The 219,188-nt window shown below is 37.0% G+C and overlaps 9 protein-coding genes and 1 long non-coding RNA gene across 14 annotated transcripts; 5 read left to right on the top strand and 5 right to left on the bottom strand.

Moving 5' to 3' along the window:
- Nucleotides 1-7,834: 7,834 nt before the first annotated feature.
- LOC115410935 (neutral cholesterol ester hydrolase 1-like) lies at nucleotides 7,835-19,729 on the bottom strand. The gene is made up of 5 exons (XM_030122774.1): nucleotides 19,528-19,729; nucleotides 13,316-13,538; nucleotides 12,593-12,662; nucleotides 11,591-11,762; nucleotides 7,835-10,930 (listed from the first exon to the last, which is right to left on the bottom strand). Exons 1-5 carry the CDS (start codon nucleotides 19,660-19,662, stop codon nucleotides 10,310-10,312), a joined length of 1,221 nt encoding a protein of 406 aa, XP_029978634.1. The 5' UTR covers nucleotides 19,663-19,729; the 3' UTR covers nucleotides 7,835-10,309.
- Nucleotides 19,730-22,466: 2,737 nt separating this feature from the next.
- On the top strand, nucleotides 22,467-28,019 carry emc9 (ER membrane protein complex subunit 9). Of its 2 annotated transcripts, none has more exons than XM_030122776.1 (6): nucleotides 22,467-22,649; nucleotides 23,611-23,813; nucleotides 24,618-24,694; nucleotides 24,876-24,945; nucleotides 25,161-25,255; nucleotides 27,274-28,019. In XM_030122776.1, exons 2-6 carry the CDS (start codon nucleotides 23,619-23,621, stop codon nucleotides 27,452-27,454), a joined length of 618 nt encoding a protein of 205 aa, XP_029978636.1. In that variant the 5' UTR covers nucleotides 22,467-22,649; nucleotides 23,611-23,618; the 3' UTR covers nucleotides 27,455-28,019. The 2 variants fall into 2 exon arrangements, with proteins under 2 accessions (XP_029978636.1, XP_029978635.1); XM_030122775.1 differs by having other exon boundaries at nucleotides 22,468-22,649; nucleotides 23,598-23,813.
- Nucleotides 27,795-46,748, bottom strand: irf9 (interferon regulatory factor 9). Its single transcript, XM_030122773.1, has 10 exons — nucleotides 46,676-46,748; nucleotides 46,276-46,356; nucleotides 44,561-44,683; nucleotides 40,624-40,804; nucleotides 37,580-37,710; nucleotides 35,942-36,026; nucleotides 34,447-34,506; nucleotides 32,979-33,368; nucleotides 31,975-32,087; nucleotides 27,795-30,868 (listed from the first exon to the last, which is right to left on the bottom strand). Exons 2-10 carry the CDS (start codon nucleotides 46,330-46,332, stop codon nucleotides 30,731-30,733), a joined length of 1,278 nt encoding a protein of 425 aa, XP_029978633.1. The 5' UTR covers nucleotides 46,333-46,356; nucleotides 46,676-46,748; the 3' UTR covers nucleotides 27,795-30,730.
- A 2,924-nt stretch (nucleotides 46,749-49,672) lies between these two features.
- LOC115410933 (E3 ubiquitin-protein ligase RNF31-like) lies at nucleotides 49,673-66,739 on the bottom strand. 3 transcript variants are annotated; one of them, XM_030122771.1, is made up of 24 exons: nucleotides 66,588-66,739; nucleotides 64,829-65,031; nucleotides 63,194-63,340; nucleotides 62,870-63,025; nucleotides 62,717-62,773; nucleotides 61,671-61,785; nucleotides 61,353-61,514; nucleotides 61,016-61,166; nucleotides 60,110-60,249; nucleotides 59,681-59,823; nucleotides 59,257-59,499; nucleotides 58,329-58,664; nucleotides 56,892-57,077; nucleotides 56,539-56,745; nucleotides 55,336-55,509; nucleotides 55,067-55,165; nucleotides 54,668-54,757; nucleotides 53,547-53,661; nucleotides 52,058-52,170; nucleotides 51,547-51,660; nucleotides 51,288-51,336; nucleotides 50,961-51,060; nucleotides 50,686-50,848; nucleotides 49,673-50,250 (listed from the first exon to the last, which is right to left on the bottom strand). In XM_030122771.1, exons 2-24 carry the CDS (start codon nucleotides 65,027-65,029, stop codon nucleotides 50,203-50,205), a joined length of 3,309 nt encoding a protein of 1,102 aa, XP_029978631.1. In that variant the 5' UTR covers nucleotides 65,030-65,031; nucleotides 66,588-66,739; the 3' UTR covers nucleotides 49,673-50,202. The 3 variants fall into 3 exon arrangements, with proteins under 3 accessions (XP_029978631.1, XP_029978632.1, XP_029978630.1); XM_030122772.1 differs by having other exon boundaries at nucleotides 50,961-51,057; nucleotides 64,829-65,034; XM_030122770.1 differs by having other exon boundaries at nucleotides 64,829-65,034.
- LOC115410937 (uncharacterized) lies at nucleotides 50,754-53,673 on the top strand. Its single transcript, XR_003934152.1, has 3 exons — nucleotides 50,754-50,877; nucleotides 51,981-52,193; nucleotides 53,566-53,673. It is a non-coding gene; the product is annotated as an uncharacterized LOC115410937 (long non-coding RNA).
- Nucleotides 66,740-67,960: 1,221 nt separating the features above from the next.
- psme2 (proteasome activator subunit 2) lies at nucleotides 67,961-75,401 on the top strand. Its single transcript, XM_030123800.1, has 11 exons — nucleotides 67,961-68,167; nucleotides 68,412-68,444; nucleotides 71,035-71,097; nucleotides 71,198-71,284; nucleotides 73,047-73,095; nucleotides 73,191-73,288; nucleotides 73,372-73,440; nucleotides 73,534-73,601; nucleotides 74,061-74,115; nucleotides 74,965-75,051; nucleotides 75,135-75,401. The coding sequence occupies exons 1-11, from the start codon at nucleotides 68,120-68,122 to the stop codon at nucleotides 75,213-75,215; spliced, it is 738 nt and encodes a 245-aa protein (XP_029979660.1). The 5' UTR covers nucleotides 67,961-68,119; the 3' UTR covers nucleotides 75,216-75,401.
- A 29-nt stretch (nucleotides 75,402-75,430) lies between these two features.
- Nucleotides 75,431-78,291, bottom strand: lsm5 (LSM5 homolog, U6 small nuclear RNA and mRNA degradation associated). The gene is made up of 5 exons (XM_030123801.1): nucleotides 78,162-78,291; nucleotides 77,122-77,217; nucleotides 77,004-77,031; nucleotides 76,700-76,772; nucleotides 75,431-75,673 (listed from the first exon to the last, which is right to left on the bottom strand). The coding sequence occupies exons 1-5, from the start codon at nucleotides 78,205-78,207 to the stop codon at nucleotides 75,641-75,643; spliced, it is 276 nt and encodes a 91-aa protein (XP_029979661.1). The 5' UTR covers nucleotides 78,208-78,291; the 3' UTR covers nucleotides 75,431-75,640.
- A 1,194-nt stretch (nucleotides 78,292-79,485) lies between these two features.
- On the top strand, nucleotides 79,486-113,935 carry avl9 (AVL9 homolog (S. cerevisiase)). The gene is made up of 16 exons (XM_030123357.1): nucleotides 79,486-79,752; nucleotides 86,066-86,186; nucleotides 91,653-91,738; nucleotides 92,242-92,313; nucleotides 93,789-93,878; nucleotides 93,969-94,035; nucleotides 94,383-94,423; nucleotides 94,505-94,543; nucleotides 94,635-94,704; nucleotides 96,479-96,966; nucleotides 98,828-98,962; nucleotides 99,091-99,310; nucleotides 99,557-99,674; nucleotides 100,511-100,564; nucleotides 110,170-110,258; nucleotides 111,398-113,935. Exons 1-16 carry the CDS (start codon nucleotides 79,669-79,671, stop codon nucleotides 111,523-111,525), a joined length of 1,902 nt encoding a protein of 633 aa, XP_029979217.1. The 5' UTR covers nucleotides 79,486-79,668; the 3' UTR covers nucleotides 111,526-113,935.
- A 1,787-nt stretch (nucleotides 113,936-115,722) lies between these two features.
- Nucleotides 115,723-127,703, bottom strand: kbtbd2 (kelch repeat and BTB (POZ) domain containing 2). Of its 2 annotated transcripts, none has more exons than XM_030123311.1 (4): nucleotides 127,558-127,703; nucleotides 124,189-124,770; nucleotides 121,205-121,370; nucleotides 115,723-120,283 (listed from the first exon to the last, which is right to left on the bottom strand). In XM_030123311.1, the coding sequence occupies exons 2-4, from the start codon at nucleotides 124,359-124,361 to the stop codon at nucleotides 118,718-118,720; spliced, it is 1,905 nt and encodes a 634-aa protein (XP_029979171.1). In that variant the 5' UTR covers nucleotides 124,362-124,770; nucleotides 127,558-127,703; the 3' UTR covers nucleotides 115,723-118,717. The 2 variants fall into 2 exon arrangements, with proteins under 2 accessions (XP_029979171.1, XP_029979172.1); XM_030123312.1 differs by lacking the exon at nucleotides 127,558-127,703 and adding an exon at nucleotides 124,895-124,986.
- A 533-nt stretch (nucleotides 127,704-128,236) lies between these two features.
- buc (bucky ball) lies at nucleotides 128,237-133,597 on the top strand. The gene is made up of 7 exons (XM_030123569.1): nucleotides 128,237-128,326; nucleotides 128,453-128,605; nucleotides 130,327-131,814; nucleotides 131,908-132,006; nucleotides 133,075-133,148; nucleotides 133,217-133,274; nucleotides 133,384-133,597. Exons 1-6 carry the CDS (start codon nucleotides 128,320-128,322, stop codon nucleotides 133,226-133,228), a joined length of 1,833 nt encoding a protein of 610 aa, XP_029979429.1. The 5' UTR covers nucleotides 128,237-128,319; the 3' UTR covers nucleotides 133,229-133,274; nucleotides 133,384-133,597.
- Nucleotides 133,598-219,188: the final 85,591 nt, after the last annotated feature.

The following is a 219,188-nucleotide window of genomic DNA, read 5'->3' on the forward strand; positions in this document are numbered from 1 at the left end:
TAAAAGGGGTTGTAGAAATCCATTTCATCTTTACTGGAATGAATATAAAAAGAACACCTGGAGGGTTCAAATTCAAACTTTTTGAACTGTTAGGTTTCAAATACACAAATAAATGTACCAAAGACTAATAAAAGTGGGTTTAGCAAAATATAACCCCTTTAACAAGGTTTGATCTAGATTAAAACAAAAACTACACATTGGACCAGGTTATTTCCTGAAGATGCACAAGTAGAACTCACTGCACAAGACAAAGCATCTCCATTTGCTGAACTTCATTCCACTTGAGCAGGTCAGTACAGAACTTCCAGTCATTTGCATCAGTGAGTTGACTCATCTGGGTTGAGGCTTTAATTTAGGGGCAAATGCTCTTTTGTTAGAATCCTCTAATGAGTGATTTCTAAAACTTTCCCATCACAGTCTCTGAAGGACAAAATCATTTAAAACCATTATTTATTAAAAGCAGTGATTTCCCTTTCTAACACCTGCTTTTTCATTAGCAGCTATCGACCATGTGACACGTTGACTTTGCAGTGAGTGTTTTAAATGATTATCATCACGTTATAAACTGCATAAAGTGATTTCTTAATTCTATTTTATTCGGGACATAGTCTATAAACCAGGGGTGTCAAACTCAATTTAGTTCAGGGGCCACATTCACCCAAATTTGAGCTGAACTGGGCCGGACCAGTAAAATAATAGCATAATAATATATAAGTAATGTCAATCCAAACTTTCCTTTATGTTTTAGAGTGAAAAACGTAAACTTGCATAATAGAAATGTTAACATCTACAAACTGTCCTTTAAAATAATGTGAAAAACATGAGCAAACTGAAATTTTTTAAGAAAAACAACCGCAATTTTAAAATTTTCTGCCTCAGTTTATTATTTCCACTTGTATATCACAACTTACAGATCACAGAGGATCTACAAATACACAAAACATTTCATAACAGGCAGAATATTGGAAAAATTACACTCCTCTTTAGACATTTCAGGTTATTCATATTTGTTCAGGTTATTCACATTTTTTGTGAAATGATAGTTTGTTTTATTGTAGAAACAGTCAAATTACATGAAAATGTTTACATTAGAAATAGAAAATTTTGGTGTTGTGAGTCTTTATAGGTTATTATGATAGTACAAGGTTTTTCAAAAAGAATAGTAGTAGTAGTAGTAGTGTAGTTTTATTTCGAGCACATAGAATCATCAGATAACAAAGAACCATACAACATGGTCAAACAAAATTTTTCTGCGCTCGAAAAGGAGTGGGACGAAGTATAACTTATTGACTCCCACCCCTTTTTACAAACTAATAATTAAATCAATTTCGCTTCCTTTGGTTTGTTAACACACTTTTTTTCTGTATATTTTTACAATAACACAAAACGTCCGTACAACCCATTCACATACACTTTTGGTCACCTCACACACAATCAGATTCGCATAATCAACTGTTTTTTAATATAAACTATAATATTTATTTGCACTTTAGATATTTACTACAAATACAATGATCAATAAATGTGATGATATCTTCTTATCATGATAATTAATTAATTCCAATAATATTTTATGCGTACTTCTATGTTATAACTAGATATTCACTTATTCAGATAATGTTCTATATTTTGTTATTATAGTGGATTTATACATCCTTTCAAATGCACAAATTGAAGAAGACATTTTTAAGTTCTGCTCCAGATTATTCCACAGATGTACCCCTCTAACAGAAATACACTGGCTTTTTATGTTTGTTCTACTTTTCATTTTCTTGTAGATTTCAGTTCCCCTTAAATTATAATTATTTTGCCTGGGCACCAATTTCATGACACATTGCTTCAGATCTCAAGCATCATCATGGAATGAGTCAGCGACCATTTGAAACAGGAGTTTTCTAAGTTGAAGTTCCACCGCTACTCACTAACCTCAATGACCGTAAACATCGAATAACAACAGCGATCAGCTCAGTGGATCATGATATGCTGATACGCGTCTGGGAGGAATTCTCTTATCGCATTGATGTTGTCCGTGCCACAGGTGGTGGCCACATTGAACACTTGTAAGACAGGAAATAAAAGTTGATTGTGAGTAGAATACTTGTGACTTGGCTGGAGTTCACTATTGCTTTTCCTTATTAAAATATTGCGTAATGAAATCGGTTCATTCTTTCTGAATAACCCTGTATTTTACTGGTCTGACCCACTTGAAATTGAATAGGTCTGTATGTGGAACCTAAACTAAAATGATTGTTAATATCTTCAGTGTAATACACTAGTCAGCATTTGCTAGGGATCAGGACTATAACTTTGCTATATTTGGGGGTGTAATTCTGGAAACTTGACAGTTTATTTTCCCAGTGGAGTACAGCCTGCGGATGCGGATGGTGGCCACACACATTATTGACATCACACCGTATGTGTTTCAGAACATTCTGAGTGGTTTCAGTGAAAACAAAATTGGAAGAGTAATTGTTGTGAACTCTAATTTCTAGGGTTGTATCACCCTTTTGCCTGAAAGTGCAATAACATTTTTTGTTTTTTTACCTTTTGGTCCATTTTTCTTTACATGACTAGCCAAAGTACACACATAATATATGAAGTCACCCAAAATATTATACAACATCAATTATTGCACAAATATAAAACTGATCCCTAGCAAATGTTGACTAGTATATTTCCATTTCACAAAGTCACCCCACAGGCTGGACTGGACCCCTTGCCAGGCCAGATTTGGCCCCTGGGCTGCATGTTTGACACACCTGCTCTAAACCCTTGAGATCTGTACAATAGCATTATTTCAGATTTGTTTATTAACGTGTAGCTCATCTCTGCATCTGCATCACAGTGCAGAGTCTGTAATCCACCTGCCTGAAAATTAAAAGAAGTGATAAAGCGGAAAAACCTTTAAACAGTTTAGTCTTATAATGTAGCGCACACATGCTTTAGTCTACTGCGTTATAAACAAATTATTGTTGTCTCTAAAGATCAGAATAACACAAGCCGGGCTTATTCTGTGGACTGATCTTCAAGCCAGTCTGAGTTTTCCAAAGTACTTTTTTATTACCACAGTCATGGGAAAGGCCTCTGATCCAACAGCTCAGTCATTCACAAATTTGTTTGTAATCACACACATTTGCCGTTTCAAGATTCTACAAATTAAACTGAAACACATGTGCCACACTAACATTGCTAGAATGACTAAACTGACTACATTTTTTGATTTTTTTCATGCATATTCTAACTTATCTTTCAGATCCGGTTATGTAAATGTTAGATGCACCATCACCTGAAATCCTGCCCTCTTACGGGTAAACACACAAATTTCCATGTAATCACATCAAAACATTGTCCTCTAACTAATAGCGCACATTCGGCACATAATGAAAAAATAACAAAACCAAAACCAGAAATATTGTGCTGTGCTCCCTCCGTGCCACTACAGCTGTCACTGCAGCCAATAAAACCGCTACTTTGTGGGATTTATTAGTGCTGCAGGAGCATTGGGGGACCAGCTTTGTTTGTATGCTTAGCTAAAACTACCTGTTGCGTAACAAAAGTAATATTTAGACCTTATTTATACAATATCAAACTATACAATGTCTTTGTAACAAAAGATGAGAACAGCTGTGTTTGTAATTATTTTTTAATGCTTCTATCTGCTGTTTTTGAAGATTTCTGGCTCAGAATTGACTGGATTTTATTGCAAAATTGTAGGGATAACACTAAACTACCCACTGTTGGACTGTTGGATTTATTTGTTAAAGTCATCACTGTGACTTTACGTTAAACATCTTGCTTCAAATATGTAACTTGACTCATGCCAGACTCTGTCTCTAGAGAGGATTATCAGAATCTGCTGTAGTGAAATTTGTCAAAACCTAAACCACAGGGAGATCAACTTTAACAAAAACAGCATCCAATAGAAAACAGACAATGATGTGTAATGTAGTGACTAATGAGATGGCTGGAGCCATGTCGAACAATGGCCAGATCATCATCCTCATAATCATGAAGAATTATTTGTTATTACATGTATTATAAAGCTCATCTACAATAGGACCATTACCATTACAATCAATGTTATTCCAGTTTTCAGTCTAAATGGTATTTTTATGATTTAAGCAACAAAACCATGTTTACAGTTTAAGCAAATGGAAGAAAAACTTGCTTTCCTCAGGGGTGAAGTTTAAAAGATTAGGATTTTTGATTCATTTTAAAATTTTCACTATGTTAATTGCACACAGATACAAATATTGTCAACAGTCAGATATGACCCATTTGGGCATTCACAGGCTCCACAGTGAACATGTTCTGAAACACGGATTCATCAATAAAACCCATGTTTTTACATTCAGTTAATGATATTTATGTTGAGAAAGTCACATTTTGTTCAGTTTTCTCTGTTTCAATATAATAACTCATAAATTAACCCTGAGCTTTAATGAACATCTACATGATCAGTAAATTAAATGCAAAATGTGGAGGATTATACAGATGTAGCAACAGCATCCAAGCATCCAGAAAATAGACAGTGATGTGTAATGCAGTGACTAAGGAGACGGCTGGAGCCATGTTGAACAATAAACACATTACTGTTATAGACATTTATGTACACATACAGATTGGTCACTGCACTGTCCCCCAGAACACCAGGGTTCAGTTTTTGCATTTTATTCAACATTTCAGTCTTAGACAATCCTATATTTGTATGATTACATCAAACAAAGTATGTTTCAAGTTTAGGCAAAAAATCATTTGTTTTGGTCAAGGGTGAAGGCTAAAAGGTCATGAGTTTTGATAAATTTCAGAAATCTCACAATGTTGGTTACATGTTAGAAAGATGGCTTTGCACACAAGTATAAATATTGTACAGTCATAGCCTTTACAACACACAGGTGAATATTGACCATTAATTAGAAACTGTACAGATAATTTAATTTTATTGTAGTCTTAGCTTCCACATACTTATTTTAGATGTTTTTGTCAAATATTTAGTGGCTAGGCTGGTGTAATACACTTTATATTCTTATTCCATTTTTTAATTTTTTTATATTTTAAGTTATTGAACTAGACTTGGAATCCCTGAGCTATACTTATCCCAGGAGGGTGTTAAAGAACGGACAACAGATGTCTTCTGCTCCATATCTACTACACTTACTTATCACCAGAATGCAAATACTAATTACTCCTCGTAAATAAGAGGCCATGTCCAGCTTTCAGCTCATGTCTATTATACCTTTGAGTGCCTGACCTATTTCCAAGCAACTATTTATTTATTTATTACGCTCAAATTTACTTATCTCTATTCTTACTGGTGACATGTTAAAGCATTGTGAGTGTTGTGTGCTTTTGTGGCTGGACTGATATTTTCTTACACAGGTGAAATTCGTAACGGATAAATATATATAAATACATTTAAAGAACATTGAACTGTCAGGAATAGAAACTGAATGAGCAACTAACTAGGGATGGATCTATATATGAAATGGACATCAGTATAAGTTCATATTAGCTGATATCTGTGTTCATTCGAAAATAGTGTTTCACGTTATATTTATAACAAAGATTTCTTTGTTGATGGCAGGATAAATAACAACAAATTAAAAAAAACAAAGATAATGTGTCAGCATTCGCTATTGGTCAAAATATCATTTTAAATAGAGATTGGTGTTGGCCACAAGTTTTGCAACTAAATGAATAATATCTGCTTTTGCATCGAAAAACTCATCTGAAATGTTTTCACCCAAAGACATTTAGCCAATATTAGCTATAAATATTATCCTGTTATATATCTGCTGTATGTCCGTGTGATAGTTCCAGTTGTTAACCAACTACTTGCCACTATCTAGGTGCAAAAGTAACCTAACAATAATCATTTTGCTACATTAAGGGATGATGCTAATGCAGAGTTAACTTAGCGTTAGCTGTGAAGAAACATGGTATATGGTGTGAAAATATTGTTCCCAAGTTACAGTTTTTACCCTCGGCCCTTGACGCAGGGTATTGTCATCAGTTTGTCGTCTGTCCCTCCGTATGTGCAAAAATTGCCCTGCACTGATAAGTCAGGCCACTATCAGTCACACTACTGCCACATAAGTCAGGCTGAGGGTTTTCAAGTGTACACACATTATGTTTCTTGTTTATGTGAAACCAATAAGCCACAAAAACAATATAAAACTATAAAAGAGCTATTGAAGTTCTAGCAATGTCGACTCCCACCTAAAGCAACAAACCACAGTACACAATCACTTAAACACACATCTATTCACTTTCAGAGGACTTTAATCACTTTAAAGATTGTTTTGGCCATATCATATCACATCACATCAATCATATCTTGTGTAACTATTTGTTGCCATAATATTCTATCCATGTATCTGGTCTCAATACTTTAAAAAAAAAAAGGATAATAAACCAGAGAAAACAAAACATATACAGTATATCAGGGATAAAGAGTGTGAGGCCAGCATGTACAGATGACATGGATCTTTGGTACAGAGAACATTCAAATCAGTCTTCAATGTTTTAAAGGGGCTATATGTAGAATTTTTCCAGTGAAAAATATATTTTTTAAAAATGTTTAAAGACACCAAGGTATTGGATTGCAGTTATATATATAGCTGAGGGACTTGGGGAAAACAAACGCCACAGTGCCTTTGACCAAAGCATCAAGAAGTTATGAGATGGGATGAGAACTGTTGACAAACAACTTTTAGAGTCAAAGAAAGTGACAAAGTAAAAATAAGCTTGAAGCACTGTTGTTGTTTTCTCCACTGGACACAGCTCTAAATGAAAAGAGTAAAGTTTGATGCTGAAATGGCAGCATTTCTTCTATATGGGTGAGTTTGTTTATGAGGCTTATGAGGTATAAGGTTAATGTGACGTTATTATCTTTGCTAAGTTGCTGTTTAATACATGGCTCAGACGAAACTGACAGTTCTGACCTTGTTTGGAAGATTCCAAACAGATTTTTAGTTCAGCTATTGCCAACACAAACCGTACAGAAAACAGAGGTGATTTGTGGTTTTACTGTGGCTGTTTTCTGTTTAAAAACAGAGCTAAGCTAACAGAGCTATAATGTAAACTATCAGCTGATGCAGCACATGAAGATTATAAGATACAGTGTCATGTTGACTGAATGTTAAAATAACCGGCTTTGAATTTTAGTTTGAAGAAGAAAACTTGATGATACCATAATATAGATGTGTGTAAACAAAGGCCTTTATATTTTATTCAGTGAGTGATACAGCCTGTGGATACATAATGTTGATGCATTGATGGTTTTGGTTCAGTGTGTTCTGGTATGTGAGTTCCCCCTGCTGGTGAAATGAATATTACATATAACCCCCTCAAAGATACACAAAATTATTAGACAATCAAATTTATCAAAAACAATAGTTATACAATCAAGTACTAACTCCTGTGTGTATCATGTGACTAAAACAGACAGAAAAGAAAACATGGAATGTCTAAAAGCACTGTTTTTGTCAGTACAATGACATAGATACTGATGTAAGAACTGAAGTGATTTTGGTTATTATCAAGAAAACATGGAAAATGGCTAAATATCAGCTCTGAAATTAAACTATTATGAGCTATTTTTGTTGTTATCATTATATGTGTCCAAATAAATGTACCTTTAGTTTTACCAGGCATTAAAATATAAAAGAAATAGAAGAAAACAAGGGTGGTCTAATAGTTTTTTCCGTGACTGTACATCATTTTTAAATTTTCTTGTGATGAGTTCATTATCCAAACCCTATTGTGACAAAGCAAGCAAATAATTTATAAAAAATAATAACTGAACCACAGGTATTCTTGATTTCCATATTTCTTTACAGTGAATATACCTTAAACTCATTTAAAATCTATAATTCTTACTTTCCCCAATATAGAAGCATATCAAACAGTCACTTTTTACTAGGAAGTGTACAAACCATGTGCATGTGGAGGGTAATGTGAGGAATTCACATCGCTCAAAGGAATCCACATGTTAGAAATAAGCTGTCTGGAATCTTTTCCCTTTAAGAGAAAAAAAAAATCTCCTGATAGCCAGTGTTATAGTTTCAGTGTTTTTTTGTTTTTTTTTTAATAATGTGAAGCCCTGTAATGACCACACTCGACTCAGTGTTTCTGCTACACTCTTGGCTCGCTGAGTTTTGGGCCGAAAGCCAAGCCGAGTCCGTCTGACGCTGGCTGTCGTCGGTTCATTATATTAGTTTTGGGCCAGCGGTGAGTGGGGGAGGGAAACGCGATAGTCCATTTGGGATTTGTTCTCTCAAGGTGATGCATAAATTTCACAGCTATCGTCATGGTCGTCGTTGTCCTTGCATGCGCCCCCACACAGCACCGTGGTCATCAGAGAGGAGTTCGACAGGATGACAGCATGACTTTCAGACATACAGTATTGCACAATCCAGTGAGTGTACACAGCTGTGAACTCTGGCATACTTCTACAACACACACACTCACACACACACACACAGCCCTGTATTCAGTGCATCATAAAAGAATAAAAAGCTGCAAATGATTTCTGAGTGACTCTGACCTACGAAACCTGTCAGATTAGGAGGATGTGCACTCAAGGCTCATCATATGTTCTTTTGCAAATGGATTCTTCACCTTTTTACTTTACTTTTTTTTTGTTTTTTTAGACAAAAGGTTAAACAGCAGGAATGAAACAGCAGCCCGGGATATGCACCGGATATTAAAAACTAAGATTTACCCTTAGATTAATTGTTTTTGTTTGACACCATGTTGTTTTTTTTATCCATTTTCTTTTAAAACCTAATGATTTAAATGATTTTTTCTATTTTGCTGCCTTTTTATTTTTTAAAACTGCCAAATGGTTGTACATGTGTTTGTCATTTTTGTTCATGCCATATATATTCAAGATTATGCAATGACAAATGTACTGTACGTACTGTACTGTAAGGTGTAGTTTCATTGGGGTGTTGATACGATGATACTAGTGTAGAGCATCATTGCATATGATCGTCATACTGTTACCATTTGGATTTAATTGAGCAAATAGTTAAGAGCCCTCTAGTGGATAATTACTGCAGTGAATAATATGTTTCAGCTCCAACACTTTCTTTAAGTCAAACTGATGCAGTGAGTAGATTCTCATTTCTTAAACAATGGAAAGAGGTCATGTGGTCTGATGAGTCCAGACTGACCCTGTTCCAGAGTGATGAGTGCATCAGGGTGAGAAGAGAGGTGGATGAAGTGGTTACCCATCATGCCTTGTGGCTACAATACAATGATAAAGGTTAAATATTAAGTAGTGGGACATTTTTTGGGGTTTTTTTTTTTTTGGCCAGAAAGTATGTATTTTGTATTTGTGACTAAGATAAAGAAAAAAAAAGTAGGTGTTTTAAGTAAAAGTACAAAACCATACTAGCTTCTCAAACAAAAGTCTGTAAGCATTAACAAAATCTGTGCAATGAAGAGTAAAAGTGGTCATTGTGCAGTTAAATGCTTCCTGTCAGCGTTAAGTTTTATTGCCGCTCTAATGTGTATGCTGTTTTACTGCTGTAGATGCTAAAGGTTGAACTCCTTTATATGTGAGTGGTAGTTTAATCTACAGCCATACATCATATTATCTAAGATCATCATGTTTTACAGTGTCTCTGTCCTGTGAGAACCACATCAGCCATGCGCTCAGAAAAACAGTCCTATTTACAACGTTATGATGAATTTTCCAGCTAATCCAGAGGGTATTTTAAGACTTTGTGTTGCTGAACTCTATAAAAGGAACACTTTATCCTTTGCAAACATGTGATTTCACACAGAATGGAGATAGTGGAGTATTAGTACAAAGCCGCAGTAAAATGGAAACATAAAGTATAGATACTGTAACTAGTACTTAGCTGCATTCCAGCACTGCTTACATGTGTGGTATATTGTTCAGTGTGTTTAGACAGTGTTGCACTACAGACATGTATGCATAACCACAATGTTAAGTGTCTTCTTAAAATAATGGGCCTTAAGTACACATCACTCTCTGTAAGTCTAAAAGCATTGATTAAAACATGTTTCTTTGGTCACATCTGGTCCTAAAAGTTTTGGTTTTAGGACATAAAACTGATTCTACGTCTACAGATTGATTTTGCATTTAATCCTAACATTTGTTTTTACACTTTAAGTATCTTTGTGCTTACTTCCACTCAAAGCAGTGAGGAATCAGTGAGCAGGGAATGTGTCACCTCATGTCTTTATCACCTCAACATGTTTTTCCTCCTTGCAGTTTCACCAGTTTCCTGTAAGTCTTTGGTGCAGCAAACTGATCCTGTTTCACTTTGTTCGTCTAGAGGTTCTGGTCCAGCCAGTGGATGTAGTTGTGCATGCTCCTCTGCCCAACACTCGACATCATGGGCAGGAAAGCGAACACCATGCAGCCATGGAAGCCGTCCTCATAGTGATCGCTGGTGACTGTGACACCGGCATCCTGCAGCCGCCTGGCGTACATCAGCCCGTCGTCCCTCAGCACGTCAAACTCACAGGTCATCACATATGCTTTAGGTGTCCTACTCAGAACCACCTGCTCTGCCAGCAGCGGCGCCGCCCGTACATCCATCAGCCCTGGCACCTCCCCCACCACCCCCGCCGATCCTGTTTCTTTGACCACCGGCTGAAAATGCTTCTTCCTTTCAGGTGGGAGCAGAGCTGTCCAGTTCAGCTTGGAGCGGGTGCTGCTGCTGATGCCCGGCTGGTCCAGGGAGCTGTGGTTATTGGCCAGAAGGAGGGGCTCCAGAGCAGAATCAGCACCCAGGTACTGCAGCCAGAAACGAGCCATGACAGGCCTGTAGAGGATGGGCACAGCCTGGTTCTGCTGGTAGGACGGGGTGTAGAAGTCAAGGGCCTGCAGCACGGGGTAGATCAACGCCTGGGCTTTGAACTTCACCTTCAGACTGTCATCTAAGGCGAGCTGATGACACAAACAAACAAAAGATGTGTTGAAACCAAGAATTAACCCCTATGAGAGTTCCTACAGGTTTCTACAAGTTGAATTTAGGATTTTTTAGGACCATTTTAAGACTACTTAGAACAGAATTTAATGCCCATTTCACAGCCATACTGGCAAAAATTTGTGACTCCTTGAATTTAGGAAAATGCATTTATTTAGTCCAACACCTTTATTCCCATCGTTCCCAGTCATCTTTCACCTGAGGCTGCAAAGTTAGCGATAACTGGTTCGTAATTTCAATATAAATTGTCGGGTTGGAACTGTGTAGACTAATATTACTGTCTTCGCAGCTTGGACATTTCCCAGACACATTTAAACATCAACACAGCAAACAAGTTTATGGTAGCATAACTTAAGACCTACTATATCAAATGTAATACCTTTTAAATACTTTTATAAGGTATTAAATGCAGATTTGTGAATTCAAAATTTTGAAGACTTTTTAAGCCCCCTATGGGAACCCCATCCTACAGTCTCAACTTTAGCCAGGAATATGTATATTTATAACCAGGAGGGAAAAACTGCACCTACTTCTATGTTAACATTACATCTTAGAGAATGCAAAACATCACGTGACAAACTGTGACTCCGAAGATAATGTTTGTGTCTTTTTTTGCGTACCTCCTGTGCCACGGCTGCAGCCAGGTTTCCCCCGGCGCTGTCTCCAGACACACACAGTCTCTGCGGATCCATGTTGTACCGCTCCAACACCTCGACGGACAGGAAGGCCCGCGACGCCGCTAAAGCATCGTGGTACTGCTCAGGGAACACCGCCTCCGGAGCGAGACGGTAACTATGGCAACCACACATCACAGATAAACAACAGCATCATATTAGAAAAGAATATTTAATATCCACAGAAGCCCTCATCATGGTTTTGACCATGATGTACTGCAGAGGTTTAAATTAAATCTGATCAGGTGTTTTATTACTAAATTTCTAAATGGAAAATACCTACACATTTAAATAAGCATATACATCATTCCCACATTTTGTTCACCTAAGTGTCCAAAACGAATCATTAATGAAAGCCACAACTACCTCAAGAAATTCTTTATTTCTTTATTTACAACCATTGCATTGCAGATAGTTTTGCAGTTTCATCAACACTGCAAATCCAATTATAACAAGTTAATCACTATTTAGTTTACATACATCTGATGTTCTGCACAAATATAGCATTTAGCTAATGTGCAACTCTCATCCCTGGTTGAGCTTTTTGAGGAAGAAAATGCATTTATAATATAAACAACAATATCAAAACCTAATTCCTGTCTATTTAATACAAGATACAATACAAGATAAAGAACATGTGCTCTGTACTTAAAATTCTAGTGAATACGTGTTGAACTGTTAACTAGTTACCAGGGTTCCTCTTTATATTCTGTCTTTTATTTATTTTCAGTCTAGATTATCTAACACAGCATTTATGATCTTCATATATTTGTTCTGATAAGTTTTTTATGCTTTTTTGATTCATATTTCCTATATTTTCTTGTATCTTGATTCAGAGACTGAAAGGTGCATCTCTCTGGTCGTTATAACTGTGATAAACAACAATTTGACTTTTGCACAGAACTCTACTGATTGATCATCCACCTGTAGTTTGTGTGACAGACTTACTCCACAGACATGATGACAGCGTCCAGTTTCTCTGCCATTGTACGACAAAGGAGGTCATAAGATCGCATCCCTGTGAAACGGATATAATTGATATTGTCATTGGTTTTTAAACAAATAAACTGTGGTCATTATGTTTTATTTATTGAATTTAACTCTCAAAGACCAAAAGCAAAAAGCATCTTCTGATCAAAAATGTTCAATAACTTCTGAGCCACTAATCCTATCAATACATGTAAATAATTCATGTAAAATGCAGTTTGTCGTCTTTTCATGGTCATCAGATTTGACCCGTGTGGACATTCAGAGGCTCCGTAGTGAACATGGAAACACTGTCATCTTCTACAACATTGACTCACCAGTAAAATCCATGTAGTTTGGCCTGGTTTTATGTTCAGTTAATGCTAAATGTAGCAGAAAAGTCACTTTTGCTTCAGATTTCTTTGTTTTCCTTTGAATATACTCTGAGATTTTATGAATATCTACATGATCAGTGAATTAAATATAGGAAAATACCAGAATTACACTACAAAATGTAAAATACAAAGGATAATACTGCAATAAATGGTAATAAATCACTTAAAGGTTAAATGTTGAGAAAAAATCATTTGGAAGTCACCATAAAAACAGCACTAGATCTTTAAGATTAGAGGCTCATATCACAGCAGCATGAGTTAAATTAAACAGAAGTAAACACTTTCTATAGGAGGTAAAAACCAAACTCACTTCCGCTGCCGAGGGCCCATCCGCCACCGTGGAAATATATGACCCCCCTTTTCGGCTTCTCTCCGCCCTTTGGCTGAAAGACTCGGGTGGGCACACCACCCAGTGGGGAGTCGGACACTTCTACGACCGAACAGGAGTGAGCGTCGATCACCTCCACCCAGGACACCAGCTGGTTCAGCAGGTGGACACGGTGGCACACACCCAACGCATGAGCCATGTCGCTCTGGAAAGAAAATGGCTAACAGTTAGGGGCAGATAGGGGACGATAACCCCTTACTGACAAAACTTATTTATAAATTATAGAAAAAAATAATTTGTGTTGCTGTGACGCAGATCCTAAATTAAGTGGAGATTAAGTTGAATATAGCACCTACAATAACTATGATGCATAATTGTCAGAACTGTAATTAAATAAATTTTCTCAAACACAAATGTTCATAAAAGCTCAGAGCAAATTCAAAGGTTATTACAGCAAAACAAAAAAAAACTGAAGAAAAAGTGACAAAATATATCATTAACTGAATGTAAAAACAACCATTGTCATTTGTCAAACAAACTCCTGAATCAGTTAGTCTGTTAAGGATTTAAAATAATCTAGATTTTATTTTGTGAAACTGCTAAATTTCCATAAGACTAATCTAAAAACCAACTGGGTCTAAAATACTTCATGACACTCGCTCATGTACTTCAATCACTATGTGCAAGCTCACAATTTTTATATATTACAGGTTTACAGATGCTCATTTTCAGCTACAAACCTTAGAATAATAAATATATGAATGTTACTTCACAACCTCAGAATCATATTGACTATAATCTGAGTTCATAAAGCAGTGTCTTCCCAGGTTTTTATTAACTTGGAAAACAGGTTACACAATTAACTGGTGCTCTGTGGTTTCTCTTGTTAAACTAGTACATTATTAATATTTATTGTTTCTGACCCCCCCGTCACCACAGGGTTGGGTAAACAAGCCCACAGTGGGAAAAAACAAGGTGCACTGCAAAAAAACGGGTGTCTGAAAACAAGATAGAAACATTAAATCTGAGTTTAAAAAGGTACTCAAAAGAAGTGAAATATCTGTCCATGCACCAAGATAATTTCACTTGACAAGATTTATAAGAAATAAGCATGTCTACAGATGCAGAACACTTAAAATAAGAAATTCATTCTTAAAACAAGATAAGTTATCTAACACTTATAAATCTAAGCTTTTTCAAATCTTGGTAAGAACCTAATTGTTTGCAGTGTGAGGATCTAAGCCCAGCAGCGCTGCAGGAAGGGAACAGGCAGGGTGTGAAAACTAGTCCTACGCAATGTTTGTTAAAACACGTCGAGCTGCATTGATACAGATTATACAATGTGGAGGTGTGAATGGGCGTTGTGAGTTTCAGTTCAGGAACCTTTAGATAAAACGAATATGTTATAGAAGACATGGAGCTCTGTCCACACGAAAACTACAGCTACTTGTACTTAAGTATTTCCATTTTCTGCAGGTTTATATTTCTACTACATTTGTGTGACGGCTTTAGTTCCTTTTCAGATCAGTTACTCATTCCATTCCTGTCCAGTAAAAAACAAATATCTCTAAATGTAATGACTTTTTTTCGGATAAATTCAATGATGAGTTCATTTATTGGATTTGCTGGAGGAACCATCATCACTTAAGCTCTTGAAAACTTGATTTCTTAGAAACACACATTTCTCACAGGACAGCAACGCCACAAACATATGATGATTGTACAGAATGGGATGCACTGTTGCAACTTAAACTATTCAGTGTTATGTAAAGTAGCTCCGATGAGCTCAGTCTTATACAAGCACAAAAATACATCACTAAAGCGGAAGTCTTAAGCATCTTATATAATAATGAAAGACTCAGAAGGACCATTTTACTGCGCAGATTTCCTTAAATAAGCCTCTGAATGTAAAGGTTTTACTTAGTTTTAGTGTACTATACTTTTAAGTCTGTTCTTCCCGTTGAATTTATTCTAATTTATGGGAATCTGTTTTGAAACCTTTTTAAAATTCCATTATTCTACTCTAGTCAATTGTACTCTGCTGTGTTCTTTTTTTCTGTTGTATGAATCTCATATCACTAATTTTAATTCTAAACGGAACACTAATCTGCAGTGTTTAGTAAGTCAAAATTATGCATATTGTAGACAAAAAAGTAGTTTTTTCCCCAGTTTATAGTATTTTAACACTATGTAAGTGGTACATAGTGTTTAATTCTATTCAAGTATCTGCATATTACTATTGCTTATTTATCAGTTTGTTAATATTTCTTCTTATTTATTCATAATTCATATTTATTCTTATATATGTGTGTACCACTTGTTCCACTCACTTCCATTCATTCATTATATTTTATTTTTCTCTCTTATATTGCATGATTCTCTAATGTTATGTATTATTTTATTCAAATATAATATAGTCTGTAATATTTCTATAATTTTCACTGCTCTACTCTTGAACCTGAATCTGTTACAGTATTTTTATTATCTATACTCCATACTCCTGATTTCCAAATGTGTTCATGTCTATTCACTTCTGATATTATATATAATATATACTGTTCTCATTTATTACTTAACATAAAACCTCATGGTATAAAACAGTGTGGTACAACGTTTTATTCTTTTCTGTCTCAGACTATATCGGAGTGCACTGATAGTACAGCACCCTAATACAAATTAACCAATAGACAAAGAGCTGACGCCTTTAAAGATTTGCCTAATGAAGCAGAAATGTAAAATAGAAACACAGGAATGAATAGGCTTGGAGAATTAAATAGAGGAAGAAAATGCAAGAGGGAGAATACTGGGGACGTAAATATGACTATGGATAAAAAACATGCCAATAAATTAATAAAATGTCAGATGAAAATAAAATGTAGAAATAAATAATTTTGGGGCCATAAAGAGATAAAGAAAATGTAAATAGAAAATGACGCAAAAATAAATGCAGGGATAAAAATTAAAGAAGAAAAAATATAAATAACAAAATAAATAAATAAAATGGTATGGAAAATAAAATATTAAAGTAAAACACTAGGGTTTTAACATAAAATTAAAACGATTAGAAATGACAATACAAACAACCATTTTTATCACATTTTACAGATAACTTCATAGAAAATGCCTTTAAAATTTTTTTGTATCATGTAATTAGCACATGGATTCATTTATCAAGCCATTCCTATATTTCTGTATATATTTTTCAATATGGCAGGTTCGGTTCTCCATACTTTCACTCATGAAAGTAGGTTACATACAGGTATTTGTTTCCGCGCTGTTTTCTAACCTTTGTTCAAGGGTAAAGGTTCTCCAGACACTCAGCACCCCTAGACATTCTACCTTGATACTTTGGAGATACTACTCTTAATAAAATATACAACACTAGCATTAATTAATGGACACTTATTCTAATGGGCAATTAATTATGCAGTATAGGTAATTCCATAGGAAAACAAATGCTTTTTTCTTGATTTTCAATAAAGGGGAATGTTGCAAGATATTTCACAAGTATAAATGCTGGAAAAACAAGAAAGAGTAGTTGCATTGAAACCCCATCCCCCACAGACATTTCTGGTTTGTACTTCAGCACAGCACTCAAGGAAAAGTACTAAGTGTTGTTCTAGGTACTTCTTTGAATAAAATATATGAAATAGACACTATGTAGAAATTGAAATTGCATTTAAAATTCTGATAAAAATTTCTTATACATTTAAACATAATATTAATACACCAAAACATTTATGTAAGTCCCTAGAGGGGGTGTCAAACTCATCCTAGTTCAGGTGCCACATAGAGCTCAATTAAATCTCAAGTGGATCAGATCAGTAAAATAACCCACAAAAAATAACTCCAAATTTTTCTTGTTTTAGCACATAAAAGTGCAATTTGAACTGTATTATGCCTCAGCTTATCATTTACACACGTGCATTGCAACTCACAGATCACAGTGGATCTAAAGGCACAAAACATTTAGCAAAAGGTATAATATTGTTAAAATTCCACCTGTGTTTCTTAAGAAATTTCAGATTGTTCATGGTTGTTTAGATTATTAATATTTTTTGGTTAGGATAGCTTGTAAATGTAAACATTGCCATAGAGCTGCAACCGATTAATTGATTCAAAGTGATTAAAAATAATCATTTAACCACAATTCTCCTGAATCAAAGCTTTGTTTCCTTCATTTCTCTGCTGTTAAACATTGGTTCCACTGTTGTTTCACATGGACGCTTATTGTCGACGCACAAAGAAGCTTCAATTCAGGAAAACTGCGATAGAATATCTCCCTTCAGTCAATTCGAGTCGATTAATCGAATCGGGACTTTTTGCATTGACTTCAAGCAACTAATCGATTAATCGGTTGCAGCTCTACATTGTCATCATGTCATATTACTTTTTTCACACTAAAACAAAAAGAAAGTTAGCATTTATAGGTTTTTATGCTATTGTTCTACTGGTCCGATCCACTTGAGATCAAATTGGATGTATGTGGCCAATAAAATAAAATTAATTTAACGCTTAATATCCTCAGTGCAACTCATGCATCTCAAAATTGACCCAGTGGGCCAAATTGGACCCTTTGGTGGGCCGGTTTTGGACCGCAGGGTGTATGTTTGAAACCCCTGCCTTACAGACTACTTTACAGAATTTAATGATACTTTTTGTTTAATAAGAGGTTGATATCTGATATAAAGCTAATACCTTAATCAAGCAGCAGAAAATGTAAATACTCCTGTAGCCCATTTATGCAGAATATTTAACCCTTTCATGCATGAATTATGAGAACCTTAATGGGTTAAAACACAGTAATGTCTAGTCAGAGAGCGAATTTTAATTGATTGCCATTCCAATGTTTATTTCATTCTAAAGTAGCTCCTTGTTTTGGATAACCCCCTGTGGTCTAACTAAAGCAAAAATGAATTTAAAAATAAAAATGTGGGTCAAATTGTCTCTAAAATGTCCCGTCAGAGAGATTTTGAATACCGTGTTTTGACCCTTCTCAAGATTTGTTTTTCCAGAGTGTTTTTATTCCTCTTTAGGCCTGAAAAAAACTATGCGATTGAAGAATTTTTTTGTGAACCTATTTTTCATGGAGTTGCAAAAAATATCCACTCAATATCCACTTGAAGCAAAGAAACATGTATTTACTGACACACTGTGTGAAAACTATGAAATAAATTTTTTTTAACCCTTTCATGCATAAGTCACTACAGTGGACAGTTATTCTACAGCTGTTTTCTTGTATATTAATGGGTTTTCTTGTTTTAGTTTCATATCAGCCAACACAGTGGACACTTACGCACCATCTCATACCCTGACATTCATACCATTACTGTAACTTTGCTGTTCTTGATAAACCTGATCTGCAGTCACGTTTTAGTGTAAATCAATTGTTATTTGTTAGACAAAAAGTTTTTTTTTTTTTGCATATTATCTCCATGAAGTGAGTAATTACTATCATTACAATATGTTAAAATGTGAGAAAACATCAGATTAGCAGCATTAAAAATGTTTTTATTTCATTGTTTTCATATCACTTTCTGAAATTGGGTTTTAAACATATGTTTCTTTACTTCAAAAATTAAATGCATGAATATTTTTGTAACTATAGAAAAAAAAACTTGATCACATTGGTTTTTTTATGCCTAAGGAGGAATAAAAACACTCAAGAAAAAAAATCTTGACAAAGGTTCTCATAATTCATGCATGAAAGGGTTAATGCTACTAATTTGATGTATTGTCACATTTTAACATACTGTAATATTAGTTATTACTCACTTTATGGAGATAATATACCAAAAAAAAAAAAAAAAAACCCTACAGTCTAATAACAATAACAAGCAATTGATTTACACTCAAACATGTTACTGCAGATCAGATTTATCAAGAACAGCAAAGTTACAGTAATGGTATGAATTGCAATGTATAGGATGATGCATAGGCGTCTACTGTGTTGGCTGATATGGAACTAAAACAATAAAATCCATGAATATATAAGAGAACAGCTGTAGACTGTCTACTGTCGTGACCACTGTGCATGAAAGGGTTAAGTCAACTAAACTGACAGTGTTTGTGTTTGGGGTTAATTCTGTGTGTTTCTCCTGTGCTGCAGTGTTTTTTCTGTTCTTTCCTCTGCTTCAGTCCTGGTGTCATCTCTATGTCATCAACCTGTCCTCAGATCCGTCACTGCATCTCACCGCCTGCATGAAGCTCCGGAACAGCGCGTCCAACAGCATCAGCTTCCACGGTTCGCTCACGCCGCTCGGTAACGGCAGGTAAACGTAGTACGCAGCCGCCGACAGCAGCACGGCTCCGGCCACACGGAGCCTCATCGCGGCGGAGTGTACCTGCTTCGACCCCACCGTTCACACACGGGATAACCCTCCGTGGATCGGTCAGGGAGCGTCGAAACACGGAGGAATGACCCACATTTCAAAATAAAAGCATAGCAGCGGTTCTACCTTGTCACCTGACCACTCAAACCATGGCTGAGCTTTTATTTTGAAAAACAAACTAGGAAGAAGTGTAAGAATTGTGTAACGTTGAGCTGGTTTCATGGGAAATGTAGTTTTTTTTAAGCTTGTAGTAAAAACACGAACAAAACCACCCAACCAGAATAAACCATTTATTCAACATTAACATTATTGCTTTTGTATCTTGTAAATTAAGTACTTTCATTTTCTCTAAAATTAGCCACGCACTTATAGCAAACGGATTAAATTATATGTGTACACTACCAGTCAAAAGTTTGGACTCACCTGTTTGTTCTTTATTTTCATGACTATTTACATTATAGATTCTCACTGAAGGCATCAAAACTATGAATGAACACATACAGAATTATGTATTTAAAAAAAGTGTGACACAACTCAAAACATGTTTTATATTTTAGATTCTTCAAAATAGCCACATTTTGCTTTTATGACTACTTTGCACATTCTTGGCATTCTCTTGATGAACTTCATAAGGTAGTCAGCTGAAATGTTTTCCAACAGTCTTGAAGGAGTTCCCAGTGATGCTGAGAACTTGTTGGTCATCTGTGGTCCATCTCATGCCATTTAAATGAGAAGGTGAGTCCAAACTTTTGACTGGTAGTGTAGGTCTTCTTTACTGCTGAAATGGAGATAAAGGCACATTAATTCTACTTAGATTCATTTAACATACTTGTATCAATGTGCATTCAAATGCATTTCTGAATTGAATTTTTTATCCTAACTATTCTTTAATTATTTTATAGAACAAACAAATCTGCTTCTAATTGTACATTTAGATTGAATCAGGTGAAAATTGTTTATGACTGTTTTAGCGGGTACAGACATGGACATATTCCTTGGTATTCTTCCATAAAAAGAAGCATTAACAAATATATCTGAAAATGACAAAATTTAAAGGCATCAATCATTGATTATTCCATGTTTAACACATACCAGACATTTCTTTTCATTTTTATTTCAACTTGATATTTTACAAAATGAACCAAAAAATAAATAAATGAAAATGACATGGAAAAAAATTGTACCCTGAATTTTTGTTGCACAACCTTTTGCAGCAATCACTACTGACAAGTGATTACGGTAATTTGCAAGATTTCTGCATCTGGTAACAGGTATTTTTAGCCCACTCTGTCAGAGTTAACTGCTCTAGTTGTCTCAGGTTTAACCCATAAAAACCCAGTGTTACTTTTGTGGCAGTTCCCAAGTGAATTTTTCTCTACATTCAACCCTCCTTAAATGATTTATCACCACTTATTTTAATATTATCTTCTGTATTCTGTGTTTTTCAGTGCAAATCTGGAATTTTTCTATATTTAATTCACTGATCATGTAGATGTTTATAAAAGCTCAGACTAAAGTTGAGGGTTATTATATTAGAAACAGAGAAAACTGAAGAAAAAGTGACTTTTTCAGGTAAATATATCAATAACTGAACATAAACCAAGTGTGTCCATCCACTGTCATTGATCCAATTCCATGGGTTTTACTGGTGAATCAATGTTGTAGAAGATGATGGTGTTTCCACATTCACTGCGGGGCCTGTGAACATCCAAATGGGTCATATCTGATGACCATGAAAAGATAAACTGCATTTTGCACCTATTATTTATTTGTATTGATAGGATTAATGGATCAACAGGTATTAAAGATTTTACATCACTAGATGCATTTAGTCATAGATGGATGTTTGGGTCTTTATGGGTTAAGGGTTGACTTCTGCACAGTACATTTTCCAGATCTTCAATAGGATTATGATTAGGGCTCACAGAGGGCCATTTCAGAATAGACACGTTTTATGTTCTAGCCATTCATGAGAAGTGCTAACTGTATTTTGGATTGTTATTCTGACTGGTAATTGAACATCCTGTGTGCTGAATGAGGGAAATATCTAAAACATGCAGGATACCGGCCCTCGAGGGCTGGATTTGAATACCCCTGATCCAGGGTATGAGAGCATGTTTTTTCTAAATCTACTGTAGTTGCTGGGTATTCATACAGTCTGATAATAGTATGAACAGTATTGACAATGTGATTGCATCCACTTGTCTGAAAAGTCTTTCAACATTTCTGATCTGTAAGATGCAAATGTGTTTCAAATATTCCCTTCAAAATCATTATATGGGTCATTACCTAATATGTAGGATGTTGGGACAAGGTCATTATGCTGTGGGACTTCTAGTTACCGTTCTCCTGGAGAGGGTCATTCATTGCAAAGATTCATAGATAAGTAATTTTAATCTGTAATAGTTAATAGATCTATTATAGATTTTTAGGGACTTCTTTTAATATTACAATCAGGCATTTTGTTAGTAGCTCACAAAGGAGGTCATAAAAAATAACTTTGGTCCAAATACTGTCACTCTTTCTGTATAAATCTTAACACTAAAACATTTGTTTAGGCCATAATGGGGTATTTAATAGCATTTAATGGTAGTGTTTTGTAATCTAGTTTAAAACACGGTATATTTACTGTATAACAAATGTCAAGTGTAAAATGTATTTTCGTACATCCCATCCACTTGGGGCGCTGTCCTGTAAAATGTTAATGTGATGTTAGGCAATACCAGAAATGACAGGCAGCTTCTTCCTCCAATCGGCGTGCAGAAGAGCAATTCATCCGCCAATAGGATGATTACATTTAACACATAGGCGGGACCAGAAGTAGCCATTCAGTTGGTGCTTATGAACTGTCAGGTGAAATCCGTTACAGCCTTGATTAAACCCAGAAACGGTCTCAAAAGCTGAATGGACGATAGTGTTCATCCGTCGTGAAATACATACTTTGTCTGTTGTGGTTCAGTTGGCTGCATTATTTTTCCCTTCAGGTAAGAGTTAAATCAGGTCTGCTTGGTCTGCTAGCATGCTAATGCTAACAGTCAGGACAGCTGGTTTATTTCCCATTCAGAGAGGGTTGTCTTCGTTTTTGGCGAGATTATTATCAAACTGCTTCTTATGTTTGTGGAAATCATCTTTGTCTTTTTTGTTAATCACAGTCTGCTTCTTCTCTTGCGTTAGTCTTCTCTTGGAAAAGACAACAGGAAAGATGTACTCACATAAATTTAGAGGCTTAAAACCCAAAAGGCTTGTACTGTAGGTGTGTTTGGCGTTTTAGTGTTTATAACTAGTTTCATGTAATTCATTCATTGAATTCGTAAATTTGGTGCTTTCCTCACAGGCTTTTGTTTACTTGGATGTAAAACTGCCGTGTAAAATAAGATTTAATTGAAAGTATATCCATGATTTTTCTCATAGTTCTTTGTTTTCTGTAAATTAATCTTAGTCCCACATAAAGTCTCAAATACATGTAGGTCCAAAATGAGTCCTTAATAGGTTCATAAGGCTTCTTAGTTTATCTTTTCCCTTACCAAAATATGGATTGTAGTAGTCTAACTACTAACCACATTATTATATAAAAGCTAGTTCTGCAGTGAATCAGATATAAATGTTTATGTGAATGATTTTGTATTATCTTGTTAAATTGTGTTCAGATGATCTTAAAAAATAGTAAATAATACAGCTGTTGATACCCTGATTTAACAAAAAAAAATAAAAAAATAATTCTGCGCTAGTAGTATAATATACACAGGATTCAGAAAGAGAATTTCAGCACATTAAAAGGGAATTATTTGTTCTTACAATGTTCATGTATTGTGCATGTAATTTCCTTGCTGAAGGAGTGAATTAATACTCCAATCCCCAAGTAACGTTGTCAGTGTGGCTATTCATAGTGTTTGCTCTGAGGAGTTCATTAAAACCTATGTTATTACTTGTAGTCTGTGTCCACAGTTGCCATCATGGGTGAGGTGGAGTTATCCTGTCGGGCATACGTGAAGATGTACCTGCACGCTTGTCTGTTTCCACGGTGCAGCATCAACGGACTGCTATTATCGTCTAGCTCTGCAGGCGGTGCTGTTTGTGTGACAGACTGTGTACCACTGCTTCACTCCCACCTGCCTCTAGCTCCCATCACTCAGCTGGCTCTCACACAGGTACAGCATTGCTCAGGATATTACTGACCATTTCCCTGTTGGCATTTGTGTTGATTGTTTGGTGTGAGGTGGTCTTAAAACAGTCCAAGTTGTGTTAAGTCCAGCTTGATGTTCCCATAAAATCCAGCCTCATCAATAGCTGACCATCTTGGATCAGCCAAATCGTTAAATCCAGTGAAGTGAATATTCTCAGCAATCAATCATTGTGATTTTTCCAAATCGAAACAGGAAATGACAAACTATTGTAAGACTGTAATATAGTGGATTCTGTCTGTTTAGTTCTGTCTGAAAAGAGGTGATGAAAGTGCTGCTGACTAATGTTAATGAACAAGGAAAGGTGTTTTTTCAGCTGAGTTTTGCTCAGTAGTTGTAGTGCCCTCTAGAGGCAGGATTATTTCAATCAAATATTATTAGATCTATTATTCTTTACTTTTCTTCTCGGAGTTACACAAGTTAAGAACCCAGTACTCAAGTGAAGATGCCACAGTATCCACCAAATCTTCCAATTTCATCATCTAACCTGATTCTTACTGTGGAAACAAATCAAAACAAATCTCAAATAGAAGTTAGTAGTAGTCATGTAAATATTGACCCTGAAAAGTCCCCAGTCCAAACTCTTAGTCATACTGACTTAAAAAGTCTTACACTTATGATAGATGTGAGTGGTCAAATGTAAGCAGAATCTGGAGGCATCCCATCTTTACCAAAAATAGTCACATTTTATGTTTTTCTTCACCAAATAACAAAGAAACCAAGTACTCTTTCTGTAGTAATAGTTTAAAGTGACACTCTGTCCTGTTTCAGGTTGATGTGTGGTGTTCACAGACTCAGCAGAGGATTGTGGGATACTATCAAGCCAATGCCTGTGTATCAGACAGTAGGTGAGTTCCTGTGTCTCTTCAAACACTCCTTCAGTTTAGATGTATATGTGGGGTGGCCTGGGAAACGAGTGGTGAAGGAAAGTGATCTGCAATGTCTTTAATGTAAGTCTGTGTATAATGTTCTACTTAATCTTTATTATTCAGAATTCCTAAACTGTTTAATCTGCCTCTCTCACAACAGCCCAACACCATGTGCACTGAAGATAGCTGATAAGATTGCTGAGCAGTTTGACAGTGCAGTTTTGTTAATGGTAAGTGTAGAAATGAAACAGAGGCAATATATTATAACAAAGATATCTTAGATACTGTTTATGTTCTGATAAATGAAGCATCAGGCAAAACTAGAAGCTCTTTTAAGATGTCACTTTCACCAAAAAAACTCCCTTACAAGACAATATGAATTATGGTTTCACTCTTATACAATAATAATTTACTTTTCACTTTTTCAATTCACTTTTTCTCACAGCTTGATGGCAGCAAGATGTCTCCAGATTACCGTGTTCCTCCCATAGTGATGTACGAACGCAAAGATTCACGATGGACGCTTAAAGACAAACACATGTAAGAGAATTACAACTTCACCTTAAAGACACACTGAATTATTCTGACCCAGGCTGTAACTAAACTGCTCAGATAAATGAACACAATGTTACTTGCGTAAAATTAAAACATACAATTAGCATGCAATGTCAGTCCAAATGGATTTGAGGTAGAAGTCTGCAACAGATGTAGGATTACCAGGTTTTAAGGTAAAAATGTCAAAGATCTATTACTTTTTGTTGTTGTACTGATGGTCATTACCTTGGGCTGAACAAAATTCTAAATGGTATTTGTAGACATTTTGCAGACTAAATAATATTTATGATGAAAATGATGAAAATCCTTGTTGGTAGCATTTCTGGTCATGATCAGAGAACAAAATTTCCTATAATCATCACAAACTAGTTCTTAATGGAGATAAGTCTTAATTCATGTAGAGCTAGATATATCAGCTGTGATAGTCTCTCTCAGAATCTGGAATTTTACTAGATGAAAAATGTAACCTTTAAAAAAAAATTGGATTAAACTAGTAAGGTATTTAAGATGGAAAAAAATTCTTACTCTGTATTTTAGAAGGAGTTTCCCCAGTTATGGACTACGATGATATTTTGTCATCTGTGCATTTTTCAGCAGCAACTTTTAAGCTTTTAGATATGGTTGCAGGTGTGGCTGTTTTAGTAAATGTAGAAATTCCAGAATAACTTGCAGAAAAATATAAAGTTTGTCTAATTTTTACCCTTAGAGGACTGTGTTTTTACTACATGGAGAATATAGAGATGGCCACCTGTGTGAAAGTTTGTGCCACCTCCAGCTTTAAGTTGGGGTTTTCATGAAAAGTATGTTTTTAACTAGCATTGCACAGTTGCTGTATTACACCACTGTGGGGTCACGGTAATTTTTGACCAAATGGAAATGATTCTCCTATAGTGGAGGAACAAGCCTTTTTTAGTAGGCTTCCAAAAGCAGACTGATCCCTGTTCTTTCTCTTCAAGACCTCTAACAAATGTTTCTAAGTAGGTGAAGATAACAGTATAATCAGGAAAAAAAAAAAAACAACATGTATAAGAGACCATAAACATATATTCCCTGTTGTTTCTACTTGAAGTAGTATGTTTAATAAAGTAACAATAAAACATCAGAAATGTAATTAGTCATATAATTAACAGAACTTCTAAAATATATTTGTTACACAAAGGATGAGCCAGTTGAAGGACCACCTCTATCATGTTGGCCCAGGAAAAACCCTGAATAATTTAACATTTTTGTTTACATTATATTTCATTTGCTTCACTTATCCTTGAGGTCTAATTATTTTGGTGAATTACCCGTGTCTGTTTTTTTTACTTGAATATATTGTAAATAAGACTTCTACCCACTAAATTAGAGATTCACTGACGATCACTTGAATTTTTTTTTTTTTTTTAAATGACATAGCTCAACAATTTTTTTTAATGTTTATTCACTTGTATGTATTTAGTCTAGACACAGGAGTCTGAGTCCTCAAACCAGTGGATTTCAGTGATTTTGTGTTCATCAAAACTTACAAATATGCTGTTAAGATGTTACAGGGTTAGAAATTAAGGAAACTTTAATATTTATACAGATCTCAGTATAAATCCAAACCCAAATATAGTGTAAAATATGCTGTAGCTTGTATTTATGCAGCCTAGCATGTGAGGAACATGTAGTGTGACTTTGTGAGTTTAGATAAAATCAATCCAGTTACCAGATTAGTCCAGCACCACCGGGCCTCAGCCTATGTGGAGGGTGGGCAGCATCTAGGAAGACTCTGTCAACATCTATTATTTTCAAAAGACAGAGTAAATTATTTTCCAGTCATTCTTCAAGGTGACAGGTTTTCACTGTCTTTGAATTAATCTGAGCTATTTCCGAAACACCATCATTCAGTCTTAAAAGCTCACTGAAGAGTCTGATTATATGTGGGATTTTGTTTTTGAATGAGACATCTTTAAACGTCTGGGAAAGTTTTGTGAGCTGTCAGTGTTGAACTCTTCTCCCTCTGGTGTGTCTGTGTTCAGGATAATGCTGAGACAGTGGGAGGAGACTCGGGCGATAGCCGGTCAGATGATGGAATCTGGAGATCACATGCAGCTGGTGGATTTTGACACCCACTTGGACGACATAACTAAAGACTGGACCAATCAGAAACTTAATACTAAGATAGCAGAGCTGGCCTCGCCGGCCAATGGGAACATCTAACCTGAGACCTAGCACCATCAGTTTGTACTAGTCCAGCTTTATTTATGTTCTGACCTGTCGTTCCTGCAAAAATGTTTTTTTATGACAAATCAACACAAACACAGTTTAGGAATCTGTTATCCTTTAATGCAATTCCTTTGACTGAACAGGGACGTAGTACATGCATAAATACAAACATTTACAGCTCGGTAGGTCTCTGCAGTCTTCCACTGCCCCAACACCCTCAGTGTGCCTTGTGGTCCAGCCCAACACCTTGCTAATATAAAGGAAAAATCCACCTTAAAAACACTAACACTATAAAGCATCTGTGGTATTTCTGGTGCCACTTTGGATCTGATACTTTTTTAAATTGACTTATTAATGGGGTGGACAAAATTAAAAGGCCCTGTGGTTCATTCCAGTTTTTTAAAGTTTGGTGATTTAAGGTGGTAGTATGTTAGGCAGATGCTGCCTGAAAGATGTATTTTTGATTGCAAGAAGGAAAGAAAGGTACCATCAAACTTCTTTAAAATTTGGTTAAATCTTAGGATTTTTTATTATTTTTAGCCAGAAAATAAAATTAATTGATTAAAAAAACTATTAAAAAACTAACTTATTTTTTGTCATTTGAATAAAAAATCATGTAAATTCTAGAAAAACACTGTGCTCTGTCTTGTTATCAAAATGTTAATTAGTAACCCCACAGGACAACATCAATACATCCTGTTTATTCTGTTTTTCAGTTTCTGATGCCAAATGTTTGTCATTTTTAGTAATTCCTCTCTGAGTGGCTGGTGAACGTGAGTCAAATTGTAAATATTCAAGAGGAAATGTATAAAATGACTCATCTGCCAAAAACAGGAAAACTGCAAAAGCAAACAGGAACAGTGTTCACATGCACCATTAGAAACTCCATAGTACCACCTTAAAAATCACTCAGACATAAAATAAAACCCTAATCGTTCACTGTGGGGCATCTTTAAACGACTGTGTTTCTGTAAAACACTGATCTCAAGTTTACACTCTTTCTGTGCAGGATATTTCTGCACAGAAAGACAAAGTGGCTACACTCTTTACATGTTAGTTTCTCACAGAATATCTCCTAAAATGCACTGAATGCTCCTTGTTGATTTCTGTTGGAGAAAGTATAAAGTTGGATTTTTCCTTTGACAGTCCTGACTGAGCACTTCTTCAGACCCACAGAGTGCATGTTCTGTCACGACAAAAGTGTAAAACTACTTTTTATTATCTATTAAAATACAACTATTAACCACCTATGTAAAGTACTGATGCCTGTCCTTCCATCCAACAAAAACCCAAGTTGGATTTGATGAATTGGAGTGCTACTAAAATGAAAAACCAAGGTGATCTTACTAATCTACTGTGGTGTTTTCTTACAGATTTAACTTTACATATCTGTCCCTTTCACAAAGTTACAACCAGAGTACAACACATATGTAGTTGAAATATAGCTGTGTGGTGCTTGTACAGAACAGTGGTTCCCAACCTTTATTTACACTTTGTAACCATGTCCGTATTTCTCAAGCATATTCAGGAACACTAAAAGCGTTATGTAAAGTAATCTTTGAAGGCTTATATACTCACTTTTCAGTGTGTGAGTCTTATTAATCCAACTACATAATACCAAAGGTGATATGTACAAAAACATGATTGAATTTAGTAAGCCTCAGATTAATATTTACAGCCCGTTGGTAAATATGACTCAGATTCTCTTGTTCCGCGTAGTGTAATCCAGATTTTGTTGCTGCACAACAATAGAATGAGCAAGCTCTCAATTACACTGAAATTTCAGTGTTTAGAGATATTGTTTATTCTGCAGGGTGAGTCACTGAGCCTGTTTACATGACCATAAAAATGTGATAACTGGGGGTAATCGGATAATTGTAGTAATCAGATTTGATACGTGTACATGCACTTGAAAAATGTAATAACTGAAAACTCTGGTTCAGTATGTACATAGTGATGGTGGACTCAAACTTCCTGTTGTCTTCTGCTCCCGTTTGACTGCGTACCTTCAGTTTTCTATGATTTTATTTGTTTACACATGCGCAGACGTAAAAGAGCGAAACGTACCAGATTAACCTGTATTTATGCAGGAAGACATCGGAATATTGAGGAGAAATCCAGGCGTGTTAATCGGATAACTGCTGTTATCTGATTAACCATATCAGATGAACCTGTATACATGATCACTTGAATAGTTTGGTAACTCCAGAAATCAGTTAATGATCGGAGTATTGGTGTGCATGTAAACAGGCTCACGGTTGCAAAGCTGAGTTTCTTTCTCCTAAATCTGTGACTTTGTGATGTCATGAGAGGTCACATGTCACCTCTACAGACAACAGTATTTTTGTGTTACTGTGAAATCACCTCCTGCAGCTGTAAACAGGGGACTCCCTACATTAGGATATTTAATATTTTTAATAATGCATCTAGTTCTCAAATCAAAAGTGTTTTCTTATAGGATGTTTGACAAATGCAATTAGTTGATTGTAATGAATCTGAGTAATTTTTTTTTTTTATGTTAAAAACAGCCGAATGTTGTTCAGCCTTGTTAATTTTCAGTAATTTGTGCAATAATTTTTGAAGTGTGGACCAATTCAAGACATTTGTAGCATTGGGAAATATTGATCCACTAACTATTTTCCTAATCCTAACAACTAATTGAACATGTAAAACAAAATCAATGGAAACTCTCATAATCGCAACCCTATATTGATCCAGATCAGCCATATTTTGCACTTGTTTTATTGCAAAAAGAAGTCAAAGCACCAAAATTATCCAGTTATTCACAGGAAAACTGTACAAACGGAAGACAGTGAACAGAACAGAGAACTCTTCTATCCTATAACCAGGTTGGGAACCACGTACTTAGATGAACATGGATACAGGCCTTTTCAAAGAACTGAATGAATATCACATTTTTAGATAAGAGGTGGTTTACATGTAGTGCATCTACAAATGTCTCAATTTAACAAATTTTTCAATTCTAAAAAAGCTTTCACTCTAGGAGATTTGATCTCCTGACAAAAAGTGCAATAGTATTGGCAATTTAGGCTGTGAGATGTGTATGTTTTGTTGTGTTCCAGCTGGGCGACAGTAGAAACTTTAAATGTTCTAGTCTGTTTTTCAGGAATTATTTGGGTGATGTCAGTTTGGATAGAACAGCTGTAATCTGTCGCTCAGCACTTTTTCAATTGTTTTGGGTGTAAATAGAAGATGTCTTATTTTGAATAAAACCCGTCACGTTTGGACAAAGTGCTCGGTGAGGTGACCTCAGCCCTCGGCCACGGGGACCAGGTCCAGTGTGATTTCCCCCTGTGGTGACTGACTGGCCAGAGACTGGAGGAAGCCGATGGATTTCAGAAAGGACTCGACGCTCTGGACCTGCTGCTCGGCCCACGGTAAAGTGATCTGCACAGGAAACGCATGTAGGTATGTAAGTATAACAGGCATTTTTACATGACAGCGCTGTTTTTAATTTCTAAATGTGTCATTCCATGTTTTCCACTGTAGTATGTGCACAGAACTGGAAAGGTTTTTATTTATATTTGACTACAAATCAATTAAGTGTTAAACTAAAGTGTGATTAGCAGACAGTGCTATAATGATGAATACCTCTACAGCACAATCTTGGTACCAAATGGAAATTATAACTACGTGTATGTCAGGAGGAGAACATTTTGTGCTACTTTTGTGGGCAACAGTTAACTGTGCATAGGTTGAAGTGACTAATTTAGCACCAATCATGACAATTACAAGCTAAACACACTTCCAGTTGTACTTCTAGTTCTATTCCATGCCTTTGTAAACCACAATTACTGTGCACAAACCTTCCCACAACAACTCACCGCCTGCATGATAACGCAAATTCAATCAAGACTATTTTACATTTTTGATGACAATGGAAAGAATTCTGTTTAAAGTCATGAGTTATAGCTCTTTGTGAAGACTATCTACTGTGTCTTTTTGAGATCTTAACACATTCAGATCAGATGTGGCTTCAGGAAATAGCGGGATCGTCTCAAAGTGGGAGGTTTACAATTTAATCTCAGGTCATGTTTTACTCCCAGTGGCTATTTCACTTCCTCATTTGAATGAATAAATAAATAAAAACCAATAGTGTTTACATTTCTCATCCAATCTCAGTGGGTCACGAGATATGGTGGTTTTATCCAGAAAAAATGCAATTACAGGATCTGTTTAAACCAGGCGTGTATGGTGAATATGTTGATGTTATAATCCAGTAATGAATGTGTACGTCTATGTAAGAGTCACTCCAACTGGCCTTGATTATAGCCCATACACTTATGCTTAACTGGCTATGTTTTTAATGTGACTGACTGAATAGCACATAGACTAAAAGATATGTGCAGAAGTAAAAGCAACCAGAGTTGAGTTTTTCTTTTACATTTTCTTTGTTTCACTATAGTCCAAACTGAGCTCTCTGTTTAAACAGTATCTCATCTTTTGTTTGACTGTACAGAGCTGTGATAGAAGGATGAGGATGTGGTTTTTACCTGAACAATAATGAGCTTACTGGATGGGTCTTCAGTGTTACTCAGCTCTTCTCCAAAACACAGTGTGATCCCACACTGAGGACGTTCCCCACCGTTGAAAAAGGAATTCAGCTCTGAAGAGAAGAACGCACAGTGAGTAAAAACCAGTACACATATGGATTAGACCTGATGTACCTAAAAGGCTTTTGTCTCCTTGTATAGTGATTTAACTGCTTAAAAAGAAGAGTAAAGAAAGACTCAGAACTATTTCTGTGGCAACTTCTAAACACATTTTTCTCATCACATTTAACCATTCCTAAATGATATATCGCCAGTTATTATATTATCCACTGCATTTTGCCTTTTTCAGTGTAAATTGTATATTTTCCTATATTTAACTCACTGATCATGTAGACATTCATAGAAACTCAGTGTAAATTCAAAGGTTATTTTATCAAAACGCAGAAAATTGAGGAAAATGGGACTTTTTCAGCAAAATATATCATTAAAGTAACATAAAAACAAGTGTCTCCAACCACTGACACTGATCCAGCTCCATGGGTTTTACTGGTGAATCAATGTTGTAGAAGATGACAATGTTTTCATGCTCACTACAGAGCGTCTGAATGTCCAAATGGATCATATCTGATGACCATGAAAAGACAAAAAACTGCATTTTACCTCAATTATTTAATATATTGATAGGAATAATAATTCAAGAGTTAACATTTTAGAGAAGTAGATACTTTTGGTCACTGGAGGTTGTTGAGGTCTTTAAGGGTTAAGGTAGATTTAGAACTTTCAAAGATTTTTCTGCGCATATCATTTGGGTTGAAATGTATTTTCTTAATTTTAAGCTAAATATGTGAATATAAATCAAATTTCTTTGACAAAAACCTATGAACATTAGGGTTTTCATTTTGAGGATTAAATGAGAGAAGTTTATCGATGGAGTTGATGACTTGGAACATAATTTTTCTGTTTTCTGATTCCTGTCACTGTTCTCCATCTCTGCTGTTACTCACGTTGTTTGAAGATTTCTTTGCTGAACAGTAACACCGGCTCCGTCTTCCTCTCCATCTTGTGCAGCCCCGTTGAGGTCGTGTGTGGCCCCATCCAGAACACCCTTCCCTGGCAGAACCTCTTCCCGTAAACCCCCTGCGGCGTGGAGGTGAGCGCCACGCCTTTCTCCATGAAGGGCAGCAGTGTGAAGAGCGCCTGCAGCTCGGGGCCTGGGGGCAGCGACGTGGGCGGCTCCGGCAGCAGGATACGAGGGAACCGGCAGTTGAGAGCGGCGTGCGTTGGGGCGGTGACAGACGAGGATGGGTATGTTATCCGGACGTCACTTCCCTGGATGTAACGACTGACGATATTGTGTCCTAAATAATGAACCACTACGTTGAAAGAATCCTGGTCTGAAATGAAGAGGAGGGGGCAATTAGTTTAAAAAAGATATATTTTACCTCAAAACACCAGATAAACCTACAAAAAAGTTTACATACTGTAACACATGCTTCACTTTGACATATAATATTGTGCAAAAGTCTTTAGCTTTGTTTTTGCCAAATTGTGATGAGCAACATATTTATTTCTGTCTTTTTTCTGTCAGAGCAAAAAATATGGGGAATATGCACACAGAATTAAAAAGACATGAAAATCAGAATGAAATAACTTCTACAGGCTAAAGTCGGCATTTAATGTAAGCTCTGTTCCCATGATGAAAAGTTCTTCCAAAAATAAGAAATATCTGACATGATGAATGAAACCTGATCTAATATCTTTAATGAAATTGTAAAAAAGTCTGAAGATGATGAGATTTACTCATTTTGTATTTAAATATAGATGTCATCCCACAACTGTGAATGTTTTTTAGGTACAATGCAGGTTTATTATTTTTGCAGGGTTGAAATGAGAATACATATTTAATTCTCATTCTCTCTTCTTCAGATATAACAATAAAATACAGGAAATATATACACAGCCTTAAAACACACAGGCAAAAAGTCACCATTAAAGTCACTATTTAATGTGACCCCTGACCCTGTGACAAAAAGCAGCTCAAACATTTAGGAACATCGGACATGTGTTGAATGAAACCTGATGTCAAAGACAAAAAATTAATGCATTAGGTGTTATATTATTCAGTAAATATCTCATTGTCTGAACAAAAGTTACAGATATTTAAGTGCAAAGACAAGCCACACTAAATATTACCACTGTGGTTTGTAGAAGTTCTTTTACCTTGAAATTTAAATATCTAAGTATTTTTAAATATTTCCAGTACATACTGGTTGTATCTTAAAACAAATTCTGAAAATTGCACAAAAATAACTTTGCTACAACAACAAACCTAATTCCAACTTAAAACATTTTCACAATACTGTATAAGAAAAGCAAAATAACTGAAAATGGTTGGTTAAAAAATAAAGAAGCCATTTAAAAATGCACATGAAGTAAATAAACCACTAAAATAATCACGTTTTGTTTTTTTACCTGCTGCTGGAGGGGGGACGCTCTCCTCGATCCGTACATCCAGAGTGATTTCATCAACCACTGCAGAGACAAGAGTTTAAGAACTGATCACAATTGGTTGAAATAATGTCAGGATAATCTTTCAGATGGACTGACAGAATTTATTGATCCTGAACTGGGAAATTGTAGTGCAGCAGTAAAAATAGAATACAACAATAAAATAAATTGAAGAGCAAACACACTAGACATAATAAATTAGAAGTAAATGAGAAGATATGACTTTTAAAGATGAATTTTGTAAACATTTCAGTAAATGTAGTGAGTTCAGTTCTGACAGATGACACTATAAAGCTTTATTTTATTGACTATTATTGGCAGTAAACAGCATTTCGTCTGTGTTTCAAACTGAAAAATATGGAAATATTACTTAGAACTTTTGCGTTAATGATGGGATTGTTTATTGAAGAGAAGAGACTTTAACTGTAGAATATGTTAAGTAGCAGCTAACATTATTTTATTATACCTAAACTTAGGATGGGTGATGAAACCAAGGACTAAATGTGTCTTGTGGCCAAATTATTAAAAAAAAACAAAAACCCAAAAAACAGGAGTATCGATAAGCTCCTGTACTATTGTTTTAATAGCAGTACTAATTCTAAAGAATCTGTAGACTGTGGGTAAACTACAGCACTGCCAAAGTACTGATGAAGAAAAGGTCCAACATTAAGTCATATTCTTAAAAATAATGAGTGAAACACTAATCCTTTGCTGTAAATAATTATTTCTTTCACATTACTATAAAAACAAAATCAGAATCTATGATAGTAATTACTTCAAAAACAATGTTGTTGCCCTTTCCTTATAAAAATATTAAGTACACCACCAATTGGGAGAAAAAAGCAAATCAATAATTACTAAAAATACCGTATCAATAAGTGTAAAAGTCTATAACCTCTAAAATCATCTGTAAACAGAGGTGGCTAAGAGATCATAGTGCTGACAACTCAGTTTGTGTTTTAAGAGTTTGACGATCGATGCTTCCATTACATTATTATACATTTATTATTAATACAACACCAGACTATGGAATCTCACTTTGATCATTTGTTATTTGAACCTGATGCTGATATTGTCTTGCACCACTCCCATCTCTGTCGACAAAAATATATAATAAATAACCCACATCCTGTTTCACTACTAGGCACCGTGCATGATGCAATATGTTCCAAAACTACTTAAGAAATTTGTTTTATTGACTAAACTCTCCTTATACTTGGCCAACAATTTAAAAAAAGTCAAGTATTTTCAGTTTTCTCTCGGCTGCATCAAAGAAAAGTATCCAATCAACACACCTTTAGAAGCTGCAACCTCCAAGGTTTATACTGGAAAAAGAAAGTGTCGACGGAGGCTGCACCTGCATCGTTTGTATGATCTTCATAAATCTAACGCCCACATGTCTGATCGATTAGGGCTAATAATGAGATAAGCAGGTACAGATGAAGCAGAATAAACTCACCGTCTGTTGGAATGGTGGTGACGATCTGAACGGTTTCTTCTGTTTCAACGGGGATCTCACTTGGCAGTAAAATATTCTCCACAAGCTGAGAAACAGAAATATGTTCAGTCGAAGAACAAAATGTGCGATCAGTTGATTACAGGTCCAGAGTGTCATATTTAGTGTTTATCTTTAGTTATCTGGATAGTAAAGTGTCTTGAAAATGGATGACAACCAGCATAAAATAGAAATAAGAAGAATACAGAAACACAAAAAGGCTTATTTGTAGATTACATATAAATGGAAACATCTTTAGCTTCGGCACTTAGATCATCTTTAATCCTGCTAAACATTACACACACAAACAGTGCTGTTTCTGGGTCATTAATATAGACATAAAAAATGCAATATTAATTTTATTTATTTATTTTAAGTTTATTTCAAATATGCAACAAGACAAAGTAATCTTACTTAGTCCTTAGAAATAAAACGGGTATTAAGAAGTCATTGAAAACAAAAAAAAACAAAAAAAAAAACAAAAAAAAAACCGTATACATATACATGACTTCATTTGCACATTCGAAAAGGAGTGGGAGGAAGTAAAGCTTATTATTATTAAACTAACATTTAGTCTTTTAAAAAAATATCCCAGTGGTTTTGCACAGCCATTTTCTATCAAATGTAATGTTAAATGAATCAGCATCAGAATCTACACAGACTCTGAGCTGGATCAGCAGAACTCATCTACCAGAATAAAATAACAAATGGACCTACCCTAAAATTATTTTTTGGTGATGCACTTTCAGAAAAACAGGACAATATGTCACAATAGGTCTCATCTTTAAATTACAAAAAATAATATCACCTCACAATAGTATTTACAAGAGCCATTTAAAGAGATACATACAGTGTCTGAGAAATCACACCTTTGTTTTATGCATGTGTCACTAAAAAAAAAAACACACATTTTAAATCCTCAACTGAAGTTTGAGTGAAGCTAATTTGGTTTTTTACTAAGTTACAGAAGCAGAATGCAGCCTTTCATGCAGTACTATCAAATACACTATTGTCCATGAAGTGGGAATAATTTTGTTTCCACATTCACATAGGCTATTCCTATTTATACACATCAGTAATCACCTTTGCCCAGGTGCAATGATTACATACCGAGTCCCAGTTACACTTTATCTATCAACAATAAATCATGCTGTCACAAACATTTCATGAGAAGAGGTAAAAGTATTTTATTCGTACTGCGTGAAAGGCTGGCATCCATTCTGTCTCTTTAAGTAACAAAACGTATATTAACTTATGTGTTAATTTTTTTTCTCATTTGATCATTTAAGATTTGTTTTGTCTTTGAAATGTGAATACTTTTGGAGACCTTGATACTATCTCCTGTGACCCGGGCTTTGTTTCAGAGAAGAACTGTTTAGGGAAATGGACTGGACTTATTTGGCTTCAGGATAAAAGAAGAAGAACTCAGGAAGTGAGTCAGCCTCATTCTCCTTAAACTGAATAAAGTTTTTCAGCTTTCTGAATGACTACATGAGACAAAAACAGCAAATTTAACCAGAGGGTGCCTGTTGTTTTAACTAAATCACTGGACTTCCTGCTGTAAATCTTTCGGTAAGACTTCAGACTGTGTTGTGAACTCACCAGCTGAGATGTGACCTCCTCCTTTATCTGTTTGACGGGGCTCATGTCGCTGCTCTGACTGGAGCTGCTCCTCCTCCTCTTCGACCTCTTGATGATTTTCTCTTTGCACTTTTTCTCAGGCTCCACCACACCTAAACATGGAGAGAAAATGGCATAAAGGCTCAGAAACACAGAAGGAAACACTAAACCACAAGAGATAATGAATAGATAATCGAACCACAACTATTAAATAGAATAGAATAGAATAGAATAGAATAGAATAGAATAGAATAGAATAGAATAGCCTTTATTGTCACTGTGTGTACGATGAAATTAGGAGTGCTACTCCAGTCAGTGCAACAATATTAATAAAAACCAATATGCCAGATAATAAAAATAGAGCGAATATGAAATTACAAAAACTAAAAATATGAAAAAAAAAAAAAAAGAATATAAAAATTTACAAAAACTAAAATAAGAATAGAACTAAAGTAGAATAAAATAAAAGTAGACATAAAATATGAATAGACACTATATTAACAGTATGTATATCTATGAAATTATTAAATTATATTACATTGCAGCTGTTTTGATGATTACTAAATGGAGTTTTTAAAGCAAAACTACCAATAATTCTGCAGGTCACAACTGCTTAAATGTGAGAAATGGATGTTTTTAATTTTCTAGAACTAGAAGTAAAATAAAGATTTGTGTTTTGATTCATTGTTTTATTAGTAAGTCTTTGTAACATCCATATATTTTGTGACATATTCCTCAAAAAATAATAAATTATCAAAATAATAATCAAATTACATGATAATAAAGTTCTGTTGTAATTCTTTCCTATAGACTGATTTATTTACATTAATGTCAGTGCATGCCAGCTTTGAGAGGATAAATACGTTTTTTTGAGGAATGCAGGACTTTTATGGAGGCAAAGTGGAGTAAATCCTCCCAGAAAACAAACTTGTCCCAGTTATTGTGTTGACTTTTGCTGAACTTACTCCCCTCCAGCAAACACAATCATGCAGCTTCTGTTTCATAACTCAATCTGTTTTATACTTTGTGCTTATTGTATTAGTTTTACTCGTTTCCAGCTCAGATTAATGTCAGGAAGCGAATCAAACTGTTTTTAATAAGGCAGATTTCTCTTATACAGCATTGAAATATTGTTATGAAACTAAAAAACTGTGATATTTCACATTATCAGAGGGAATGCACCAGGTGGACTTTGGCCTCTTTTAACCAGGTCACTGTGTACATTAAGGTCTGGTTGCTTTATTTGTGCAGAAAAGGTAAAACACGTAACACAAAGGTTGTAAACCTGCAATAAAACATGTTAGACATGGAAACATAAAGCAGCAGAAAACGGAAGGATATCATTATAAAGCAATCAGGAGTTTCATTAAGAAACTGTTCCTCTTTAGTTGATGTTCCTGTGACTTAAATGTGCAAATGCATCAGGTGACAGGGTGGAGAGTTTGCAATAAATGCATTGTTTCAGAACTGTTAAAAGGAATGGACTGGACTTAACTGGCTTCAGCATAAATGAAGAAAGCCTCTGTAGCTAATGAGTCAACCTCAGTCTCCTTTAACTAGATAAAGCTTGTTTTCAACTTCCTGAAACACTAGACAAGTCAAAAAACAGCAAATTTAACCAGCCAAATCAGAGCAAAGAAATGGCTGCATCAGGTGACGATGCTGAGTTTCCTATAAATAAGTCCTAACAACAGGGAGGTATTCAGAGCAAGAAGCAGAGGGTGGATGTGGTTAAATGGGTAAGACTGAGCAGAGTGATTTACTGGATGATAATGATGGGCTGCAGCTGCGAACAAGGAGGGCTGGTCGTTGCAAACAAGATTACACACACTCACACACGAACAAACCCAGTCTGCAGAAATTACCAAGGCCTGAACAAGTAGAAGCAAGATTGTATCTAATGTTTACAGTGAAACAATAGTCGACTTAGAAATATATGAGGACATCTGTTAACGGGTAACGCCCTGCAGAGATGAGTCAATTATTATTATTCAGCTGAAAAATAAAGTATTTTGATGATAATTGATGAATGTAAGTTTAATATATAATCCCCTGGTGGATCAATAAGATTCATCTGTATCTGTAATAATTTTAATAAAGTGTAAAACATATTTCCAGCTTCTTCAAGTCAGCCCTAAGTTTTGCTATTTTTTGTCTTTTCGTCCTGTTAACAAGCATTTTTAAGACATAACTGTAGTGATTACAGGAGACTTTATTTCTAATACTTTTATTAAACTACAAATTAACTGACAACAAAATGGAAGGAAGAAATTATTCAATTTTGGTGGTGATGGGGGGGGGGGGGGGCTTACCCCCACCCCCTAGGCCTAATCACCACCAAAACTTAATCATTTCTTCCTTGTGCCAGTATCAACATTTCCTGAAAATTTCATGAAAATCCATCAATAACTTTTTGAGTTATCTTGCTAACAAACAAACACGCACGGGAGGCAGATATGTCCTGGCGGAGGTCTGCGCTCTCTGAGTGCTTTTCTTGTTTTTGTTTTTATGATCTTGTTCAGTACATTTTCCTTCTCATTCATTTGCATTTTCTCTAAATGGCAGACAGGCACTAAATTGACTGCACTACACGTACTTCCCTTGGTTTTTAAATACATTTTTTTTCTTTTTTTTCATTTTATTGTTACAAGCATCTTTACCATATTTACAAGTGACAAGTTCCCATTTTATGTATGTGTGAAGAAAAAAAGAAGCTAAGAGACGAAGGAAAAAATAAAGATGGAAGAGAAAGTAAGAAAAGAGCAGGAAAATCACTTACAAAATGCAATGAAATTATAGAAACTACATCAATGTTGCCACATATTGCAGTCGACTGAGTCTTTTTCTTTGTAAAGTGAAGCGTTCCCAGTCATTTACTCAGTTTTTTCCTATCAGTGATGAGCAGTGAAGTCTAAGCAGTAATGGTCCTTGATCTCACAGATCCAGTAAAAATGCATAAACCCCATGTTTGGTGTACGTAGGCCTGTACTTGGCCGTTTGCTTGGCCATGTGCTCAGCTTTCTCACCCTGCTCGTTGATGGGGACCAGTCGGTAGACCTTGTAGGGTTCGGAGATGTCCAGCTGGGCTCGCTCATTCACTTCCTTAAACTCTGGGCTTTTGTTGAGGGCGCAGCGCAGACGGGTTTTCCACGAGGCCGGGCTGTCCTGCCCCGCTTCTGTCAACTTCCCCTTAAACTCAGCCCAGGCCTGCGAACCAGGTTACAATGAGACCAGGTTTAGTTCAATATTGTGGGTAAACCTGCATCACTGCACAATATTACAAACATATAAAACACATGCTAATAAGAAAATAGTCCCTATAATGGTTATTGTAGATAGTTTCTTAGTTCAAATGTGATTAAAATGAGGCTCAGGTCTATTTTTTTCTTTATTCCTCAGACAAAAAATACCAGCTTTTCCATTTAGAACATTTCCTCCACTATGTTTTAGTCTTAAAGGGTCACATTCGCACCTTTTTACAAGCCAGAAGAATTTAATGAACCTATGAATTGTCTTCAGATTTCAACAATCCAAGTGTTTCATACAAAGGTTTTCTGTAATGTCAGACTAATACTATCCTAAAATGTTTGTATTTTGTAGATGTGACAGTGGCTGGTATCCATATACCCCCAAAGGTTTACTTTTTCATGTGAGATTCAGTGAAAAAATTAATATTTTTCTAATTATTGACCAAACTGTATATTTTCCATGTCAAGTGCCAATCTCCCTCTGAGAGTTTAATGTTCACCTGCTTTCCATTTCAATATTACACACTAATGATTTCCTTCTATTACATTTTTGTAAACAACTGTGCAATTTGGAGACAATCCTTGAATAGGTTTGCGTACCTGAATCTGATACACGTCACTAACGTGTTGTGCTGACAAGTGTTATTTAATCTTAATCAAGAAAAATGTTGTAGGTGGACATATCTGTCAAGATCAGGTGTATTTTTATGACGCAGAACTGAACAAAGTGGATTCTAAAGGTTAAAGTCACTGTTTAATGTGACCTGACCCCATGACAAGAAGCAGCACAAACAGAAACATCTGACATGTTGAATGAAACCTGGTATAAAACATCAGAAAATGTATGTAATAAATCTCATATGTCTGAACAAAAGGGTTAAAGACGTGTCAAGTGCAAAGGGAGGTCAAACTAAATACTAGAAGCTGTTTTTTTTCCTGAAACTTTAGTTTTTCCTGCTGTACATCCTTCACATACAGCATATCAGATGGGGGATCTTAATACAGACTGATGAATGCACATATGTATTATAATTTACTAAACCAACAAACCTAATGTTGGTCTAGTACTTTTACCCAGTACTGTATTATTTTTTTCCAGTTACTTTACAGCTGTAATTAGCTTGTTTTGAGCTTGTTCTCGTGGTCATTTCACTCTCATTTAAACTCGACTTGGATGTGAGTGATATGCAGATTAAGAGAAGCACCCAGTGTTATTTTTCAAAAAAAAATTTCAAAAATGTATTGCCGTGAGGTTAGTTTTCCTGAACCAAATGTGTATCATGAACCACCGGTTGATGCACTGAGCGTTGTTTATCCAGTCAAACATGTCTGTAGTTAAGATTCAAAGCGTTTTATCATCATGTGTACAGTAAAGAAACAAGTTTCCCTGTACAATGAAAATCTTACTTTGCCGTCCACACTGAATGCCAAGAGAATTTGAGATGTATTGATTTGATTTGATTTAGTGATATATTCCGAACATGCAATAAAATTTAACATATATGCGAAACAAGCAAAACATACATAATACAAATATCAACAATCATAACAATCTTAGACAGAAGAACAACACAGTAGTTCCATTTACATGCCCGAAAAGGGGTGGGAAGAAGCGCAATTTATTTAATCTCACCCCCTCTCTCTAAAATATTATTAATAATATACATGTCCTTCTTCCTTTTCTGTTACTCCTTTATATTTATATATCTATTCACACACACACACACACACACACACAAACAGACTCATTCATCCATATACACATGCATACGTTTATACATATACCCACAACATACAAGTACACATACGCGCATACAGATACACATATAATTTTTTACCTATGCATTTCTTAGTTGTGCTGGCGAATAAATAAACAAATAATAAATAACTCAAAGAAAGAAATATACTGTATACATAAACAACAGTGAACATATGGTGACAATTAATAACCCTCATCCCTATATCTTGTGATAAACATGTTCTTATAAGTGTATGTATAAAAGAAAGAAATAGAATAATTTAATTAGGAAATTAAAACAAACAAAACAATGCCATTTAACTATGGCATGAAAAAATATAAAAAAAATACAAACTACTATTACTAAGAGAAAAATATAGATTTACATGAATGTACAATATCTGAGTAGTTGTGCAAACTACCAGAGATAAATAATATGTTAAATGTGCCAGACTTTCAGAGATGAACAGTATAATATATGTGCTGTTATTGAGTATTAGGTGCATAAACATTAAAAACAACAGATTGGCAGATGTACCTTATGTGATGCTGAATGATCATTACACCTTTCACCTTTCAAACTGCACTTCTGTCAGTCATGTTCTGTTTTAATATTTATCTGTGATCTGTTTCCTCTCTCCTCAGTTCCCATTTGCTCTGGGAAATGAAGGGAAAGATGAAGATCCAGAAGGGTGGAAAGGTACGCTCTTTCACTTCACCATGATGGTGATTTCTGAAAATCTTTTAATTTAACTGTTGTGTTGAGCTGAGTGTCACTGGCAATTCCGTTTGTTTTTGTAGTTTTGGTAGTAGATTATCCTATCTCACTGCGACATCATTTTACAGGCGTCTCCCACTTTCTCCCCACATTTGCATCCTTGTTTTCTCTGGGGTGATATTGTGTTAGATTAAATGTACTTCCTCACTTTGCAGTTCAGTGTTATCATCTCTTTGAGCCACTAGTGTGAGAACATAACCCATTAACATGTGTTCTGAGTGAACGCGTCTGTTTACACCGAGCATTAAAAAGCACATGTTGAGTGATCTATTATAACTGGATCTGACTGTCTGCAAATAACCAAGGTAATCTTTAGCCTAAAGCATAATTTGTGCATTCATTTCAAGCCAGACAGGTTGGTTTTTTAATGGTCTACAAATTTAATTGACTTCAGCCATAGACCTTAAATATTAATGTGACAGCAATGACTTGTATTTGTTTTTATTCTCTCTTGCATGACATGACTTTAGTGATGATTCACTCATAATGCATCCTATCAGGTTTTTGCAAACCTCAGATCTTTTGAAAATACTTCAAATAGAATAGAATAGGACTTCATTGGCACCGTTACAGGAACAATGAAAATCAGTTCAGTTCTGTTTCTCTTTAGCAGCAAAAAACATAATGTGCATACACTTGAAACCCCTCCGCCTGACTTGTCAGGCACACTACTGCCACCCAGTAGCCTGACTTATCAGAGCATGCCAAAGTTTTTGGACAGATAGACGGACGGATGGATGGATGGATGGATGGATGGACAAACTGATGACAATACCCTGCGGCCAGTGTGGCCAAGGGTAAAAACCAACCAAAAAAAAATTAAAGTGCAAAGAAAGACTGTATTAAAATATCACACAAATTGTACCAAAAATATTGTAAGGTAATATAGGATATATAAAGGTGAAATTGAAAACAAGGTGTTTGATTAATGATATGATTATTGCGCTGAGGTTGGGTGAGTATCGCACATTCATTCAACTGACTGTGGTGGTTACTCACTCACTGGGGGGATACATATGATGTAGTTACTGCGCTACTCAGAGCATGTAGTCCTCAAAGGCCTCCCAGGACACATTGCTGTTCATCCTGCTAAAATACTGGATACCCTGGACTGCCTCTGAATGCCTCCTGAGTGTCTAATATTAACACTAGACCCTAGCAGAACCTTACATGTGTGCTGTTTTTTTTAGGTGATTTACCTTGAAGATTGCAGCGTCCTCGTCTTTTCTGAAGTCCTGCTTCCCTGCATGTTTCCACGGGATACGAAACATGGTTTTGGCCTCATCGTCCCACACCAGCCCTGGGTATTTACCACTGCTGACCTGCAACAGCCAAACACAAAACAGTATGTCAGTATGTTTTATCCTCTTTGCATAATTTATTGTTAATTCTGAATCAACTTCCTCCTGAAGCATGAGGAAAGCATTTGTGTTTGTTTGCATTTCACTTATTTCCATCCTATTTGTAAGTACATAAAATATGGAAATGAATATCTGGCTGTGCGACGTAGTTCATCAAATAGCTCAACAGGACATTAGAATACAAAAGAGGGATTTACTGCCACATGCAATAGTTCTCATATTTAGCTTAATGCAAAATAACATTACTAAAGTTGACTTAGTCCAATATTTGGCTCTAAAACTACAGAAAATAGAAGCAAATTAAACAAACAAACAAAAAAAAATCTCAAATTGTGCAGTTAAGGAGTAAAAGTCATAGTTTAATCCATTAAAATACACCAGATTTAACCCTTTCATGCACAGTGGTCACTACAGTGGACAGTTATTCTCCAGCTGTTCTCTTGTATATTCATGGATTTTGTTGCTTTAGTTCCGTATCAGCCAACACAGTGGACACTTATGCACCATCCCATACACTGACATTCATACCATTACTGTAACTTTGCTGTTTTTGATAAACCTAATCTGCATGAGGATCAAAACACAGTAATGTCCCATCAGAGAGCGAACTTTAATTGATTGCCATTCCAACATTTATTTCAATATAAAGTAGCTTCTTGTTTTGGATAATCCCTTATTGTCCAACTAAAGCAAAAATGAATTTAAAAGTAAAAATGTGGGTCATTTAGCAACACTAATCTGTCAAATTGTCTCTAAAATGTCCCGTCAGACAGATTTCAAATGCCATGTTTTGACCCACTAACATGTTTGAGTGTAAATCAATTGTTAATTTTTATTAGACTGTAATTAACAGTTTATTTTGCATATTATCTCCATGAAGTGTAGTAATAACTAGTATTAAGAGTATGTTAAAATATGAGAAAACATCAGATTAGCAGCATTAAAAATGTTTTTATTATTTCATAGTTTTCACACAGTATATCATTTTGCTTCTAAAATCAAATGCATGGTGTTCACCTGAGTGGACATTTTTGTAACTCCGTGAAAGATGGATCACAAAAATTTCAACCGCATTGTTTTTTCATGCCTGAAGAGGAATAAAAACACTCAGGAAAAAAAAAAATCTTGATTAAGGTTCTGATAATTCATGCATGAAAGGGTTAAAAGAATAGCATATTTTTTACAATCTAAATGTAAAAATGATAGCTACATCTAACAATTATTAATATTACTGACTAATTAGATGCATATTTACTCAAATTATAAAATGTTTTGTTGGTAAAATATTGAATGGCATGTAAAAGTGAGTGGAAATTGATATATTCTTTTGCATAAAACCACAATTTGTTAATTTTCAGTCCTATTTGAGTTGAATATGTGACATAAAGTGGACAATACCACCCAGTAGGGCAGCAGCAGCAGATGATGTTTTGCTCCTCTGTGTTCTGTCTTTCCCTTTCCTTCTCTCTCTCTCCCTGACTTCCTCTCCCCTCCCTTCAAACCTAACACACTCACAATAACACACAAAATACACATAGTGAAAACACACACACCTGTTCGACAATCCAGGAGCGCAGTCTCCTAGAGGAGCGCACTTTACCTGATGGCATGGCTCTTTAAAAGCTGTAAACACACTGAGAAACAAACAAACAAACACATAAATAAATAAACAAAGGCAATCAGCATCAGACACAGAACACAACTCCCGCATATTTACAATTACATCACCTCTAATCTTATATTAAACAACAAAAACAACACAAATAAACGCAACGCAAATACGTTTTTTTAAGCGTCTTTTTGGACTTTGAGTAAGAACATTATCATCAAAACTCACACCCGAAACACTATTTTTAATTTAGCGAAGAGACAAAAATAAACATAGTGATATATTTAACTGAAAAACAGACACAAAGGTGTTAAATAAAGGAAGTGGATTTAGGTTTCGTTTACCGTTCGGTTGCGTTTCCTTCGCTGCGGCCGCGGACTGACTGAGGTCTCCGGATGAGCTGCAGGTCTGACTCCGCTGCCTCAGAAAAGACGCTCCTCTTCCCCGAAATCACGTGGTTTCACAGAACAGAGGAGCAATGTGTCCACCAGGGGGCGACAGAGGCACAGAATACTGTTTAGACAGCAAACAGGGCTTTTCTTTTCTTTTTCTTTCATCACTTTTCTTTAGTTATTACCCCACCCTCCACAGGGGAGGCAGGGGGTATTGTTTTTGGTCCTGTTTGTTTGTTTGATTAACACTCTAGCAGCAAAACTCTTGGTTGAATTCATACCAGTTTTGGTTTATAGACTGCCAGTGACCCAGAATATATGTCATTACATTTTGGGAAAAGTACAGCAAAGTTTTAAATTTTTATAAATATTTTAAATCCTTTTTTCCCCATTTACTTATGAGGGGCAAAAGTTTACGTGTGTAGCAGCTAAACTATTAATTGAATTCAAACCAAATTGACTTTATAGATTGCCAGTGACCCAGAATAGATCTCATTACATTTTGGGAAAAGTAGGTCAAAGTTACAATTTTTTTTTTTTATGAATTTTTAAAATCTTTTTTTCTCATTTACTTATAATGAGCAAACTTTCAAATGTCTGTAGCAGCAAAACTCTTGGGTGAATTCATACCAAATTTGGTTTATAGATTGCCAGTGACCCAGAATAGATGTCATTACATTTTGGGAAAAGTACATCAAGGTTTCAATTTTTTATAAATATTTTAAATTCTTTTTCTTCCATTTACTTATAAGGGGCGAAATTTCACGTGTGTAGCAGCTAAACTATTAGATTAATTCAAACCAAATTGACTTTATAGATTGCCAGTGACCCAGTATAGATCTCATTACATTTTGGGAAAAATAAGTCAAAGTTACAATTTTTTTGAATTTTTAAAATCTTTTTTTTTTTTTTTTTTTTTCTCATTTACTTAAAATGAGCAAAATTTCAAATGTCTGTAGCAGCAAAACTCTTGGGTGAATTCACACCAAATTTGGTTTATAGATTGCCAGTGACCCAGAATGGATCTCATTATATTTTGGGAAAAGTACATCAAGGTTTCAATTTTTTATAAATATTTTAAATTCTTTTTCTTCCATTTACTTATAAGGGGCGAAATTTCACGTGTGTAGCAGCTAAACTATTAGATTAATTCAAACCAAATTGACTTTATAGATTGCCAGTGACCCAGAATAGATCTCATTACATTTTGGGAAAAATAAGTCAAAGTTACAATTTTTTTGAATTTTTAAAATCTTTTTTTTTTTTTCTCATTTACTTAAAATGAGCAAAATTTCAAATGTCTGTAGCAGCAAAACTCTTGGGTGAATTCACACCAAATTTGGTTTATAGATTGCCAGTGACCCAGAATGGATCTCATTACATTTTGGGAACAGTATGTTAAAGTTGAAAGTTTTCATGAATTTTTAAAATTTTCCCATTTACTTATAATGGTGAAATGTGTGCGAGGGGCAGGGTTTGTTGTGCCTGGCACCACTTATTTTCTTTTTCTTCATCTTTTCTTTCTTTGATCACTTCTTTACTTATTACCCCACCCTCCAAAGGGGAGGCAGGGGGTATTGTTTTTGGTTCAGTTTGTTTGATTAGCACTCTAGCAGCAAAACTATTGGTTGAATTCATACCAGATTGGGTTTATAGATTGCCAGTGACGCATAATAAATGTCACTACATTTTGGGAAAACTACATCAAGGTTTTAATTTTTTATAAATATTCTAAATCCTTTTTTCCACATTTACTTATAAGGGGCGAAATTTCACGTGTATAGCAGCGAAACTTCTAACCAAATTGACTTTATAGATTGCCAGTGACCCAGAATGGATCTCATTACATTTTGGGAACAGTATGTTAAAATTCAAAGTTTTTATGAATTTTTAAAATCTTCCCATTTACTTATAATGGTGAAATATATGCAAGGTGCAGGGTTTGTTGTGCCTGGTACCACTTGTTTTATTTTTCTTCATCTCCTTTTCTTTTCTCTTTTCTTTAGCTCTTTTCTCTTTTTATTTTCTTCTCTTGCTAAGTAAAGTACACACAAGTAGATTGCCACAATTTCAGCTTCCTTACATTATAATAACCTTATTACAGGTAGACCAGTGTCTTTTAGTTTATGGCCTTCATAAGGGTCATCAGAAAACACAACCAGCTGGTTTTAAGTAAGATCAGAAACATGAGAGAGAGAAAGGCATGGGAACAACCCATCCTAAAACATCCATAAAGCGATCAACCAAACAAGCTTCTTTTCATTTACAAAACAAAGTAGAATACTCTGGCACAACTTCACTTTTGTCCTGAGTGCCTGGACAAGGAAAATAATTGAAACTAGATAAAAACTTAGTCATTGAATCCAGCTCTTGTAAAATATAATCATAATATAATAGAATGTTATTTATACTAAATATAAAATACATAACCAGCTTATTTTAAAATATTAAAAAAAAAACAGGCAGTGGAACCACCCATCCTAAACATCCATACACCAACTGACCACACAAGTCTTTTCTTTTAGTTTTATTTCCTTTGCAAAATTCTCACTTAACCTGAACCAGTTACCCTCATTAGTTTCCATTTGTTGCATGTAGTGGCAGTAAATGCACAATTCAGATAGGTGTAAGAACAAGATAGTAAACTAATCACTGTACAGCCAAAGATATAATTCAACAAAAGCTGCTGTAATTTTATTCATTCATATCATTTTGATGAAGAATTTAAGACACTTGAGAATGTATTTCATTAAAAACCTACAAAAACATGAAATACTCACAATTTGAAACTTTTTGCATTATGAATGCCTCAAACCCATTATAATACTTTAATGTCATCGGTGGACTTTTGTATATTGTGTGTAAAATCTTAAAAGTAAAGTTAACCTTAGAATAAATGTAGTAAAGCCAGAGTGGAGGTGTAAGAGGCAGAAAATACTCGAGGACAAGTTGATTAAATTAGTTTTTAATAATAAATGACATAACATCACTGCTCCTTAAAGGAAAAATAAAATCCCATCAACCGTTTTCAGTGCAAGACACAAGCTTCCATAAACAGAGGAATAATTTCATATTGAGTTAAATTTCAACCCAAGCAAAACAAGAACCAGACCCGCACACCTAAGAATCTCAAAGTCTTTCAAAAATATCCACTTTTTCATCATACATCTTTTTTTTCACACTTATTTTGGCTTTAAACTGGTTCAATTTATCTTTGTAATGTACAAAAGATAAATGATCAAATACAGAAAGATTACATTTTTATGTTTAATATGAGAGACTTGAAAACACTTCTTGCTGCTTTTGTACTCAAAATCAGTTTCTTCATGAACATGTAGAGAACATGTATCATAAGTTTTCAGACACAGACCAGAGTCTTTTTCCTCCTGTGGTTTGTTGAGAACCTGATCACCTGTCAGAGTATCGGGTTAAAATCCACCACCAATGTTAGGCTGATTTCTGTGAGTCCAGAGATGACTTCATTTATTACGAGGAACTTTTTCTCCAAGAGGGACCTCCATTAATTTCTGTAAAAAAACAAAACAAACAGGTGAGAGGAGGAGAAGGAGACACAGAAGTATGAGGAAGAGGAGGAGTAGGAATGGAGGAAGGAGTAGACGAAGAAGGGAGAGGAAGAGACGAAGGAGGAGTTGATGACGAAGGAGGAGTGGGAGGAGTATGAGACAAAGGAGGAGTGGAAGGAGTAGATGACAGACTAGACGAAGGAGGAGGGGTAGGAGAGGAGGAAGGAGTATGAGACAAAGGAGGAGTGGGAGGAGTGGAAGGAGTAGATGGAGGAAGAAGTAGGAGGAGGAGGAGAGGAAGAAGGACTTAGACAGAGGAGGAGTATGAGAGGAAGAAGGAGTAGGAGATGAAGGACTAGATGGAGGAGGAGTATGAGAGGAAGGAGGAGGACTAGACGTAGGAGGAGGAGTAGGAGAATAATATTATTATTGTCTGACCTTGAGCAGTTTTGTGTAGTAGGCGTTGTCGTCCTCGTCTCCTCTCTGAGTGTCCACCTGGTATCTCTCACAGGCTCGGGTCACTTCCTGGGCGTCGTACAGCGGAGCAGGATCCAAGGAGTGGGCGTTGATCAGACTCACCAGATACTCCCTGTAGTGTTTCCTGTAGAGATGAGCGCAGACAGACCACTGGTAAGAATCCTCCACAAACCCCATCCATGCACTGGTGTTAGACCAGCAGGACCAGTGTTACTTGGACTGAATTTCCCACTCACTCGCAGAGTCCTGCTTGTCCAGGTCGTGTTTCAAGGCCACATGGTGAATCGATCTGTAGACCACCTTCATCTTTCTGCTCCATCACGCCACAGTTGGCTGATTCAGAGAGGATAGAACACTCAGAGACAGATCTGATCAACAATTATGAACTAGAAAATATCACATGGCTAAAGATGACAGTGTTTATTTAGGGAACTACTGGCTTTGGCTAATGTTCTCACTTAAAAATAAACTGTGGGCCTTGGATGTAACAGTCTTCAGAGGTCATTTACAACAATCAAACCCCAGAGGAATTCAGCATACTTATATATAAAAAGTTGTTTTACCAGTTTGAGTTTCATTTGAAGGGTCTGTGTTAAACTCCACACCACTTTTCTATGGGGAAAAAAGAAAAATAAGTCAATAGTGCAGGAAGAAAAATAAATCGTTTCCAATTAAAGGCTGAAGTCCAAAGAAAATGGAAGGAGCTGTATTTTTAACATGGATTTGGTCTTGTCCCTCAGCTGTCCCATAGAACTTCCTTTAAAACTCCGTCAAATCCAGCTGCCATTACATCTTCTTCCAGAACCAGACCAGTATATTCACCTGCAGCAGAGCCTGTAGTCTCGCTGGCTCCCAGTCTCTGAGATAGAAGAGACAGTCTCGAGGGTGGTGAGCATGCAGACCAGTGTAATTACACTGAGGCGTCTTACAAGCGGTCTGCAAGTGAACATAAAACAAATGAGAACCCCCTTTTTTCAAGTGAAACGATTAAATACTTTTATATGCAGTCTTGTAGCTTCACTTTGAAGGTAGATACACATACAGCTGTGTTTCTGAACTGTGAAAATGCAGGATTTTAGATCAGAAACTGTGTGTGGAGGAACAGACAACGCTGACTACGCATTTTACAGAATGGAATAATTGAGCTGTAAACACAAACCTTGGCGAGTGACTCATTCATACAGTATTATGTTCCTTTGTGCATGGGATTTAATCCTAAAAGCCAACCAAATCTCTCTCTACCTCTCTTTCTCTAGACATCGTTCCATGACATGATCACCTGCTTTTTTGGGATTTCCAAGTTATGTGGGAGCCTTGTCTTGTGTGACCTCACCTTGTGGTATGGGTTGTTGCAGCCGCTGCAGAACTGGTACCTGCACTGGGAGCAGGTGAAGTGCATGCAACCACCTTTGGTCAGAGCATACTGGAACCGACAGTGAGGGCAGGCTGGAAGAAAACACCACAGCCAGGTAAATCTACTTATTCAAAGCAGTGCTCCATTTGTTTAGGTAATGCGACAAGTAGAATTCAGACTAATCCAGTTCAGGGTTATGGCTGGTAAAAATACTGACATAAAACATTAACAATATTTCAGACTGATGTTACCAATCATCCAGATCCTATATTCAGGCCAGTCGAACTGAGTGAACAAATACTTCAGTTTTTTTCTGTTTTACTGCTGTTTAAAGGTTAAAGTTCATGTCATATCAGCTGCACATAACTTTAAAATTATGACTTAGCATGATGACCGAGAAAAATTTAACTTTGCTGCTGTTGCCAGTTCTGTCTGGACTTTATCAGCACTTGATTGTTTATGAGGTAAAAGTATAGTCCTGTAACACAGCTGTAAAGTCAGAGTGGACTGAGTGTTTCTGTAGATTATAAATCTAAGAGTGAGCCATCTTCTCAAGCAAAACTAGAGGCTGACAAATTTTCAGTAGTCAATCAATAGCCACTTTTACACAGAGATCCCGGAAAAGTGAGATGGTGATCCCACCTTTTTGCCACCATTGACCAATTTACACAGCCAAGCCAAAGGAGTAACGGAGAGGTGAGAAGGGCTGGACTTTTGCGAGGCGTATAGTGTGACATATAAGTTGTGAGTCAGAAATACCCCGAGCATAGAGGTGTTAGCTTTCAAAACAACAGTGGAGCACAAATCGAGTCCTCCACCTGAAATGACAACATCTTGCGGATCTCAGCATCTCCCCAGTTTGACATCTTTCTGGTCGCGTTGATATGTTTTACTGTGCACGGCCTGTGCTCATTTGTAAATCCCCCTAACAAGGGGGTCGCCCATGCAATAAGTCATCAAAACATCACATCTTTGTTGTGGGACAAGAGGTGTTCCTTTTACATAGCATTTCTGAATCATGATTTCACCTTTATCATGGTTCTGTTACTACCTCAAGAGATGTTACAGAGGTAGGACCAAATGATCCACCATTTTGTTTACACAGACGTCGTTCCGGAATAATAAAAAAAAAAAAAAAGAGAGTTTTAGTATCAGTCAGAGAAGTGGATTGGTGTATCTCTAGTATGAATGAGGGGACATGAAATAGGAAGCACTGCCTCTATGCCGATATTGTTAAACCACAAGCTTAATTTATTTAATATCAAAAGCAGTATGCCGTGTTTATGGTTATACTGCCAAAATGCATGTTTTGGTTGCCAAAATTACTATGCAGTTTCTAGTTGTAAATGAAAGATAATTCTTCTCAACTCAGTAACTTCAACAAACAATTAGAACAGATGTGAGTAAACACTGTGGAAAGTGATGAATGCGAAATGAAACTGATTTGTAAAGTTGTGTTGAGCCTTACTAATCCCGTTGTCCCTCAGGTATCCAGCTAGACCCTGTCTCTGGTATTCCGGATCGTTCTCCCTCTTCCACTGCTGGAACTGCTCACAGGACAGATCCTGGTGCTGAGGCTCCCACTGCAAACACAGAAAAGAACTTCAGAGGAGAAGCACAATTCATGTTGGTATAATAAAATGTAAAAGAGGTAAGTGTTATAGATTGATGGGGGCAGTGGTGTCATTGGGGGAGCAGAGAGGGGCCTGTTTTTTTCTGGCATAGATGGATCTGTGGTATTTCCAAGATGTGAGGACTTCAAACAGAATGTGGGCTGTCAGATGGAGCTTATCTGAGCTTAACTTTATTATTCTTTTTTTTTTTTTTTTTTTTTAACCAGTCCTCCTATGTCTTGTCCTGTGAATGAAGTATTGTGCTGTAGACACCACATGTAAACCTAACAGCGTAGTTTCAGATTGCCAAGTCTTTTCCAGGCGGTCCTCAAATCGCCTACAGAGGTGCCGCCATATTAAGGCTATAGCATGTTCTTGGAAAATGGTCATATTTATCAAGGATTGATATTTATTTCTAAAATCATTTGCATCATGTCCATCAAGGCACTAAAATTGCAGCACTTGATAGTTTTGTATCACGAATAAAAATTCCATATTTCCCTTGCAAAAACTTTGTTTAATCCTTTGACACCATTTACAAAAATACACTTGTACCATTAGTTCCCCACCTTAAAAAGTGCCATAAAAAATTATTTAATTTATATAATTTTTCACTTTCAAAAACTCAAATCTTTTATTAACTTCTGTCCTGACATGATCGACAAAATTTGTAGTGATCCTTTAAGTATATTTTTTAATGTTAAGCTGTTTTTGTTATAAAGACACTACCTATTTAAATGAGAAAAAAACTAAATGTGGATTATTTGAGTTATTAGAGCCTTATATAGGTTTTAAAGTGCTCTGAAAATGGTTAGGTATACATTGCTAAAGCATTTTAGATTACTGCTAAGGCATAAGTACTCCCTGAGATATTTCACATATCATTAACATTAACAACACCTTTCACAACATACTAAGGGCAGATTTCCTGCCATACACTATCATGATAGAGTCCAGTATATTATTTAATACTCACAGGTTTCTTGCATTGTGCACAAAAACTCTTCCGGCAAGATGGGCAGGTGACCTTTAGGTGGTCTCCATCATTGATGAACCCAGAGGTGCACTGAGACAGATGGAGAGGAGACAAGGGGTCAACAGTGCAAAAAGATAAAACAAATAATTCATTTAGATTCTTATGAAATATGAAGTAATGACAACAATGTGACATGAAAGTAAATGAGAAACTTCTCTTTAAATTATTTGCAGTGAGAATATACAACACTGAACTCAAGGTTCATAAATCACCAAAACATGATGAATGAAAAGGAGGTTGTGTAAATCTACAACTACAAAAATAAATCAGACTTTGGGAGCTGACACATTAACAGAGGAGAAACAGTTCAATGGAGGGGGATCACTGGGTGGAACTCACATGACAGCACCACAGGAATTTTGGGTCTTTCATCAGAGCGTGCTCAGTCAACTTTTTGTGGAACAGATCATAAACGTCATGCTCCAGACAGTCCCGTAGCTGCAAAAACAAAACTCAATGTTACTGGATCTAAGATTTAATGACAATACACAGTGTAATAATTCCTAAGTAGATCCCAGTTCTTAGATTTGAGAGTACAACTCTTTGCAAACAAACTATAACCAACTGATCCACTTTTTCCCATGCTTTCTGTTTGCTTCTCCATGTACCTGTATGTCCAGAGTGGAGAAGTAGCTGTCCAGCTGTTCCTGGTCATTGATGTCTGGCTCACTGCAGACAGGACACACCATGTCTCTGATATGTTTATCTCTCACTGCGACAGTGAAATGCTGCCCGAAGCACTCATGACAAACGGAGCACTGACATGAAGTCAGAGACTGCATCTGAAAGACCAGAGGAAAAGTAAACCTTAACATCTGGACATTAATGGCTGAACATGTCAAAGTGGGAGAGAAAATGAATGTGTTTAATTTATATAAGCATGTTAAATGAAACAAGTGTTTAATGCACAAGTAATTCCATTTAAAAAAATGTATATATCTCTTATCTCATACTGGAGTACTGCTGTTATTTGAAATTATCAGTTATGTAATTCTACCTTCTAACTGAACAAATTGCTACTGTTATCAGTATCCTCACATTCTGCTGGCGTTATACTGTCTGGGATCTGTGCCCAGGTTCTTAACAAAACAGTCATTCTGAAGTTTCTGTGGTGATTGTGAATATGCCATCAATAATAAACAATTTACTTGTCGATTTATTAGTTTTTAAACAACTACCTTTTGGCTAAATGTTATCTGAAACTTGTCCACAACCAGACTGAAACATTTGCACGTTCTTATTTTGAAATACAGTTTAGGTCTGCTTCCATCGTATGTTTAGATATATAGATGTTTTGCTTGATTTATTTATATTTTGACATTAAAAATCTCTTTACCTTTGATATTGTCTTGTGTATGATATGTGTGTATGTTTGGCTGCAATAGTGTCTGAATAGTGTCACATTGTATATTCTGCTACTGCTGTAAGAGATATTTCTACTTTCAATGACAAAAATTTAAAAATAAAATAGTCATACTAGATGTATTTTTTAAAAATGTGGCCGTTTTGATGCTCTATGATGTTTTGTATGTTATTAATCCTTGGCTCTGTCAGACATTTTTCTTTATACTGTACTTGCAAACAGTGCTGCAATGACGAAGCAATTAGTTTGTGAGCTAATTGAAAATTATTTTTAAAAATAATTAATCATTGACCCAAATATAAAGAACTGCTCATTTTCTTTGTCTAGTATGATAATGAAAGAAATACTTTGGGATTTGGCCTGATGAGATCTTAGATATGTCATATTGATCAATTACGGATAATAATCAGTAGATACACTGATAATAAAAACTTCCTCTTTGACCCACCTTGCTGCGGGGGAAGATGCTCAAACAGCACGGGCACTCGTTGTTGAGCAGACGTCTGATGAAGTCTTTGTCGTGCGACTCTTTCACAGCCTGCACTACGTCCTCCAGGGTGTAAGTGATGCCTGGATCTTGGAGCAGAGACAGGACGAGCTCACAGCGCCCCCAGCTGGGCAGGTCATACAGGGCCAACAGACGCCTGCACATCCTCTGAGGAGAGCAAACAAGGATGAGAATTAATAAATTAACGCCCTTGGGAATACAGACCACAAAAAACAAACACCACACCCATGGAAATACATTTTGATTGCACGGAGCCAAGCAGATGTGTTCACTCTGCCCTCAGGTGATCTAACCTGTTTGTCTGGGTGTTTGGGATCAATCGGCGGCTCAGGCTGGTTGGCCCATATGCGCTGGTGGAAGGGCTCCAGCAGAGGGCGCTGTAGCAGAGACAGAGCTCCTTTGACCTCTCCTCCGCTCTGACGTAGGGCTTCTTCACACTGAGCCACATCTCTGAAGCCCAGAGAGTGCAGCTCCCTCATCTGATCACACAGACATAAAAACATCAGCAACTATCAACACAACATGTAATGATAATGATGCCACATAGGAATACACCATGTATTTGAATGTAAACTAAAACATGTTGGGCATTGGAAGTTAAAGGTGCGTGTTTAGATGATCAAATAGTAATCGGAGCATCAGATGAACATTTTTAGTCAATTTACAAGCACAGGATCTAAAATAACCTTTGTAAAAGAGAGGATTCAGGGTTTTTGTGAAGTCTGGCAATAAATTCACTTAAAATCTGGAGTCAAACCCTATCACTGCGAGCTTGATTGTGCATAACACTCTTAAAGCCAATTTTAAAGTAGCATTAAGGCAAAACAGGAGTCTGAATAATAAAATATTTTGGTGCATATTTTTTTTATAAGGTTTTGAGAAACACAGCAACTTTGGAAAAAGGTTTTAAGGCATGATGATGAATCACTGTGGTGCTGTGTGTAGCAAATAAACAGAATTTTCACAAGCACTGTTTGCACATTTTTGTGACATTAGTGCCTTCTTATAATTAGCAACAGCTTCCCATGAGAAAGAGCTCCTCTTCTGAGCTTTAACATTTCTTAGTCTGCCACAGCTGTTTTAGGTTTTTACATTCTTCACTCATTAACCAGGGTCAGACAATACTCCTACAGATCATTCCCAAAGGCAGACACCATCTTTCTTCTGAGATTCAGTTCTTTCCCTGCCAGAAAACTGGGAGTCACTCAAAGGATAACATTTTCTCTAATTTTTTCAGCTCAGACTTTGGTTTCTTTCATCTGCAAAAATAGAGACAAACGGGAAGCTTCTAAAATGGTATTATATGCTTTTCCTATCCTTTTTATAGCTTCATGGCCTGTTTCACCTTGTACTGATACAACACCTAACTGTCCTGTGGAGATCTATAAAGTGTCTTATCTTTTTGTTTCTCTTGCTTAGAAGTACTACAAATACTCTTGCCTTCATCATTTTAATGCTAATATATCAAGATATTTCCCTATAAATTATCATTTTACATGTTATATTTCTTATTCTTTTTAAATGTTCCAAATATACAAAAGGTCTTTCATTTAGCAAGTGCTTCAGTTACTACTCACTACTTATTTTCCCTAACCTCAGTGAATCACCAGTTGCTACTGACATATAGCAAAAGGTGAAATACATCTTTTAGGACACCCATCTACAACAAATTAAATATGTGGAGAGCTGCAGCCATGACACTCTACAGATTTAACTTTTCATCATCTTACCTTGACTTGTCGATCTCTCAGCAGCTGTTTCACTGCTCGTTCGGTGTCGCCCCCTGCTGCCAGCCACGCCAGTTTGGCCTCAGCTCTGGACAGCTTCACTCCTTCACCAGTAGTGCTAATCTGCTCTGACTCCTGACCATCTCTGTCCAGTGTAATCTGCATCCCAGAATCCCTTTCTTTGTAGTTTAGCTGCACTGATGCTGCCATGGCACAGATTTCATCCAGCAGGTGAGGAAGCTCTGACATCAGCCAATCACAAGGGTTTACATTGCTTCCGCCGCACATGCAGAGGGCTGCATACACCTCCTCAGGGCTGACGCCACGCTTTTCTGCTTCCTACAGAGGTGAAGTGTCAGTTAGAGTTGTGACAGTATCGCTACTGTAACTAACTACTGTAACTGTAACTTTGTGTTTTCTGAATCAGTTGCTTTCACTAATAGATCTCTGGAGAACTTGTGCAGTAGCATCCACTTGAGCTACATTTTACTCCTGACCTTTTAGTGATGCCTTTTATTTTTCTAAATCAGTTTTATTGTTCTTTGAAGCCATTTTATAGTTTTTATATAGTGCTTTATTTATTCTGTCATTTTAATGTCTGTGATGTGTATGACAGCAGTAGATGACACAATTAATAAAGCATCCATCTATCTATCTATCTATAAGCAATGACTTGGCATGAGGTTGTTCAATTAAAATCAAAGTAGCTTCAAGTAGGAAACTGCCTCCATGTTGGTGTAGCAACGTGTATTTGACTCTTATAATTTAGAGTGACTCTCTTTCCTATTAGCCTCCCCAACACTGCATTTATGACACAGAGGTGTTGTAACTGTCTTTATGTAAAATCCAAATACTTTTTTTACAGTTATGTTGATGCAATGTGAATTCAGCAGACATGGTTTTATAGTAATGTTTCCAACAGTGGGCTTACTCTAATATGGTTTATGAGACTAAGGCCTTCTTCCTTCATCAGCTTCTGTCTCTTCAGCTCTGGGTTGACCCGGGGCTTTGGCTGAGGTTTCATTCCTGGCTGCTGTGGATCTTTAGTGGTGGTGGGGGTCTGCTGGAGAGACTGGGGCAGAGACACTCCAGCAGAGTCTTTACATGACAGGTTGCACATCTCGCACACTGCTGTTGGTTTGGTGTTTACGTAGGTGCAAAACTGACAAGTCCACTGTGAAAAGAATCAAAAACACAAAAAGCTGTTAACACAAAATATATTAAACACTTTTTCAGTGACTTGTAAATTCCTTCCCTTTTCACCTTTGGAATTATTTTTGAACGTATTAAAGATAATAAAATAAATCCTGCATAGTCTGACAGTATCATAAATGATCCCTGATTGTGATACAGACCTTTGTTCCAGAGTCTGGCAGAGACCCTGGACTGGAGAGAACTGGAGCAACAGGTGGCCGAGTAGCCAGACGGGGGCGCTCACACACCTCACATAGAATGCTACTGCCTTGGTTCACCATTGTACAGCTCTTACACTGCCATTCTGCAACACACATCTTTAAGACTGAGTCACTGCCACATCAAAGATGATGATTCATGTTGTAGAATTTCTACGTGATACAGGGCAGAAAATAAAACTTAAATACACATCCTGGAAGCTGTCCACTTTCCAAAATAATAACCCACTGGCAATCGACCTGTGACTCATGCTGTAGCAGGACCCACTATTTAGTAATCACTGCCCTAAACAACAAACCCAGTGGCATTTGTAAAGGCCCAGTTCAGATGCAGACAGCCATCAAATATCCTCTTGTGCATTTTATTCTCACCTGCATTGGGTGATGCTGGGGTTTCCTGAACTATGGAAGCAGCGGTGGCGAGTCGAGGTCGCTCACAGGTTGTACAGAGTACGGCTCGCATTTCATTCACTGTAGTGCAATGAGCACACTCCCAGGGAGCCAGAGATGGACTGAAAGACCAGACAAAAGCAGCACATTTATGTTTCTATTCCAGCTACCACTGTTCTCCTCACTATGATGGAGAGTAAAACTAAATATCTAAAAGTTATTCTACATACAATAAGATGATTTCATGTCTTACAAACCCAGGTTAGCATCTCTAATATGTGCAGCAGCTCATGAGAATAAATCACTTGCTTTCATTTATTTTTTTAAGTAAATCTTACTTTTGTTTCAGTCTTGTGGCTAGTAATCATTTTGCAGGTCTATGGCAGGTAAACTTTAGTTTTCAAATCTGTTTTTTTTCACAAAAAATTCCTCAACTCAATATTTTCAGTCACTGCTGGCAGATAAGGACGGAGCAAATGTGACTTGTTGCCATTACAGCTGTTAAATAGGGATACATTAGCAAAACACTGGTATCTGGATATCTGCAATGTTGCTATTGGTGTATTTGCAAATAAGATGAAATTTAATAATGCAGACGACAATGTTGTATCTTTTATGTTAAATGTTGTGTCATTGAATATGAGCTCATTCAAAGATTCAAAGGGTGATGAAGGCCTGAAATGTCTTAAAACATTTTAGCTGTTTTGGACAAGAATAAATAAAAAAAAATATAAAAAATACAAAATAGGCCAAAAAAAGGTCAGTGTCTGTATTAGCTCCAGACAAATTGTTTTTTTTTAAGTCAGTGCAGAATTTACCAACTGGTGCATCACTAGAATCAAATAAACTGAATCAGTGACTTGGTTTAAAGTTTACTTCACTTCTCACCTGGAAGTTTTTGCTGGTGTGACAATAGTCCGGTTATGTCCTTTACGATCCGGGTGAGAGTGAAAGAGTCGATCACAGTTGTGACATAGTTTCTGGACACAAGTCGAGCACTGAGCATGTATCACAGAAACACCACAGATAGTGCACGTCTCTGCAGCCACAAACATACAGACAAAAACAAAAAAATTAATAATAAAGAGCGTGCAAAACAAAAGGTCATTTGTTGGGAACAACTCTCCCTTTACCCTTTGAATATCTGACAAATTTCAACACTTGTCCTGTTGAGCTGTCTAACATTGGGGTCAACAGAGTAATAATGCATCTATATTTGACATACCCTGTTTGGATTTCTGAATTTTGTCTCTCTTGTGCGTGGCTCTGGCAGGATGTCGGTGAAACAGGTCATCACATGCATCACAGAAAGACTGACTGTCGCAGGATGGGCAGACTAAAGACGAAGGACCACCGCACAAATTGCACTGAGTTGCTAGAGGAGAACCTGGAAAAAAGGAAAATGATAATGTATCAACATGAGAAGAAGCAAAACACCAAATGAACATACAACATACATTAAGTCTGAATTTGCACTAAAAAATATGAATAATTCAGTTTCTTTCCAGTATTTCTCTGTAATTATATTCATTCATCAGCTTACCTGTGGAGGGTTTTGGCTGCTGAGCAGGTTTTGGTGAGGACGACAGAACCTGTGGCTGATCTGCAGGTTGCTCCTCTGACTGAGGGATAACTACAGCATCACATGATAGACTATCCTGAAAAACAAAAAAAGAAAAAAAAAAATATTTAACACTCTTTACCTCGAGATAGTCCTACACATATAATTGAATTTTATATTTTTTTTACTCCATTAGACCCTTTTGTACAGAGTGCTCACTTTAATTCATTTATTTTTCTATGCTTGGAATTAAGTTCATTTATTTTACTTTAGCTGTTATTTCAGTTGTGTGAATGGGAACTCGTAAAGTAAGAATATCATTACTTGGTGTGACCACTGTGTTTCTCCTGTAAAAGACAACAAACGTCTTGTATCTTGAATATTTATATGTATAATAAACAGGGGAAAAATCCAAATATATCAGTGTCTGCACTGATGAATCTGAAATTTGCATTTACAGATTTGTTTCATTATTTTGTATTATGCAATGTATGATGGTGCACAAAAGAGTATGAGGTGTTAATAGAAAGTACCACTGTTTGAATCCTGCTGTTTTTTCAGAGGTGATTCAAGTAATCAAGATTCAAAAATTTTAAGATCCGGAAATATTTGGGTATTTGTAATAATATGAATACATATTATTTATAAGAAAGTCATTGAATAAAAAATTATTTTGTACATAAAATATCAAAATACTGCAGGACATACTGTATGAGGTGGCTTGTGGACTAATGTTCTAGCAATCATTGTACAAGCAGGACTACAATTAAAATCACTTTTATAAATGATAAATATAAATATTTTCCCGCGTAATTATTAAACCTCCTTTTACTGACAAATAGTGCAACATTTTCAACTTATTCTTAATAAGCAAATGACAGAAAAGCTTGAGCAATGGATGTTAATAATCATTTTAAATTTTAAATGATTATTAAAACTATTATCCAAAAACTTGCAATTAGCTTTTCTCTGATTGATTATTTGATTAGTAGATAAAATGTGTACAGGCTGGAAATGTTTGCACAGACCTGCTGGATGACAAGTGGGATGATATCTTTGAAGTACTCTAGGTGAGGATGTGTGCCCTAAACAAACACAGACATGACAAAGGAAATGAAACAGTGAGTGATTTCAACACAAGGTGACAGATATTTACAGGAGTCAGATAATCTGTTACAAACCTTAATGATCATGTCCACCTCTGTGCGCAAGATCATGACCTCAAGTGTCACAGCAGCGACTTTTTCAATATCTGGTTCAGTTACTTCATCAGGGAAGCTGAGGCCATCTATCTGCTGGTTGGTGTAGCCGTAGAGATAAAGGACTGTCCGCCCGCCCTGCAGAAAACAAAATAAATGAAAAATTAAATGACCCTTGGACTTATTAAATATGTAAAATAATGCATTAGTCTTTAAGAAAGTGGTTCATTTAAACTGAAAAAAGGGCAAAAACCTGACTTAAAGACATTTGATACAGTATTTTTACTTAGTCTGAGTTCTTCTCACCTTGACAGCATCCACTGTGGTCCTGAAGACCGGGTTGTTGTGTTTGACACTCCTCCAGTATTTGGGCCTGGTGGGACTTGCCAGGTTGCAGCCGTACTTCTCCAGGATACTCAAAGCTTTGACCAGTCGGTTCAAAGATTCCAGGACCTGATGTTAAGATCACACAGTTCAACTAAGGATAATGTGTACGGGGCTAAAATCACTGGAGCACATCATTGTATACATAAAATAATCTCTTTTTTTTGCATTTCTTTGTCATCAGGTTTGCATCTCTACTTTTTGCAGATGATTTGGTCCTGTTGGCCTCAGTGACTGTGACCTCTAGGTGGTTCTCAGCTCTACTGCCTGCTCTGGGTTGGGAATGAGTTGCCACTTCAGTTATAGTTTACGGATCTTTAGAGATTGTTCACAAGTGGGAGAGGGACTGAGTGGGAGATTGGCAGGTGGAAATGTGGAGTATCAGCAGGGATGTGCATGCTGTACCGGGTTGACGTGAAGTGTGAACTGAGCAAAAAGGTAAAGCTCTTGATTCTCCTCCTTGGTCTATGTCTTTATCTTCGTCTATGGTCATGAGGATGGATACAAACTATGCAAATGGGTTTTTGTTGAGGAAGTTGTATGCTATCCTGATGAAGTAATTTATAGAAACAATATGCATTCCTAATTACTTTATTTAGGCATTTAGTTCAGTCATGTGTGATCTTATAAAAGTACCAAGGCCTCGGCCATGTGTTAATCTCTAGTCCATCCATGCATCCATCTTGTTCCACTTATCTGGGTCAGGGTCACAGTGACAGCAGCCTAAGCAATATTGGACTCTTACTGGAGTTATGCTACAAGCCAAGGTAACATTGTTCCCAGGATGGGAGACACTGCTATCTTCCCAACCCCTTGACTTTGATTCACATCCTGAGTTTGACGGAAATTTTCAAACACTTTTCTTCTCAGGTTGTCTGGGCTCCTCCTTAGAGATACAGTGAGGAGTTCAGTCATCAAGGAGAAGCTCACAGAAGGTCTGATTCTCCTCCACCAAATCAAGAGGAGGTGGTCTGGTCATCTCATCAGAATAACCCCTGGATAGGCATTTCCAACTGGGAGAAGACCCCTGGGCAGATCCAGGACACACTGGAGAAAATGTGTATCTTAGCTGGTTTGAGAAACACCTTGGTGTCCACCACGGAGGATATGGGTGGGGAAGGGGAAGTCTGGGCTTCTCTGGTGGAGCTGTTGTATTAGTGACTTGAACCCAGATAAGTGGCCAAATAATCAGACATTCTCAATGTAATCAGTTGATGTGGAATCTCTTCATAGCAATAACTTACTGCAGCTTGCATTAAAGATTGAAGATAAATTGATCACCAACTATCGTTACTGCTCCTCATGATGTTTTGGCAAATAAATAAAAATACGATTTTACTGTATCATATTTATAATAATGTTGCAATTTGTTTCATACTAATTTTTCCATTTGCATCATCATACAATCAGAAAAACTGTGTGCACTAACCAGCAAAACTTCCCAGCTATACATCCACATTCCTGACAAGAAATTAGGGAATATGTAACTAATTGGTTCCTAAAAAGTCTAATGTAAATATCCATTTCAGGTAAAGTCAACTTGAGAGAAAAGTGTACCTCTGGTCTGTTTCGGCTGGTTGTATTGTCCCTCAGCATGGCCTCAGCTCCAAAGTGACGGTACTTCTCTGACAGAGACAGAGGGATGTTGGCCATGGTCTGGACCTCAACCTTCACATCCTGGGCCAATCCTGAGGAGGAGAGCCGCGAATGGGCTTTCTTCCTCACCTCATCCATCTGGGCAGATGGAGGAATGCTCATCGCTGCTGGAAGACAGGCAAGCAACAGTTTAATCAAGGAGGAATTATCAATATTTACTTCTGTTTATGTCTAAAACCTTGTGTTTTCTCTTTCATATAATTGTAAAGTTAATATTTTTACATTTGGAGAGTTTTCAGACCAAATCATACCTTCAGATCTCAAGCTCTAGGCAGCTGTTGATGTTACTTGTTACATTAGTTGTGTAAAATTTTAATAAATTAGAAAAAATTGTACATTTAAAGGTGTGCTCATTTGAACAGCTCTATTATTCAAAATATATATAAGAAAAACATTACACCATACTTTAGTATTTTACCTCCAAGTTGTGTAGACATATTTCTTAAAAACCGGAATGTTTTGATGAGATGCGAACAACATGGAGAACAAATTATTTCACATTTTTAATCACTTGACTAATGCAATCTTTGTATTAACTCTATTGAGGTCTTTGAATGATTTCAGTTAGTTTTCATTAGTTTTGAAAACAAAAAACCAACACACTTCAGTATTTCAATTTTATACAACACTAGGCTTCTCTACTACATCTCAGGAGCAAATATTGTACTTTACTTTTTATCTCCTTCTTGCAGATTAAAATATGTAGTTCTCCATGAGTTTATATTCGAGATAAACTGAGGGGTGAAGTGTTTAACATTTACTTCTTTATCAAATTCAATAAACTCTTTAATTATACTCCTAGGTTGACTGGAAAATGACACAAAGCTCAAAACAGACCTGATTTTCTGAGCTCTTCAAAAACTACAAACATCTAATTTTACAAAATGATGCAATGCTGTAAACTGCCTACAGTGTAGGTATGTGCATGTGCAGCAGTAGAATTCAGATATACTGCACATGCGCAGTACAGCAGTAATATTAATCCAAAAACATCATATAAACACCATCATCGACCATTTCACTACACATCTTATTTGACTTTTATAAGCTCATAATATTTTAGCAGTAATCCTCATTTACTTTTAGCCTTATACACAGGACTTTTACTCTTAATTTTTTTTTTTTTTTTGTAAAGATATGAATACTTCATCTGTACTTCCTGTATTTGTACATTTCATCCTTTCAGCTGTTTTATGTCTGATAAGTGATGCAGTTATTTCCACCTTGTTAGCAGGTGTAATGTGTTACAAACCGGAAACCCCCAATTAACTGTACAAAGTGAAAATAATACTGTGTTTATTTTCTGTGTTATTGCATAAAGACATGTTACATGACCTGATTTACCACTTCTTAAACTGCTAGTTCAGGTTTCTGGAAAGTGACTGCCGTAATTTCACTTTAATCACACGACGACGCACACATATTTAACCTTGTACAGCCCAGTAAATGACTCTTAAAGAACGCAATACACTCTCTGTTGTGTTTTCTCACAGTATATTAACTGTACTAAGTTTTAGTGGTGTTATTTGTTTGTTTTGTTGTGTTGCAAAGGAGCTAACCAACGAGCTAACCCACTTACAGATTAACCTCAGATGAAAACGAAACTTTCTGTTAGCTTAACAAACACTGGTAGTTAAAGCATAATATCTGATAAAGTTACCGTTTTCACAAGCCGAACTTCTTTTAACGGTGACTACGTCGTCCCGACACCCGTTCAAGTGTTTTTAAGCGTTTAGTGACATTAATACCGTGTGTTTTTCTTGTCATAAGACATATTTGTATCGCCTCACCAATGTCCGACAGTCCGTGAAGCGGCTTTATATACGGAACTTATGTGACGTTTGCGTTCCTTCAAAATAAAAGGTTTTACAGACACGTTGGATCCAATAGCTTGAAAATAACATTAAATATTATCAAATAATTAATGCACCAAAACAGAAGAAACATGGTTAATATATTTCATTTGAATAGTTACATTTTTTTTTCAAATTAAACTACATTAATTTAGACTAAGATGTTTATATGTGATAGCATGTGATAGAGTAATAACACTTCAATTTAGTGTTATTCCTGCTTCAATTTTATATATTTTTTTAATTTTTTTTTTTTTCAAATAACACATTATCTTACAATACAATTTTACACCTTTTTTTAAGTTTCAATCTTTATCAATTGACTGTATTTTGTTTTATTATTGTAATATGTTGCTTGGAAGATATTTTTGTAAATTATGAAAGATGATATTATCGTTTATTTGTCACAGCAGGGCAGAATTAAATTAAATCAGATAATCAAAAAATAAAATAAAATAAAGTAAAATATAAACTTTAAATGCAATGCATAACTGATTAATAGATGTGTGCAAAAAAGTGCAAAATCAAGATATGAAGAATATTTACATCATAAGTGTTACTAAAGAAATGAAAAAAACAAAACTAAAACTAAAACCATGAATAAAGCAAAATAAAATCAATTTGATAAAACAATTTTAAAAAATGATACAAATGAGTTAAAATATAGACTTTTTCAATGATCTATATTATACAATATTGATACTAGTTGATAAAATCAACACCATAAAACGAATTGGGGAAAAAGTAAAAATGAAACTGTGAAAAACTAAAATACATTAACACTAATAAAATAAAAATAAAACTTTTCAAGGATACCATTACAAAGTGTTTTGTAGTCATCAATAAAACAATTACACCTGATAAAACCACTGGGAAAAAAAAAAAAAAAAAAAAATCAAGCTTAGAAATATGTTACACAAGAAAAAAATTGCGAACTGTAGGCTATTGATATAAAAGTAAATAATCTAATGGAGTCAAAATAAATAAATAAATAAATAAATAAACAAATAAAAAGTGTGAAAAACGAAAACAGATAAATAAAAGCAAGCCTTAAACAACGTCATGAAAAAAAAAAAAAAAAAAATTAAAATACTGGTTATTATAGACTTAATGTTCATAGGGGGTGTGGTCATAGTTGGATTGAGGATAAAGTGAGTTTACTTTGAGGAAGCTCGGAGTGGGCGGTGCTTCATCCGTCATATAATCCAGCTCCAACTGAATGAGGAAATAAAAGAATTCGGAGTCGTGTCACGTCGACTTTTTCTCTTTCTCTTGCACCTGTAAACCTGTGGTTGTTTTTTTCAGACCCTTAGTCCAGATCTGTAGACCCTGCTGAGTCATGTCTAGGACCGTGACCCTGAAGATAAGCCCCCAGAGCCAAGCCCGGGTAAGTTCATTTCATATATAAATAGAAAAATCTGCACTTTTCTTAAAAACTGTACTGGATTTTTGTCATTTTAAGTGTAAAATCTGAATAAACTAGAGTTGTTTTCGGCACCGCTGTGCAAAAATCCCCTCCTGAGAGGAAAACGAAAGTAAAACCATCCGAGTATAACATGATCCAGCAGCAGCAACATTACAATAGTAACATAAATATCACCATTTATCTGTCTGTTTTCTGCTCCCCACAGGTGGAAAACTTCCGCCAGAGCCTGTTCAGTGAGGTTTGAGGACATTTATTCATGTTATTGTTGCATTTTTTTCCTCAATAAGCGTCAAAAAAGAAGAGATGGAACATGACAGAGACAAAACCACCAAGACAAAGGCTAAAAAACTAAGAAGGTCATGTGGAAATAAGAGGCAGATCACAAATATTTTAAGTCTGTTGTGAGCAAACAGCGTGAATAATACATGTTAATTACTGCAAAATTCCATTCACCCCCCCCCCCCCCCCCAAAAAAAAAAAAAAAATCCACTTTTATTAACCTGTAATGACCCTGTGTTGCTTTTGTGGCAGTTCCAAAATATATTTTCTCTATATTTAACTTTTCTCAAGTGATTTATCAGAGTTTATTATGAAATATTCCTCTGTAATTTGCATTTTGTTCAGTGAACATTAGGTATTTTCCAATATTGAATTTCTTGATCATGTGGATGTTCATAAAAGCACAGATTAAAGTTGAGGGTTATTACACCAAAAACAGAGAAAACTGAAGAAAAAGTGACTTTTTCAGCAAAATCTATCATTAACTGAACATAAACCAACTGTCTGCATCCACTATCGTTTATCAAACTCCATGGATTTTACTGGTGAATCAATGTTGTAGAAGATGACGGTGTTTCCATGGTCACTACGGAGCCTCTGAACGTCCAGATGGGTCATATCTGATGACTGTAAAAAGTTGACAAACTGTATTTTACACCAATTATTTACATGTATTCATAGGATTAATGGATCAGAAGATATTAAACATTCTAGATCAGTAGATAGTTTTGGTTATCGGTGGCTGTTTGGGTCTTTATGGGTTAAACTGCTTTAAAGTTTTCACTGCACTTCTTGCGAAAAAGTCAATAAAAAATCATCTGATCTTTACAGGGTCCTAAAATGACTGAAATTTAACCTCAAATGTAAAACAGCACAAAACAGGTTCCACTGTGCTGTTATTTATTAATCAAAAATAAAGCCAAAATGTTTTAGCAGTACATTGAAAACTGAGTATATTTCATGGTTGAGTAGCTTATAGAACCATAACAGCAATAACGTGAATAAAAAAAAGTAGATCAAAAGGAGGATGAAAAGTTAAGTAAAAAGTGTAAAGTTGTGTATAATGGAAATATTCAAGAACTTGAGCAGAAGTTCTTGATTTGATTCATGAAAACTATGAAAAACTACCTGAAAATAGTGGTCTAAAATGGGAAATTCCCTGTTTTTTATGTCATTATTGGTCATATTTTCATCAAGACATTCATGTCATGTAGAAATAAGAAATAAATCCTAGGAAAGAAATCCTACCAAGACAAGATACTTTACTGAAGTAATATTACCAGTATTACGAGTAACAGTTCAGGATTCAAAACTTTATCATAGAAATTTGAGTACGATCAATAAAATGTACCTAAAGTATGACAAATCAAAGTAATTAATAGTCCCTGTTAGTATTTTACTATTATATATGATGTTTTTGTTGTATTTTACCGCTGTAGGTATTTAATAATGAGCTAATTCTCAGTACTTTATACACTTATGTTAAATCTACATCAGTGCATCATATTCTATAAAATCATGACACATTTGTAGTGTCACCTTCCTGTGAAAACCATGGATCTTTAAAAGTAGTTTTGTAAAGCGTGTATTTAGCATAAAACGTAAAAAGTACAATATTTGCATCTGAGATGTAGCTGGTGAAGTGTAAAATTTAGTAAAATGGAAATATTCAAGTACTTGGGTAGAAGTTATTTGTTGTGAAAGCTATGACAAAATTATCTAAAGAACGTTACAGTGTTAGCAAAGTGGTTTAAAATGTGAAATTCCATGGTTTTTATGTCATTGCTGGCCATATCTTCAACAACACATTCCGGTTTATAAGAAATTAAGGTACATAAGTTAGAGAAAAATGATTAGTAAAATAAGTGAAGAGCTGGAGCTGCTATGTGAGCAAATGTTGTCTAATAACTTTATTGTTTCTTCCTAACAATATGTAATTACTTGCAATAAAAGTCCACTGGGGCTGCATCGTGATTTGGTCCAGAAACTCCCAAATCATGATGCGTTCAAGGACCTCGACCTCTTAGCAGCCTCAATGGACTTTTATTGCAAGTTATTACAAATTTTTAGGAAGAAACAATAAACTCCCCAATCCAAAAATATTAATACACGGTTTTTACTTAAGGAGAAGAAAAATGAACTGTAATTAAAGCTGTAAGACAAATGTAGTGCTGTGAAAACTGTATTTTTTTCTTTGTGATGTTGTTTAGAATTGCATATAACAGAACTGTTCAAGTCAATTACACGTACAAAGTAAAGATAAGGCAAAATGGCTTCTATTTGCTTATATAATTAACAAACCACTATAAAAAAATTAATTTGAGTGACAAAACAAGAGAAAGATTGGTCTAAATTGTATTTTAAAAGCATGTGTACTAACTGTGTACTAATCAAACTGACAACTGATAAGTTTTTTTCAGCTCATCTCATTACATAATACAAAATAAAACTTGATATGACCATGATATATGCTTTTGGGGTTTTTTTACACATACATTCTCCTGCTTTTTGGTTTCTGTAAACATTACCATCCTTTCAATATTTTCCAGGCTGAAAATCTGTTTTCCAGATACATTCCCGATAAGATCACAAACCTGGACGCTCTACTCAAGGTCAGTGAGTTCACGGAGTGATTGATCACACATCATCAGCAATTCTTGTAAATTGCGATCTCCGTTTTCATATTTCTTGTCATGTTTTGGTTTTTTCCAGGATGATGCCTTGAATGTAAAAGACACGTCTTCACTCAAAGCTCCGCTGGAGATCCCGATACCGGACCCTCCTTCACCTGATGATGAGGTTAGACCAGCTTCGTCCATCATTCAGTTCAGTTTGTAGTTGGTGTTGTTGAACCCTGGGGTGTCTGTCTATCCATCAGTGTCAACGCAATTACTCCTCAGCAGATCTCCTTCATGTTTGGTATTTATGCGTGACTGGGGAAGCTCTTGAATGAGTTCTTTGGGTGTTGACCTTGACCTTCATTTTCAAGGTCAAATCAGGATCACAAGGACTAAGTGGTTCAGAAAATTAATGAATGAATGATTTATTTATTACCTCCACTAAGTGTAATGGCGGCGGTTATGTTTTCATTGGGGTTTGTCTGTTAGCAAGACAACTCAAAAAGTTATGGACAGATTTGGATGAAAATTTCAGGAAATGTTGATACTGGCACAAAGAACAAATGATTAAATTTTGGTGGTGATGTGGTAGGGGTGGGTGGATTTTTTGTTTGTTTGTCTGTCTGTTAGCAAGGTAACTCAAAAAGTTATGGACAGAGTTGGATGAAATTTTCAGGAAATGTTGATACTAGCACAAAGAACAAATTATTACATTTTGGTGCTGATTGTCAGGGGTGGGGGGGGGGGGGGGCTGATCTGCCTTGGCGGAGGTCTGCGCTCTCCAAGTCCTTTTCTAGTTTTTAGAATGGGACAGTTAGTGTTAATGAACATTTACACATAAATGCAAGAGATTATAACCATAAGGCTAATTTCCCTCTCGAGTCCCATTGGCAGGTGAAAAAAAAAACAACAACTTCCAGATAACATAATATCATAACTGAACTGAGACTTACGAAAAAGAAAAACAAGCAACAACACATAGTGCACAAACAGATAAAAACAGGGGAACCAAGACAAGCCACCAAGCAAAAATTGATTAAGGTTTTCACATGATTATATCATAAATACCCCATTGTTGCTATTACACATACACACATATTACAAATATCCACATGATTACAGTTGCGGAAAAAATTGTTAGACCACCCTTGTTTGCTTCAATTTCTTGTTCATTTTAATGCCTGGTACAACTGAAGGTACATTTGTTTGGACAAATATAATGATAACAACAGAAATAGTTCATAAGAGTTTAATTTCAGAGCTGATATCTATCCATTTTCCATGTTTTCTTGCTAATAACCAAAATCACTTCTGTTCTTACATCAATAGCTATGGCACTGTACTGACAAAAACACTGCTTTTAGGCATTCAATGTTTTCTTTTCTGTCAGTTTTAGTCACATGATTCACACAGGAGTTAGTACTTGAGTGCATAACCATTGTTTTTGATGACTTTTGATGGTCTGATAATTTTTTCCACAACGGTATATCCAACCTGACTGGCTGGTGGAAACCAGTGGTCATGATTCTTGTGGAACCTTTTTCCATTTCACCTCTAACACTTGAGTGAATGTAAAGTCTTCCTGACATGAAGCAGAGGTTGCTTTTTTTTTTTTTTAAATTCATTTTACATTCAAAAGTCTTAAAATATGTTGATGGTGAGTTAAAATGACATTTTTATGATTTCACAAAGTTAATGTCACTTTTATGTTTACATTAACTTCAGTCTCATAATGGAGCTACTTCTAGAACTACAATTTAATTTGCTGTTAATATGACTTCAGTTTTCAATTAGATCTGGTTTGACAACAGCACATTTAGTGTTTATTTGAAGCTTATTGCACTTTCTGTAAGAGAACGCTGTCAGTTCTTGGTCATATGTCAGCTGAGATGCAGAGTTTTTGTGTTTGCATTTTTATAACCGATAATCTCCTTCTATCACAGGAGATGGAGACCGACAAGAATGAAGATGATGAGAAGAAAAAGAAGAAACGTAAAGTGTTTTGTTCTTGTCTTTACACGCAGTATCTGCACAAAACTTAAGCAATATCATGGAAAATAGCTTTAGTGTTTCCTTCTGTCCTACAGCTCCAAAGTGTGGCTTCCTTAAGTCAAATGAGAAGATTTTGCTGCTCATAGAGAGGGTGAAACCAGAAATTGTGGACCTCAGAGAGACCATCATCAATGTAAATAAATCATTAGTCTGTTCTTTAACTGTAAACGTAGTCAATGGCATAGACGCTAACATATTGAATATGTGTTGCTGTAGCTGTCCTCCTGGATTAACTTCCTCATCCCAAAAATAGAAGATGGAAATGACTTTGGGGTTGCCATTCAGGTAAATTGCACTTCAAAAGACACATGAGAAGTGACTGAAATTGCTAAAGTGATGTCAGACTTTAACGGATCACCAATGTTTAATTCAACGCAGGAGAAAATCCTTGAGAGAATTACTGCAGTCAGGACAAAAGTTGACACGTATCAGACTAACCTCAACAAGTAAGTGACATATAAACCATCATTACTTAAAGGCTACCTGTAGTGAACTTTCATCGCTAGCTATTTCAGAAGATCACGTATAATACAACTTACGGATGCACAAACAATAAGCGTGAACATGTGCTTTCCACTCAATCTTGCTCACTGACTGCTGCTTGTTTACTCGCCTTCGATCACTTGGAATCAACGTGGGTACGTCACTTCTGGCTGCTCCCCATAGGTTCTGCCCCCGCCAAGAATTCATGTCATGAAAAGGTTCAGTGTGGTGCATTTATGTTGATTCTTTACTGAATTTGCACCTCTCTTGGTTATAAGTAATACACAAAGCACAGTTAATGTCGTTCACATGACCAGTACAGGTAGACTTTAACAGTAATCTCAGTCGTGGGAGTAATACTTGGACTCCCTGCAAAATCAGAAAGTCAATTTCATTAAAACGTTCTCTCTTGAACTTTGCAGGTACTTTACAGAAAGAGGGGACGCTGTTGCCAAAGCCTCCAAAGAAACTCATGTGGTAAGTCTACACAAGGTTCACAGTTACTCACATTTCAGCAGTAGTGGATGAAGTACTGACTATTTTTACTTAAGTAAAAGTACAGATACAGGGACAAAAAAATGTACTTAAGTAAAAGTACAAAAATACTATTTTAAAAAAATACTTAAAATGTAAAAAGTAAAAGTATTTGATCCATATTTAACCATTATACTTAATAAAGGTAACATTGCTTAAAAGTGATGGAATTGGACATTTGGTAAATATACAAAGAAAGAACCAACATCATAACTGACTGCTCAACTTATTTAGTACAGAGCACTGTAAACAGAAGCATAACAAACTGTAAAGAGGACCCACAATAAACAGAATCTTCTGGCACCTTAATCAACCCAACAGGCCAGACCTTTCTAAATCTGAATATTACCAGTATTTATAATTCAACTTCAAAAGGAGTTTTGGGAGAGAAGATGAATCCAGCTGTACCTCTACAGCTGGATTATGGGGATGCGTACAGTTGCACAGCGCTTTGTGTGCATGGTAAAAATCAGTTTACAAAAAGAACAAAAGTAGCGTCTAACGCAAACAGAATTCAAAAAGTAGACTAAAAGTCTGATTAAAAAGAGAGTAGAAAGCAGAAAAATGGGACTAACAGAAAATAAAGCCTGTTTTAGTGTGATTTGCTGCTCTAAAACTTGAAAATTGTCAATTCATGCTGTAATAAAATGTCAAAGCAGCAGTCTGAAACACCTTAATGTATGCCTCCCTTGAACAGTAGTCCCTATATCCTGTCTGTTTATGTCCCAGCTCAGGTCTTCACTTGCATTTTTCATTCTGAATGTTTCAAACATCAACTTTCCTTCCTTTCAGATGGACTACCGCTCACTTGTCCACGACAAAGATGAGGCGATTTACAGCGAGATCAGAGTGATTGTTCTGGAGATCCGTGGCTTCTATGTGAGTCAGACTGACCACCAGCATCACTTAAACTCTCCATTTTTATCATAAACTCCAATTTTTCTGTTTTTAATCTTATTCAGGTTGAGATGTACACCATGGTCATCAAGAATTTAGAAAAGGTGACTAACCCCAAAGGAGAAGAGAAGCCCCCGATGTACTGAGACTGAAGCATCACAAACCTGGGTTTAACCGCAGCAGCGGCAGTTTCTTCGTTACTCAGTTCTTTCTGCTTAGTTAGACGACACATACATTTTCATTATCAAATAAACAAAAAAAAAACAGGATTCAGGTTTGATCACTGCCGCGGTTGATAAATTTCTTTCTATTTCTTATGTATGTATATAAAAGCAGAATAAAAACAAATGAGAACAAAATGTATTTTTCCAAAGTGTGTGTTTATTCTTAACAAAAACAGCTTTTTTTTAATGTCTATGTTTTCCTCTTTTCCATTTTAAATCAAATTCAGAATCTTACAAAAACATTTTAACCCCTGAACATCACAAGGGAGGAACAAAAACAGCAATAATAACAGGATCAACTGAGAAAGGAAAGGCATTTTTATCCACATCAACGACAACAAAACACGTCATACTTCTGGTCCTTCTCCTCCAGGTATGAGCTGCAGAGAATCAGAAAAATTAATCAATACACAATTTAAATAACTTAAATAAAAATGAAATCTGGTTAAGAAACTTGAAATGAATTCATTTGAGGTATTCTTTGGATTTGTTTCTAAATAATTAAAGTCTGTCAGGGTGTGGAAATATTAAACCCAACAGACAAGTTAGACAAAAACTCAGACCTTACCAATAACAGACCGACATGTTGAACAAAAATAGATATTTAAAGGTTATAAGTTAACTCACTTTACTGTCCCCAGAGGGAAATTCAGTCTGTATTTTACGTATTCTAATGTCCTTGTTTTTAGTCCTGTAAATTCTATATCCAAAAGATTTTTTTTTTATCTGAAAACCAGAGAGAAATGTTCCCATTCTTTGAACTTGAACAAGGACTGTGTGTTTCTGTTGTACTTGATGCTGGATCATGTCAGAGGTTGTTCGGTTTAATATGAGAATGTCAAGATAATATATGTAATTCATCTGCTTTAAAAGACAGAATCTTGTCTTTGATTTCTAACTTCATTTTGGGTCTTTATCAAAAACAGGGTTCCTACAGGTTTCTACAAGTTAAGACTTATTAAGACAAGGTGACTTGGAACAGAATTTACTGCCTATTTCACAGCCATACTAGCAAAATTTTGTGACTCCTCTAATTTTGGAGAATGTATGTATTTACTCTAACGCCTTGATTCCCCTCATTCCGAGTCATTTCTCACTGGGGGCTGCAAAGTTAGTGATAATTAGGTCCTAATTTCTATATAAATTGTCGGGTTGGAATGGGTGGAACTGAGTTGACTAATGTTACTTTCTTTGCAGCTTGGACACATTTAAACACAATACAGCAAACAAGTTTATGGTACCATAATTTAAGACCTACCATAGCAAATTTCATACATTTTAAAGACTTTTTTAAGATATTAAATACAGATTTGGAAATTCAAGACTTTATAAGACCCCGCGGGAACCTTGTAAAAAGTTCTCAGTATAAATTCATGCACCAATGTTAAATATAGTTAATTTCATACCATAGTGATGTTATTGCCATTTAGCAGGATCTGGTCCAGTTTTGTTATCCTTCTTCCCTCTGGTGTGATTTCACTAAAACGAACAAAAGCCAACAGACCAATGATTATTTCCATTGTTGATTTATCTGAATATTTTTGGCAACTTGTCAATATTTCTGGCTTCTGTAAAATGCCAGTAAACAGCAAAAACTGCACCAAAAAGTCAGGAATTATGTTAAAATAGCCTCTTCAACTATCAATCCAACATATAGATCAAACTTAAACTCACAAACTCCAATCATCACTTTGAAAAGGATCTACTTACAATTCTGTCACATCCTCCAGGACCATATCTGAGGCACTGAGTTAAGGACAAAAACAAGAACAACAACTCTGATACAAAGCAGACAAAGTTTTAACAGCATGATAGCAATGGAGGATACTGACGAAGTCATCGAAACCCAGGAGTGTGCCGACAATTTCTTTGTCAGTTTTCATGACAATGTGAATCCGAGAGCCGATACATTTGTCGACAAGCTCTAAAGAGAACAAAGAAAGGGTGTGATTATAGATCTGGTCTGCTCCGGAGCATATAAATAACATTTGGAGCTGTTATGTGGTGAATTTACTATGACGTGGTCTAAGCTACAACCTCAGCACTCATAATGTAAAATCCACAGATTGATTTTATTACATTTTATTAGTTATTACAATGATCTTTATTAAAGCAGAAAATTATTCAAACAAATACTTCAGAGCTAGACACGAACACAAAATTTACAAACGATTCAGACACAAATAAGAATTATTAAAACGCTAATTTTGTATAAGACCTCCCATATTAAGTTTCATCTCACATATAGCAGATGGGCATTTCTACCTGTTTTGGAATTAAATAAAGATAAAGAAAAGTATGTAGGGAAATGACTTATGATTTACACATCTGCAGAGTTACATTTAGATATTTAATTTCAATGCTTTAATGATGCAATGTTGTGGCTTTTAGTTATTGGTTATATCAGATCATCAACAGAAGCATTCTAAATCAGTGCAAGCTATTTCACAAAATCTTCTTTTGCACTTTCATTTGTTCACTTTTTGTGTAAAACTATCAATTTAAATACATTAAACTGATATCTTATATCTGAGTATATAGTCTGAACGCCATATGGACTGTTTCTTCTTTCATCGGACTCATAACCTAAAATATCGCTTTGAGGAACATCCTCAGTTGTAATTTTGAGTTGAATATCTTCACACTTCACATCTAATCGTTGTTTTGATTTTATATTAATGGTGACAAAAACGCATTTTCCCTCTTGCTGTCATAGCAGGATGCTAAAGTTAGCTAGCAAATATCGCACATACTTCATATATTATTAAACCTACTCCATTAAAGTACACAAACAAGGCCACTCACCTAATACTAACAATTCTGGTTATTTAATACAGAAGGTTTAAGTAAATATCATAAATTACGAACCCAATGGGAGCAACTGTGACGGATTTGTGGCTTGAGTAGCCGCCATGATCAACCACAAGACTCCACGCGCAGACCAAGCCAATCGATAGAAGACTGAGACAACAGTAATAAGTCAATCATCGAACCATCGAACCAAGAGTTTTGTTCTATACAAGTTCCGCGAGAGGGCGCTGTTTGAACCGGCTAATATGACGTCATTATTTGAGTGAAACAAAGAGATGACAGTTGAGGATAGTTCTCCGTGATACAAGTTAGTGCTTGACTTTTCCGTTTGATGCTATCTGACGCTAAAATGCTCCTGCAAATTTAAGACAGAATATTGATACAGTAATTAAACAGTAAAGGAGGTTCATTCTGATTCTGTTCGAAAGAGTTAATTTAAAAACGTTTACGCAAATGCAGAGAGAACTTTTACTTTTAAATTGTATTTTAAAGCTAATTTTACTTAAGAATCTACTTCCTCTACACGTGACTGTATTTGTAAAATGTACAAATATTGTATTGACTACCTATACAAAGAATATGTTAATTTAAATTTGGATTTATGTGATGTATGATTTGATTTGTTAAAATAAGCAAATATATATCGTTGTCATATTTGTACTGGCATTGTATGTAAGATGAGAAATCTATTTTTTAATGCTTTAGATAAAAAGTAGCTTTTAATCATAAATCAATAAAATGAATGAAAGTGTGTTTTTTATAAGAGTAAATAACTTTTGATCACTGCAGTGCATGAAAAATATATATTTATTCAATGACTTAGCGGTATAAAATGAGATCCACGTCTGTTTCTTTTTGTGTTTTACTGTCTTACAATTCTATTTATATTATGACCTGTGAAAATAAAAATGTCTTTTTTTAGATCTATTTTTTGTTAAATACTTCATTGATGCAAAGTTGATTTTGGTCGTAAATGAATAAAATGGAGGAAACTGGGGTTTTTATATGAGAATATAACTTTTACAATTCTATTTATATTATGATCTGTGAAAATCAAAATGTCTTTTTTTTTTAGATCTATTTTTTGTTAAATACTTCACTGATGCAAGGTAGATTTTGGTCGTAAATGAATAAAATGCAGGAAACTAGGGTTTTTATATGAGAATATAACTTTTAATCACTGAAATGTATGAAATAAATTATTTTATGATATATTAGAGGTGTTAGATGAGACTATTTTTTCAGTGTTTTATTGATTTATAACTTTGCATACACTGTGCTTAGCAAAACAAACAAACATGCTAGAAAGCTAAGCGAAAACGGAAGTGCAGTGGAGTGAACCATCCCTTCGTTCAGTGCCTTGTGTTACACTGGTACGAAGCGGAAGAGAAAATTCGTCCGTCTGTGCTGCGGCTGTGCTTGTGTGTGTGCTGTTGTGTTTCTGCTCGTCCATCTGCCGCGGACGGACAGCTTCGACTGAAGGGGCAAACCCGTCTCTGCTGTGTTTACATCCGACCCCCGACTTTAAAACAACGCAGGACCGCCAAAGTACCGCGGAGGGGGCATGGAGTCACACGGCAAAGACGAGGCAAAGGGACCGGTGCTGCACATCGTGGTGGTTGGATTTCACCACAAAAAAGGCTGTCAGGTACGAAAACCCCATGCTCCATGCTAATGTGGCTAAATGCTTTACTTTCTATACATCCCAGGCTAATGATAAGGATCATATATGCGTTTGGAGGATGCAGATCCGGCTTCCTGAGGACGTTTTCGTGTGACAAAAAGTCGAATGACAACAGATCCCTGCATATCTAGCATGCACAGAGGAGGAGGAGGAGAGTTTGTAGTTAACATCAGCTGTTTGCTCTGGGCTTTTCAGGGTTATATAACATATACTGTTCTGCTGCCAAGTCGAACATCTTTCCAGTTGAGTGTTCTGCAGCAGATCTGTCTGCTTTTATTACAGCTTGGCTCTTTGTGAAGGAATAGAAAAAGAATCAGGGATCTTGAAGCAACAATGACTACAACAACCCAGTTTAACTTAAAAAAGAAGCACATTTCTGGTCATTCAGTAATTCACTTAAATCTCTGTAACCCCAGAATGTCACTGAGGTTTATATAATCTTCATTGATGTCAATACTTAAAAAAAAAAAAAAAAAAAAAAAAAAAAGAAATATTTTCATCTTAGATTTAAAAATTGTCAGTGTTGGGGCTTGTCTAATATTATCACAGATACTATTCCAGATTTTAGCTGCATTTATACAGAGACATATTTAGAAACTAACATTTTCAGGTAAAAATATCACTGTGCTACAATTAAAATGCCTCCAGAGTTAAAGTAGTGAAAGTTTACCAGGTTTGAGTCACTAATAAAGAAAAAGATAAGTCAAAAATGTTGGTTTATCTGTAGTTTCCAAGATACAGTCTTGGGCCAAAATGTGAAATTCTATGAATTAATGAGAGAATGGGTTTCACTCAAATGAAATGTTTGTCTCAGCTACCAGATCTACTTTAACCCTTTCATGCATACTGGTCACTACAGTGGACAGCTATTCTACAGCTGTTCTCTTGTATATTCATGGATTAAAAAAAAAAATTTTTTTACACATATCTTTATTAAAGTTTTAAGACACTACATATCTTTTCTGACATGAACTGGTAACCTTGTGTAGATCTCCCCTGAGCATAAACCCCCAGAATCACAAGCCCCCCCATAGTTTTCACACGATTTATCAGTAAATACATGTTTCGTTGCTTCAAAAATTAAACACATGGTGTCCAGCTGATTATTATTATTATTATTATTATTATTATTATTATTATTATTATTATTATTATTATATTTTTTTATGTTTTTTTTTTTTTTAACTTTTTATTTATTTTATCTCTTTATTTATTTATTTATTTTTTAGAAGAATTTTTTTCAATCACATTGTTTTTTTCATGTTTAAAGAGAAATGAAAACACTCAGGGAAAAAATCTTGATTAAGGTTCTCATAATTCGTGCATGAAAGGGTTAAAACACTGTCTGCACATTAAAATGCATTCACTTTGCAGGTTCTTTCTAGTGGAAGATTTATAAATCTATTTTATAAATGGGCGTAAACCAATATGTGTAATAACACTTAATCATATACATTGAAAACATAAGCTAACCAGCACTTTTGTCATTTTTTTTTCAGTTCATCTTATTAAATTATGTAAGATTTAGCTCATTTAATCTTAGAGGCAGATCATTTCTAAAAACTTGTAGACTAGTGCAGTGGAAACAGCTGTAGAGTGAAGTATCTAAGTAAGAATAATAAATAAAGTGTGGATCTGGAGAATTTGAAGGACTTTAAGCATAAGACATTTATAGTGGATGGTGAGTGTCCAGTCAGGGAAACGAGCAGCAGCGTGTCTGTAAATGATACCTCCATACTTGTACATCTGCATCTGTACTATTACTACATTTCAGAGGAAAGTTACAACTGTCTCTGTAGTGAAATCTGAGTTTTTGTAGCAGATTGGTGTTGAGATTTTCACTCTGATGGTTGAATGGTCAGTGCACCCTTAAATAATTTTTCAAGCATGAAACCAAACATTTTGCAGCTTTTCCTTTTCTTATTGAATCAGAAATATTTTTGCACAGAAAACAGTTTTGGCTATAAAACAGGGCTGTAATAGAACAGGCCTCGATTTACTCTGTTTGACGATTGCTTTTTAGATTGGTCTGTTTAAATATAGGCATCATTTCTCCGTACATACTTGTAGGAAAACAACCTTGATACAAAAAACACATAACTCATTAGTTCCCAATGTTTCTTTGATTTGTATATGTTGACGACTTGTCACTAGTACAACCAGTGAAGGATGGTAAGTGTTTAGTTGTAGGTAATTGATTTTCCTTTTGTTTATTGTTTACCATGATGTAGGTGACTGAAAATCTTCACAGATCAATAAGAGACAAGGGTCAAAGGGCAAAGAAGAAGATCAGCGTTTCTTCTTAATGATGTAGTAAACAATCTTCTGACCTCTTCAGTGACCATTAAAATAATTCAATAGGCTCCAAAAATTTTTAAAGCAGCTTGTAATGAATTGAATTTCCCCGGAGAGGATGAAGAAAGTATCTTCAATTCTATTCTATTTTGTAAACTGGACACTTATTTATATTAGGTTCTAACATTGAAAGTCAGGTTGGATATCAGTAGAAGTGTTTGACACCGTTGCTACATCATAATGAATGTGCTACAAAATTTAATTATTATTAATTGTAAGATTTTTGAGCTCAGTCAAACTGGTGAAAGTAGATTCAAGTTGAACCTTGCTGATGAAAGAATGAGTCAAGAAAGGTGCAAACTCAGAGGGAAATCTGATGTCATTTCAGAAGAAGTGTCTGAATTTTCCTCCCAGTTCTGAGCTATTTATGTCCAAACAACTATCAGTCTCATTTCTGTTATTTTGCTACATGAAGACTCACTTTGGTGTCTTTTTTTAAAATTCAGATTTAGCCAAAAGTCGCCCACACGGAATGCTCTCATGTTGGTTTTGTGTCACTGTCAGCCTGTTCTGCAAAGTTCAGGTCGACCTCTTGCAACACCGACACAGTGTAACAGCTGGTAATTAGTGAAAGTAATATCGTCCTTTAATTACTGCCTTTTCTTCTTTTGTAAAACGCAAGACATTAAATTAACAGGCTGAGGGGGAAACCATCAAACTTAGCACTCTCCATCTGTCTTCTGAACTGTGGCAAACAGCTGCTGGTTGACAGGGAAACATGAAAACATGGAGTATCACATGTAAAACTAGAGGTGAAACGTGAATAAAGTTGTTAGAATTATATAGTTTGTCTAGAACATTTTGAAGAAATTGGAAAGCAGGGAAGGTATTTACATTACATTTTAATATTGCAAAAAGGGTGGGAATGAGGGGCGGAGGATGTGGTCAAAAATGTTAAAAATTCTCATCCTAGTCGACATCTGTAATTATCACAATAAATGTAAAACCATATTTCCTTCAAGTGTAAGGGCTGAGTTTTGGTCCAGAATCAAAGTTGAAGCCAGATAGGGTTTTTTTTGTGTGTTTTTAGAATATTTGAAAAAGATACAACTAAATGAAAACAATAATAAAATGGTGTAACAAGACACAAATAGCATGACAAGATGAAAACATAAAATTTATAACAACAACTTAACAGGATGGAAACGGTTTAAAATGTAACAACATTAAAATGTAAAAAAAAAAAAGTAACAGGATGAACAACAAGAAACAAACAATGGAAAAGTTGTAGCAAGATGAAAATTATGTAAAATGTAACAGAAGAAAACAATCTAAAACAAAATGAAAGACACAACATTCAAGACCTTTATTTGGCCCTGGGGGGCAATTGTTTCTGCTGCAGTAGCAATTAAAACAACAACAACAAACAGCAATGACGACACAAAGTGAGACACAAGACGACAATTACATAAAAATTGGTGGTGTATAAAAACACCTGAATAAAATAGAAACTACTGGTAATACTACCAGACCAACAAAATGAAAATGACATGAAAGATGCAACAAGATGGAAACGGCATAAAAAATTTCACAAGTTGAAAATGATGTTAAATGTAACAGAAGAAAACAATTTAAGACACAATATGATGAAAACAACTGATGTGACAAGTTGAACAACTTAAGATATAAATAGTGTAAAAGATGTAACAAGATGAAATTTATGTGAAAGACACGAGATGAAAATTACGTTAAAGAGCTGACACAACAACAAGACGAGGAAAAGTATCACTTCAGATGTAAGAATAAGAGAACAATGTAAAAGATGTAAGAAGATGTAAAGACATAAGAAGAGAAATCACACATGTAGTCTGATTTCCTGATTCTGTGCTTATTTTTCTGATTTTGATTAAGTCAAAATAAAGAAAATGATTTGTTATTCGAGATGAGAACAATGAAAGAAGATGTAAACCTAACGACAGATGAATTATATGTACTCTTTAAAATTTCACAGAAGTAGAATAAATGTAATATGTAGAACAAAAAATAAAATATGAACAATGAATACAGAATATCAGACATGTTTTGGCTGAGACTGCAAACAGTGAACAAAAGAAAGAAACAAGAAAAACAACATAATAAAGGTATGATAAATGTCTTTTTATCACTTCCCTTTACAGGATAAATCTTGAAATATTTGGCAACAATGCAAAGTCATTTTGAAGAGTACACACACAATTTCCTACAAAACTTTATAAAAGTGTATCATTTTAGAAAAAGAACGCCAAACATTTTCCTTCTGTCACTGCTGAACTGTCTTCTGTCAGACAGCTGTAGTTCTAGAGCAAAACAAAAAGACAGTTTATGGTGTAAAACTGTGTCTGAAGCCTAAATGAAGACAGACAGTGCACCCTCTTTGTTTCAGCTAATGGCTTCGTTGCTGCCGGTGCTGGAGGTTATCTGATAGGGCTCAGCGATCTCCCCCGCTGGGTATCAGAAGATTGGGTTCCTGGCTCTTTAATCTGTCTGTCGCTGTCTTTTATTCACCTGCTGCCCATCTGTTTCCTGGACTGAACGCTTATTGAAGAAGCGCGCACGTGTTAATATAAGATCGCCACTTGTGCAGGAGTGAGGAGAACCACCTCGCCCTCGGGGAGTTCGTTGATCCTCAAAGACTGAATCATCCAGTTGGGTGTGTTTGTCTAAGTGGCGTTCAGGAACAGCAGGTTTCAGGTTATACATGTAAGAAGCTTATGTATGTATATGTAGAATGCTACTGGTGATATAAGAAAATGGCTTGGAATAACACAGTTTTAAAGTTGAGTACTACAGTTTTTAATTGAACCATGCATTTTCTGAGCTATGGGCGATTTACAACGACCAATTAACCCATTAAGGGTGCATGTTTGGACAGTTGCAGTTGGAGTCAAACCCAGGACCATCTTACTGTGAGCAGGATTCCCGCAGTATCTTAAAAAGTCTTAAAAGTCTTGAATTTACAAATCTGCATTTAACACCTTAAAAAAAGTCTTTAAAATGTATTAAATTTGATATGATAGGTCTTAAGTTATGTTGCCATAAACTTGTTTGTTGTATTGTGTTTATTGTGAAACTACCATTAGTCTACTCAGTTCCACCCGTTCCAACACGGCAATTTATATTGAAATTAGGAACCGGTTATCACTGACTTTGCAACCCCTGATGAGAAATGACTTGAAACGCTGGGAATCAAGGGTTTGGAGTAAATAAATACATTTTCCTAAATTCTAGGAGTCGCAAATTTTTGCCAGTATGGCCGTGAAATGGGCATTACATTCTGTTCTAAGTAAGTCTCAAAAATTCTTGAATTTAACTTGTAGAAACCTGTAGGAACACTGTGTGAGACGACAGTGCCAACTGTTGCACCACCACGTCACTCATTGTTTAGTCAGTCTGTTGAAAAATAATAATTGGAGCTGTAAATTATCAACCCCTTATCTCAAGTAAATATTCCATAAAAATGAGAAATGTTTACTGATAATATTTTCACTGCTGTGACATTTATAACTATAAACTCTCATCACATTAGATACATTAATTATGATCCTCTTTGTACACAGTCTGCCCAAAAAAAGTCCTACACTAATATTTCAATGTGCCTTTAGGTTTAGACACACATTTGCTTTGATAAGCTTATGCAATGTCACAACATTAATTTCCATTGTTTTTTGGATTCATGACATTGCTGAATCTAGACCTGACCAACTGAAGCAACCCCAAATCATAACCCCACAGGCCTTTACTGTAGACACTAGGCATGATGGGTAATCACTTCATCCACCTCTCTTCTCACCCTTATGAGTCCATCACTCTGGAACACGGTCAGTCTTCAATCTTAAATGAATGAAATGTGACCAACACAGCTGTACTAACCTGCAGAACTATACAACATCATCTAAAAACTGTCTCAATCTAGCCGTACTGACCGTGTTTCTTTGACCTTCAGGTTGAGTTCTCTTACCCACCGCTGATGCCAGATGAAGGTCATGACAGTAACCTGCTGCCGGAGGAGTGGAAGTACCTCCCTTTCCTGGCTCTACCTGATGGAGCACACAACTATCAGGAGGGTAAGTTACACCTGCATCAAGGAGAGGCTGTAAAGGCTCTGTATGTGGTCCATACTGTGTATGCTGAATGCATGTAAGGTATCAGTCACAAACAGGTCTGAGTATGGAGGACACCAGTGGAGGGCTGTGTATTTCTCTCCTAAGCCTACGGCTGTGCTACCTGGCTTAATCCACCTTTTAAAGGAGTGATATTTTGCTTTTTTAAATGGAATCAGGCATTTTAAAACATTTCCCTGTGGTCTACATAAACTGTAAATGCTCTGCTTGGGTCTGAATTCTTCATTAATTTAACTCCACAGGTCCATCTTCAACCCTATTTCTCAGTAATGACACCAGAAAGGTTGTTTTGAGCACTGGCCCTTTAAATGCAAATGAGCCACTTCACACCCCACTTCCTCCAGGTTGTTGACTGTGCTGCTCTGTCCTGTTCAACCACTTATGTTTGTTAACACAACTAACAACTGAACATTTTAGGCAATCGACTCAAAGTTTGGACATATTTTCAGTATGGACTACAACTGCTTCTGCTGACAAACAGTTATGGGGTACTCGGAGAAATGTTCATTGGAAATCTTGACCTTATATGTGCAAATGTTGTGACGTAACTAGTTACAAAACATAACAAATTACGAAGGAATTAAAACAGGTTGTAGAAATCCACTTGATTTTTGTTGGAATGAATATAAAGATAGCTTTGCAACACCTGGAGGGTTCAAATTCAAACTTTTTGAACTGTTAGGGTCCAAATACACAAATAAATGTACCAAAGACTAATAAAAGTGGGTTTAACAAAATATGACCCCTTTAAGATCAATACTGTACCATCAATACAATACAAAAAAATGCAATATAACAGGGCGTTGGATCGCAGACAGATGTCTCATGTAGCAAGAATGAGTGTTATTATTAAAGCAAGAAATCCAATGAACACAAATCAGCAGGTCTCCACAGCTGCACCACATACATCACCTCAAGCACAATCATCTGTATTTACCGAATAAAATGACAAAAACATACAAATGTTCATAAAATACATTATACTCACCAAAACTACTGCTTATTTTTTTGTCCGTCTGTGACCAAATCCATTTTTTCTCCTCTGTCAGCCGTTGTGGGTTGAAAACAGCTGTTAAATGTAGACTACTGGAAGCAGTGACCAAGAGAAAAGCTATGAAATGAAAACAGACAATAGGGAATTATTTAAGACATCTTCACGGAATAAATATAAAATGTGGGGTGTAAATGTAGGTAAGTGATTGTGATTCCTTAGGTAAACAGAGAACCCCTTGTTGACCCTGCCCTGGTGATCCACCACTGGAGATCTGATCGCTCAGACCACATGTGGATTTGGGTTTAAATGTCCAATGGTGTCATATTAACAGGTTTTAAAAGATGCAAGAAATTTTTAACAAGCCCACAAACATATACTGTATTATGAGTGCTTCATATATATGGTGCTGCGTGATTTGACTTCAGTAGTTTTTGGCATCATTAGGCAAAAGTTCCACAATAAATTTCAGCATATTGTCATTAAAATAGGACAAGAGGAAATAAAACTTGTGCATCTCCTCTTGGCTTTTGTTTTCAGGCTGTAAAAAATCCTAGCAGTTCATATGATCATGATGTTTTGGCTTCACTTTTCAGGAGTTGTTGCCATCTATGTTTTTCTTTCATATTTGATTTTGACTGAACAGAGAGAGCTGCAGAGGGAAAGTGTGTGTTTTAAGATTCTGGTGTTTTTTTCCCCATTATTTCTTCATCCTGCAGCTGTGAACATGACTGAAGCGAATGCACGATTTTCATTCCAGCCATTCTCAGAATTTAACCTCAGAGTCTATGTCAGGTCATCATCTGGCTGATTATTATTGAAAAATGACATAATAATTGTATTTCAGAGTAGATTGGTTGTATTTGTGGAAGCAGGTGCCACCTTTCAAGGTACAAACAGTGTGGGGGCTGTAACGAGCTCAGGCCTGTGTGTCTGCAGGGAGTGTGAGCGATAAAAGCTGCTGACTGAACCTTCTTGGCAGACTGTCCTGTGTGTTGTGGCTGCTGTCATGTGACAGTCTTGTGGTTCACCACTGCTGTTCACACTGTCCTGTAATGGTAAAAAAAACAACAGCAGCAGCAGCTGAGTCAAAGTTCACATCTACATTTTGTGTTCCATATAAACCACACCCATGTCAAGACACCAGAGGGTTTTATTTACCTTCTGTTTTACTCAGATTAGTGTCATCTGTAGGCTTTCATGCTGTAAATATTAACGTTTCCTACAGAAAACAAGTAGATTGGAGAAAACCTTTGCTTTTGCACAAATTTCCAGTGAGAAAATCACAAATCAAGCTTAAGATCCGTCTTTCCTGCTTCCTTTTGCCACTAAAATATTTTTTTAAATGCATAAAAGTCTGCTTGGTTTTAAACCAGTCTTTTCTGTGCATTCCTTCAGTTTGTATCCTCTGTGTGCTGCTGTTACAGCAGAGTGTTAGCTGATTAAAAAACAACAGTGATGTGACAGACTCCCTCCGCACTGCGGCTCATAAAAACAGTCACAGAGATGTGACCAAATGTTAGTTACAGGGAAACAAAAACCTATTCTTCTGTTCAGATCAGTGGAAAACTATGGAGGATAAACAGTGTTGGATACAAACAGATGTGAGATGATACATGGATTCACTTATTAGTTGATCAACTAATTAATTCAGGTTTTCCAAAGCTAAATTCAGTGCGCAAAGACATTTAAGCCTCCGTGTTCGTGAAAGTCTTGTCTGGAAGCATTATGTTTTATACAGTACATATGTACAGCCTGGGCAAAAAAAGCCCAAAACATAATTCATTGGATTGTGTTTAACTTTAATTATAGGACACATTTGTTGTGCATTGTTTATATCATGCAATGCAATGTCACAAGAAGTGTCACAGCATTTATTTCTGTCCCTAGTTATAAGCATTCATTAAATTTTTCCCAAAGATCTTGTGTTAATGATGGAGAGTTGGACCACTATGTAAGGTCTTCTCCATCACATCCAAAAGATTCTCAATGGGGTTCAGGCCTGGATTCTGTGGTGTCTAATCTATGTATGCTCCCTGAACCCCTCTTTCACAATTTGAGCCTCATAAATCCTGGCATTACCCAGTCTCTTTGCTCCCTAGAACATAAATAGTTCTATAAGAAATGTGAAGCTACCCACTTCATCAGTTAGAGTGAACTGCATATAAGGCTGAACTAATTCGAATTTGAGGTGGCTGTAATTCTAGTTCGAGACCTGTTGTAAAGTTTGGCCTCATTTTTCAGGTTTATCCACTTTTGAAGCCAGTTTAGCAGCAAACACACCACGGTTCAGAAGAGACAGTATGAAAAGGAATCCTTATGCCATTTTTCTTCTTTTCTCTTGAGCTGTTGTTTAATGTTTGATGTTATTTCTGTCTCCTCTGCTTTTGATTCTCTGTCTAAGCTCTGCATGCCTTAGGGTTGGGTGATATGACTGAATGTCTTTGATGCCATATGACATGTTGTAGTGTAGTGGCAATATGTTTATGATCAGAAATGTAGTAATGGCATCTCCACTGCAGGATCTCTGGTAATCTCATGTAATTTCACAATCTTGCATATCTAGCTGCCTCGCAATCTAATGTGATTTAGACGGCAGGCATGCATGATGTATTTGAACCAGTAATACGTCAAACCATTAGTATGAAAATATTAATCTTAATAATGTTGTTCTCCTTTCGAGTCTTAAACCTTACTTTGTAAAAGAAGTAGTTGTTTGTATTAGGGCTGCAAGAAATGATTTATTTCATTGTGGATTACTTTGTCGATTTCCTCTATAAGTTGTTCCTGAACTGATAAGATAAAGTAAGATAAGATAAGATTACAGTAATAAAATATTAAGAATATAAAAGTATAAAATATTAAAATAGAATAGAGAAATTGATACTTATACAGATATTTACAGACAATGTACAGGTGGCGATATGGTCTAGTTATATACAGTAATTGATCAATATAAATAAAGTAAGAGTTCCAAAACAAGACAAATATATTACATTTTCTGTCGCAGATGAGGAAAGAAACCAGAACATGTTCAAGTTTATAATTAGATGAAGTCAGAAAGAAAGTGTTTTCTCTTATAACAACCAAAAAAAGATTACATTTAGCAAAATATTTGTCAATTTTTGTGTGGAAGTTCCCAATCAAACAATAAAATTAGCAGATGTGGTTAGGTGTACAGAATAATTACTGTTATGACATTCTGTGTACTACTGTATTGTAGTGCAATAGTAAAAGAGCCTGGGTCCTGTGTGTAATCTGTTCCAAACTTCAGCTTCCTCCCACCACTAAAAGTTTCCTAATACACTAATTGGTCTAATGAATGTTAGAGTGAAAGGTTGTTTGTCGTTGTCCATTAGCCCTACAATGAACTGTTGACCTGTCCAGGGTGAACCGCATGTTCCCCTGATATCAGTCAGGATAACCTCCAGCCTCCAACTGTCTTGTTCTGGGCACAAGTAGAAATATCCCCACTCCCCGACTGGCCTGCGTTCACATCCCACTTAACATTCAGGATCTGAATATGCTGTGGCTGATTGCAGTTTCACAACACATCACCCTCTCACATACCTTACAGATTCCATTTTATCGATCTCCACAGATATATACCATATCTGGGTCCAAATATGTCAAAATACCCCCAAATTCACCTTAACAGGTCCAGATATGGGTCGCTTTGTAAAACCCTGTACAGTAATAAGTTACATCTACACTCCACAAACACATATAACAGTAAGTGCTTCATTTTCTCAAGCTCGTCCATTTAGTTTAACCCTTTAACAATGGCAGTCTCTCCAGTGCTGCATTTTGCACTTTACAATATTCAAATCACTGTAACTCCTGAACCGTTTGCACTATCCACAAAATTCAAACAGCAACGGAAAGCTGAGATCCTGAGCTTTCTGACACTATATAACACTTTACAGCAGCAATGTGGCACACTATAACAAGTAGAAAGGAACTGTTTCAGAGACTTCCACACAGGCTAAAAAACTCACGGAAGTAACCAAAAATATGAAGCCACAATATGGATATGAAGGTTCTAGGCCAAAAAGCATGTTTGAGCAGATGTAAAATAGTTGAAAGTTTATTTTTATCTCAAAAAGTTTTGTTGCTGTTTTTTTTTCTTCTCTTTTTTACTAAAACACACTGTTTCAAGCATTTATTATTTATAATAATGATAATTAATGGCCAGATATTGAAAGTTAAGTTCTTCCTAAAAACAAAGGCGCAAAAGAACTGGCAAATAAAGACATTTTCTGACACTTTTATTGCAAAGAAAATATGAAGACACCTAGGCGGCCTGTTATAATAGCAGTCTTAAAAGGGTTAAAAAAGCTTGTATTATTAACAAGGGTTTTGCAGTTTTTAATGAAATGCATGCGGTATTAATATCACTGTATGACTTTGTTTTATAGATACTGTGTATTTTCACCTGCCGCCTCTGAGTGGAGACATGAAATGTGTCTATGGAGTGTCCTGTTATCGGCAAATAGAAGCAAAGGTCAGTGCAAATCATGTTCAGAAGCCTTCAATATCCTCCTGCTGTGAGTAAATATCTGTCTATGTACAATATTATGTATGAGGAGATGTAAGTTTTGGGATATTACTATTTTACTATGATTTAAAGTTGCTATTTATATTGTATTGTCCTCATACTTATTGTATGTTATACTTCATTCCTGTAGATGGCCTTTTAGAGCTGGTTTCTATCTACTATTTTGTTTTTAAATAAAGGTTTCACATCTAATAGGTAGAAAACGCGCTGAACTGTGTGTATGTGCCCACATATTTTTGTCAGTGTAGCATAGTAAGCATGCATTTGTGTTCTGGTGGGAGTTCTGATTAGAGCCACACAGAGGAAATGAAGCGATAACATCATGTCCTATTTTTATCTCTCTTGGCGTCATGTCATGAGGTCGGTTGCAGAGCGGTTAGTCACAGTGCCCTCGCGATGTTTGGGTTGCAGTTCAGTATGTATTTTATTTTGTTGTAATCCCTCTCTAGGCCCTAAAGGTCCGGCAGGCTGACGTCACCAGAGAGACAGTTCAGAAGAGCGTCTGCGTCCTCAGTCGAGTGGTGAGTCAGAGAGGAGGGAGGTCACAGCTGATGACGTCTTTTCAGTCAAATAAACTCAGAGGTGCAAAAAGCTGGAAATGATGAATTCAAGAGCTGGGATATACTGGCATAACCTGACAGGAATCATGTAAAATGAAGAAACGAGGAAGAAAACAGAAATTATGTTTATATTTTGGCATTTCTTGTCTTGTGTAAATTGTTTGGTTAACACAAACTGATTTTTGTGCCTTAATTATGCTTTCCCCTCAAACTGGAGATTAAAACACACAACAGAAAAGATTATATGGATCAAAATCACAGAAATCGAGTTCATATTTAAATTTTAAAGCTGCCACAATCAAGTCAATAAGGCAGCTAATTTAAAAAAAAGTAATTGTTTCCTATTGTTTTGGTAACCGTTGATTTCTTTATTACAATTTTTAAGCAAAAATGGACATATTGCAGCTTCTCAAAAAAGAGGATTTGACATTTTCTGTGCATAATAAATAAAGACATTTGGGATCATCACATCACCTTGGCCTATGAGGAAATATCCCTGCTATTTTCTGACATTTTCCTAACATCCTTATCAAACTAATAAGGGAAATGAATCTATTCCGACAACCTTTTGTAATGTTTCTCAGTAAAACCACAAATCATCTCTGTTTTCTGTTCTGTTTTCTTTTGTCAGTAGCTGCACTAAAGATCTGTTTGGAATCAAACAAACAAGGTCAAGTTTAGTCTGGACTGTGGATTAACATACAACTTAGCAAAGAGAATAACCTCACATAATAACTTTATACCCTGCCTTTGCCCATAGTTAGCTGGGATAGGTTCCAGTGACCCTCCATGACCCTAGTGAGGATAAAGTGGGTTCCAATGGTGAATGAATGAACTTAAAGTCGTCATAAGCCTCATAAACAAACTCATTTGTGTAAAAGAAGCACTTCTGATTTCAGCATCAAACTCAATTCTTTTCTTTTCATTTTCTTTTCTTTCTTTTCATTTAAAGCTGTGTCCAGTGATGAAAACGACAACAGTGCTTCTAGCTTTTATCACTTTATCACATTCTTTGACTCGAAAAGTTGTTTCTTAGTGGTTGTCATCCCATCTGGTCACTTTCTGATGCATTGGTCAAAGGCCCTGTGGTGATAGTTTTCCTCACCATGGGAGACCAGCAGAGTGACTCACTACTCCGTCTAGTGGTCACATAAATCCACCAGCCCATCGGTGGAGATAAATTCAGTTCGTATCTCTACAGTCCTATACATTGGCATCTTTGGCAGAACTTCAGAGCTCATTATTCTAAACACTACAACAGCCCTTTTTAAAATTAAAGTTATTTCAAGTTCACAAGTTATTTCTCATCCACAAAATACACACTTGACATAATATTAATTTTTCAAGAGCAATAAATAGTCCTCAAACCCTCTCAATATGTGACAAATTCACTACTTGCCTTTTATTTGTTTCTGACTTAAGTCTATCATTGCCAGCCTCTCTATGGTCTCCTCCAAGCAAAACTCCAGCTCATCACACATGCCTACTTTGAGGAGAAAGACTTTTCACAGATCTCTATTTTAAAGGTGAGATTCTTCTGAAGTGAGTAACCTGTTAATGTTCTACTTTTTTACTGGTCATGTTTACTCACCTCCGGTTTCCTCCTCCTCTTCCAGGAACTCTACGAACACATGAACGGCTCTCTGAGGGGTTCAGCTCTGGAGGGCTCACAAGTTTACCTCGGTATGAAGAAAACACCATTTCCTGTGTCTATTACTCAATGTGTTAACACTTAACTGTAATAAAGGCCAATTAGTAGCACAAACATGCATAGAAGTCAAGTTCTACATTTACAGTGTTGTTCTTTATATTGAAAGAAATAGCATTTTAGGTCAAAAGCAGCAATTTTCTTGGGTTTCTTAGTTTCAGAGATGCAGATATTCTTCAAACATTGCATATTTGTTGTTATTATGACTTGTTTATCACATGCTTTTTGGCCTGTGATCATATGATTTTTTTTACTGCTCAAAAACATCATGACATTTTCCCAGAGGGTCAATTCCTCATATTTTTTCTTTTTTTCTCCCCAGGGTTATCACCAAGAGATTTAATACTGCAATTTCAACACAAGGTAGAAAATTACAAATAAAGCACAATGTCTGAACTGAAATGAATAATGTGTTAGTAATGGTTTTGATATTTAATCTTCTAGGTCCTCATACTCTTCAAACTTATTCTGCTGGAGAAAAAGGTACGAGTTCAACGTCTGACATATGTTTTCTGCTGTGTAATTGTTCTGCACATTTGAAATATGACACTGTTTGTTTTGTTTATGTTTGCAGGTCCTGTTCTATGTGTCTCCTGTGAACAGACTAGTAGGAGCGCTGATGACAGTTTTGTCGCTGTTTCCAGGTCAGCAACTTCAAAATATCTTCATTCTTCTTGCAGTTGTTTAAGCTTTTGCCATGTTTGTGTTTTTATGCATGTAAAGTCCATACCAATACAGCAGTGTTAACCAATGTGCTGCACATAGAATTAATACTGTACATGGGACTATAAGGATCGGGGGGGGTCACATAATGGGAACATAATGAAAATATGATAACCAGTTTGCACACTAAAAAGACCTCAAACAAAAAAAACTGTATCACATGTACAGTATAACTGTCTGGGTTTAGCTGATAAAACAGGTAAAAATGACCAAAAAAGCAAGATTACATACAGAGACCGACAAAATACAGCAAGATAAAACTGTCTTTTGTCTGTTCTGGTCCTCAACAGATGGACAACTGAACAGAAAAACAAAAAACAATGAAGAAAAGTAGTAATGCAAGCAATGTTTTTTTACATATTATAGACTCATCAGCACTGATGCATGACTCTGGGTTTGTATTGTCTCGAAAAACAGCTTGGATGTAATGAAATAAAGTGGAAACATCAGTTATTTAGAGTCGTGGTATTTTTGGCTGTAAGGAAATTGACAAAAACAACAGAACAAGACTGCAGAACACTGCTTTGTTTCCTGGCATGTCTGTAACTGATTAAGAGTGCATTGTAGAGCTCAGTGGTTTCTTCTAAATCTGTAGATGCAGTGAGCAAAGCCTCTTTGTGACAAACAGCTCATAACTTAAAAAGGTCATACTAGTGCAATAATAAATAACTGAGATAAACAAAAGCTTGTTTGAGCAGTTATATCATATCTTATATGGGAAGAAATGTTCCTGTTAACCTCCTAAGACCCAGGAAATGTCAGCAAAGTACAACCTTTTTCGTTTTTTATTAAGTAAGTGCCTATATTGGAAACATCATGATGCAACAGTTTTTTCAGTTGCAATTTTTAAAATTTTTATGGAATGTCCTTTATGGTGGACAGTTTTCTTTTCTTTTCTTGTATAAAGTTGTGAAACTCTTGTCCACAAATGTGGACAGAAAACCCATAGCTGGGTCTTAGGAGGTTAAGGCCCTTTTGGAGTTGATGATTATATAGTTGCAAGCCAGTTCAGGTTTTTATGCTGTGTTTTATGATGTTTTTTATGGGCATTCATTCGTAAAGTCTCATTTGTATGTATGCTGCTAAAATGTATGTTGCACCTGAAAGATGATTGTCCATTCTATTCTATTCTTTGGGTGAACTTATGAGTATTGTATCTTAACTTATTAGTGTCTAATGTTATTTTGGAGAAGGACGTGTACATAATTAAGACTTTTGTCCTCTGATTGGATAATGTGATGATTCAGGCAGCTCCAGTGGAATTCAGAATTCACTAATTATCACACATTGCCCCTGTAACATGGTCCAATATATAGTGACATCCCATAATCCAAAGTAAATCCTAAAACCTTAACACACCTTGTCTCTCATGCACCTACCTTCACCACTAAAACCACACAACTCCCACAAAACACATAAAAGGTTCTCCCTAGAGTCTTTGTTCTGTCTGTTCTGGGATTTTTATTTAAAGGGATACTAGTCTGAGCCACATTCAGTTATAGTAGATAAGAGCAATGCATCTTAATACTAGATGTGTGTGACACCCACAAGGATCGTGAGGTAGCTAAAAATAAAAAAAAAAATTATAAGACTCATAAAGTGTGGAAGTTGTTGAAACCCTGAAGGACTCAGTCTTGATTAAGGGGACTGAAATGTAATGAGACAGTGCTGACACTCTGCCTGGTCTTGGTGCAGGTATGATTGAACACGGCCTGGTGGACTCGTCTCACTACAGGCCTAAAAGCAGTGTGTCTGAGGACCTGAGCCTGGTGGAAAGTGTCTCCGGAGCAGAAGAGTTTGTTTCCGTGTCTGCCACCGACATTGACAACTCCACTCTGGAGCTGGAGGCGGGTCAGACCACCAGACGAACCAGCGGGTCTCAGTCCTCCAGGACCGGCACAGAGGGGGACAACAACCACCTCAAACCCCCATCACGGACCTCCCCGGAGGCCTCAGACAGTGACTGGGAAACTCTGGACCCCAGCGTGTTAGAGGAGAGCCCCAAAGAGGCAGCTGAAATGAAGGAGGCGGGGTCAGAGCTGTCCGACGCCTTCGACTCCAAACCAGGAACACCTATCACTGTGCAACCGCAGGCAGCTACTGGTCAGGGCGGCGTCACCCAGGGCCTGGTGTCGGGTCTGGAGGAGGATCAGTATGGCCTGCCACTCCCAATTTTTACAAAGGTAAAAAGCCCTTTTTGTTTTCATGTCATTCACTGAGCCATGTCAGTGAGCCCGTTTATGTGACCATAAAAATTTTATAACTGAGACTAATCAGATATTTGTAATAATCAGATCTGACACATTTACATGCACTTCAGAAATGTGATAATTGAAAAACCCTGGTTTACATGTTTCAGCCTATTATCGGATTTCTTTTAGAGTACAGTATGTGATGATACTCAAACATATTGTCTTCCGCTCACATTTGACTATGTCACTTCTGTTTTCTAGGATTTAATTGTTTTTGTGCATGCACAGAGGTATAAGAACGAAATAAGTCAGATTAACTGGTACACATGCACAAAAACAGAGTTTTGGGGAGAAATCCAGGTGTGTTAATCTGATTTGTCATAATCCGTTTACTGCTGTTATCTGATAAAGCATATCAGATTATGCTGTTTATATGATCACTTGAATAATATGATAGCTTCAGAATTCAGGTAATGAATGGATTTTTAGTTTGCATGTAAACAGGCTCATGGTAAGTAGGAATTTATTCCATGATACAACCCCACTTCCAACTGTGAATGCCCTGAGTGAAAAAGTGTGCATCCAGTATAAACTTGTCTGGAAGTTTTTTGGAGGCAGTTTGTCCTCATTCAAACCAAATGTCTTAGGACAGAGCTTATTATATATTGTACAGTAAGAATCTGATTACTGATATTTCTAACTGAATTTATTGGAACTTGAGATGAAATCAAGAAGTATTGTTTTTACCATATTTGCATGGTATTTGCAAAACCAGATCTCTCTCTTCAGGATTATTGGTAGAGGATCCATTCCATTGTTTTTGATTTTTCCTCTAAACTGTTTTCGAGTACATCTCTTATCTCCACTACTACTTTCAGTGGGCAGTTCCCCCAAAGTTTCATAGCCAAGTATAAACAAAGTTTCAGGCTGCTACCAAGGCAGAGGCGTGTTATAATGTGTAACCAGAGACAGGACAGAACAGGTTATTTTATCTTTTGTCACGGATTTATTGTTGCTTGTGAGAACATTATGAAAGGGCCGAGTGACTTTTAAATGGGGCCTGAGGGAACAGCTTGAATAAGATACTGAACCTAGACACAAATTTGTGAAGTAAAAATGGCAATTTCAGCCTATTTATCATTTTTATCTCTGCTGAAGAAGAAATGGAGATGTAATCACTGATCCCTTCAGATTCTGTTAAATGTGACTCCACTGCTGTGTTACATGGCTTGTAATGAGAGTGGCTTTGTGAAATGGTGTCAGGGCATTTGTTTATATATTTAGTTCGCTGATATGGACCAAGAGGAGAAAACTGCATGGAGAATGTGTGTATTTCTTGATTTTTGGCATTTTTCCTGATATCGGCTCGTGTAGCTTTCACTGATCTACCACTAGTACCTAAAGGCAACAGCAAATGGCTAAAAGAGATGGGAAAGGATTTTACTCTGACATTCAATTTCATAGTCTCGGAGCCATGAGAGGGTGCCTCAAATGTCACCCACATTCTTCCCTACTAACTATTATATTTTATAAGTTAATAACAGTTTGATCTTTTAATAATATCTACATAATTCAACAAAAACACATCAAAAGTGTCTTCAGCAACAAACAACCCATATGTTTTGTATTTTGTCACATAATTTCCAGTCTCACTTCAAACTGAAAAACTAGTTCTTGTTATATTTAGTAAATTTCCTTTTGCATACTTCTATAGATATTGGTTAAAGTGATGCTGTCTGCTCCTGTGTAGGTATGTGTACATGCTCCATGTCAGGGGGCGTGTCCCTTCCATCCTCTGGTAATATAAGCACCTGACAGTCATTTACACAGTGACCTTTGTCTTTGTTGCCAGGGTTACCTGTGTCTGCCTTACATGGCCCTGCAGCAGCATCACCTCCTTTCAGACGTGACAGTACGTGGCTTTGTCGCCGGGGCAACCAACATCCTCTTCCACCAGCAGAGACACCTCAGTGATGCTATTGTTGAAGTAAGTCCTGCACAGAAGAACATACCTCATTTAGGTTTAATTAAAAGGAAACATTAGATATAATAGGTTTCACTTTAATTATTCATTTTATGTCCCCGGTGGTAAATACTGTATATGTTAATTTGTAGGTGGAAGAAGCGCGTATCCAGATCCATGACCCTGAGCTAAGGAAGGTCCTGAGTCTGACGACGGCGGACCTGCGATTTGCAGACTACCTGGTGAAACATGTGACTGAGAACCGCGATGATGTTTTCCTGGATGGGACGGGGTGGGAGGGCGGAGACGAGTGGATCAGAGCCCAGTTTACCCTCTACCTCCACTCATTACTGTCCTCAACATTACAGCAAGGTATGAATAATGACACAAAACAGGAGCTAAGTCATCAGAAGCTCATCAGACTAAACACACTTCTTTATTTGGATCTGTGTTTCTTGTTCAACTCAGATGTTTTTCCAATTGTCATCTGTACTCTTACATACACACAGTGATCGTTAAACTAAATTGCTTTCGTGGAGGAAAAAATCCAGTTACTCTGCTAATTGTATTCACTGCCTCCCTGTTTCTCTTTTGTTTCCTGCATCTTCTTTTGCTCAGATAATGAAAGGCTGCTGGCAGATTATGGAGCGCCTTTTATTGCAGCCTGGAAGATTACCCACAACTACCGTGTGTGGTACAGTAACAAGCACCCCGCCATGGCTCATATCACACCAGGGTAGGTCAACATAAAGGAAGGAAAGGGACATACGTCTATTGGGATATATATACACTACGTCAACTATACATTTCTGATACATTTTCCAGTTCTCAGATGATAAATATTGCATAAATACAACTGCCTTCAATTAATAGAAAACAATGGACACATTTCTATTTCATTATCCCTCTCATGGTTTGTGTTAAAAACTTACATTTGCAATAATATTTTCAATATTTTCTCCTAATTAGCTGTTTTTGGCCTAGTTATAGCACTACAACACTATAAATTCAGATAACTTATTTTCAGATAATTCATATTACCACTGATACATCTACTACAGTTACCTTTTAGGTTAGGTTTTCCTACATCAGTCATATGTTTTCTTTATGGAGAGAGGCCTTTGGACACCATGTTAAAAATATATTTATGATTAAAGTTGTGTTTAAGACTTTAATATATGTATCTCACTCAAAATAATCCAACTGGACACATTTAAATCTAGTTTGGGAGTAATAATTCCACTCAGTTTTAGAATAATTCATGCATGAGAGGGTTAATGCTTAAAAAGATTTAAAAAAAAAAATACAACAAAGGATGATTTAGGCCATTCAGTAATATACACATATGCACTCAAACACTGGAAAAATATTATTACAGGAGTTTTATGTAGGGTATTAGTGCATTTTTAAATAATCCTTTAGATGAGTGTAGTTACATTTTCCAGCAAAGAACCAAATAATTTGGCTTATTTTTTATTATCTCAAGTTACTAGTTTCATATGAAAAAGATAGTTGCTATTCACAATAAAAGAAAGTCAATCGTAGACTGATTCCTTGTTTTCTCTGTTGTAGTCATCCATTCCAAGGACAGTACAGTGTCGCCGATGTGAAACTGCGGCTCTCACAGTGAGTACACTTTCTATTCTCATATTAGAAGTTCCCTTTTTATCTGGGATCAGAAATATGAAACATCTCTGTTGCTTACTTATGAGGTAATTTGTCTTTAACTGAACCATCAATAGTTGGAGCCATTGCAGACTCTATTCTTGGAGTTGTGACCAAAATGAACATGTTGCTGCCCTCTTGTGGTAACAAGTAGACTTGTCAGTAAATATAATGGAAGAGAAAATTGGCAGGTTCTACGTTGAAAAAGACCAAGCAGACAACTCTGTTCAGTCATTTAAGCACATTTACCCAAGCTTTGGTTGTGTTTACACTGTCAGGTGCCAGTGCTTTTGATTTGAGGAAGCTGGTTGTCGGATTTACTTTGGATTTTGGCTGTTGTTTGCTTACTATGTTTTATATTTGGTGATGAACTTTATTTTGAACACAAGAAAGAACAAAATCATTAAGGTAAGCAAAAAGAAAAAGAAAACAACACAGATGTCAACAAAACACCCCAGTATACACAAAAGGAATGACCCAAGACCAAACAAAACTACGATACAAAATGTACAACTATTTCAGTGTACCACATCAATAGCACTTTGTGTCTGAAATAGAGCAGGAAGGAACCAAGCTCATCTGGTTCTACCTCAATTTTATGTTACTTTTACAAATCAATGTGTGCATACAGTACACAAAAATAGGTAAATTTTTCAGTCTCCAAAAGAAAGTAAGCAAAGGAGAGCAGTCCTAAAAGTCCTTCACCATCAGCATCTGTTACTGTTACACTCTTTATCTTCATTACTATACCTCAGAAGAATTGAATTTTCATACATCTTAAACTTAATTAAATTCAATTTTTGATATTTTCTTTCCTATCATCCTGCAAAACCACAACACAATGTAAAATGCACATCTTTTTTTAAGGATTGTTCTTGCAAAATGTTGTGTCATATTTAGCATCCCTCCATAGTTCTACCCCCCTCTCTATCTATAAATCGTTCCTTTATATTACTTAGAAGTGAATTATTTCCTGCTTTATGAACTATTTGTGCAGTTTTATTGTGTTTGCACACTAGCAGTTAATTCAAGAATACACTAACTGAATGACACTTGCTTATTTTTATTTTCTATTGTATTTGCGCTCATCAGGAGTCTTATTTGCTTATTGTAAACATTAGGAAAATATAAACAGTAAAAAAAGAAAGCGAGAATACTTTTTTTTTGCTGCATTTAATGACATTGGAGACATGACTTCTATTATCAAGAATAGAAGTTTTAGAAAACAATGCAAGTCATAGTTAATTAATATGATGCAGCTGCCTGTGCATCTTTCTGCAGTGCCAGACGAGTGTTTTTTTTTTTTTTGGTGGTGCTATACTAACCATGTCCTAGCTTTAATTAGCCTATAGCTTCATTTAAGGATATATGAAAGTACTAACCATGTTTCTTTTAAACTAAATGAATTTTAACCCTGACAGTGAACCATGCTTTTTGAGCTACAAATTAAATTATGTGATTCAAATGATGTTAGTATTTATAAAAAAAAAATCTGCAAATCCATAGAAATGTAAATTTTATGGGTGAAAATACAGTGGTGACCAAAATTGTTAGGACACCTGACAGATCTGAAAATATTTACCTTTTTTTTGCTTTCAAAACCTGATTCCATCCCATAATGTTTGTGAAACATGCAGATGGTTGCTCTGAACACAACGAATATCAGATGAAGTGAGTTCTGCTGTTTTGTTTATCCACTTTAACTTTAATGTTTCCTTAATGAGCAAGATAGGCCTTGTGTATTCAGAAGAATCACACAGCTGTTTTCTAAGACTCTTAATCACCATCAATTTAACCACTATCACACCTGACAATGATTACACAAGTAACTTGGCTTCTTCTATGAAGGAGCATGATTGTGTGACACTGACAGTGAAATAGACCTAGCTTGTTTTTTGTAAGTAGCATGACCTAAATATCCATATGTTGGCTCTATTCTAGGGTTTATAGAGCATAAACATGACTTTGTGGGTATTGCATTCATTTTATGGCTACTTTAATGGCCAATTAAAAAAAAACACAAAACAAAACAAATAGCCAGTTGGGCCTTTTCAATGTCATGAGTTTCATTTATTTAAAGGAGTGATATTTTGCTTTTTTTAAATGGAATTATGCATTTTAAAACATTTCCCTGTGGACTACATAAACTGTAAATGCTATGCTTGGGTCTGAATGGACCGCCGCTGCTGACAAACATTTATGGTGTACTCGGAGAAATGTTCATCAGAAGTCTTGACCTTACATGTGCAAATATCATGATGTAACTAGTTATAGATGTAATAAATCAAGCAGGAATTAAAACGTGTTGTAGAAATCCACTCAATTTTTGCTAAAATGAATATAAAGATAGCTTTGCAGCACCTGGAGGGTTCAAATTCAAATGTTTTGAACCATTAATGTCCCCAAATACACAAATAAATGTACCAAAGACTAATAAAAGTGAGTTTAGCAAAATATGACCCCTTAAAAAATTAATGTAAATGCCTTTTAATCAGAGTCTGTGAACTGAACTGAAACTGACAGATCGCTCTTAAAGCCACCAGACTTCTTCGACAAAAACAACTTTACCTTCCAGAACCAATGACTCATTAGGTTGATTTGTTTATTATAATAAATCAGAGTTATCACACAGAAGATGCACAAAAACAGAAACTATTCAAACAAGGCAGTGGGTCTGACTGTTTTTATCAATATAGTCTGGTTTTAAGGGAATTTGAGGGCTTCAGTTCTTAATTGCAAAGGGCTGTTTGACAGTGAGAATGCTCTTTAATGATAATAAAAAATAATGATAATAATGATATTCATAAGGATGACAATAATAATGAGCATTTAAGGTGATATTAATTTTATAGGGTGTCATTTTTATCATGCTAGACGTTCATATCCTTTGTGATTCTATCTTCATTTTTCTCTGGCATGACTATGTTTGTGAATAAGTGTCTGTCCTCATCCTCCTCTTAGCCTTTTAGTGACATTTTAGTGCTTTAATAATCTGTCCAGTGGATGGAGTTACACATAAATGAAGGGTCAAAAAGCTGCTGTGTTAAAGGGTCCTGCATTCCGAGGGTCGGATCAGGGTTTGGGATGGCACCCTGGGAACATATACTTACTCCCGTTTAAGACCACTAGTTAGCTAAGATTACATTTCTGAAAGTTAATAGTACAGTTACTTCATCAGCTGTGTGTTACAGCGAACAGCAGGCTGTGTGTGACTTCATGCTGTGTTTGTGGATGGACATAGCAGCTTACCAGGCAGAGTGCTGGGGGTTTTGCGGTGGCAGTGAGGGTCTCATATCAGCCAGAGTCATTAATTATGAGCGAGTTTCATTCTAAAAAACAGAGCTAGAGACTTCTTCAGCCCAACTCCGGTTTCGTTCCAGGAAGTGCGGATGAAAGGCGACTCCGTCCACAGCTGGAGCGCTGCTTCTAGTGTTACCCGTCAGATAAATGTCCCAGTGTATATGTTCTCTATCCCTAACTTAGCTTTACGGTGAGGACACAGGCAGATTTCTCACTTTACCTCAGGGTGTTTGGTGACATGGCCACTGTGAACTTTGTCATAATCCCTCCTCAGTAAACAAACATAGATAAACAAACTGGAGGAAGCTAAAGTTAGGGTTAGTTTAGTGTAACTGCCAGGCAATAAATCATAAATGAGTGGAGTGGGGGAAAATTATGGTAAAAAACCAAAATAAGAAAAGCAACTCAGTTATGATGTGAAATGAAAAAGCAACATGTGGTTTTAAAATTATTACATAAACTTGAACTGCACATGATTGTTTCTGTGTGTAAGTAATATTAATTTGTAGGTTATAAAACAGATCATCTATGTAGTTAATTTTCTCCTGTCATAAGGGTCAGAATATTTAGCAATGATGTGTAGTACCACAGATGACTTTTCTGATCCAATACCAAGTAAAACCCAGATTCATATATCCTGCAGTGTAAAGGTCAGTTGTTTCTATGGTAATATTGTACATTTAGTGAACCCGAACAAAGAAGTTTACCATGTAAGATGTGAAAAATTACATGGCTTTGAAATTTGTGCATCTTTGTAAGTTGAAAAAATACATCTATAATCTGTGCAGTTTCCTTGAAATCTAAGCAAGTAGACTCAGATGTGACTTTTTCACCAAATCATACAGTCCTGCTTATTGTGAAAATCCTTTAAAATAGATACTTATGTCATTAAAATAGTAAAGTATTGATCTATTTGACTGGATTGATGAGGATCTCATTACTTACTTCATAACCATATTTATGCAGTAAAAATATCTGACATATTTACCCATATATTTTGAATAAAGTTGCATTTTGTCATTATAAGAATATAGGGAACTTGAAATTGAAACCTACCAGCCTTTATAGAGCTGTAGTTTATGTGCAATAGAAACAAGGAGTATGTAGTTCCTATCACCCAAGTTTATTTATACTTTATACATGGTCATGCTCTCTCCGTACTTCAGCAGTTTATGTCAAGACACTAGTAGTGTTGTAGTGTAATCTACAAACCCTGACCTTAACAGGTGACATTCATTTCAATTAAAAGAGTGAAATTTGGGAAGTGATGAGCCAATGAGTTGAGGTTTTAAAGGGGTCTTAAAGTTTTTATCGGTGTTGTAATAGAAGTGAGAAATGTAGACTATTGTTTTAGTACCTGTATCATATTGGCACTTCTAGTTTGTTTTTTAAAGGGCTCATATTTTGCAAAACCCACTTGTATTAATCTTTGGTACATTAATTTGTGTAATGGGACCCTAACAGTTCAAAAAGTTTGAATTTGAACCCTCCAGGTGCTGCAAAGCTATCTTTATATTCATTTTGGCAAAAATCAAGTGAATTTCTACAACACGTTTTAATTCCTGCTTAATTTCTTACATTTTATAACTAGTTACATCACGACATTTACACATATAAGGTCAAGAATTCCGATGAACATTTCTCGGAGAACGCCATAATTGTTTGTCAGCAGCAGCAGTTGTAGTCCATACTGTAAATATGTCCAAACTTTGAGCCGATTACCTAAAATGTTGAGTTGTTGGTTGTATTAACAAACACAAGTGGCTGAACAGGACAGAAAGCATGGTCAACAACCTGGAGGGGGGGGGGGGGGGTGTGAAGTGGCTCATTTGGATTTAAAGGGCCAGCGCTCAAAACAATCTGTCTGGTGTCATTACTTAGAAATAGGGTTGAAGATGGACCTGTGGAGTTAAATTAATGAAGAATTCAGACCCAAGCATAGCATTTACAGTTTATGTAGACCACAGGGAAACGTTTTAAAATGCCTAATTCCATTTAAAAAAGCAAAATATCAATCCTTTAAAGCAGTATTTAATACCTCATACAGTGCATTGCAGTGCCAGTTCTACAGTTATGTTCCTTTCTGAATGTCCCTGGTTTTTCTTGTTTGATGTCCATCAGTACTGTAAAGGGACCTTCTCCCAAACCCAAAGTATTGCCTTGTTGCCTCTCATCCATCAAGGAGAGCAGAAAACCCTTCCCAGTTTCCTGCATCAGTAAACACGGCCCTGTTTTCCTACAACTCTTGTCTGGATGATGGGAGGGATGTGGGGTTAGTGGGACAGATGTCGACTGATTTGATGTATCCCACTTGTCAGGATGCTGGTTTAGAAAGTGAAAAAGTGGAGCTCGGCGTGTGAACTCTGCTCAGTTCTCACCTCAGCTCTTTGTCCCACTGCTGCTGCCCCTGCCGCCTCCCCTCTATTTATACTCCCTGGCCTGACTTCCTTGTGAATGTGCTGTGTTGCATGTGTATTATAGAAGCACTGGGGGCGAACACAGCCAACCCTTTTCATGTTTTCTCGTCACCAGTGTTGGACAAAGAGCAGCCGGTGGCAGAGATGTGGAAACAGGAGTCATGTGACGAGCTGCACGCACGGCTGCGGGCAGAGAAACACTGTTAGAGGATCTTTCTTTATTGTCAGTGCACAACTCTATGCTACATAAGGAGCTGTTTATTTGGGTCAGCCAGCGAGATGGGGCGTCTGAGTCCGCTGAGCTACAGAGTAACGCTGTAGATGAGAGGGAAAGCTGCTCTCAGTTACACCGAAAGAGATTTGGGCACGCTTATGCTCAGTTTATGGGATTCTTAGAAAGTCAAACATTTATTACTTTAAATTGTAGTCCTTAAAATGCTTTAAGTATAATGTTGAAAGGTCTTACAAAATGACAGGATATGGCTCTAAGTTGAGGCCGGTTGAAAATAATGATGGATGTGAAAGCATTAGAGTCCCATGGGAAGCGAAGAAACATAAGAGCAGCAAACATCAACAACATCACCAAAGCCTGGTCATTTTCTGATGGGATGTACATTAAGAATTTACATTAATAATGACCTTAAAAAGTTAAGTCTCATTGAAATGTCCAATGGAGTGCAATTTGCTTTTGCTATTAACCAATAATTCACAAATGCTTGTCAGCTCATTGGTCCTTGGCAAGAGAGTTAAAAAGCTAGGTATTTTTTATTTTTTTTCCAGGAAATTACCTCACTATTATTATAAACACCTACAAAACATTTTTTTGTCTAACACTTAAACATTTATTTAATTTAATATGGGAACTAACTTGTTTGAAACCAGCAGAAACCATGATGTAATGTGGTGATATCAGGAAAATGACCTGTCCATCCATGCAACAAACTGGTAGTTTGACCACTGTGTTTCCACTCAAACGTCATCTTCACCACTCTAAAGTTTTTAATTACAGTATTTTATGTTGCAATATATATACAAAAGTCAAGATTTAAGGCCGAAATCAAATTTTTTGGTTTTACTATATACAATTTTTATGAGATGTTGTCTAAAATTCTCACATTATTTTCAGCTGGATATAAGAAAAAATTCAGTCCTGGTAGTGATTCATTTTTATACTATTTTTGACATTCCTGAACAAACTGAAAATGACCTATAGCGGTGAAGTTTTTTTGTTTGTTTTTTTAATTGCATAATAATTAACATATTTTCCTACAACTTCGAGTTGTCTGTTAACATAATATTATCAATTATATATGTGTGTGTGTGTATATATATATATATATATATATATATATATATATATGGGGAAGCAAAATTTACAATGAACATTTAGTTGTTTTTTCTCAGCAGGCACTACGTCAGTTGTTTTGAAACCAAACATATATTGATGTCATAATCATACCTAACACTATTATCCATACCTTTTCAGAAACTTATGCCCATATGAGTAATCAGGAAAGCAAACGTCAAAGAGTGTGTGATTTGCTGAATGCACTCGTCACACCAAAGGAGATTTAAAAAATAGTTGGAGTGTCCATAAAGACTGTTTATAACATAAAGAAGAGAATGACTATGAGCAAAACTATTACGAGAAAGTCTGGAAGATACTATTAAAGAAGAATGGGAGAAGTTGTCACCCGAATATTTGAGGAACACTTGCGCAAGTTTCAGGAAGCGTGTGAAGGCAGTTATTGAGAAAGAAGGACACATAGAATAAAAACATTTTCTATTATGTAAATTTTCTTGTGGCAAATAAATTCTCATGACTTTCAATAAACTAATTGGTCGTACACTGTCTTTCAATCCCTGCCTCAAAATATTGTAAATTTTGCTTCCCCACCCTGTATGTGTATACATATACATATATATATATATATATATATATATATATATATATATATATATATATATATATATATATAATTTTTTTATATATATTTTTAATTTATTTATTTTTTTTTTCTTCCCTCATATCTGTCTGTGCTCAATCCATTGATTGGATTTACCTCGTTGGTCTTGTTTGATGCCAAATTTCATTACCTACCAATTCCAAATATTGAAGTTCATTACCCAGCCCTAAATATTGACATATTTACACATGTTGGCTTTGAGCTGAGTGATTACTTTCAGTACCAGTGTAGATTTGATATTGTAAAGACAAAAAAAGCTGGCACCAAGAGGGCAGATTCCTGGTGGACGTGCAGCCGTGAAGCTGGATTATTGATCCTAGCAACAAGCGCTTAGCAACTGCAGCTTGTTTGGCGGATCCGCTCGGTGTCCAATGAGCGCAGCACTGCAGGACGGCCGTGCGAGGCAGCGAGCTGCAGTGCCAGTTTACACTTGGCCGGACTGCAGAGAGCGGTGTCAGGTTGAGGCTGTGGTCAGATAAAGTCTGTTTCTGTCTGTGGTTTGTAGGAATGAAAAGGCTTCTAAACCAGGAGTGTGCACACACGCACACACACACACACACACACACACACACACACACACACACACACTTCTCACTTTCTCTTTAGTTTCAGGTTTCATATACAGACTTCACATCCTGCAGGACTCCTTTAAATTCACTCCTAATCTTGGCTCCAGAAAGCATTTTCCCCCATCAGCCTGACTGCATATGTAGTCATTCCTCATACAACAATTAGAACACACACAATTTTAAATATTTTAATTAAGCTTCTCTACTTTGTATAATTTGACCGATAAATTAGGTGAACTGACACTAGCTTTTTGCAAGCATCCAGTCACTAACAAGTAACAGTAAGCAGTAAACATGAGTAAAAGTGTGTCAGTATTATCACCAGAATATAATTAAAATATGAAAAGTCAAGTACTTGTGCAGTAAAATACTCATTTACATATTGTTAATGGTTTAATCTACAGGAAAGCATTGTATTCTGAAGAATCCTCATATTTTTGTAGAAACAATGCATTTTCAAGGGTTTTTGTAAGTAATTCCTTATTTTTTGGTCTGTAATATCATTTCATTGTCCTTTTATTTTTCTTCATAATTACTCATTTTATTATTTCAGGTTATGAGACACTATTTTGGCAGGGAAAATTTATTAAGGAATAAATGGTAACAAATGAGAAAGTAATATAAAAAGATGAACAAAATGTGTGATTACCTTATGGCTAAACAATCCACAAATGTTTTCTGCTACAATTTTTCTAGAAATAATTGTCTTCCAGGAAGGAATTAGGAAGACCTAATTTCCCCCAAAATAGTAAAAACATGCCTTGTTTTCACCTTATTACTCCAAACAGCGTAATGATAGTTTATTTTCAAATGAAATAATTGGCTCATTAAAGGGTGTGAAAACAGAATGTGTCAGAGTGACAGATGTCCGAGATTGGCAGCTGCTGATATGTATCAGCATCATCTTTTTAAAAGCTGTTCGCACAGATGATGCTACACTGAGATTTCCACTGAATGTCAAGTCAGTGGGGATCCATGTGAAAGGTTGCATGCTGGACTCACACCAGGCTGCTCAGATAAAGCCAGACCAGGCTGCATTGAGCTCCATTTGTTGTGAAACGTAGCCCGCTCGTTTCCTCTCCCAGGTCAGCTCTGATCATCAGATACACCACCTGTGACTGTAGCTCAGTCACTGTTACATAATCCCCTCTAACAGGTTGGCGCAACATTTAGCAACAGCACTTTTGTTCAGTTTGTTTCCCGGAAAGGGGGAAGAATTTCTAAAATGTCACACCAGCAAAGGGAACACAGGAGAGTGTGTGTGTTCTGGTTTGTGAAACCTTTTGTTTTTTTTTTTCTGTTTTCCACTGAAGCTCGGTGCAGAACAGTGAGCGGGGGAAGAAGATCGGAAACGCCATGATAACCACTAGTCGCAGCATGGTGCAAACCGGGAAAGCAGTGGGTAAGAAAACTAAGAAAACAGCCCAGAAATATCAATAAATATTAAAATATATACTGTGGTAGACTACAATACATGTATACAGTGATCTATATGATCTTAGTAACTGCATCAAACATCTAATCATTTTTAACAAAGATGGATCTTTAAAATATTTTTGATGAGATGCTGTTATCTCCTTTAAATTAATTCAAGCTAATTCTATGTTCATAGGAACAGCATTAATTGTTTCCTGTAGTACTTAGATGGCTGTTAGTGCAACTGAGATGAGCTACATGAGTTTATCTTATCAAATTAGAGTTATGTAATGTGTAATATATCAAATTAATTTAATGATTCAAGAATTTGCAAAATTGAGCTTATTCCTTTGGAGACCTTTCCAGGTCAAAATGCAGTCCATGTAGCCAAAATTGATCAGTTGTCTACAATCTCCAAAAAAAATTTAGATAATTTCAAGATCATGGTCATTTTTTTGGCTGTATCGCCTCGTTCTGAATCAAAAAATGATGTCTTTTTTCTTTATGTTGACACTAGATTAGATTCTTCCTGGCAAATCCAAAACTAAAAATTGTGGACAAGGTTCCTTTAAGATGCTTTAAAGTCTGTATAAACTATGCATTTCTTGTACAAGCCAAGAGATGACACAACATGAACAAAAGCTGTGTTGTCAGAGGCTGTTCAACCTATGATGCTCTGATTGTGCTGTATGTTTATGCATACTAAAACTACTTTCTAAAACTACTCAGACCGTTTCCTATTTGGCATCACAAAGCACTGCACCCTTGTTTACCAAAGTCAAAGATGGACAACGTGATGATCACATGTTATTCTTGGATGTTGACATACATTGTAGCCTAGGTGTTCTCATAATTTATCAGATCCAATTTCCTGACTGTGGGTCACAACAAACTTAGGAGACTGATGAAATGTCACAGTCAGTAGGTGCTTTAAGGATGTTTCCTTGCTACCAGGGAAAATAGATTGTCTTATTTTGACAGTCACAGCATTTATTCCCCAAGAAACTGTAGATAAAGTGCAATTCCTTCTATACCATGCGTTTAACAATAAAATAAATACACAGTACATGTAATTCAGTTTTAAAGTACTTGCCTTGTAAGAAACGTCTCCACGTCGTCCCTCAGGTCAGTCAGTGGGTGGAGCATTGACCAGCGCCAAGTCGGCCATGTCCTCCTGGTTCTCCACACTGGCTCAACCCCCAGCGGTTTCTGCTCCGACCAGTCCAGAGCCCGCCACTGAGGTCAAACCATGACCTCCATCGCCTCAGTATCACAACAAGACCTTTCTCTGATGTTTCCCCTGATGCATGAGAATCTTTGAAGGAAGAGTGTTGAGTGAAGGACATGAGCAGGAAAACAGAAAAATCAATCTTCCGTCAGAGTCAAATCAAAAGTCTGGACTAAAACAGCCATATCCCTGTTTTAGTGACAAGGGGCCTGCTGTTACTCCTAACTGTACAGTCCATATCCACTGTGAGGCAGAGACTGCCACTGCTTTTAATCACAAACATAAATTTCAGAAGACAGCATCATGTCTGCCTGCTGCAGTTTGTACTGCTGGAAGTTTTCCTGTGAGACACTACAAAAGCTCTTTGGGGTTGCGGTGTTTAGGCTTTGCTGCGTATTTCTGGAGTTTGTCTTTAAAGCTGACTATTTTACTGACAGATATTATATAATTAAAAGAATTACGGTGTTGCTGACTTGAAGCATTGGCATGTGGCACCTCTGGAGATTTTAACGGTTTAGAATTTTAAATGTTTTCTCTGATGCCTCTGTAATAATATTGTGGTTGTTGCAGTAACAGTGTCAGTTCAGTGAGATAAATGTATAAAAGTACATGCCATATGACTTTAATGATGCTGAAAGTTTGGAGTTATATTTTCATGTCCATTATTTTGTTAAAACTCAAGTGGAAAAAACTGTTTGCTAATCATTACTTCACAGATTATGCAGTGTTATCTATGGAACAATGGAACAAAAAACAGTGACATGCTATCAGACAAGCCAAATACTGATATATCAATAAAAATACAAATTAAACAAAATAAGTTTTTTGCCTTTACTTCTCATCAGTTGTTTGAGAAACAGCCAACGCATTTTAGTTAAGATGCTACAAGGGTTAGCAAACAGGTTTGTCTGACATAGCCAAAGATATTAAATAATGCACAGTTTACAACTATCAATCTTAAAATATAACCAAAAATACATGGACAAACAAAATAATAAACATCAACCCACATCAACACTAACAGCACCTATCTACTTCTAGGCAGATGCTGATAGTTTTTTTAGCATTAGCGTACTAGCGCAATGTTTTATTTTTTGTTACAAATATTAATGGCATACAGGAGAAATAAAACATCAATATAACATGGTATATTTATTTTCAACATTACGTAAAAATAATAATATAATTGTAAAGTAAAATGTAACCCACTTGTATTCATATTCATATTTGTCCTTGGTGAAACATGTTGACTTCATGGAGGTCACTAGCAAGGGGCTAAATGTTAAGCTAGTTAGCAGCACAACTCTATTGATGAAAATAACATATGTTATTTAACTAGATGAATGTGTGTCCAAAAATGTTTTAGGAGAAATTGAAGTGCAAGTCTTTCAATCAACAGAATGGAAGTTAATGAGAAAGTATGTTTTTAAAGGTAGTTTAATGCTTAATCAGTTCTATTTTTGACTTGCCTTAACCTGTCACTTTGTGCGTTTAGTTTGTTTCATTGTTCCATTGGTCTTTTCAGTTTACTCGAATTTTTCTAAATTACCTAAATTATGAATGATCAACTTTACTTTTTGAGCCACTTTGTTTTTTGAATTTTTATTTCAGCCCTAGATATAATGAAATTCATATCAAACTTATTTTTCTTTTCATTGTAACCATAAAATACAAACTTCAATACTGTTACTGAAATGATCCCACTGTTATTACATTCTCATGTCCCTGATAAATCTCCATTATTATGAAGGAACTTGCTGTTTGACAGCGTTAGTAATTCTTGCCCAGGCCTTTTTTTGTACTCTGCTGTCAGTACATATATTATAAATGGGAGATCTGTATTTAGTAGATTAAAGTTAGATAACTTATTTATTTGTTGTGTATAAAACTTGTTATCGCCTAAATATCCATGTTTTGTCATGAAAACACTGGAACAAATCCTATCCATGGACCACTGTGTTTGCACAAAGCAGCCATTTATTCTATTTATGTCGATCTTAAACGTGTACAATTCCAATTTCTGGGTGCTTACAGTAACGTTTCCCTTCATATTCAGCACCTGGTGGATTAAGTGGTCCCATGAGCATGCTGTGTCCAGTTTTACATCTATAATAAGTGTAACATTTTGTCTCTAAAAGTGTTCAAAGGTCTTTTTTTCCTCATGCTTTTACAGTTTTTATTTGACCATTCATCACATTTAATTTCTGGATCAGGTAAAGACAGAAAATACCAGCTGTTAATGCTTTCTGTTTGTTTTTTATCCTCTGATGATCTATTTTCTTTTTGTATTTAAAAGATATGAATGTATTGTGAATTCAAATTCACAAAATATTTTCTTGACAGATGCTTTTAATGTATATGAGAGGAAAGTGATACTCTATTATATTGCTGTATTAAAAAATTTAAACTGTTCTACAGCCTGAGTTTTAATGAAATAATCCAGGAGAAAATCTTTTTTTGCGGCAGGAAATGCATTAGTTTGTGTCTGCATGCAAATGTAGGTCATTCAGACTGAGTGGTGATGATTGTTGTTGTTTTGGTTACACATGGCTGGACAAAAACGCACCCATGTGCTGTCCGACAACAATTCAGCAGCATCGCAGAGACACGTGAACTCCGTGACCTCAGAGACAAACAGCTTGGGGCAAACATTCACACCTAATGATCCCGACTGACAGGCAGTACAGACAGACTGGACGACCGGGTCAGGCTGCTTTTAATCGCTGATGAAATTTTGTTTTGATTTGTTTTGGTTTTTTTTACCACAGCTTTAACCTTAATGTTGTCTGATGAGCTGCCAAAACCATAAGTATTCAGCTCTTCAGGGCAATGCTATTTTAGACATGTAAAATACTTTTAAGCACATTTAAGAGCTTTTGTTATTGGAGTATTGCAGCAGATAGTGCAGATGTGGTACTATAGTTTGTTTTTTTATCTAGGAATTTTAAGTACTAGAGTGAGGTTGATCTACACACCTTAACATATTTGTGGTTAAGCTACTATAATTCATTATTTACAGGTATTACTCAATCCTCTCTTGCTGGTCTTCAGTTGGTCCAGAATGTGAGCTAGGTTCCTACATGAACGTAGTTCTCAATTCCACATCACATTTCTCATCTCCCTTCAATGGATTCCAATCAAATACAAAATCTACAAAATGTTATTGATTATATATAAAACCTTACAGTGACTCCAGTGTTTGAAGAGCTTGTGAGACCTTAGTTTAACTACCGTTCACTTTGATTACCTGATACAGCAGTTCAATCCTTTTATAGTCCTATTTGAAACCCAGAGGTGACTGTACTTTTGCAGTTGTGGTTCCAAAACTTTGGAGCCATCTTCCTCTTTTCATCCAATCAGCTGAATCAGGTTTGTGTTTTAAATTGATGCTAAAAATGTACATTTACAGGACTGAGTTTTTAGTGTCACTGTTCTTTGGTGTGATTTATGTTTGGAATTATGTATGTGTGGAAGTGATGTACTCAGGTATGTACAGGGTGTCCCATAAGTCTCCATACATAGGAAAAATAAACGTTTCTTGACATAAACCATTTTTATTTATATAATATGCTCTATATGACTGCCATTTTGTCGGGAACACATTTCAATGCGTGTCTGCTGAAGAACTATAAAGAAGAAATATAAAGAAATACATGTTAGAACCATATGTGTATGGAATGTATTATGTCTCCTATGTATGGAGAGTTATGGGACACCCTGTATTTCTAAAGCACTTTGGAGCTGTTTCTTTTACAAAACACTATATCAATACTATTATTATTATTACATTTTCCAAAAGGTAAATATAGGGCTAGTGAGTGTGAGTTCACTACTTGGTTTAAAGCTTTGTAACTTCAGAGATATGGACACTCAAGCTTAAGATACTACACACACACACTTGACAATACTTCTATGACACCACATGGGGTAAAAATCAACTGTGTTGACAGTTTTTTATAATTTATCACATGGTCTTTTCTTAATCAGGGTATTTTTTGGGGGATATACATACATATCACTATCATACCAGAAGTTATATACCAAACCAAAATATTAATAGGATGCTTTCTAAGGTCACAAAAAAATAGTGTACGACAGTTGCACACAAGTATTTCTGGTATTAAACCCAACCCAAAAAATGTCAAATATTCTCACAAAATAGCAGTAAAAAAACACACCACACACTTCATCAAAAGTAAAGATTCATGGAGTCATTTTTAGGAACGTTTTTTGGTATGTTTTTTAATAAATTAACGTTCATTCAAAATACAGTGCCAAAGGAATATGATGCAGCCAAACATGCTAGTAAAGTTTGTCATGAAGCACCTGTGCTCATGTTTTTTAAGGTAGGAGGAAGACCCCATCCCTCCCCAACCCGCCCTCTCCACTACTGCTAGTGGTTGCTGGGACAATTTCCATAGCAACAGCCTTGGGCCAGCCCTCTCCTCTCACAACCAATCAGCAGCAAGATTCCTCAATATTCACTCAGAAAAATTAAATCTGATAGGAAATGGATATCTACCCACAATCACACTACAGTAATGTCTGATATTAAATTAAAAAAAGACACTAATACAAAATAGACCTGGTTATTTTCCCCACACTAAAACAGTTGTCTTTTAAACATATGAAAAATATATATTTTATTATATATATATTTCAGCAGCTTGGAAATAAAAACATGCATGAGCCTGAACCCTACTGAGAGTGGAGTTGTATTTGCAGAGACCCTGTGGAAAATGAAAACTACCATGGTCATGTGCTGATGGATAGAGACAGAGTGAGGTGTAAACTGCTGGTTGTGTGGAAGACCTGTGTGCAAACAGACGACGACAGGCTGTGGAGGCGCTGAAGTGGAGTTAAAGGTGGAGGACAGAGCGGCGAGGACGGAGAGCTGATGAATGACCGGACCTGCAGTCACCCTCTTTAAACCCTCTCCACCTCTCGCCGTGTTTCCCTGTCAGCCCTCCTACCCACTCCCACCCCCTCCTGAAACCACGGCCCCTGGTCCTCTTATCTGCAGGGCCTTTTGAAGATACTGATGGGTCCCGTTTTAAGAAATCAGTCTTTTGACACGTCACATTCTGCTCCTGCTGGCTTTAAGGTGGCTCTGAACAGCTCCAATGGATTCCAATGTGCATCATCATGACTCATTCTCATTTTCATTTATTTGTCAAGAGAATGTGAGCTTCTTTTTTTTTATGTTCAAACGCACTTTTTACTGAACATCCGTACATTTCTCAGCAGTCAATCAATCATTTCAATACTTCTCTAGACTTTTTAATGACATCAGTAGATTTATAGACAGATCTTTTATCTCAGCCCATAAATTTCACTAGGAAGTTTGTGTTTTTTGTGCAGATATTTCAGCTTTCATTAACCGGTGCTTCAGTTGTTTTTGACACATGGGAGGTGAGTCACAAACCCTGCTAATACTGATGGAAAATTCTAATAATTACTAATAATTTCATCCTGAAGCACCAAAGCTTCACTGACACAGCACAGACAATGAGATTTAGTGAAACACTAACTACCCATCAGTGAATTATTTTATACATTTCTCTACAAAACCTTGATTAGGGCTATTATAATAAACTTTATGTGAAATTATCAAATTCATCAAGCAGGCCGACCTACAATGTGAAAAATATTTAACTGCAACTGTATACTGTTGGCTCACATTTCCACTTATGAGAAAGTTTCAGAAACATATTTTGGCATTCATTCATTACCTGCTGGCTTGATTGTTGTAGAGATGGTTGTGGGCATTATGCTAATAGTTTTACACAATTATTTCCAAGAATTATGGCCTTGTTCACCTCATAGCTCTATTGAGAGGAAGGGTCAACATTTATGGAAGAGATTTAGTTAAAATCAATAATAATTATTTTTTTCATAAATCAACCTCGTTTCCCTTTTTTTTTTTTTACTGAGAATGTGTCGACGATTGGACAAAGTAATGAGATGCAGACTGATAACAAATGAAAGACTCTTATAGAATGACCTTTAATTCTTCAACAGAGCAGAGGGCTCAATGTTTTCATGAAAATGATGTGAACCATATGCTATGGCCTTCACTGTCACCCTATCTCCAGCTAACTCAACATCTGGAAGGTTTGGACCAAAGTGCACAGTACTTTCAATTTCAATCATCTTTTAGAAGAATGGTGTTCATCCCTTCAACAGAGCTCACCAACAGCAGAACCGACACCAAGGAGCACTGAAGCTACTCTGGCGACACCATACCACAGTATATGCTTTAATTTATCACTCATCAGAAAATAGTAAGAATAACTGTCAAATTTTGGTGTTTGTTGGTCACTGGCTTAGCTGTGGTGGAGACAGGTTAGTGATGCTGATGCCAAAACTTCTGGAAAATTCTACTGAATCATAACCACCTTGAAGGACCAAAACTCAGATGATAGGAAGGTTACAGTACAGCTCAGGGGTTGGGAAATGAAAACAATTCTTCTTTTTTTAATAAGCTAATAGCTCAGAGATGAATCATCCAATATTTCATGCCAAAAATCTTTGCACATTTCCACGTGGTGGGAAATTTCAGGCACATATTTAACACGTGTAACGGTCACCTCAAACCTGCCAATGCTTTGTATCTCCATTGGAATCCATTCCAACTGCTGTGAATAAAAGCCACTTAAAGCCACCAAGGACTCAAATGATAGATTTTGTATGAAGTGTTCCTTTAAGAGTGGAGAGAGAAGAGCTAGAGGTGAGTGGGGAAAGAGAGGGAAGCGACAATCTCGGGGGGGTGGGGCTGGGGGATTTTGGTACAGTTGCCATTGTCATTCCAAAAAGTTTTACCAGTTAAGTGCATCATCACCATTATCATCATCGTCACCACCACAAAATCAGTTGATGTTTAGATTATCACATTGTAGAAACAGTATGACAGACTTGTAATAATATCTAACAGATGTCACAAGTGACAAAATAATAAGAAAAAAAGGAACCAAAAACAGAAATTTTCAGATTACTAGTATTTTTGAAGGGCATCTTTTCACTCCAAGCTTGTCTGGGCTCAACTGTTCATCAGCAACAGCTGAAGCTAATGTGAGCCTCAAAGGTCCAGAGATCCCTCCATAACACAGACAACGTCAAAACCCTTTTATTTCTCACAGAACTCACCTGCCCCCCTCATGTTTATCCCTCAGCATTACAGTTTCCTGATTCAGTCAGCGAGGTAGGGCTGGGGGAGGTTATGAACTGTACTGAGGAAGGGACACCAGCTCCCCATCTACCTCAAACTCCTCAGCTCCATCAGGGGAGAAGAGGTAGGTTGGAGGTTTCCACGGGGACTCCTCCAGGCAAGAGGGGTAAAGCTTCCCTACTGCACAACGGAAGTCCTTGCCCAGATCCCAGAGCACACGTTCGGACACAGGTTGTCGTAGGAACCAACGATCGAGCTCCATGTCATACTGATAGATTGCGTACTTGGCACGCTCATTCATGTGGGTTTCACGCATGAAAATGCACAATGAGTTGAGCAGCACCACTGCTCGCACACATGGGTCCGAATACCGCTTGGCAGGGATATTGGCAGCCAGGCGCCACTCATTCTTATTGACATCATAAATCTCAACGGTGACAGAAGAGCCATCAATGGTGCTTGTAGGCAAGCGGATGCCAGAGTTGCTGACTACATGGAGGCCACCGATATAGAAAATGAGGTCACCAAAGGCAGCTGCAGAAGCGAAACAGCGGCTGGTCTTGCGCATGGCCATTTCTACCCAGGTGTCGGCTCGGGGGAAGTAGCAGTACATCAGGTCATGCGTCATCACGTAGATGCAGTCGTGCGCTACAACAGAGGTGCTCCAGTTCCAGGCAAAGGGCAGAGGGCTCATCATACTCCACTCATCCTTCTCGCAGTCATAACGTTCAACTGTGCGCTTGTTCAGCTCTCCTCCAACGTTATCACCTCCGATTGCATAGATGTAACCCTCACAGTAGACCAACGAGGGCTTGATCCGGGCACACAACATGGGGGTTTTGGGAACCCAGGCGTTTTGCTGGGCATCAAACCAGAAGAAGCTGTTGACTGAGTGGAAGACTGCTTGTAACTTGCCACTCTTGCCATGGTTAGTGATGGAGTTATTGAGAGGGATCTGCCCACCAGCGATGAATACATCGTTGTCTGGGGTGACAAGGGTTCCCACCTTCTGCAGGTCGCCTGGGGGGTTGCTGAGCTTATAGACTTTCTCTGCCTGTGGACTGTAGCACACTACTGTGGTAGGTGAGGACCCAGACATTACGTAACACTCACCGTGTGTCTCTGACAAGGCCTCCATAAAGATAAGCATTTCCTCCTTGGTCATGCCTAACCTTGGTTTGAAGAACTTGGGCATGGACTTGTACAGGCCCTGTACCACCACAGACTTGTCATTGGGTGGCAGGCCTTGAAACCATGCACGCTGCGTTACCTCTGACAATGCGTCAATGCGGATCTGACTGAGCACGGAGGACAGATGCTGGGAACGTGCCTCCATGTTGTATTCCAACCACAACATGGCTGCTTCTCTCACCGTCTCTTCTTTCTCCACGTTGAGGTTGTCGCTGCTCAGGACATCTATCAACAGCTCATGGGAGAGCTGAAGGAAGGCCTCCTGTCGATACACCATGGGGAACTTGTGCTCCACCATACGCTTGGCGCTTTGCTTGAGCTCACTGCAACTGAACAGGTCACCGATGCTCAGCATGCGGACACAGTTCTCAGCATTAATCTTTTTCACCAGATAGTCTCGACATTGCAACAAGACGTCCTCCACCTTAACAGAACAGAGAACAGAAGGAGACCACAGTCAATAACGTGACAAACATATTTCTCAATTTAGTTGAATTTGATATAAACAAATTTAACTCAAGATGCTTCATGTTCTGTGTAAATAATTTCATACCAATCACAGTGGCTTCCCAGTTCGTGTCATGGATTTTTTTTGGGGAAAAAAATGTCTTGGAAACTTCTATTAAGTTCACCACAAGTTACTCCAATCTTTTTCAACCCTGAAACTAAATTTAATTAGTGGTGTGTATATTCTGAACCACACCAACTGCTTAATTTGTTGGTGGATTTAACTAAACATCAAATGGTTTTTGCTGAAATCACATTTTTAAACTAATTATTTGTTAACACCATCTGTGCAATGTTGTTACAGTTCAGATTTTCTTAAATATAGCTTCGGAAGTGAAAACCCACATTCTGACTATATTTTCCAATGAAGGACTATATTAATTCCACTGGTATGTTCTTAATGACAGTGTTGATGTTCATCATTGATATACAAAATTGTGAATATGCAACATTATGCCTTCAATACTTGTAACAGTGGAATGTTCAGTAGAAATGTGTTTTTCACATGAATATTTTCGAGAAAATCCATGATATGAACTGATAGGCCTGGGTACATTGGTTGGAAACACTCATGAGCAAATTGTTTGCAGAGGCAATCAGGCTCAAGTATTTTGGTTCCTCATAAAGATCTTTAAGGAACATAGGAACATGTTTTATTTAATAAGACTGGGTGCTGTAGTTATAGAGAGCATTAGAAAAACATGGGAATTTGTTGGGAACCATTTCTAGTTATGATTAATGGTACAGTCCATGTGATTTGTTGACTAAAGCCACAGAATATAACCAAAATATAAGCAGTACTGTACTAGTTTTGTGTCATTTACACTTTAATTCTAACCTGTAGGAAGCAAGCAGTCTCGTAGAGTGGCTCCACGGTGCTGTCGCTAATGGCCAGGTTGCCTGTGTAGGCGTAGGAGATGATGATCTGCAGGGTTGCCGGGTCCACATTCCTCAGGTGGACGTGGGTCTGTTTGCTCTCACTGAGGCCACTCATGAACATCGCCCTGCAACAAGATGGACAATCATCAGTCAAAAAAGACATTAAAGAGTAAGGAAGTGAACAACAAAACCCTAAAGATGAGTCCTTGAAGACAAAAGCCATCTGATGTTCTGCCACTTTGTTGTTTCTGGATATATGTGGAGTGGACTTGCAGTTTGTTCCTGTCTTCTTCAACCTGTATAGCCAATATGCACACTTCGATATTAATTGCAAGTTATATCATCAAGATACTGAGAGATGATAGGGCATATTACAACTTTTCCTCATAAGGTCTACTCGTACTGAAGTGGTGCATCACTTCATAGACATTTTAAAGCAGGGCGATAGAGCTCAAAACCTGCACACAAACTTCGCCTGAAACCAAATTAAGATATTTATCCCCAGTGACAGATGCTGTATTTGCCCAAAGCTAATGCCTGTACTCACTTTGAAAGTCAAGCTCCCATAATATTTTCTTTGAATACCAGAAATACAGTATTAAGACCTACAAGGGCTTTTCTTGGACAGGACAAGCAAACCAATAGGGCTGACTATTAAAACTAAACAAATACACCTCATACAAATTCAATGAGTTTTTTCCCCACTCTGCAATTATTAGGGATCAGTATTTCCAAATCTAATGCACAAGTAATAGCAATAAACCAATGAAGCCAGACGTAGTCTTTAGTGGGTGGTACACCTCCAAATTCAGTCCTGCTCACTGCTTTACCATCCCAACTTTTCCCTTTAAATAAACAGAGCCTCCTAATGACAGCTGGCCACTTGCCAAACTGGCTGGAAAAACAGACACAGTTACCAACCAGAGCTGGGGTACCTGCAACTGTTTATTTCCCACTGTGGTCATGTAGTCTAAAAAACACATCCAAATTAGAAATCTGATCTCGAGTTACAGAACTGACATAATGCAACAGCAAATATCTGATCTGTTACCCTTTCTTAATGTTATTTTTCTTCTTAAAACCAAATAGGAGACTAAGGTTTAACTATGGAAAAAAAATGTCATCTTTGTTTTGTCAAAATTCAGACATCTCACCTCACATTTATGATGCCATCATTTATAATATTTGCATTTCTGCTTGAAGAAGACTAGGAAACATAAATAGTTGTTGGAAACTCTGATCAATTTACTGCAGTTTTATTACAATAAAAGTGTAAAAAGAGCTCAACCTACCGCTGAAATTAACATACAAGCCTACTACAGTTGCATTCTCTGTCTCAAAAAGCAGAAATGACCTGGTTATTTGGACCAGATGCCTATTACTGCTGCTAGTGACTGGAAACTTGAATTTGGTGAACACAGATTAACTTGTCAACAGACCCAACTTTCTCTGATAGAAATACCACAAAATGACAGTCAGCATCTGGTCAGTGGGCTAACTGTGCTCAGTTTAGCTCCAGCTGGGCCTCGGCAGGCCGCCTACATTTCCACGTTGACATTCATCAGCTTTCTGTGTGAGTCACAGCCTCTTTAACCTTTTTCATTACACTGATTTCTCATATCTCATATTTAAAAATTACTAAATCCTATTTCTCTGGCTTTTGGACAATGAATCAGGCAAAAAAGATAGGATGAAGTGCTCTGGGAAAACATAACACACACTTTACTCTATTTTCTGATACACTGACAACAAAATATTTGAATCAAAGAAATCAATAATAGAAAAATCATTTCTGTGCAGCCCTCTAAACAAACTACAGATGCTTTGCTGGGGAAAATTTATGGATGGCAAAACTGTTAATCTGAGAAAAGAGACCACAGTTTATTCAGGGGTTTGGGGTGTGTGTGTCTGTGTTGTGCTCACAGCAGGGGCTAAACCTGCCAGGCTGTATTACGCAACCCTGCAGGCATAACCCTGCACCCCCCTCCCTCTTTTTCCTGTCTTTCTTCCCTTTTCTCTGCATCTCTCACCAAGACCTACGTGACCAGACTTTCCCCAACAAACACAAGCTCTCTCCAGACTCCTGTGGTCCCCTTTCCCCTGAAGCGAGAGAAGCTGGAAGCAGAGGAAACAAGCAGAGAAAGAGTAGGAAGGAGTTGCAGTTAAGAGGAAGCACTGCGACACCTCTGAACCCTGGAGGGGAAATGCTTTGCATGTTCGCACCAGATAACAAGCGTGTGGGAAACAGTGGGGAAGATTGAGGAGAAGAGGGTGTGTGAGACAGGCATTAAGTTGTCAGGACCTTTTCATGGAGCGCATGTGCGGTGAAAGAGGAAGGGGGGGAACAGAGAGGTACATGGTATGTTCAAATGCTGTATGAGCTCCTGTCATGTGCAGATGGACTCTTCCCAGAGCCAAGGCTGCTGCTTTTTCATTTTCTCTGCAGTGCACATGCTTTATTATGCAATGTTAAACGTACAAATGAGGCCTCCAAAGAGCCTTGAGAGATATATATACACACATCTGTAGAACTACATGTTAGAGGTCGCTTCATTTGTTCCATATAAAAATACTGTCCGTCAAACACAGAATAACTGTTATAGCTTTCACAGAAACACCATCCCCTTGTTTTCCATCCTCGTGTATAGAGTGGGTGACACTTGCTCTACTATGTGGTGCATTATTTATTGTAACTGTAGGAGGTGAGCACTTACAGACATAACAAGTACGCTACATAATAACAGCATACCAGCCCTCATCACAATCAGACAGAGGGGAGTAATTGCTGTCTTTAAACACAAAAAGCCACCACGTATGGTGCATTATTTATTGAAACGGTACACCACACAAAGAACAGCCCCAATCAGCCTGAAGTCACCTATTTTGCGTCTTTAAAAACATTAAAACTTGCAGCAGTGGTCTGAAATGTTGTGGAAGACTCACCTGAAATAGGAGCTACATGTGGCCAGGACCATCTTGTGACATGGGAACTCAGTGTCCTCCACCAGCAGCACAACGTCAGTCAGTAATTTTTGTTCATAAAAAAACTTGAGCTGCTCCAGCAGGGAGACAGCGTAGTCCGTATTGACCGGCCTGCGCTCACCGAGATCCGACATGGTTGCATCCCATGAATCGCGCCCCAGTTTTGAAAAGTCACACGGCCGGCAGAACCGGGCTCAATCAAACCAGAAGAAAAAAAATTCAAAGATAACACTGAAGAAGGATCAAGAGAATGGTCACAGCTCTTCAACACCTCCACTGACTCAAGTGGAGGTGTCTAACTCCTTTATAGAAATATTTCTGCTGCTTCTTCTGCTAGTGATGAGCTGAAAGATGAGACGAGAAGGTTTTGGCGCTGTAGTGTCCGAATGTTACAGTCTAGAGGATGGTGTCCTCGATGAGGAAGGGGCTGTTTCCCCTCGTGGATCTACACTGATGTGACGTCTGAGGTCATGCAATGAGGCACAGGGAACCAGAGGAGGTAGAGGGAGAGCACCACGACTGTCGCAACACTGCAACATCAGTCTGGAAAACACAAGACAGAAGAGACAAAAAGAGCAGTGAGCCCAGCATGCATGAAAGAAAAAACAACTTCAATAATAAAATAAATAATATTTTGTCTTGTCAGACATGCTATAGTCCAGCACACCTTCTTTAAATGAAAAAATTGCTCTTTCAGAAATCTTGTCACCTGCTGTCATGTCTTTCACCCCTTCCTTCCAGAAATTGCCAGTCAGGCAGAACAGTCTGATAGGAAGTGGGGAGCATGCAATTTTTATTGTAAAAGGGATATAATGCTGTAAATATTTGACTTAAATACAATAAAAACAAACAAAAGGTGCACAGATAATTAATTCATACTCTAACGTACATACACTTTACACTACACTAAAACAGTTACACCCATCATAGTCTACTAACACCAGGGCTGCAGTTCCCAAAAGCGTCTTAAGGCTAAGATCATCTTAGTCCATTTTAAAGTCTGTGGGCTACTATCATTTTAAGGTGCTTTTAAGAAACATGACCCAATTCTTCTAAAGTACAGTATATCCTTTGAATAACACAGACAGCTCTACAGGGGTTGGACAAAATAATGGAAACACCTTCACCTCAAGATGATAATGGCCCAATCCATACAGCTAGAACTGTTAAAGAATGGCATGAGGAACATTCTAATGAAGTTGAGCATCTCGTATGGCTGGCACAGTCCCCAGACCTCAACATTATTGAGCATTTATGGTCAGTTTTAGAGATTCAAGTAAGATGTCGATTTCCACCACCATCGTCTCTAAAAGAGTTGGAGGGTATTCTAACTGAAGAATGGCTTAAAATTCCTTTGGAAACAATTCACAAGTTGTATGAATCAATACCTTGGAGAATTGAGGCTGTAATTGCCGCAAAAGGCGGACCTACAACATATTAAATTATATTTTGTTGATTTTTTAAGGTGTTTCCATTATTTTGTCCAACCCCTGTATGTGCTCACCCAAAAGTCAATTTGACATCCTTTAATACACATTTCTAAAGTGTAAACTTTATACATAAAATGATTAAGCAGTCAATGCAATAATTAAAATGATTATCTAATTGATAACAATCAGCTGATATTTTGATATTCAATTAATTATTTCAAATATTTTCTCTAATTTGCTGAGTTTTCTGTCATTCCTTGAGTTTTTGAATGTTTGTTACCTACTAGAGGTCTCTGAAACACTTCTCACAGTTTTTAACCTTTCATACAGCAAATCACGAATAGAGAAAATAATCTGTTAATTACTACACAACAAAAATTATCAGTAACTGCCACCCTTCCGCAATTATGCATATTTTAACTGCCAGTTAGAGAATAAGGTACATACTGTCCTGTTTGTATGGCAAACACTCAGACTATTGGCATTATTCGTGTATTCAGTCATGGTTGATGAAATGTAATCAGTTAAAAACTTAAAAATGACAACAGCGGAGTTTAACACAAAACCAAAGAAAAACAGAACAAGCTTTTGGATCCAAGTCTTGGACTCCAAAACATCTTACATGACTTTGTGTTTTCTGGCAGGTTACCATGAGACAGACAGAGCCATTGAGACACTTTCACCATCAAAACCTTCTTTGGCATCAACGCAGATTACATCCAGACAAATGACACTGGATTGTTTTCATAAAAACCATGTGAGAATAAACGGCATATTTGAAGATAACAATATCATTAAGTCACACGATCCAGTAAGTGAATTTTTCAACCATCTTGAAACAACACTGAAAAAGACCAGCTCGATACTGGCAACCTTTTATAACCTTATGCCTCAGATCTAGTATCACTTTTTTCTGAACACAGGGTCTGCAGCAGCTGCCAACATCAGGTTCGGAATATTTTCAACTTCTGCGATGTCAAACGTGTAGCCAGCTAGCGTTTTAGCATGGTCAAGCTAATATTAGATTTCAACTGAGTCAGAACCGACATCACCACACACAGGGACGTGACAGATAAAATATGATTTGCCACGTATTTAACTTGCATGATATTTCATTAAAGTTATCTTGTAACCATATAAGGATGCGAAGCAACAATACGTGCATCGGCAGCAGGCTTGCACCATCGGTCGTTAGGCCATCAACATACATCATGCTTAGATAATTGGCAGACCACCTTCCTTTTAGGAGCATGTTTACGTTAGAAAGCCTGATAACTACCTAGTTAAATGAATACTTTATGATAATAAAGGATGGCATCTTTAGAGCGCATCGTTTACATTTTGTCTGATGCTGATTAGCCAAGTTAGCATGTTCTCACTGCTCCACTTGACCAAAACAAACCGTGGTTATTGTTAAATACACCGTCGCCTGTTGCTATACACACTAGACTAACCTTTACATCATCACCTGTGGAGATCAGTTTTAACTGGAGCGACAACCATCGTCTTTGATCAATGACCAATACACCTGATCGGCTAGCTTGATGTAATATTATACAGCTAGCTCGAGTGCAGCGACACTCGCGGTAACTTAGCAACTTTAGCTCCACATAGTTCGGGGGTACCGTAACTTTTAGCACCAGGATTAGATGCTAGCGTCCTATTAAAAAGTGAGGATCAGTTGTGAAATTGTTCCACAGAGGACAAGACAGATATTAACCCGAGCATCCACGAAATTATTGAACGATCATGCTGCTAACACACACGGCTAAGCTAACTGCTAAAGAGCTAAATAAACGTAAGCTAGCTACCTGGGTGAGCCACTTTCCAAGTTAACCACTTTAACAACCAGCCGTTTAACTTGTCCTAGAGTACGTGTAGACAAGGCCTGCGAACTCACCCGACACGGAAACCTTGCCGGCAAGCAGAAAGTGCCAAGTAAGGTCCACCAGCCGAAATTAGAATTTAAACAGTTACGTAGGAGAGCTGAGCAGCGGACAACCTTTCAGCGCATCTAAGCGCCTGAAAGACCAGAGGCCAAATGAGGATACTGCGCATGCGCCTACACTGAGCAGCCTTCAGAGAGGAATACTGACCTCTGCTGGTCAGAAAGGGACACAACAACAAACTGCACAGAAATGATGCGTTATGTCACCCTCTGTTCATGTTACTTCCACTCGGTGTTTAATGTTAATAGATACTCCATATATAGTAGAGTATATTTATAACGTAGCTATAAAACACTGTGAGTTATCCTGCAGAAATAAATTATGTCAGAAAGAGTCCGAGAAATTGCATTTATTTGTTCATATAGTCATAAAACAAATAATTTTTTGCTCAGCTAAAAAAATTGCGATTTAGATATACACTTTCTTTTCATGACCGGATGCTTTTCTCCGTTGAGTTTCGTGGTGATGCTGAGGCCGGTGCCCGTCTTTCTGGGTGCACGTGAAGGCCGCAGAGCAGACATGCAGCAGGTGATTCCTATTTGACTGATGAGAGACCAGCTCGAGGCTTTTGTTAGTGAGACGTCCCATGGACCCCGAAGTGAAGCGTTTCTACTGTTGTTTATCGGGAAACTGACTGTAAAAGTTCAATTTCAGTAGCTGGAGGTTGATTTGTAGTGTTTTATTTCTGTCTGACTGAGAAAGCACCTGAAAAAATGGAAGGTAAAGCTTTCCTTTTAAATCTTGTTTTCATAAAATTCTGCATTGAAGCCCTTGAATCAAATGGAGTTGTGTTAGTGCTTTAAAACAGTATTTGCAAACTTAATTTTTACATTGATGTTCCTACAGATGGAGGCAAACAACCACATTCATTTGGCAACGGCCAGCAGAGAACTCATCACCACAGACCTTTTTTCTACGTCCAGCCTCCATCTCAACCTTATTATCTGTACCAGCATTGGCAGATGAACAACCCCTACAGTCACTATGGTTTACCTGGAGGTAAAATATCAAAAGATTTAATACAACTTTGCAACTGCATTTGAAACCGTAAAACACTATCAGCATAATGTAAAGCATGAAAAGTAAAAGCTGACATTGTCAATTTAATGGTTCTTGTCAGTGTTTTACCACTATAGAGGTTTTTGGATAATATCATAGCATATTGTTTAAGATAATCACAAGTTTGTAGCATCACTGTCCTGTGAGAACCAGATGTTTCTTTACAAAAATTAAAAAAAAAAAAAAAATCAACATGTCATGTGCTTGGAAGTATGCAAACAAATCAAACATCTTTCCTCTACAATGTACATCAACAAAAGTGAGCGTGAACTAATGCTGTGTTGCATTGTTTACCCTAGATCGGGGTGTCAAACTCATATTAGTTCAGGGGCCACATACAGCCCAAAATGACCTGAAGTGGGCCGGATCATTAAAATAATAACATAGCAATATATAAATAACATCATTGCATGTCTAAATTCTATGTTTTAGAGTGGAAAAAAAGTAAAATTATCAAAATGTTTACATCTACAAATTATCCTTTAAAAAAAGACAAAAACATGAACAGCCATGAACAAAATGAAATTTATTAAGGAAAAAAAAAAAGTGAAATTTTAACAATTTATGCCATTATTTGGCCTCAGCTTCTCATTTTCACATGTTCATTACAACTTATAGATTACAGTGGCTCTACAAATACGCAAAACGTATAAGAGCAGGCAGAATATTAGTGCAATTACACTTAATTCTCTTAAGACACTTCAGATTGTTCATATTAGTTCAGGTTATTCACATTTTTTGTAAAAGGCTAGTCTGTAAATGTAAACATTTTTGTGTAATTTTACTTTTTTACAATAAAAAAAGGAGAAAAATTTGTGGTTTTCATTATTTATAGGTTATTATGATAGTGTTTTACTGGTCTGATCCACTTTAGATCGAATTGACCTAAAATGATTTTAACATCCTTGATTGCGAATTTCTTCAGCGTAAGTTTTGTATTTCACTAATTCATCCCGCAGGCCGGATTGGACCCTTTGGCGGGCTGCTTTTGGCCCCCGGGCCACATGTTTGACACACCTGCCCTAGATCATTTACAGTTTAACAGTTAATAGTTTATTTGACTTGGGTCTAATATTCAGTTGAAAATAACAAATCCAAGCATGCATAGTGGTAAGTTAATCGTTTGTTATTTCCACACCAGGGAAGTTTTTATCTTCTGTGTCTCAGAAGAGTTAAATAACTTTCTGTCTGATCAAAATGAGTGACATGTTGGGGGTAGGAATTTATGTTAAGAGGGACAGCAAAAATATGCACACCGTTTGACACATCCATGTTATGCTGTTGAAAATCCATACATAAAATTATTTAAAAAATAAATAAGTGATGCAAATCAATCCAATCAATCAAATTTATTTATATAACTTCACATCATTACAAAAGTTCTCACATCATAATGACAAATTATAACATTTGGTTTCCACATCAGCCATTCATTAATAACAGTGATATCAGTATTTATTCATTTATTTACTTGGTAGTAAATAAATTATGATAGTTTAAAAGAAACTATTTTCTAAACAGGTTTTTTGTGGAGTCTAAAAATAATAATTGAAATCCAGCAAGAAGAAAAATGCAGTCAATAAACAATTGAGCTGCCTTACACATTCAAAATGTGTTTTTTTTGTTTTTAAATGAAGTTTCCCCTACTTTTTCTTTTCTAGGTTTTAACTTTGGCCGTCCCTGCTTGCACCCTTACCAGTACATGCAATATCCTGGGTTTGTTTTCCCTCATGCTCCCATATATCCAGTGGATTATAGGCGGATGTTTGAACCCCGCTTCCCCTCACCACACTGGAATGACATGCCTCGCCAACAGCATCCCTCGCAGCCTCCTGGGCAGCGGGAAACGGCCTGTTCAGAGGTTCAAACGGACCCCAGCGACGCCATAACCAAGCTCATTGAATGTCTGGATAAAATGCAGGCGAGTGACCTGCAGGGTGTAGATAGAGAGCTGGACTCAGGCGTCGCTTCGCAGTCCTCGGGCATGTTTTCACCAGGAGAGGAGAAGAAGGGTGAAGAGCAGGCTGCTGCTCTCATCCTGCCTTCAGCACCTGATGACAGCTGTTTGGAGCCCTCAGCAGTGACCTTCAGAGCCTCCACAACAGCAGTTTATGACGGCGACTCCAGCCACAGGAGCTTAGATGTTTTAAGCCCTCCAGAGTGCTGGTCAGGAGAAATGGAGGAAATGGAGGAGGAGTTGCCACTTGATAGCTCCTCTGTCCATGAGGAGGGTCCAAATGTAGAGCAGTCAGCAGCAGATGAACACCTTCTCCCTCTTGAGAAAGGAGAAGTCGCTAATATCCAGTCAGATATCGTAGTGACTGATCAAAGTTCTCACAAATGTGATGCTGATGAGCTGCTGAAGAGGAGAATAGATCCCACCCTTCCATCAGTGACACTCCCCTCTTCCCCTGTAACAGAAAGTGGTGATAAAGTCTCAAAACCAGAACACCGGGAAGCATCGTCCCATAACATAAAACCTGATCCAAGCTACCAGATTCTGAAGCTGCCTTTTGAGAGTGTTTTGGCACCTGGAGCTGCTGGAATGAACCGCCTTTCCTCTTCCTCTCCTTACTACTATAACTACCTGTCCATGCCGACGACCCATGAGCGGATGAGCGTGCTCAGTCCATCTTTGGATGAGTTGTCCTCAAAAGATGAAATGTTCTCCACAGATCTGGAGGATATGGATCTCTTCCCTAAGCATGTGTATGCAGGACGAAGGCTCACAGAAGTTGTCGATGAACCCCCTCCAGCTGCTGAGGAAAGAGAGGAAGACTGGGCGATTGGTTCAAGGAGGTTCATGTGTGCCTGCTGTGGGAAAAGTCTGCCAAAAGGAACAGGAAGGAGCAAAATCCAGAGCTCTAAAGTGTATGTGGATGAAGGTGGAGACTCTGAAGAGGAGGGCGGGTATGGCAGAGGGTGTGAGCAGGCGATTAAAGTGGTGGTGAGGAAGCATAATGCACCCAGAAAGACTCACTCTTTCCCTTTGAGACATGCTGCAAAGCCTTGGCATAAAAGAAGCCAGCACAAGGATTCAGCAGATCAGGTTGAGCAAGAGAAAGGTCATGATCTTTGTAAGCAGGACCCAGTTGATATGGAGGTTGGAGAAGTGACTGGCAGCGAACTGCAATGCAGACCATGTCAGGGTAAGCATATGCGTTCTGACACTAATGACATGCATAGTGCATGCATATAAGCAATTTTAGAAATACACACTGAATGTGTTGATATGCTCACAGACAGACTCTGCAGAGATGAAGTGATTGCAGCAGACCAAGGCAGGTGGGGAGACGGGGGTCCGATTCCCAGGAGGAGACCATCTCCTTTGAAGAGACAAGGTGTGCAGAGTTTTTCAAAAATGTGCTCTCTGAATCTCAACACTTAGGCTGCGTTCACACTGCAGTGTTAATGCTCAATTTGGATTTTTTTTTTCGTTGTGAGTGATTGTTCATATAATTTAAATGCCACTACCATCATCCTCATGTGATCAGTCTATGGTCCTGAATATATAGATGTCACATGCAGCTCACTGTATGTACAGAAATAAATGTGGGTTTTGTAAATGTGGCATGACTATTCAGACTGTCACATTGCAACACATAAGATATGTATCTGATTTAAGACCACATATCCTCCTGAGACCCAGGAAAGGAAAAGTTTTGGCTTTTCTACATTAAATAAATGTCTGGATTAGAAATGGCATGATGCAACAGTTTTTCAGATAGATTTTTTTTTTTTTTTAAATTTATGGAATGTCCTTTGCAGCGGAAAGTGTTTTTTTTTTGTTTGTTTGTTTTAAATAAAGCAGTGAAACTCTAGTCACCTACAGAGGATAAAAATGCATTGTTGGGTCTCAGGAGGATATGAAAGTGGTTTGGGTTTAATTTGACAAAGTCAGATTTGTGCTCTTTATACTGTCAAAATGTCAGATACAAGAAGAGGGTTGGCTCGCATATGGGCAAAGAAGTCAGGTTTGGACTGTAGTGTGAACGTAGCCTTGGTTAGCACTGTGCCAGTGGTGGCACCATTTACTACCATTCTGAACAAATAGAAAAACACTCTGGATTGTTTGGCTGGTTTGCGTTCCTTTAAACTCATCTAGTGTGGGATGTGACAACAGTGCCTCTGCAAAGAAGTGCTGAGGAAAAGGGTTTGGTGGAGCATTTTCACATGGAAAGTGAGAAAACGTATCAAAATTACTAAATTCTGTCCAAAGATGGATGCATCTCTTGTCAAAACTAGTCATTTTCAGCACACAGAGGTAACTCAGAGGTGGATGTTCTTTCATGTAACAAGGGGAACTTGGAAAGTGGTGACGTATATGGGGAAGGGAGGAAAATGATTTCAGCAGTCTATATTGTGAATCAGTTTAAGGTGTGTGAGCGTTATTTGTGACTCCACACCAGGTGCATTTAGGAATGTGCTGTACCACTGGCAGAGAGAGGATGATGACGAGCCATCTCACTACACTGGGAGAGAGGTTAGTATTCTGTATTTTATCCTCAAGTATCTATTTTAATCTGAATTTAATTTCTTCTTATTCGTCAGGCTCAACAATGAGACAACCGCCATGCTGAAATCCCCAGACTGAGTTGCGTGTTGAACTGTAGGTGAATCCATAAATAACACTTGAATTCTTCACAAGTCTCAGGACATGTCTTACTTCTATTGAAGAAAATAAACAATATTGTAAAATGTAATTTTTGCTTTTGCAGGTTCCCCAAAGGCAAAAATGTTCCAGGATATGTTAGAGTATTAATAGCACCAGGTGAAATCCACTGCACATGAAGCCTCTTTTTGTTTAATAAAATTAAAAAAAAAAAAGTATAAATTGTCTGCAGTGACCCTGCCTTACACGATTCTTTATCAATTAATTTCACAAAATGGAAAATGAAAGGGTTGACAGGTTGTGTTGCAGATGGTGTGCCACTGTTTGGGGCCAGTTGAATAAAATATTGTTGAATGTTTAAACTGCATTGTCTTTTATGTGATTTTGTTACAGTGCTGGGAGGTGTAGAGTAAAACTCATGATCATCCATACATAATGGAATTATAACATTATGACCACTCACGGGTAAAGTGGTGTTTTTATCTTATTACAATGGAACCTGTTGCTTGTTCAGATGCTTTTCCCTTGTGATCCGTTTAATGTTTTCATGTTTTGTGTAAAGCATGCTGACATGCCTTCTTGATAAGAACTAAAAACCTGCCTTGTTCTGCCACAGAAAATTCCTTTCCATCAAATCAGTGGTGGAGTCAACAAACGACCTCAGAGCTTTCGTGTTTCATAAAGCTGCTTGTAGTGTTGCCTTTAGCTATCAAAGAAAACCTCCTCTCACCTCTTAATTGGCTCTTCAGGGTTAAACCTACATCTCAGAGGAGGATGTGTGTTTTGCATTTCAAAGTATTGTGCGACCCTTAAGAAAAAGACCCTGAAACTGCAGGAAATTGAGGGAACTGAATTGGAAAAATTAAATGTATGTTTTAAGAAATTGTCCTCCTAGGGTTACTTAATGGATGGGCATAATAAAGAGCAGACAAAGGTTTTAGAAAATGACATTTTCCCAGAGAAATAAGGAGGATGCTGAATAATTTTCTGTGAGCGTATGCAGAAATGCACTGAAAACCAAGGAGCGGTGGGAGGATATTTAATGGAACAACCTGTGGGAGTTTGACCAGTTCAACTCATTCAAATGAACTTTATTAATCCCAAGGAGGAAATTCACATGTCCTTCAGCTCTACAAAAAGAAAGAAAATGGTTTATTTTCAGCTGAGTCTCCAGTCTTTCTGCCATTGACTAAGGTGTTACACACACGGATACAGTAGGGATGAAGAGGATGACCTGGACGGACCAAGATGTCCCCGGCTATGTGCATGTCTCCGCCTCAGTCCCCAGTGACTCCACCTCCATTTCAACCTCAGCTTGTCCAAGGGTTTTGCAGCACATGACAGCAACTGATAAAAGGTGCAGCATCTTAGTAAGACCATTTACATACACAAAGGCAATTCAATGTGCTTCATATGAATAGAAGGTACATCCAAAGGGGAAAATAAAAAGAAATTGCTTAAACAATGATAAAAACATTAAATATAATTGGAAGAGAGGATCTGACCCTCCTCTGTGTTTCCATTTGTCCATTTGAGTATTAAACCCCCAAATACCTCAGCCACCTCTAAAATGTTTAATAAATTTAGAGCCACTAAACATATCAATGCATTTACATAATTCAGGGAAAAAGTAAGGTTCTCCACTTTACATGGTCATCAGATATGTCCCATTTGGATGTTCAGAGGCTCCATATTGAACATGGAAAAACCATCATCTTCTGCAACATTGACTGACAAATGACAGTGGTTGCAGATGTTGGTTTTTATGCTCTGTTAGTGATATATTTGGCTGAAAACATCAGGCAAATACCTGATTTTCACTTACAAATACAAAATGCGGAGGCTAATATACTCAATGGTGGTAAATCAGGTAGGAAATTCATTTGGAAGTTACCACAAAAACAGTCCATGGTTTTTTAGGGTTAAATACTGGTAGCACAATAATCTGTCACTGGTCTAAATTAGGAGATGGAGTCTATATGTGATTATTCTATTTGGTTCAATATCCTAAATAGCTGTTCTTCATTAATAATAATAATAATAATAATAATAATAATTTTTATTTGTAATGTACTTTACATTTTTATCTAAAAACCTTGAAGTGCTATAGACAGGGTACAATACATATGATTAGAAGGGAAGTCAGAGAATAAAAATAGAAAGTAAGTAAGATAGATAAAAACAGTTTAAAGAAAAAGACAGTTAAAACAGGTGACGCGTGCACAGATGTGGGGAGATCATGGATATGCTTTCCTGAATAAAAAGGTCTTCAGGCCTTCTTTAAAAGTGTCCTCAGTCTGTGGAGCCCAGAGGTGGTCAGGCATGGCGTTCCACAGACGGGGAGCAGCGGCAGCGAAATCCCTGTCACTCATGGTTTTGAGCTTTGTCCTGGGGGGTCACAGATGGTGTGATTGGCCTGACTGGGTTCTAGATTAAACCTGAATCCCACTCAGGGAACTGCATCATTTTGCTTTTCCCCCTGCAGGAGGACGGCAAGACAGCAAATAACTTCCTCTGATCCTGACTTTTGCCTTACTCTCATACTGTAAAGCACTGACGTCTTAAACACTTCGTAAAGAAAGTGACATAAACCGATGTCACTTTCTTCAATGTTCAGTCTGGAAAAAGTCAGAGTATGTTTTTCATGCTTTAATGTTGTTTGTCTTTTTTTTGTTTTTGTTTTTTTTTTAAACAAAATATCTAAAAATATCTTCCATTTTCTGCGGTTCCATTTTGAACCTGCTTTCACTTCTGTGTACCATACTGAGCCTGTTTACATGCACACTAAAAATCTGATCATTTTCCAATTTCTGGAGTTATCAGATTATTCAAGTGATCATGTAAACAGCATAATGTGGTATGCTTTATCAGATAACTGCAATTTTCTGATTATGAGAAATCAGATTAACACACATAGATTTCTCCCTAATAGTCCATTAATCTGGTTTATTTAGTTCTTTTATGTCTGCACATGTGTAAAAAACACAAAAACGAACAAAACATAGAAATGATTGTGACAATGCCCCAATGTGAGCAGAAGACAACAGAGAGTTTGAGCTTAGCCTCACTTCATACAAACATACTCCAAAAGAAATCTGATAGTGGACTGAAACATGTAAACCAGAGTTTTTATGATTATTGCATTTCTGAAGTGCATGTAAACACATCATTATTATAGTTATCTGATTACACAGTTACCAGACTTTTATGGTCATGTAAACAGGTTCACTCTCATTTAGCCAGACAAGCTGCAGACCTGTTTTGCTTGAACCCCTCGACTGCTCATCTTCTGAGTTTGTAGTTTCACCTACTTCATCCAAGTCCCATATCTTCTTTTTCCACCTATCTCTGTTCTTTTGTCTGCCTTTCCTCAGGTGAGTTAATGCAGCAAAGTGGGAGTGACTTTTTTATTGCCACTTTTTTATTGGCTTAAACTCACTCTAATTGGACAATCATCACCTGGTACCAAACTCTGGCCAATCAGTGCAGTATTTGACAAACCTGGCCGTATCATGACTTTGCTTTCTTATCGAAATCATAGTGTGAAAGAGAGTTAGTCTGTGGTAATCTGTTTTGGATGTCTATCAGAACATACTGAAATTATCTAGACTCTTGCTTAGGCTCTTTGTCAGATATGGCAGCAGCCACATCTACCTTGCATCAGCCGTTTGGTTTTGGCCCTCAGGGACCGCATGGGGGTCAGCAAATGCAGGGCCCCCCTCAGTCGGCTCCAGGGCCTTCAGCAGCTCCACATCCTGAAGAGCAGCATCATAAACCTTTCTTCTACATACAACCCTCACAGCCGTACATGCCCATGCAGAGTATGCAGTGGCCTGTGCCTTTACCCATGCCTGTGTCCTACAACCCCTACTATGGCTACCCTGGGATCGGTAAGCGCAAACTCATTGTTCTTTCTGGTTGAAGTACCTTCATTTCCACTGCATGTGATCTAGAAACCAGTGGCTGTATTTACTCGTCGGTGTCCTTTTTTGTTTTAAGCAAGCGTGCTGCTTTCATTATCATCTTCTTTATATTTTTATGCAAATAAGAAGTAAGTTGGTGTGTATTTTTTCAGAAGTCATTTCTGCACAGATTGAAGTAATCAGCCACTATTTAAAAAAAGAAAGAAAGAAAGAAATCCATTCAGTGTAGGTTAAAATTTTTGTACTGTCCAAAATATACAAATGCTTGATATATACAGTGCATAATTTCTTTTCTCTTTCTTGTTCAGCTGTGGAAAATAAGTGCTGAGTGGTTTTATGGTGTACATGTATGTGTGCTTAGTTAATTCTGGAAATGACTTGTGTTTTTCCAAATTCCAATAAAAACATAATCTTTAAACCAATAAAGACCTAGAACAATTTTTATAGCAGCTTTCAAATGTTTATTTCCTCTTTAACTTTTTCGAGTGATTTGTCATCATTAATTATATCATCCTCTGCATTTTGCATTTTTCAGTGAAAATCTGGTATTTTCCAATATTTGATGTACTCAAGTTGATGTTCAGAAAATCTCAGTAAATTAAAAGGATATATATATATATATATATATATATATATATATATATATATATATATATATATATATATATATATATATATATATATATGAAAAATAACTTCTTTTTTTTCAGCAAAATGTATCATAAATTGAATGTAAAAACAAATGTCTATAACCATTATCATTTGACAAACTTCATGGGAGAAGAATGACAATTTTATCTAATATTATTTTTAAGATTTTGATTTGAATTTGGCTTTGATTGAAATAAAATTCAGAAAAGTACAATTTCTAGTCCCTGGTGACCTCATTCATTTTCTTCTGTTTTCTAAGGCCAGGTTGTAGAACTGTACTGTACCCTTATATCTAAAGATTAATCTCTCATCCAACTCTAGTGTGATGTTGGCTTAAAAAAAACACTCAACACAATTTCACTTTAGCATTTTTGAAAAACTTAATTTATATGTAAATATTAAATGTTTACAGTTATTTGGCAGCTTTAAATATCAGATTTTAAATGTTCTATTCTATTCTAATTCCTTTTCTCTGGTTTTTAAAGGTTATGGTATGCCCATGATGCCTCCCTATCCACCAAATCCATACGTGGAGGCCCCTGGCTTTGTTGTTCCCCATAGTCACCTCCATCTGATGGACTACAGGCGCATGCTCAACCCTCAGTATTACCAGTCCATGGCCTACCATGCTCATAGGCTCCGTTACCAACAAAATGCCCCCTCCAGAGCAATGACCAGCTCTGAGGTCCAAACTGAGCCTCTGTCAGCGTCACGGAGGACCAACACACCAGCATCCAGCAGTGCCGCGGTCTCAGGTGGCCTCAATGTCTGCAGCAGTGACACTATCAGCATCCCAACCAGTCAGTCACTGTCTCCAGCTCTGACTGTGCAGAAGGAGGACCAGTCACTAGAGCTGAACGACGTGGTACCCTCCTCCACCACCAGGACGCCACCAAACGGCAGCTTTGTGATACAGACAGAGGAGGTGAGGATTGAGTGCTGCACCACACCGGTGGGGCTACAGGTCCTGCATTCTCATGAGACTGCAGAAATGTCCCACAGCTTTTCTAAAGATGTGGTCCAGTGCAGCTCCGTCCTTCATGGTCATGTGCTGCAGGACGACAACCTGAGCCTTTCTGTGGACCAGTCAGAGCAGGCCCTACAGGCTTGTCCAGACATCCTGTTGGTAGGGACACCCTGCAGTGGTGAGAAGATCCTGGCTTTGGAAGAATCAAGGAACCAGACAGACACTGCAGCTGGTACTTCTGATTTGGGTTCACAAGTAGCTCATACTGATGTTGAGGAAAGCGGCAAAAAATATCCAACTTCCAAGAACTTTGACTTTAAAGTCGTTCGCCTGCCCTTTGATCCACAATACCTGGATGAGCTGAGGAGGATGGAGTCGACTGTCTGGTCTGGTGGGGAAGATACTTTAGTTCCTTCTCCTGAATTCCTGATGGAGTCTCATGATGACATTCCTGCTGTAGCTGAAGTTCCTTCGACAGATACAGTTGTAATAAGAGTGGAAGCTGCTCCTGAAGACCTGGTTCCTGTGATTGAGATGCCTCCTTTACCAGAGGAAGAACTGCAGGACTTGGTGCCCACTGTGGAACCTCCTGATGATGACATGGTGTGTGAAGCTGATATCTGTCCTGTGATAGATGTCCCTGTGGCAGAGGAAGCTCCTGTAACAGAGCTGAAGAACACAGCAGAGCCACCAATCTATTTGATGGATAAGGCAGATGGAAACCAACAGAGGTGTGAATCAAATCCAGATAATCAGGATACATCATTTGAGTCTTTGCCTACTTACCTTCCCTCATCCAGCTGGTTATCTGACTTTGACAGTGTCCACTATTATAGCAAGATGCCACCAACACCCAAAAAGACCAAGCCTTTGAACAACCGTGTTTCACATGGGGCTTCCAGAAGAAGAAAACTGGACCTAGAGTACAAAGAGCCTGCTGTTCGTAAGCCGAAAGAAAGGTACAAACCTAAAGGAAAGGCAGACCGACGAAGCCTCTCTGACCATGAATGCTGCATCACTAGAAATTTCAATGAGAACACATTCCTCCCTTATGGGTCGAAGGGACAACGACTCTGCACTAGATGTTTGGCAAAACAGAGGGTCTACACATCAACCAGTACAGGACTAGATGGTCAGACCTTGAAAAGAAAAGCGTCTCCCTTCCAACAGTGGAATGATTTACCAACCTGTGATTTCTGTAAAGGTCACCCCAACAGGCGACTGATGAAAGAAGGTTCCAGTCCAGATGTACGTTGTTCTCACCGTGGACATGACACTGAGGGTGAATCATCTGAGAACAGCCCTAGTCGCGCAGCGTTGAAATGGAGAGGGGCCGATGATCAGAGAAAATTCGCAGTCATCAAAAAGCCACTGGCCTCTAAGCAAAACTTAGAGAAGTGTCCTACAGTGATGTACCGAAAGCTGAGTGAAAAGAACTGTGTGTGCAACGAGCTGCAGCATCACCCGGCTACATGGCAGAGGCTTCACCACTGTCCCCACGGCAACACCATCAGAGAGATGGATGAGAACTGTGCCATGGTGGGCTCCATCAGAGACAAATGGAGGAACACGGATCACATTTATCTGGCACAAAGGTGTCAAACTGGTGAGCAAAGGATTTTCACTTTAATAATAAAAAGATTAATTAGGGGGATTCATTATTTAACTAGGGGCAGCCTATTTTGTTATTTTATCAGCTAAAATGAATTAATTTTGGAAGGTTATACATGGCAAACAATGTGTTGTAGTCTCATTTGACAGCAGGGTCTTTCATTTTTGCTCTAAAAGCACAACAATTCCACTCTTATTAATTACAAATAAGTGATATTGTATATGCTCTCAACTGCCATATCATTTGATTCCTAATTTTGACTCGCAGAGAAATCATGGAAAGCAGTGATGCCCAACCATGAAACGGAAAGCTTCAAGAATGAAGCCAGAGCACAATATTTGAATAAGCACAAGAAATCACAGCCACAATCACGAGGTATGTGGCATTTAAATCTCACAATCTAAAGAAATGTCAGAAATCACTTATTAAATGTGTGAAATGGAGCTCAGTTTTAATCTTACTGCTCAGAATTATCATATATATTCAATATACATTGTACAGTTTTCTAAAACTGTACAATGTATATTGAATATATGATAAATCTGAGCTGTAAGTTTGCAGATCCAAATAAGTACCCAGAAAGGTCTTATTAAGTTTACATCCATTACTAAGCTAAGAGATAAGATGGGTTTTGTCACATAGATAGTTATACATAGTACAATGCACAATTGAAAAGTATTGTTGTACCTGCAAGAAATGGTAATATAAAATAATTACAGATGTAATGCCTTAGGATTAAAAATAGTAATGGATATCCAAAAAATGTCAACTTAAAGGTTTTGTATATACATGCATTTACAGTCTTGCAGCTGTATTGATATAAGGTGCAGTATTTTTCCTTGGAATAGTCCTGTATTAAAGAACAAATAGATTACGGACTGTGTAATGATCAACACATAGGGTTAAGCCTTCTATATATAACTCTGATTTGTTACGTTATTGTAAATGCAAAAGTGAAATGTTAACTGTATCTTGTTTTTTCTGCAGGAACTTATAGAAAAGACACGCGGTGCTGATTTACACAAGAACACAACTAAGTGAAAAAAAAAAAAAAAATCACTTTTTTAATGATGAGCACTTAATTTATTTCACCCAAAACTGTGCAGTAAATCACACTTTTCACTATTTATTGAAATAAATAAACACTGCCTTGTTATCTCACTGTCGTATTTTGGAGTGTCTTTGTGTACTTGTGGTTAAAACTGCAGTTCTTATGTTTGTCCACTAGATAGAGTTATTTCTATAGAAGTTGGGGGATAATGTCGAGCAAAGGCTGCATTTATTTAAAATGATTAAAAAAAGTATAAATAATTCATAAATGAAGCAAGGAACCATAGCCTTGAACACACCAGACTTAAATGAGGCATTTCCATTGTTAAAGTCAGTTTTGAATAGTTTATAGAAGTAAGATAATGACTCTTCTTGCAGGTTGACAAGTTATTTCCACAGACGGACAGTGCATTTGCTTTTTCACCATTTAAGACAAATTAAATTCATCTAATTTCCTCCTTGAAGTGAGCATCTGACAGTTTCATCTCTGCTTTGCACATTATTCATTAAACATGTCACTGTGATCCTGTATTTGCATAAGACCTTAACTGGCAGTGTTATCAGCGGTGACTTTCAGTGGGTGTTGATTATCATGCTCAGGTTTTCCACTGGGGAATAAAAACAGTGACCTTTTGATAACACAGTGGCCTTAAACCTACGCTTTCGCTTAAATTAGGTTTTCTGTGATGGAGGCAGTAAAATAATCCTCATATTTACGGGTTGCATAATCGAGTTAACAGTAGTGACCTTTGGCGAAATTCAAATTTTAAAGCAGCTTCACCTGGGTGTTTTTAGGGGCAGAAATTATTTTTTTTTAGGCACGTAACGGCGTAATATTTCCCACATAATCTTGGTCAAAATGGAAATATCCCCAAACATAAGTTGAAATTCTCCTTTTCCTCTAGTGCCACAAGGTAAAAAAAGTGTACCAGAATATAATGCTTAAGTTGAAGTTAACTGAAGCGTTAAACACTGATTTAAATGATGCATCTTTTTTTTTGTAGATTGACAGGTTCACGTTAACATGGACAGAGGCTTCTAAGCACAGAAAAGTGATTAATCAGATGTCATAAGTCAGATAACTAACCAAAAAAATGGGCATTTTTCATTCCTGTTCCTTCGATATATTGAATATGCAGTCAGAATTCAGTATGACATCTTATTAAAGTGCAAGGGTGACTGGAAATACCATTATTGTCCAATAATATATATAATCTTGCTCCCTGAGGGATGGGCCAATGTACAATAGAACTGAATGAATAATGAATCAAGTTGGATCAGACCATTACAGTTGCTGTCACATAATGGTGTGGTATCTGTTAGCCAATCACCTTCTTCCAAAATGGAAATGTCTATCTAGACAATAAATTAACATATTTTAAAACCAAATTCTCATTCTTTTCCTCATCTGTCATACTTTCAGTTAAAAAAGTTACAAAAACAGTCGGTTCCCTGCAGAAGTTGAGTTTGTAACCTTAACATCCCTGGATTATACAAAAAACACAAAATCATCATTTTTCACATGTTAACATGGACAGAGAGGCTTCTAAACATAGCAAAGTGTCCCGATTAATCAAATATAAGTTAGATTGCTTAAAACAGGCATAAATTCCATCTAATGAGTGATTTAATAATGTAACCTGTTAAATACTGTACAGTTTTGAGACTAGCCTCTATTTTATCCCAGATTATATCACCAAAATCATCAGAACATTACTACTTTTATTCTGTTTCTTCTATATATTGATATTGAATTTGTAGTCATAATTCATTGTAATCTTAGTCTTATCAAAGTGAAAAGGTGATTACAAACACCATTATTGTCCAGTAATATATAATGCTGCTCACGAGGGTTGGGCCAATATACAATTGGACTGAATTAACAATAAACTGAGATGGTGAAGAGAAATTCCTAAATAAATGTACCAGAGTTCCCTGCAGAAGTTGACTTGAGAACATGAAAACATTTCATTACCTCGTACAGGTTCGCAACATGTTAACATGTACAGCAAAGTGTCCTAATTAATCAAATGTGATAAGTTACATTACTTAGAATACATACATGTCATAATTTAACAGGTAATTTAATAATGTAATCTATTCAATACAGTAGAGTTATGAGATTTGGCTATCTTTTTTTCCCTACCAAAATCATCAAAACTGTATTTTTTTGTTGTTGTTCCTTGTATATATTAAATTTGCAGTCAGAAATCAGTGTTACAGTCTAATCGAAGTGCAAGGGTCACTGTAAACACCATTATTGTCCAATAATATGTAATGCTGCTCCCCTAGGGATGGGCAAATATACAATGGGACTGAATAAATAATGAATCATGTTGGATCAGACCATTAGAGTTTTTGCAGTGTTCAGCAGGCCTTTGAAAACAGGTAATGAAACCAGTTTCACTGACAATGTTCTAAATGAATCATGTAATAGCATGAGCAGCGATAATAGCTTTCCTGGCTGCAGGGGAGGTAAATACAAGGATGTAGAGTGTATGTTTCTGTCAGCCACTTCATGTTAAAGAATGGGGATGTGTGTTTTTCTTTCAATGCCAGCAACAGCTTACTTTGCCACAGATTGCTGTGCTTTCTTCTCCTCATCCTCTACGGAGAGGCAGCCCACACGACGTGCAGCCTTGAAAGGGAAGAAAGGCTTCTCTGTGCTTTGTTTCAAACAGAAACAGTCGAAAGCTTTTGCAGACTGAAACAACCCTCTTAAGTGATTTCTGGCTGACGGGGAGCAGAGGTTCTTTGAAGCTAACAATGTGAAGGAGGCAGTCCAGATGGGATGGGGAGAGTCGCAGCACTGGAGCGCAACATATGATTTCCCCTCAGATTCTGTTTTTTTAGACGGACAGCCTGGCATGGACGGTCTCAGAGCTCATATCTCAAACTCCTTCTTCATGCTGCTGTTCCATCTTTATGACGCCTGAATTATGGGTAAATGTGAAGGGCTTCTATTTGATTGACTCCTGAGAGGATAGGCGGTGGGGTAGCTCATATATACTGCGTGAAACGGACAAATGTGGATGCTCTCTGGGGAGAAAGCACTTATAAATCTGCTTGGGAAAAACATCCTGCTGTGATGATTTCCCGTCATGTACCAACACATAATGTCTGCTTGATGTTAGAAAGAAAGTAAAAGCGGCTTGCACCACTTTTATGAACTTACAGAAGTGAAGAGATGTTAGTTTATCGGAAATTGTTGAGACTCTCAATCATTTGGTTGTTTAAAGTCCAAAACAATAGTGGAAACTAATGAAGTTGTCTTGACAGTCTGAAATAACCTCATCACTTTCATTACATGAGCACTTATTGTAAGCCTTTCAGTTTTTCAATGTTACATAATTATCACATATAAATGATCCTAAATATGGCTAATACAGGTAAGATAAGATAAGATAAGACAAGATAAGACAAGATAAGATTTTATTGACCCCACAGTGGGGAAATTCAAGACATAGAGGGCATTTAGCTCATTTACTTAGGTAAAAGTACTAATATTGCAAATACTACAACACCAGGCTCAATATGCCAGTAGTATCATCAGCAAGAAGTGGTTCAAAAATGTGAAAAGTAGAGTTAAAGTAGTCATTGTGCAGTTAAATAGTCCCTGCTTGAGGTCATCTGAACTATTTTAAATACTGTTAGTTTAATCTATGGACAATCATCATATACCTAAAGGTATTATACACTATAAACAAAAATATTTAAGGGGTTTGATCTGTTTTTTTTTTTTTTTATATTGGCCATTAAAATAGGTATAAAACAAATGAAATATTTACAAACTCATCCTTATGCTATATAAGCCATAGAACAGAGCCCAGGCCTATCCTGCTCTTTAAGTAAATATTAAAGTTTAAAGTGGATTAAAACAGTAGGACTCACTTCATCTGATATTTGTTGTGTTCAGAGCAACAATCTACATGTTTCATGAACTTTATAAAATGAAATCATGTTTTGAAAGCAAAAAAGGTCAATATTTTCTGTTCTGATCATTTTTGCCACTGTAATATCTGAAATATATTTTCATGACAAAACACAACACAAAAAATGTTTTGTCTTTGTTGCCATGTATTTTCCTGCAGGTTTATAAAGAGTTTGTTTACCTGAAATACGAAGAGAATTCTAAACCCTTTCATCCTTCATTTTATTGCAAACATTAAAAATCATTACAATGAAGATACATAGTTAAACACTGGAGTGGAAGGGGATGAAGTAAATCTGTCAGAAAAATGTAATGGAATAAAATGCGTTAAGTATATAGTGGTGCAGAAGTATAAAGCTGAAAAAATGGAAAAGCTTAAGTACAAGTACCTTAAATGTATACTTCATCACAGTACTTCAGTAAGTCCATCGATGCTTAGTGCTGTGTTTTGGCCTGTAAGCATCCTCGTGAGCAGAACGGTGTGAATAAACAACTCACCGCCTTCACTGAGAATTTACATTAAGCAGCATTAAGATGATTAAATCCAGTAGCAAGGCCAAACATTATGGACATGTATGCATCCATTCCTGTCTGTCACCAAGCTGCAAACATAATTTCCCTTCCTCCTGGGAACAATTAAGATTCATTGATTGAACCGGGAAAAAATGAATGAAAGTGAATGAATGTGGGGGTGATTTCACTTCACACTTTGTCACGCTCAGAGGGTCTTCACTGCTATCACGTAGGGGTTTCAGTTTCAAAATTACACATGCAAAATAAAACTCAAGAATTACATTTACAGCTGTAGTTAACCCTCAAAGGCTAGAACCAAAGATATACTTTACTATAAAATAACTGCTAAACCTCTAAACATATCTATGTGCTTTATAAAGTCAGGTGAACTACAGTCAGTCTACTTTTTGTCTCATTTGGATCTTCACTGTTTCACTGTTTGCATTTGTTCCATTGATAATATACACTATATTTCAAAAAGTAGTAAAACACTTCTATAAATCATTGAATATAGTTGTTGTGATCACTTCCAAGGACACAGGGGTATAAAAGAAACCACCTAGACATACAGACTGGTTCTACAAACATTTATGAAAGAATGGGTTAGCTCTCAAGAACTCAGTGGATTCAAGTGTGGTATCGTGATGGGATGCCACCTGTGCAATAAGCCTATTCATGAAATTTCCTTGTTACTAAATACCCCACAGTCAACTGTGTACTATAGCCTGTAACTTCCTGGTCACTTGCAGCACAATGCTCAAACCCATACAATCACTTCTTTAAAAAGCCATAAAATTTTAGGGTTGGGGGGGTACTACTTTTCTCCTTTTTTTTTTTTTTTTTTTTTTTTAGTTTAAGGTTTTTTGTTAGTTGTTTTTTTGGGGGGAAACTGGAAAATTGGACATATGTTTATACCTGTGCTGAGAGGATACGTATACTGAAAATGTGTCCGAATAAAAAAAATTATTAAAAAAAAAGTTTCCACCACTGCATTGTTTTAGATAAACATAAATTTCTTAATTTTAATAATTTTGTGAATTTCAAAAATGCTTGTCTGATATTTAAAGTCTTGCATGGCCTTGCATGCTTTCTGTCACTGGGACTGAATATTGGAACAGTTTACCACTCAACATAAGAGATTTGCAATCATATGCCTCCTTCAAATCACAACTTAAACATTGGATGAAGGAAAACCAAGCCTGTGACCATCAGTAGATTATCCTCACTGTGTTGTTTTGTGTGTTTTTATGATGTATTGTCTTTTGTCAATTGTCTTTCTTGTCTTTCAGATGGAAATTAACACTGTTGCTGCAATCTGGCATATTTACAGCGGCAATTGTAGATGTTCATTAATATGCACTGTCCCAAATAAATAAATACATACATACATACATACATACATACATACATGAATAAATAAATAGTGGGATCAGAACAAAGTGGAAGCCACAGGACAGTGTGCTGTGGTCATCAAGTTTCAATAGCTTATAGACCTCCAAACTTGATGTGTCCTTCAGATTAGCTCCAGAACAGTGCACAGACAGCATCATGGAATGGGTTTTCAATTATAAAACAAAGCAACAGTTGCAATGTTTTAAAGTACTCTTCTGAGAGCACCTCCTGTCCTAGCCCTTTCAGACATGCCATTTTAAATATATTAATAAGGTTTTTCCTAGGATTATCACAGATTTTCCCAGGATCATCTCTGGACCTGCTGCGGTGGTCCTGCCTCTCTCCTGCCTTCATCATCATCACTCACATATCCTCAACTGCATCCAAGTGTCTCCCCCTACCTCCTCCCTTTTCCCCCTCTCTCCCAGTCTCTATCTCTATCTCTCTCTCTTTTTCTCTTCCTTTACTCTCTCTCTTTAACCCCAACTGGTCAAGGCAGACGGCCATCTTCCAGGAGTCTGCGTCTGCTCGAGGTTTCTGCTTGTTAAAGGGAAGTTTTTCCTCGCCACTGTCACCAGTCACAAGTGTTTGCTCCTGGAGGATTCTGAGTCTGAGTCTGGTTTTGACCAAATCTATATATAAAGTGTCATGAGATAAACTTTTGTTGTGATCTGGCACTATATAAATGAAATTTGATTGATTAATTGATTGATTGGTTGGTTGGTTGGTTGATTGATTTGATTGGTTTTCCCCTGTAAGTTGCTTGGAAAAAAGCATCTGCCAAATGCATAAATGTAAATGTAAAGTACACCATTACTAGACTCAATAGAGTAGAGGAGACCGTTCTCTGGAGTGACCAAACAGGCCTCTCTGTCTGCCAATCTGATAGACGAGTCAAGGTTTGGTGGTTGCCAGGAGTATGGTACTTGCCTGACTGCACTGTGCACACTAGTGAACAAAGAAAGATCCATAAAGACATGGATGACTGAGTCTGCTGTGGCCTGGTCTGCACAGGGTCCTGACCTCAACCTGATAGAACACCTTTGGGATGAATTAGAGTGGAAACTGTGAGCCAGACCTTCTCATCCAACATCAGTGCCTGACCTCACAAATGTGCTTCCAGAGGAATGGTCAAAAATTCCTATAAACAGACTCCTAAACCTGCTGGAAAGTTTTCCCAGAGGAGTTGAAGCTGTTATAGCTTAAAGGGTGGAACGACTCCATATTAAACCCTATGGATTAAGATCCTGTGTGTGTAAAGGCAGACGTACCAATACTTAAAGTGTAACTCTTTTTGGACAGTTAATGAATAGAAACAAATACCTTGAAAAACAACCACAATGATATTAGAATAAAAGGTTAAAAGTTAAAAAAAAAAAAAAATCATTTGGCATCTGAAAACACTGAATTTATAAATGAAAAGAACAAACTTTCCAAGGTACTGTCAGAATTCATGGTAAACACATCTTACATGTATGTATTTGATGATGCCGACTGATACTAAATTATACAAAACCAGAACAAATACAGAAGAGGCAGAGGTCCAAAACACTGCTCTTAATCTCTGAGAGTTAAGGAGATGCAAAACCAGTTTCACAAGCCAGGCTGATGGTGCTTAAGTTTCGAGATGTGACTTGAAATGCGTGGATGCTGTGTATCTCCATGTGTCTATTATTATATGTTTTGCATCAGCTTTAAGTGTTTATCATATGTTTGGATGCAGATGAAGCCCTTCTCCGAAACACTTCCCTTGCATTAACGTGAGGCTATACTTCTCTGTGTGTGTGTGTTTGCAGTCTGTGTGGGTGTGCATAGCCGATTGAGATGCCTCTAAAAGCTGTGGGAGGTTAAGAGCATCCATCTTTCCTCCTTAACTGTTTGGAGTGATTCTGCCAAGCTGTCAGGTCGCTCTTCCTGGAGAACAGCGGAGAGCGTGTCTCATGGTTCAAGTGCTCATCATCGGCTAACGTCTCCAAGATGACTAAGTGGTATCAGGACGCAAGATTACTTTGAGGAGAGTTTCCTCAAGTGCTTTCTGCTCATATCACGGAGAAATAAAAAAAAAAGAGCCCTGGATGAAATTGCAGCAGGAGAATGTTACGGTTTGAATAAAGGCATTAGCTAAAGACTGGGAGTGAAATGGAATGATTTATCTGCCCATTTTATATAGCTACTTCAGCATAACCTTATATTAAATATATGACACAGCATAGTAAATACTTGGAGAACACATTACTGTATTTACGTAAAGGTAACATACTATTCCAGTTTTTATTTTCTCTCTGTAGTAAAACTATATGCAGTTTAAGTAAACACACCCTATGGGCTCATTAGATCACTAACAGAGTTCTTCACTATTCAAAATATTAAGCCCTCTGATGCTGATCCCCATCATCATCTAGGGATGAGGAAATGTTACTAGTGTCCAAACAACAGTCACAGAGGATGGAGCCAATAATGTCATTTTTTTTTTTTTTTTTTTAATGGAATTATGCATTTTAAAACATTTCCCTGTGGTCTACATAAACTGTAAATGCTATGCTTGGGTCTGAATTCTTCATTAATTCAACTCCACAGGTCCATTTTCAACACTATTTCTGAGTAAAGACACCAGAAAGGTCGTTTTGAGCACTGGCCCTTTAAATGCAAATGACCCCACCTCCCAGGTTGTTGACTGTGCTTCTCTGTTTTGTTCAGCCAACAACTGAACATTTTAGGTCATCGCCTCAAAGTTTGGACAAATTTTCAGTTTTTACTACAACCGCTGCTGCTGACAAACAATTATGTCATATTCAGAGGAATGTTTGTCGGAAGTCTTGACCTTATATGTGCAAATATCATGACGTAACTAGTTATAGACGCAACAAATTAAGCAGTAACTAATACGGGTTGTAGAAATCCACTCGATGTTTTGCCAAAATGAATATAAAGATAGTTGTAGAGCACCTGGAGGGTTCAAATTCAAACTTTTTGAACTATTAGGGTCCAAATACACAAATAAATGTACCAAAGACAAATAAAAGTGGGTTTAGCAAAATGTGACCCTTTAAGATGTTACTACCGCTAAACCTTTATTACATTATTAGCTGTTAGATTATTCAAATTTTTGGTGAAAGAATAGTATGTAATTGCAAACATTTTCATCATATAATTCCACTTTTTCCCACACTAAAACAAAAAAAAAAGAGAAAAATTTGAACTTGTTATCATTTATTGGTTATAATGCTGTTATTTTTTTGTCAAATTGGGCTGTATGTAGCCCCTGAATTAAAATACGTTTGACACCCTTTGCTGTTAATATCTTCAGTATAATTTTTGCACTTTGGAAAGTCATCCTTTGGGCCGGATTGGACTCTTTGGCGGATCGATTTTGGCCATGTTTGACACCCCTGATGTAGAACCTCTAATAATAAACCCTATTATTACCATACAATAAGTGCTTTGTAAAAAACGGTATTGTTACTCCTGAAGAACATGATGGATGGTGATTCTTAGAAGGATCCCTTCTGTCATCCAGACGGCCAATTAGGGACCGGTTACAGATGGTCACTCAGGGCCCAGAGCTCCGAGGGCAGCATCAGTCATTCAGACCACCGCGACTTTTTGGCGCTTTGGACGACTGGTCACCTTTATTGTGCAAAAACCACTCTGTGAGCCAGTAGATGCTGCAGTCTCAGAGGTGCAAAAAAACTGCTATTAGTGAAATTTCATTTATTAACGTGACATGCAAAATGAAAGTGTGTGTCTGCATGTGATGTGTGTGGTCATTTTTCAGCAGAGAGGTGCTCGTGTGTGGCCCAGTGGCACTAACATCAGCAGGGTTGGGGGTTTGATTTCCACCGGGGCCTCACACACTCAGGTGTATTCAGTCAATTAAGCAGTAACACGGTGAAGGTCGCGCAGTGCTCTGGTTATTGGCAGGAGTGAGCTGCAGCTGGAGGAAATGTAGATCAGCCAGCAGCCACAGTGGAACACGACCTTGACTGTGTTATTGCTTTTACACCACACTGACTACATTTACACCGGAGTGAAAGGTGTTCTCTCTTTGACATTTGCATTTATGAAACTCACGGGTGACAGAAATTAACTGAGTTAGCAGAATCCATTCACTGCTTTAGTGAATGTGTATTTGTCTAGCACTTTGAGATCCCTTTGAATGAAAAGTGCTTTATAAGTGCAATTGTATTATTATTATTATTATTATTATTATTATTATTATTATTATTATTATACTGGTATTCATTCCTTTATAACCTTTTGTGATCAGAAACCACAGATTAAGGAACTTTAAGAACCTCATCAAGATACACTAGAACCTCCTCAGTCAGCTTTAGAAGCCCATCAAGACCACTGGAATCTGTTTAGAATATCATGAAGTATCACCAGAACCTCCTCGTTCCCCCTGTTAACTCCCTAAATGACCACCATAACTGTCTCATATTCTTTTAGAACCTCATCAAGTACCTTCTCCACAGTCTCCAACTCAAGGATTGAAGGATTTAATTTGCATAAAGTTTAATGAAGTATTTTATAATGATCTGTAGCAAACTCATCAAGAACCACTAGAACAGGGGTGCCCAATCCTGGTCCTCGAGATCTACTATCCTGCATGTTTTAGATGTTTCCCTCTTCCAACACACCTGACGGTCATTATCAGACTTCTGCAGAGCTTGATGATAGGCTTATCATTTGAATCAGATGTGTTGCAAGAGGGATACATCTAAAACATGCAGGACAGTAGACCTTGAGGACCAGGATTGGGCACCCCTGCACTAGAACCTTTGCTCGCTCCTTTAGAACCTCATCAAAAACTACTAGAACATTCTCATGCTACTTTAGAACTTCATCAAAAACCACTACAACCTTCTCCCATTCCTTTAGAATGCCATCAAAGACCACTGACCACTAGAACCTATAGAATCGTATCAAGAACCACTACAATATCCTCATGCTCCTTTGGAACCCCATCAACGTCCACTAAACACTTCTCGTGCTCTTTTAGAATCTCATCAAGTACTACCAGGACTTTCTTATGCTCCTTTAGAACCTCATCAAGAAACACTAAAACCTTTGCACATTCCTGTAGATGCTAGAACCTTTAGAATTATATCAAGAACCATTACAACATCTTCACACTTCTTTAGAACCTCATCAACTTCCACTAAAACATTTTCACGCTCTTTTATAAATTAATCAAGTATTATATGACTAGAACCTTCTCATGCCCCTTTAGAACCTCATCAAGAACCACTAGAATCTTCTCACATTCCTTAAGAATGCTATCAGTTACCACTAGAACTTTTACAATCATATCAAGAACCACTAGAACCTTTGCACACTCTTTTAGAACCTCATCAGAAACTACTAAAATGTTCTTATACTCCTTTAGAACTTCATCAAGAACCACTAGAACCTTTGGTATTGTCTCAAGAACCATTACAACATCCTATTACTCTTTCAGAACCTCATCGAGCACTAGTAGAACATTCTCATGCTCCTTTAGAACTTCATCAGGCACTACTAGAATGTTCTCATGCTCTTTTAGAGCCTCATCAAGCACTACTAGAACCTTCTCACATTCCGCACCTGATCAGAAACCACAGATTCAATATTTGCAAAGTGCTCAATTTAACTTTTATTTATCTTTATTCCTAGAGATGGACCATTTCCACCAACCAAACATCGACTCTGTGAATGTTCTATCTACTGTTTGGGAAAAATGCTTTGATTACATTAACTGCCATTGCCATGTCCTCACCCTTGTGATGTTTTATCTGTGCTTTATCTCCAACTACAGCACATTCTGACAATAAATTTACACAAACTAAGTCTCTACCATACCTTAGTCCTCCAAGAAGGTCCTGACCTGGATCGATCTCAGGATCTATGGGTGGCTGAGTTGCAGGTTCAATCCTTGGTCCTGTCCACATATAAAACCGTCCTTGAGCAAGACACTGAAAGTCACTCCCACTGACTGTTTCACTGGTCTGTAAATGTGACACATTGTAAAGCACTTTGAGCACCATCAAGAATTCTTCACCAGTGGGAGATGGGGCAGTTTTATTTTTATGATTTTTCTCTGAAATGAAGGCAGTCATTGCTCTGAAGGAGGTCACACATATGCTGCATGACATGTCTGTGTGATCCATTTCTTGCTGATCTGGGAGAACTGAGAGCATATTTTCATTTCATTTGATGACCATTCCTGACCTCAGTTTTTAACATGACATTCATACTCATTATTCATTACTTTTTCATATGGTAATGTTCATACTCAGTCTGATTATAAAACAGACAGTAATGACACTGAAAAAAATCACAAGAAACTGCAAAACCACTGATGAAAGAGACATGAATCCAATTCCTGGTATGATGTAATGAGGCTAGTACAAACACTGAATCCAAATGCAGGAACTCGGACACAAAAATAAGGTTCAATGGATTTATTATTCACACACAGGTGGAAGAATAATAATAATGACAGAATCTTGAGGATAAAGGTGGGAGATATCCTCCTCTGATTCGTCCTCCGGTTCGAGGGCGGCAGCCCGTCTCCCCGAGCGGTGTTTGGGGTATTTTCCCCGACTGGGGAAAAGCAAAGGGAGGTCAGGGACGGAAACAGGTCATGCACAGGCAGGCTATCACTCAGGCAACAGGACATAAGGGCTAGACAAATACTCACGTACCAGAAAGTCAGGGCGAGAAGATCGAAACCAGGAAATCCAAAGAGGCAGACAAAAACCGACAGGGAGCAGGAAGTAGGCAAAAAACCGAGGAATCCAAAAGGGTCACAACAGGCAGACAAAACGAACAAACGAGGTCAAGACGCTGGTAAGAACTACGAGAGTTACAAACTGGCGACTGACAGGGGGAAAGGACAGGGTTTAAATACACAAAAGGGAGGGAAGACAACTAGACACAGGTGGAGCAAATCAGGGCGGAGACAGGTAATCAGGACAGAGGTCAGGATGAACGGGGAACAGGAAGTAAAGACGACGGACAAGACACATGAGGGAAAACTTAACAAAATAAAACAGGAAATGACAAACAAAACATAAAAGACAGACAAAACCAGACTAGCGTCTGGCAGCAGGTATGACATATGATGGTTTAAGGGTCAAGGAACTGATTTGTAACGTGTGCATTTCTAGAGATAATGATGTGTAATTAGACCAGGATAGATACAGATACATTTATACAGCACTTGATTTAGGTCGATAATAGCCTAATTTTAAACATGATTTATCTGGACAGAGATACATAAAAACGAATGTAATATAATTTTAAAAAATCCATATTTTTTATTATCTAACTAACCTATAAGTAATATGAGTGCATATATCACAGAGCAGCTTTTCATGCATTAATAAAAAGGGACCACAACATGTAAACATGCATGTAAGATGTAGATGCAGAAGCAATAACGTCACTTGAGACTGCACAATGAACATCAAAAGACATTTATATATGTATTGCAACATGGATTGAGAATAGATGTATTTACGTCTTGATAACAATGACTTGGTCTCTCTTTTGTTAATAGGAATTACCTATTTCTTATAATAATTATTGTGTAATTACTGAATTAGATAATAAAGACTGAATAAATATAAGCCTATAGTCCAGAAGAAGCCTTAGATCACAGATGTACATGTCAACAAACTTTAAAGTCAAAGCGAAAAGCTTTTTTTAGGGAGTGATATCTTTTTAATTAAAATATTCTCCAGTAGAACCTCATCAAAAACCAGTATAACATTGTCACCTGAAATTTCCTACACTATCAAGTACTATTAGAAACTCCTCATACTCTTTTAAAACATCCAAAATTACCACCCTCTTACAGTCCTTTAGAACCTTATGCTTCATTAGAACCTCATGCATGATCACCAGATCACCAGAGTCATCTCACACTTCTTTAGAACCACAATAAGTGCCACTATAACCTTTTCATGCCCATTTAGAATCCCATGAGGAAACACTATAGCCTTTAGAACATCAACTACCACTACAACCCCATAAGAAGCTGCTCAGGCTTCTTTAGAACCCCATCAAGGCCTGCTGGAACCTGTAGAACCTAATCAAGAATCATTAGAACCTTCTCACGCTAATTTAGGATCTCGTAAATGACCAACCTCTCAGCCTCTTAAAGTCCTTTACGACCTCAACTAGACCTCAAAGAGAACCACTGGAACCTCCTCGTGCTCCTTTAGAACTGCATGTACAATCACTAGAGTCATCTCATGCTTTTTTTAGAACTGCATTAAATATCACTAGAACATTCTCATGCTGATTTAGAACCTCATCAGGGACCACTAGAGCATTTAAAGCACCATCAAGTACCATTACAACCCCAGAGGAAGCTGCTCATGCTCCCTTAGAACCTCACCAAGAATCAGAACCTCATCAGGCTACTTTAAATTTTCCAAATGACCACCCTCTCACAGTCCTCTAGAACCGCATCAAGAACCACTATAACCTTGTTGTGCTCTTTTAGAACCTCGTAAATGACCATCAGAGTCCTCTCACACTTTAGAATCTCCACTTGAACCTTCTCATGCTCCTTTAGAACCCCATGAAGAACCACTAGAGCCTTTGAAACATCATCTAGTGCCATTACAAACCCACAAGAAGCTGCTCAGGCATCCTTAGAACTGCACCAAGGGCTACCAGAACCTTTAGAACTCCATCAAGAATCACTAGAACCTCTTCATACTACTTTAGGATTTCCTAAATGACCAACCTCTCAGCCTTTTACAGTCCTCTAGGACCTCAACAAGAACCACTGGAACCTCCTCATGCTCCTTTAGAACCTCATGAACGATCACCAGAGTCATCTCATGCTTTTTTAGAACCTCATTAAGTACCACTAGAACCTTCTCATGCTCATTTAGACCGTCATCAGGGACCACTAGAGCATTTAAAGCACCATCAAGTACCATTACAACCCCAGAAGAAGCTGCTCATGCTCCCTTAGAACCTCACCAAGAATCATTAGAACTTCCTCAGGCTGTTTTAGGATCTCCTAAATGACCATGCTCCTCTAGAACTGCGTCAAGACCCACTACAACTTTGTCCTGCTCCTTGAGAACCTCATAAATGACCATAGAGTCCTGTCACATTTTAAGAGCCTCAGTAAGTACCACTAGAGCCTTCTGATGCTCCTTTAGAACACCATCAAGGACCAGTAGCGCCTTTAAAACATCAAGCACAGCTACAATGTTCAAAATCAAAGTTAAAATCAAAGTGAAATATTTGGTTTTTGGGAGTGATTTCGTTTTTATGTGTTTTCTGATGGTCCTGCAGCTCTCATTCCCACTTGCACTTTAAGTGTTTGCAGCTGTGGGAAATTCCTCTTAATATAACTGCAGAGTGTGGTTCTGCAGTAAACTGAGCAGATTCTGTTTACTGACTTGTGTGACTCATTCTGTCACATGTTTTTCGACAAACCTGCAGAATTTGCTTGCACTGAATTGGCACACTTTCAAGCCAAATGTTAAAAATGTGATTAAAATGTTTGATACACAACATGGCAATGTTTTAAAAGGCTTTAAAAACAGATCCTGTCATGTTTTAATCGGGCTTTAACATTTAACGTCCTAGATTTACTTTTGTCTTTTTTTTTCTACATTTAACCTTCCCAAAGTGATTCATCACCATTTATAATATTATCCTTTGCATTTTTCAGTGAAAATCTTATATTTTTCTTTATTTACTTTACTGATGGTGTAGATGTTCATTAAGGCTCAAAGGAAATTCAGAGTTTTCTACATCAAAACATAGAAAACTGAAGAAAAAGTATAAAATATAACATTAACTGGTTTAAAAAATAAGTGTCTACAACCACTATCTTTTGTTAAACTATGAGTTTTATTGGTGAATCAATGTTGCAGAAGATGATGGTGTTTCCATGTTCACTAAGAAGCCTCTAAATGTCCAAAAACACATATCTGATGGAGCTGAAAAGTTGAGAAACCACATTTTACATGACTTACTTACATGTATTGATAAGATTAATGGTTCTTTCATTCATATGAACCCGCTTTATCCTCACTAGGGTCACGGGGGTCACTGGAGCCTTTCCAGCTACTTTCGGGTGAAGGCGGGGTACACCCTGGACATGTGACCAGTTCATTGCAGGGCTGACATATAGATACAAACAACCAATCACTCTCACATTGACAACTATGGGGAAGTTTAGATTAACTGATTAGCCTATTAGTGGATGTCTTTGGGTGGTGGAAGGAACCCGGAGTACCTGAAGTGAACCCACACAGACATGGGGAGAACATGCAAATTAATGGTTTAAAAGTTACTAAATATTTTAGGTAAGTAGATGTTTTGGTTCAGTTTAGAAAAGTGGCTAAAAGATGCAAAAATATTACATTTAATACATTCTATGCATGTTTGACATTAAAGAGAAGTGAGGAATCCGACACCTATTTTCCAAGAATTTATATATTAAATCTTTGACAATTAAATAGTTAATAGTTTTTAATTGTTATTTTGTAAGGTATGTTTTTCAGTTAAAATATAAGCTAAAAATACATTTTATTGGACATTTCAAGTGAGACTGATTTAGTGTTAGAGCAGCTCATATACAAATACTGTGCAAATGTACCTGAGAAATGTAGGTAACAAAGGTAACATGAGTCTGTAGAAAAAAAAGAAAGTGAATTGTAGGTACTGGAATGCAGGTTGTTTAGTAACGTCACGTGACTTGGAGACATCACTGAAGTTAGGTTTGTGTTTTTTATGAGAAGGTCAAATTTAAAAGCTGTTCATGAACTCTGCATGCAAATGTCAAGAGTGTGTCTGTGGGTGTTTTTTTTGCATTTCCTGTTGGGATGATTCACACTGTCATACAACTCTTCTTTGCTTGCGGATCTGTGGCCTCTTAGCCCCAGTCAGATTCGCCAGAAAGCATCAGAACAACAACACTGAAAATCTGCCGGCCCTCTGCGACACAAACAAAAACAGAGCGTGGCCTCAGCCGGATATGGAGTCAGTGTACTGTGAAAAGGAATACGGTGTTAGGTCTCCAGGCGTGGTGTATTGTAATGGCTGAACCCAGAGGGGGGCAGAAGCTGCAAAGTTCAGCGTGTCCACTTGTTAGCTGCACGAAGCGGCGAGCTGTAAAACAGGTCCATCACCGAGCCCAGGCTCAGAACAAGCCTGAGCGGCCCCCCTCGCTGCAGGCTCAGCATTTCTCTACCGATAGATCAGCCCGTGGTCTGCGCTCTTAATACCTGGGGCTTTTACACTTTAATGTCTTTCACTTGACAAATGACCTGTGTTTGTAAAGTGCGCCTTGCAGGACGGGTAGAAACGTTAGTGGCTGCGAATCCCTGAGAGAAAGGATCAGATTTTACTGGAAGTGAAAAGAGAAAACTTGGAAAAATGAAGGATTTAGGGAACAGAGTAGGAAACTGAAGGATACTGAATTGTCACGTGGACTTTCTTTATATCAGTACATACTTCACCACAAAATAGTTTTAAACTACACCGTTTAATTATTCCCAGAGCACATACGTATAAAAACTATGCATATACTGTATGTATGATGCAAGTATACAGGGCTGTTCCTGTAAATGGAATAACATCTCTGCATCACATGAGCATAAACTTTACCCTTAGAGGTCGACACATGGGAGTGATACATTCCTGTCCTATGAAAGTACTCTATTGTTCCAATCTCAGTCCCATCCGGTCCTTGGTTTACTTGTTTTTTCTAAGGCCCAGTTTACATGACTACGCTCTCGGGTGAAAACGACAAAAATATTTCATCAGATGTGCCTTTTGTGTAGACAGCAATGGCATTTTTTGGGGTTGAAAAATGCAAAAAAGTGAAACCACCTTCCAGAATGAAAATCTTAAAAACACTCCCCTCTTGCGTCACTGTCTAAAGCGGGGGTATTCAAATCCAGTCCTTGAGGGCCGGTATCCTGCATGTTTTAGATGTATCCCTTTTCCAACACACCTGATTCAAATGATAAGTCTATCATCAAGTGCTGCAGAAGCTTGGTAATGACTGTCAGGTGTGCTGGAAGAGGGAAACATCTAAAACATGCAGGATACTGGCCCTTGAGGACCAGGATTGGACACCCCTGTTTTAGATATTTCCCTCTTCCAGCACACCTGGTTCAATTAATGATCAGCTCATCATCAAGCTCTGCAGAAGACTGATAACAATGTAATGGCTTCAAGGTGTGGTGGAAGAGGGAAATATCTAAAACATGCAGGATACCGGCCTTCAAGGACTGGATTTGAATAGCCCTGGTCTAAAAACTGCGTTTTCTCATCACGTAGAGTTTACATCAAAGGCATGCACCAGTACAGGAAAACAATAACATACGGATGATTTCCCAGCGACGGACCTTCAAATGGTGTTAAGTAATAACTCCACCTCCTCATCTTCTTCGCCATGCTCTGTTTCCTGTTTTGTGATTGTATTTTGTGCTAAGAGAGAACAGGAAGAGAAGTAGAAAGGTTCTTTGCAGATGCTTGGTCTTGGTGGTGTTGATGCCACCTAGCCACCTAGCGTGCATACTACATCGATAAATAGGAAATTTCATACACTTTTGCATGTCTGTCTGCATGCAGATTTTCCCCCAAAAAGAAAGTCTTAATGCAGAATTAAAAGTGAGAATGCAACACCACTTTTGCGTTTTCAGTTCAGCTGGTTACCGTCTGAACGTAGCCTAAGATGCATTTGTTGAAAACCTGGCTCTCTGAATGTCAGTCACCCACAGGTATTGGTGTATTCAACCTTCATACATCATTATGGACATTTTTATGTATTTGGGCCAATTTTTCCTCTTCATCTGGCTATAATTCTGTCTATGTTAGTGCATATGGTACAATGTTTGTAACAAAGTCTCTTAATAAAGCTTAGAATTGAATTAAAAAAAAAAAAAAGATCATCAGAAAGCTGGAAAAAAGTGGAAGTGGATGTTTTTGTCATTTTTTCCTGCATAAATCTATTAAAAAAAACTTCAGCCTTGCTCAAAAGTACCACATTTTCAATAGTTTTAAGGATTTGAAGCCACTAAATGTCAATTAGATTAGTTGAAGTCACTGTTTTTATTTATGAAAAAAACACAAAAAAATTAGTTATTTTCACTTTAACAAATGTTGGGTGGCTGTAGTGGTTCTCCTTCCCCCTCCCTTTTCTTTTGTCTTTTCCCTACAGGTGTGTGTGAGGCGGCGTGGCCAGACTCTCCTGCTGCTGACAAGCAACACCTGTGTTCAATCACTGTCTTCCCTGCTTTCTCAAACGTTGTCTCGTCATGACTCCACTGTGTGCAGTCCTCAAAGATCCTTGCTTTTGTGTTCTCCAGCCTCATGCTTTTGGATCTTCTCTGTGTCATTCCATCTGTGTTCTCCAGACTCTGCTGCAGCACTTTGTCCACAACTGACCCCTCACAACCTCAACTAACCTTTACCTTTAGTTTTGTTTTGTTTTGTTTTTTTATAATAAACTGGGGTGTTCTGTTTTTTTAATCAGTCTTGGATATGTCAAAGATTAGCTAGAATATTGACTTTGGTGCTTTATTAGTTTTTGTGTGGCATCAGATTTCAAATTTACCCTCTTGAGCCATTGAAGCTTAAAATATCTACTTCCAAAAACTGCTGCAAAAACAGTATAGATTATTTTTTTACTGCATTTTTGGGTCAGATATTTTGATCAACTTTAGTCCTGATCAAACCTATCATATATTGAAAAATTCTAAGTACCTTAACCCTTAAAATGAATAATTTTCCATATAACAAACATACGGACTGTGGGATTTTGTTGTTTTGAAATCAGTCTTGGATATGGTAAAGATTAGCCAAAATATTGACTTTACATTATTAGTTTTTGTGCAGGAACAGATTTAAAATTTACTACCCTCTTTAGTCATTAGAGTACTAAAAATGTCCCATTTGGTCTCACTATAGCAAGTTTTCTTTCTCTAATAAAGTCAATATTTTGGCTAAACTTTGACATATCTAAAACTGACTAAAAAAATACCACAGTCACCCAGTATTTGATGTATGGAAAATAAGGCAGTTTTGGTGTATTTTTCATAAATAAAAACTGTGATTTCAAGTAATCAAACTGGCATTTAAAGGGTTAAAATCTTTAAATTGATTGAATGTTTGGTAGTTTTGAGCAGAGCAGAGGTTGTTCAAGAGATTTATGCAGAAAACATTATTAAGTTGTAAAATATTTAGCAGTTTTTTGGAGGTGGATATTTTTGTTGTGAATGACTGAAGGTGGGTAGTTAATTATACTGATGCCTGAGTGTTAATAACTACTTCCCTGTTGCACTTTCTTCCTTTTTTGCTGTTGCTACATGGCAAATAATACATCTGACATCTGCCCTGTGGGAATCAGTTGTTACTCCTGTTATTACAGCACTTGTTTGTTTGTCAAGTTGACTGTTGAGCCACTGGAGGCGGAGACAGCGACTGATGCTGATTTGTTATTTCAGTCATTTCAACATCCACGGTCTCCACCCTTTACTCTGATCCCTGATTTTGCAAGGATTTAATTTGTACAAAATATTTCATGTATGAGTATTAAAGAACTGTAGAACCTTTTCACACTACACTAGAAGCTCATCCAGTACTACTACAAAACTCTTTCTACCCTAGTCAAACACCATAAGTATCCACCAGAACCTCCTCACACTCCTTTAGAACCTTATCGGTGACTACTGGAACCTTTGCATGTTCCTTTAGAACCTCATTAAGTACCACTAAAACCTCCTCAACCTTCTTTAGACCCTCATCATGTACCTGAAGAATCTCAAAGAAACTTACACTATTTTTGAATCTCATTACCATTAGAACTTTAATCTTAGAACCTCATCAAGCACCTCCAGAAAGCCCTCACACTCTATTCAAACATCGTAAATGTCCACCAGAACCTCTTCACACTCCTTTATAACCTCATCAGTGAACACCAGAATATAATCCATTAGAACCTCGTCATGTCCCACTAGAACATCTTTACTCTCATTCATCTTATTTCCATTAGAACATTCTGGTCAAGAACCTCTAGAACCTTATCACACTATCTTAGAACCTCATCAGCTACCAAAAGAACCATCAGAACCTCCTCATTCTCCATTAGAACCTAATAAATGTACACCATAACCCTCTCACATCCCTTTAGAACCTCATCATGTACCTTCACAGTCTCCAACCCTTTCTCTGATCCTTTACTTTACAATAATTTAGTTCTTACATTTAATTCACTATTTTACAAAGATCTGTAGAAACTCAACAAAAATGACTGGAACCTTTACATGCTCCTTTAGAACCTCATCAAGAACCATTATAACCCTCTCACGTTCTTTTAGAATGCTACCAAGCACTATTAGAACATTTTCATGCTCTTTTAGAACCTCATCATGTACCAATAGAACCTCCTCATACTTCGTTCATTCAAAATCTTATTACCATTAGAACATTCTTTTCAAGAACCTCCAGAACTTGATCAGAGTACCTTAGGACCTCACCAACTACCATAAGTACCACCAGAACCTCCCCATGCTCCTTTAGAATCTCATAAATGACCACCATAACGCTCTCACACCCCTTTAGAACCTCAAGTACCTTCTACACAAATTCCAAGGCCAAAACTACAAAGTTCTGTTTAAATAACTAGCCAGTTTCATGCCTAACAGTTAATTCCAGTTACTATGACAACATATATGTGTTTGTAGTTTCACTGCCAGTGCCACATGACAGTTAACATGTCTGTCCCATCATTTTATAGAAAACAAGCCCTGAAAATATAAAGACACTTACAGCAGATTCATATCAAATCCATTCAACTCTTTTCTCCTATCACTTGGCATTTAAATAACCCCACCAACTTGATTCCATAAAGCTACACCAGAATAAATATAATATGACAAGGATGTGCCTGGAGTGTGGAACAAAAGATTATGCCTGTCGGTGATCAAACCAAACAACCCATCAAAGGTCAAAGTGACCAATAAAACAATGTCGACTCCAGCCACTGTCACTGCCTCCAAAGTCTCAAAAGTCAGTTTGATGAGTGAGTGTTGAAGAGTTGTGAGTGTGCAGGGAGGGTTGACCTTGTAATGTTAAAGCCCTGTGCCCGTGGGACTGCATTTGTGCATGTGGAGACAATACACTCTCTTGAGGATACTGGGAATTTCTGCATGTGCAGGTTTTGAGACGAGAGACTGTTTAAAACAACCATGTAAGTTTAAAATAATGGTTAGAGAGAGAATCTAATACACAGTATGTAACAGTTGTGCATGCTCATGTGCTTACCTTAACCTCCTAAGACCCAGCTATGGGTTTTCTGTCTACATTTGTGGACAACAGTTTCACAACTTTATACAAAAAAAAGAAAAAGAAAACTGTCCACCACAAAGGACATTCCATAAAAATTTTAAAAACTGTATCTGAAAAAAACATTGCATCATGATGTTTCCAATATAGGCACTTATTTAATAAAAAACAAAAAAAGCTTGTACTTTGCTGATATTTCCTGGGTCTTAGGAGGTTAAGTTGGTTTTCATGTCTGTGCAGTGATGGAACTCCATTTCTTATGAGATGCGCACTATCATTTATGGATAGGAGCAAAATAGAAGCACTAAGGCCCCATTTACACATTTCATGCAAAAGCACAAAATATTACATATATGTCCTTATATTTGAACACAATCCATGTTACATTAAAAGGCTTAAAGAACTGTATACTGTAGTATGTATGCCAGGCCAGTAGTTGGCGTTGTAACTTAGTTGTGGACCACCATGTGACCACTATGTGATCCTCCACAGACTGGAAGAGGTACAGCCAACTGTTATTGTTGTCGTCTGGTTTGCACACGCCTATTTCAATGAAAATTTAATGCAGAAACGCCTGTGTTTTACTTGTTGACGTGGCAACAATGGCTGTTGCATTTCAGGTCATCTAAAACAACATTTCTGTGCAAATGGGAGACCAAAATGCAACAAAACCTTTAAATTTTATCCTGACTTGAACATTTTTATTTTGATTATATGAAGATGTGAAGTCTGAGGTGTGATACATCCCAGTATTTTTGTCCACATGCTGTATATGGCATGATCTCTACACATACAGAGATGTGTTGAGCCGCTGAGCAAATGAGCACTCATGCAATTAACATCACAATACTTACTTATTGATCACATCAGGCCAAAGCACAACACAACCCTCATCTTTTTTCAGTTTTCCATATAGATATAGATGTATTTATTTATTTATTTATTTTTACCCTCACAGCTTTGCAGAAGGAGTTTTACCCAAACAAACACAGCAGGGCGGACACCAGTGACGACCAAATTTAGGGAGAGGGAGATTGCAAACACATGTCACAGGGGCCCTCGGAGGGTACGAAGGAACGTCGTGTTCCTCCACAGACCTAATTGCAAGAAGCACAGAGCAGATGTGGCAATCAGAGGCGGAGGGAGGGATTACAGGATGGCGAAGGTTAGCAAACAAAATCAAGGAGTGTGGAGAAATGAGGTATTCCTGGTTATGTAATGTGGATGTTCAGTGTAGAAACAAATCAAACACACCTACCTGTGAAGCTTCAGCTACTGTGTTTCTATCTCCTCAGCAGTTTGATAGCTGATAATAAGGTTTGAGTCAGTTTGCAGCTGCTGTCTGTGACTTTAAATCTTCTTACACAGTGATTCATATTCAGTGTTTGTGCTACAGTGCAGTGATATTTGGTGAATACATTACAGAAGACCACTGAGGCAGAGATTAAACATAGAGAGAAGTTATCTTTGCACAGCTAGATCCACTGTCTCTGTCCTAATTCAGGTAGAGATTGTCATTAAACACTTGAATTAGTGTGCAGAGCTTCCATTATTCCCACAGCTATTTTGTAATAATGGATTATAATACCTTGTGGACAAAGTAAATTTACTTTAAAAGGTAAATGGAAAATTAAGCCAAATATTTACCATTTGCAATAAGAGCTTTTCTCTCTTGGTGTCAGCCAAAAATACCTAGACATACTCCTTAATTCTTTGTATTCATGCTTTTATTCATTGTGACAATTCATTTTATGACAGTTATTAAATGATCAAAATTGCTGTTTCTTAGCAAAGCTGACTTCACATCATGCTGGTGTTATGAGAAGACTATTAAATCATTAACTACAAATAAAATACAGCAGACTGAAGAGAACAGAACAATGTAACGGGAAACACTGTGATACCTCATTTCCCTCTTATCCCTGTGTGCCTTTTTAAAGACATTTTTGCTTTGTATGTGTCTTATGCATAACATACACTGATGAACACACCTGGGGATTATCTCATCTATGTTTTATTGTTCCATCCATTTGAGTCATTGGTCAGATGCAAAATTAACCCATAAAACCCAAACATCCACCACCAGCCAAAATCATCTACTGATCTAAAATGTCTACTCTTGATCCATTAATCCTATAAATACATGTAAATAATTGGTGTAGAATGCAGTTTGTCATATGACCCATTTGTCATATCAGTCCCTGGATTTTTTCTTGTTTTGTGTGTTTCCTGTTTTATTTTGTTAGTTTCCCTCATGTGTCTTGTCTGGTGTCTTTACTTCCTCTTTGTGTTCACCTTTGCCCTGATTACCTGCCTCCTCCCTGATTGTCTCCACCTGTGTCCAATTGTCTTCCCGCCCTCTTGTGTATTTAAACCCTGTGTTTCCCCCTGTTCGTTGCCAGTTCGTTTTCAACCCTCGGTGTGATAACTTACCAGCGTTTTTTGATCCTGCCTGCCTGTTGTGACCTGTTTTGCCCATCGACCTCCGACTCTGCCTGTTCCTCGTCTGCCTGCTTGTCTGTCTTCGACCTGGTTTGTCCATCACACCTGAGATTACGCCTGACCCCTGTCTGTTCCTCCGCCTTGGTGCCTTTTCCTGGTTTGACCCCTGCCTGGACTACTGGTACGTGAGCCTGCCTGCCCCTATGTACGTTTGCCTGTCTGATAGTCTGCCCGTGTATGACCTGGTCTGTCCACTGATTCCCCTGTGCTCTCTCCTAGTCGGGTTCCCCTCGTGTGCTCCCGACCTGGGCCGTAACGAGGTTCACTTTAGATCCGAAGCCGAGACGATTCCCCATCTCAGTCCAGCTGAAGATACATTCATTACCATTCTGTGTGAACCTGTTACTCTGATTATTTCTAATAAATCCACTTTAATTGTACTCCTGTCTGAGGGTCTTGCATCTGGGTCCAGTACTCGTACAATCTGTCCTAACACCATTTGGACATTCAGAGGCTCTGTAGTGAACATGGAAACAATGTCATCTTCTACAACATTGATTCACCAGTAAAACCCATGGAGTTTGACAAATGACAGTGGATGGACACACTGAGTTTATACTCAGTTAAGGATATAGTCACTTTTTCTTCAGTTTTCTCTGTTTTGATGTAATAACCTTTGAATTTACTGTGAGTTTTCATGATCGTCATCTAAATTAAATATAGGAGACTGTAGGGAAATACATTATTTACAGTGAAAAATGCAAAACACAGAGGGTAATATTATTATACATGGTGATAAACCACTTAGGAAATGTTAAATAGAGACAAAAATTAATTTTGAAACAGCCAGGAAAGTAGCACTGGGTCTTTATGGGTTAAAATAATTAATAATAATTGCTTTTAAATGCTGTTTTGAAAATGTAAAAAGGAGAAAGTACAGATATTTGTAGAGTTATAGTAAAAAGTTTTCAGAAAAATAAATATTCAAAGAAAGTGTAGATACCTGAAATCATATTTGTTTCTGTTTAGCTCCACATTAAATGCTCTAAAATCTATTTTCCGAATCAGTTTGTATATAAAAACACTATTTTCTGCACTGTTTCCAGCAGAGACTTTAATTGTGTCTGCTGTGGCTGATCAATGGTCTGTCACTATTTAGCTGGCAGTGCGTACAGGACACTGTGTGTTGGATGCTACCCGGGAGGTGCTGGTGGTTACATGTCTGCAGGCAGCCATGTGCAGTATAAAATGAGCCGTCCTGTGAATATATAGGAGCCTGTATAAACTTCTCGCTGCCTGGAAATGAAGCAGAAATTGAATTTTGAGGCCGACCGCTTCTTATTTCAGAAGGCTGACCTTCAATTCAAATACTAAGTGGAGATGGATGAATATGTTATATATTGTGTATACAGAAACACCCCCAGCTTTCACACACACATCTATCACCCCGCCTCCCCTAGAGGGTTTTGGATATTTCTGCACAGCGTCCAGAGGTCTAATGACCTTATTATGAGTTGATCTCCAGGGAGAATTTTCATGCATTTTGCAAGGAACCAAACCATGACAGTAAATGTGTGCACTTTCACACCTGGATGACACCTCTGCTCATCGGCCCCATCTCTTCCCCACCTCTGAATCCAATTCATCTCCACTAATCCATGATGGGGACACAGCAGGGGCTTCAGAATCAGTGGCTGGGTCAGATAATTCTTACCCATGAGGGATTATCTGCCTCGGGAAAGTCAAAAAAGAGAAATAAAAGCTTCATATCTTGTGTTAACAGGCACCAAAAAGCAGGCAGGAGATCAGGATTTTCTTCGCTGTTGAGGTTTATTTATCAGAGTTAAAGAGATAAGATCAGTTCATGGGAAAGACATTAAATTCAGAAAGATTACCTGATGAAGGAAAATTCCTCTGTTGCTGTTTGTATGTTACCACAACCATTTCATGAAGATAAGACTGTGGCTAAACATCAGACTTAAGATAGAAGTCTAAATGTAACTTTAAATAGGGCTAATTTGCTGAATTATGGGTAAATTAAACCTCAATTACTGCATACTTCCAACTTGTTACTGCTGCCACTTTTAGCTGAGCATGTGCCAAAAGACCTGAAATATTCTCAGATTGGACAACACACAAACGGACCGATCTACCGAATTGTGCAGATTTTAGTCTTTGACAGTCAGAGAGCAGCTCAAACCTAATAACTGAGTCCGTCGGCTACACAACACACTGCTCAGTAAAGACTGGACGTGCTGTCAGTGGACGACCAAAACTCACCACAACTGTCTGTCAACTGTCACCAGCTCTTGTAGGAAAACAAACACAGCATTCTATTTGCAGTGCAATTTGTGCTGAAAATGAAATAAACACAGAAAAAAAGAGGTTAAAGAGCAGATTTTGGGTGAGATTTGTTCAGTGTGGAATAGGAGGTTGAGAATAGAGCTGGGTGCTTCAATGAAACTGGTCCCTAAACAAAGACAGCAGGGCTAAAAATTCAAACAAGATATAGACTAATGTCATGAAGCAAGTTTGGCACTTTAGATCTATTTTAAAAATAAATATTTACTGAGATAAAAGAGAAACTGTTTTTCAGATCCAATGCATTTTTTTTTTGACGCGCGCATACAAAAATCTGAAGGTAACACAGAAAGAGGACACGAAAATTATGCGCTAGCATACAATTTTTTCAAATATCTTTTTATTCTGTCACAGGTACATTTTGGGAATTGAAGTAAATATGCAAGGCAGAAACAAGACACTTTTGAAAACAAGACATTTTTGGAAAAGTGTGGGGCCACTTCATTAATTATATTAAGAACAAAGATTTGACTTATTTGTTCTGGGTATCTGGGACATGATAATTATTCCCTGTACAGGTCCACAATCCTATGCTATATTCTGACAATACGACTCATCATCTGGAAGGACTCTCATGGATTCAAGCGTTGATTTTAAATGTACTTTTTTCTGTTTGTTTGATTGTTTATATGGTTATATTTTGTATATACAGCCTGTAAAAATCTCAATAAATATATTATTTAAAACAAAAAAAGCAAGGCAGAGTGTTTCACAAAAATGACCACTGTTACAAAATCACTTGCGATTTGTATGTGTTTAAATGGGCAGGTTACGTTTGTAACGCGATGGGTTACGCACAAAACCTGGAATGAGACTGATGATTCATGAAAACCCTCCATGTCTGGTATAGAAAAACCATTAGGATCCTCAAATTTAACACAGTGTCTTTAATTATATACATATATAAGACTATTTCAGGCCATGTTTTCCAGATCAAATGCACTGACACCTAGGTAACTTTTCATGTCCTGATTTTGGTCCTATTTTTGGCCACAATATTTGATTAAAAATTCATTAATTTTGGGATGGCTCAGAGCAAGAGCATCATTTTTTGGCATTTATCTGAGGTCATCATTAGGTACATCCTGGGGGAAATATGTCTAAATTTCTCTTTTATTATTGGGTCTAAAAAAGCTGGCAAAGAGCCAGATGCCAAAATAAACCCAGTTTCATGGAAATACCCAGCTACCATTAAATAAACCTTTAAAGTCTTTATGGTGAAGTCCAGCTGGTGTGACGTGGCTTCTGTATGATATTATATAGGTGTTTATTCCCCTTCCATGATTCACTCATGTTTTTTTTTTTTTTATCTTCTCATTTCACACCACCTTTTTGCTTATCTTTCCTTATCTTGTGTTTGTTTATCACTTCTCAGGCAGCAGCAGCAACGTACCAGGGTCAAATATTAAACATGTGTGCAGCATATTACAACTGGATCTTCAGACTTTAAAATTAGATTTTTGTAAAAAATATATATATATATACACACACTCATGAATTTACCTATGGCTGTCAAAACAACCTGAGCACAGACTCCAAATCACATTCAGAACCAAGCTGATTATTGCTGTGTCAACACGAATACAGATATTTTTCGATAGGGCATTGTCAAAGCCAGAAAAATCTGGCCTCAGAATTTTAATTTGACCAAATATCTGTGTATAAAGTGAAACAGTGATGTAAAGTGTAACGGTGATATAAAGTGAAACAGTGATTTAAGTGATCTACAGTGGTTTGAAAAGTAGGTGTAGTCCAACTACATGAGGTACTTGGATATTTTGCAGTCTCATTGGATCAGTCCTAATGTGGTCATGACTGAAACAGAGACCCCCCCTGACCACTCAGTGATGAGCTGTACAATCTGATGGCCAGGGGGATAAAAGAGTTCCTGAGCCTGTTTGTAGTGACCACTATGCATGAAAGGGTTAAATCATACTCAGTCTGTGATGTCTTTGTAAAGTCAACACATTTTACTACCTCTATCCATTCAGATAAACACGTGTACGCTGAATTTTAGCATCACTGATGAATTTACGTTGCTAGATGTGATATAAAAAATGTGGCTTGAATCTTTCATGTGGAGAGTAAAGAGGAGCTTTCTTTTCAGTTCTCCTCACAGACCACATGGTGAAAGTTGGATGCCATCTGCGCTTGAGTCTCATCATCTTTAGAGAAAATGTAACAGGGCTTATCACAGGAGAAGCACAAAGAGAGCTCAGCTAAAAGAGGACATTATGGTGTTTGACAGTATGAAGGCTGCATCTGCCTGTTTTTAAGTCAGAGCAGCTGTTTGGTATTTAATACAGAGGATGAGATTTACAGCAGGAAGATTTAAGCATCTTATTTAGGAAAATCAGTCAAAACTAGCTTTTTTTTTTTTTTTTTTTAAATCAAATAATACTAGCTAAAAATGCAGAAATTAACTTCAGTTAGATCAGACAGAAGAGGTGTGAGAGGGAGCGAGACAGACAGGAGGAGAGATATTTGGGTGAGAAAGCGAAGGGGAAAGAAGCCAGCCAAAGACAGAATGAGCGAAAAACAGATAGGGTGATATGTACCGAGGCGTGGAGAAAGTGTTTCTGCAGAGGGGAGACACTGAAACTGTGGATTTACAGCTTTGGTCCTGCAGTCAGACTCCTGTTGTCCATCAAGAAGAGCCAGACGTCCTCACAGGAACATGAGCTACATGGAAACCCTGTTATCATGTTGAATTATGTACAGTCGTTAAGCTTGTGACGCGTATGATTGTAACATTGTGCTATGTATGACTGTGGAAAATGTCATTTATATAATTACTGCTTAGAGCTGTTCCATATGTGAATATTTCGTATCTTATGTGATGGCATGGCTCTTTTGAATTCTTCATTTAAACTGAGAAAGAGTGATTTGACCACCCTAAAGAGGTTTACAATGAGAGGTTGGCTGGATGTTATCTCTATCATATCATGTTGTACCATGCTTTACTCTATCATCCATTATTACACGTATTTACTTGTATTGTACATTATTTTATTTTTGACAATTTTCAGCCAGAGTGGAGCCTGTCTGTCTTGAGTTTCCTCTGGGTTTTCTAGTTTCCTCTACCATTAAAAACAGCTAGTAGGTTAATCCTTGTATCAGTGCCCTTGACCACAGTGCTAATGAAGATCTGGAGTTGGTCCTAATGTGAGCTCTGTTCTAATGCTAATTGCTAATGCTAGGTACTGTGTGTATTAGGATGGATAAAAGGCAGAGACTGAATTTTCCTACAAGGATTTATTTTATTTTATTTTATTTTATTTTACCAGGTAAGTTAGTTAAGAACTGATTCTCATTTTCAATAATAATAAAGCAAGTGAACCTTTTATTATTTCCTAAATTAACTCTTCGCCAGCATGTAACCTAGTGTGTCTCCCTGCATTTTGTATAGGACATGAGATGTGATTTAAGCTTGACTGAGTGACTCTAACCTTTATTATCTATCAGGGGTGGATAGTTAGCTCAATACAAGCCAGGTCACTGTCATTACTCCCTGTGACCAGCTCATTCAGACCATGTGAACCCTCCAGACCTCTCTTGAGACCTGCTCGGTCACTCAGCCTGGTCGTGTTGTTCAGATCGCTCAGTTTCACAGTGTTGTTATTTATAGTTTGTGGGGATAAGTGACACAGACCCCATTATATCAGTCTATTCTGCCTCTAGTAGTAGAACTGTGCTTCCTGTGCCCTGACTAAACCACATCTTCTTATATCAGCATAAATATAGCGTAACATGACAGCCAATATACAAAGGTGAAGTCCTGTCCCTTCCAAATGTATTTGAAGACAAAATTGTTTTACCATCAGTGGCATCAGACAAGTCATGTTTGGATCCCATTTGAAATATGCTGTCATTTATACATATGATGTCTGTCAGTTTAATTAGTAAGTTTACAAGTCATGAAAGTCACAGTTTGTTGTAAAACCGTTTGTGTATCAGACTACACACCTATAAGTTGCGGAAATGATGCCAACGTTATCGCTCCACAATCTGTTCAAAGTCTCGGAAGATGTTTCATCATCTTCAACATGATCAGATTGAAAACGGAGTATTTTCAGTCTTTGTCTATTATTTTTTCCAAATTGCTCTTGAAGAATATGATGAAATATAATGAGATAATAGCCATTTTGGAGTTGGTGATCACTCGTGCAAAGAGAGATGCAACTTCTTGATGTGCAGAATTATATTCTATACCACACTGTCTACATATTGTGCTGGGTCATGCCTTATGTTGTATTACGTCATAACAGGTTGCGTTGCTTTATCTTTGCTTGTTGGGCATAATGTAAAATATATTCATAGATGAGCAAATCACTGTTGCTTTTTGAGGAATTTCACTTTTGTGTAAAATCTCATGCCCAGATTAAAATAATAAATATACTTAATGCCATTAAAAACGCACGGGCCAAACATGTGGTGTAATTTCCAGAAAATTATTTGCTCAGGTGCCTATTTTGTATATGTTGCTCACGAGATGAGTAGCACAGTTAACAATTGTATTTTCTTTCATTCCCTCAGGACAGGATCATGACACTTGTCAGTTCCATGTTTCGTTGCTGCACTGCTTGTGTGGAAGCCAGAGGTGGACACACCTGATATTGAATGATGACACTCTCAATTTCTGAGTGCCTGTATTAAGTGCACTGAATAAACATGTTAAGTTGATCACAATTTGTCCACAATTCATTCTTTAATGACCAGTGCTTCCCTCTTTAATATGAAGGTAACCCCAAACCAATTAATTTAATATATCTCCAAATATATATATTATTCTGACCGTTCGTTTTTAATGGCGCTATATATATATATATATATATATATATATATATATATATATATATATCACTTGACTGCAAAGTGGGCAGTATTTATGTACACAAAGCTGCCTACGAAGCGTATACGGTTAAAATGTAGCACTAGTAAACTTAACACATATTTTTACGCGTCACATTCAACACAGACTGAAACACTGACTCTGTTCAAATAAAATTAATGTAATGGTTTATACTTTGAACACTTAACCAAACCCTACTGTACAGACAACCTTACATTTGCACGTTCATTCTCTATGCACACTTATTTGTTTAAAATAGCATGTAAAATACATTCTATATAACAGTAACTTCCCACTATCCACCCCAGTATCTTCAGATACTGCATCTTATTTATTGTAGTACTTACTGTATATGTGTATTCTATTTAGATGCTAACTGCATTTCACTGACATTGTGCACAAACTCACAATGACAAAAAAGTTGAAGAATTTAATCTAATTTTGAGATTGGAAAGGTTTTGATTGCTCAAAACGCATATTTTGAGGTTAATAATGAGATGTAATGTTACAACTAAAAGCAGCATTGCAGAATTTATTTAGTCCCAAAAAAGATAAGACCCAAAAAAAAAAAAGACTGGTCTGCCACCTAAATCTTCAAGTGCGGTCTTTCAAAAGGAAGATCATAGAAAAAGAGCATACACGGAAGAAAAGTTTTCTAACCATGGCATCACAGAGCACACTGCAGACAGATACGGACTGATAATGTATAAGATATGTTTTATTCATCTTCTACTTCAGTAAGGAGAAGAAAAACACACTTTATACCCAAACTTTGAAGTGATTCAGTCTCTAATAACCAGATTTACAGAGTTGCACTAGATCTGAGATATTAGTGATTTTCTCAGCAGACAAACTGTGTGGCTGATTTGAGCCGCATTAGAGAGCATTAACACAAACTTCTACATCTATCAGGTTTTAATTAAACACATCTAATAGTGAGAGGTTGTTAAATCGGTAAATTGCAGTTATTAGAGTATAATTAAATCCCCATTTCCCATTTCCAATTTGGTGAGCACTTTAAAAATAACAATGGTTTACAGAAGGATCATAATAAAGCTGAAAACATGTAGTACATAAGTGAGCTTTAGAGGAAAGGAAATACTGTTAATCTAGTATTTTATGTTTACTGACAGTAAAATAGCTGTGTCCTTGTCTCGGAGCACAGGATGTCCGAAGTCAAAGGTAAGTGAAGAAGAAGTCGACCTCGGTTGTGTTTCACCTCGCGGCGAGGAGCTGCCGTTTAAACTGATTGTTGTTTCTGCAGCTCCGTCTCAGCCCTCTGTAAAGTGATTACTCTCATTCACAAACATCCATCTCAGAGCAGAGACTCCAGGAAAGCAGGTCAGTCGGGGGGCCTTTTTACCTGCAATAAACTCAATCTCACGTCAGAGTGTATCCAATTATACGGCCTCGTCGGCCTCATTCAGAGCGAGGTCACCTTAAGTCCTATCTCCTCTTCATCGAGCGGGGATTGAAAGGGGGATTTGATTGGGAAGATAGTGGAAGGAAGTTGAATTTTCATCAGCTCCCTCTTCCATCTTTTTTTGAGCAGAGCTTAAAAAAGATGGAAGGTTGGTCAGGTGGTCAGCTAGGAGATGAGTCAGCAGATGTCTTATCGCTTTTGAGCATGGTTTATTTGAGGTTTGGAGATCTCTGCAGGATTGTGGAGTGTTTTATGTAACAGTGTTCTTACAGAATCATTTGAATCCATTAGAAAAAGTAGCAACACAAACATTTTTATAAACTGGTACAAAGGTATAGACAAATCATGTGTTTGTCCATCTCCAACCTGTGGACACCGTGGATAATACTGGACGTAGGAGATGCAGAGGCTTTAATCTGTCATGAAGGTGAAGCTGCAACAAACTCAGTTTTAACTTAAGTTTCCTTAAGTGTTGGTTGGTTGGTGAAGTGTATCCTTTGCATGATGTGGATGATTTGTCCTTAATTCCAGTCCAGTCTGTCTCCCACAGGTATTGCTGCTGACCTGGATCTACTGCAGGTCATGCACTGATTTATACTCCTGGATTGGATGTTTCAGGTGCAGCTTCATTACACAAAACAATAATAGACATGAGCAATATGGAGTAAGTGGCTATCATTATCCAATTCCTCTGTTTTCCACATGGATACACACAAACTGGAGTTTATAAAAAGCTTCACTTTGGACAGTGTTTCTAAAATCTCAGCCAAAAACACCCTTTATATTTGGACAAAATGTCCAAAAGTAGAGTGCAATAGCTAGTTCTGTAAAATATCAAAGTCCATGTTCTCACACATCAGCTGATTTACATTAGTCGCTTTGCCATTGGACATATGCACAACACTTTACCATATATTTACTAAATGTCTAAAAAAAAGAAGTGCGTAATGTCGGTTTTTCCATTAAATCACAAATACGATGATTTATTTATTTATTATCATGAGATGACATGAGAAGTCATTCCATAAACATGGCGATGAACATAAATATGGTGTTGATTTTCAGATATATTCATTATTATCATATATTACCCCTCTTCCCTTACTGAATTAAAAAAAAATTGTTCGGTTTTCTGGTGTGCCATGTTTCTTTTAAAACTCCATCAACATCTGTTTTTTTTTTTTTTAATTCATGTGACTCTAGTTGCTGGAAAAGTTCTTTCCATTGCAGTTTTCCATGATATACCAATTGCGCTACACCTGAAAAACCACCTCTTGCCAGCACAAAAACTTGTAATCAAAAAACGAGTTTTGGCTAAACTGTCTTTTTCCTATTAGGAACATTTTTATGCGCAAGTTATATTTGCGCAGTTTGAGGGTCAATGGAAAAGCAACAATTGACTTATCTTTGGTATCCTGTCCATCAAAAGTTGATGCAATAGGGGTACCCTGGATGTTGAGGGTACTCCTACAGCTCTTAACCAGTAGGTGATGACCTGGAGGATAACAGGCTTTAATATCTTTAATACCAGGACTGCTGGTTCAGTCCTTGACTTTTGTCAGTTTAAATATATGACCTGTGGTGGAAGAAGAATCCTGATCCTTTATCACACTGTGGAAACACTCCACTACAGGTCCTACATTCAAATCATACGAAAGTAAAGGTATGTTAGTAGTATCAGAAAAATGTACTTAAATCCAATCTAACTTTAGTTGTAGAGCACTTTAAAACAGCCACAGTGGATCAAAGTGCTGTATAGAAAAATAAATAAAAACCAAAATAAAAATATAAAATACAAGAATAGATTAAAAAGACATAAAAACTGTACAATTAAGAACAATAAAACCAATACCAAATAAAACAATAGAATAAAAATATAACATTCAAACATCTCACATGTTTTCAAAACCCAACTTTTCAAACCCGCTACATAAAGTATGAAAAAGAAAAGTCATATTTCAGTCAAATGGCCTCATATGAACTACCTGATGTTTATTGCATCACTGTCCTGTTTAAACCAAATATCTCTTCATGAGGCCTGTTTACATCTTCGTGGTAATTTTCCATCTAATCCAAGAAGGATTTAAAGAGTTTATTTAGCTTAAGAAGTACTATTTGTTCTCTGTGTTTTTTTTTGACATTTAAGCCAGCTTTCAGAAATCCTGCCAAATCAGTTATGCAAAGAACATGCAAATGAACCGTATTGTTCACCATTTGTCAACTAATTACAAGACAACACAATATTTAGATTTTGTCCAACATATTCTAGAGTTGATTCCCTCTGACAAAAAAAAAAAAAAATACATGTGTAAATAAATAGTTGTCTAATAGCAGTGAAGATTCTCAAATATAATGTAATTTATAGGCTTTGCATTGAAATGTTAAACTAAATTCTTAAGTCGTTTCACTGCTTCAACTCTTTTCTCCAACATTACATTAATCGTATCTTTAAGTGGATCTGCTCTGAGGCTTGTTCATGTCCACTTTCACTGTAAAGAGCACTCAGTCAATGACATTTCTGTTTCACTTCAAAGTCTAAAATCCGACTTTTTGAGGAGAGAGAAGAGAGTGTAAAAGGCTTCAGATTCCAGATACAGTAGATCAATAAAGGGTCTATTAGACGGACAGTCTCCAGCCTGTTTGTGATTGAAAGCGATTACACATGAAAGTTTCCAGCTTCACAAAATGGCAAGCTTGGCCTGAAGGCCACATCTCACAATGTATCCATAGTTAGTGCTGCGTGGTCAGAGATTTAGATGAATCAGAAGTCACAAGATAAAATCGCTCTAATTTTCTTGAAGCTATTGCGGGAAGAATTGATCTGAAATTATACATTATTGTCTTTTTCATGCTGCTGATCCAGTTTCCAGCACTAATGTTGCTATTATTCTTGTGAAGCAAAGAAAAAGAAAGTTTTGGGGTTTATCCAGTTATGGTGAATGAATGAGAGGACGGGACGTGCCTTAGGATATGCTGCATTTTTGGTTTTCTGGTGGTTGGTGGTTTGCAGTTTGAGACTCTGCTGAAGATGCCGCTCTTTTAATTTGACTTCCACAGTCTTTGTTTTTGTTCTCATAGAGAATGGTAGAGCTTTATAGTTTTCTGACAGTAATATTTCAAGAAAAATAAACAACTCCAAATGTTTTTGCTCAGAATTTCCTGTTTGCAAGAGGTAGAAGAAGTGAGACAAACCTGCAAATTTGTTCATTTATGTATGAATTCAGGTATTTACTTAGAGAAGATGGATGTGATGTTTTTTTCTTTTTTTGTTGCAGGATTTTGGATGATATCTCTAGACTATATCTTATGTTTTGTGGTTCAGGATCACATTATCTATTTTTGTGCCAGTTTCCCAAAGCAACATTGAATTGGATCACATAAATTCAGAAACAAACTTATCAAATTTGGATAAGCACTGCTCTTATATCAGTACAGAGCTATTTTAAAGGTTTTTATTTTTGTTCAAGACAAAAAACAGCTCGGTAAAATAACGAACAATCCATTTCGATCTTCCTTTTCCCTGTCATCGTCATCTCATTCATGACAAAGAAATACAAAGAGAGACTTTTGATGGGTATGTCTGTGTCAATATGAGTAATATACAGTGATTATTAACACTAAATCTATTATCTTTGCTTGATATGGACAGCTGTTTGGAGGATTATTGGAAAATAATTCCTTTTCTTTACAACATATAAAGGCTTGATAGATAAAGTACAGAGTACACAGCACAATTTTTATCAGTTAAACAATTAAATGAATAACATGCAAAATATAATGTCTATCAATACTCTACTTTTTTAGACACTAATATTTAAAAAAAAAAAAAAACCCACACATTTATTATAACATGCTTAATCTTAAAATATCTCACATTTATTTATTTATTTATTTATTTTTAGCTTTATGCTTGTGCACCCTGGCATTTTTCCACTCAAATTGGTGTTATTTTGTAAAATATTAACCTGTTTGCCACAACTTGATGTTTTCTGTTGACATAATATCAATAAACATTAATGGATGGAAGCTCTTTGTATTGCATTCATTGATGAGATACACTGATGAGATTCACTCAGATTTTTCAATCTAATAATTTCTGAGTATTGAATATTTGTGATACTCAATTACATGTTAACAAATTGCAAAAATCAGTTGGTTCCATGAAAGTCTTGTAACTTCAGTACCCAAATCTATGGTATATACTACATGTGTCTCATGTGTTACATTATCTGCCCATTATTGTAAAGAAAGAAAGTATTTAATAATGAATTTTATTTAGGTGTTTCTCATAATTCATTATATGGATGGTTTATAAAGTCATTTAAAACTGATTTTTAAAAAATGTCACAAATAACATAATAGAAACAGCAATCAGGTAACAGATGCATTAGAAGCAGATCTGCAAAAAGAACTGTTTGACTTAAAAATTAATTGTATAGCGGTTTTCTGTTCCAGACAACTGCTAAGGGATTATGGGTAAGAGCCAAAATGAGACACAACAGCTCCAAGACACATTTGTAGACATTTCTTAAATCCATCCTCTTCCATTCTAACATGTTAGAATTTGTCCATTGCCTGACATAATAAACTTCAGAAGACCAAGAGATGCATTCCTTATTTTGTGTTTTATAATTCTTCATGTCTAATAGTGTTTTGAGGTAAAGAAATAACATCAGTATACCCGAGGTCTTTGTTCTGTTGGACCAGTGTAGCTGTAATTGCATTTGTTCCTGAAATCCACATTTCTGCTGGGATCAGGATAATCCTTTTTTGGAGGCTAAGGTTCCTATTTCTATCAAACTGTTTCAAACAACACATATGGAAGGTTTGATGCCAGTCAGGATCAAGATCAGGATGCGTGATCCAATCTGATTTCAGAATCTTTTTTTTTTTATCTTTGGAAAAACCTTTTGTCGAGATTTGATCCAATCCAATGGCTGAAATCCAACTAGATTACGTCTGAAACGTGGATCCTGAGCAGAACAGCAGACTCAAAAAGATGCCAAAAGGACACAGGTAAATTCAGGCAGCTGCAAAAAAAAAAAAAAAAAGCAAAAGAGGGACTGTGCAACATCCACATCTCGAATCCAGCAAACTGTAATGAAGCTCATCCGTTAAATTAGTCTAATCAGTGAACCTCTCTCAGCGGCTCATCACAGGGATCTGCACCGTCCCCCATCTGCTCCCTGCCAACTCCGGTGCAGCGCTGCCTGGGCCTGCAGACTGATAGGACCCCGCAGGCCTGGCACCGGGTTCAGCCACCATGATGATGAGGACATTTACATTTTAAGCATTTGGCTGAAGCTCATCTGGAGAATGATTTACAGTCAGCAGGACCGGGGGGCAGGGGCTGACCTTGTGTGAATCACTGCTCCTCTTTGTTTTATGATCTGAGCCATTCACTGTTATCTGAGATCATGAGAGGAGAGGAGGTTTCCCACAACAGGAAAAAATTGAAACACTTTGCGTCTTTGAGATGAGCTAATCAACCTTGAAGCGGCACACTAACACGGTGAAGCGTGTTACTGAGGCCTGACTAATGAACATGCCTATTAGATTGTGGGACTAACTGTAACTGTCATTTGAAGGTTCATGATGGATAAAGGATAAAGGGTTATTTCAACTCAGATTTGTGAACATGAATTACAGCTTTGTTTATTCTAGATTCTTGTCAGTCACGATAAATCTCATCTGTACATACTGTAAATGAACATCCAACTGTTCAACCTTCAGTTTCAGCTTTAAAAAAAAAAAAAACTAAACAGAAAGTGATAGACTGACAAAGGTGAAAAGTGAGATAATTCAGGTGGAAACAGCATTTTGTGCTGAAGATGAGAGATGAAATGGTTTCAAAAGACCTAAACCAGGTGCACAAATGTCTTTACATATCCTTAACCCATTAAGACCCAAACATCCACTGGCAACCAATAACATCTACTGATCTAAAATGTTAAATACCTGTTGAACTTCTAATCCTATCAATCCATGTAAATAATTGGTGTAAAATGCAGTTTGTCATCTTTTCATGGTCATCAGATATGACCCATTTGGACATTTAGAGGCTCTGTAGTGAACATGGAAACACCGTCATCTTCTACCACATTGATTCACCAGTAAAATCCATGGAGTTGGATCAATGACAGAGGGTGGAGACACTTGATTTTTGTTCAGTTAATGATATCTTTGCTCAAAAAATGACTTTTTCTTCAGTTTTTGATGATTCTGATATAATAACCCTTAATTTTAATCTGAGCTTTTATGGACATCTACATGATTAGCAAATTAAATATAGGAAGATACTTGATTTTTACTGACAAATCACAAAATACAGAGAAAGGTTACATAAAGACAAAAATTCATTTGGGAACTACCATAAAAGTAGCACTGGGTCTTTATGGGTTAAAATCCTCATTTTATGCATATACATGGATTAATTAGCTTTTACCTCTGCTTATTTAATAAAAATGTAAAAAAAAAATATATATATATATATATATATATATATATATATATATATATATATATATATATATATATATATATGTAAAATATAAAAGGTCTGTACAGTAGTATTTCAAATAAATGATGAAAAACATTTTAGATGTGTTAACTGTAATGCAAATAATGTACACAAATAGAGCTGTATAATAATAATAATAATAATCTTTATTTACATAGCACTTTTCATACATAGAGACTGTAGCACAAAGTGCTTTACATATCAGTTTAAAAATCAGTACCACCCTCCACCCATGCACCCACCCACCCACCCACACACACACACACACACACACACACACACACACACATATGCAAACCCACAAGCTCACACATACTTAAAAAGACTGACTGAGTACGGGTAGACCAGAGCGAAAACGTAAAAGTAAAAGTAAAAGAGGAGGCGCTGTCTCAGGGAGCCATCCGCACCAGGAGGCAGCCGCCGACCCCAGCAACCAGGCGCCAGCGCTGCATCCCAACCAGTGGGAGAGGGCCAACTGGGACCCCCAACCACCAGAAAGGAGCAAACCCCAGTGAAAGAAGGCGCCACAGCCCCCGGAGTCCACAGCCACCCCCCCGGCACGGAGGGCTCCCTCTGATGAAACACTGGAGAATAAGAAACATTAAAAAGATATAAAAGAATTGATTAAAAGAGGCTAAATTTAAGACATATATGAAAATAATACAAAAATTAAACATTAAAATGATAAAACAGAAGCACTGGTTAAAAGAATCTTAAGATATATATATTAACTATAGCTGTAAAACCTTTGAGTAGATAAAACAGAGGCATTAGTTAAAAGCCAAATTAAAAAGGTGGGTCTTGAGCCTGGTTTTAAAAATGTCTACATTCTCTGTGGCCCTGAGGTTCCCTGGCAGGCTGTTCCAAAGGCGAGGAGCATAATGCTGAAAAGCTGCCTCGCCATGAGTTTTTGTGTTGGCTTTTGGAACTGTTAAAAGGCCAGTGCCAGAGGACCTCAGGGTTTGCGAGGGCTCATAAGGTAAAAGTAAGTCTAAAAGATAGGAGGGCGCAAGACCATTAAGACATTTAAAGACTATTAAAAGGACCTTAAAATCAATCCTGAAACACACGGGGAGCCAATGCAGTGATTTTAAAACCGGTGTAATATGAGCCCGCCTTCTGGTCTTCGTCAGCACTCGAGCGGCTGAATTTTGAAGGAGTTGGAGTTGTGAGATTCTATCTTTGGGAAGACCAGAAAGCAGGGCATTACAGTAGTCAATCCTACTGGAAATAAAAGCATGCATCAGCATCTCCGTGTTGGCTCGAGAGAGAACTGGACGGATTCTGGCTATGTTCTTAAGATGATAAAAACCTGTTTTTACAATAGATTTAATGTGTGGTATCAAAGTGAGCTCAGAGTCAAAGATAACGCCCAGGTTTTTTACTTGTACAGATGCGTTGAAAGAATACGCTTGTAATTTTGGTAAGAATTTCTCTCTCATAGCCTCAGGACTGATAACTAAAACTTCAGTTTTGCCCTGGTTGAGCTGTAAGAAGTTTTCTGCCATCCAGGTTTTAATATTTAAAATGCAGTTAAAAAGGGCATCAACTGGCCGAGTGTCTTCAGGAGACATGGCAATATACAGCTGTGTGTCATCAGCATAGCTGTGAAAGTTGATGCCATGTCTCCTGATGATATCCCCAAGTGGAAGCATATATAAAAAATTAAAAAGTATGGGGCCTAAGATTGATCCTTGGGGCACACCACATCTAATTTCATGGATCGCTGAGGAGCATGTATCCATACTTACCAAAAATTTCCTGTCTGTGAGATAGGATTGAAACCAGTTAAAACCGGTACCAGAGAGGCCCACCAGGTGTCTCAGTCTATTTAAATGAATTGGGTGATCTACTGTGTCAAAAGCAGCGCTCAGATCCAGTAGCACCAGGACTGAGATCTTGTGTGAGTCCAAGTTGCACCTGAGATCATTGACTATCTTTAAAAGAGCTGTCTCTGTACTGTGATTAATCCTAAAACCAGATTGATATTTCTCTAAAATTGTATTTTTATTTAAAAAGTCGTTCAATTGATTAAAAACAACTTTCTCTATAATTTTGCTTAAAAAAGGTAAGTTGGATATGGGTCTGTAGTTATTAAAATTGTCAGGGTCCAGGTTGCTCTTCTTCAGAAGGGGCCTCACCACTGCCATTTTAAAGGCAGTGGGAAAGGTGCCCATCTGAAGAGAACAATTAACAATGTTTAAAAGCTCGCTTTCAAAGGATCCATAAAATAACTTAAAAAGTGATGTGGGGATTGGGTCTAAAAGGCAGTTGGTTGGGTTTACTTGGGAGAAAACTCTACCAAGTGTCTGAGCATCAATCAGGGCAAAACTGTCCAGTGTTTCATCAGGTAAAAGTAGACGCTCAGTCTTATTAAAAATGGTTTCCTGGACAGGTAAAATACTAGATCTGATAAAATCAATTTTGCTCCTGAAGTGGTCTGCAAAACTTTCACACAAGGAGTCAGTTGTGGCAGAGTGTCTGGTGATATCTGGATTAATTAAATGGTCAATTGTGGAGAAAAGGAGTTTGGGACTGTTTTTGTGTGAGGAAATTATATTGGCGAAGTATGTGTTTCTGGCTTGTCTGACTGCCTTGTTGTAAATTTGAAGGTGTTCCAAGAATAATTGACGGTTTATTGTTATTTTGTTCTTCCTCCATTTTCTTTCCACCGTCCTGCATTTTCTTTTCAACGTTCTTGTTTCCTCATTTCTCCATGGAGGTGCAGGCTTTGATTTCACCTTTTTTGTAACCAGTGGAGCTACAGAATTGAGGCTTGACTTTAGTTTGTTATTAAAATTTTCAACAATAAAATCACAGGATGCAGATAAAGGAACTGGAGGGTATTTTTGTAAAACTTCAAGAAAATTTGCAGCCACTTCAGGGGTCAGACAGCGCCTCCTCACAGTCACACTGTAATCAGGTGATCATGAACATTGGGGTGGGACAAGATAAGATCAACCTCTTCCTACTCCAGTTCCGGCACAAAGTGCGATTAATGTGCCACATTGAAATAAATATATATTTTCTATGTTTTTATTTTTTGCTTGGTGTTTAGTCATTGCTTTTCTGTATTCTGGAGTTTCTGTTGAAATCTTGCATTCAAAATATAGTTTATCATCACCATCCATTTATGCATCCATCTGTCCATCTATCATTCATCCATCCATCCGTCCGTCTGTCTGTCCATTTTCTGAACCATTCAGTCCTTGTGAGGGTCATGAGGATGCTTTAGATTGACCAATTAACTTATTAACGTACATGTCTTTGGGTGATGGGAAGAACCTGGAGAGAACCCACACAGACACAAGAAGACTATGTACGAGGGCCGTTCAATAAGTTCATGGCCTCACCCAGAACAGAACAACACAGACTGATAATTTATATTTTATTTTTCAACATAATCTCCATTTACAGCAATGCACTTGGTCCATCGATGTTCAAGCATCACTATCCCATCACGAAAGAATGTAACATCCTGTATTATAACAACCAGTATTTGTGGGTGAGGCCATGAACTTATTGAACAGCCCTCGTAACACCAGCCAGCACTGGAATTGAACCTTCACAACAATGATCATGAACAATACAAGCTTTGACAAAATATAGACTGCAGAAAGTATCAGCATTTCAAACCTTATGTTTTTAATGTTGACTATGTTTCTTCCAAAATTTACTTTATAATATGATAGAAAAGTAAAGGTAAAAAAATACCTTTCAGTTTTGGTGCAGTGGAGAGCACTCATGCCTCACAGCAAGAAGGTCCTGGGTTCAATTCCAACACCAGTCGACGGGGGTGGGACCTTTCTGTGTGGAGTTTGCATGTTCTCCCTGTGTCAGTGTGAGTTCTCTTTGGGTACTCCGGCTTCCTCCCGGCTTCCTCCCACCATCCAAAGACATGCACTAATAGGTTAATTGGTTAATCTAAATTGCCCATAGGTGTGAATGTGAGAGTGAGTGTTTGTCTCTATACGTCAGCCCTGCAATGAACTGGTGAAATGTTGCCGGGATAGGCTACATGCGACCCCCGTGACCCTAGTGAGGATAAAGCGGGTTCAGAAAATGAAAGAATGATTTTTATCTGAGACCAGTCAAAAAATTTAGATGATATGAAGTTAAAGAAAAAACAAGATAAGAACTCACATCAGGACTCAGGCTTTCTATGGTTGTTCATGTTATTCACATTTTTTTAAAAGGATAATTTGTAATTGTAAACATTTTCATAATCTAATGTAACTTTTTTCACTTGAAAGCATGGAGAAAAGTTGGAGTTGATCTTATTTATAGATTATTATTTTACTAGTCTGGCCCATTTGAAATCACATCATTCTGTATGTGGTCCCTGAACTAAAATGAGTTCATTCTAGATGAACAGTGAGAATGTGCTACTTTCTCATCTTCACCTAAAATCTGTTCATCATAAAATCTAAAGATACCGTTTGAAGTGACTTTGGGTAGTCTAAGGATCTGCCAGTTAACTTATGTGATTTGGGATTTTCTGTTTCAAAGATGACAAAATGTAGTGATATTTTTAGTGGTGTTTGACGGCAGTGGTCTGGTGTCACACTGTGAGAGATGATGTGACCAAAGCCAGTCTTGGACGATACTCTGACGGCATCAGACATGAAACTTAGTGAAAGTGCAGGCTGTCTGAGTCACAGTTTCCCGCATATCCTTAATCAGCTGATTTATATCTTCATCCAATCAGTGCTGTCACTCAACTGTCATGTTTGTTTTACAGTCCACATCCTCCTCTTCTTCATTCTTGCCTTCTTCATCTTAGCTCTGTTTTCTGGTCTTAGTTTAACTCTCTGAAGACCTCACATCCTCATCCAGCATCCAGGTGAATTACTTCCATAAATCCTAATTCATACGATTACTTTACATGGTGATCTCCCTACTGTGACTTTAACGTTCAATTTCCTTTTTTTTTCTCCTCACAATGTTTCTTGTCAATTTTTTTATTGAAGAATTAATCACAAAAACATCCATCATTACAATTTCTCCACATTTTGAAAATTAAACACAGAGTAAACAAACCAAAAGTACAACAGAAGAAACCAAACCTAATGAACACACATTTTAACAACCCTCATATCAGGACTTCTGACTTATCAAACCAAGGGAGGCCACATAAATTACAACTATATTCAGGTTGAGTTATCAAAATATTGTTGAGGGGGATGGAAAATCTGATTAAATTGGTATAGTTTATTTAACAATGAGAACCAGATTCTAACTATTTCTTCCATCCATAATTTAACTGAAGGAACTTCTGATTTTTTTCCAGAACAACTAAACAAGTCTTTTTGCTATGATACGTGCATAAGATAGCAGTTGACAATGGTGTTTAAGTTGCAAAAACTGATTAGGGGCTCCGAGTACAACCAAAAGTGGATCAGGTTTAAACTCTATATGAAGCATATCTGTTAAAGTTTTAAATATATTAGTCCAGAGGATAAGAGTTTATAACTGAATTTTTTGTTGCTGTTCACTTTCATGACAGATTAAAACCTCTGCATCTGCTACGTCCACCACTGTCCACATAGAGTGTACAGTTTGAAGAACAACAGAAAGTGTCTAAGTGTTTTGATTGGTTTGTCGTTGTTTTTATGTTGTCATACAGACAGATTATTCTTTAAAAAAACAGAGGAAGAGAATATTAGTTAAGAAAAACATCCATGTTGGTGTGAACAGGACATTCGTTTGACCACCTCAGAGTGTGACTTCAGCATGAAACAAACATTGATCAACCAGACAGGTATTATTGCTGGAGCTAATAATACCAACCTGAAGCTTTCTTTAATCAGACAGAGTCATTGCTGGGTCCACAGTCTGTTCTCATCTTATACATAAATATCACCACTGGCTGCAGGGGTTTGTCATAGCCTACGGCGTCCATCTGTGTGTCTGATTGTCCATCAGTGTCAACTCAAATACTTTTCACCAAATTATCCAATTTCCTTCACTTTTGTTATTTGTGTACAACTTGGGAAGCTCTTAGACGAGTTCTTCGAAGGTCAATATTGGACAGTGATGGTGACCCACATTTTTCAGGTCTTTTGGTATCAGTGCATGGTCACGGGGGGACAGATAGGAGGAGAAGTTTGCATAAATGAGGTGAGAGGATAGTGATATTGATAGGGGAGCAGGGAGAGAGAGGGAGAGAGAGAGAGAGAGAGAGAGAGAGAGAGAGAAATGAATGAATGAATGAATGAATGAATGAATGAATGAAATCTTTATTTCGAACATGTAGACAGTGAAATCAAAACAAAAATCAACCAACAAAATATAAGTACTGGTACATAAATGATTGATAAGCAAAATAAATAAATAAATAATTTTAAAAAATAAATAAAACAAATGAAATGAAATTATACATGCTCGAAAAGGAGTAGGAAGAAGTAAAAACTTATGTACTCCTACCCCCAATTTCTATTCCTTCTGATCATTATATAGCAATTATTATTTTGTATGAATATAATAATAATAATAATAATAATAATAATAATAATAATAATAATAGTATAACAATATCACACATCCTTTTACCTATGTACACTAATATGATAACACCCATTTACAACTTTTCCCACCAGATATTAATACCAGACATTAATAAAAACTAAAAAGAACAAAAACAAGACAGACAGACAGATAGATAGATAGATAGATAGATAGATAGATAGATAGATAGATAGATAGATAGATAGATAGATAGATAGATAGATAGATAGATAGATAGATAGATAGATAGATAGATAGATAGATAGATAGATAGATAGATAGATAGATCGATCGATCGATCGATCGATCGAACACATTATACATAATAAATTAGAACTAAGTACAAATAGAGCTCGGATAATTTAACAGTGAGGTGCAATAATAAACTGTAATGTGCAAGCAAAATGTAGTTTTACAGTAGGATGGAGGTGCATAAATAACAGTAAAATGCATAATGGAAATATAGTTTAAGACTGGTTTTTAACATCAGCCAGAGTTGAGTTTATTGTAAAGACAAATGGCATATGTCTGTCCATTCAACAGCAGGATATAGGTGTGGGCACAGGGTGGCCCTCATTGTCAAAGGGGGGTTGAGGAGTCATTACATGCAACCTTTAGCTTAGCTTCATTGTTTACGACAATAGCAAATAGTAGATATGATAGACGTTGAGCCTGAGATTCAGTATAATCAAAGCTTGCATACATGTTGCACTGCTTTGTGCTAAAGCCTCACAGTGCCTCTCAACAAGCTTATAAGTCTAGTGAAATCTCAGTGTGTAGGAGCCTTAAGGCTGATCTGTGATAAAAGAATATGCATGTGTAGGTGTAGAGATTGTCTGCATATTACAGGGAAAGTGAGGAGGCCTGATTTGTTAGTCTGAAACACTGAGTTTTTTAGTATCTGTATTTTACAAATATTCAGTCTCACTTCCTACATTTTAGCAGATGTATCTATGCTTTTATTCTCTGTGTATTTTCAGAGTAGGCTCAGTACTTAGACATCTCAATTCCATACTCAATTTTTGTTATTTTTGCAGTTTTCATTGTGTGCTTTTCCAACATTCACACTGATTGTAAAGGGACAATAACATTCAGAAAGATGACACCTTGGTGTATCCATTGGTGAATATCACAAATAACAAACATGACAAGACACAAAAAAACAGAAAGAGAAAAGCATCATATTGTTTGTGTTTTCAGTAACTTACAACTTTAATGTGCTCCATAATTCATACAAACCCTTAATTAAAATGCACATGATCAGTGACATTGAATGTGACGACAACGATCACAGCAGAGACAAACATGTTTTGTCCATCAGGTACAAGTAATAAAATGAACCAGATTGTGAAACGAAAACAAGACCACCGTGCATGAGTAAAAGCTCAGTGTGTGGTGAAGATGTGTGACCCTGAATACATTAAAATTAGATTAATAATGACAGGCAGAAATGAGCAGAGTACTTTAGTTTTGATAGAAGTGTAGCACATTTATTGTTAGGCTTTTATGTCATTTTTCCTCATGTTTCTTGTTGTTTATTTCAGAAAGTGGTCATCAGAATTTTTTGAGTGATAAGAAGTAGGTGTGAAGTAGGTGTGAATAAATGGCAGTCATTACTAAACCCCCTGGTTTAGTAGTGACTGCCATTTATTAATAATATGCAAAATTATGTATTTTTATTTCGAAGTCAAAAGTAGTATGTATTTGTCACTGCCATCTCACTGTATTCTGTTGTCAACATCACTATCACAGTGTTTCCCCCAGAAATTTTTTTAGCAGCGATGCTGGGTCTGTAACCTAGCAACACTTGGGGGGTCTGGGGGCATGGTCCCCTGGAGGAAAATTTTGGAAAATAACCCTTTAAATTGTGACTTCTGATGAGTTTTGTGGAAAGAAATTGACAAATTGCAACTTACCAATCACCAGATTCCAGTTATCTTGCACTAGTTACCTCATTTAAGTACCATTTTGTATTGATTTTCAACCTCAATTATAACAAAAAGACACTACGAAAAAATAATGGTGTGCCACTGCCCATGACGTGTCATTGACAGAAGGCGTTGGTTCGCCACCAAAGAAATAAAAAAAAGGGAGATGTCGTATTACTAGTTGTGTCCCTTGACACTTAGTGTAGATGTAGTTGGAGTGATGCATGATGGGATAGGTTGTAGGCGTAAAACCGCATGTCTGCTTGTGAATGTACGAGCGACAATAAAGGTGAAAGAACTCTCAAAAGCTGGGGTTTGTTGGTGGCACACAGAACATTGCAGTTCGGTTTCTTGGCCATTTTCCATACTCACGTTTTCTTGATGTGTTTATTTTTCTGCTTCTGACCCAAATCACCACTCATGTTGTAGAACTTAGAAAAACAAAGTTTCACTTGGTGCCTTTCGGGAGCCAAATTTTTGCTTCCCGAACACTCTTGCTTTCGGTGTGAACACATCGGCTGGTTCAAGGTTAAGTGTGGGAACCAGCACCGGCACGGTTCTCTGTTGGTCTGAAAACGTTGCTACAGTATGCACCTTGTTCTACAGTGTTTCAGTTCCGTTCTATCTGGATTCCAGATCGTTTGCTTCAGTAGTGTATGCAGGGAGGGTAGGGAGGGAGAAGGTTGCATTATGACAACTAAAGCAATAGCCAAGTTGGTTAACTAACAACTTGTAATAACATTTTGCAAATCACATTACTTCAAAGTCAGTGTTTTTTTTTTTGTTTTTTTTGTAGCAGTGCTGAGAACGCAGCAGTGGTGTGGTGCCGCTGCAGAATGTATACAAGGGAAACCCTGCTGTCATTATCCCACTATCCGTCTATTCTTATATGCAGCTCATACTTGATCACATATATTATATATAATAATTTCATCATTAATACAATTGAAGCACATGTTCTATTCTTTGTCTCCTGAGTGTGGGCTTCACTTGCAGTGGGTTGTCACACTTCCCATCCTCAGACCCTACCCCCTAGAAGGATAAACACACAAGCAACAAACAGCTCAGATACAAATTAAACACATAAAGAATGTAAGATTAGGGTTTGTGGGCTCTGTGGGTGTTTGGTGGTGGTCTCCTCCTGGGTCCGTACATGATTATACATGGGTCTCTGCCCTACTTACCTCATTTGGCTTATCTATGATTTATTCCCTATTTATTTGACTTTACTTTCTTTACATTATGTTTTTGCACAGCCTATACATCCAATTTACATATCCATATTTACACATGCAAACGCAAACTGGCTGTGTCCGGAATTATTTGGTTTTCTACTGTAGTATTTTTCTGTTCTGTTGTTATCGTAATCCTATTTTGTTTTCTGTTGGCTTAACTTGCTCCGTCTGATTTTATTACTAATTTGTTTTTTGTTTTTTTTATTGTAGCAGCACTGTCACATACAAATGTTGTCAACTCTGCAATAAAAAAAGGTGTGAAAAATAATACACATGACAAGAGATTTGCACAGAAACTACTGATAAAAATGTCTTTCAAAAGTATATTTTTTCTTTTACACCCTAAATACATTTCATAGTTTCTTCTTCTTCTGTCCTGTCCTGTTTTATTTTAGTTTTTTTAACCACTGTCTTGTTTCATATAAGTATTCTACACAGGTATTCTATACAGAGTAGAGTGTGCAGGGGCTTAGTGATCAGATGTTATTGATTTATTGATGTGTGTCACTTAGTATCTGCTCCCTGGTTTCCTTCCCTCTACACTCCCACACCAGTTTATTTCCCTCCCACTCATCACACAGGTGTACCTCATTGCCAACAACCCCTGTATAAGACTTTCCAGTAGTCTATTGAACTGCCTTTTCCACCTGAAACTAAGGCCATTCTCCAACTTCATGATCATTGGTAACATCGTACACACCATTGTTTTCAGAAATGTTTATAGCTACACAAACCTGCATGGAGTGTGATCATAAGGTTAGGGTTTGGATAAAGGATGCACACATGACATTGATCTATTTTTCATCGAATACTGACATCATGAAACTAAACTAAAACTCCCTTTCCCCCAGTACACACACAAGCACGAGCATTTCCAAAATTTGGCCAGAGTTGTCAGAAATGATCATTGTCAGTAACCTAAACCTAAAGTTTTCTTGTTGATGAAAAACAAGTATGCATCTGAAAATATCAGTTTTTCCAGATACCTGGCTACTATGCACCAGACTGGACGACCTGTACATCAGTGAAGTGTTAAATGCCATAAGGAGGATGGATGATAGACTAATATCAGAAACGTTTTTTGAATGGTACGTGATCTACTGGTACCGTATCTTCAAAATTTATTATATGCTCTTATTAGGTCTTGTTTTGTTCATTTTCTCATTAACCCGTTACTATTGTCAGAATTCATACCAAACTGGGTTACAGATTGCTAGTGATCCAGAATAGATCTCATTACATTTTGGGAACAGTAGGTCAAAGTTCAAATTTTTTATGAATTTTTAAAATCTTTTTTTCCTCCCATTTACTTATAGTGGGCAAAATTTCAAATATCTGTAGCAGCAAATCTATTGGTTGAATTCATACCAAATTGGGTTTTTAGATTGCCAGGGACCCAGAATAGATGTAATTACATTTTGGAAAAAGTAGGTCAAAGTTAAAAATTTTTAATGAATTTTTTACTTATGATTTACTTATAATGGGCAAAATTTCACGTCTATAAAAACATCAATTTTGTTTCAATTTACTTCAAACTTGGCACATATATAGAGGCAATTGATATGCTGTCATCACCACACGAATAGACATGATGACATCAGCAGGATCGATGCCAAAATAAGCTACAATACGTGCGAAGGGCGGGGTTTGTTGTGCCTGGCACCACTTGTTACTTATTTGAAAGAATCTAAACTAAATTAAGTTACAGTTAAGTAGTTGAACAGATCATCCACAAAGTCACATTTCCAAAAACTTTTAACACACAAATAACATCTTCTGTGGCCTTTTTACATCTCTCCAGGACTTGCAGAAACCCTGCTTTAAAACAGACTTTTACATAATCTGACCTGAGAATTTCGCTGACAGCAACACAGAGAACACAGCTCTCCTCCCACATTATTTTGTCTTTTCTCTGCAAACTTCCCGACTCAACTTTGAACAAACTTCTGTGGACGAGAGAGCGAAGAGCAACTGACAAATTGCTCAACTTTTTTTTGTGTGTGTGTGTGCAGTTGCCGTGGGAACAAGGCATGCACACTCACTTTCCACTCGACATACATTATGCTTCCACTTGACATACGTACTTTATATCACAAGAGATGAGCGAAGGGGAGGAGGGGGAGGATTTGTGTGGGAGAGAAATCATGTGAGAGACAGATAAAGCTCTTCCAGAAGAACCTCAGGAGAACACGTCGTTTTTTTTTATTTTTTTATTTTTATTTTTTTTAAGGATGCGGCATGTCACTGCACATCACCCAGACAGCTGAGATGCAAGCACAATGGGCAATTAGAAGCTCCCATGGAAGCACAGGAAACACTGTCTTCATAATGGGAAAAAGGGGGAAGAGTGGGGAGAGGGGCGAGACGGGGCTGTTGCATCCTTTCAAGAGTCTGATCTCAGCAGGAGAAAAATCACAATCACCTTTATTTACTTGTCGAAAACACTGCACGCTTGAGGAATTTGAGTCTTTGTGCCGCCTGTGCTTATGAACACAATTACACAACAGACACACATTCACCTTTTGATGCCTCAAATTGTGCAGAAGAAGAAGAAATCCACCCCCTTTTCTCCCTGCAATTACTCTCTTTTCAGCCTGAAGAGGTACCAGGTGGTTTTGTGATTTAAAAGTGAACATTTCCACACAAGTATGTCGGCTTTCATCTCATCCCATTTGGAGTCTTTGCTTCGTTCTACGGCTGACCTAATTTCCAGGAATGTAAGTGCTGTGTTTTTTTTTTTTTTTTTTTTTTATCACTCATTCATCCAAAGCAACGAGGGAGAGAGGGAAGAGGGGGTGGGAAAAGGCAACTCTGTGTATCCGTCAATGTTTCAGCTGGAGAGGCTGATTCACCTTCTGACTGACAGGATGCACACTGACACATGTCTGTCTTTGTCTGGTCGTGTATAAACAGACAGCAGCAGCAGAAGAAGAAAAAGGTGGATGTGAGACAAACCTATGAAATATGGATTCAGTACAGGCTCCAACTTTAAGAATTTGTTTATAATATATTCCTTAAAACTGTATATATAGTCACGAAAAAAAAAAAATTATTAGACCACCCCTTGTTTTCTTCAATTTCTTGTTCATTTTAATGCCTGGTACAAATAAAGATACATTTGTTTGGACAAATACAATGATAACAACAAAAATAGCTCATAAGAGTTTAATTTCAGAGCTGATATCTATCCATTTTCCATGTTTTCTTGATAATAAACAAAATCACTTCAGTTCTTGCATCAATAGCTACGGCATTGTACTGACAAAAACAGTGCTTTTAGGCGGTCCATGTTTTCTTTTCTGTCTGTTTTAGTCACATGATACACACAGGAGTTAGTACTTGATTGCATAACCATTGTTTATTGATGACTTTTGATGGTCTAATAATTTTTTCCGCAACTGTATGAAAGGATTTCTGTGATTTTGGTCATGATTTCTTTGGGTTTAATCATTAAAAATAATGACTTTTACAGCAACAGAAACAACATGAAGAACAACAAAACACCAAAATTCTCTCCAGATTACCATATCACTAAATTTATAGGTCAAATTCTGTCACTACAAACAGACTCTTCACACATCTGCTTTATCGTTGTAGCTCAGTTGGAAGTAGAGATGGTTTAAACACTTCTGTTACCAAATCATTATCAAACTGAATTATCAAATGATTTGCACCAAAGATTCATTAAAACCTTTAACCCTTCATCAAACAAGTGACTATTTTTTTTGGGAAATTTCCACACATATTACAAGACAGTGACATCAACAGTTAGAGTGAGGACAATGCGTCAACAATCTCAGGTCCAGTATGGTCTACAGGGTCTGTAAGGTCCACCTCTGCATGAACAGTGACTGTACCTGCTTTGTTAGGTACCATGAAGTAATGGTACTAATGTAAGATAATGTGGATGTGGACAGGTGTCTGGATCAGCACTTATGTTGTTGTAATGTTCTAAAAGTGATGTTCTAATGTTCTGAAATACGTGTTTTTTTCACATTACAGGTGTTTTTCTTCTATTTTTATAAATACTTCTTGGATTTATTTATTTATTTATTGCCACATACGGGCAAAGAACCAAATATGGTAACTTCAATGACCTTCATTTTCTACATGACAATACTTTTTTTTCACAAGAGTAGTAAAGTTATGTCCTCCAATAACACGCTATGGTAGAAATTTTGAATTTCAAAATATTTCTATGAGTGCCCAATGAAGGGCTCAAGAACCAGATTTTTTTTTTTTTTTTTACCTTTCTTCTGTGGTTTTTATCACCATTCATTCTAATATCAAGCTATCCATTTTTCATTATTCAGTATTAATCAGGTATTCTCCTATTTTTAATTTACTGACCATGTAGATGTTCATAAAAGCTCATGATAACTTGAAGATTTTTATGATGAAACAGCGAAACCTGAGGCAAAACTGATGTTTTCAGCAAAATACATTATTCGTGGTAAGATAGATAGATAGATAGATAGATAGATAGATAGATAGATAGATAGATAGATAGATAGATAGATAGATAGATACTTTATTAATCCCAAGGGAAATTTAAATAAAACAAGCGTAACCAACCATTTTGTCAAACTACATGGGTTTTATTGGTGCATCAATGTTGCAGAAGGTGATGGTTTCCACATTCATTAAAGAGTGTCTGAGCATCCAGATGGAGCATATCTGATGCTAATGAAAAACTGAGTAACAACATTTTACTTGAACTATAAAAATGCACTGATAGGATTCATCACCTCTTCACTTTTAGTATCTGGTGTTACAAATTAAAAACCTCTGTGGAGGGGTGTAATTGTGACTTCATGACATTTCATAAAGTTTTGAAGGCTGAAAAATATACACAACAGGATCTTCTGACATTTGGACATGGGCTTTTAAGTCTTCATTTCAGCAGGCTCCAGAGTGTGAACCCACATAACTGAGGAATGAATGTAAACTATGTAACGCATCAGTACATCCCATGCAAATTGACAAATTTATATAAGTGATATAATGTCTATTCCATTGATGCATTGTTACAGCCCTAGATGCACAACTTTACATGGACCAGGAGCTTAAACTGTAGGTAAGACACTTTAAAGTAAAAAAAAAAAAAAAAAAAAAAAAAAATACCATGCTATATTCCCATTATTTTCAGCATATTACTCAGTAGTAATTCTGCTGTGTCTCCTAAATGTGTCCCTGTGGACCATAATCTACTGCAGGTAAAACACTTACTGTGGAAAATTGCATTAATCACTGTATTTGAGTTAAATGAATGCGTTTATCCCCTTCTGAACCTTAACTGGTACCTCACTAAAGAGAGAAATTAGAGGAAATGAGCACACGGACTCCACTGTTGTCGACTGGTTGGACCTGGAAGTCAGTTTTACAGCCTCATGAGGTCAGACTTGAAAGAGTGAAAGAAGTGAATAAGAGGGTCTGTCCATCTGTACCCATTACAGCAAATACAAAACACATTTTCACTGTCATTGTCATTGTTTTTCTTTTTGCATGGATTTATTGTAAATATAGCAACAGATTCAGTGTTATTAAGTATAAAAATTAACAGTCTTTTACTATGTCTTGAACATTGATGCATATACTGATCAGCCATAACATTCTGACCACTGACAAAAGTGGAAATAATATTGATTATTTCATTACAATGATACCTTTCACTGGGTTTGATATATAAGACAGCAAGTGAACATTTAGACCTCAAACCTGGTGTGTTGAAAGCAGCAAAATGAGCAACGTAAGGAACTGAGTGACTTTGACCAGGTCTATATTGTAACGGTGACTAGGTTAGAGTATCTCCACAACTGCAGGTCTTGTTGGGTGTTCCTGGTCTGCAGTGGTTAGTACTGACCAAAAATGGACTAAGGAAGGACATCCCAATCTCAAGACAGTTGATCATCTGTGGGAGTGTTTTGGACAAATAAATCTGATCTGTGGAGACCCAACCTCTCTACTTCCAGGACTTCAGGGATCTTCTGCTATCATCTTGGTCCATGTACCGCAGCACACCTTCAGAGGTCTGGTGGAGTCAAGGCCTCAGGTCAGAGCTGTTTTTGTGGAAAAAGGGGAAAGGACACAATAATAGACAGATGGTAATAATGGTATGATCCCATAGATGCTCATTGGTTGAGATCTGGTTGTTATTTTGTAGATGCTTTTGGTAGGTTCTAACCACTTTACACTGGGAATGAATCTTTCTTCTTGGTGTCTGTGTAAGTTCTTATTCGCCCAGGTCGTCATTCTTCTTGGTAATTCTTCTGGGTTCAACTGAACTGGTTTAGGTCTTTTGAAAACATTTCATCTCTCATCTTCAGACTTCTTAAATTCTAATAACTGATGGGGGAAACTGGATTTATGAACCTGCCGGGCGAGTGGTCTGTGTAGGTGTTAATCCCAATTTTAAGTGTTAGGGTTGTAAGGGCGGTGTGTCCCTGGAGGTAGGATCGTTAGTGGATATTGTGTGAGTTTCAGGGTCGTTGACCAGTTGGGTGGGTCACTGTCCAAATCCTTCGGGGTGGGGGTGGGGGGTTGTTTGGTTTCAGGTGAGTCCAAGTGTGGAAGGTTGTTGGTTGAAAACTGTTTGGGAATGTTATTTAAAATGGTGTTATAGGTTTTGGATCAGTAGTGTCTCACACCACCACCTCTTGTTCAAGGGAGGATTTTCCACTTTCACAAAAAAGGCTTCTTTGACTCCTCTCTCAAACCATTTGTCTTCTCTGGCCAATATTCGGACATTGCTGTCCTCAAAGGAGTGTCCTTTTTCTTCCAAGTTAAGATGAACTGCAGAGTCTTGACCTGAGGTGGAGGTTCTCCTGTGTTGAGCCATGCGTTTATGGAGGGGTTGTTTGGTTTCTGTGTATAAGTCTGTACATTCCTCATTGCACTGAATGGCATAGACCATGTTGCTTTGCTTCTCCTTAGGTAGTTTGTCCTTAAGATGTACCAGAGCCTGTCTCAGGGTGTTGGTGGGTTTGAAATATACCAGGATATTGTGCTGGTTAAAAATCCTTGGTAGTTTTTCAGACTCCCACTGTGTATGGAATGACAATGCCTTTTCGTTTTTCTGACTTTTCCTCTGTGTTGTTGGTGAATTTTTGGTTCCTTGGTTTGGCTTTAAGGAAGGTCCAGTTAGGGTAACCACATGTCTTCAGTGCTTCCTTAATTTGCTGTTCGTCCTTCTTTTTCCCTTCAGCCATTGTAGGAACTTCATTCACTCTGTGGTTGAGGGCTCCGATGACTCCCAGTTTGTGTTCCAGTGGGTGGTGAGAATCAAAAAGAAGATATTGGTCTGTGTGGGTTGGTTTCCTGTAAATGTCTATGGTTACTCCTCTGTCATCATTGATGTGGATGTTGCAGTTCAGAAAGGGCAAGCTGTTGTTTTGGACATCATCCCATGTGAACTTGATATTCTGGTCCACTGAGTTGATGCGTCAGGTAAAAGCGTCCAGGTCTCCTTGTCCTTATCTTGACCCAGGTGTCATCCACGTATCTAAACCAGTGGGTGAGAACTGATCCTTTGTAAGTACTCAGAGACCTGTGTTCCACTTCGTCCATGTATACCAGGGGTCACCAATCCTGGTCCTCGAGGGCCGGAATCCTGCATGTTTTAGAAGTATCCCTCTTCCAACACACCTGATTCAAATGATAAGCCTATCATCAAGCTCTGTAGAAACCTGATAAGGACCGTCACATGTGCTGAAGAGGGAAACATCTAAAACATGCAGGATACCGGCCCTCGAGGACCAGGATTGGTGACCCCTGATGCATACAGTCGCGGGAAAAATTATTAGACCATCAAAAGTCATCAAAAACAATGGTTATGCAATCAAGCACTAACTCCTGTGTGTATCATGTGACTAAAACAGACAGAAAAGAAAACGTGGAATACCTAAAAGCACTGTTTTTGGCAGTACAATGCCATAGATATTGATGTAAGTACTTAAGTGATTTTGTTTATTATCAAGAAAACATGGAAAATGCCTAGATATCAGCTCTGAAATTAAACTCTTATGAGCTATTTTTTTTATTATCATTATATTTGTCCAAACAAGTGTACCTTTAGTTGTACCAGGCATTAAAATGAACAAGAAATTGAAGAAAACAAGGGGTGGTCTAATCATTTTTTTCCCCGACTGTATGTTGGCTATTATGGGGGACACTGGGGAGCATGTGCTTCTGTTTCTAGAAGTCTCCATTATACCGGAAGTATGTAGAACTAAGGCAGAGCTCAAGCATCGAAGATATTTCCTCTGGGTTAAGGCTGGTTCTGTTAGTGGGTGTGTGGTCCTGTAGAAGTCGTCTTTTCACTGCCCGAACTGCTTGCTTGGTGGGAATGCAGGTGAAAAGCGAGGTGACATCAAACAAAACCATGGTTTCATCTGGTTCCATAGTTATTACTTCCTTGGTCTTGTTGACAAAATCCTGTGAGCAAATGAACACCATGATCTGGAGATGCTTTGACCCAGTGATTTCTTCATCACAATTCCTCCCTGTCAAAGTTGCTCAGATCCCTACTCTTACCCATTTTATTGTGTTTAACACATCATCTTCAAGGGTTAAATATTCACTTCCTATCTAATATATCCCACCCACTGACAGGTCCCATAAAGACCAAGTGCTACTTTTGTGGCAACTCCCAAATGCATTTTTCTCTCTATTTAACCTTTCTTGAGTGACTTATCCCTATTTATTTTATATTTTCCTCTCTATTTTTCCTTTTTTTCAGTGTAAATCATTTGTTTTTCCTATATTTAATTTACAGATTATGTAGATGTTCATAAAAGCTCAGAATAAAGTTGAGAGTTATTATATCAGAAACAGAGAAAACTGAAAAACTGACTTTTTTTTTTTAGCAAAAATATCAATAACTGAACATGAAATAATTTTCTTCATCTACTATAATTTATCAAACTCCATAGGTTTTAATGGTGAATCAATGTTGTAGAAGATGATGGTGTTTCCACATTCACCACGGAGCCCCTGAACGTCCAAATGGGTCATATCTGATGACCACGAAAAGAAAACTGTATTTTACACCAATTATTTACATTGACTGATAGAATTAATGGATCGATAAGTTTTAAACAGTTTAGATCAGTAGATGCTTTTGGTTTTGGGTTTTTATGGGTTAATACCACTTGAACCTGTCAGTGGTCAGAATGATCATTGAACATAAAAACTCTAAATGTTACATGTTTTTCGCCTGGAGAATGCTACTGGAGGGTTTTAGCTAATTCTATTCACATAAATAAATAATGCAAAAGAATTTACATTAATAAGTAAACTAGACTAGACTATAATGGATGTACCTACTAGATTTTATACAAGGATAGAAGTTACAATCCTCGTTTGAAAACATCAGCTTTTCCGTCAAAATCAGTTTCTTCTCCGCTGCTCCTCATTTGTGAATTTGGATCGATATGAAAGCATGTCGTCAACATAACAACACAGATTTATAAAATGCTCCCGCAGCTGTTCTTGTGTGTCAGATGTGTTGTTGAAGGGTTATTGATCAGTAGAATCGAGGACTGAAGGTTGCATCCTGCCTGCCTGTGTGTTTATTTAGCCTACAGTGAGGAGACGAGCATGTCCTCTGAATGCCAATTAAGCCGGTGATGGTCAGATCATTGTCACGCCGTGCTGATGACTGGCAGGCCTGACAAGCCGGCTGAGCGGTGCATGTGGTTCCTTTAATTAATTGCCAGCAGCTCAGATACATGTGGGCGGATGGAGCGAGTGTGGATGTCGATGGAGAGCAGAACTTGTGTAATTTTTGGGTGAAACAAAGGCTGAGAAAATGGAGCGGAGTAAAGCTTCGCTGCACTGACAGAATGAAGTGAATTTGTGCTGTATTTTTGTTCCATGCGATTGATCTCAGAAGCACAATTTGTTGGTTTTCTGCAGAGCAATTTGTCTGTAAGCGAGGAACAAAATGTACAGCCGTTATCAGAGGATGGGCAAAAGGTTAACTGAAGAAAAACATGGCTCTTTTAAACTTAAAGAGGTGGAGAGTCACATATTTACCCAAGTTTGTACTTTAAGTGCACATTTGATGTACTTCTTCAGCTTGTTTGTTCTACTCACACACATTTCAGAGGTAAATATTCAGCTTTTATCTGCTCTACATTTATCTGCTAACACTTCAGTCGACTATTCTGCTCAATAATCTTGGCTTTCTGAGCAAAAAGATGAATCGATCTGAAAAAAAAAAAAAAAAAATTGTTTGTTTTGTAAATGTACGTATTTGTTTTGTTGCTAAAGTGAAAAGAATAAGACCGTTCCTTAAAATATGCAGTTTTATCATTTTAACTGCTCATTTTTAGCAGACCTGGGGAATATACTTTATAACTACTTCTGCCTGTAATGAACTGAATTGTTTTCCTGTATGGTTATATTTTTGTATGTGACTTTTTCCATTAATTGTGTTTGTATCTCTGCCTGTTTGTATTTTCTAAACTGTAATCTCAGCATCAAAGTTTTATGACAATTCCAGACAATAATTTCCAATAAAATGCACAGCGAGAGGTCATTCCAGGCAATTTTGTTAAATGAAATACAACCCCAATTCCAATCGCTGCATAAAATGTAAATAAAAATAGAATGCAATGATTTGCAAGTCTCATAAACTCATATTTTATTCATAATAGAGAATAGAATGAAAATATAATACAGGTTTAGGAAACTTGCAAATCACTGTGTTCTGCTTTTATTTATGTTTAACCTACTTTTCCCCTGTTTTGGAATTGGGGTTGTGAATAACAGCTTTCACAAAGATGAGAAGTACAAAAACAGCAAAGAACAATGCAATGGAAATTAAATAAAATACAATCGCAGCTAAAATCATCTTGTTTTTGGTTTTCCTGTCATGTTAATCCTTTGTGGTACACATGAATAATATGGATTAACATGGAATATTTAATGAACAGTGGCTTTGTGAATCATATATGACACATGCATTTCATTCTACTGTTTTCAACCTCTATTGAAAATCTTCAGATCCTAAACAGTTACCAGCAACCAAAACTATCTACCAATATAAAATGTTTAATAACTTCTGATCCACTAATCTTATCAATTAATTTAAATATATCAGGTAAAATACAGTTTGTCAGCTTTTCATCATCATCAGATTTGACCCATTTGGACGTTCAGAGGCTCCACGGTGAACATGGAAACACTGGCACCTTCTGAACACTGATTCAGTGATAAAACCCATGTAGTTTGACAAATGACAGTGGTTGTAGATGGTTGTTTTATGTTAAGTTAATGATATATTTTGCTCAAAAAACCACATTTCGTCAGTTTTCTCTGTTTTGTTATAAAAACATTTGGATTTACCCAGAGCTGTTTGGAACATCTACATAGTCAGTAAATTAAATATAGGAAAATACCTGATTTTGACTGAAAAATGTAAAATGCAGAGGACGATATTATAATAAATTACAATATTATTATAATAAATAAATAAATGGTATAATTGAAATTGTATGATATAATAAATTACTTAGTAAAGATTAAATATTGAGAAAACTTATTTTGTAGCTGAAACAATATTACTAGGTCTTTGAACATTTTTAATCAAGGATTCCCAAATAAGATTATACACAAAAAACTATAAGTACTACAAAAAAAAACCTCAAGCAAAACTAGTCACTTCCTCTAAATAAAATTAAAACTTATTCTACTTTTCATGTACACTGACCTGTTACATTTTGGACTGATTTCTAAAGTTTTATTTGCCTAAACCATTTCCAAATTCTGTTAATTTGGATGGGTGGTAACTGTTGTGACCATTCCAGCTTCCTGGCTGTGATACGTCGTATTATATTATAGCTACTCTATTTATTTATTTATAGTTTTCTTGGCCTTTTCCCTTTGCCCAGTCCTCCCCTGTCATCTTTGGGTTTCAGTGTGTAGACTGATGTCTGTACAGAGTTTGACATTGTCAGGATGTTTCCATGTTCAGCTGCAAAAGGTAAAAAGTTTCTCTGAACTCTGAATCTAAAGGTTGGACCAACCAGCAATTTTGACATAACAAATATTTTGGTGCCATTTAGCATCAAATATGTGATGTGAAAACTTGAAGCCATCACTTTAGATGAAGTCAAAACAACTTTGAAGAGATGGTATCTTGTGTCTAAATGTTAGACACAGTGTAAAAAAAAATATTTGAAGGATGTGGAAGAGATGTAGCATGCAAAGTATTTTCTTTTTGTCTCATGATCTCTAACTTCTTTGTAAGTACGTCTTTATTATCATTAGTTCATTATCCCCAAAGACCTAAACAGCCCCCTGAGCTAAAATGTTACATAACCTTTCTACCGCTAATCCTATCAATATTTTTAAATAATACAGTTTTTCAGCAGCATCAGATGTGTTATTTTTATATTTATTATTATTCTGGACGTTCAGACACTCAATAGTGAACGTGGACATGCCATCATCTTCTGCAACACTGACTCACCAATAAAACCATAGAGTTTGATAAATGATAGTGGTTGTAGATGCTTGTTTTACATTCACTTTATGATATATTTGGCTAAATGAGTCAAATTTTCTCTGTTTTGATATAATAACCTTTGGATTTATGATGAGTCAGATTGTCACGATGATCAATAAATTCAATATAGGAAAATACCTGAATTTCACTGAAACATGCAGTGGAAAATATTACAATAAAAGCTGATGAATCCCTTACAAAATGTTAAATGTAGTCCTTTGATTATTGCCAGACAAATAGCTCCAGGTCTTTAAGGGTCATTAGATGGAGAAGAAAATTATTTGACAGTTGTGTAATTGTTTCCTTATTGTTTCTATTTTCCTAAATGCCGGGAACATGAACAGAATGCTAACACAACTGGCTGATACACTTGACAACATCACAGATGAGGGAAACAGTGACAGTCAGTCCTCATTAAGACCCTGAGGTTTCAGTCTTTATGTCTTTATATATAGACCTCCAGAGTACAAATATCCCACAGTATCGTAAAACCTCATAACCTAGACGTCCAAAGGGACCAGTCTCGGAATATTTTGTACTTTCATACTTTTACACCCTTCGGCCATGAGAATATTGTGCATATTTTTCACGGTGAAACTCAGACAACACAGAAAATAAACATGAAAAAATACTCGCTGAAAGGGTTGACACATGGAGAGTCAGTGTTTTAACTGAATACATCATCTTAGAGTGTAAACTTTACTACAGAACAGTTTTTACATATACATTTAGAACGCACTTGATTTAGATTTCATTAGGTCCGAGTCGAGTAAAGCCGGTGCAGGGCATGTTGAGTCCGCAGTGGGAGCGTGGGGACATTAATGGCCATGACGTAGTCGCTGTTGACGACTATCGCCACTGTCACTCAGATTCATATTCACAATGAGCCCTATCTGAGCACGTACATGTCGTGTGTCATCTAAGTTTTTTTTGGAAATTTACCTTTACAAAAATTGCTTCAGTTCGGACATACGAACACCGATTTGGCTCAAAATTGAATCAGTGTTCAATCTCCCAGTCCTACACCCATTTATTGGAAAAAAATGTCAATTTTGCACTATAGTGCCCCCTACAAATTTACATTTAAAAAAAGTTTGGACATACAGTTTAGACATACAGTCACCGATTTGGCTCAAATTTGACTCAGACATCTATCTCCCAGGCCTACACCCATTCATTGGGAAAAAAATTAAATTTGACATTACAGTGCCCCCTACAAATTTTCCTTTACTAAAATTGCCTCAGTTCGGACATACAAACACCAATTTGGCTCAAATTTTAATCAGCTGTCGATCTCCCAGCCCTACACCCATTCATCAGAAGACACTATAGCGCCCCCTACAAATTTACCTTTACAAAAATTGGCTCAGTTCAGACATATGAACACTGATTTGCCCCAAATTTGAACTGGTTGTCAATCTCTGAGGCCTACATCCTTTTTTTTTTTTTTAGAAGAAATTAATATTTGCACCATAGCATCCCGAACATTGCATCAGTTCAAACATACAAACACTGATTTGGCTCAAATTTGAATCAGTTGTCAGTCTCTCAGGCCTACACCCATTCATCAGAAGACATTAAATTTGGTGCTAGAGCACCACTTGCTGAATGATGGACATATTTGTACTGGGCATGCTGCTTGCAGCTTTAATTTATTATTCCCACTAATATAATATGGATAAATAAAGAGATAAAAAGCATCCACCACAGCTCTACAGATGTGAAAAGCAATGAGAAGAGAGAACAAGATGCTGTCAACATCAGTAATAATACGACATGTCATTACTGATAAAAAATTTGTTCATGAAAAATATTTCATTTTCAGTTTTACAAGTGCCTGAGGGAAAATCAAGTGTTTTATGATTGTTGTATCTGTCATTTATGGCCCAAAAAACTGAAAAGAAAGTCCCCATTCTATTTTAATCCCTTAAATATGAGGCTCAGAAGCAACTAGTACATTTATAAAGCACTTGATTTTGCTTTTATGTATTACTATTGTCATTTGTAAGAATATAAATTGGGGTGTTCAGCAACAACAATGAGGATCTTTGAGTGAAAGTGAGTGAAATTTATGATACTGACCTGCCATGGTTCAGTGGTGGCATTAATAACATGCATGCTAGTATATTTTTTTCTCTGTCTCTGTATGACAACTATAAGTACATTCATTAGTTTATATAAAACATGGTAGAGTGATGCATAATAATATACTTTGACTCATAATAGTACAATAAAATTGTACACTTCCTGTCCTGTAAATGAGACAGAACAGGCATCAAATACAACTGTGGCCAATCTGTGCATCTGAAAATGATCATTTATTGTCAAATATCCAATGTTGAAAATAAATGTGGCTTATGGAAAATGGGTATAAAATTCACCTGGCTGACTATGGAACAAAAGCATCAGTTGCAATTTGTGATCCTCTATGAAATTGCAGTGACAGGAGCTACTGCTATAGTATATACTCAGGGCCAAAAGCTTCCTTGTTTCTGAGTTACACTGAAAATCAATTAGATCCATTAAATAGGTGACAAAAGAAATGTAATGACAAACAAGTGGTGCAAGGCACAACAAATCCCACCTCTCGCACAAATTGTAGTTTATTTGGGGATCGATCCAGCTGATGCCGTCATGTCTATGCGTGTGGTGATGTCAGGAAATCAACTGCCTCTATATATGTGCCAAGTTTGAAGTAAATTGAAACAAAATTTATGTTTTTATTGACATATGAAATTTCACCCATTATAAGTAAATGGGAGAAGAAAAAAGATTTTAAAAATGAAAAAAAAAATTGGAACTTGGACCTACTGTTCCCAAAATGTAATGACATCTATTCTAGGTCACTGGAAATCTGTAAATCCAATTTGGTATGAATTCATCCAACAGTTTTGCTGCTACAGACATTTGAAATTTAGCCCATTATAAGGAAACGGGGGGGAAAAAGATTTTAAAAATTCATAAAAAATTTAAACTTTAACATAGTTTTCCCAAAATGTAATGACATCTTTTCTGGGTCACTGGCAATCTATAACTTTGGTATGAATTCAACCAATAGTTTTGCTGCTAGAGTTTTAACAAACAAAGAAACAAACCAAACCAAAAACAATACCCCTTTGAGGGGCGGGGTAATAAATCAGGTTTAAGCAAAGAATCCATGTGTGTCATTCCCAAAACTTTCGACCATGAGTGTAGGATCCATTAATGATATGACACATTCCACTTCATGTCTCTTAAGTGAGCGTGCTCAGAAGGGTTGAATATTTTGCATGGATGAATGATAGTAGTTTAATAGTATCCAAATAAAATATCCTATCCCTGAGCAAATGTTTTTTCCAGGTAAATGTCAATATTGTATCATGTTGTTCATTTTGTTTTCAGCTTGTTTTTGTCTCTGTATTACAAGGTCCTGTGAGAGTTTGTTGCTGAGACAGAGATGGGCCTCAAACAAAGTGAATTTTCTACTGACCCGTGAGTCTGACAAATGTCATTTTAATGTCAGAATGCTAAGACATGTGGCTTGTGAAAAATGGGTCTAAAACAAACTCTAAGGTCAAAGAATCGGTCGAAATATCTAAATCATGTTCACTTTTCCCATAGGAATGAATGGGACAGGATCGGCTGGTGGTGTCCTGAAGGGGCAGGTCAGTGGCAAAACTTTGTGACACTGAAACAGGAAGTCACACCCCAGTAAACCTATACGTTTGTAAGTATGTTTTTGTGTAAGTCCTCTGCAGGGGCCATCAAAAATACAGAGAGCATTTCATTGGATGCTAAATCAATTGGTTCTCCCAAGTATAGGGCTGGTCATTCATTTTGGTCATTCTTTTGTAGGAAATGACAAACTCTAAAAAAAAAAAAAAAAAAAACAGAACAAAAACAAACAACCAAACAAACAAACTGAAATGCCTTGTCTTAGTTTGGTCAGATGCTGTTTGGCCCGTGTGAGAAACCACCTCCATGACTTTTCCACAACAGAGTGTTCTGCAACGAGTATGTTAAAGGTAAGGTTAACTTATGGTATTATCACCTGTAGGATACACACGGCACCTAGCATTAGCATTAGTATTAGCACGTAGGACATACATTAGGAACAGTGGGTACGGTTACATGATGTTTTTTAAATCCGATTTATTTTTCCAGAGGAAATTAATTCGGAACTAAAGTATTTTGTCTTCTGTTTACATGGAAATGTTAAACCCGAATAAAGGTTTACATGAGGTATTAATGAGGTAGATAAGTGAGCAAAAGGGTTTGCGCTGCAGTGGTCACGTTGCCTTGTTCTCACAGCCCTTCTGTTAGCCTAGCTTAGCATAGTCACTGCATTTCCGTGGTCACACGTAGCCAGTTTTTTAAAGGTGATTTGTTGTTTTTTGTGAGTGATTTTCTGAAATCTGATTCTCCCTAATAATTTATTTAGATCCGTGACTTACTGCACTTATACAATCTTGGGACTGTTGTGTTGACGGAAGCTGGAAAATCTTTTTGTTGGAAGGGATGTATGCGCTAAATTAGCTTTGCTTTACTGTTTTAGCTTTGCATTAGTTTTTGTTTCCCAAGATTTTCTTACTGCAGTAAGTCACATTGCCATGATTTGAGCCTCAATTTGTGATCATATTGACCCCACCGGACTAAAGTAATGATTAGGGAATTGAATTTCACAAAATCACTCATAAAATACTACAGATCACCTATAAAAGATCACCTACATCTGACCATGGGAATGAAGAGATTATGCTAAGCTAGGCTAAGCTAAGATAACGGAAGGGCTGCGAGAACAAGGCAATCGGTGCACTGCAGTGCAAACTGATTTGCCCACTTATCGAACTCATTAGTGCATGACAAATTCATTAATAAAAAAACAGGTGATGAACTCTTCCTTCAGGGTTTTCCAGGCTGGTAGATCCCATCAGAATAGCCCACTGGAACGGTTTGGGTTGACTAGACTGCATTGCATATTCTTCCGCCAGCGCAGAATGTGTGCGTCATCGCAACAGGACAAGACAACGAGCATGCACAGAATGATACGAATAAAATCCAAACGGAATAAAGGGTTTACATGTCCGAGGAATAATTTAGTTCGGAATTAAAAGGGGATTAAACCAGTGACTTTATTGGGATTTTAATTTAATCCAAACTTTTCTTTTTCAAGTGGAATAAGGTGTTTACATGGGCATCTGAAATAGGATCTAACGTTTATTCAGATTAAACCAGGAATAAAAGTTGTCATGTAAACACATGGAGTGAGTTGCCATTTAAAACACTCAGGGACCAACTCCTGATCTTCATCATAATCCTGTTCAGGGGCAACCATATGAGGATTAACCTAAAATTACCTGTTTTTAATGCAAACTGGAGGAAACTTGCACAATGTGGAGAGAACAAGTTAACTCAAAAAGAAAAAAAAAAAAACACATCGGTCCATGAATCATCAGACTAAGGTGTTGTAGACTCTGATGGCAGTAGGTATGAAGTATCTCCTATAACTCTCAGTCCTGCATCTTAATGTGGGATATGTAGATATTATTCTGGTTGGCTTTGCATGTTATACATCATGTTGAGTCAATCTGCCTCAGTTTATGGTCAACTGGAATCAAGACACAGATCCTCTCAGATAAAGATGGATGAAACCAAAGAAAAATCCACAATTCTGTTCAGAAGGAGAAACACACCTACCATTAAAGAGACAAAGGACATCAGCAGATTTATGGATATGACGCCACCAATGTATCATGTGTAAAGTATTATTTTTAAAGGAGTATTCCTGGCTGCACATGAACAGGAAATAAAAAAAGAGGAATAGCCATTTTCTTTGCTGCGTAAGCAGCTAATTTGTGATATTGTCTTTTTCGGAATGAAGGAAAAAACTGAATACTAGCATGTATGTAAGTGTAGTCAATAAAAAGCAGGTTGAGACATGAAATATATTCTTCCAACTGAATGGTGTGTTGGTTTTAGTAACAGTGTAGTCTTACTAAACACTGGTTTTTCAGACATTATGTCATTAATATTAAACATTTAGTTAGATTTCATGGGGATTAAGTTTTTTATGAATGTCTTGTACTACATTCATCTATTCTTACAAAGTTCTTGATTTCCTTACATTATATCTTATCTATTAGCTACCTATTTTTAAAGGCTTAAATATTTTAGTCTTATCTGCAGTTCAGTGTTACTCTTGGACTCTCTGGGTGGATACCACTCTAATATTTAAATCCCAGCCCTGTGTTGTGAACCCCCCCCTGTAACTCACTCACTCATTCCATACTCTGCTCAGGCTGTGAATGTACAGGCTGTAGTCGACGGTATTTAGTGTAATTCATTACCTCCGCCAAGGAGGTTATGGTTTTGCCGGTGTTGGTTTGTCTGTTTATCTGTCTGTTTGTGTGCAAGATAACTCAAAAAGTTATGGACGGATTTGGAAGTAAATCTCAGGAAATGTTGATACTGGCACAAGGAACAAATGATGAAATTTTGGTGGTGATTGGGGGTGGGGGGCCATGGGGGCCCACTGATCTGCCTTGGCAGAGGTCTGCACTCTCCGGGTGCTTCTAGTTGCTTATGAGACATTTTAATTTCAGAGTAACAGACTATCAATTTACCTCCCAGTAACATAACACAATGGAAAAATGGGTTTAATGTGGAAGCTGAAGCCGGCCCTGGAGCCAGGTCAAACCCACCAATAGAAACTCTTCTCTCATCCATCAGTGTAGGCCCCGCCCATTAAGTGCAGTTAAATTCGCAAGCAAAACTTTTTAAGTCTCAAGCAAAAGTTTTGAACTCACAAGCAAAGAGGACTGATTTTTAAGCAAAATGATCTTTTTTTTTGGCTTGCCACTTACTGTCTTTTGCTCTCAAATCTCTTTTTTGGTTGCAAATCTATTCTTTTTGACTGATGAATAAAGAAACAAATTTCTCTCCATAGGTGTCTGGCTGGGATAACATTGGTGACCTGACATTGATGCAGGATGGTGCACCACCCCGTTTTGCTCTTACTGTGTGTGTGTAGGTGTGTGTGTGTGTGTGTGTGGTGGTTAGACCAACATTTTCCAGGACATTGGATAGGATGATGCGGAAGTCATGAATGGCCTCTAAAGGTGAAGACACACCAACCCAATTTTTTGTGGTCGGACGTCATCAGGCAGTCTAGCGAGGTCAGTGACATGACTCTGTGTGGTGTGTTCCATGTGATCGGCCGTTGTTAATGCTGTTGCCATTCTTTTCAGCCGATTCAACATGTGTAATCAGCTACTACCAAGTCGTTCAGTTGGACCACTCTGATTGGTGGAGGGATAGCCCTTGACTAATGAATCTGTGAACGAGCAGTTTACATGTGAATACAGCTAAGCCAAGGTTCTTCACACTGTTATTGTCTTCTGTAATAGGCCATGAACTGCTCATATCGTATCTGAATGAGTACCAGTCAGTGTTGACTATGGACTTCATTCATTCCATGAAGTGAGCATTGTTAGCATTGTTAGCTTCGTGTGATTTCTCCTCAGTTTTCATCTGCGATATCTTTCTTCTTCCACAAGAAGAAGCCCAAGAGCTGACAACACCAGTATCTTATTACTAGCTATCTGTTTAACGACTACAAAACCAACACTTCTTGACTACTCAATACTCCTTGCTGACGAGTGACGACAGTGAGCTCTGTGTTTTGGTCTAGAGGGATGTTCCATCATTTCCGGTTTACATCTCGTGCAAGCGCAGAACGTACGCTCAAGTCAGTAGTCGATTTGGTGTGTTCTTCACACTTTTTTGTCCGAGTTGGGGAGACGGGAGCTGACTGATCAGTCAGGCTACCTTTTCTGGCGATGACTGGCAGTCGGGTTGGTGTGTCTTCACCCTTAGAAGTCCAGATCTCACTCCATGTGATTTTTGCCTGTGGGGTTACACAAAAGAGGAGGTGTACAAGACAAAACCTCCCACACAGGACTTGGAGACACAGATTCAGGAGGTTCTCAGTGATATCGCAGATGATGTCTTTCAGAAGGTTGTTCATTACATCCCTGGCTGTTGGAGGAAACTGGTTGATGCCACCAGTGCTAACGTTAAAATATGAAGATTTACTTTAATTTTGCCATGTAATAAAGAACATGTATCATTTGTTTTAATAAATTTGTAATAGGAATATGGATTTTATTACCAATCTTTAATGCCTAGTAACTTTTCACCCACCCTGTAGATTGGTTATTTGTACAGGGTTTGCATCCTCTCTTAAATGCATTTTTAATATTAAGAGTGATTTATGATTAATCACCGTCATGAATCAATAATATTTGACTTTACATGATCCATGATCCAAGTGCATGGTAAAAGTAGCATTACTGTCAACATTTTAAAATCCTGTAAACTAGATAGATAGATAGATAGATAGATAGATAGATAGATAGATAGATAGATAGATAGATAGATAGATAGATAGATAGATACTTTATTAATCCAGAGGAAAATTCAAGCATTCAGCAGCTTTGCATACAGCACAGGAAAACAAAAAAACAGAAAGACCAAAACAGGTGGGTTAGTAACCAGGTTGACATTAAGGTTAGTATATACTAATATAGTAACAACTCTGTTCACATTTTCAGGGAAGCTCGTGTCTTCGTAGCTCCTTGTAGTTCACACCGTACTTTTTCCTCCGCTGCCAATGCTTTTTCAACTACTGGGCCACTGCAGCTCAGGATGTCCCATGGGCTGCAGCCAAATTTAGGCACCAAAAGTCAACATTAGCATTTCAGAGACATATCTATTTTCATTAACTCGATCTAGTCTAAGATTTCCCCAACTCCCCTGGATCCTAGAGCGGTATCAGGCATTACTGTGCTCGAGGGGTGGATTGCCATTTCAGAGCCTTGATGCATCACAAATTTATATTCATTATCCTCCATAATTAAAGTAAATATATCAAAGAGTGCTTACACTGCAGCGATACTGTCAGTGAACTCCTGGGGGACAGAGGCTCGGGCCTGCAGCCCAGGTGGCTCTGAAGATATCCACACATATAAATATAGCATCATGTTAAACACATCCGCAGGGTCCCCTTTAATAATTTAACCCAAAACTGTGAGTCATTCTTGCATATATCACACTTGTTTCCTTCTGAAATGGAATTGTCCCTACTTTTAATTATGCTCTGATTTCCAAATTTAATTATAGTGTTCAGTCTGATTGTGGCAGAATCATTTATACAGTAAAGAAGAGCTTGAAGACTGGCAAAGATAGTTATAATGTTCCTGCATTTTTCTCAGAGGAAACTGGAAACATATGAGGATTTCAACAGAGCATTAATACTGACTTTATCATAACTTCTATTTTTTTCCCCTCCTTTGCACATTTGGGAATATAGCAATATTCTGCTCTTGTCTAGCCTATTATATTAAATAACATCCTTCAATTTTAGTTGCAAAGCACTTCATGTTTTACAATAAAATTGGATTTATGCACCTGAAAATTTAAATGCATGCCTTTCCTGTCCAGAGGAGTTTGATAATTGGTTCGAATTTGTCCTAACTTGACATGCCACTAAGGAAATGCTCAGGACTCTCACACTGCAAACAATACCTTAAAATAATTTGACAGGGCATTTAAGAGACTTGTTTCCCTAGATACATTATTTTGCCTCTATAATTGGTGTTCGGTGCTTGCTGTGATGTTTTGAATTGCTGTATTTGTGCAGAAATCCTGCCTTGGTTGTTAATGCAAGTGGTTCATTATGACCCAGTTTTAAGCGACATCTCAAAGTCATACCCCTGAATGTCAAGATTGGACAATGAAGTGACGATGGAGCAAATGAGGAATGCAGCTATGGATGTAGGAAGGAGGTCAGGGTGGACTGATTGGAGTGCTGGAAGAAAATATTAGACTTTACCACAAGAATAATGATTTTTGTTTTATCCACGTCTATCTGTGTATTATAGTAATGATGACACATCAGTGAACTTTGACAAAATACATATTTTCACTCCAGCCATTATCTAAACATATACCAGGTTAGATTTGTGCATGAACATACCCAAACATGAACTAACATAGATGCTTACATAACCAAAATGCAACCATAAGTGTGTATCAGTGTTGGGACAGTTAACCCTGTTACAAATGAAATTAGGCATTTATCTATTTTATTCACCTCATCAGAATAATTAACTTATTTCCATCACTTTTATCGCTTCTGTTATAAATGTTTTAGACTCGTCAGTTAATCAGAAAAGTCCAAAAAACTGAACATAACTCCCAACAGTACTTAACCTTTTAACTGTACTGAAGACCACTGATAAAATGTTGACAGTATCGTTGTTCTGAGTGCAGCTAAAGAAATTCTAGGCTTAGTCATGTCCTCAATTCAAGTCTACATTCAGACCACACTGATGATGATACAATTACCAACAGAGCTGGGTACTGTTCACAGTTTTTTCACATGACTCTTCTTCACTGAAAGGCATTCTTGGCCGAAGGCATGACCATCCGTCAAGTTGTGGTCGGCTGTCATTTAACTTCTTCTGATTTGTCCTTTATTTAAAGCAGCATATGACTTTTCTCACAATTTTTTTTTTTTTCAAATTTGTAAAACCCCAGTGATAGCCTAATTGTCACTAATCCATTGGTCTTTCTGTGTTTATGGCCCTGAATCCCTTCATCACGATGAACAACTTCGAAGATGATTCCCTCAAACACAATCTGCTTGTTTACATAACCAACCATTCAGGCCTTTTTGGAAATTTTGTTTGCGAAGTGCATTGTGGGAATGGAAATTCCACACAGCGACCAAGCGAAAGCAGTTTCTCACAGATTCTGCAAGAAAATGAGCCACATTGCTACAACATAAAATTATACAGTCCACCAGTGTTGTTTTAAAGAATGAGTCGGTAGGTGGAGGTGAAGGCGACATTTGGGTTCAGCATTCACGAAGAGACAGTGAAATTGCTGCTGTATGGAATTCCCACTCCCAAAATGCACTTCGTGACAAAATTTCTGAAAAGGCCAGAGTGACGTTTTGGTTTGTTATGTAAATAAGTGGACTGTGTTTATGATGGAGTAACCTTCGAAGTTGTTCACAGTGAAGGAAGTAATTCAGATGCATAAACACGGAAAGACCAATTGATTAGTGATAATTAGGCTATCACTCAGGTTTCACAAATTTGAAAAAAAAATTGTGATAAAAGTCATACACTGCTTTAACCTAGAAGCTCCCACCGGGATAAAAGTTCTTCAGTTGAGTCTTGGTTATATTTTACTAATAAACCTTTTACACTGATCATTGTGTAAGCCCTTGGTAAAAACTAAGAACTCATTAGTAACTTTTTTGTCTCTAACTGTAATGGATTACAATTGCATGTTAAGTTTTGTCACTGTAAATAGTGATAGTTTCACAGACTTTGCATCTTCTGCAAGTTTTAGTTCAAATTTTTAATCCTAGGTTTTTATTTATATTTGTGGTGTTTTTCTGTATTAAACCAAGGTTTGGTATCTTTTCTTAACTCAGGGGCAAAGAAGTAAGCTCTAAAATTAAGCCGATGTGGAAGTCTCTTATAGTTCTAATACCACTGATAGTCACTGGAATTAGCTCCAGAAAGCCCTGACTCCCATAGACTTACACTGAACTTTAAAAATATTGAGACAGTCATTTTCTCCTGCACTCATTTGGTTCTCAAGTGTTTAAATGCATCTTTACTTATTTCCTAAATTGCAGTTTGATATTGATTATAAGGCTCTGATCTTCACTGTCAGGCTGTGACAGCTTTGACTGACTGGTCTTTATGACAGCTCGCTTGCCTAAATTGACTTTTAAAACCTTGGTTTATTAAAATAAACCTGATTTTTTTCCCCTGACTGACAGCTCCACTGTAGTTGGGTTTAATTACCTCCACCAAGGAGGTTATGTTTTTGCCAGGGTTTGTTTGTCTGTCTGTTTTTTTGTCTGTCCGTTAGTGTGCAACATAACTCAAAAAGTTATGGACAGATTTTGATGAAATTTTCAGGGTTTGTTGGAAATGGGATAAGGAAGAAATGATTAAATTTTGGTGGTGATCGTGGGTGGGGGGGCCCACGGGGGGGTGGGTGGGGGGGCCCACGGGGGGGTGGGTGGGGGGGCACTGATCAGCCTTGGCGGAGGTCTGCGCTCTCCGAGTGCTTCTAGCTGGTAACTGTTACCCTCACCCAAAACTGCACTTTCCCTTTTGTCCAAATATGGTCACTTTCAGTTCCAAAAAGTCAATATACTAATGGACAAATGGTTAACAACTTGCTTTAGAATGGCAGTTCAGAAACCATTGGGTAATGTCAGATATATATACAGTGTACAGAGTATTCTCACGTCATTTGATTGGATGGTCAAACAGCAAACACAACTACCAAACCACATCTGCATACACTAAATATATATTAATTTAGATTGAGGATGTATTTTATTTTTAGAGATATTTTTCGTAACATTTTTATATGCCATTTCATTCAGTATATACTGATGATTGTGCATGCTGAGTTATGTTTACTGTGTTACTTGCTTTAGTAATCGCATTCATTCTCGCTATATGAAATACCTGTCTGTGATGCATGGTATGTTGGTATAGTACTGATATTAAAAGGTGAATATAGTCAGGTAGAACACCACTGTAGACCTAGATGTGAAATACAGAGCCCAACACTGAGGTAGTTTGTGTTTGTGGTTTGCAGAAATGTACAGTTTAGCTTGGCCTCTTTAGAGCTAAACCGTCATCTCATACGGGTGCATAAACAGGAGGCAATTACTGAGTACACATAATTAAAATACAGTACAAATCAATAAAAATAAATAAGCAAATGCTGAACCTGAGGCACAAATCAGTTTGGTTTACTACAGCACAGCCTCTGTATCCTCCACTTATTTAAGGTCCCTGTTTAAAATACTGACTGTTAAAGGTACAAAAAAGTTCTTGAGCAAGGTCATACCTGCTGTTGAGTTTTTCCCCTTCAAGATGAAAGCTTCTCTATGAAAGTGATTCAAGTACCGCAACTCTGTTGGAAGAAGTGTGTGGACCTCAAAGTGGGCTAAAAATAAGTCATAAATGGCTGTACACCACAAAAGGATCACAGCCAACCTGAACTTTTCAGCCTACGCTCATATAGGGTCGTTCAGGCTGCAGTGCCTGGTGACATTTGGACCAACCAGAGGGTCAATTTGTCTGGGAAGAAGGGCATGTAGAAAACAAGTGGGGTGTGTTGAACAAAAGCTACAAGACATTGTGCACAATTGAGATGTAATGCTCAGATTCAGCATTTGTAGATAGGTGCTTCTATGAAAGTGGTCCCTAAAAACAAGACATGGAGGCTAAAAATTCAAACAAGATGTAGACTAATGTTATGAAGCAAGTTTGGAAGCACCTTGGGTCTATTTTAAAATAAATATTTACTGAGATAAATGACAAACTATTTTTCATATAAAACACATTTTATATCTCACAGGTGCATTTTGGGAATCAAACTAATTATACAAGGCAGAGTGTTTCACAAAAATGACTGCTGTTGCAAAATCATTTGCAATTTATATGCGTTTAAATGGGTAGGTTCCGCATGTAACACCAGTGAACACAATGGGTTATGAGGGAAACCTGGAATGAGACTGACGATTCATGAGAAACCTGCATGTCTGGATTAGGAAAACCACTAGGATCCTCAAATTTAACACAGTGTCTTTATATATATATATATATATATATATATATATATATATATATATATAAGTATATAAGTATATAAGACCATTTCAAGCCATATTTTCCAGATAAAAGGCTCTGACACTGAGATAACTTTTCCCGTCCCAATTTTGGTCCTATTTTTGGCTCCAATATTTTATTAAAAATTCCTTAATTTTGGGATGGCTCAGAGGAAGAGTATATATATATTTTTTGCATTTATCTGAGGTTATCATTAGGTACATCCTGGGAGGGGAATATGTCTAAATTTCTCTTTTATCATTGGGTCTAAAAAGCTGGAAAAATGCCAGATACCAAAATGAACCCAGTTTCATAGGAGCACCCAGATGCCAGTATTTTTTAAACAGAAGAACAATAACAAAGATATTACACTGTAATATATATCAGTACAAACATGGATAAAAGGTTAAAGGTTAATGTTCAGGTCCAGGTTATAAACTGAAATGAAGCAAAGACAACTTTATAAGCAGGTCAAACACATAATGAGGAAAAACATGATTTAAAAAAACCCACCACATTTTTAGCTATGTCTAGTTATGGACCAATAGCTGCTGCTTATCTACAAAGAAATGCTATGATCATGATGTGGGTGTTTTCAGTGACAGATTTAATAGAAACAGCATCATGATGTCACAGCCCAGATTTGTGATCATCTGTATTTTCAAGAAAGACAGAAATGTAACTTGTTTATGTAAACCATATTTGAGTATTTATAAATGTGGCATACAAATCATATCTATTATCATTATTTTTATTTACCCTTTATTTGTGAGGTCTCTTCTTCTTCAGGGAGGACCTGGTCATACCCTACATATAAACACACTGAAACCAAAACGATGAACTTGTAACTATGGAAGAGGATTAGGGCCACTAAAAAAAGTCAAATATATCTTTATTATTATTATTATTATTATTATTATTATTATTATTATTATTATGAGAAAAGGTCAGAATTCTGAGAAAAAAAGAAAGAATTCTGACTTTTTTTCCCTCAGAATTCTGACTTTTTTCTTAGAATGATATAAAAAAAATGTATATATATTTGACCTTTTTTCCCTAGTGGCCCTTATCCTCTTCCCTACATAACCCTTGGTAATGTTGAACAGTTTTGTGATTGTGATTTAACCCTTTCATACATAGTGGTCACTCCAGTGGACAATTATTCTCCAGCTGTTCTCTTGTATATTCATGGATTTTGTTGTTTTATTTCCATATCAGCCAACACAGTGGACACTAATGCATCATCCCATTCACTGACATTCATACCATTACTGTAACTTTCCGGTTCTGTTATCTAAATCAATTGCTAATTGCTATTAGACTGTAATTAACAGTTTGTATTTTTTTAAACAAAAAGTTGTGTTTTTTTTGCATATTATCTGAGTGGGTAATAACTAGTATTGTAGTATGTTAAAATGTGAGAAAACATCAGATTAGCAGCATTAACCTCCTGAGACCCAGGAAAGTGAAAATTTTAGCTTTTTTCCATTAAACAATTGTCTTGATTGGAAACTGCATAATGCAACAGTTTGTTTTTGTTTTTTTTTTCAAATAATTAAAAAAAAAAATTATTTTGGTTTATTTATTTTTATGGAATGTCCTTTGCAATGGACAGCATTTTTTTTTTTTTTTAAGTAAAACTGTCAAACTTTTGTCCCCTACAGAGGACAAAAATGCATTGCTGGGTCTCAGGAGGATAAAAATGTTTTTATTTCATAGTTTTCACACAGTATGTCAGTAAATGCATGTTTCTTGGCTTAAAAAATTAAACTCACGATGTTCAGCTGAGTGGACATTTTTGTAGCACCATGAAAAATAGGTTCATAAAAAAAAAAAAAAAAAAAAAAATCAATCACATCGTTTTTTTCATGCCTAAAGAAGAGTAAAAAACACTCAGGAAAAAAAAAATCTTGATTAAGGTTCTCAAAATTCATGCATGAAAGGGTTAAATACACACTTTGTGTTTGTAACTGATTCAGGACCACATATCAAAGTGGCCCATGAGACCAGTTCCCATGTGACTTGTGCTGTTCACTTTTCCATGCACTAAAACTGATGCAAGCCTCATAAGTGAACATAAATCAG

Source organism: Sphaeramia orbicularis, chromosome 20, assembly GCF_902148855.1.
Source record: "Sphaeramia orbicularis chromosome 20, fSphaOr1.1, whole genome shotgun sequence".
NCBI classification, from domain to species: domain Eukaryota; kingdom Metazoa; phylum Chordata; class Actinopteri; order Kurtiformes; family Apogonidae; genus Sphaeramia; species Sphaeramia orbicularis.

Excerpts from the sequence above, each read along its gene's own strand:
- LOC115410935 (XM_030122774.1), bottom strand. The coding sequence starts at position 19,662 with ATGAGGCTCCGTGTGGCCGGAGCCGTGCTGCTGTCGGCGGCTGCGTAC. Across the intron at positions 12,663-13,315 it reads ATGGGCCCTCGGCAGCGGAA|GGATGCGATCTTATGACCTC; the intron begins GTGAGTTTGGTT and ends TCCGTTTCACAG. Across the intron at positions 10,931-11,590 it reads CTGCAGCCGTGGCACAGGAG|CTCGCCTTAGATGACAGTCT; the intron begins GTACGCAAAAAA and ends TTGTGTCATCAG.
- emc9 (XM_030122776.1), top strand. The coding sequence starts at position 23,619 with ATGGGTGAGGTGGAGTTATCCTGTCGGGCATACGTGAAGATGTACCTG. Across the intron at positions 23,814-24,617 it reads CTCAGCTGGCTCTCACACAG|GTTGATGTGTGGTGTTCACA; the intron begins GTACAGCATTGC and ends GTCCTGTTTCAG. Across the intron at positions 24,695-24,875 it reads GCCTGTGTATCAGACAGTAG|CCCAACACCATGTGCACTGA; the intron begins GTGAGTTCCTGT and ends CTCTCACAACAG.
- irf9 (XM_030122773.1), bottom strand. The coding sequence starts at position 46,332 with ATGCCATCAGGTAAAGTGCGCTCCTCTAGGAGACTGCGCTCCTGGATT. Across the intron at positions 44,684-46,275 it reads GCTCCTGGATTGTCGAACAG|GTCAGCAGTGGTAAATACCC; the intron begins GTGTGTGTGTTT and ends TGGCTGTTGCAG. Across the intron at positions 36,027-37,579 it reads AGGAGGTCACATCTCAGCTG|CTTGTGGAGAATATTTTACT; the intron begins GTGAGTTCACAA and ends TCTGTTTCTCAG.
- LOC115410933 (XM_030122771.1), bottom strand. The coding sequence starts at position 65,029 with ATGAGCATTCCTCCATCTGCCCAGATGGATGAGGTGAGGAAGAAAGCC. Across the intron at positions 61,515-61,670 it reads GCAGCCAAAACCCTCCACAG|GTTCTCCTCTAGCAACTCAG; the intron begins GTAAGCTGATGA and ends CCTTTTTTCCAG. Across the intron at positions 51,337-51,546 it reads GACTACAGGCTCTGCTGCAG|AAAAGTGGTGTGGAGTTTAA; the intron begins GTGAATATACTG and ends TTTTCCCCATAG.
- psme2 (XM_030123800.1), top strand. The coding sequence starts at position 68,120 with ATGTCTAGGACCGTGACCCTGAAGATAAGCCCCCAGAGCCAAGCCCGG. Across the intron at positions 68,168-68,411 it reads GCCCCCAGAGCCAAGCCCGG|GTGGAAAACTTCCGCCAGAG; the intron begins GTAAGTTCATTT and ends TGCTCCCCACAG. Across the intron at positions 71,285-73,046 it reads CTCCTTCACCTGATGATGAG|GAGATGGAGACCGACAAGAA; the intron begins GTTAGACCAGCT and ends CTTCTATCACAG.
- lsm5 (XM_030123801.1), bottom strand. The coding sequence starts at position 78,207 with ATGGCGGCTACTCAAGCCACAAATCCGTCACAGTTGCTCCCATTGG. Across the intron at positions 77,218-78,161 it reads GTCACAGTTGCTCCCATTGG|AGCTTGTCGACAAATGTATC; the intron begins GTTCGTAATTTA and ends TGTTCTCTTTAG. Across the intron at positions 76,773-77,003 it reads CTGGAGGATGTGACAGAATT|TGAAATCACACCAGAGGGAA; the intron begins GTAAGTAGATCC and ends TGTTCGTTTTAG.
- avl9 (XM_030123357.1), top strand. The coding sequence starts at position 79,669 with ATGGAGTCACACGGCAAAGACGAGGCAAAGGGACCGGTGCTGCACATC. Across the intron at positions 91,739-92,241 it reads ATCGGCAAATAGAAGCAAAG|GCCCTAAAGGTCCGGCAGGC; the intron begins GTCAGTGCAAAT and ends ATCCCTCTCTAG. Across the intron at positions 94,705-96,478 it reads AGTTTTGTCGCTGTTTCCAG|GTATGATTGAACACGGCCTG; the intron begins GTCAGCAACTTC and ends GTCTTGGTGCAG.
- kbtbd2 (XM_030123311.1), bottom strand. The coding sequence starts at position 124,361 with ATGTCGGATCTCGGTGAGCGCAGGCCGGTCAATACGGACTACGCTGTC. Across the intron at positions 121,371-124,188 it reads ACATGTAGCTCCTATTTCAG|GGCGATGTTCATGAGTGGCC; the intron begins GTGAGTCTTCCA and ends ATCTTGTTGCAG. Across the intron at positions 120,284-121,204 it reads AGACTGCTTGCTTCCTACAG|GTGGAGGACGTCTTGTTGCA; the intron begins GTTAGAATTAAA and ends TGTTCTGTTAAG.
- buc (XM_030123569.1), top strand. Across the intron at positions 128,606-130,326 it reads TCACTATGGTTTACCTGGAG|GTTTTAACTTTGGCCGTCCC; the intron begins GTAAAATATCAA and ends TTTCTTTTCTAG. Across the intron at positions 131,815-131,907 it reads GCAATGCAGACCATGTCAGG|ACAGACTCTGCAGAGATGAA; the intron begins GTAAGCATATGC and ends ATATGCTCACAG.